The sequence below is a fragment of the Semicossyphus pulcher genome, unplaced genomic scaffold, assembly GCF_022749685.1.
Source record: "Semicossyphus pulcher isolate SPU_LCO1_2020_fin unplaced genomic scaffold, fSemPul1.0.p SCAF_10, whole genome shotgun sequence".
Taxonomy (NCBI): Eukaryota; Metazoa; Chordata; class Actinopteri; order Labriformes; family Labridae; genus Semicossyphus; species Semicossyphus pulcher.
The window spans coordinates 9106720-9340590 of record NW_027211604.1 but is presented as its reverse complement, the minus strand read 5'-3'; the positions used below and the strand labels follow the sequence as shown (position 1 = coordinate 9340590).

At 42.1% G+C, this 233871-nt stretch overlaps 16 protein-coding genes across 24 annotated transcripts; 8 read left to right on the top strand and 8 right to left on the bottom strand.

Moving 5' to 3' along the window:
- Positions 1-7426: 7426 nt before the first annotated feature.
- LOC138595473 (interleukin-27 subunit alpha) lies at positions 7427-9046 on the top strand. Its single transcript, XM_069666837.1, has 4 exons — positions 7427-7598; positions 7697-7795; positions 8081-8272; positions 8394-9046. The coding sequence occupies exons 1-4, from the start codon at positions 7440-7442 to the stop codon at positions 8580-8582; spliced, it is 639 nt and encodes a 212-aa protein (XP_069522938.1). The 5' UTR covers positions 7427-7439; the 3' UTR covers positions 8583-9046.
- LOC138595447 (unconventional myosin-Ic-like) lies at positions 8904-21864 on the bottom strand. Of its 2 annotated transcripts, XM_069666834.1 has the most exons (34): positions 21846-21864; positions 21431-21482; positions 21030-21271; positions 18322-18480; positions 18115-18230; positions 16996-17194; positions 16738-16818; positions 16400-16579; positions 16207-16305; positions 15972-16085; positions 15814-15885; positions 15612-15731; positions 14890-14972; positions 14679-14784; positions 14497-14577; positions 14325-14416; positions 14149-14243; positions 13955-14001; positions 13742-13822; positions 13123-13228; positions 12651-12768; positions 12445-12558; positions 12234-12310; positions 11854-11922; positions 11393-11477; positions 11119-11278; positions 10899-10982; positions 10728-10821; positions 10564-10619; positions 10336-10471; positions 9836-9906; positions 9657-9754; positions 9453-9552; positions 8904-9330 (listed from the first exon to the last, which is right to left on the bottom strand). In XM_069666834.1, the coding sequence occupies exons 3-34, from the start codon at positions 21045-21047 to the stop codon at positions 9304-9306; spliced, it is 3138 nt and encodes a 1045-aa protein (XP_069522935.1). In that variant the 5' UTR covers positions 21048-21271; positions 21431-21482; positions 21846-21864; the 3' UTR covers positions 8904-9303. The 2 variants fall into 2 exon arrangements, with proteins under 2 accessions (XP_069522935.1, XP_069522937.1); XM_069666836.1 differs by lacking the exons at positions 21431-21482; positions 21846-21864 and having other exon boundaries at positions 16406-16579; positions 21030-21424.
- Positions 21865-27834: 5970 nt separating this feature from the next.
- Positions 27835-36601, top strand: arhgap35b (Rho GTPase activating protein 35b). Its single transcript, XM_069676210.1, has 7 exons — positions 27835-28432; positions 30115-34024; positions 34273-34414; positions 34798-34875; positions 35061-35192; positions 35414-35519; positions 35651-36601. Exons 2-7 carry the CDS (start codon positions 30305-30307, stop codon positions 36060-36062), a joined length of 4590 nt encoding a protein of 1529 aa, XP_069532311.1. The 5' UTR covers positions 27835-28432; positions 30115-30304; the 3' UTR covers positions 36063-36601.
- A 7026-nt stretch (positions 36602-43627) lies between these two features.
- Positions 43628-92285, bottom strand: LOC138597130 (cell adhesion molecule DSCAML1-like). Of its 2 annotated transcripts, none has more exons than XM_069668690.1 (33): positions 92199-92285; positions 82545-82865; positions 80054-80200; positions 63457-63603; positions 63098-63376; positions 61478-61753; positions 61070-61366; positions 59498-59770; positions 58357-58641; positions 58059-58178; positions 57786-57962; positions 57020-57219; positions 56520-56616; positions 56253-56381; positions 56000-56167; positions 55816-55886; positions 55237-55477; positions 54087-54272; positions 52653-52808; positions 50835-50974; positions 48367-48520; positions 47679-47796; positions 47385-47548; positions 47159-47257; positions 46667-46855; positions 46139-46426; positions 45895-46050; positions 45726-45756; positions 45480-45598; positions 45232-45384; positions 44815-45015; positions 44357-44668; positions 43628-44061 (listed from the first exon to the last, which is right to left on the bottom strand). In XM_069668690.1, exons 1-33 carry the CDS (start codon positions 92239-92241, stop codon positions 43628-43630), a joined length of 6171 nt encoding a protein of 2056 aa, XP_069524791.1. In that variant the 5' UTR covers positions 92242-92285. The 2 variants fall into 2 exon arrangements, with proteins under 2 accessions (XP_069524791.1, XP_069524784.1); XM_069668683.1 differs by having other exon boundaries at positions 54126-54272; positions 92199-92260.
- Positions 92286-99115: 6830 nt separating this feature from the next.
- Positions 99116-106589, bottom strand: scn4bb (sodium channel, voltage-gated, type IV, beta b). The gene is made up of 5 exons (XM_069676826.1): positions 106505-106589; positions 101933-102096; positions 101609-101828; positions 99321-99450; positions 99116-99212 (listed from the first exon to the last, which is right to left on the bottom strand). Exons 1-5 carry the CDS (start codon positions 106587-106589, stop codon positions 99116-99118), a joined length of 696 nt encoding a protein of 231 aa, XP_069532927.1.
- A 5002-nt stretch (positions 106590-111591) lies between these two features.
- On the bottom strand, positions 111592-120223 carry LOC138594059 (myelin protein zero-like protein 2). The gene is made up of 5 exons (XM_069665155.1): positions 119980-120223; positions 116310-116479; positions 115111-115321; positions 113645-113831; positions 111592-112662 (listed from the first exon to the last, which is right to left on the bottom strand). Exons 1-5 carry the CDS (start codon positions 120035-120037, stop codon positions 112446-112448), a joined length of 843 nt encoding a protein of 280 aa, XP_069521256.1. The 5' UTR covers positions 120038-120223; the 3' UTR covers positions 111592-112445.
- A 1232-nt stretch (positions 120224-121455) lies between these two features.
- LOC138600247 (myelin protein zero-like protein 2) lies at positions 121456-123333 on the bottom strand. The gene is made up of 4 exons (XM_069671701.1): positions 123282-123333; positions 122117-122286; positions 121797-122013; positions 121456-121496 (listed from the first exon to the last, which is right to left on the bottom strand). Exons 1-4 carry the CDS (start codon positions 123331-123333, stop codon positions 121456-121458), a joined length of 480 nt encoding a protein of 159 aa, XP_069527802.1.
- A 1378-nt stretch (positions 123334-124711) lies between these two features.
- Positions 124712-131615, top strand: pafah1b2 (platelet-activating factor acetylhydrolase 1b, catalytic subunit 2). Of its 2 annotated transcripts, none has more exons than XM_069677372.1 (6): positions 124712-124765; positions 125676-125757; positions 126629-126718; positions 126975-127091; positions 128035-128157; positions 128428-131615. In XM_069677372.1, exons 2-6 carry the CDS (start codon positions 125677-125679, stop codon positions 128704-128706), a joined length of 690 nt encoding a protein of 229 aa, XP_069533473.1. In that variant the 5' UTR covers positions 124712-124765; position 125676; the 3' UTR covers positions 128707-131615. The 2 variants fall into 2 exon arrangements, with proteins under 2 accessions (XP_069533473.1, XP_069533467.1); XM_069677366.1 differs by lacking the exon at positions 124712-124765 and adding an exon at positions 125050-125218.
- An 8958-nt stretch (positions 131616-140573) lies between these two features.
- On the bottom strand, positions 140574-177381 carry LOC138600231 (uncharacterized). The gene is made up of 9 exons (XM_069671700.1): positions 177009-177381; positions 175180-175236; positions 161550-162408; positions 159800-159907; positions 158719-158912; positions 142234-142423; positions 141963-142134; positions 141761-141863; positions 140574-141671 (listed from the first exon to the last, which is right to left on the bottom strand). Exons 1-9 carry the CDS (start codon positions 177077-177079, stop codon positions 141521-141523), a joined length of 1905 nt encoding a protein of 634 aa, XP_069527801.1. The 5' UTR covers positions 177080-177381; the 3' UTR covers positions 140574-141520.
- A 4490-nt stretch (positions 177382-181871) lies between these two features.
- rab6a (RAB6A, member RAS oncogene family) lies at positions 181872-190938 on the top strand. Of its 2 annotated transcripts, none has more exons than XM_069670671.1 (8): positions 181872-182219; positions 184096-184154; positions 184282-184335; positions 185022-185127; positions 185430-185541; positions 186425-186518; positions 187703-187769; positions 189359-190938. In XM_069670671.1, the coding sequence occupies exons 1-8, from the start codon at positions 182150-182152 to the stop codon at positions 189421-189423; spliced, it is 627 nt and encodes a 208-aa protein (XP_069526772.1). In that variant the 5' UTR covers positions 181872-182149; the 3' UTR covers positions 189424-190938. The 2 variants fall into 2 exon arrangements, with proteins under 2 accessions (XP_069526772.1, XP_069526773.1); XM_069670672.1 differs by lacking the exon at positions 186425-186518 and adding an exon at positions 185903-185996.
- A 350-nt stretch (positions 190939-191288) lies between these two features.
- On the top strand, positions 191289-194070 carry dnajb13 (DnaJ heat shock protein family (Hsp40) member B13). The gene is made up of 8 exons (XM_069666540.1): positions 191289-191356; positions 191462-191565; positions 191998-192159; positions 192251-192399; positions 192526-192639; positions 193330-193443; positions 193528-193604; positions 193816-194070. Exons 1-8 carry the CDS (start codon positions 191289-191291, stop codon positions 193973-193975), a joined length of 948 nt encoding a protein of 315 aa, XP_069522641.1. The 3' UTR covers positions 193976-194070.
- Positions 193985-195681, bottom strand: LOC138595166 (dicarboxylate carrier UCP2-like). Of its 3 annotated transcripts, XM_069666514.1 has the most exons (6): positions 195515-195681; positions 195173-195389; positions 194890-195087; positions 194690-194791; positions 194412-194592; positions 193985-194241 (listed from the first exon to the last, which is right to left on the bottom strand). In XM_069666514.1, the coding sequence occupies exons 1-6, from the start codon at positions 195638-195640 to the stop codon at positions 194127-194129; spliced, it is 939 nt and encodes a 312-aa protein (XP_069522615.1). In that variant the 5' UTR covers positions 195641-195681; the 3' UTR covers positions 193985-194126. The 3 variants fall into 3 exon arrangements, with proteins under 3 accessions (XP_069522615.1, XP_069522623.1, XP_069522631.1); XM_069666522.1 differs by lacking the exon at positions 194690-194791; XM_069666530.1 differs by lacking the exon at positions 194890-195087.
- A 2188-nt stretch (positions 195682-197869) lies between these two features.
- LOC138597275 (dicarboxylate carrier UCP2-like) lies at positions 197870-199471 on the bottom strand. 3 transcript variants are annotated; one of them, XM_069668861.1, is made up of 6 exons: positions 199346-199471; positions 199019-199226; positions 198734-198931; positions 198528-198629; positions 198234-198414; positions 197870-198143 (listed from the first exon to the last, which is right to left on the bottom strand). In XM_069668861.1, exons 1-6 carry the CDS (start codon positions 199469-199471, stop codon positions 198029-198031), a joined length of 930 nt encoding a protein of 309 aa, XP_069524962.1. In that variant the 3' UTR covers positions 197870-198028. The 3 variants fall into 3 exon arrangements, with proteins under 3 accessions (XP_069524962.1, XP_069524969.1, XP_069524977.1); XM_069668868.1 differs by lacking the exon at positions 198528-198629; XM_069668876.1 differs by lacking the exon at positions 198734-198931.
- A 4464-nt stretch (positions 199472-203935) lies between these two features.
- Positions 203936-209323, top strand: ppme1 (protein phosphatase methylesterase 1). Its single transcript, XM_069670898.1, has 14 exons — positions 203936-204191; positions 205024-205117; positions 205304-205396; positions 205551-205608; positions 206143-206194; positions 206347-206501; positions 206666-206756; positions 206988-207053; positions 207148-207274; positions 207363-207492; positions 207674-207718; positions 207834-207898; positions 208128-208195; positions 208898-209323. The coding sequence occupies exons 1-14, from the start codon at positions 204106-204108 to the stop codon at positions 208899-208901; spliced, it is 1134 nt and encodes a 377-aa protein (XP_069526999.1). The 5' UTR covers positions 203936-204105; the 3' UTR covers positions 208902-209323.
- Positions 209324-213127: 3804 nt separating this feature from the next.
- Positions 213128-214042, top strand: LOC138600215 (odorant receptor 131-2-like). Its single transcript, XM_069671699.1, has one exon. The coding sequence runs from the start codon at positions 213128-213130 to the stop codon at positions 214040-214042; it is 915 nt and encodes a 304-aa protein (XP_069527800.1).
- Positions 214043-219460: 5418 nt separating this feature from the next.
- nectin3b (nectin cell adhesion molecule 3b) lies at positions 219461-233623 on the top strand. Its single transcript, XM_069673934.1, has 6 exons — positions 219461-219539; positions 227269-227616; positions 228094-228393; positions 229420-229537; positions 229821-229972; positions 232947-233623. Exons 1-6 carry the CDS (start codon positions 219461-219463, stop codon positions 233621-233623), a joined length of 1674 nt encoding a protein of 557 aa, XP_069530035.1.
- Positions 233624-233871: the final 248 nt, after the last annotated feature.

Below are 233871 nucleotides of genomic sequence, written 5' to 3'. Positions count from 1 at the left end.
TATACAATGGCTAACAATGATGACGTGATTACTATAGGCCAAATTGAATCCATCCCCCTTTTCCCCCCAGTCCTACGTCCCTGCCAAGTCACCAGAGGAAATGTAGCTTTCATTTAAAATATGAGGTCTTAAAATTGATTACACAACGGATAAACTAGCACAGGTAATTCTAAACTTAGTCCAAAAGGCACTGGAAACTCCAGTTGCCTTTTTTTTCCAACTGGAAAGCTTAGAATTACCATGACCTGGATGTCTAAGAACCCTCCAAGACATGTAGCACAGGTAAGTTAATTGTTTCAGTGAAACTTGTTTTCGGGTCTCCTTTTAAGTGATTTGCATCTTCGTATTTATGCTTGTGACCGCCGTGCCCGCTTCATTGTTACCGTCTTACACAGTGGGGTCAGAGCTCCGGGCATCACCTGCCTCCTCGGGACCCAAAAAACCAACCAGGAAAACTCTGATGACTCGGACTTCAGTCTTCAGCATGAGCAGACTGCCTATTGTCTTGGATCCCGAAAATGTTCAGGCACTCAGGCAGGTCCTGCACTTCACGTGTGAAGGCTTATCAGTTCAAGGTTCTGCCATCTGGTGCATGCGGGCACCACTGGCCCCAGTGCAAGCCAATGGTATGCAAACCCTCACTACTTTAGACAACTGGCTGATCTGTGCTCCGACACAGGAACTAGAGAAATGGGATACTACAACCCCTCTGTGTCACGTGACAAGACTAGGCTTCACTGTCCATCATGCAAAAAGTTGTCTAACTCCCAGTCAAAGGGTAGTGTTTGCCAGATGTTGGCCCTAACCAACTCTGTGACGAGTGGAGGCAATGTTTCCAGCTAATGCCTCCTTGCCTTGCAGCCATGGAAAGACAGGCAGAGGGATGGCACTTTGGCGTAACCCATCATACTTTCCCAAGAGGTTAACTCTTACATGCTTGAATCTGTTTGATCCCAGTGAGATGGTTTTCCTTGTGACTATGTTGGTAAAAGTCATCCAGTGTTAAGCACTGCCTGTGGTGTTAAGGAAATATGACATAGAATGAAAGTTACGTATGTAACTACAGTTCTATGAATTCAGAATGACAGCCGGAGTTCTCTTTCACTTTGAATCTTGGTGAGAAGATTCTGTTGGGTTATCTTTTGTGACGATGTGGGCTTATATACAGAGCCCCCCATGTCATCCCAGGTTACCTGACTTTGCCAATATTATATACTCGACCAATGTAAATCTAGTTCTACACAAATCTTTGAGTCTACCAAAAAATATACATATCAAAGTCCACTCCAGTAGCTTTTAAGAGTATCTTAATGATCTTTAGAGCTTTATGATTAGATCTTAGGTGAATACCACGGGAAAAGGTTCCCCCATGTGACATCTGACTCCATAAATAGATTTATTTTGCTACTGAATGAAAATAGTACAGAACCTTCCCTCATAAAAAAACCTATGCCTGTTCCATCTCCAGATAAATTGAACCGTAGAAGTTAATTTTTTGACCTTGTCAAAAGTCTTTTGACCTTCAGTGCCACCGCATTGTTATCGTCAAATGGCATTCAAGCATAAGAGATGTTGAGCTACGTTATTTTGGGGGGGGAAACTGTCTGATGTTTTTAGTGATACACTGCAGCCCTTTTTGTTTAAAGATGCAATATACTTATGTAATAAAGAGAAGTAATCAGGTCCCATAGTGAATTATAGCTCATTTTAAAGACCTGGGTATGAAGCTGTACAATAGCATAAAGTTATAAAGTCAGAAGTGAATTAGGTCCGCCTCATAAAGCACTTTCACCCGTTTAATTATTAAAGCGATCCAAACTAAATAGAAAGCCTGGTGGGTTTATACCAGGTCAAGCACACGAGCCAGAAATGTGTTGTTGTCACAACTACACTTTGTGCAGCTGTCTTTTGTTCTTCAGTATATCTCTGTTGTTTCAGCGATCTCAAGCAAACAACTCAAAACAGCAGTGTCTGGTTTATCTCGCGTGGGCTGCATCTCTGGTGGCCTGCAACGACCCCTAATGTTACCAGGGTCTGTAACATATTCTATTGGACCAAGTTGTAAAAAGCAAAAACATTAGATTTAGAAATCTTTGTGGTATTTCTGTGTATTTGTTGTGCAATTGCAGTACATTCAATCCCCTTCGATGTTTCTGAACATTTCTTTTTTTTTTGGGTGATTTTTTGAAAAAAAGTTTTTTTAAGGCTTTTTAGATCTTCCATATACTGTATATACGTTTATATAAGTCAGAACTGTTAACTCTAATCATTTCAACCATCTGTAAGAGCAATTAGGTCACCGTGTGTCGACTGACTTTAATTTTATGAGCTGATTAACACACACAGACAACATGTTGGGATTTTGAATTGAACATTTTCCTTGATAATATCTATTATTTTCTGCATTACTAATCAGCATTAGATTATTTTATTTTAAATGTTTTTATAGACTTTTCATTTAAAAAACAAAAGATTGAATTGGAATAAGAAACAATAAAATATACATCATTGTTTTTACTTGTGTTCTTAAAAGGACAGCATTGCCCTTTAAATATCCGTACAGGGAAATACCAAAAAGTGGCTCAGCACAATATCAGTGTTGAACGTGATTAAAACACACTTCATTTACGATAAGATGGATATGAGAACTGGGTTTTCAATTGTGTTTCATTGAAGAAGTCTCAAAATGGGAAGGAAATGCATAACAAAACTAAAAGAAAACTAAAGAGGAATTCATGAAAACCACAAATGAATGAGACATGACAAAACAGACTGAGAGTAAATAGTGTGTCAGAAGGGAAATTTAACATTACTGTATGAAGGGAATCATGTGTGGATGGGGGTGTGTGATTGTGAAAATAAGGGAAGCCCTTTTCTCTCCGGACCTCTTCCTCCTAAACTGACCACGTTGTAACTGTTAGAGGAGAGCTAAGCATTTTCTCTATCTGAGAGGAAGTAAGGTTGTTAATGAACTGTGAATAACCCACTGACCGAACTCATCGTTTGGTCTTATTGCCTCATGTAAAGCAGCTTTAGATGTGACCGATTGTCTTTATTTTAGAAGTGTCTGTTTTAAGTACATCTAATGAAAAATACTTGAAACAACATGTTATCAACCCAAGAAAAAAGTTTTTGCATTTGAGACGTGAAAATAAAATATGGTATACACATCACAAAAACACAATCAGTCATACAAAGAAGGACTGTAAAGGAAGAAGACTGTAAAGGGCCTAGCTTACTGTGGCATACAAGATGATATCGTTTGCATACAAAAACGTACATTGCAATCAACGTTCAAAAGGCAAACTAGATTAAGAATCATGGGGCCTAGTATTGTTCCTTGTGGGACACCCTTATCAACTGGGGTTTGATCTGGCTAAACTCTACTAGAAAGTTATTATTTTAATCACATTCATCCAGCATAAATCCAAATATTCTGATGTTTTTTGACCTTACATATTTTGCAAAAATATTCAGTAGTTAATTAAATAAAATGATTTAAAACTACTATACTGTAAATGTTAACACATTTATCCTGTACATGGGGGATGCAGTTGGTATTTCCCAGCCTGGATGTTAAAAGAAACTTGATAAAACACATTCAATATGCTTTAAATATTCTCTTATAAAACTTTATCATGATAACAATATAAAGGGAAGCTAACACGTGTCGGTCACTAAAATGAATTGAGTGATACATGTTTTATGGGTTACAGTTGGTTAACTGAAATGAGACAGTAATAAACCTAACACAGAACAATTAGGTCTACATGGCACTTACAGGTCTACAGACAGAGTGAATCTTGAATCCTGCTGAACACTTGTGGGCTCAGGTCTGCAAAAGTACAGCACAAAGAAATCGTCTAGACTTCCTGCTGTCAAGCAAAACTCAGCCATGGTATGCCAGAGTGAAACTGTGGCACACCACAAAAAGGTAGGAACTGCCAGCTGTTTAGGGTTTCTACTGAGTAGGAATTTTGTTTAGATTTTGGAAACTGACTGCATTATCTCAGAGGAAACTACGCAAATACTTTATCTTTGCTGTGTCAATCTCCCCTACACGCTCTGTAATTTTATCTTAAACTACTAAGAGGTATGTTCTTTTGTCATATTGATTCAGGGGGCTCTTTTTGCACACAAACGTTAATTAAAAGGTAAGCTTTAAAAAGTTGAAAAGTGTAATCTATTTAGGCCTCATTCTGACACAATCAGGTTTATTTTAACACACAGGCCCATGACGCCCCTTTCTTTTTAGTTCATTAATCAGTAATTGAGTGCTGAAATCCTCACGGTGTTTTAATTAAGCAGAATATCCCTCAGTGGTAATGTTGGGTGACTTCCCAGAGTATACACATCGGATCTATCACTGCTTAGGAATTTACCGCCAAAAAAAGGAGATCCAGCCCTTCATGGTTGTGCATTTTTCTGGAAGAGAAGGCATTTCCCTTTCCATGAGGAAACCAAAAATACACACTCTTAGTAGCACCCAGTTATACTTTAGATTTTATTTCATTTCTTAGCTATTATGTATAATCAATTGTTGTCTGTACGTCGCTGTGTTTTCCTTTCTTTTACCTACAAGCTGCTCCAAATCATTTGCCTCTAGAGGGATTAATAAGTTGAATTTCAATTTGACTTTAAAGAATACACTCACCGGTCACTTCATTAGGTACACCTGAAAAATCTAATGTAATCCAATACAGCAGCTCAGCCATAAGGTTTGCTTTTATGTTGCCTGTAATGTACAGGCTTTTATCTAAGCTGAGGTGTTAATTCAATGAAACTTTAGCATCAAGATCATAAGCGTGGTGGGGCTGTACTGAGCTGCATTATATTCAGAGGTGTTTCTAATACTCTGGCCCCCCTCATGTATGTAAATAAGGAGGACAAAAAATTAGAGACACATCTCAATACAATTTAGTTCAGCACAACACCACTTTTAACTACGTCCTCAGTTATAAACATCATTGAATTTACACACTTCCGACATTAAAGCAGAATCCATGGCAGTGCTGTTGTATTGAACTGCATTCGATTTTTTCAGGTGTACCTAATGAAGTGGCCGGTGAGTGTATGTCAAAAACATGGCGGGGTCAGACTGGATAAAAAATGTATCTGAAGGATATACAAAAATATTTAATCAAATGTGCTGTCATGTAGAAGTTCTGACAGGGTTTATTCTTTCTAGTTTTTAGATGTATGATGACGTTTGTGGAAGAAATACTGCTTTGTCTTTTCACAGAACCAGATAAACACTTATCACACGACACAAACAATAACAAAAATAATGCCATTATTATCATCAATCACTCTCTTTTTTTTTTTAAAGATAATTTTTTTGGCCTTTCATGCCTTTATTGAGAGGACAGTGGATAATGTTGGAAACAGGGGAAGATAGTGGGGATGACATGCGGCAAAGGGCCGAGAGCGGGAGCTGAACCCGGGGCCGCCACATCGAGGACTATAGCCTCTGTATATGGCCGCCTATTTAACCGCTGAGCTAAACCTAACCTATTTTGAAGATAATTTCTCGACACAAAAGCGATAAAGTTCTTCACATTCAAAAACAATAAAATAAAATAAAATAAATAAACATTATTATTAGAAACAAGTCCCAGACAAATAAAACCCAAGAAATATCAGAATCGGGGTATAAGCTCTAATTAAAGTGTCCTTATAAAGCTGACAACATGACACGGCTCTGCACCCTCTAGTTTGGTGACTAAGGTAAAATACAGCAGAATTGACATGTTGAATAATGACAGATAGGGGCCTTTTGTGTGTTTTTCTTATCTCCATTTAGTTTTCTGTGAAACTGTCTCATCACCATCACAAGACTCCTAAAACATTCCCTCAAGATGCACAGTCAGGACTGAGTTTCAGATCCTAGTAGTTTTCAACAGCTTGCCACTTTCACTGACACAGTTTCTTAATAATGAGCATGGGATGAGACTCAGCAGGAATCAAGTTGTTACATTCATTCATGTAAATGAGGCATTGCTAATTAATTCACAATGCTGTGACTGTCCTGAAGAATTTCATACGTAAAAAGTACATTAAATGTAAGCAGTAATATGAGCATGTTGATTAAACCCTAATGGAGATTTTACATGCTTTCTTTCCTTATTTGTCTGCCACTTTGTCTGCATATATATACCTTATATAGAGAACAAACTGCTTATGAGGCTTTCATCACTTGAAATAATACTGTTTGTATACAATCACTCCTCACGTCAGTGACCGAGATTAGGTAGCTGCCCGAGGTTCCCCCGGTACGGCTTACTCACTTCTGCTTGAGTCATATTTGAGACTAAATCATCTCCACCGAAACAGAGAGAGAGAGAGAGAGAGAGAGAGAGAGGAAAAAACTCCAAATAGTGAGAAACTGAAAGTAAGATCATGACAAATATATAAACTGTACATGAGCCTCACTATAGCATGAAGGTATCTTAGGCACTGCTCACTGAGTTCACTGCTCCTCCAAGGTAAGACCGTCTTCAAAATAAGAGATACTCTAGATATGAGTTTGAGTATTTGCTGGTATAACATAACTGAATAATTAAGTCTGTTTGCTAAATACGATTTTATTTCTGTTATCATGTATTGCGTCACCATGTGTTATAAAACCATAGCAGGCAGTTTTAGAGAGTGCACAGTGTTTTCATAGCAGCGCATTTACATGGAAGATTTGTAGGAAACATTTGACTTTGATTTCTTGGACATACTTACTGTTCCCCAAAACTTCATGTAAAGCTTTGCCAAACAGCCGCAGTGTTTCTGTACGTTTCCTGATGTCTCATAGTCGAGTTCTGGTCATTTTTCTGGACTGAGAGCTTCTTTTGAGAGCACTCTGAACCACAAACAGCACATGATGGAACTGAAAAATGACCATAATGTAAAGGGAGATTTTAGCTTGACGAGGAACCTGGAAGAAAAGACAAATGTAACACAATTTAAGGGGAACACTGATTGTTCTTTTTGGTCGCCTGCAAAATTTGTGCATTGTTTTGGTGTGTGAGAAAAAACCATCATCTGTAGTCTGGTGATTCAGGATTCAGAACCTTGCACAGATATTTTTGGTGCAAGGCAACAAAGTCAATACTGTAGACGCTTCCTTCCACCATGAAACCATTAAGAGGAATTAAGACTCTTCTGTTTCCATGTATGTGCAACCAGAGCAACTGTAGTGCTACTGAATAACATAAGCATGTGTGGGGATGCCGCGAGTGTGTGGTTGGGTGGATTTCCTTTCAGATGATAAGTTGACAGTTAAGTTTTATTTTAAGGAATCTGAATCGTTAACAGGAACTCTGTGGATTGTCCTGGATCATACTGTAGTTCTGTTTTTTATACAGAGCTGTACAAAGAAGAGACATCAGCTGGAAATCAGCTGATTTGAAGAAGGCATGATGTGTAACATGGTCTTGTGTCTGTTTCAGATGACTGTCATGCGTCAGGCTCTCCTCCTCCTGTGCTTCACTCTGACCCTCGTGGAGTCCCTTGCTCCATCTCCAGTCCGCCAGAGGAACAAATACAACGACTCCTTTCGTCTCACGAGGTTCACCCGAACCCGAGTCCAGCAGCTGCAGAAGAAATATGTGAGTACTGAGGACATCCTGCTTTCCTCACTGTGTGCACATTCAGTATTATCTGTCCCTAACTACATTTTTTTAATGGTTTTTGTTTACTTTCTTAGAGGGAGGAACATTTGGGGAACAAACACGTGGACAGAAGCCTGCAGTTGAAGGACATGCCAATACTTTCCACAGACTTCTACAGCTGGCTAAATCTGACGGTTAGTTCCTGTTTCAGTGTTGCAAAACAAACCCACAGAAATAACTTTCTGCCAAATACATCTCAAAATTTTCTGAGAATTTCAACCAATGTTTCATGATTTGTTTTCTTACATAATGGAAACAAAAATGAACATGATGTTATCTGCAGAAGTTCTGCTCTTGCAGAATGTAAAATGTGTAAAATTTTGAGTGGACTTCCCCTTTTATGACCTCAAGCTTAGAAAGGGGGGTTGTGCAATATTTTGATTACGTAATCACGTGGCTGTCTCTTGTTGTGTGTTCAGGACTGGGAACGGCTGCATGCTGCTTTCTGGGACATGCAGGCCTACTCGAATATGCTGGAGAGGAAGAGAAAACAGCTGGAGAGAGAGGAGAGAGAGCAGCTGGCGGGGCAGACGGCCCCCACCTCTTTACCTGAGAGCATCAGGAACGTTCAGCTGGACCTGAGGGACCTGATGAACCAAGTCAGCAGTCAGGTATCCACAGAGTTCTTACTGTAATATGTACCCTTTATAATCTCCCCTTTTTCACCCACGCACAGCCTTCTGAGGAAGTGACACCAAGGTCTGATCAAAACTGTTTTGCTTTCTCCTTCAGATGAGTAACATGCGGAGCTCCTGGAGGAAGCCCACCTCTCCTCCGCAGTTAGTCCCAGACACCACGGCCAAAACGTGGGACAGCCTAGTGGAGGGTTACATCATTCTGAGGGATCTAGACCTTTACCTCACCAAGCTGGCAAGAGACTTCCTCCTCCTGGCTTCAAAAACACTGATGACTCAGCACTGAGAAACGATCTTGAATAAGGGAACCTTGACGACACACACAAACATAGAAAAAAAAAGGCTGAAGTGGCGTTCAGCCCCTAACAGACAAATTGGAATAGTTGTTAAAGGTTCAGTGCTTTAGTTGTAGCTATTGTTTAAGCCATTTTTACAAGATGTTTTACTGTATATTTAAGGGTTTTCATGGGTATTTCCCAAGAAAGTTTCTGTCTTAGCTCTTAACTGTAAGTCAGCAATAAGCACCCAGAGCAGTCAGAACACTTCCCAACATCTGGTTATTCCCCCACACCCTCAATCTTCAGGACTTTCCCAAGACATCTTTGCTTATTTATTAATATTTATTAACTTGTATTTATTTCAAAGTGGTTTGTTTTATTTCTCTTACAATACAGAGATAAAGTGGTTTACAGTATAAGACTTTTTATATTTGATATATTTAAATATATTTGTATGACTGACAATAAAGAGATGAAGCATTTGAAACAGTGGCGACTTCATGTTATGATTTTCCTTGTGTTAAAAAACAATAGCAGTAATGATTGCAGCATTGAAGGCTTTCTTGTTATAATTAGGATGGACATGACTTAATGAGGCATCTTCCTTCTGTTTAGTGAGTTATGTGTGCTTGTGGTATCATTCTGTCGGCTACAAACTAACAAATAAAGTTAGCTCCTCCTGTTAGCTAAAAGGATTACTCATTGCCTGGTTGCTGTTTTCGGGTTTCTTCATGTGGTGTTGATCCGAGGGGCAGTCTGCAGAGTCAAATCACATTTAAAAAAGTCAGCTGCCTGAATGTTTAGAATTAGAAGAATTAGAAAAACCCCCCTCCTCCTTTTAGGCGCCACACATGACACAAGAGCAGGCACTGACTCACCACTAGCAGATGTCCCCGCTTGCCTTTGGTCACCTTTAGCTCTGAACCCCGCACAAAATCAATGATTCCTTCTTTGCCTCGAGAAACAGCAAATCGAATGCTGCATGTCACACAGAGGTCAGAAAGACAGACAGGACAGGGAAGTGAGTATAGCTGGGAATGCATACAACAACCACCTTAAAGAAGCATTGAGACAGGACTCACCTGCCCGGGCTGACGTTGACGTAGTTCACCTTGCAGGCCATCATGGACAGTTTTGTCACCAGCTCGATCACATGATTACAGTGCAGCACCACATCGCCCTGAAGGAGACACAACTGCATTAAGAGTGGTCGCATTGTTGTGAACCGGTTTCAAGTCATGACTGCTGTGTGTTACTGCACCTTCTGCTTTTTGTCCTCATTGGGCATGTGCAGAACAAACATCCCATCGCTGAGAGAGCTCACAGAGATTCCTGTTTGAAGACACAAACTTAGTTTGGACTCACTGAACTAAAGAACACAACCACAACAAATTACTTTTTAGCCATTTTCTTTGGTCAGTAAAAACTATGTGACTTTGCTCAAATGGTCGATCTCTCAGTGACAATCATCTTTTTTAAGAGGCAATTTCTTCTGCAGAAAGATTAGATGGCAAAAGCATTAGAAACAAACACAGCCTGGTTGTCATGGATATGAGTGCACAGAGAAGGTAAAGTAATGGAGGTATTATGACTGACGAAGGTCAAACAAGAGTGGACGTCATTTAAACACTGTCCCAATTGCAAAAGCTCCTTCACAATAAAAAAACCAAAAGGAAATATATGAGCTCATCAGTGATGGTGGATTGAAGGACATTATCTAATATCTTAACATGACATGTTTATACCAATGCTGGTTTTCACCTCTTAGAGCTGCATAGTCGATCCTCTGTTTGATCTTGGTCCTGTCCACCAGCACAGCGAAGGTGTTTGTGAGCAGCAGCTGGCGAGGGCGAGGCTTGTAGCCCCTCCTGTCATGCTTTATGACCGAAACACCGTACTGAGAGGAAAGAGTTGGGAGATGTTGCTGTTAGGTGGCTGAGAAGCACTTTTGTTTTCGCTATCACAAAGAAATAAAAAATTCCACCCCACCTGCACTTTGTCATTGCCGAGGGTCTGGACGACTTTCAGGTTGATTTGCTCACGTTCTGTGTGCGGCAATGGGAAATTCTCTGTAAATTCTGTGTGCTTTTGTTACATCTCCTGCATGGTGTTAGGTATGTACAGAGGTAATGGATGCATGTATCAACACGTACCTAGCCTGGAGTCCAAAAACAGCCTTCCAACACTCGCCGGGTAGCTGTCTTTCTGGTCCTTGAAGATCTCACTTGCGGTAACTTTCTGCATCATCTAAAGCAAAGAAAAAAACATCATGTAAGACAAAAATTAGCACATTCATGTTTTTTTTTACGAAAGTAACGGTGTACCTGTTTCTTCCATTCGGGCTGGACCCTCCTGCAGTACTTCACGACCATGTTTCTCATGTGCAGCCTCCTCAGGTGCTCAGAGGCCTGTAAGGCAAAGTGTGACAGACAAAGCAGAATGTGCATTAATAACTCTACAGGTTCAAGTTGTACTTATACATTTGTACTTGTACATCTGTATGTACTGTATCAGTCAGGGTCTGTGTGTAGAGGATGTACGTACCTCAACGAGTAAGGGAGAAGATGTCGGCCAGTTTTTGTCTAAAACGTTCTTGGGCAGGTTTTTACTCAGGTTTTTGAGGAACGAGCAGCGGACGTGATCCAGGAAATAGTCGTTCTCAGGACCGTATTCCTCATGCCGGTAGATGAAGCCTTTTATGAACCTGACAAGAAGACACATAAAAGTTAAGAAGTTTCTACTGCATGCAAATATTATATTGTACAAAACACATTTGAAAAAATTAGAGACAAATAGCTCCTCAGTATCAGTGAAGCACCTGCGGATTAAGTCAGCCGCCTGTCGGCGCCTCTTAGCCCTCCTGCGTGCTTTCATCCCTCGCCACGCTGACTGGATCACTATCACTATAAATACATAAACATACATATATATATTTACCACACAAGGCTTTTATACTAAGACAAAGAACATCCCAAGACTAGTATAGCATACTGAAACAGAAGTCATCTTATATATAAGAACATTTAAATTAAATCTACCCAGGTATTTACACTAAAACACATAGTAGTAGTGAGAAACATGTGGGCCCTTCTATCAAAACTTTGATGGCTATCCAGAAGTATTATTATTCAAGTATTATTATTTCTGGCCATGTGCAAGAGAAGTGAAAATGAAAGGAAAACCCCACCTGAAAAGTAATTTAAACTAAAGTTAGTTTTAAAAGCTGAATTAAGATTCAGCTAAAACTGTGAGAGAATCAAAAGTGGGAGGTGCTCTGACCTGCTTTCCTGATGCGCTGGTACTTGGCTCTCTCCCTGTAGCCTCTCCATGATGTCTGCAGGGTCAAAGCTGAACACGACATAGAAAAGAGAGTTAAGGTGGATTTGTGCTCTGGCTTAGGAACTTATCCGAAGTCCGGGGTTGGATTTGTCCAAAGGTAATATTTGATATGGAGTCATTTGTTTAATACGTTGCAATTGCTCACTTTATAACTCACATTGCGACATTTTATGTCTAGATTTCTGCCTGATGAAGGTCTACGGTAGCAGTGAAAAGTTACAAATCAGTGTACAGATGTAGGTTAGATCTTGCGTGGGTGCCTTTTTACAACTTTGGTGCTGATTACTTGCCGATTAAACATCCCTACCACTGTTACTCACCTATGTCTGGCTTTTTTGCTTCAAGTGCATCCTCAGTAGTGAAGAGAGTTTTCGGGAAGCGGATGAAGATTTTCGACCTGTAAAAATCAGTCCAAAAAATGTGTGATCACCACTGAGGTACATTGACATTTGATGAAAATGTCTTACAAAGTATGGCCACATTATCTGTTTTACACACATTTATCTAACTCTCTATTTAACCACACATTACCTGCCCAGCTTGTACTCTTCTGCTTTGTAGCCCAGGTGGTTGACCAGCGTCGAGACACCATCAGCGAGTCTGCCGTGCCAATTGGGCCACGTCTCAGGACACAGGGGCTTATACCTAAGATCATTGGTACATAATTATAATGACAGAAGGCTGAATGAAGTACACGGAATGAAAAGTCACTGAGGCATTCAGGGGAGGTCTGTCACCTCTGCAGGAAGGCCTCAAAGCGACGGCGATAGGCAAAGCCAGCTCTCCGGACCCTCAGGTTTTCCATCAGGCCCAGGTACTTCACCTGATGTCGGACCAGGACTTCATCAAACCTCCCTGCACGGAGAGATCGAATTCACAGGACTTCATTTATTCTATACACATTATTAGAGACCTCCCTTTACTTAGAACTTTTATATATATCCTTTTATATTTTGGGGATAGACCATCTTCTTTCCTGATCAGTGCCCTTGTTTTAATTTCTTCTGATGCAAATCTAAAAGGCATTTATTATTAAACTACTACGGGAACTGTTGAGTTTTATTAACAGTAGCATTAGCCCCCCAAAAGGGAACAGAGTAGAATCGATTTTAATTAAGTCGTGAGGTTGTAACATTATTTCAAAAACACCTTTAATTTGAGAATTCCAATAAAAAGTTTACAAAAACATTTCAAGATGTAACATTGTACCTGGCTGCTTGGCATCATTGGGTTTGATACAGCGGACGTAGGACGGCTCTTTAGACATGAGGATCTCCTTCAGTTTCATCAGGCTGTTTTTAAACTGGATGGCAGCCTAGAGGACAAAGAACAAGACGAGGTCAAAACCTAGTATGTGGCTGTCCGCATCAGGCCAATGTGCGCTTTTGGGGGCAATGTGTTATAAGGACTGTCCTTATGAGGCCGATGACAACATGTATGAAAGCAGGTGTGCGCTGCGGACGTAGGTGAGGACAGCGGACAAGCAGCGGAGGAGCAGCCCCGCCTACTCCCCGAACAAAGTATCCAGAGCCGTATAGACAGAGAGTTGCATCAATGGAGGTCCAATATGCTCCATGATCATTGCGATGTCGCAACTCTCTCTCTCTAGGGCTGTGAAAGTACCGTCACTCACTCACTCAGTTACTCAGTCAGTCACATACAGATCCATGTGTAGGGCTGACCCCGGCGATCAGCCAAAAACATGTTGTGACCTTTGGAAATTCCCTGTAAATTCTCTGTGTTTATAACACTTCTGTTTGATTTAAAATTACATCTAAAAGTGATGACAAGGAGAGAGAGAGAGAGAGAGAGAGAGAGAGAGACTCACCATCTCTGGGCGTTTCTGGTCAATCACTTCCTCTCTGCGGAAGCACTGCCTCAGGATCTGGTTGTCTGACTGGCACATGACCTACCAGAGACCAAACCACAAGACCACATGTCAACACGGCACAAACACCACCCTCGTGCTTTTCATAAGCATTGGTAAGAGTTGGCACAGCTGTTTTTAAAGGCTGCGGTGAGGCTCTTTCATTACACTCACCTCTTTCAGGTTCCTGTTCAGCCATTTATTGTTCTTCTCAAGAAAACCTGAGTAAGACAAACAAAAGCACTGTTGTTGTCATTGAGGAATCAGCGGGTCGTGGGTCATGATCGAAAATAAACCTCCTCTTACAAGAGAATAAACAAATCAATAAAAAAGTCAACAGATTGATCATTGCATGAATTATAGCTCACCGTTTACATTGTAGTTGACCTCTCCAGCATAATGCAGCAGCCTGAACTCCTCCCGGCTCATTACCCTGCGAGTTTTTCCATTTGCCAGCTTGTGCCTAAAAAACACACATGGAGATTTAAGAAGCTGTAGTTTGAAGAGCATGTCAAAATAATATCTGATATAAGATGGTGCATACGTGACAAAATGTGGATGGCCTCCCAGTGTGTCTTCTAATTTCTCTAAAAAGGAGACGTCGCAGGTCTCTCCAGGCCTCAGACACTCCTCAACCTGAAAGAACAGGAACAGTTTCACTTCACCTACAGTGGCAGAGTTTTAAACCGCATCATATAAAGAGATGTCGTGCACACCAGAATGGAGATGATGCCTTTGTGCTTCTCCTCTATCAGGTCACATATGATCTTGTTGTCAAAGTATTGCACCGTCTCCCACTGAAATTAGACGGAAACATTTGGTGAGCGATGTTGTGTTAGCGTAGACGTTTTAATCTCGATACATGTATCTAACTAATCTAACTGATTTGACTACTCACAGCAATGCCCTCTGTCTCGTACTCCTCCTGCTCAGATCTCAGGGTGAGCTCAATGAACAGCTGCTGGAGCTTCTCATTGCAGTAGTTGATGCAGAACTGCTCAAAACTTTGGGCACGAATACAAGGGAAAGGAGGTCAGTGCAGTCTGGAGTTATGTGTGAAAGCTGCATTACAGACAGCGCTTAGGAGCAAAGGAAGATGCAACTCATACCTGTTGTGCAGCAGGACCTCGAATCCATAGATGTCTAGAAGCCCAATTACTGAGGAGCCCTTACTGCTGTGGTAGATTTCATCCTGTAAAACATATTAAAGGTATAATAAGTATGATTTTCCTAGAAAAATGAAAGATAGACTTTTAAAAATATAATATAATATAAATCATCACTTATGGGCCTCTATACATGTGTGTTTGTGAGTGTGTGTGCCGACCCCCGTGTGACCCCCTTCCCTCTGCATCTATTCTGTTGTTTGTTTTGCACAGGAAGTTTTCAGGAGGGATGCTGTTGTGGTTCCCTGAGCCAATCACAGCGCATAGGTTAGTGTGGGAGTGGTTCAAATTAGCAACTGGGCCCCATTCAGACCGTCGAACATGGCGAAAGAGCGATGCAGAGTTGGCCTTCTTTCTATTGGACAGGTAGGTGCCTGAAACCGGGTAGGACAAGCTAACTGGCTAGCGCAAGGGTAACCGGTGGTTAGCATGCTAGCGGAAAGGTAATTGTGATGCTGTTGGTGTTAGCTTGGCGCGGTGGCTGTGTTCTGGCACGAGAATGTGAGAGTTTCTGGTGAAGAAGAGCCCAGGAGGAGGGGCCCAGTTTGAATGTGTTGTTGACAAAACATCCTCCTTATTATACCTTTAAGTACAGAGCATGTAATCAGTGGTAAAACACAGCAGCACTTTGAGTCTTTACGTTGTTACAGAAAGTGTTGCTACACCTTCAGAGCCAGAGACTGGTTGATCTTCTCCACCAGCCAAGTGAAGGTCCGACCATACACAGTCTTGGCTAAGGCATCCCGGGCTGACACTGCCTGCTCAAAATTTAAAGGGCTGACCATCTGTAACAAAAAAACAAAAGTAGACAGAAAATTGTGAAATTGCAACTGAAAACATGACGAGCAAGGACACCGAGGTCGTCACCTCCTCTCCTTTGGCAGTGAGTTTCTTGTGTGTGAGTGCCTCCCCGAGGGCTGAGCCATCAACACCCAGCAGCTGGAAAACAACAACACATCTGCGCTCAGCTACAGCTTTTTAAAGTATTTGTGCGTATCGAATAATACTACTGAGACGGTTCTGACCTTTGCAAGATGGTTCAGCTTAGTCTCAGTGGTGATATAAGTTTCTCCTTCCTCCCCTTCCCCAAACTGAGTGTTACCCAGGTGGAGAACACTGGCGATGATGTTCATCAATCTCTGGGGTCCGACACAGGAAGCACAGTTAACAACAACTACTTCATTGGTGAACCATCTGCTAATTCAACTTCAATGTGGCGTATTTGATAAACCAGAGAACATGCACTCATTCTATACCGACCTGCACTTCCTCTTCAGTGAAACCAATAACAGACAGGGCTTTCATCACAACATTCCAATTGTTCTTGTCACTGACGGAGCTGAGTCTGGGACAGTTGCCCTAAACAAAACATGAAATATTACACAACCGATGGTTTTATTATTTCCCGGTTGGTTTAAATACAATTAATTCATTGGAATTCTGCCACACACACCTTTACCAGATATTCGTAGCTCTGAGGGTTTCTCTCCAGGTCCAGTGTTTTAAGCAGGTCATCGTCACCTCCATCCAGAAGCTGATAGAAGATGTGGAAGTTCCTCTCGCCTTGGTTCTGGTGCACAACACGAGATTTCTCCAGCAGGTAGTTGAGGATGTGACCGCCCATTGGTGTACCCTAGGAGAAGTTACAGGGAAAGAGACCGGTGCAAGCAGCAACTGTTAAAAGCAGGTTTAACACTCTGGTGGTTTGAATGTTTCAACAAAAGTACTGAGATGACTGCTGTTATCAGTTTGTTGTATGAAGAATGATAAAGCCCAGGAGGGGGTGTTTACCCTGAAGTCAAACTGGACATCCATGTATTTTCCAAAGCGGCTGGAGTTGTCGTTCCTCAGTGTTTTGGCGTTTCCAAAAGCCTTCACAAAGCAAGGGAGACAGGAACTTAGAGGGAGGAAGTGAAATTAAAAACAACAATAGAGCAACAAAATCAAACAATTAAGCAGATGATATCATAAACTGTGTGTGTAAAACAAAAAGCCACTATGCTTTTAATTGCGACAGTTACTAAGCTTTAAATGTCAAGGGTTACAAACCTCCAGAACAGGGTTAGACTGCAGCAGGCGGTCTCCAAGAGCCGCCATGTGGTCATTAGTGGGGCAGGTGACAGCGTAGTAGAGGAGGATCTTCTTGGAGGCTTCTGTTTTACCTGCTCCACTCTCACCTGATATGAGAATACACTGGTCCTTCCTCTCGGTCCGCATGGCTCGGTAAGTGTTGTCTGACAAAGCGTAGCTGAGGGACGACACAAGGGCATCTTCAGTTTTTAATCAAATACAGGTAAAACACAGTGGTGGAATATTTGCTCTGTTCTGACAGAGTTGATCTGTAACTAGTTCATTAAAGTAGACAGTTTGACGGGACACATAAAGCAGGCAAAGCTTTTTTTTTTGGTGATGATAAATTCATAAAATATTTGGCAAAGTCAAAACACAACATCTCAATCATGCGTGAGTTACATGTTCCTCATTTTAGTGACTGTAAATCTGAAACAGTTAGTGGATTGGAAATTGGAAGATTAACTCATTAAAATTATCGGTAGTTAGCTCATAATTTATGCAATGTTGTTTTGTATAAATATCAAGCTCTAGATAGCCTGTGTTGAGGCTATCAATGGATGCCTCAATAAATCCTATTTAATCTCAGAGAACCACTTTAGTAATAAATGGTTCTAAACAGGCACGTGCACAGATAGGACCCAATGGGGGGCTTGAGGCCCTGCCCTTGTGCCCCCAGAGTCGAAAAAAGTAGGTCAGTAGGACTTGGCTGTAATTTCCTCATTATTAGCCTCTGTAGTCTGTACTCACTAGCAATCAAGTTAGTATAATTATTAAAACAACGGTTTCTCCGTCATGCAGGGCAACTTACAAATATGCAACTTTCATGAAAACGTTACAAATCTGTGGTTTCTTCGTGGAATAATGTGGTTCAGTTAGAATATAAACAGTTCCCATGTTATCAACATAATGTGTGATTATGGATACAGTGTGACAACATCAGGGTGGGAATTAGTGCATGTTGCTCTTTTTTTTGCTTGAGCCCCTGCCCCCCCAAAATGTCTGTGCACGGCCCTGGTTCTCAAAATGCCATGCGATCATTGAGAGTGGGTTCACGTGAGAGGAGTTCTGATGTTCGAGAAGCATGAAGTGACTCACATGTGAGGCGATATCTCATAGAAGCTGACCCCTCTGTAGCGCTCCATCTGCGCCTTGGAGTAAATCTCCAGCTCTTTGTAAGGGTTCACCGACACCAGCACCGAGCCAATATACGTCTGAGCCAAAACATTAGAACACATTCAAATATGTTTCACCACACCAGCTGAAATGTTTGGGGACATGTGAAGAACAAACTGTCTGTATTACATAGATGAGGTTTTCTCTGAAGCGTCTCCGTAGGTTCTCTATGAACGCCGCCTCACTGTTGTAGTTCTCCAGCAAGACAAAGTCCTGCACCCCCACCCTGTCCCGGGCGGTCAGGGCGCTCTCCATCACCAGGCGCACTCTCCCTTCTACATCCACCTCCTGTGGGAAGAGAGAGAAAGAGGAACATTACAGAGAGGTACAGATGTTATCACCTGACATCTAAGGTTTCTGTCCTGACTGACACAAGGCTTCAGATGGATGTAATTACACTCTTGACAGGCAGGGGGCACAAAAGGCCTATTTCTAATTCAACTGATACACAATACATTCACCCTCTTTTAAAAGAATTAAAATCTGGTGCTCAGTGCTGCAATAATCACAACAATTAGAACATAATCTGACACAAGAGAGAATCCATTTATGAGGGGAGACAACATGTAGTTCAGGAATATGAGGGCAAATGCCATGAGACTTACTGACCACATCAGCAACACTCTGTGAACACACAAAGTAAGGACAGTTCGGCCAGGCCGTGCCAACATTAAACAATAAAGACATTTGAGGAATCCAAATGATAAACAGAGAGGACCTACTCCTTTCTTATGCGATAGTGAGATAGTGTAATATGTTGTATGCACAGTACACAGAGCTCTATATCACCAGACAGGATTAACCAAAAGTGTGTGTACATGTAAACCCCAGTGTGAACGTGCAGACGGGAAATAATTAACAGCCTGCTGAGTGAAATACTCAGATATGCCCTGAAGCAATATAATACACACAAGAGATATAAAAACGTCAGGAGTCAATACTACCTCATGATAAAGCACATTACTGAGTGTGTAATCAATGCCCTGCACCCCTGCCAATCCAGCTGTGCTCTATCTGCAGCATCAAACATTCATTTATGAGAGAAGTCCTGCTGCGTTTTTTCTTTCTTGCATTCATAAAAAAACAGGCAGAAAGTGGAACAAAGGGGTTAGACTTCCACAGGACTTCTGTTGTTCTTGAATGCAGGAGCCTCTCAAGGGTCTCATTTGGCCGTTTAATGCTGGTAAAAGGTCATTATCTCTGAACGCTGGATGCAGGAACACGCTTGAAAAAACAAAAGGACAACAGTGGAAGATAGCCAAGAAGCTGGAGCAGAGGAAAGTCGCTGGACGCTTCCACTGCAGCCCCTCCTCTCTGCTTCACCTTGGATCATTGTTCTCCCACTCCTGCAGGTGGGCTTCCCACAGACAGTAATTACAGTCCGCAGTCAGATTTTCCAAAGGATACAGCGAAGGAATGTGAGGGTCACGTTCAGGGCAGTTCAGTGGATGCCACTAAATGCTTCAGTTCTTGTGTGTAGCTGTGCGTGCTCTTATACCCGACACTAAGGATATGGGGTTGTTGCTTGATTTTCAGTCGTGACACCTCGTAGGATGTAGTGCAGAAATAAGCAGTGCATTGCAAAAACAATGCTATAAATGTGGCCAGGGGGCAGTTTACCAACTATGAAAAACTATGGTTTACACAGCAAGGCTCTCTCTTCATCTAGTAACTTGAATTATTTAGAAAATGCCTCCCTGTGTTCAGCATACACATCAACCTTTCATGGTTGCTGACACTGACCAGCACCACCTGGCTCTGACTCTTTTGGCGTGAAACTTTCATTCCATCTTCTACAGATCTTTTATGTGCATCTTTGATGATATAAAGATGTACAGTAGCTGTTGTGCTGACGGTATCTATGCAGTGTCCATCAACATTCAAATTAGTGCAATAACCTTATTATGCTCACTTGGTCAGCACTGAATGTGCTCTGACACATCAGACTTCCCCAGCAACACAAAAATAATAAAAAACACAGTGTTTTCAGTGTTCTCCGCAGTCATGAGTTACAGTCATTATTTTTCTACTAGGAATTCTATTACCATAACATGAAGGGAAAAAAATCACTGTCCATTTAAAACTTTTCCAAAATTTAAAACAGACCCACGGCTGTGTTAGAGGATATGAGTCATCTTTCTGGAGACTCTGTGGCGGTGATAGCTCCAGGGCTTCATGTTTGGATGGAGATATTACCACAATACACTGTAATCCTTGCAGCTTTGTTGTCAGTGAACTGACCTGAGGCTTGGTTGTTGCAGCAGATCTGACTGACAGGCTCAAAGGAGTGCCTGAGTGCTTCATGGGGGATTTAAATCTGAGAATTAGGGCGCTTCAGTGATATCTGCAGGTTTGTAGGTGCAGCAGCAGTGACATCCAGAGAGGACTCTAACCACAGAGTGGGACTTGGCTCCAGGCCCCATGACTAAGCCGTGCTGGGCTGACTACATTCGGATTGTCTTCCTTATAAGGTATGACCCACCACTCTGTCCCAGGGCGAGCTGCTCTAGTACCACAGCTGGCTCTCTACCACTGATGTGCCAGTAATGGATATGGTGGAAAAATATCAAGTCTATGCTTTTTGGACTGACTGCGTAGAGCTAATATAAAACCCAAAATACACACTGACTCATACAAAGGCACAAACCAAATCTCAAGTGACTCATTGTTCTGTTCGGCTTTTCCCTTCATGATTTAAAACAGTGCATTGGTGGATTGGATCTCGATAATGCACACACAGATAATGCACACACATGCATCGAATAAATGCAGCCAGTGTGCAGCACTAAACATGTAAACACAACAAGGAGCAAGCATGGTGGTGGTCAGGATCTTACCCTGCCTTGGTACCTCATCCTTTCCTGTTGTTGCTAGAAGTAGGCTGAACTGGTGGTCCCCCCCAGGCTGGTGCTCCTCCTCCCGTGTCAGGCAGACTCCTCAATCGTAATGTCTCATCCACCTTTTGCCTTTGGGCGGCAGAATTAGGAAACTTATCCTCTTTTCACCCCCTCACGTCAGTCACTTTCTCACACTCTCTCAGCTTCTCCGCGACTTTCCTCCTCTTCGTCTGGCTCCCCCCCTGTGAGGACAGAACATACGCGCTCAGGCCAAAACACTTTTGTTTATACCTTCAATTCATCCTCCCTTCGACTGCTCAAGTAAATGTCCGCCTCTCCGTGAGTCCCTCTCCTTCCTCCCTGACTAAACTGCACAAAACAAGGGCAGGAACTCCACTCACACGTCACGCAGCTGGACAGAAAAAAAGTAGAGGGAAAGTCGGCTGTTGGATCCTGCAAATGAAAAGAGAGAGAGAGTAAGAGCACAGAGGGCTTGGAAAAATTTGGTAAGAGACCCAAACTACAAACATGTAATCAGTGTGCAGCGATATAAAAAGAGAAAAAAAACAGAAATCACATGATGAGATCTCAGAACATTCTTTCTTTGCTGCCCTCCCTGTTTAGTTTGCTCCCTCCCTTTTCTCCCGCAAGCTCAGACAGATTCACATGGGATGTGAGTTACGGTTTCACCACCAAGACTGCCTGTCTCCTGGCTTCCACTGTTGATGAAATAACTTTCACCATCACCGTTATATCACTCTGCAAGTATTTGAATTCCACCATCATAATAATGAAAGATAAAAATGTGCAGCATACATTAACCATCAGGTTCTTCACTTCTTTCGCTCCCTCCCTTTCGAAGCATTTTTTGGGAGTGCTGTCAAGGCCACATCGTCTCTGTGGGAGAACAGCGCCCTCCTCTGGTTTCCCTGCCCACATCTAAACTCTCACCCTTATTTTCCCTCCCTCTGAGTCCCCGCCTCACCCTCTTTCCTTTGCCAGCATCATCAAATATCCAAGACTGAGGAATCTGAATAATGTTACCCAGATGGAGAAAACCTCTCACTCTTTTTCTCAATCTCTGGAGGTCTTAATAGGTCTTAAAGCGGGGGAGGAAAAGTCTCTGTGCTTCTCCCTTCCTACCACTAGGGCATGTTGTTAGTATACTAGAAATCACACTGCCACATTCTTTCAACTATTTATAATTCTGGTGTCACTATAAACCAAAGTCTGGTGCGATGCCTCTTTCACTATATACAGTTAGTAGTCCTGTGAAGTTCCCTCCCTTTAACTTTTTCTGTGTAATATTTCCCCGCCAAATTTGGCCGTTCGTGCCCCTGTAATTGTATGCACTCTATTCACACCAGCATATTATAAAATGATCTGTCACTGCTGTTCAATTCTGTATAGAGTACAATAATCAAAAGACTCGCGTACAATGAGATGAAAGTTAATGATTTAGTTGGCAGAGAAAATGTGACTACAGCAGAATAGAAGGTATTGTTGTGTTTTCATATCAAAGCCAAACAGAGAATGGAGGAAATGTTCAGGACAAAAGGTTATTTACTGGATTTTTGGGTTCATATGACTTTGAGGTAAACATACGGCAATAAATGCATGTTGAACAATTGTGCCATTTGTTGTTTTCTTAAGTTTCAGTAGAGCTTAATGAATAAACTAAAATGGAGTTAATGTTCAAAGGAGCAGCTGGCAGCTTCTGTCTTCAACAAGACAGCTCCTAAGATCACATGGACACAAAGCTCTTTCCAATTATCATTGGAAGTGGCCAGGGTTAATTCAGAAGACAGCAGAAATCTAAAATGTAATGATAAAATAAATCACTATTAAAACATAATGGCCTTGCTTGGTGTTATACAAACTGTAGTTTCTCTAAAGCGGCAACGTTTCTGACTGAAAAGTGAAGCCAACAAAAGTGCCAAAAGACGGTCAATCCCACTGGACAGCCATGTTAAAATGGCCAGCTTTAATTTAAATAAACATGTTAACAGGCTGTTTAGCTCTTTATAGATAATTTGCCCATTTATGACAGGCGTTTAAATTACATCAAGGCTTCTGCATAAATAAGGGCGTGGCTGTTCTGAGTGAGAAGTAGTACTGCTAGCAGTCTGCAAGGCGTCACCTCAGCTTATTCGAGTCACTGAACTTGACCTCCTGGGTATCCAAACTTCCATCCAAATAAGGTCACTTACGGCTCCATAAAACCAAGACGACGACGGCCACTCAAGTCTTCATAACAACAATCCATCGGCTGGCTATCTATGTTTTCTCTTCAAAGATTCACAGTGTGACATGTTTGGGTTTGAGTCTTATTTACTGTTTTGGAGTCTTCACAAATTTCATCTCGAGGCGTCTCAGACAGAATACGCAGCAGATAGACGTCTGGCAGCATGTTTTGATTTACTCTTGAATGGCACCCAATGCATAGCATGTGTAACCACATGCATGTGGAAAACTTGAGGGCACTCTCCTAACACATCTGGTTTCTTTACTCTGCACACATTACACATTGCAGCATCTGGCACAACCGCACCGCCAATAAAAACCATGAAGACACTGAAGTCAGTCAGACAGAAAGTACAGTTCCACTGTAGAGTGCATCTTCACCACCTCAGCTTGTTAGTCCTCCTGCACTATTTTCCGGCTGAGTTTTTTTCCAATAAGCGTTCCTATCTTTGTTTAGCAGTTCCTGTAAGGAGGATTTCCTTCCTAGCTGTTTCCTGATGTTCTCCGTCTTCTTTCGTGACCATTTCTTTGAGCTCAGCTCTGATGTGAATGATACCTTCCTGACTTCCTCACTGGAATCTCAAACGTATTAAAATATGTTGTAGGACTGAGCTGATTGATTTAAACCAACGTCCTCTCAGGAGTACACTGACTTGCTCACCACCTCAACTGGCACGCTCTGAAAAGTGATCGTTTTCTGCCTGACTTCAATTTCAGATAATTCTATCAGAAATTCAACTAATACTGAGCATCTGACATATTACGCAAGAAATCCAAGGGATCCTGGCATAACCCTCTTGTCGTGAACTGAGTGCATGTACAGTGTTTGAGTCAAATGGTTTTCTCCCATATTATTGTAGAATTGCTAATGTTTTCCGATTCGATATGACAATGAATCACAGAGGAATGATGACTTCTTAGGGAGGGGCGCAGTGGAAAATGGCTTGTTTCTCTCTTCTCTTACTTATAATTCTCTCTCTCGCCCTCTGTCTCTCTCTCTCTCTCTCTCTCTCTCACACACCTTTAGAAAAAAAAACTCACACACACAAACCCAAATGCTTCAGATGACTTATGTGACAGAATACACAACATAATGAGATACAATCTTTAGCACATATCTAGCTCAAATAAATTCCACCATGTGATTCTTAACATTAATAAAATGACTTATGTTGCATTACTTATGCTCCAGTAAAGAGCTATCATGAAGAAATAAAGAATGTATTTTGTTGTTGTTTGGGTTACCTGACCTAGCTGTCCTTACTGTTTATTATAGCCTTGGTAGAGACGCCATTTTGCACCTATTGTCCATCTGTGCTGAGCTCTCTCAGCACCCATCTGCTGCCCCTTTCACCTCCATCTCACCTCTGCTGCCTCTCATCCACCAGATCCCTGTTACACCACAAGGGCTACTTTATAAATTGATTGAGGTGTAAGACAAAACCCGACAAATCAGCAAGCTGTGGAAACACATGTTATATACTGCAGGAATTCAGAACAAAAACATGAGGTTAAAACATCTATTGGGGAATGGGGATGTTATAATTTAAAGTCGGTTTTCATTTGATAATTAAGAGTCAAAACGAGGATGAGGATGAGGTTTCAGGTCAGTAGTATATCTTCACATGCATAACCACTGAGGTAAAAACAAGAGCGAGCATATCTCTAAATCAACTTCTCTTAATGTTATGAATTAAGGAAGGGTTAGAGCTCAGCCTAGTGGTGATAATATCAATTACACTGTAATGGCTCCTATGCTTCTCTTCATGTGAAAGGATGGATTGATATTAACTTCCCAAAACATATGTCCATATGTCATATGTATTTGACTGCATGACTTTTTATCTAGTGCAAAACCAGTTTTAGTTTATAAAAGAACCTTTTTTATTCAATATTTTCCTCTACATAGTTTTTATACTTTATTAAATTTAAGGATCCCACATTTTTTCCACGACAATCCAGCACAAAAGCTTGATTATTTTAATGGAAATGTAGTACAAACATCAAGAGAAGTTTGTGTGCATCTTACACATCACAGAAATAGACACACATGCATACACACATACATACAAATATATGCAAAACACATGCATACCTGTAATATACGCTAAACACATACATAAACACATTGTATAATAAAAAGGCTTACCTGGTCTTGCTCAATAATCAGACAGCACAAACTGCTTCACAGAAGTTGAACAGTGCAAACTTTCTCTCATAGCGGTCTGGTGGCAGCCATAGTTTCTGTTACTTGTAGATCTGAAGGTGAAGCTTGTAGATTGTACCATCCATTGCCAGACTGACTTTCTTTCCCCAGCAGCAGCACAGACTAAACGAAGTCCCACAGGGACCCGCTCAATCCAGACGGATACTATTACAGCTCAGCAAAAGTAGTTTACAAGAAAAAGCTTAAAATCTTTATAGAAAGTAAAAACTGTGACCGCATTAAGCCTTCATTGCAAAGGTGATAGAAAATTTCAGGGGATTGATAGCCTATAAAACCGCTAGGAGGCGGCAACTCTAAAGTTAATGGTCTACGCAAAGTAATCAGATATGATACTGGTGACGGATGCCAGCCTCTGTTAAAGGTGGAGAGCTGAAAGGTAGTGGACTGCACTTGGAATAAAATTTGTTTTGAATACAATTTCTATATAAAGCATATCCCTCTTTTTTTGCTTTGGGCCTCTGGGAAACTCAAGGGCCTCTAACGGTCCCTGCATGCTGCGGTCATATTTTCCAACTGTTTGTCTCTGCATTTGATAGTGATAGATTTGAAAGTGGATTTTATCATTGGTGGGATGTAACAAAGTACATTATCTCAAGTTCTTTTACTAATTTTAGATACTTTGAACATTTGAAAAATGTGAACATTTACATTATTTTAAACTTCCAAAGCGCTACAATTCAGAGTAAAATATTTTCTTTAAAGCTAGCACTTCCATGAAAAGAAGACGTGATCACCACAGTTGTCACGTTTCTGATGTTAAGTTAGTTCTACAAAAAGAGAGGAATTTCCCCTTTAAACTTGTCATCATCTTATTTCAATAACTGTATGGCCCTAAAAGGTCAAATGATCCAATATTTTAGACAAACATTTGAAGAAAAGTCAAAAAACGAAAAAGGGTTTAGAGTTTCCTTCCTTTGTCTCTGATTATTCAGCTCAGAACCCCACAGATTTATGTTATGACCCTTTGGACGGTCTCGACCCCTAGATAATGGTGCTTGGTTTAAAGTACCTGGCTGTATAAGTACCTACAGCTAATGGAGGTGTCACATAATAAAGTAATACTTTCAATGGTTGGTTTTCTGCGAAATGTGAACTTAACTTTATATACCTTCACTATAATTTAGGTGATAATACAAATAATGGCATTGGTAATTCTATTTAAGTAGCCTGAAAGATAAGAGCGATGATCCATTATTGGACTAAATCAGTTTCTGATTGCAATATATTTTATAGCTTTTTACATATTCCACTGTAAAAAATGCGTTGTGAGCATTTTAATCATTCTAATCATTCATAACCTACAGGCCCAGGGTTAAAATATGTAAAAACTCAAGTAGCCCAATGAAGGTTCTTTCCAAGGCCTTACATTGCAGCCTGCCAGTTTGTCTAATACAGTCTTTGTCCGATCTAGGTCCAGGACAAGTCAATTCACGACAATGGAAACATCTGTAAATGTAACATACAGCTAATTTGATGATGTTTAAATAGCAGCCTACTCTAACTTATGATGTCACTACCAGTCATGCTAAAGTTAATGCTATGCTCGCTACCATTTAAGAGTAGCTAACATTTCTTGCCAGTCGCTCAAATTTAAAGAACGTTTATTTAAAGAAAAGAAAAAAGATTTTTTTTATGTCTTTTCAAATAATTACATTATTGAATTTACTTTATTACACTTGCAAAGTTATAGTTATATCATACATCCGTATGATAAAATAATGCAATTGCTAACTACGAAATAGCTAGTAGGTAAATTAGCTAACTTAGTAACCTAGCGTACAACTCACATAAACATATTTACTTATAGCCTAGTTAGTTTTACTGTATGAAAACATAGTTTTTGCAGTCCTAAGACCAGCTAATTATTTGAATGTTTAAATATGCTTACAATTGTTGTCATTATTATCTAATGTTACCAGAGGAGTTGAGGAATGATAAACGTGTTGGTGGAAGCCGTTTAACATGTACAGGAACATTAGCTATTGAATAAGCTAGTCTGCACATTTTAATAAATTGTCGCGAGAAGGGATCATGGAAGGGATGCAACCACAGTTTTTGTCAGCGTGACAGACAATTATTTATGTCAGTAAAGGATTAATGGCTTAAGATGAGTGAGTTATGGCATAATAGCCGTGGCAATAACGATACCTTTGAAATAAATTATTGTATAAATGGTGATAAATCGATGACTTGTGAGTAACGAGTCCCGCAGAGGCAGTATAGTGGTGAGCTCAGCAGAGAGCAGACCTGCTGCAGTTGTGTGAGGGCGCCGCTGGGTGAGTCCCTCTCTCCACTGCCTCTGTCTCCACAGCTCCTTTTTCCCAAAGAAAAGAAGAGGAGAACTAGGTCCGGGGAGGAGGGCCGCCGCCATTATCGGAAAGCTGGCTGAAATACCACTTTCACACACGCAATCTGCTCTTAAATAGATCAGGACATGAACAATTTCTGTTGCAGCGGAAGCATATTTCAGACGAAACACCACGGCGATTGCAACAAACTCACCGTTGTCTCGTGTGCGCCACCGGCCCAGCATTATGTGGGCACAACAATGGACAGAATAATTATTGAAAAAGCAACGTGGTGAACCGAGAAGAAGACGGCTAAGCAGATTTAATACGCCTGAATTTCTCATGAGGAGAGACCCTTGCAAGAACTAAATTGGATTGTTCTATCATTGTGGATATTTATTTCTTCATTCCCCGTGTTTAATTGCACAGAAAACAGTGATGCTGAACAAGAGAATCAAGGCATGGGCAATGGATATTTAAATTAAATTACCTCATCGCACAAGTTGCAGTATTATCAGTATTATCTACGAATTGAGACGACCCATAGTGTATTCTGCGGCTTTATGCTATTGCACATCAGGCGGCGAGGGCTGCGGCAAGAGCTGGCCTGACAGATGCAAGAGGAGAAAGGGAGAAATGCGATGGTATGTACCCTGCATGCTATGTCCTCGTCTTTATGGGCTATTACCTAGTGACGCTGTCGAGTGCTTTACCCTGGACAGCTGGGTAAATAAAATCCGTTTAAACATTGTCTGTCGGCGTGAACGAGGTAGGCTTTCCAAGATTTCGGCTCTGCGATTTCATTATGTAGACAGCAGGCCTGGCGTGGTCAGCCCCTCTCTGTGCACCCTAAAGCCCATGGTAACTGTTAATCCTTTGCAAAACATGTAAGGTTACAAAATCGTATCTAGGTAAGTAGGTTATGTGAATGAGACATCGTAAAGGTACGCTTCAGTGGACTGTGTTTTGATACTGCTAGATAGGGCAGTTTGGTTGTTTTTATTTGCAAAGAACTTGGCTGTTCATTAGGGTATCAGGCCTAGCTCAGCTGAGCGGTGCAGACTGCCCATGGTTGCTTTTGACCCTGCCGGAGCTGTTTGTTTCTCATGTGTGGTCACTGCATGCGACAGGTTATTACTTTCTTTATTCGCCTATAGTTCTTCTTTTTTTCATCATGTTTGACTCCAGTGATTCACATTGCACATAGGTTAATTGCAGCAGGTGGTCGTTTTAACCCTTTTATTGAAATTATTAGCTATTTTTTCCAGAATTGCATCAGTTGTACAATAATGGAGATTTTAGACAATGCTATAAGAATGGAGGCAAAACATTAAATGTCTTAAGGGGTGAACAAGTTCAGTGTCCTTTGGCATACATTGTGCTTGTGTCTGACTCTGTTAATAAGTATTTCATTCAGTCACTTTTGTTTTGGTAGATCACGGTAATAGCTACTGTTTTGTACAGGCATTAAAACTGAGGTGCCCACAATATAGTCATTTCCATGCTTGTCACCCCGCTCACTGATCAGCTGACATGGTCATCTTAAAAGCACCACTCCCAACATGATGTGTCATAGCATTAATGGTTTGACATGAGAGATATTTATCTTGAGATGAGTAGGCTGGAGTTTAAATTAGTTGATTAATCAATTAGTTGGTTGATTATACCACCTAACATTTAAATAATACATATTTTTTATAGTGAGGCTTTTAACATGTTTTTCTGTGTCTCCTAGTTTTCAATGATAATACAGAGAATACCATTGTTTTTGCACTGTAATATAATGTTCTGTGATCCTGTGTTTAGAGACTTTTGACATTTTTAAAATAAATTATTCAGTATCATTCAAGTATTTTGCAGATTAATTTACAATGAATACTAGTTGCAGGTTTAGAATTGGCACTGATGCTAGTCTTCATTATGATTTTGTGGTGGCTAGATATGATACTAAAGACTCTGTATTGTTTGATTACAGCATGAAGTCTGTAGTAATGAGTCTACAGTAATTATGTTAATGCACTGTTTTCTCACTTATTACATTGAATTGCACTTTACCGGTGACCATCTTTAACTAGTTGAACCTACAATCATAGAGTCAAAAGTGGTTGCACTTAAACATTACACATAGCCCCAACCATTAATGTTTCATCCCTTCAATTTAGTTTGGTATTTAAAGGGAAAAATAGAATAAAATGTGCCTCTTGTCTTTGTCGTCTTCTGTGTTATTAGAGATCACTGAATTATAAAGAGAAATAGAGATATGAAAAGGTTATATTCAAGTTTAAAGTTTGTCTGATTTCTTTGTTCTTTTTTGTTTTTTTGACAGGTTCTGAGTCATACAAGGAATAAATGAAAGAACTCTCCTCATATCACTGCACTGCTATTTATTAGAATCGAAGTCCAGCAGAAGAAAGTGAAATCTGATCTCCTCTGTGAATCAGCAGCTTTATGGACAAACATTCAAGTGAACTCCTTTATACAGTGCCTGTTTATGGCAGGATGAGCGTCAGCAGGCTATGATGGCGAAAAAGCAAGATGCCCGATCGCCCATTTACAACCTCATTGTGGTGGGTTTGTCAGGAACTGAGAAAGAGAAGGGCCAATGTGGGGTTGGAAAGTCCTGCTTGTGTAATAGGTATGTGCGGCCCAGTGCTGATGACTTCTACCTGGATCACACATCAGTGTTGAGCACCAGTGACTTTGGGGGTCGAGTGGTTAATAATGATCACTTTCTGTTTTGGGGGGAAGTGTCTCGGGTGCTGGAGGAGGGGCCTGAGTGCAGGATGCATGTTGTGGAGCAAACTGAATTTATCGATGACCAGACATTTCAGCCACACCGTAGCACTGCTATGCAGCCCTATATCAAACGAGCAGCTGCAACCAAGCTGGCTTCAGCAGAGAAGCTCATGTACTTCTGTACAGATCAGCTGGGCCTGGAGCAGGACTTTGAGCAGAAACAAATGCCTGAGGGCAAGCTGCAGGTCGATGGCTTCCTGCTTTGTGTTGATGTCAGCCGGGGCATGAACCGCAACTTTGATGACCAGCTGAAATTTGTCACAAACCTGTACGGTCAGCTCAGCAAGACTAAGAAGCCCATTGTGCTGGTCCTCACCAAATGTGATGAGGGAGTTGAACGCTACATCAAAGATGCGCACACATTTGCCATCACGAAAAAGAGTCTACCAGTAGTTGAGACGTCTGCACGGTCAAATATTAATGTGGACCTTGCTTTCCTCACTTTGGTTCAACTTATTGATAAGAGCAGGGGGAAGCCCAAGATCATTCCCTATTTTGAAGCCCTGAAGCTCCAGAGTCAGCAGATAGCTTCAGCCAAGGATCGCTATGAATGGCTTATCAACCGTATAGTAAAGAATCACAATGAAACCTGGATAAACACCAGTCGACGCATGAACACTTCCCCTGAGTACAAAGAATATGTGTTCTTGGAGGGAACGGCTAAATGCAAGAAGCTTTTTCAACAGCATGTCTACCGTCTGAAGCAGGAACATATTGAGAGGCGTCGCAAAATATACCTAAGCACTCTTCCCTTAGCACTTAGTTCTTTGGTGCCTGACCTGGATGAGATAGATCAGCTGAGCTGGTCTGGGGTACAGAAGGTCCTGGAATCCAAGCAGCACTTTGCTCACTGGTTTGTTGTTCTGGAGGACTCACCATGGGAGGATACATCTCACATTGATAACATGGAAGATGAGAGAATTCCTTCAGACCTACTGGAGACTGGTGAAGCAGAGGATTTATTCAATGCCCACCTGGAACATCTGCGCAATGAGTGCAGAAGGGCAGAGATGAGGCTGGAGTTCAAACAGAAGTTAGCTTCCTCTCCCTTTGTCACACCTGGAAAACCTTGGGAGGAGGCCCGCAGCTTTATCATGAATGAAGAGTTCTACCAGTGGCTTGAGGAACCAGAGTACTTGGACCTGTACAACCGCCATCAGAAGGAGATCATTGATCGTGCTAAAGAAGACTTCCAAGAGCTCTTACTGGAGTACTCTGAGCTTTTTTATGAGCTTGAGGTCGATGCCAAGCCAAGCAAGGAGAAAATGGGGGCAATCCAGGAGGTTTTAGGAGAGGAACAGCGGTTCAAGGCACTACAGAAGCTCCCAGCTGAAAGAGATGCTCTGGTTTTAAAACATATCCACTTTGTCTATCACCCAACCAAGGAGACCTGCCCCAGCAGTCCTCACTGTGGAGACTCTAAGATCGAACAAATCTTAGCTTCACGTTTCCCTACTTGTTACCCCTTCTTTGATTTGAAGGCTCATTTTGGGGATACCAAGGCAGACAGAATTAACCTCGTCATACTAGGGAAAGATGGACTGGCCAGAGAATTTGCCAACGAGATTAGGGCTCTCTGCACAAATGATGACTGGTATGTGTTAGACGGGAAGATGTATGAACTGACACTAAGGCCAATTGAAGGAAATGTACGTCTTCCAGTAAATTCCTTCCACACCCCCACTTTCACCCCTCATGGATGTCTGTGTCTGTATAATTCAAAAGAGTCCCTCTCCTATGTGGTTGAAAGCCTCGAGCGACTGAGGGAATCAACTCTAGGTCGAAGGGATAGCCAGCTGGCACAGCTGCCAACATCACTGCTTTTGGTCACTAAAAGGGGCGTAGGATCATATGTTGACATAGGTGGAGAAACTGCCTTAAACCTAATAACACAGGGACAGCAGGTTGCAAGGAGACTGCAGTGTAGCTTTTTAGACCCTGCCTCTCCTGGTGTGGGCTATGGTCATAATGTCAATGAGACTCAAATCAACCAGGTGTTGAGGGGCCTTCTGGATATAAGAAGGAGCACATCTTTTAGTAGCAGCTCCCCACCCCTCCTCCCTGAGCCTCCAGGTCTCAGAGACTCTCCACATCAGCCGGCCCCGGAGGCAGACCTTCGCATTGTCATGTGCTTAATGTGCGGAGACTCCTATGACATTGAGCAACTCCTGTCCCCTTTCCTAATGCATCAACACTGCAGGCCCATGTCCAATAGTGGCACCTCTGTACTGCTGGAGCAGACAATTGGCGGACACAAGCTGGCTATAGAGCTCTCTCTGCTCTCATACCACGCCTCCTTTACTTTGCGAAAGAGCAGGTTGGTACACGGCTACATTGCTGTTTACTCAGTCTCGCGAAAAGCCTCCCTGGAGACCCTCTGTGCCTTCCTGTGTGAGGTTCAGGACATCATCCCAGTTCAGCTGTTGGCAGTGGGAGATAGCCAGGCAGAGCTCACAGACAGTGACTATGCTTGTGAACAGCTAATCCAAGGGGAGGAGCTAGCCCATGAGATTGAAGGTCGTTTCAATAGTTTGATCTGTGGATCTGGGGGAGTGGTTGGAGGCCTACACAGGATAGAGATGTTCCATTCATTTCTGATGGAGGTGGTCGAGAAACGCAACATTGTCGAGGCCACACACATGTACGATAATGTTGCAGAAGCATGCACAAATGAAAATGTGTACTCCCCACGCTGCAGTTCCCCCAGTCCTGTCACCATGTTCCTGGATTCAGAGGATGACGTAGAGCCATCACCACCATACTATGATGGCACCCTCACCTCTCATGGTGGAGGCTACAACTTGCCTGATTTAGATTCCAGTGACATCTCTGTCATTTCCGATATCAGAGACTTTGAAAACAAACTCAACAACAAAGTACCCCCACAAGTGAGGGTTAAACCAGGTGTCACTTTTGACTTCCGGAAAGTGAGCCGCAACCCGTATATTGATACATTAGGTCATCGTCGCTCCCTGCCCTCTGCTGTTACCTGGGTTCCTGGTGGGGATGTGGGCTATGATCCCTCAGACTATGCCGAACCTATTGATGCTGTTTCAAAACCCCGCCCAAGCAATGAAGAGATCATATACTCAGTGCCACATGATAGCACACAAGGCAAAATCATCACCATCCGCAACTCCAACAGGATGCACTCCAATGGAAACGGCTCAGACAGCGAAGCAGACAGTAGCTCTCTGGAGAGGAGAAGGAAGTTCTCAGCAGCGGGGGTGAAGCCTCGTCTTTACCGTGACCGCTCCAAGCGGCTCGGCAAATTCAGTAGCTTTCGCACAAGCTTTATAGGCAGCGATGATGAGATGGGAGCTCTTCAAAAGTCCAAGGAAGATGACTATGGGACTCTGAAAGGAGAAAATCTTGTTAATGAGGAAAGTGAAGATCCTAAAAAGAGGAACATTCTGAAGAGCCTGCGAAGAACTGCCAAGGTGTGTATTATACCAACTTTTCTGTGGTTAATCTAGGAAAAAGTAGCAATTTTTTTAACAATCTCTCACAGAAATTCTACTGTTTAATTCATTACTTGTTTTCTTAGATATTGCCCTTAAAAAAACTCCTGATTTCCCTCTGATTCGGAACAACACATTTTGTTGGAATCTAAAAAGTGCCACTTAGTATGAACAAAATGATCCCCTTTTCAGACACTCAGAGTCCTCTGCCTTTTTTGTCTACTCAGAAAACAAGAACAAAGCCCCGTCCAGCTATTCCCAAGCCCATTGAGAGCAGTTACTTTGGAGTCCCCCTTGTGAATGTGGTATCTCCAGACAGACCTATCCCACTCTTCATCGAAAAGTGTGTCCGCTTCATTGAGACAACAGGTAAGTTGTCTTTGGTCTTTTTTTACGTATCATGTTGTGCTGCTGTGCTCTGATCTATGAGGGACCTGAACTTATTACACACAATAATCCTTCACTTGTTTCTCTAAAATATTGGTAAATATCCATATTGAGTTAGTGTTCTTGATTAGTAACATAAACATGCTCTTAATAAAATATCTTGAACCAAGACACCTGTACATTTCTGCAATGTGATGTGAAAGTGTTACAAGGGTTATTCACTTACATACTCCTCTAGAAATTGCCAGCATCTGTATTGTCAAGTCTGTTTGCAGCAGAGCTAATGAAGTGTGTGTGCTTTGCTTGTTTCCCACTGTGCCCCCCACGTCTTCCCCCTTTTCTCTGTTGTGCTGTTTTTTCCTCAGGCCTGAATACAGAGGGGTTGTACCGTGTTAGCGGCAACAAGTCAGAGATGGAAAGCATGCAGAGGCAGTTTGAACAGGGTGGGTTGCTTATCATTCTTGTTTGAACCAGCTGTTTGACATGTAATTATGTGGTTGTCAAATCAAAACATAAACAGAGATTAACCAAAGGAAAGTGACATGTAACTGATTGTTCGCTCCCAGTGACAGCTGCTACTGATGGGTTTATTCTCTCTGATCTCTTTAACTGTCATTCTCCTGTGCAGACCACGGATTAGACCTAGTGGAGAAAGACTTCTCCATAAACACTGTGGCTGGAGCCCTCAAAAGCTTCTTCTCTGAGCTGCCTGAGCCCCTGGTGCCTTGTGCTCTGCAGGTGGACCTATTGGATGCTTTCAGTAAGCAAACACTGCTGGGCTGGGAGGGTCTTTACTAGAACATAAAAAGATTATTTCTTTAGGAGGGACGAGGGCAGGGCAGGTTTTGGCAGACCTGCTCTGCTCTGTTTGAGGTGTTTTAGTGTTGCCAAGAATTATTATAGAGGGACGTTTTAGTTTGAAATTACTGTGTGCAATGATGAGGTCTCACTTTTAATGATGACTTTTCTCTGGCTGTGCAGAAATCAATGACAGAGAACAGAGGCTATACACCATGAAGGATGTCCTGAGGAAGTTCCCCAGGGAGAATTATGATGTCTTCAAATATGTACTGAGCCACTTACACAAGTAAGTCCCCCGTCTACTGCTTAAATCCCTTTCGTGGAGCTGTTGGTCTTTTAAAGTGGACACCCATCTGTTTTTCTGCCCCCGAACGATGAGACTGATTAATTAGTGTCTGTTTGTGTGTTATTTTCCAGGGTGAGCCAGCTGAACAGGGTGAACTTGATGACCAGTGAAAACTTGTCCATCTGTTTCTGGCCCACTCTCATGAGGCCAGACTTCACCACTATGGACGCCCTGACTGCCACACGCACCTACCAGACAATCATTGAGACCTTCATCCACCAGTGTGCATTCTTCTTCTACAACCAGCCCCTCCTCGACTCCCCCACCGGCCTGGCGGGTCTCCCTGCCTCACCCACCACCACCCTCAGCGGGAGCTCTGCCTACTCCTGTTACCGCTCCTCCCCTCCCCACACCACCACACACTTCAGCCCCCTGCAGCAGTCCCCGCCCACCACCCCCCAGTCTCCTCTGCAGTCCCTGCTCCCTCCCCTCCACCAGCACCCCCACTCCCACCATTCTCCTGCTGAACAAGAGACACTGTGAGAGACGGTGAAACCACGTGTGCCCATGATGATGCTGGACCTTATCACCAACACACACATAAAGAAACAAAACAAAATGTGCACTTGCACACTACATTTTTGATCATGGACAACCTAGATTATTAAAGAGGAGATGGGAAGTGTCCTGAAAAACCTCCCTACCCGAGCATTTGTATCCATATTTGTGTGCATCAGGACAGGCTACCATTATCAGTGACTCGTCCTCTGCCCTCTGAGCCCCATGATCGCCTGACTTCAGGTCAGAAGTGGAGGACAGAGGTTAACGTCACAACAAGCCTAGTTTCTGTCAACATCCACTACTTATCCTACACTACCAAGAAATAGAAACCTCTATGCCAAGCTGGAAGACATGATTTGTGGCCACCATGTTTTTATCTGTGTAAAACTGTTTTATTTTTTTTCTCATGAAAGTACTGCCACTGGATTTTTAGACTGTTCCTCTGTAGGTCCTTCTGGCAGCAGTTTGCTCCTATAGCAGAGGTTCCTCTGTCTGCCTTTGGGGTCTCTCTCATCGGCTCTACTTGAGGGGTCAGCATTGGGAGGGAAGGGAAGGAGGGAGGGAGGGAGGGGGGGAAGGGTACACATCCAGGGATGCACTTTAATGATCACTGTTGTTTTACCCTCTAAAGGGTTTTTTTGTTGACATGCTGTCTTGTGTGTTTTTAATTTCACAGCTCAAACAGCCATACCCATTGCCTCTTCAGAGCTCTGGCAGATCAAACTTTGTTTACATCAAACTTGTTTTTGTATCCACAAACTTATCTGAAGCACTTTTTGATAGTGTAGTGTTAAATTAGAAGAAATGCCACATTGATTAACTGTCCATAATGTTTGTTTAGTGGCCGAGCGTGGCATAAGTACAGGCTTGTGAAACAAGATCCTTTTGTAAAAACCTGCGTTGTGTAAGTTGATCCAGAGGTCCCATTTTTAGGTTGATGGGAAATCTGGATCTCCTGATTACTCATTCATCTAGCCATGTGAAAATAGTTTTCCGTTAGTTTGTCCTCTTTCTAGCTGTCGGTTGATCAGAGTGGACATTTAGGGAAGTTTGGATTGATTATAATATCAGAGGACTTTGCCTGCCATCAGTCAAATGAAGGAGAAATGTTGCCATTTTTGAATGTGTAACCTCGTCATACCATAACATAACTCTACATTGCCATCTGCTGTCAATGGAAACCAAACGCTTGAAACATGATAGGTTGCTGGATGTGTTGCTGTGGCTGTCTATCAATCCAAGCTCTTTGTATTCATCTAATATTAAGGACCTTTATCTCAGAAGGTTTAGTATTCTCAACGCACTGTTCCTGCTAGTCCTGCTATACAATACAAAGACCTGTAGAAGTTTAATGTTTGTGGATGGGACACATTCAGGAAGCACCACTGGCCGTTTACCTGCTCTAGTGAATTAGTTGTGTGCTGGCTTATTGTCCTCCCTTTTCATGGAAAACAAGCAGCACATTTTCAGTGGTAGCACTGCTAATGAAGACCTGATCATTTTAACCATTAAACCTATGAGAGGAAGCACTGTCTTTTCAATGGGGAGAAGTAAAACCTGAGCACCAGACCTACATGTTCTGGATGATTGTGGCTCTGTTACGATTCTTGGGTGCAACAATGACCGGACTAGTTTGATCGTTGGTTGTAGTAGTATTTGGGATCATCACTTACAGGTACTTTTGGAATTGCAAAGCTGTTGGTAGTCAGTCATTTTATGTGTTCATCAGACTAAACTGAGGGCTCTTCTCAACCTGCTCAGAGCTGTAACATAAAGACTGGCACAGACCCAACCAAGCAACTGTCCCACTATAACACGATTCCTGGGAGAATATAATCTTACTGCTTCATTTGACTTCTGACGCAACTTTGGCAAATCTGCTGTTCAATGAGCAAAAAGTGAGTGCATACTACTCTATAATGGTTGTTTATTTGTATGTTGGGGAACACCACCCTTTAGTCAATGGTAGAAAACATTTCTAGTGTGTATTTCAATGATTGAAAGTCCATTTTTACAATTTTTGTGAATGGTTCAAGGCCACTTAAGTTTAGTGCATGATTTAAAAAAAACACACCAAGGGAGAAGGATGAAAGCCTCTTCCTGTTTTAAAACATGAAATTAGTACGAAAAAACAAAACAATTACTAAAGTGAAATAGCTGAAACGTGAAAAGTTTATGTACTGTGCACCAAGAGCAAACCATGGAATTTGTCTGACTGAGACTAGTGTTTGAAGATGAAGGCCTTATGTGAACTGTATAATAGTTAATAAATTAAATCTTGTAAAATTATCCTGAGCTTTCATGTGCTTGTGTCTTTTATTGAGCGTTTTTCTTCAGTCCATTGATGTCACAATTTGAGAATCTTGGCTTTGAAATGAGATAGGGACATCACTGTTAAAAATCTCTTTTGATTCTAATTTACAAAGCCAGAAAAAAACACAATAACGTTGTCACAACCGAGGATCCCAGGGAATAAATATCAAACATACAATTTCACAATTCATTTATCTGACAAATATTAGATTACATTCACTGTGGAATAATGGAGAGTGGTTTTAATTATTTTCCTTACTAAAACTTTTTAAATTTCAAACCAAGTCCAATGGTAATGTATAGGACACTTTTTATTCAGCTCCCAATAAAAGCACTTTGTAAACTCATGTTTTCAAAGGTGCTGCATAAAGTTATAATAACTTGAATAGACAACACATACTACGTGCCTCTGCTGTAGTAACTGGAAGCTGTAGTATTTAGGCACTGGTGCAGGTGAGTCTGAAAAACATTAATTATTCACAGCATATCCGTCATGAGTGACTGCTCCCTTTTGGTAGAGTACTTTCCTCACAGTATCTGTTAACCTGTGTGTAAGGGTTGGACATTATGATGCTATGACGCCATCTTGTGGCTGCACAGTTGTAGAGCTTAAAGGAGGAGGGCCCATTTGTATGTAGATTATCATGTATCAATAGATAAAGAATTATGAATTTCAGGTTGCAGACTCAACTCTTGGTTTGTTGGGTTTTTTTTCACAGGGCCAAAAACAAAGACAGTTTACATCACATATGGTGTGCGAAGTATGATAGGCTGCAACTACAGTGCATCCTCGGCCTCTCCAACACAGTGTAACACATTATCTGCCTACCTTCTATGTCCTTTACTTAAACTCACTAGACTGTATGTTCACACATGCTGTGCTGTTCAGTCCAGACATATTTTATGCATATTTTCACACAAAGGAATAGCACATCTGACTAATTCCTTCTCACCCATATCTATGATTCGATGCCAATTAAGATTCAATTTTGGCATTTAATTTGCTGTCCTATGTGGGTTATATGCTGTTCAGTATTGTTATTAATGGCGGTTGTGGTCAAGTAAACTATACTGTATGTTCCCTGCAGATTACACACTCACCCACAGTTATAACTTGCCAATAAATTGGTAAAAGGAAACTGTCATCACCATTTGTGACAGCTCCTACCACTGAACCTCTTCGTCTTAACAACAAAGTCTATTCAAAGGCAACTGAAATTCTCTCTTTATATAAACTAAAGGATAATCTTTTAATCTTTTTAGGAAATATTATGTATTAGTAATGACTTCCGGTATCGCGACGGTTGATGACCGTTGAACTTTGCTTCTTTGCGATTTGATTGGTTGGTTCGTTTCTTTGAAAGTTAAATGTTTATAAGGGACCATTTAACACAACTTAGCCGTATTTAGTCCAGGAGTCTTTACAGGTGTCAAAACGATTCGGTAAAATACAATATCTTTATGCGTGTGTTAAGTGAGGTAAAGTTAGTTAGATTTTTATGGCCGCCTTTCTTTTTGTTATCACAAAAAAACGAGGGAGAGTTGATGATATTTGTTGTGGGGATTCACAGTCTGCTAATTCCTGCAGTAAGAACACTTACGTGCTGTGGGGACATCGAGCTGCTAAACGTTGAGGAGGATGAGGAAGAAGAGGACCAGCTGCATTAATATTGTAAGTTTAAGCCTGAGCTGAAATTGAGATGTTTCTGTTATGATCTGTGTGCCTCGGGCTAATGTTAGCTAAATAAAGTAAGCAGCTGCTAGCTAATAAGAGTTGCAAAGTGCTTTTTCCAAAGTAATGTGGGGTTCATCTGTTTAACTAGAACTTTGTCCAACTCTAGCCAGCATTACAGACATTTCTGCTCACAGCTGAAGTATTTTGTAAATCCACAGATGCTTCCTGTGGAGATTTTTGATTTGGACTGTGATTGTTTGTGATGTTGTAGCCTATACCTTTTGTATGTAGGCTATTTGTTTTGTTAAAATGCAATGCACATAATTTACTGTGTTTGCACTGTACCTTAAGTAACATGCATTCAGTTAAACACGCTGCTTCATTGAATCTCGTTTTAAAAAAAATGTTCATATCAAAATTTAGCCCACTGTGCGTCAATATGTTTTTACTGTAGACTGTACTGTAAACTGCTATAGTGAATTCTCGCTAAGTCCAATCCTCATGAAATTTTTTTAGGTCATGGTAGATGTTGTGTATTACATTTCAGATTTTGTTTCCTCACAACAGAATTTTTGACAGAATTTTGAATTTTATCCTCATGTGACTACAGCAGTCAGTTGGTCTGACCAGTTCTTCTTAAATCTCCCAGCCTTAACTGATCAGGAGCTAAAATTCAGAATGAAATTCAGCCCAAACTTGACATGCAAACAGACCTGTTGAGAATAACAGAAGCCGTGACGTATGAAAGATAGCTTTATTGCACAAGGTGTTAGAATGATCTTTTTAGTTTTTGCTTTCTTTTCATAGAAAATGTACTTTTGAACACAAGCAATTGCTATAACAAGCAACTCAAACAAATGTTTGGGATACCCTCAACATTTTTTTTGTTTGTTTTTGATTTTCATACATTTTTTCCTTCAATTTTTCCCTTTTAGCAAGCATGCAATGACTTTTTGAGGATGAACAAAATACAAAATAATGATAATAAAAAAGTAAATAGGACAAATGACAACATCAAAAGACCCTTAAAAAAAAAGAATAAAAATTCAACAAATTAGTATCAAAAACATAAAGGGAAAGAAAAATGTTTTTTTGCCCATTTCAGAAGTAAAATATTTTATTTTTGATACTATTTCAATTTTGAAATTGGGGCATTCAACCCTGATGTGTCCCCTGATTTATTCTGACGAAAATAGCTCTTCATACAAAACCGTGTTTATGTACAAGACTTAATCTATAAACAACACTGACAAAGGTAGAGATGATGGGTCTAGTATGTTTAGGGTGGTGAATTTTTAATTTAATTTATCTGAACGGGGAAAAGGATGGGAGTCTGAATGCTTCAGGTTGACAGACCGACTCCAGTCCGATATTTACACAACAGTAGTTTGTGTGACCAAAAGAGCTACGAGTCCCTGATTTCACTTGGCTGTACTGGTTTTAGCGGCAGGCCAAATACTTTAGTACCGTTTGGCCCCTGGAACCAAAATTTTGACAAAAACCCAAACAATTTAAGATGAACATTATTAATCAAAATCAGCAGACCAACAGAAACACCCTCCCTTCAACAAATAAACAAACAAAGAAAGCAAATGGATAAATAAATATAAACCACAAACACTTTCATGAAGATGCTTCAAAGACATTCCAGTAGGTTCTTGTGTGAATGTACATTAGCGCAAAATGGAGGGGTATGGAGACAAAGAAAGTGGGACATATACAGTACTTCAGACAGGGCAATAACAAAGATATCAATTGAGTTAACATTATATAATTTTCAAAACTGAACTCCCTGACATATAACACCGCTCAATATTATATTATTTAACTTCATTCACATCATGACTGGGATTCCTAATAATTATCCTTTTCTTGAAGAGCGAAGATCGGCTGAGTGACGCTAAGGCTGGCTGAGAGGTTGGTAGGATGTGCTATTGTATCTGTAACAGAAGCCTTTAATCTGATCCTCAACTGAAGTCTGTACATATAGGCTACATAAAACTTATTTGTGGATCATTGCGGTGCTGATTTGGCCATTTTCCTCTGACATCACACTGAGGAGAGAAAGCTAAAATGCTGCTATTGTTTAAATGCTTCTTAATTGATCTGCAAAATTAATTAAGACAATGGATAGTTAAAAACCAGAATGAAATGGGCAATTTCAAGTAAAAACAACATATTTGATCATATTTACTGACAGCTAAGTCACAAAAGCAAGCCATTGGCTAGGATTTTATTCAGCCTGTGTGATTAAATGCTACTGTTAGCTGTTGTCTAAAGGTGCCATCTCTCCTGTTGGCTAGAACAAGGGACACAGCTATACAATACATTAAAACAGCATTTTGCTATCCACTCTTGGCGTGCGAGGAAAATTGCCGCTGTGTGAATATGGTGAATGATTGTTTCCACCAAACACATTCAGCAAAGTGTGTTTGCCTTTTCAGGAACTGAACCTAAAACTAACTAGCCTAGCTCCCTTTTCCTATCTCAGCATGGGGCGTGGAAAGGGCTGCTCTCTGTTCATACAGGAGGGAAACGCTCTTCTCTGAGTCGGTCTACATACAGAAACATACAGAACATCCCGTATATATACTAAACTTTTTCTTTCCTTAGTCCAACCTTTTTTAAATTTCTCTTTTATTAAATTTCATGATTGAGCGATTGTCTCATTCTTAAATTTGACATTAAATTGCTGTATATACTACTACACTATTGTAGTACATACAATTTATACTTTGTCATAATTTTACTTAAATGTCAATAATATACCTACATAGAAATATATATGTAAATTCTTTATAATACCAAATATTCTCTATTTGTGATGTGAGAAATTATAGCTGGTTCATTTGGGTTGTCATGATTGTTTAAAAAGTTAGACACTGTTCAGCTGGAGAGAGAGATGTGTGGAGAAAGTTAATGCGATAGTTTTTTTTTTAATCATTCTTGGACATAAGTGAACCTGAATCATTTCTTTTGGAATCACCATTTAGAGAAAATTCTGCCAATCGCTATTTGGGACTTTAAGAGACACAAAGAGGGTGAAAGATACAGTAAGATTAGGGGAACTTAAGTGGAAGTCCTGCAAATTGACAATAATACTCAAACTATGGAGGACAGTATGCGTGTGCGTATGAGAGACGGGATGGCCACACAGCTTCATACTGGCTATCGTAGTCTTCATCATCATAAACACAGAGCTATTAGCTCCTCAGTTATAGTCAATATTTCCAAATGACCACAGAATCACTTCCTGGTTTTTTGCTGTGCAACTCCCGTAAGAACTGAGCGGAACTGAGCACCAGCCGGCTGGAACTGTTAGTGGGAGTTAGTAAATCTTTTATAGAGTCCCAGGTGAACATGAAAAGTAGGGTTAGCTGGGTCTCTGTCTGGGAAAACACCTATCCCGAGGAAAATTAGACAGAACGCTGGGCAGTTCACCATTAGTTGGGTTTTAAGAAAGATGTTTGTGTTCCCCTTCTGGCCCAGGCTGAAGAGTAACAGAGTGGGGCCGGCAGAGGAGCAGGGACAGCAATGCAAGTCTGTGTAAGAGGGCGGACTACACCAGCGTGTATGATTTAGAGTAGGCCCCAGCACTCTGTTTCTGCAGTCTCCCCAGTGCAGAGGAGCTGCTCTCGAGCAGTGAGTCTCTGGAGCCCCCCACCTTGTTGCTGCTGTTGGGGTTGCTGCTCGTGCTGGAAGTGGAAGCTGTTGCTGCAGTGTTGGAGCTGGGCATGGTGAGAGTCCTTTGGGGCAAGGTGGCAGTGCCCGAGCTCGCACCCAAGCTGCCCAGCCCAGAGTGGCCCAGCGTCAGGGCCTGCTGCTTGGCAGGGTCTAGAGTCTTGTGACGGCCCTGGGTGTGGTACGCCCGCTGCGTCAGGCTGCGGATCGAGGCTTCTCGCGGTGGCACGGCTGGGCATGGGTCATGCAGCTCCCCTTGCTTGCGGAAGAATGGGTCTGTCTTCATGTAGAGGGGAAGGTTGCAGAACTCACCTAGGAGAGGTAATAGAGGAGTCAGGACGAGACAGGTTATTTTGATTCGAATTCAAATGACATAAAATTTCCCATGTTGGGAAATTTCTGAATGTTTAAGAATATCAGCTAAACAATGCCTTGTTTCCTTGTAAGGCTTTATTCTGGCCTTTTGGCTGCAGTTAATCGAGTGCTATAAAGTGGTCTTTGATTCGATTTCGTAACATTCCCCTGTCTTAAATGTGAGTTACCGATTATCTGCCGAATTATTGTAGAAAGAATTGTCTCTGCGTGGCTCACATACCCTCATACTTACTTTTGTTTGCACGGTGGGGAATGGGCACAGCCACATTTTTACCGCGGTCATAGTCCTGGGGTTTGGGTGGTGAGGCAGTGAAGCGGCAGATGCCTGGTTCAGACGGCGTGCTCAGTGAGGTCATGCTGTCTGCCGGGTCATTGGTGCCTGTGGTCATTTGGTCGGACGAGCTGTCCGAGATGAAACACTCTGTAATGGTGAACTTGGCATGCTGCAGGTGCTCCTCCAACTTGGCGTGCTCATAGGCCCTCGCCAGCTCCTCATAGGTGGAGGAGGCACTCTCTGTTGACACCATGCTGTTCCGACCCTTATCTGATAACAGACAATAAATAATTAGATTAGCTCTCCATCGTTGGTTGCCTTACTTTAGCCTTGAAAAGAACTGATTCTTCATGTAAAAATAGAAATGAGACAAAAATCCAGAGTAGCACATAAGTCAGTGGCTGAGAATGACTCACCTGTGTCTTGCGAGAGGCTGGCGCTGTAGCTGTCACTCTCGGTGGCGGTGATGCCATGAGAGCCCATTGTTCGCCAGTCTGAGGTCAAAGTGCGTGCCGAGGCCGTCGACTGGCTCTGACTCGGCCGGCTCAGCGTCCACTGACTGGAGTATCTGTTCCTGGAACTGTGTGCTGATTTTATACTCTTCCTGGACACTGGATCTAAGAGAGGTCACAGTGATCAGAGAACGGCTTGGTTGCACAAAGACTGTGTATCCATTTATTGATTGTCAAGAAGACTAGATACTCTAGTCTCATCTTCGTCGTTATTCAAGGGCTTGTAAGTGGATTGAATAAGTGCAGCTTTCACCTGCTCAGCCTTTAAGAGCTGTAAAATTCGGTGCAAAAGGCTCAACTTGAAAATGAAAACAAACTCACTTGTGCCTGGGCGGATGTCTGACATGTCAATCAAAGGCCCTGAATTCTGGATCAGGGCTTGATGGTGCAGAGACACGCCTGTACAGAAGTTCTGCGGATTCACTGATTGACTGAACTCAGTGTCTGTCACTGGCACTGCTGCTTTGTCCTCCCCTGTTGCAGGAAATACAACAGTTATACAAAAAACTGTAAATTATTTAATATTGGCCACTAGATAAATGATGTTGCTGTTAAGGAGAGCCACATGCCTATCTGTTTGATGCCTTCCTTGTCCTCAATGAGCAGCTGAACACGCGGTATGTCGATGTGGAGCCTTGGTCCTTGAGGAGGGCCCTTCACTGGAGTGTCTATACTGCGATTGTTCTTGCTACATGCAGAAAGAAATGACACACAATAGTCATACTAGAGCCCCTAAAAGGTTTTCCAAACATGTATGAGGTGTTAAAATGTACTTCTACAGAGTAAAAACTATGCTCATCAAAGCTGGCTCTTACCTGATAAGCATCTCAGCGAGGCTCTTAGCATCTATAAGAAGACAATATCTTAATTAGATTACAGTTGGCTGTGAAGATAATCGTTTCAACTTGACACGTAATGTAACATTTATCCATTACACACAATAACACAGACTTCTCTCTCTGAACTCTCTTTCCTTTCCCTCACCTCTAAGTCGTTTAAGCCTCTTCTCTTTGCGTTTCTTGCGGATAATGAAGAGCAAAGCAACCCCCAGAGTAACCAGGATAACTGGAGAGCCGATGGAGAAGAGCTTTTTCACATCATCCCCTTCTCCACGAGCTGATTTAATGGGCGGGATTGTACCTGTGGAAAGAAGAAGGAAGGAAATTAATGCTTAAAACTGAAATTAAGTGAAAGACATTTAGAGGTAAAAGGTTTAGGAGACACTTACTTCCATCGTAGTCTGTGGTCGCAAACTGGGAGCTCTGGTTGCCACACCCGGCGCTATTGCAGGCCTTCATTTTGAGCTCGTACCAGGTGGCCTCACGCAGCTCACTGAGGAAGAGCTGTGTGGTGGAGTTGGCTTTGAGGCTCTGCCAAGCCCAGGTGCCTTTGGGCCTGAAGTCCAGCATCAGGTCCGTGATGGGGCAGCCGCCGCTGGTCCAGCCCTGCAGGTTGAGGCCTGCATGGGTGGAGTTTATGTGGGTAAGCAGCGGCTGGTCCTTATTGAACACTGGTTCTGTAGCAACGACAAAGAGAAACAGGAGGTTAGAAAGAAAATGTGGCAAAAAAGCAAATAGAATGTCTAGACCTATAGTTTTAGTGATTTAACAAACTTAGACTAAATTTATACCCGAAAAACCAAGAATGAGAAATTAGCAAGTACTATTTTGTTATCCTTTGAGGCCCCAGAGTTATAGTCAGTTAAATTCCTTTTTACTCATGTATATAATAATATACGTTTGCTTCCACGGCTCACCTCTTCCATGTGTCTTGGCCTCAATGATCTCACTGATACGCCCTGAGCCCACGCTGTTCTTGGCGGCCAACTTGACCTTGTACCAGGTTCCACAGCGCAGATTGTCCAACCTGAAGGAGCGTTCGCTGGAGCTGATGAACACGTCCCTCCATTCCTCCGTGTTGTCCACTGAATACTGCAGCACAAATCCTGCACAAACACACAGCAACAACAGCTTTGTGTTAAACACAAGCCATTTAAAGCAACTACATTTACAGACTGTGGAGACTGCTGCTACATCTGGACACCAGGGGGCGACAAACGACCACAATCAGCTCTAGTGCCGATTTCTTACCCAGAAACAATGTTTGTAATCTGCAGAATTAGTACAACTGATGGCAAAAGGGTGAATACTCAAAAAAATCTGTCACCAAATCAGCTCAAGGTCAAGTATAGTTTTCAGCTGAAATGTGGGCAGGTGTTCTGGTCACACGAGTCATGTCAGAAGCATACCTCTGATGGAGCTTCCCCCATTGTCCCCGGGGATCCAAGCCAGGGTGATGGAGGAGGTGGACGTAGTGGAGACAGTCAGACGAGGCTGATCGGGAGGAACTGGATGTAAACGTGGACGGAGAGAGAGCAAGAGAGACAGTGACTCACAACATTGCAGAAACATTACAAAGCAAACGCATCCTCTGTTGTCAAGCTCCTCTCAAAGATGCCCTCTATTTCTTCTTACCTTGCACTACCAGATTGACAATGATGGTGTCAAAACCCAGTGTGTTAGTGGCCGTACAGGTGTAGTACCCAGAATCCTCTGCTTTGACTGAACGGAGCACCAGCGTTCCGTTGGACAGGATCTGCCGCTGGCTGTCGGCAGTCACTGGGATGGCTGAGTCCTCACTGACAAAGCATAGACGGGTCATAGATGTTAATCCAGAGAAGGCTGAGTTATATTTGCCCTCACAAGCAGCAAAATCTGTCTTAGTGAGTCATGACGCTGAAATATAAGTGGTATATGATGAGCTCTGACCTGTCTTTGGTCCATTTGATTGTGGGGGCGGGTTCTCCTACTGAGCTGCAGGGCAGACGCACTTCCTTCATCCAGGGTGTGGTCACCGTGCCCCCAAAGGACAGGATTTTAGCCGGGACTGCAGAATCACATCAAAAAGGATAAAATGTAATCTTTGACACATACTCTCACACACAGATGATGATGGATACTCTAAGACAAAAAACTGCTTCAGTATCTCTTTCCTCATGTCTGTCTGCCTGTCTCTGCTGTTTTCTAAGTGAGTTTGCCTAAGGGGAAAGGCCTTTACTCACTGCTGAGGAAATAAAAAGCAGGAGCATGGTGTTTAAGCGTAGCCCCTCCTCTGAACGTCTTAGATCAGTCTATCTTTTCTCCATAGATCCTCCCCCCTATTGATTTTCACCCGCTACCTCTCTCCCCAAGGGTCATTTTACTGGATAGGCCCTGTTCATCACCACATAATTAACAACAGCGTTTCTCGCAACACAGCCGCCACTCAATCAATACAACGGCTGTCAATCAATAACCGAGAAAGCAGACAGAGCGAGCAGGAGAGAGTGATGAAAGTGATCCATGCGCAGGAGATCATGTCGCTGTATCATAGTCATCTTAACAGCGCTCTGCCTCGTAACCTTTACAGTTACCCTCCACCCTTCTCCTGCACTACAGGCTCGCCTGGAGGACCCACCTTTTCCAGCAGGCTCCACTATGACCTTTGAGCTGATGTTGCCTCGGCCGGCAGTTGTGACAGCTGCGGCCCAAATGTGGTATTGTTTTCCACGGGAAAGGTGCGTGATACGGTAGAACAACATCTCTGGGTTGGCTTCATACTCGCTGGGCGCCTGGGACAGAGGGCAAGCAATGTCATGTTAGCAAAATGTGATGATGCAGTGACATGACAGGGTTGGTAACAGGCAGTGTCTACTACACTAAAGAACCATTACAGATTATGCATCTTCTGTGTGTGTTGAAAGACAATTCTCTGGCTCATATAAGGGCTTACTTTTTTGGGAAAAACAAGTGAAACAGACTTCGTTTAACTTGTCGTAGTGGGAGAAGCACAGGTGTTACTAAAAGCACTAACAACGGCTCTGTTTAATTCAAGTGGCCCTCTAAGACAGGACAGTGTGTGTACCATCCTGAAACTTCATTTTCACCTGTGCTTTTTACACTGTGACATGTTGAAATGTCTTCTGTGAAAAGGCTGAGGCTACATCATGAGACTTGTTCATGAAGCAGTTTTATTTTTTTGGAAATACTTTAGAGACAAGTAACTGTCAGGAAAGATTGAAGAACTTTGAAGGCCGCTGGCTCCCACATAGACATCAGTTACAAAAAGGGAGAGGCTCACACACATGCACGCACTCAATTTCATGAATTTACAATTTGGCTGCCTTCATTGAAATAAGTCAGCAATGATCTGACTTCTACATCTAGTCTGTGGTGCAGGTGTTTAAATTTACATGTGGAGAAAATAGAGATTAAAACAGGCTGCATGTTCAATTACTGTCCATTACTGTTTTCAGGTACTCTTTGTATTTCTATATACTGCATGTTGCCAAAGGCTTTTCATTCAATTTTTTTTTGCCCATTGTACATTGTTTTTTTATACTCATTAAGGTCAATGAATTTTCATAGACCTTAAACATGTTCTCTGTACCTCTGTACAGTATGCATTCCTTTCTAGCCCTATTGCTTTATCTGCGTGTAAATATGCAGATGTGTTCTACATTGTTTCTCCTGCCTGTATTTGCTTGCTTCTTGAGAAAGGGACATGTTGATATAAAAGGCCTTTCTCAGCTCATCTTGAAGCATTAAATACAATCGATCCGTTAAATATTGACTGTCATGGCTTGAACAATGATGGGCAAAAATTGACAACAATTGCCTCAAAATTGAGTGTGTGTATTTCCCCTTTTATCGTTTTTGAACAAGACTATTTATCCACTAGTTCAATAATCAAATTTTAGGCCTCTGCTGGATTAAATGATGTTTTCCTGTGTATATTTTTCCTACCAACACATCTTTCAGAGGAAATTCACACATACACCTGCAGACACACACATGGCGACGCACACACAAAAACAGTTTTATCTCTCAAGTCGATCCTCTGTTCGCTCTCTTTAATCTGTTCATCTCTCAGTGTTCATCTCCAGTTCCTTCACCATTTGCCTGTTCCCTCTATCCCTCTATCCCTCTCTGTCTCGCTCGGCGAAGAGGAGAGGATGGATGGATGGAGGGAGGGAGGAGGGAGGATGTGTTTGGTGTGTGTGTGTGTATGTGTGTGTGTTTGTAGGGGGTGCGTTCAAAAATTCCTCCAGCATAGCGGCGGTGTGTTGTGGTGATCCAGGGAGTGATACAGGGAGATAATGAAAAGACGGACAAAAGCACTCTCATCTCGATGTGACTGATACCCTCCTCTGCTCCTCCCTTCTTCCCTGCCTGTCTCTCACACTCTCTCCCTCTTCCTCTACCCCCTCATCCCTCTCTTTTCCCCTCATTTCCCCTCAGTCTCTCTCTACCTCTAATGGTGCTTCTCTTTCTCCATCTCTCAGCCTCCTTTCCCCCTCCCTTCCCTTCCTCCCTCTCTCCTCCCTGCCCGTGCTCATTTACATGGCACTCATGCACAGAGAGGGAGGAGTATTTGTGAATAATAAGAAAGTGAGATTCTAGCCTGATGTCAGGTTTCACTGTGTGTGCTGGTGTTTGTGTGCACATGATCTAACCACAACTGAAATGCCGCACATGCATGTATAAATAGAAAATGTTGAAATGTGATGTCTGCCTGTGTGTGTGTCTCTCAGTCTGTGTGTGTGTGTGTGTGTGTGTGCTTCTTATGCGGCAGTGTGCATGTGTGAGCTTGTTCTCTGCTTCATTTGCATATCTACGTCTCATCACGTTGCCAAGACAACCTCATCTGTTCATCTGGGAGGGCAGGAAATAAAGCGATGGTGCAAATGCAGTGAAAGCGAGACATGCGTGAATACACACACACACACACACACACGTACAGGTTCAATTAATTATCGTGGTGACAAATTAATTATTTCCATCGGAATATTTTTATCACATCGACAAATTCCTTTTCCCTAAATCACCTGGAATATTTTCTACTTGCCCCCCCTCATGAGTCACACCCACAGAGGAAGCCCTTACCGGCTGTCCAGACCCTGGACTGGAGCAGTAGATGGTGTACTTGCGGATAACACCGTTTGGTTTGTGAGGGGGCAACCAGGACACGACCACACTGCTTGGGGAAGAGGGAACCGCCTTGATGCCAGCTGGAGGACCAGGAACTATAGAACAAAAAAACACAACACATAGTAACATAAGCAATGTGAGCCAGTGTGTGTGTGTGTGTGTTTGTGCACGCTCATGCCGGGTGTTGGATGCCCATTAAAGTGAGCAGGCTTGTTTGCAGATTGCTAGTCTTATCCCGCACTAAGCCGCTCTAGGAAGACTTGGAAGAACTCCCTTTTGGGTGCACAGTGGTGACATATGTTCAGTCAGACATTGGTCAGCAGTTCGGACTCTGTGACACCCAACGTTCTCTTAACTCTCAAACCCACAAACAGATTAGGCAGCAGTGTCTGATCCTCTGCTGGCCACTTCAGCTTGACACTGGACACCACTTAATGCTCTTATTACCATGTAAAGGCGTAAGACGGGTTTAAAATGAATGCAGACTTAACAAAAAACACATCAAGATGCTGTGAAAGATGAACAATGATGCTTTTGTCGCATTGGCCTTACAGTATGAGGTTCAGGGTGTCAGGCCTATTCAATCCCCATCATAAATATAACTCAAGCTTGACAGTGGGCCTCATCTGGGGTCTATAGAAGGCAGCTACCGCAGTGTAAGACCCTGTTCTCTAAATGCCTCTTTTTCTTTTACGTGAGGCCCCTCTGATCCAGTCATTCAGCCCCCTGAAGCCCTCGGACTCCTTACATGATCAGGGATAAAAACAACATAAACTCAAGAAGGTAAGATGTAGTGTGGGAGGTTTTAAAAGAGGGAGGCGGGGATGGAAGAATGGTGAGAATGAAAGGTGCAGGTCCTGGGGGAGAGATGATGGTGGTGGGGGTGTTTGGGAGGAGAGGGGAAGATGAGGCATCATTATCATAACTGGACCTCTGTGTCAAAGAAGGAGTGTTAGCGGGAGGAGGAGGAGGAGGAGGGGGGTGCTAAGTCCCATCTGGTGCCCAAATTCTACCCATGACTCCAGACAGACAGACAGTCTGCTGCACAGTCAGCTCGGCCCGTGTCACGATGAGGAAACCCCACCTACATGAATATATTAGCACTCCAGTGCCAATCAGATGAGTGTCACAGTAAAGGGATAATACACTCAACTAAATACACAGACTGCTTTAAATGGATCAGATAAAAATGTCTTCTCTTTGACATTTCAATTACGTGTTCTTTTGGATGCCTTGTTTGTTTTGTCAGCCAACAAAAGGCTCTGTGATCACCTCTATCTCCCCATCTTCAACCCCCGGGCCCCTCCTCTATAAAGAGACATGGATCCGGCTGTAATCCCGCCTCCAATGGTGTAAGCACAAAATTAATTCTCTCTAATCCAAGAGGAGTTAATCCCTTTGCCTATGGCAAGAGGGATGGTGGAAAGGATGCTGGGCTGGGGATGATGGCTGACTCCATGATGCTACAGCTCTAAGAGAGCACCCCTCCCCTTGTGGTGTCTCCCACCAGCCCTCCCTCAGCCTTGAGCTGTGGACCCAAAGCCTCTTAATTCTCATTAGCACTGCTAATGGAGCTTCCCAGCATAAATGAGCTTTTGTCATGGGTTTGAGATAAGGCCCAGCACTTTTTTTTATTTGTCCCCCTCTCATCTCCTTCCATCTTCCTTACCACTTTCCCTCATTCCTTACAAGCACATTTTAAGATTTTGGATTTTCCTCAAACATTTGAATACATCAGTTAAATGCTTTTGCTTTGAGTTTGTGTATACTCACGGTCCTCGCGGGTTTGGATGTACAGGACGTTGCTGCGGACCCCGTCTCCTGCCTGTGTGTAGGCCAGCACCTGAACACTGTAGTTAGTGAACTTCTCTAGGCCTCGCAGCTCCACCTGTTCTCGTGTGGTGGTGATGTTCTGCATCTCTCCCCACTCTGAGGAGGGACAGGGGGGGAAATCTCTTTACAGAGTCCTTTTGCTTATATGGTAGACAGGAAACACAGACAATCTCTGTCTACTACAATATCCGCTTGTATATCATTTACTCGCTTAGGTAACATGTTTTGGAGGAAATGCAATTACTCTCTTAATTACAAGGTAGCGTTTTGGATAGATGGTTTGTAATAGAGAAACTTTAAAGGAGAGACCAGGAGCTTTATGCTACGTCCCAGGCTTTGTTAGCTTTAAAAGGCTACTAAAACATTTCGAGGAAAATCAAGAGTTACAACCGTGACAAAGGGAGCCAACTGTGTGGATATCTGGGAAGTGTGGCATAAGGTATCAACAAAGGTACCGCCAAAGAGAACGAAACTTAGATCTTCGAGATTGCATTGTTAACAGCTGCATACTACTAACCACGATTGGCAGTGAAATAATTGTGAGCACTGCTTTATAGCCTAGCTAAATACACTGGAGGAATTCAATCCTAAAAACAAGCTCAGCATTTTGGAACAAGCTGAACTAATGTTAACAGCAACATTTGTTAATGTCTTGTGTCCACCGAGGATTGACGGAGAAAACTTGATTTTTTACTGTTTTTAAATTTAATTTACGATCTTTTAATTCAAATTTAAATTTTGGCCTTAAAATTATTATATGCTAGCCTCGAAATACGTTACAATTTCTACCGTACACTGTTCTTCTTTACCAAAAATCAACGTATTTTTCAGTATATTATGGTATCGGGTTTGTGCATTTACTAGCTTGCTGATACCCAAAACTGCATTTTTGGCAGTATTGTGGGCATTGCAGATACTATGATGATGATGACTATAATATCCACATGGGAACAACGCTGTTGACCTTGTCTTAGTTTTTTAGTAGCATAAACAGAACCAAAAAAATATAAATTATGCTTTTTTTGTTACAATCTTTTCGTCATTTCCTACAAAACACGTTTTCTAACGCAAATTAGTAGAATATTCACTTTTTTTTGCAAAAAAAGGTTACAAAAACACAGGAGCACAAACACATTCAACACCTGTACTCATCAATCATCAATACTGATGGTGATAAGAACCAAAGACACAAAGAAACAAGAACAAACATGGACGGATCCAAAAACCAACAGGAAGAGGAAGTGCTTTATGAGAAAGGTGCGGACACACATTAACACATTCTGATTCACAGCACCGACAGAGGGGTAGGTAAGTAGGTAGGTGGGTGGAAGGTAGGGGTTTGGTGACGTTTAGAATGAGATAGGTGATAATTACTCTGCATTGGCCACTGGGCCTGGCCCCCACAGCACCCACCTCCGTCAGGGAAGAGGGACCAAAACACAACCCGGTAGCCTTTCAGCACACCGTGCAGCGTCAGCCGTGGAGGCTCTGCCCATGTAATCACCGCCTCGTCCGACGTCACAGAGATGGCTCGCACGTTCTGCGGCGGCTCGCTGGGCACTGGAGGAGAGCAGGGGGCAAGCGTTAGTGCTTCGTGGTTCAATAACATGGGAGTTTTTCTTAATGATTTCCTGTCAAAGTCCTTGGTTATTGCTGTTTGTAAGAACATATGACATATCTAGCATTGCAGTTGAAGCTGTGATAATTAATGACTACTACACACCAACAACACACAGGCAATATCTGCTGAAATGAATTAGTCAAATCAAATTAGCTCTCAATAGCTCCTTGTTCAGTGCTAGCTTTTAGAGAGAGGAGAGGAGGTGTACAAGGGAGGCAGAGCACTGACACAGCGCAACATAAATAGTGGAACAGCTACACCTTAAGGGGTTAAAATGCAGATGAGGAGGGTGGGGTTAGCTGAGATATGGAGGATAAAATCTGAAAGAGGACAATGTTCTTGATCTTCAAAGGTAATTGCACTTGTAGGAGCAGCTTCAGACTACATATCCGGACATCACTATTACTGCTGCCATGATCATGGTGTCTTATCAGGAAGGATCAGTATATTTCTGTCTAAAGAGGATCAGTGGTGTCAGAAAAAATGTAGAATGAAAAAAGACAGAGCTCGGGTGAGGAGGATGAGAGGGAAACCAATGGGAGGAAGAGGAAGAGAAAGGGGAGGAAGAGTGGGCAGACATTTAGAGAGTAATGGGGTTCCTTGTTGCTCTCTCGCTCTCTACCAGCCTAATGAGGGTACTAATTAAAGGAGAAAGAAGAATGGGGGATGTGCTGCAAATCCATTTCTACCATTTTTTCTGCGTATTAGTCTACGTATGTATGTTAGCTGCATTAATTTATGTGTCTGACATCCTGTTGCTGCATTACAAAGATGTATGCTTTATGGATCTTTTAATTTCTGTAGTTTTGCACCCTCCCTTATATCTTCCCACATGCAGCCCACAATCTTAGCTGTGTCTTTGCCATCTACATTTTCTCCATCCTTCTGTCTTTGCTTTCATACCGTCTTCCAGTGTGGTAGCATTGATCTCAGTACTGGATGGACCGGTCCCAGCTCTATTGAAGGCCTGGACCACAACCCCGTACTGGGCGAACTTCTTCAGATTGTCCAACGTGTACACTTCACTGTCGCCTGTAGCTTTCATCTCCACTATACTGTACTGGCCGTTGCTGCCCGGACCATTCTCTCTGTAGCCGATCTGGTAGCCTCGGATCACTCCGTTCTGCAGCTCCTTCTTAGGAGCCTGAAAGAAATGTGGGGAAGGCAATTAATATGAAGGCGCATGAAATGGTGCAGTAATATGTACAGAACAATAGAACAAAAAAGCTTAATGAAGGCAAAATTTTGAATCGTTTTCATAATGATGCACCCATTTTTTCCTTTTGCTTCAGTGATTTTTTTGGAGGACTTCATAATGTACTTTTGGTCATTTTTAACCATGTTTGCATCACTAAACTGATACTTTCCTGTCCAAACTTGTAGTTAAAGACAAACAATTTCCAGCACAAATGATTGGAAGTTTTTGGTAAGAGTATCTAAATCAAATGTTGTGCATAATAATACACATAGCAGTGGCTTTACCCTCCATGTGACCCGTATGCTCTGAGACGTCATCGGTTGGAGGATTACATCCATTGGCGGGCCGTCAGGAGCTGTTGATGGAAGATGACAAATACGGTTGAACTGTTATTATTCGTAGCCTTATTCAATACAGAGAAAAATGTAGGAAGAAGAGAGATTTCTAGAGGAGAAAACAATCACTTACGGGCTTCCTCAGTGCTGATTGTGAGCTCTTTGCTTGGGAGACTGCGTCCAATCTTGTTGTAAGAGTACATGCGGATGCTGTAAACACAGGCCGGGTGCAGCTCTACAATGTTGGCCTGGTTGTTGGTAGGGGAGATGTTCCTGGTTGTGTACATGTGATCCCAAGAGTCTGTACAAAAACAAAAAACAATCCGGATTTGTAAGACGTGTATCTTTCAAAATCTCACATGCATATCTACATTTGGGTTACCCACCTGACTTGTTCTTGTACTCTATATCATAGCTGGTGATGATGCTGTTTCCGTCAAACCTCTGGATCCAGCGCAGGTTCATGCTCCTGTCCTTCACCTCCCTCACCTCCAGTTCAGGGGGATCTGGTGGTTCTGTGTGCGAATGAGAGATGGAGATGATAAGGGCACTGCACCAGCGATGTTTTACAAGCCATGGGGATCTGATTCTCTAACATTTCCCACTGGGCTATTTTACGTTTGTTAGATGTGTGCAGTATGTGGTAGTGATACCTTGCACAGTGAGTTGGATGAGCCCTCGACCCTCTCCATAGGAGTTGATGGCGTGGCAGGAGAAGAAGACAGAATCTCCTCGCTCGGCTGGGTTCAGCTGTGAAGATCAACATCAACGGAAAAAGACAGAAGAGTTAGATGACAAAAATGTAATGCTCATGTCTGTACCCTATGGAGCCAGCTAATAACTCTTTTCCAAATTGTTGAGCTAATGCTTAAAGTGAAGAGCTGAGAGACATTAAGTAGCATTCATGTCTTGAGCTGCCATATGTCGGCTTGTTTGTGTACTCTTGTCATTTCCCAGTAAATTTTAAAACAATGGAAAAATCTGCCAACACTAACACGACTGACGAAGTGTGGATTTTTGCAATATAACTAATTTCCATTTGTCTATATTCTTACTATATTCTGTCTCTAACTTTAAACCATCCTTCTCAGTTTTGGTGTGAGGGCATTATGCTTAGTTCAGGGTCCTTTGGTTATTGTATTCTGCGTCTGACCTTGAGGGTAGAGATGACTTCGTCCCCCTTCTTGTTGATGGTGATGGAGTAACGGGGGTTTCTCTCTGCGTCGATGACGGTGTCTCCTCTCTCCCAGCGGATGATGATGGGCTGCTCTCCTCGCGCTGTGCAGTTCAGCTCCTTGGTCTGGCCCTTCCTCGCCATGGTGGTATTTGGGTGGCTGGTGATCATGGCAGGAACTGAGAGGAATTACAGACACATGTCAGTGTGACGAATAGTATTATATGGAGTAATGAGATGAGGGATGTGGTATGGGAAACCGAGGATATATTACGCATGTATGGACATCTCTATTTCTGCTCCTCGTTCTCCATTTTCATTTCACGCTTCAAGCCCTGCTGGCCCTCTTACTCTGCCTCCCTCCTCCCTGTCCGCCTTCTTCTTCTTCTCCTGATTCTTTTCCACCTCCTTTCCTCAGACATAGATTATTGATTGAAGGGGTTCCTGCGGTTTTGTTTTCATCACTAATTCATCAGCCCTTTTCCCCACCAAACATTCAGGAGCACACAGACCGGCAGCCGGAAAACTTCAATCAATAGCAAAGATACCCCATTTCAGGATGTGCAGGACAGAGATTTTGTTAGCCTCAGTACAGGCTACACTAGCCTGGGGCAAAAGAGCATCTTAGAAGGGCCGATTCCCCTCCTAAGAGCTAAGTCTCTGTATACAGTGGCCTATAAATGCAATCCAGGAGAGGTGGTTATGAGAGTGTGTTCAAGCTATAGAGAAAATGATTGACACTTACTCTTGACAGTGAGGATCATGCTCTTACTGATGTCTGAGCCCACTCCGTTTGAGGCCTGACAGAGGTAGTACCCTCGGTCGTCCTCAAGCACGTGTCGGATGAGCAGAGAGCCGTTCGACATGATCTGGATACGGCCTGTTAGAGGGACTGGGTGGTACTGCTGAGGGTTTCCTACACCTGCAGGACAAGAGACAAAGTAAATGTATGTTGCTGCCTTCATTAATTATCTTGTTCTTGTGGCATTGTAGATGTTGTTGGGATGATGTGGTTTACCTTTGGCGTGTTTCCACATGACTTTTGGAGGTGGGTAACCCTCCACAGAGCAGTTGAGGACTCCAGCTTTGCCGTAGATACAATCCTGATTGTTGGGCTGTACTACGAAACGTGGAGGCACTAGAAACAAGACGATGAGATTAATCTCAATGGAAGAACTAAAGGAAGTCTTACAGTTAAGGTAGAAAATGGGAGTGTTCCTAAAATAACAACTCTAAGCTCCCACTGCACATTAGATATCACATCTGATCTGACCTAATTCATCACCATGCCATTCTCTCTTTGCTCAGTCCCTCACCGGTAACAATCAACTGCCTTTCCCAGCTGACAGTGGCGGCGGCGTTGCTGGCGATGCAGGTGTAGTTCCCGTTGTGCTTCAGTGTCACCTTGGAGATTTGCAGGGAGCTCATGAACTCTTTGGTCTCTATTGCAACGCCAGAGGCCGAGCCCGGCACGATGAGCTGGCCGTCTTTGTGCCAGGTGATGCGTATGGGCATGTCCCCAGATGACACCACACAGGCGATGTACATGAGCTTCCCCACTGAGGTAGAGGGGATATCGAAGGGCTGGATGAGCGGTGGCACTGGGAGAGATAGAGGAAGAGTGAAAAGAGTCAGTGGAATAAAGGCAGCGATAGACGAGGAAGAGTGGCAGTGTGGCCATCTGGAGCAATGCTGACAGAGAGAGAAGGTCATTGGCCAGTGGGCCCCTCTTCTCGTCCCCCCCCTTCAGCCCCCATCTCCTGCAGCCCATAATAGCTGCTCTGGTTAGAGTCCAATTGGCAGGAGGAAGTCATCCCGTTGCCATAGCAATGGAGGTTGGGGTGGGGGTACTACAGCTGAGACATCTGGGGGATTTAATCTAGGCTTCATTATTATTCATCTAATTAAATCAGAGACACACTCACACACAGGCACATGCACACTGCCTTAAACACCTCTGCAGCTGCCCTGCTACCATCGTTACCCCAATCACAGACTCAACAAAATACAGATGCACGCTGGAACATAAATCTGTCCTAAAACACCGTCTACCTCTGACATGAAGGATTACTGCAAAGCTGCACTGCATAACTTTGAACATTGGCGTCTCCACTTAGCAGTGAATGGGGTATCCAAGAGATTCTTTTGAGATTCTAATTTGTAGACTGCACAAACTGTATACATGCCTATGTTTTTTACCAACCAGACCAGTCACTGTTGAATTATTCTTAAGGGGAAAAAAAGGCACTAACAGATGGTGATTTCAGCTGGTTCGTGCAAAGAAATGACCAGAATGAGTAGACATACCTCTTTTGGGGAAAAAAGGGTCGATAACAAGTACAACCCTATCAGGTAGATGGTTCACTTCTATTCCAGCCTTACTTCATGATTTGGATTCATTCAATGCGCTTATTTTTCGTAAAAACATTGCCCAGTCCTTCTTCTCTCCATGCTTACCTTTGACAGTAACATGGACGGTCTGGTTAATTGACACCTGGGGTTGGATCAGAACGCTACACAAGTAGGTGCCCTCGTCCGCGCCCTTCTGCACGTCCGTCAGCCTCAGGGTGCCGTTCTCAAACAGCACTTGACGATGATTATCAGGCAGCTGCATGCCGTCCTTCAGCCACTTGATGGAATAATACGGGTAGCCAATCACGCGGCACGTAATGTAGGTGTTCCTGCCCGCCACTGCTGTGATGTCCCGCATGGGTCTGATTCGGGGTGGACCTGGAGACACAGGGAAGAGAGGGAGGGGATGGAGGGAGGAGACAGAGAGAAACACAGAGGTCGGAGAGAGGGGCAGATGAGGTGAGGGAGGTCATGGCAGAGTAAGGGAGCAGCCACGGAGACAGGAGGTGAAGAGATAAAGGTTGAGGGATAGAGTGATTGGGGCAAGTTGACAGGTGGACAGGGAGGTTAGTTAGGCTCCCTTTACTTCAATCTGATTGAGGATATTTGTTGAATTGAGGCTAATCAGAAGTTCTGTTTATCTAAGTGATTGTGTGTTATTATCTAAATTTCCCTTCAGAGAGATAGGTAGACAGATAGATAGGAAGGAACGTAGATAGCTGGGTAGATAGAGCGACAGATAGATTTGTAGGCAGGAACGAGTGACTTTCAGCAGTGGCTGAAAAGAGTAAGACAGCTAAAGCAAGACAGCTAGTCGGAGAAATTGCTGCCGCTAGCGTTAGCTTAAGATTAAAACTAAATTTACTTGCTTACTGATTCGTCCCTGCTGTCATATGTTATTGAAAAATGTCCATTTTAATGAACCAATATCATAGTAGTCAGTTTGTCATTCAACATAATTGAAATGACACAACTGGCAGTCGAATGATGAAAAACAAAACGCACAGCAAAGGTAACTATTTTAGCTGATTAGCAGTAACACCTGCCTAAGCTTTATGATCTAGTGGAATTGTAATCATACTATTTAGTGTGGTTAATCACACATTTAAATATTTTAAATGTATTTTATTGATACATGTATATCGATAGATGGCAGTCTGTAGACTCAATTGTTGCAAGAACTGCAAAGAAGACAAGGCAAGGCAAGTAAGCTTGTTATATCTAGCTAGCTAGTGAGATAGCCACAGCTAGCCGTAGCTTTACTTAATGCTTGTTATCTTTATCCTCTGAAATGTATGAACGATATCTTAAGTAAAATAAAAACATTTCTAGATCCAATTATGACCTGAAAAAAACAAGCTTCCCAAGTTCCAAACCAAACTCTCATTAAATTTGAGATATAAAGTAATACATGTTATTTGGTGTGATAATTTTATTTTTGGGGGGTTAACTATCAGTTAACTATCAGTAAGTTACATAAAATTAAGTAGATTTTTTGTAGCTTTTTTTTAGTTCTGCAGTTTGCTAAGATAGATAGATAGACAGATAGATAGACAGAAAGACAGATGTAACTTTAGCCTATGTGAAATGCAAAGTGATCTATTCCTCTCACTAGCCCCTGTGTGTTTGTATGGAGTCAGGTGTAGAGTGCAGTTATATTGAAAAGCAGACAGGCACCTCTTACGTTTATGCGCGCTTGGTACTCGGCGCTACCGGCCGAGTTGCGTGCGACGCAACGATACACTCCTCCATCCCGAATGAGCGGGCTGCTGACGTTGACGTGCGACACGGTCAGGCCGTCCGACAGGGTGTACTGGCTGGTCTTGTAGGTGGAGTCTCGTACCACGGGCTCGTCGTCCAGCGTCCAGGTGATGGAGGGGGGCGGGGCTCCTTTGGCTGCACACATGAGGGAAAAAGGCTCGCCGGGGTTCACCACCCGCTCGCTGAAGGAAGACACAATACGAGGAGTACCATCTAAGAGGAGAAAGGGAGAGAAAAATACAGATATAAAGACAGAGTGGCGAGACACCGCTATTCAGTAAAAGTATTTCGTGTTTTGTTCCTTTGCAGTCTCTGTCGACATACCCTCGAGCAGAATAATGGAAAAGTCCTGAGCAGTGTGGCCCTTTCGGGAGGCGAAGCACTGGTAGGCCCCCGAGTGGAACTTCTGTGCCGCAGTGATCTGCAGGGTGTCATTGTGTTGTCCCTGGATGGAGATGTGCTGGTCGGGGACGATGGGCTCGGTGTTGCTGTACCAGTTGATGGTGTATTCTGGAGAGCCCTCCACAGTGCAGGTGAAGAACAGCGTGCTGCTGATGCCAGTTTTCAGATTCTTGGGGGACAAGGTCACTCGAAGTGGATCTGAAAGAAGGACGCAGGTGTCACTGTAAAGCAATTCATAGCTTGATCTGTAAACAATTATTACTATTATTTTCCAATTGAAAATACTTCTACATATTTTTCATTATGGTATTTGGTATGGTAACATTCGACAAAAAAAAGATTATAGTTTTTCTGGTATCATTGTACAGTAAATCATATTTATAAAGGGTTTATTAGTTGGTATTTGTTAACGTATTTGTTAATTACGTAGGCATTAAGGCCTCATAAACCAGTAATCATCCATAAGGGAAAAAATGATCGAGTTGCCAGATTTTTGCCTAAAACATTTTTAAATTATGTTCTAATTTAACTTTAATTAGTTACACATTGTATTTGTTTTTGGTTGTTACCCATTAACATGAATTATTTAATAATGCATTTCTAAACACATTTTTAATCTTTTACAATTACGTGTTTTCAAATAATACAATTATTTTGCATCTCCTAAGCAGCTCTAAAATCACTCAGCTGGATTCATAATGTGACACATGGGTTCACGCATACAGTCGGCGTCTACATTCACAGAGACGGGGAGGGAGAGAGAGAGAAAGAGGGAGCACAATCAGCGGTGGTGACTCAATCAGTTCGACGCACTCATTAAAAAAGCAGCTGGAGATATCTCTTCACATCTCTGTCCACTTGTGTGCGCGAGTGTGTCTCTGTGCTTGTGTGTGTGCGAGAGATAGTGTGTATGTACATATGTGTGTGTGTGCAAATGTCAGTGAGCAATAAGGCAGCTGGTGGTGTGTGCTGGGGGGCATCTCTGTGCCTCCCAACCCCCTCCTCACCCTGTCAGAGTCACAGAGTGTGCTGCCATGATGTGCCCACTGGCAAAGCCCACCGCCTCTCTATTCTCTCCCTCTGTCTCGCCTCCTCCCGCTCTTTGTTTCTTTGTATACTTTACACAATGTACATTTATCTCCGCCTCTTTTATTATCTTGTTAGTACATAGTAGATAATGTCATTCCAGCACTGTCTGGATGTCTGATCGTCCCCTCCGTGACCCCTCATCTTTATCTCCGTCTTCCTCACCCTCCCTCTCTCTGATGGTGAACGCTGCTGGCAGCTGTGTTACGGATCCAGTCGCAGTGAATTATTGCCCTGTCTCTCTGTTTGAGACCTGATATGACGGGGCATCATACTGCACAGCTCACACATATGTTTGTTACAGACACACTCTAGGTGCGACTTATATGTGTGCCTCAAACCAAAAAGCAGAGGAGCTTGTGAAAGTGTCTGTCTGCCAGGCTGATTCACCGAGAAGACAGCGTGGGAGTCTGTCAGGTTGTGTGTGTATAAGTGTGTGTATTTGTGCTCACACACCTATAACGTGAAGCTGTCCAGACACCTCCTTTGAGCCAAAACTGTTGGTGACCTCGCACGCGTAGCTGCCGCTGTCTTCCTGCCTCAGGTCGCTGATGGTCAGCCCCGTCAAACGCCGTGTCCAGCGGGCATCCGAGGGCAGGGGGCGACCGTCTTTCAGCCAGCGCACGGTGGGGCTGGGGTAACCTCCCGCGATGCAGGGGAGCTCGATACTCTGGCCCGCGTGCACCTCCCCTGCTTGGAAACTGTCCAGGATGGTGGGCGAGGACTCGTTGGGGTCTGGAGGACAGAAAAGGGGGTTACCATTTGAGGTCAAGACAAAATGTTAACGAATAAACTGATAACACCAAGCTGCTCACCCATTACAGAGAGCCTTGCTCCGTTGCTTTGGCGCGTCTCGCCGCTGTACTTGTGTTTGGTGATGCACCGGTATGTGGAGAGGGCGTCCTCCTTCTGAACGTCAGAGATGTAAAGAGCCCCGAAGGAGGTCAGGGAGAACCTGTTACCTGAGGGCGACACATTGGATGAAGACATTAATTTCTCCAAAAGCAAACTGCTGACAGACGGAAAGAAACAGCAGAAAAACCTGCACAGAGATGATCGTTCTGGTACAAACCCATTGTGCTCATTGCAAAACCGTATTGTGCTAAGAACAAACAGCTGCCTGAACAGTTGGCACTACCTGCCTGATAAAGTTTTTTTTCCCCAAAACCTGGCTCCCTTTCAAGGCCTGGAGGACACACAGCGGTCACTTACACCACCCATAGACCGAACAGAGGCAGATTTACTGCTCTTCTACACACAACGTAAAACTCTTATGCACCATCATCACTATCATCACTAAGCTATCTACATGGTCTTCCTTTAGAGTGTGGCAACAGAAGATAAGGACATTCCCTGCACCCGACAGAAAATACACCACATTAATGGGGCTTTTACAGACATGCAATGGTCGCCGCTATACACTCAGCTTTGTGTGTCATTTAGCATCCAAGCTAAAGGCTAAATTAGCTGCGTTCAGGTGCACCTGCGTGTTTATCAGCATCAATATTTTATCTCCACGTTTGTCGCGGCCATGAGCAGGAACAGTGAAGGTAGCAGTTACGGACCGTGCATGTGTTTGCATGGAATATACTGCATGACCCGAGAGGAGGCACAGGCTGCAATTTCACAGCAGCCTTTGTTTGCCCCCCAGAATGAAGCCTTACAGGATAATGAGCACTTTAAGGCTGCTACTCCCACAACACTGACGACTCGCCTGTCACAACACTCTGACATAGGCAGGGGGGAGAGAGCGAGCGCGCGCAAGAGAGAGAGAGAGAGAGAGAGAGAGTCAGCTGGATCTGTCAAAGCCACACTTTCTGTCTTCAGCAGGGGACGGAATTCATCCCATCTGCAGCGATGCCTCTGAAACAACACTGATTACACAACGCTCACCACATTATTTCCCTCACTATCTGTCCTCGTTCACTGAGCGGCGTGTACATAGAGTCCGTCTAGCTAAAGTCGACTCTCTTCATCTCTTTGTGTGAACCCTCTCATCGTCTCTCTCTCTGTGTATCTCAGCCGCTCGTTCTCAGTCTCTAAGCAGAGTGGCAGACGGAGTAAAATATTAATTACTAAATCACTGCGCTCCCTCAGCTTTTATTCATGCTGACTTGACTTGATAACGAGAAACAGAGCCAATATGCTTTACACACACACACACACACACACATACACCCAAGGACATTGACAAACACACACACACGCACACACAGCTGCAGCAAAACATGCATGCATGCAGGAACTCCGAGTTGAAAATGGCTGTTGTTGTTGGTTGTTAGTGTTGCATAATTTGTGCCACATTCACGATATGCTGAAGCGCTACACTTTCATGTTTATTTAGCAAGTATTTGACCTTTGCTTTAACTGCATAACCTCTAAACATCTTGTAATATATATATCCAACATGCATGTTTGTGTTAAACCACATCTAAAGGAAGTCATGAGAACACAAACTTCTTTAGCCGCAGAGGAACCAGCTGATCGACTGTGCCACTTCTTTTGGTGTGTGATGTTTTGCGGCCTGAGAACAAACCTGGGAACATGGGTCACCAGTTTATGAACTGAACTAAAAGCACCGTTAATAAAAAATTGAAGCACTCACGGATCCTGGAAAAAGCTCTGAAGGAACCATTTAGAGGTTTAAGTGTTCCTCATCAACTATAAATGGTCCTTTACAGACTCCTTTCACCCAGAAAGAAGCTTTTTTGAAAGAGGCTGCATCGCCTAGAGGATGCCAACATTGTTGGATTTTCTATGAGTTTGGTCGGAGTCTGAATGAGACGCATTCATGGAAAGATTGTGCAAAACAGTTTGTGAATTCCTGATGCAGATGGAGTCCTGAGGGGAACTATAGTAGCCTTAACTTGAGAGGGCTGGATCCGGGCAATGGGCCTTTTTTAGGAAGGAAAATGGAAACCAAATGTGGTTTAATACATAATTTTTACATTGTATAAGTTCTGTATACAGTTAAAGAAAAAAAAATTTTACATGTAAAAAATTATATTTGGTCATTTTCTTCAGTTGACAGAGACGTGGTTATTTTCCCTCATCGGATGTATCTTTCTGTTTAAGGTCATAAGGCCATTTTAATAATAGATGCTTGTTCTATGCGCACAGTAGTTCATGCGCAATACCACAACATAGACCGTCTAATCCTTCTGCTTTAGGTAACACACTCGTAACTGAAGCTGATTGAAATCCACAGACCAGCTGAAAGGATAAAAAGTAAATGAATAAAACGCATTTAAAGATCCAGCTGCTGTGTGTGTGCTCCAACTGTATGCTACATTTCTACGTTTCTAACGCAATAAAAAGCCATTACTTAAATGAATTGTACTGTATGTCCTCAGCGAACCCCTCTTGTATAATAAAGGTCCCTTCTTTTTTCAATCCAGCGACATGCCCGCGGCCTCGACAGGCCCGACCTGCTGCTGTGACAAACTCCACAGAGGTGTAAAGAAAAAGGGAAGTTAAAGAAGTATAAATGTGCAGGAGAGGAAAGGAAGAAATAAAAGCATGACAGAGTCTATAAATAGGATACATACTGTAGCTGTTTGGGTCCAATAGTGAATGTGTGTGTGTGCGCGCGAGTTGGTAGCAGCCTCATTTTCTCACATGCAAATGAAGGCGTCGGCGCAAAGATAACGAGGCCCATATTTCCACCTCCTCAGTGGGGCCATTATTTATTGATGTTCTGCATCTTTCCCCCTCCCTCCTTCCCTCCCTCCCTCCCTCTCTCACGCTTTCCTCTCCCTGTTGCTAGGGTCTTCTCACTGCCATCCTGCTACGATTTCGCCGTACTTTCAGCAATTATTAAAGCACGACGTTTTTACGTGTCATCAAGGACGGAGCGGCGGATCCCTCCACGTCGTACCGACTGTGGAAATCAGAATGGTGAGCTGGTGGGAGAGGTCACTGAGAGGAGTGGGGAGGAAATAGCATCAGCGTGAAGAGGCTAAATATAGCTTCTCATGGGTTTTGTATCCAATCACAAATATTTGCCTCAAACATGCAACATAACTCTTTTCCTGGGTCTCTAACTAAACGTAGGCGCTGCCAAGCTTTAAAACAATGAAGGAACTTTTTTAGCTTTTAAGGATAAAGATGTTTGTTGTCTTTTGTCAGATACAGACTTGTGGCCTTTTCATTGGCGGTTATTTATGCAGATTGGAACCCAGGTTGGACTTCTCTTCCCTCCACAGGAAAGCAAACTGCCCTACATGCTGTACAGGGGCAAATTTCCACTCTATGTAGACTAATCTATTTAAGGAGACAACCTTTTTCATCTCTTAGCTGGAATTATCTCATGACGCCAACCAGCCCAAAATACAGCTGTTTCCATTAACCCAAAATATGTGTATGATCATGCAGCTCTGTTTAAAACACTGCTGTCCTCTGGGAGTTCCCAGTATGGACCCCATATCTAATCAGTTTGGAAAAGGCTAATGAGCTATCGAACCCACATCCCTGTTCTCCTTCTGGCAGATCACTACAATCTGATCCCTGGGGTCTCCGTCTTGCTCAACACCGTTGATGGTCAAAGGCAGTGGTTCCTCGCCTTGAAGGGCTCTCCCACTTAAATCAAGGTTAGTGTGTTTTCCCTGCTCGTTATGATGAGTGCGAGGCGGCAGAAGAAGAAAATGTGGCAAAGCAGCGGCGGGTCAGAGGTTTCACTCCTCCACAAACTGACAGCAGCATAAATCCTCAGAGTGAAGCCTGCAGCGCATGTTTATCCATTAAAGAGGTGAGGACGAGGAAATTGAGTCAAGAAACTCTCACTTTTAGGATAAAAGTTTGGTGCATTCAGAGGTATAAGTAGGCTGACATATGAGCTGAAAAATCGACATAATACCTGAGGCACACTTTGTGCTACACATGCAGTATGTCTGCGTTTGTGTAGGCAAGCTCGGAAGGATGAATGTAGGATAATAGATGTTTTATTTTGAAGGAGTAAACTACTTTATGTTCACTTTAAATTAAAAACCTTTGCTAGAGGAGACGAGTTGTAACTTTAATGATACAAATCTATAAATTTACTACATTAAAGTGTTTGTAGGCTTGATGACGGACAAACGAAATAGATGAACGCGCGGCACATGGACGTCAAAGTTTGTTTTTGTCATTCGAAAAATCATTTATATCTCTCTGAACAACGGGCGTAAAAAATGGGCGATTTTGACTATGAAAAAATGGCGTTCTGTATCTTTGCCTCATACCCCTGCTCTCAACGACAAGTTGCGGGGAAGAATTTGAAAGAAGGTGAGAAGAGAGAGAGAGAGGAGGAGGAGGAGGAGGAGGAGGAGGAGGAGGGAGCGGATCAAAGACTTGTGACTGTCACAGAAAGAAGAAGAAAGGGGGGGGAAAAAGCAGCATATTCCGGAGATATTCTCTGCGGTGCTGGAATATGCTTGGTGCTCACAAATGCAGACATGCTAGGCACACACACACACAGAAACAAAAAACACCTACTGGGGCTTAAAATAGGACAAAAAATATTTCCCTGCTGGAATAAAAAATAATAAACTGCGTTATAAAATTAGCACAAGGAGTCGGTGAGTGGCAGTCGTCCAGTTTCGCAGCAGAGGAATTTGTTAAAGCCGAAAAATCAGCCGCTCTGTTGGATTGAATGAGTTGATTTCAAGAGGAAGGAGGGAAGAAGACAATAGAGGAGAGGAGGAGAGGGAGAGATGGAGGATAAACTGTGGAGGAGATAACAGTGGATGTCTGTGTTCTCGCCTCCTTTATGCAAAAAAAAAAAAAAAAAAGGGGGCTGTTGCATCTGTATTCAAAGCGAGAGCCCCCTCCTCCCTCGCTCTGCTCTCTTTGCTGTGTACATTAAAAGCCCAAGTAGAAGCAGGTGTCAGCCAATTAAATATATACACTTTCCTGGCTTTTATTCGCCCGCACTCTTACTTAACATCTATGAATGGCGCCCTCTTAACTCCTTTCAATTCACATTCAAAGCAGGTTTTATTGGCACAACTCATGTGCAACAACTAATTGTGCAACGCTGGCCCACCCCGCCGCATCTCCTCCATAAAAGACACTTTGTTAACACGAGCAAACTGTTCAGACGGAGCACGCTGCCAGTAAAGGCTAACGCTGCATGAGCAATATCTGAATCTCAGCGTTCAATTCTCTCCTCTTTTTCCCTCCGTCTTGCTCATTTTTTCTGCAAGGCGGGGGACGACTGGATGCAAGACGTTGAAGAAGCCGCAGCTCTGTCATGTTTTCATTAAAAAGCCACGCTTGGCTGTCTAATCCTAACTGCTGTGCTCTCTCCTAACCAATTCTGACTGCTTACCTCATCTTTCAATCATGTTTTTTTTTTTTTGTCCCCGGCCCTGACCCTTGTGTTGTACACCGACTCAACGTGAGCGCAGAGGATGTTGGGAAAGTTGAGGGGAGTGGAGGTGAGGAGCAAACAAAAAAGGTGGAGATTCGGAAAAAGCAAGAAGGATGAGACAGAGCAGACAGACGGAGCGGGGTCCGGTTTCCACGTCTCTTCTGCTTCACTTGACTGCTCTGTCCCAATTTGCCCTGTGTGACTTTAAACAGTAAACACTGGGGGAGGGGGCGACGTGACGGGGGGGCGTATCGAGAGGCTGAATGGGCAGTCGGGGACACACATAAAAACTGATCGTATGCAAAAAGGACATAGTCGTCTGCGTGGATATAACTCAGAGACGCCATGTTCCCCCCCATAAACCCACCCTAAGCAGACAGGCCGACGACGCCGCGTAAAGCTAAATGGACCATCTCAGAACGAGGCAGCGCGCAGGAGATTAAGCATCAGTAGGAGCATCAGAGGGAACGAGGGATGGAGGGGAAGAGGGTGGGAGGATAGGAGAGAGAAATGGGTGAGAGATGTAGAAATAGGACTCCATTATTCATGACGTGTGTTTCATGTGCTTGGTGACATCTGGGACAGCAGTGATAATGAGAGTCCCGGGAGAGAAACCACATACACACACACACACATCCCGACGCACAGCACCATACAGAAGTGTGCCACCATGGTCCAAACACCTTCCCTCATAGAACTCTTATCAAACTGATAATTACATGAGCACTCTGAGGCCTGAACGCTGACCAAACTCTGCTTTTCAAAATAAAAGTCCCTCAGTCGAAGTAAACATCCAGCCATCCCTCCACCTTGTTTTGATTCAGCAGCAGATAAGAGACAGAGTTCGATGGTGTGTCTATGCTATTGTGTGTGTGTGTGCTTGAGTGTGTGTGTGTGTGTGTGATGCAGTGTACTCCAGCTTAGCCCATGGCCCGGGGCAGTGAGCTGCATTAGCGGCACTGAGTGAGCTGCCCGGTCCCTCCCTATTAGAGTGCTGGTGGCAGAGGAGTGTCACTGCCCAGCATGGAGAGAGAGAGAGAGAGGGAGAGAAAGCTTAACTGCTGCTACACACACACACACACACACACACACACACACACACGCGCACACACACACACACACACACACACACACACACACACACACACACACACACACACACACCCATTACAGTGTTAACCAGTTGGAGGAAGGAAGGACAGTTGGAATCCCCACCAGCAGGTCAAATGACCATAAATACACTCTTATATCAAAAATCACAAACTCTCACAGAAGTCGTCCTCATCACCAAACGTCAGAAACATCATCACAAACATGGCGGTGCAAAGTTGTCTACAGTCTTGCACCTGAAAGGAAGTGATGACTTAGACTGACCGGGCCTTCTTCCTGCACATTAAGAACAATTTAGAGGTACTTCACTTGAGTATTTTCTTTTTGTGCTACTTTATACTCCACAGCATTCAGAGGAAAACACTTTTTACTGTGTTCTTTTATAAACTCGTATATTTTACTTAGATTGTTACAGATTAAACTAGCTAAATAAGGCATATAAGAACACATGATAGCCCTTTTTATGTGGTAGTTCCGCCACAGCGCTGTTACGTCATGCAGCCTTCGCCATTTTACACTGAACCAAGCAACGCACACAACGCTCCGGAGTTGCGGAAGCAAAATGTTCGCGAGGTGTAAACAAACTGCGCGTGCTTCACATAAACACACGGCGCTGTGCCGACTCTGCTGTTTACGCCTTTTCGCCTCTGTTACGCCTCTGTTGCTACCTCCAATGCCAGCTCAGAGGCAGAGTGACTTCCCTGTAATGAGTCATAATAATCCCGCCTATACTGCTGGTTTGACAAAACAAGCAAAATGAAGACGTCATGTTGAACTCTGGGGAAGTGTGACTAAATCTATCACTGTTTTCTGACTTTGTAGAGACCATACAATTATTTAAAACTGTATATGTGACTCAATGATCATTTCATGACAATTCTTACTGTACATGAGTATATACACAAACTTGGGCGATGCCACCATCCCATTGTTGCAACTACACACTTAAAACAGACTGATAGTTGTATCTGATAAGTTTTTTCTGTAGAGACAAACAGAGAGAACGAACAGCACATGCTGTAACCGTGCTCAATTATTGACTTGCCTCCCCTCACCTTCCCGCCCGCTGCAGTCAATCTCAGCTGCCACGTTGGCCTTAATGTGTGTTTGGACAGCTAATAGTGCGGCGGATCAATAGGTCTGATTGAGAGGTCATGTAGGAACATGGCACTTGGATGACCACCAGGGATCCCATTTGATCCCCGATCATGTCTCCGCACGGTGCCTGCACTCGTGGACGCGCTGAAATCCATCACTCCCTACCAGAATCTATTTTCAGATTATTTAACAACATCTGATTTGTCGTTTTGATTTCCCCCTACACTCGAGACATTTTACAGCCAGAATCATGCGTTTAGTTCATGACATGTTTGTGGTTGACAGTTTGAGATAATCCCATGATATCTGAGGGAAATTTAAGGGAACAATATGCTGGAATGAAAAGTTTTAGGACAGGATTACAGAGAAGGGAGAGAGACAAATGAGAATCAGAGTTCTTCCCAGCGCTGCGAGCTGTAGTAAATAATCATTTCCTTAAACACTATTTCTTAGTAAAGCCCGCTGTAATCTCCTGCACTAATCCCTCTTTGCTAGCCTAAACAAAAGAGTGGAAGAAAGCAGGAGGAAAGGGGTAAAACCTCTTAACTCAAATCCTATTTCTTAACCCAATCCAGGCCACATAAACCCTCCAACTCCTTTCCTCTAAGCCCTGACACCGGCCTTAATGCTTTCACTTTTCACTGATAGACTGGTGCAGTTACAAGTGCAGATTAACACCTCTCCTTTACGGCGCCAACGAGCAGAAATTATGTGGTGATTGTGATCTGCTAAAATACTTAAAAGTGAATAATCACAGCGATGAGATCGCTAAGAAACAATTCAACAATCAGACCTGGAATCTTAATGATCCCATGACCTGAGATTAATGATGTGGCTTCTTTGATTATGTTTGCATGTAAAGCAGTTTTAGCTTTAGGGGTGTGACAGTACATATAGTGAGATATGCTGATTCACGGTAGTGCTGTCGCCTCACAGCTAGCAGGTTCTTGGTTGGAATCCCAGCTCGAAAGGAGTGGGCCTTTCTGGGTGGAGTTTGCATGTTCTCCCCGTGCATAGGTTGTCTGTCTTTATGTGTAAGCCCGGTGATTGACAGGCGATCACTCCAGGGTGTACCCCGCCTCTCGCCCAATGACGCCAGATATGCAGACAGTGTTGCATGTGTGACGTCCACGGTTGGAATCTGGTTGTAACTCGCTGACGGTCGCTTTCCTTTTTAGACTGTTTGCTTCATCTGAGCGTCCAATTTGTGTCTTTTTCTTTGGATTTTCACTTATTTTTGAAGTTGTATCTGTAGTCATCGATCTTTTGTTGTTTGTTCAGCCATAGTAGATTACTGTTTACCCTCAACACTTGCAGAGAGCGGAAAAGCAGCCGCTTAGCTCCGCCTACCCTCTCTGGCAGACCAACCACTGCTGGGTGATGGAAAACACGTCACTAACTGTGCGGCACTTCGTCGTACCAGACAGCCAGTCTGTAACACTGCAAATGCAAAGGCTTTCATCAGGGCTCAGTCCCCATTGTGTTACCTCATTCAGCGATAGATAGAGACTTAACAGACATTTATATACAAGAAAATACTCAACTTATATATACTTTTTTGTTTAAATATAACAGTTCAGAAAAATTACATTTTAGTTGTTTTTTTTGTGAGTTTATATAAATGTAACTCTTTGTATTAATTAGACAAATGATGTCGACTCGCATGGATTAAATTAAAACTATTTTGTGACAGACTTTGTGATATCAGCACATATGTAGTGTTCACTGTTATTTCCTGTCGTGATGAAACTTGCACACAAGTTAAAGTTATATCTACTGGATAAAAGTACTCTCACTTTAAGGTGTAGTGTTTATAATGTCCTAAATCTCTGTTCAATTCAACAGCTGCTGAAGATGACCTTATTTCTGCAGCAATATAACAATAATGGTGAACTTTTCCTATCAAAGTCACCATGTAATCATAACCTATAGAAGCTGAAACTAAGAGCAGATGTAATGAAGTGTAAGTGTCTTTAAGCCCCATGATTCAAAGCGACTTCTTTAACTCTCCCTGAGTCGTTGTATCCCGACACAGCCGGGCTTGAAGGGCGAGATCGTGGCCAGATTTGTGTCACAGTGATGTGCTTGCAGGGGCTTTCCCATCTCTCCCTCTTACACTGATTGACACTGATACACTGATGCAGTGCAAACATGCTCACACTGCATATGTGTGTGTGCGAGTGTGTGTTTGATGGAGACACAATGAGGAAAAAAAGGCAGCGGAGGAGAGCGACGGCAGCGGCGTGTGCGGAGTGTGTGTACGCTCCTGTGTTGTGTGCACGCGAGCGGGCGTGTGTAGTAGTGTGTAAATAGTCAATAATAGGCGACACTTGTCAGCCCTCTGCTCTGTACACACAAAGCCCGTGGTTGAGCCATTGTTGAACTCCGCCTCTCCACGCAGGCCACCCCCCCTAACCGGACCTCTCAAGCAGAGATAATTATGCCTATTGTGCCCCTTTCGTACACACACACACACACATACACACACACACACACTTGTTTGTGCTAATTTACACACCCACCCACGTGCCTACTCAACCTAACTGAGTAAAAGATGGCTGCCAGCACCCCATCTGCTCCTGCCCGGCTCTCAGCATACTGGGGCAAATACAAGAGGGGCAAAAGAAAGTGAAAGTAAAAGAGATGAACAAACTGCAAACACGTTTTTTGGCTGATTCAGCTGCACGGAAACTGGATTTCAGAGGTTAAAAATGAGCAGATTTCACATGTTTTTTTGTCATCTCATTGGATAATTTGCATGTGGCTGCCCATTGTTAAGTTCTGCTGCTGCCGCCATATGTTTGCATGTGTGATTTAGTCTTTAATGTCCTCCGCTAACCCCCGTGGCCCGCTGCGTGCCATGTGGGACAGAGGCAGGAGCAGAGGAGGGAGGGAGGGAGGGAGGGGGAGAGGTGAGGGAGGGAGGGATAGTGTGAGACTGGAGAGGTGGGGGGGTGACAGAGGGCGAGAGTCGATGAGGTTGTGTTCAATGAGCCCTGGGGACGCCACGTGCTCCCTGTCCTCCTCTGTCACACCACGTCCTGCTGCACCCGAGCTGCAGCCGAACACAACAACAGGACGGCCGTCACACAGCAGAGCGAGCGCAGCCTTAATGTATCCTGAGTTAATGTTTAATGAGAGCTCCGTATTCAGGCAGCTCCATGCAAAATCTGAAAATGGCTTTATTGTGTTCTCCTGGTGCGTGTGTGTGTGTGTGTGTGTAGAGGGCAGGCTTGTACATTTGTACTTTGTAGAAGAATGAGCGTGTGTGTGTGTGTCGGACTAGTGTTTACACGAGTCTGCGGTGCCCCAGACAAGTGTATCTATTAATGTATTCCTGCTCTGAGTGCACAAGCTCAGATTTACAAACACACTTCGTGTCCTAACACACCGCTGCTCTCCATGACGTCCCGCTGCCTTTGTCACCTCTCTCCTCCCTGCACCTGCGTGTGTGCACACTTATGACACCCTGGTTTTAATTACTGAGGGAAAGCTGCAGTGTGTGCAGGTGTGAATAAAGACATACTCTATACACTGTTGTATCACAAATTACATACTGTATATATAATGGAGCCATGTATAATAATACATAAAGGCCTACTCAGCGATTGATGGACAGTCAGTTAAACCTTCTTAATAACATCAACATTTGACTTTAACTATGGCGCATTAATAATTATGAGCTGTCACTTTAACTGCACTTTGGTATAAACAAGCTAAATATTGTCCTGAACCTTTCAGTCCTAATTTTCAGTTCATTTATTTGAGCTTATAACGCTCCAGTTATGACTTTAGCTGCAACAATGACTTGACTTATCGACAGGCAGTTAATTCACAATGATTTTGAAAACAGTTTTTGTATTTTCTTAAAAGTTAAAATGCTAAAAACATTAAAAAAAACAGTTGATAATTTGACACTTTTCTGTCAGAGTGTTCACTAAATATCTTTGTCTTCTCGACTGTCAGCTGGACAAAACCAGACGTCTCTTTGGGCTGTTTTTCAGAATGTTCTGGTATTTATATTAAACGATTAATCCCCAAGCAGATTAATCAATCGAAAGGATATATTTTAGATGCATGCATGACTTCTTAACCAATAGAAATGCAGCTCAATTCATCATCATTAAACTTAAATCAGTCTGCCTAATCAGCTTAGCTAAGTTACTTTAACAAGCTTATCCCACAAATTGATGTTCTCAAGTATATTTTTCCACGTGTTCCTAATTAACCTCTATATAGCGTGACGTATGTGTGTGTATATGGTTGTGTATTGTTGTTGAACCGCCTGACTTCCAGCAGGGACCCCAGGGGGCAGGGGATTGATCTGTAATGTAGCCTGTAAGTGACCTCGCCACCCGGTGACACCCATTAGTCTCCAAGTTCACATTAAGGACTGATAACTCAGCGTTAACACACTGAAGGGTTAAATCCACCTCGGTTTAAACAACAGGGGACGGCTGTCAGTGAATGCACCTTTTATTGATGAACTAAATCAATGGTTTATAGGCATTCAAAACATCATCTGTATTTTGTATAATCTAACCTGTAGGATGATGGAAGATTGGGGATTTACTAAATAAGGAACTATTTCCTCTTAGTCTGAGATTCCTCTCTTATTGCAGTTCAGCGCTGGTTTTATGTCCGTGTGTATGAAACGGGAGCAAACTGTGTAGCAGGTGGATGAGATGGAGCCTGGTCGGGCATCTTCTGTGGACCACCATGTGTCCGCAGCCATCTGCTGGTGCGGTCTCTGTTCACGGGAGCCTCTCATTAGCTTTCTGCTGGTCCGACCGACGGCCTCGATCTGCAAGCTGAACCCTCTCTGCGTCCCACTGTTGTTTTTTATTCCCGTCCACAAACCCTCCGTCCCTCTGTCTGCGCTCCAGCTCTGCTCCTTCAGATCAGCGCTCAGACTCGCAGGCCTCCATTGTCTCATGAGGGTCACACACACACACACACATGCACACACACACGCAAACAAAGCTTAACTACAGGGATGGTTTACGGGACGGGGAAGTGAGAGGGAAATAGGTCAGTCTGCCTGCACCCCTCCCCGCTTAAACCCCCTCACTGTCCTGGCTGGACAGGAAAGTGGGGCAGGCAACGGGACACACACACACACATAAATAAACACACACACATGGCTCCAGATGGGGAACGTGTGTGTTTGACAAAATGGAACCTGTTGGGGTTCAGAGGGCACGGCTGCGTTGTGTTATGTCATCAACTCAACCTTCACCGCGGTATGTGATCGTGATACTGATCAGGGCTCTGCACATAATGAGTCCTCTGCGGAGAGGCGGAGGTATTAAGGGGAGATGGAGTGGACTATTTAGATTCAGACGCAAGTATTCAAGACTGAGTTTTTACGTATTGGCAGACGTGTGCAGAGTACTGAAATATTGTACTCAAGTAGAAGTACTTTTTCTTAAATACCCCCCAAAAAATGACCCCACTGATAATATGAATCGTCACTTATGGGCCTCTATACATGTGTGTTGGTGAGCGTGTGTGCAGACCCTTGTGAGACCCTTCCCTCTGCCTCTATTCTGTTGTTTTGCTTTGCATGGGACGTTTTCAGGAAGGGCGCTGTTGTGGTTCCCTGAGCCAATCACAGGGCATAGGTGAGTGTGGGAGTGGTTCAAATTAGCAACTGGGCCTCGTTCAGAACGGCGAACATGGCAATGCAGAGTTGGCCCTCTTTCTGATGGACAGGTGCCTCAAACCAGGTAGAACAAGCTAACCAGCGCTGAGCATGCTAGCGCAAAGGTAACCGTGATGCTGTCGGTGTTAGCTCAGCGGGGTGGGCGTGTTCTAGCACGACAGAGTGAGAGTGAGCTTCTGGTGACGAAGAGCCCAGGAGGAGGGGCCCAGTTTCAATGTGTTGTTGACAAAATGCAGGAAAAATCCTACTTATTATACCTTTAACTCGAAACAGCAGTTGTATAGCTCTCTTTATAGCCACCAGACTCCATTGACAAAAACAGCAATTTTACCTCGCAGGACACGAGAGTTGCTGATGGTCCACCTCTGCCTTGATCGGTTTGTTTGTTTGTGTTATTGTATGGTGTTTTAAAGGGGTTGTTAGTTTCAGAACTAAAGTGGAGACCAGCAAGTCCCGTGTTCTGCGAGGTAAAAACAGAGTCTTGTGGCTTTGAAGAGAGCGATCTAACGGCTAAACAAAAAGCTCCCTTCACTTTGTGTCAAAGTTGGTGTTTCCTCTGAATTCTCTTCTGTGCCATTCATGATTCACTCACGTTATGCATCGAGCACAGGTAGTTGCAGCCCAGCTCTCCTTCTTCGCTTCGGACTCCAGCACCGCTGTTTAGTCGCAATGCATGACACTTTAATCTGATTGGCCTGTTTTTGATGCGATGCATTTAATGTGTGTGTAGTTCAAGTCAGTTTTTCTTCCTAGCCCACATTATCAATAGATGAATATTTTACTCAGTAACGGACGGATGTACAAATGTAGCGAATTGCTTTACTGAATTTTAAAACAAACTTAAGTAAAAGTAAAATGACAGACTTTGAAAAATACTCAAAGAAGTACAGAAAGAAGCTACTCAATTACAGTAACGTGAGTACTTTACTCCCACCTCTGCGTGTTGGAAGTTCTGGTGTGAGGAGCTTGTTTCAGCATCTTTAGCACTTATCCTTGTTGCAGACAATCACAGCTGAAAAAGTGGAAAACAGAAGCCATCCTGTTTTATTCTTTTGTGTTGCAACGATGCAATGACCCATCCACAATCTTTGAAATTCAAAGACAAGTTCAGTGACGGTTGAGTGCTTCGGCTTCTTGTTTGCAGTGGATTTCAGCAGACTTTTTATCAATACAAAACCAGAAAACATCCCAGAGTACGAAGCAGCTAAAGGCGATTTAACAAAAGACACGCAACTCATGCGAGTGTGTTCCCCTGACTCCAGCCTTTTCTGACCCTGAACAGCAACACGCGTGTAAGGAAAGTGATTAATTGAATGGTATTGTTTAAAAAGAGACGAGCAGATATGGATTGACTCACTCATAATCAACCTCCCGTGCTCCTCCTGCTGCGTCTCTCCAGCCGAGAGCAAGGAGTAGTGACAGGCAAAGACAAGCAGCCGCCCACATCCTCGCACGCGGCGAGCGCACGGTCACAAAATCAATTTTAATTTTCACATCTTCATTAGACCTGCGCGGACAGACGCGTGCTGGCCGTGCAGAAGACGGAGAGAGTTTGACCCGTGATGTCGGAGTGACTCAAAGATGTTTGTTAGAGCTGCAGATCAGCATTGATTATTTTCTGATTGAACTGTTTATATAAGAATCTGTTACGCATGAATATCCACTGTGTGAGTGTGAATATTGTGCTCTTATAATACTCAGATTATAGACGCGTCTCAAAGTGAGCTCATGTATCTGATATGTGACGCTCCTAAATGTCTGTAAGCACGATGAGGTCACAATTTGAGGTCAAGGTTGAACACAAACAGTGAGTCCGCGATGCGTTTGCGTTCGCCGAGGTCGTCGGGGAAACGAGCGCCGAGTTCAGTGAGCAGCTCATCATGTTCAACATCTGATCTTCACACTCACTGCTCATCAACTGACCTATATACCCCTAATTACACACACAGCAGCCTCATGACCGCGTACACAGCAACAACACATGTATGAGGAACCATAAATACACACAGCAGAGCCTCAGTGTTTATGTTTGGGATTCAGAGGACGCCACGCTGAGATTTGCATGCACATAGAGAATTAATAAAAGATGTCTACATTTAAAATGTCATTTGTAAACAACCAGAAACAAACTAAAAGCTCACTCCAATAACCTGCTAATAGAAACTTTTGATGTATTAGCTTAAAAAAATTAATTTTAATTCAACTTTATTTTAAAGGGCTTTTTTTGTACGTGTTTGTTACCAAAATAAAAGTTGGAGTCGGAGCATCGAAGCACTAAAAATGCTAAAAATACATCAATCACAGGGTGCATTAATTACACGTTCTGGCCATTATTAAAACAATGTAGCTCCTTAATGTAGCAGCATTTTTACCAGAATGCTAACTACAAAGTAAAACACCAAAATGTCTGAAAATAACGAACTACCGCAGCCTCGGTGCATGTGCATGTGTGACACAGTGTCTGTGTGTTTTGCATACATATAATATAAAACGCCATCTGCCAGGACCTGAGGCCGTTCTTGCCCTACTACCCTCCTTGCTTCTCCTCTTTTGCTTGTATCTCTCCTCCCTCTCTCTCCTGCATTGTTATTGCAAGCGTTTCATAAACATGCACACATCTGAAACATACACTGCACATTATATAATCACATATTAAAACAATGTATTCATAAACAGTGAAAACAGACATAAAGACAGAAGACTTCTCTCTCTCTGTTACGCACACACTCACACAAACACAAATGAGGTTAATGAAGATGAATGTGGGGTCTCAGTCCTATTGACATCCTGTGTCTCTAATTGTGGCCCTGTTCTTCAAGGACGTGGTGCTGAGACAAGCAGGGAGGGGACGGAAATAGATCTGATGAGGAGGAACTGTGGAGAAGTCACGCCACTCGGAAAGAGAGCCGGCGTAATGCGGTGTCAATCACAATAATTGACATTAGGGTGGAAAAATGTATGTGGTGAGATGTAAAGGCAGCGGGAGCAGAGAGGGAGGAGGAGGAGCAGAGCAGTGATCCAGAACAGCGAGCAGACAGAAGACACGAGTTAAGAGTTCGGTCAAACATGGAGCACAGCGGTGCATCGACAATCTCAACACACACACACACACACATAGACAATAAAGACAGACCTTTATGAAATGACTCAACCCGCCCACTGATCCAAATTCCCCCATGTGCTCTCCTACCTGGGACGATGGAAACGGTGTCCCTCTCCCAGGACACGACGCTGACGTACTCCTGCACGGCGGCGGGGATGAGGCACTTGAACACGGCTACGTTGCCCCGCATGGAGCGCTGGTCCGCCACCCGCACCGTGTAGGGCTCCCTGAAAACTACACACACACATATATATTGAGACAGCAGAAATCTGAAGCTCTAAAACCACTGAATATTTGAGGCTTGGTGACCTTTCATGGTCTGAATGTCGTTGGAGAAGCTTTTCCCGCCAAAATCATGTCAAGATTGATTTTTTCAAAATTAAAGATTTAGATTTTTTCAGATCAGAAGATGTGTTGATGACATCATAGCGATCTCATGATTTGAGCCTTTTAGTCACACTCTGTCTCAGAAGCAATAATCTACTCGTGTTTACATCATCAAAAACAAACACATTAACACTCCAGAGCGAAGACAGCCTTTCATCAGTTACCCCGGCCCTCCACACTGATTCATGGGAAACACTGTCCCACTCCCCTGCATTGTTTGAACTCCTCTAATCCTGCCTCTGCTTTCACCATAAATGGCGCGAGCCGCCATTAAGCGTGATAATCATGGAAATTATTTTTCCAGCTTTGGCGTGACATCACCGCGTAACACTGATCTGTTTTTACTGAACTTCACCAGGACACGGCGGCGCTGCTGGCTCACAGTGACTGAAGGGTTATTGGTGCTTTCGGTTTATGCAGGTTCATGTAATATTCTACACTGTGCTCAATGAGCGGGGACTCATTAGCAAAAATCACATGAAAGCTAGCACGTATCCCAAGGTTGCTAAGAAACTGGTTCGGAATCCCTTCCCTGGTAACAGACGCGATGACAGTGTGCATACATCCTGCTGCAGGAGGGAAACACATGCATGGAAATTTACATCTTCTTTGAACACTTGAGGAGAAAAGACTGTCAAGTGGATTTGAAGTCATATGGAATGAACCAAGTAAATGTGCCTAGAAAACATTGCAGTCAATTATTGCTCAAATGCAGAGCAAGTTATGCACCAATGCTTTAAGTCTGACCCTCCAAAATAAAAGCTTCCTGTCCGATTGTAACCTGCGCTTTAGATCTGCCGGGGCCCGACAGAGGCCGCTGGCTGCAGGATGTTTGCTTCCTGCTAATCCCTCGCCTCCTGAGGCCGGGCTTTAGGGTCATGTGGGAATGAAGGCAGCAGCCGGCTGGCATGCAGCTCAGGGTCCTGGCTCAAATCCTCAACTTGGCGCTAGTATTAGTATTAGAATGAATATGAGTATTAGTTCAGGTCGGTGTTGGGAGGCAGAATATGAAAACAGATGTTGACGGCAGGAGGGAAGGGGGAGGGGCCTGCTGGCCTGAATGAATGACGGGGAAGGAGGAGGAGACAATAGATGCAGTGCAACTATCATCCAGATGTAGCTTTGTTCCAGGATGTAACTCTCTCTTCTTCTTCGTCTTCTTCTCCATTTTTTTTTCTTCTTCTTCTGTAGAGCAGGAGGAACCCAAACCCCCAGACGTACCGTTTTACTTTAGACGAGGTCTCGCTTATTAAAGCAGCCTCACGCGGTCCAATCAATGCAAAGCACCAATTAGGTCTGTTAATGAGAGATAATTAAAGAAGTGTGCTGTGGCTATATTTAGTCTGGCACAAGAGGACAGTTTGAAGAACGAGGCAGCAGCAGGAGGAGGAGGCGGAGGAGGAGGACGGAAAGGGAAATATGATGGCAACAGAGGCAGCTTTTGGTCAAACTTTCCCAAAATAGCCCACTGACAAATTCTACCAGTGTTTATTTATGGATTCTTTATTCTTACTCCTACTGATTTATCATGTGATGACTGAAAAGAGGCCTAAGATGTTTGTGTAAAATCTAAGGTTATAAGGTCGCTGAAACTTCAAACCAACTCTCTGTATCTCTGTGGTGTTGAGTTACTTTTCACACCTCGCCAGAGTTTAAGAAGCATCCCTTATAAACTATCCAGTGGCTGTCGGGTTCCTGTTGGCCTTTAATGAACTGCCCTTTTAAAAAGTGTTAATGAGGATGAGCCTCTTATGTGACACAACCTACTGTCACACTTTTCCCTCCTCATCTGATCTCGGTTATATCATCATAAGTCACATTCTATTCCTAACTTAACTCGTGCTTTGGATTTCGTCCTTCCAGATGGCACCGTGCTGTAGATGGAGCTGACGTGGGTTATGTGGGTATAAAGTGCAGTGGTTCACCACCCGCTCAGTCAGGTAGGTGTGAGCGGAGGCCGAGGCCGGGCGTAGTATGCCATGCAGATGTTCCCTCTGCAGACTGTGTTCTAGGTCAATCTGTGTTCAGGTCGAGACGCGCTATTTTGGGGCAGGTGATTGTGTGCGTGGGTGGGGCTTTTTGCAGCTGCCAATCACATCTGCTCTACTTTATGCTTTCATGACTGTTTTTTTGCTTCGTTCCCTCTCATGACCTTTAACTCCACAACTTCCGTTTTCGCTCCCGAACTCACCAGCTTTGATGCGGATGTTGGGGCTGCGGATCTTGCCGGCCTGGTTCTCGGCGGTGCAGAAGTAGTCGTTGTCGTGGATGTAGCTGTTGTAGGCGGAGGGCGAGAAGGGGTACAGTTGGAGGGTGCCATTGGCGTGCACGTGGCGGATGTGGGGCACGTCGTAGATGTCGTCGCCGGTGGCCAGGTACCAGCGCAGTATGGCACTGGGGGTGCCCCCTGCTGGACAGGGCAGGGACACCCCCACCGAGCTGGAGTAGGTTACCCTCTGCAGGGAGGCATTCACAAAGTACAGCCTGGTGGAGCCCACATCCTCACTGTGTACTGCAGGGAAGAAAGAGATTTGAGAGACTGATTTAAAGCAATCGCATCGTTTTAATGGACAAAAAAAAAGGACAAAGCGGGAATGTCCTTCAGATGTGTTGCAAAATAATCATAACAAATGTATGTCAAATGTCCAGCTGCAAACATCAGTCATGTGATGCAGAAAGCCAGGGATTTGGGCTAAAGCCTGTGATGGTTTAGGTGGATGGGAGGGGAGGGGGGGAGGAGCCTGTTACCTCCGTACAGAGGAGAGCACACTGATAGGTTATGTGATTGGAATTTCTATGCCAGACGCAGAGATTTAAGTCCATTTAATCTCCTTACATATTTAACACACACAAGCGCCCACACACACACACACACACACAAAACACACACACACAAAACACACGCATACATACACAGAGATGTTCTTCATTGGCACTCAGATTAAACACATACAGCTCCAGCAGAGAAAGGAGAGAGAGGAGGAAGAGAGGGGGTGGGGGTCTCAAATTTGGGGTCATTATAAGAAAGATTAGAAGAGAAAGATGAATGATGGGGGAGGAGGGGGGGGGGACCTCTGATGGACAGATGTGGATGTTAACCATCACTGACTCTGTATTATATCATCTGATCGTCCCCGTTAATGTTCAGTTCAGCACGGAAAGTTTGTTAAACATCCCGAGAGACGCTGACAGACTGAGAGACGGAGGAGTTGATCTAAATTGGCTCAAATGAGCACTTTGTGTGTTTTTACTTTTTACCAAATACATCAAATAGATTTCTCCTCTCTATATTCTGCCTATGAAATACTGCTTGTTGACACTGCTGAATTTATTTGATTTTTCAGTGGTCGAGTCAACACACAAGTCTAAATACATTTATTAGACACTTTTGATTTGATATTTTGAGGTAATCCTCCTCTTGACGAACCTTAAGGGTCATTCTTTAGGTATTTTTCTTGCTTAATATCTTTGTAGTTACATTATATAGTTACATTCATGAGTTACATTTATAAACCGTTTGTAGTGTGGTTTCAAGACAGGAAAGAAAAAGATAAAAACCTGTGTCAGACAGTCAAAGTCCTGAGATTCAATTAGACAATATGTCACAGTACAATAACCATACATATTAGACTATATAAAATATATATTGATGTATTCATGATAAAAACACTGGGGCTGAATCTTATGATTACTCTCTATAATGTACAATTACGGAAGCCCAAAGCGGTCATGCATCCAGACATTTTATTAACTCATTTCTCGAGATCTCGACTTATCCATCACGTTATCATGAGATAACTGCGCTGCACCACCCTGACGTAAGATGATCATAAATCGTATCCCCCAATAGGTTTAACTTAGCTCATTAGTGTGGGCAATGGCAGCATGGCATGTGCTGGTCTGTAATATCACAGCGAGCAGCCGGTTGTTTTGTTTTCTAGATCGCCAGAAAATTGTCACGGAAATTATCACAAGAAGACGAGCTTTGTTATCCCGCGACAACGAGAGAAATAAGTCGAGATCTCGAGAAAACGACCAGAAACGACTCGTTATTGCAGGAAAGCGAAGTAAATAAAATGTATGGATGCATGTCGGCTTTGGGCTTCCATATATAATAGTGCAAAATGGCGTTTAAAGTTTCCTAAACTGTGTGATGCCTTTTTTTGTTTTTTACTAAACAGTTAAAGTCTGGACAATCAGTAGATCTAAACCGTGCGATGTCATCAGATTGATTGTTACCTCTGTTGAACAGTTAAAGAAACTTTTAATTAGACAAAAAAAGCAGCAAATTCTCTGATCTGAGGCTACAACCAGAGAAGTTTTTTATTATACGAACTTATAATTGATCACGTTCTTCTCTCGATCAACTGATTGATTAATTATTTCAGCTGTAAAGAAACACATCCTCTGCGGCGGTTGTACCAAAGAGGCCAGTGACGTGTGAAGCTCACTTTAAAGAGAAGAGAAGGACTCTCTTCTTCCTGCCTTCACTCAGTGTACACTTTATTTTGTGCTGTGACTTAGAGATGCAAGCATCTGCAAAAACAGGTGTCAATACTTGGATCGATCACTGAGTTGTAACGCAGTTTTGTATCATCACTTTCAGTACTGGAACGGGACGTCGTACACCTGTTGTTCACACTGGCTGATATCAGGGCTTCACAGGTGCAGAAAGCTCGATGTCTGAAACAGTTGTGACTGCATTTGTGGAAGTGTGTTGCAGAGATGTCCACAAATGAGTGAAAGTTAATGTTGTGTCTGATCATCTGTGTGTTTAGACTTTGTTTGGGTGTGTTTCAGTGAGGCGTGGCTTTAAGCTGTGGATGCTGCAGACAGACAAACATGAACAAACAAAGCCTGCAGAATCATTCGTCTCGTCCACCGTGAGTCTGTGCTGACTCTGAGCTCAGCAGATCGAACGTGTAACTCCTTCATCCAGGACGGTTTGCTCATAATTCCAGCCTCCTTTAAAGAAATGCTCCTGTCCCAGACGAGAGATTGATACATGTGAGCAGGACGTTACAGATGGTATATGAAAATGTGTCTGGCAGTCCGGTGGTGGGCTGCAGAAACCAGGTCAGACTCCCTCCCCTCTGCAGATTACTGATAATGGCCCCTGAGCATAAAGCCCATATTAAAGATTGCAATATCTATAATCCCCCAATGGGGGGACAGGACTAAAGTGGAGGAGTGAGGGGGTCACCCTGAGAGCACGGGGACGGCGGGGGCTGGGCGGCAGGAGAACCTCTCTTACAGTAGATTATATGGCCTGGGGGGCCCGGGCGCTGAGGAGGGGGGGCTGATGGAGCGGGAAGTGGAATAGAAAGGGGATCAGAGCAAACTCCCACCACTCAGAGCCTGTCAAAACCAGGCGAGCCAACACACACATAAACACACACACACACACACACTCCAAAAGCAGCTCTCAGTCACACTGGGAGGAGACGGAGCGGGTTGCCATGGTGGCGCTGGCACTCGAAAGCTGTGAGTGAATAAAAAAAAACAACGTGACAATTTAACCCAACAACAATGACCCACTGAAGAGGCTAAATTTAGAAACGTTAAGTCGCCAAAACCCAAATTCTGTCACAGGAAGCGGCAGCGAGATACAAACTGCTAAAGTGGGCAAATATTTTTCAATGGAATCAGATGAAAACAGAAGAAGTAGGCTGGATGCTAATACTGCTCATTGAAGAGTTTAAACCCTAAAATAAGTCAGTCAGTGAGAGGATGAAAGGCCCCAAAACTCAGCTGCACTTAAAACCAACAGTCCAAACATGACTCTACCTGTGCACACCTGCTGCAAATCACATATACCAACACAGACTGCGCAGACAACACATCTTTGTCATGGTTAAAGCACCTGAATATCAATGTCAGAGTAAAGCTGCAGTGATTTTATGACTAATCAATTTGTCGTTTTCAGAAAAATAACATCCAATTATTGATTTTTAGATTAAATTTTCATGCTAAAGTGGCAGAAAATGATGTTTGTGGTCTTTCAGTAATGGAGATTTTCCAGCTTTTTTTTGCTCATGTCGTATTAGTCTGAATCTCCTCGAACCACCGGTCTGAAAAAATGTGACATTTAGAGACATCACTTTGGACTTTGAGAAACTGTGATGTTTTTTAGGCGACTTTTAGCATTTGATGGACCAAACTATTTTAATCTAAATCTAAAGAAAATAGGCAGATTAATCAAAAATGAAAATAATCTTTAGATGCAGATTTCTGTCAAAGATGAATTAAAGTCGGGGCGCCGGTTTAGCTCAGTTGGTAGGGCAGGCGAACCCTGTACAGAGGATCAATCCTAAACGCACTGAGCGCAGGTTTGACTCCCAGTCTGCTGATCATTTACAGCATGTCATCCCCTCACTCTCTCCTCGCCACATTACCTGCCTCTCTTCAGCTGTCCTATAAATAAAGGCAATAAGCCAAAAAGATCATCTACACTCCTTGCAGCTGTAACTTGTATTACATCTGCCTCTTACGACACACCACTTCCATGATCAAATTAAGCTACATCAAGCCCATCACAACAGGCGACTATATTCCCCCGGTGTAACAGATCATGTGATATTAAACCAATAAAAAGCATCAATTAAATTCTAACAAAAACATAAACTCAAGTCACAAACCACCATTAAACAGTGTTTTTGTTCTGCAAATTGAGGCGAATTTTACACCTGTCAACATTTAACAAAGTCTCTGTTGGAAATAAACCGTGCTAAGATTCTTTTGACGACAGTCTTGACAGTGTAATACCACAAAAAAAGACACTCACTGCAGTTAACATGGTGTCAACTTACAGCCTGCCTCTGCAGTGAGCACAGAGAGAGTCACGTTTACTGTTTTACACCTCTAGATTCAACACGTAACAGTTAGTGTGACGCAGTCTCACAGGCCTAATTCGTCAGGTCACATTTATAGGGCTGCAACATTTTCTGTAAATGTAAATTCTTTGTTAAATTCTGATTCATTTAGACTTTTAAATGTCAGGAATAAGTAAGAAAAATGCTGTCACATATAGCGTAATTTATTTACAGTTAATGTATTAATTTACCTGCTTTAACTTCTGATTGACCTAATAGAAGTACCATGCAGCCTCAAAGAGGCCTTTAACACCCTGAGACGACTCCATCTGAGCCACACGTTCTCCCTTTTCCTCTCTCGTCCTGCAGCGTGTGCACCCTGATCCCAGACTGACCACAGCTGTCTGCCAGCTCCCTGTGTTGTTGCTGCTGCTCTTCACCTGCACCCAGGAGGCTTCATCATCCTCGCTCAGACACAGCAGCGGCGGCGGCGGCAGAAGAGAGAGAGAAACCAGCCTCACAGGAAGGTGCTGGAGCTGAAGCTTGGGCTGTCAGAGCCGCAGCCACTGTTTTATACATCCTGCCAGAGAGCGGCGCATGAATATGTATGTCAGAGAGGCACAAGTCATAACCTATGCAAGGTTTCAGCATGCATAATGCAGCTGATCTACGCCTCCTCCCCAGGATGTGAGCGCACACGCACGCACGCACGCACGCACACACGCACACACACACACACACACGAGACGCTCAGGACTGTATTGTGATGAGGAGGTAAACAAACCACAGAACTCCACACACACACACTCACACCTCGAGCTCCCTGTGCCCAAGCAGAGGCATTATACCTCCACATGCTCTTCTTCTCTCACCCTTCTGCATCTTTCTGTTTCTTCTTCTGCTAAAATTATTTTCATCACATTTCATCTTTATTTGAGATGTTCGGAAAACATGTTTTCCTTCCTGATTCCGACTTAAAATGTCAGCGGATACCGACCCCGTGTGATACCAGTGCGACAAAGAGAAACACTGATTGCAGACATTTTTCCAGCTTTGACTAACTTTAAACTCTTCGCTAGATCCGCACGGTTGTTGATGGCCAATAGATTTTGGTATCAGATTGGTGCATTGATTGGCATAACTGCCAATACCTGGCACTGCATTTTAGGATGTATCTGAAGCCTATACAGATTGGAATCTCTAATCTTTATTTGATATAGTGACAGGGAGCGTAAAGGTCAACACTGGGGTCAAACTTAACAGCATGACCTGCACCTAAGCAGTGTGAAGTGTCAGAAACCTCTCCCTCCTTTCCCTTATTTCCACTCCTGTGTCCACTACTTCCATCACTCATCCTTCAGGCGTGTCCGGGACAGAAAGTTGTGTTCCTGAGGATTGAGAGTGTGGAAACACGAAGCAGAAAAGGAGCAGGAAGTGGGAGGAGACGTGTTGTAAGACGGGGTGTGAATTGAATATTGGTCGACGATTGGGGGTGAAGAAAGGTGTAAGCTTAAGGATAATCCTCAGGGGTCTGGTGTAAGGAGGTGGCGGGTGGGCGGAGAGGTACGAGGAGGGGTTACATCTAATCAGCGAGGGGGTATCAGCGCTGTCTTTCTGTACACCCTGTCCCCAACAATCTGCTCCCCACCCACCCAACACCAACACCCCCCGGCCTGTGCTGTGTCAGTAAAAAAAAAAAAAGTGTGCTACTTCAGCAGTCCCCCGGGACCTGCTCCCCCCGCACATCAAAGCAGCCCGTTTCTCTCTTAATGTGAATATCAAATCTGTGGATCACAAGTCCCAGCACAGTCTGCATAAAGTGCCCCTCCCCCAACCTTTAATTCTGCCTAGTGATGAGGGAGAGAGAGGGAGGGGAGTTACTGCGAGAGGAAGCGATGGAGGGAGGGAGAGATGGAGAGAGAGAGAGATGGAGGGAGAGAGAGATCCAACAAAAACAACTACTTGCTTCAGAGATTTGACATTTGCTGAACGCACCCTCCTTCCGCCTGAAAATGTGCCGCTCCGGCATCCAATCAAATTTAAGAGGAGGTCTGGTTTAATTTAGCATCAGGGTGGTGTTACGCTGAGTTCTGACTGGGGAAAAAACATTTCTTACAGTCCATGGCTCATCTGCATCTTTTGTTGTTGTTGTTGTTGTTGTTTTAATTTAGCCGTTCTCATTCGTAATCTCGTTGGGATGTTTAATAGATTTAAGGACGAATGGGAGCGCAGGGATTCTGGTGACAGAGCTGTGACATCCGATTGGCGAGCTGAGGAGTGCGATGAGCTGCGTTTCCCAGCTCACAGTCTTATAGCAGCTGTACCATTCAGCAACACTGATAGAAATTTAATTGCAGTTATTTTTTATTTTTTGTTGTTTATTTAAATTAAGCTGCTGTTTTATAGAGTTTAAAATGCAGACAGTGTAAAAAAAAAAGTCTGTTAATGAGACTTTTCCTAATTTTTGTGGGAGGAAATTTCCCTCCTTTTTAATGCAAAAGAATCAGATTCATGAAATAAATCCCCTTAAAGGAGCAGAAATTGTCACCAGAATGACTCTTTAAGCTGATTTCCCTCCTTTGAACCCTCTTTATGATGTGTGTTTCTGCAGAATTAAATAATACCAGGTCTGAGCTGGTGTAAAAAGTGGGCCTTTGCCCCGGCTGAGTAATGATTGGCACCCCTGTGGACCACACAGCTCTGTCATTGAGAGGTGCCTGTAGCTCAGATTGCAGCTTTAATTGTGCAGCCCTGCAGAGGCAGCAGGGAATTAAACTGGGGAGGGCTGAGGGGGGGGTGGTTTGCATATTTCTATTTGTGGGTGAGCAGTGGAGAGGACACGAGGGTGTCAGGGTGAAGGATCACCTTAATGCTTTACACACCTCACATTAAAATTCAAGTTGCACTGTTTGAATTTTACACATCGTTGTACGTTTCATTTAATGGAATAAAGTGAAGGATTAAAATAGGCCTACAGCAGGCCTGTGTATTAAAATCATTTAATTCACTGCTAATTAATCCACAGTTACAGTTTGTTTTTTTAAAAAGTGAAAATGGATTTAAAATGAAGAAAACGCGAGTTTTTGTTCACAATTCACCAATCAAAAATCACAATAAATCCTCTTTTAATTTGAAATTACTGACGGAAATTAGAGGCATTGTGCTCTAATTGGTTAGCTGCTATTACCCTTAAAGCATTTTTTTTGTTTGGCCAAAGATCCCTTAATTACCCCCAAACCCTCATCTACGTCTGCGACACAATTTAGAGACATTTTTAAATTATTCTGCTTCAATTTTTTACTATTTTTGAGGAGTTTTTTGTGAAAAAATAAAAGACTGAACATTGAGTTTAGCTGCTGCAGAAATAACACCCCAAACAGTCCAACCTTTAACAACCAAACATAGAGGGGTGTCCCCGTCACTTCCCCTCCTCCGCGCGCGCGCGCACACACTCACACACACTCAAACATACAGACACACGAGCCGTGACGCACGCGCTGGCACACGCGCGATCACGTCCGCGGGGTCCAGGTGCGCTATTAGCGAGGAACATGACCGGGCAAGTCTATAATCTGCACCCACGCCCCTGGAGTTTCTCATTTGGTGAAATAAATTTGCGCATATTAATATGATTCCGCAGAACCTGGAGATGCTCTGAAATCACATCTTCCACCATGAATAAATGCTTTAAAGCAATATAAAATATTTGACACATAAAGTGAGCAAACATGCACAGCTGAAACATGCAGCACAGATGGAGATAATGTGTCGTTTATATTCGCCAATATTTAAAAAAAAAATAGGTTAATCCAAGAGAGAGAAAGCCAGAAGTTAAAATGGCAAACAGACCTAATGGCCTATTTTTCATCAGCCATGTTTCTCTTTCAGCCAAACCGCATCAGACTTTTTCATAAATGAATGAACACACTCAGGCCTGTGCTAATCAGAACAAAACAACATGTAAACACGGCGAAACACGGGCAGGCTGGCACACAAAGGCCCAGGAAAAAGCTCTCATGTGGCGCAGATTTGCTCAGGATTATTATAATGCACTGTAATAGCACAAGATCAACTTTGCAATAGGGTCAGAGATTTACTGCATATACTGAACAAGAAGGAAAAAATGAATCCTTTTAAACAAATAGACCGCCTTTTAAATCTACAAGTACAGTTAAAGTGAAGGAACAACTGAAGAGAGCGGATGAATTAAATAAGGAGGAGAGCTGTGAATGCTCTAATTATGGCCTTTATGTGGGTGTAGGGCTATTACACCAACAAGGCCGGTGTGGGGGAAAAAAGAGGCCTTTTAATTGTCATCTAATTTAAAATGGAAACAATTTGTCGTCACACAGAAAAAGAATTAAAACCTTCAAAAAAATCTGATTCTGAAAAAAAAGAGCATTTCAGTGGAAGGGGAGCGCGCGTGCCAAATATAGTCCCTGAAAAACAGCTGCAATTAGCAAAAGGCTACACAATGAGAGCTTCAAGGTAACAGAAATCACAAGAATCCCGCGCGAAACTTTACAGGAGTGAAACATTTTGAGGGGATTTGTTCTCAAATTGGTGAACAATTGATATAATTGCAGGCCGGTACATGTTTTCATTCCCCTCTCTCCCTCCCTCTGTATTTGCACCTCATTCTCCCTATTCAGCCATTTTACATATTCATAACTGGAGTTGGTAATGCGAAAACAATCCGTGCTATCAGCAGCATTGAAGGCAGCACGGGCCGCCACAGAAAACCACAAAACACTCCCCCAAAAAAAGAAACAAATCACTTTACGCATTTACTTTCACTATTTCTCTACCTGTTCAGCTCCAGCGCGTTTATACATTCACATTTAAAGAAGCATTTTCAATCAATTCTCCATCACAACACATCCGATCATACATCAAAGCACGCGCCACAGACACCATCCACAGCCACACATGCGTTCATTTCGATTATTTATCACTTTTCATTCAACTTAAACACCAATGCTCAAACAGTCAGGCGCACAGGATGAGGCATATTTCTTTTCTTTTTCTCTTACCTTCTTGGAGAGAGTACAGCAGGAGTAAAGTTACAAGCCACATGCCATAAATAGCAGGTATATTTTTCAGGAATATTTGGCAATCCTGGCAAGTGTGAGGCGCGGTTTTTTGGCCAGGCGGGTCTCCGTGCTGGACTGGCGACTGTGCTCCCCGGAGGTCTCTCCAGCCCTGCTGCCCCGCTAAGCGTGGAGGGGAAATGAGAGGCGCCTCAGCCCCGCCCATGTCCCTCCTCTCCTCCCAAGACTACTGTGCATACAAATCCATCCTGCATACAATAATCAAACACCGCAGAACGATCCCGGGCCACAGCAAAGCGGAGGTCTGGTGTGAGCTGAGCAGTGGATTTGGGTCCAGTTGTGTCCAAAGTGCCGGTGTGTGAGCGCGGTGGAGCTGCGCAGACAGATCTGTTGGCACCTTGGAGAGCGCACCCACCTGTGCGCCCCTGATGACCGCGTTTCTCTGCGCAATATGGATCTACAAAAGCACCTCAGACTGCTGAGAAGACTCTAAAAATGAATTAATGTCTTTTCCTCTGAGTTTGGGCTTTAATCTCAGGGACGTGGAGCCGCATCACAGACTAATGACTGTTTTTCTTTGTCTTTCGGAGCCATGAAACGTGCGTAGACATTTGCGCACAGAAATGCACTGCAGATAGAGGAGGAGAGAGAGAGAGTAGCGGGGTGTGGGGCATGACACTTCACCACAGCAGGTGAAAAACACAACAGGTAAATCAAAATAAATATAAAAGATGTCTGTGCGTCTTTGAAGGATAGTTTAAACTTTCTACATGTCTATTTCCCCCTTTAAAGGCGGCTCTCTGCTGCGCCTGCTGTGAGCAGCTCCCCTGCATAATAAGCATAAATTAGGACGAGGACACTCCCAGTTCATCGAATATTTAAAGTCACGGTGGATGCCAGTGTGGATCTGCAAGGATCTTCTATTTAACAGCTACTCAACCTTTAGGCAGAAAAAACACAGAGAAAACAAAACTCTGAAAGAAGGATTTTATTGCGAAAATATTCAGTGTGATTCGGTGCGAATTGGCTGACTGATCAATTCCTTTTGCGGATGACCGGAAACGATGTTTCTGACACCAAAATGTCTTCAGTCAAATTTAGGTGTTTGGCATATATTGTATTAACATTTTTTTTATAGTATCAGCTTATATCAGACTAAACATTTCTTTCTTTTAAAAGTCAATAAATGCCCAGAATTGTATGGGATTAAAGTTTTCCCACCCTGCCCACATTAAAGAACACTAGAACACGAGCCTGCAGCCTAAAGTGCGACCATTAAAGTATAAGTGGCAAAAATGTAGACTAGGTATTTGGAAATGTGGTAGTTTTTAAACTTAAAGAACTTAAAGAAAAGGTCAGCAGCAGCTCCTCTCCTCTTCTCTCGGCAGAGCTTCCTGCAGCGTCCGCAGCGATCTGATCACAGGATGATCAAGCCTGTCAGTACACACGCAGGGCAGTGCTGACATCTGCTGGTCACACCTGGAAGTACAAGCGGGCCCATTTCTGAACATTTCTGCACAGTGATTGAGTGTTACATGACCTTGTGGATGAGATTTGATTGTATCAGTCATCAGTAGAATATGTATGACAACTTAAACTTATGATAAGTTTACTGTACAAAGCCAAACGTGAATGTGAACTACACTGATAATAAAAATATGAAATAAAAATACTAAAATTCTCATGTTAAGATTTCGTTCTTTATTGTATATAATATATTATACTTATTTACCTGCTAAAAAATAATCACTGTTTTGGTCTCTAAAGCTAATTCTTGTATTCTTGACAACTGTAGAGGGAGTGAATTTTTTATAAACGTACATATTTTAATTATATGACGCCGGAATTAATAAGGGTTGTTTCGGCTTTGAGTGACAGAGTGACTGTCGGCTTAGTGTCATCTCAGCTCATTCAGTCTCTGAACTTAACCTCTCGACCTGCCTTTTAAGTGTGTAAAAATCTAGTCTTATATAATTTATAAGCTAGCGCTAATTAGCAGGTATCCCTGTCTGCACTTACCCTAGTGGCTTGTAGATCATTCAATGTTCATCATACATTGATTTATTGTTCACCCACATCTCCCAACAAGCAGCAAGTCTGCTACAACCTCTCTTAGCTTTTTTATAGAATCTTCTTCTGTGGGAAACATGTTGGCCAACAAACCACTGGTTGACATCCTTCTGGCCACATCCACTTTAACCTCACCCTTTGTGTTGTGGACTACCCTTCTGAAGACTCGAGTTTGGTATTTTAACTTTTGCCATGTTGTTGTTTTTTTAGGCTAATGTGACCATGTAGCTTGAGAAGAGCACATAGTTAGCAAACACTAAGCTAGCAGCTAACTCTAGACCTAGCCCGGTTAGCATGTGCACCCAGTATTCATGTTAACCTTGAAATAAATTGGGATGCTAATTTTAGCTAGCTGAAAAGAGAATCTTAGCAAACTGTACAAAAAATGAAAGGCCGACTTCTTGAACTTTCTTCAGTATCAGTGCTGACAAAGACTTGTTTCAGATTGCTGTTGTAATGACTTGTCAATCACAGGTAGCCACACCCAATGCATACTCTGCTTTATTGTATTTTTTTACTCTTACTGGGACCATAATTTACGAAAATAAACAACAGTCTGTCTGAAGAAGACACAGCTGTTTTCACACATTGACTCGGTTTGGTTTAGGCGAGGGGTGCTGCCTGGGTAGAGTGTGCAGGAGGAGGAGGACTTGTCTGTATTGGTGACAGTTCATCTTGGATATCTATACAACATGTACTTGGACATGTTTGCAAAGTTACCAAAAGGAATGAAAAGCAATTACACACAGAGACTTTTTACTAATGGGCTGGCAGGGCAAAGTCCATTTAATGTCAGGTCAACTTTTTTGGACATCTGTGTTCTCCCGGGCAGCTCCTCAAGACGTGTCTGGACATGTTCAGGAGTTCAGAGCATGTGTGAAAGGGGGTTCAGACCAAACCAGTGGAGTGAACCCCTTCTGACCACTAAAATGAGGCAGGTTTAAGGGTTTCTACATTCCTTGCATGCAAATGCCCACATCTGTCGAGCTCTGCGCAGTTTGCTGATTTTCTTTTAGCAGTTTGTTTTCTCTGAGGGTTCATCGTTCTTCCTCCCTGAGCACTACATGAGTTTAAGGTCAAGGGTCAAGTGGTTCTTCAGACACAAACAGCTCGAGACAAGCAAAGATTGTATTCCAAACTTTATTAGATTTCACGTGTCTATAATAAAGAGATCAGAGCTGATGTGCACGGATGAGAGGTTGAAAATGGAGACATCATTTGAGAGCGAGCCAGAGCGCTATAGCTGTATATTTGAGTGCAGAGAGCAGCAGTGGAGAATGACTTTCTGCAGGGTCTGATTGAGTACGGGGGCTCCAGTCCACTCCTCGTTCCTCTCTGAATGTTCCCCATTCAACCTGCATCCCATCATCACAACTCCCCGATCCGGGACGTTTCCACTGTTGTATTGCTCACAGAACTGTCACAGTAGAAACTCAAAGGTGCAGTGAGACACTGTCGGAGTATTCACTTCTGTTGTGTTTGCATAGAGTTGCTTGTCATCATGAAACCTTCACTGAAACATTCACATCATTATCCAAAAGCTTTGTGTTCTCTGGTCATTCATTCAGTTTGATGGTAAATCATGTTTTTGTCAGAGACTACCCTTGTTCAGTCAGATTTTCTATACATTATATTAAACATCTAATATATATTCTATATATTATCAATCATAATTTAAGTCAAACATAATAAAAGCCTGTGGGTTTTACTGCAGAGCGTTACATAAGAAGTGTGAAACCTCTCCATTCTACCTGTGAAAAATGGAGCTGCAGTCAAGAGACAGTTAGCTTAGCATAAGGACCGGTAGCAAGGAAACAGAGCTAGCCTTCACACACTAACACTTTATACCTTATTGTGTAATTTCTAGAGTGTCGTCGCCACCATGTATTTGACAGGAAGCGAGCAGAGACTCCAGGAAGTCACTACCCCCGGGCAAGACATAGTCCTGCTCATAAATAAGTGTTAGAGGTGTGAGTTGGCAGATTCTGTTTCCAGTCTTTAAGCTAAGCTAAGCTAATGGGCTGATGGCTGTAGCTTCATATTTAAAGGGCAGATGCGAGAGTGGTATTAAAGTTCTTATCTAACTCAGCAAGAGAGCAAGTAAAGTATATTTCCTGAAATGTCAATAAGCATTCCTTTCAGATTTATCCCCTCCATATATTGACGTTTTAACAGGACAAACGTAACATTCAGTAACTAACGATACAACTTCCTGGGACCTTAAATAATCTGAACATCCTCACATGTGCTGTTTGGTTTATCTCATCTCACTTGGATGATCATTATGACAAACAAACACTGATTTGGATCATACATACACAAAAAATATACATCTTTTTAAAGTGCCCAACACACTCCCTCTATAGTATTGCTTCAAGCCAGTGACTAAAGTCACTTTAATGCGGAGGCACATTATTAATAACATTAACAGCAGTGAGTTCAGAAAACCAGCAGAAATTCACTTTACAGTGAACTCATTCAACACCTGTTGGGACTGAGGAGGTCGTGTATGTACGACTTGACACAGTGTTTCATCCGTCCCACTCTCCAGAGGTATTTCTTTTTAAAGCAGACATTCAGAGTCTTGAATGTGCAACAGATGTATGTTGTAAATGCAGGTTTGAGTTTGGTGCAGATACATTCATCTCCTACTGTGTTACCTGGCACAGTTAGTCCCTGTTTGGCACAGACAGTCAGGGGGATCCACTGAGAGCATCGCTTGTCTTATTGCCAGCTCGAACAGAGTTTAACTTGAACTGCAGCCCCCATACTCAGCCTGCTATCTGAGGCCTGCTCACATGATCATTTCAACTATGACTTCATGTGTCGCTGTCTGCATGTGCAGGGAAACCAGGCTGATCTTTTTCACTGCAGTGCAGCTGCTAAAGATTATTTATTGCAAAGACTGACTGAATGTTTCATGAAGAGGCACATACTAAGCAAAGGGAACATGTCGGGTCTGATCCAGGCATACAGGCTGCATCACCAGATAGTGCTTAGCCTAAGCTAGGGTTAGCACGATGAAACTAGCATGGCATTGAATGGGATTTACAGTTGACCTCAGAGCTGACACTACCAGTGTTAGTATATTATAGTTTTCTCCAAAAAAAGTGTTTTTTTCTCTGTTTTCAAGCACTGTGTCTAAAGTCTGGCCCATGTTGCACATGCTTTAAATGCGTTGGTTATTTGTCGTAAAAGCAGCATCATCAGAAGGTCATTCATTTTCTAGGGGAGGGGGGGACCGTTTAAGGGGATTGTCTATCATTTGAGCTGAAAAGCTTGTCGAGTTATTACTGTTTGCTGAGTTTACAAACTGTTCTGCAGTATGTAGTCGTCCTCGCTGGCAGAGGAGCAGAGAAGCACTAACAGGCACCTGTGTTTATATCAAGCAAAGAGAAGATACAGGATGAGGAGCTGGGCTGAATCCTACAATACGCTGTCAGTACCTTTTGTACTACTTTAAATAGAGTTGTTTGAATAAATCAGATTACATACTGTAGATGTTCAGTGGAAAGTAGCTATAGACTGATTAGTAAACTAGAACTGTTAGAAATCAAAGCAACTCTGTCATTTGAATTTTTTAAAAGAGGTATTCAGCCCAGCTGTAACTACATTACATTATTCCCTGTTTCAAGCACTTAAATAAAAAACATTGTTGTTAACCCTTTAAATGAAAAACAGTCAGTTAAAATGTTATATGTGCCCTGGCTGTGGCCACACACAATCATCAACATATCATGGCTACAAAGCACTTTAAACAGTGCACAGCCGTGCAGAATGATATACAACTGCTACTTGAACACGTGCACACAAATTCACACAAACATCCCCATAATGTATCAGAGTGTGCGCACAAGTTGGTGTTAGTTTGATGAGCTCGAAGACTAACCATCCAACAGAGACTCAAAGCTTACTTAGTTTATATTCACTGCATAATCCCTGTACGCACACTCGGCCACTACCAGCAAGATAAGCAGCCCCTGTATCTGCAGAGCTTTTTAAATTGGGTCTGTATTAAAATATGTAAATGTAACTTCTTTGTGTATTTAAAGTGTAAAGATAAAAGTACAAACAGAACAGAAACATGCCTTTCTTGGTCAGGATGTTTAACATTATAACTCTGTTGGTAGGGAAACAAGAATAACCATAAATCCATCAACATATCAACTAACCTCCACAAAACATGTTTTTATATCACACAGACCCTCTGGGGTTTAATCAAACCTCAGAGGTTCCACACTCTTTCTCTTTTTCAGCTCAGAGTGTCGGGCCTTCTTCCTTCTAGTTTCTCTGCTGCTGTTATGCGTTTTTTTTCTTTGTCCACTAACCACAGAAAGTGTGTGAACGTGTGTACTCTTGATTTTCACACTAAATAAGTGACATTAGACCAAATTTAATAAAGTAAGGTGCACGCTAGCTTTACTTATCGAATGTTTAAATGTTATCTGACACAGCTACTATACAACAAATACAATGATAACACCTTATACTTGTACATGGGGGGCCTAGGTGGGAGAAGGGATGTACATATATGTAAGACAGAGACATTAATACTGAAATAAGCAAAGCTCAAATGTCTCTGGTGGGTGCAATCATCCTTTACATGTGAATTTGTGTGCACAGTTTAAATCATGTTGTATATCATCTGCACAGTTACGTGCACATGTATTTATTTGTTTTCTTTGAAGGCCACAGCCAGGCAGAGACTTCAGGATCCCAACTTGAACATAATGATTTCGCATGTGTGCAAAGACATGTGCATATACAAATATATGCAAAGAAGGTATATAAATATGAGTACTCATATGGTTTTGAATACATGCACTTCCTCATTTCTTTTTTGGTGTCGGTTTTGAATCAGCTTTGGATCCTGAGAGGCCGTTTTCTGTGTTGTCGATCCCTGATGAAGTTACAAGGCACTCCTTACTGCAGTGGGAGGAATGAAGAAGAAACTCAGAACTGAACACACACAAGCTCAAAGAAACATCTGGAAATCTGATTAAAAAAAACATCCAGGTGGTTGTGAAAACTTACTTTTTCTCTTCTAGTTTGGAAAGAACAAAGAGGGTGAAGTTCTTGAGCAGCATGAAGCCCATTAACAGAGCGATGGCTCCGCCCACAGCTGAGGCGATGATGGTGGCCAGCGTGTTGTCCACCACCCTCACTGAAGACATTTTCAGGACGACAGAGGAACGACAATGGGACACATTGTAGATTAGATCATAACATGTTATATAGTATATCACAACATTATGAGAGTCCAGGCTATTGGATTAAAGCTGTATTGCCCCAACTGTGGCCATCTGTGGCATGCAACACAACCGCTGGTACAGGCTCCCTACTGGCAGGCCTTCCTGCATGCACATTCAAACCTCTGTGGATGATCCAAAACGCAGCAGCATGACTGGTCTTCAAATCAACCCAAAACGGCACGTCACTCCGCTGCTCATATCCCTCCACTGGCTCCCAGTCGCTGCTCGGATCAAATTCAAAACTTTACAAAACAGCACCCAAACAGCTCCTGTCTGCCTGAACGCCCTCATCCAGGTCTACACTCCATCGCTACGCTCTGCCAATGAAAGGCACCTGGTGCTCCCATCACAACAGGGCCCTAAGTCGCTAACTAGACTCTTCTCCTCCGGTGGTGGAACGAGCTACCAAACTCCATTCGGTCCGCAGAGTCCCTTTCACCTTTAAGGAGAAGCTAAAGAGCCAGCTCTTTCATGAACACCTCCTGAGGATGTTGATTAGGATATTCATGATGATGATGATGATGACTATATTGACCTTGTTGATGCTGCTGATTATTATTACAAAAAAAACCCCGCCGTGTGTACTGCCTGTCTTGATCGTTGCTTGTGTTGTATTAACTCTTAAAACTGTAACATTGTAACATCTTCGATGTGCCTGACACACCACGGCACAGATATGAAATATACAATGAAAGACAAGCTCGTCTCTTGTGACCTTTGACCCTTTTTAGGCTTTAAAGTCACTGCTGGCACTTTCCCAGAATTATTTCTGTAATGTGTAGAAATCATAGACTGTATAAAAGGATGGACGTCATGACAGCTCCCTAAAAGTGAAGCCAAATCATTTGGAGCGCCCCCTGCTGACTGGCTGCGGTATAGCTCATAAAGCCCACCTCCTCCATGTTAACAGATGGGACATGAGTCAAACTATAAAATCAAAATACACGTCAAATACATTTTTCTCAAACATGGTTTCTGTCATTATAGTTAGTTCTTATCATTTTTTGGACAATTTTAGTTTTACTTTGTTATTTGATGCTATACAAAGGGGGCGAGATGTCATGATTGACAGCTCTGTTGACAAATACGGCTCCTGCAGCCGATCTGTTCCAGATTAGCAGAGTAGAGGAGGAACAGCGAGAGGAAGAGAGGAGGAGAGGAGGAGGAAAGGAAACTAACACTACAGCTATTGAAGTTTTCATAACCATAAATATCTGCTTCAGACCAACATAAGAACCCTGTTCTGCTGCCCACTGTGCCAACAACAGAGATCTCTGCCATTTTGTCGGTAAGTTAAATGTGTCGGGAGGCACTTTGGTACAATGAAAGGAGGTGGAGAAGCGTCATCCATCTTTATATACAGTCACTGGTAGAAATGTTTCTCCAAATCTTGTCTGCTGTCTGAATCAAATACACCAAGAACATCTACAGTATGTAGACGGGGGGTTTAAATGTTTTGCTCATTTGTTTCCAGCAGCTGCTTTAACAAACTGTGATGTTGTTTCCCATTTTGCAGAGAGAATACTTTAGGTTTAGTGTGGAAGCAAGACGTCATATGACACTGTTTGAAATCCCTCTTGTAAAAACAGCTCTGAAGACTGTTAAAAGTGATGAACAAGATTGTAATGCTTTAACTACCTTATGCCTAAAATGCTTAAATTACGTGGAAGAAGGATTATCGACTCTCCTCGATTGTACTCGTTCTTTTGTGGCGGACAGAAGCTGACTTATTAGAAAATAACTAACTGATTAAATGCACAAAGAAAACTAGTTTAATTCTGTCATAAATTACTTCCACATTACAGTGATTATCTTTTATTTTACTGTCACCCTCTGCAAGATTATTAATGCATTTGCTCAGCAGGACTGTCCCTGTATATGTGGCCTCATCTATTTTATCTCAGCATATGAGGGAACGCTCTTTCTAGTTTATTTTCAGTATGCAGGTCATGGGGGTATGAAGCGAGCCCCAAAGAGTTGTCCCACATTTCTGATTGGCCAATATACAATCCGCACATACTGTACATCTTCACACATAACCAGTAAAGACTTCACAGGTTGGACACTCACACTCGTCCACCACAACCAGGGTGAAGATGGCGCTGTGGTTCCTGCCCTTCTCTTTGGGGTTGCGTCCGAAACACGTGTACTCGCCTCCGTCCTCGAACGTGATGTTCCACAGCAGGATGGAGATGTTGTTTTTATCGTTCTTCCCCACGAACTCCACCCGCTCTCGATATATTTTCACATCTGGCACCACCCCCTCGGACGGTATCACTGAATCACACACCTGATTGGACCAACAAGCTGTCAATCATCCAAAAAACGAACCCAAAGAAGCAACCAAAACCTGAACACGAGTCTCTCTCTCTCTCTCCAACATGAGGCTCTTACCTTCTGCATGGTGCCGTTGTCGTTGAATTGCCAGTTGAAGTAGAGGTTCTCGATGCCGATACAGCTGGCGTACGTGCAGGGCAGCATGACCGTGCTGCCGTTCACCGCCTCCAGGTGGGGAATCTTCCCCACAAACATCTCCAGCGCCTGAGCAGACCACATGCCTGAGGAAGAAGGGGGAACAAATACGATCAGTACCTCTCTCTCATTTCTGTCTGAAATACACGTCTACAGCCAGCAGCTGGTTAGCTTTAGCTTAGCATAAAGACCAGGACCAGCTAGCTTGGTTCAGTCCAAATGTTACACAGTCGGCCTGCTAGCATCTCTAAAGCTCACAGCTAAACATTTAGTACAGAAATGAACCGAAGAAAACCAGTAAAGGCATAAGGAAGTTACCATCATGCTGCTCCCGCACAAGAAATAGTCTGGATTTTGTTACCCAGTTTAAGGCCGTATTTTTACACATATCAGGGTATCGTTATAAGGGATGCAACGATCAGATACTTATTTCAGATATGGACATACAGCGTGATTCAAATAGCAGGGTCGGGGTCGGGCCATTTTGATCATGGAAGAAGTAAGGCCACCCTGCCCCCATGGAGGGAGGAGGAGCTAAAGTCTGGAGGTACTTAATGTTTGCCAAGGCCACACATTTTTAAGCTGCTACTTGCAATTTCTGCAAAGCTCTTAGATTTTGTTTCACAAATTTAGGAAAGCAATGTGTTAAAGCTCCTTTGAGGAACTTTTGGTTTGTGTTGATTTTGGCGCCCCCTGTGGACAAAGCCGTACCTCTTATCTCTGTGCTGATTTTGTCCTGTACATGCTGAAGTGGTGGTTTTTAGGATACAATCTCATCCTGCTTTCTTTAACAGTCACATGTATCACTCACTTTAAAGTTTTGCCCTGGGAAAGTAAACAAAGGCAGCGTGCAGTTAATCGCGTCGTCGGACACCTACCCCCAGGCCAGCAGTTTCAGGCATTAAAAATAACAATATAGAAATAATCAATCTTGTCGCTGATGGTCTGTTTTGCTTTTGTAGGTCATATAGAGTAGTCAGAATTAATTTAAGTCTGTTTCATAACCAGTGAAAAACTCCTCACAGGAGCTTTAAGTTGAGCCTGAGGTTACTTATCCATAAAATAACGATTAGTGAGGCATACAGCTAACTAACTTAAAACTGATCTGGACATGGAAAAAGCTTACACCCAAAGGTATCTGTGTTGTATCGGGACTTGTAAAGTTGGATCGTGCATCTCTATGTGTATCATGTAACTCTGCAAACAACGGTTTTCTTTCTTTCTTTGCAAGACATTCTGCCTAAGCCATTCAATATGCACTGCAGAATATCTGCACACGAGATAGTCCAAATACAAAGCAGAGCACTGAATGCGCTTTGTGCATAGGTCTGGTCTGCTCACACAGTCAGATGTGAAAGACGTGAATGAGCTGAAAGACAAAACCTCACACAGACACACACAGAAACACTGTGACTTAAAACCTCTCCTCAGTGTTGCGCACAGTGCACATGCTGTCTTTCTACATGTTTTATCAGTGTAAAGTAAAATAAACGTCCTGTTACAACTGGATAGTTCAAATCTTTAAGATCATTTTGTTATTTTAAGTAAACCTACAAATGTAGAAAACTTAATGGGCATATACAAATATGGAATTTAGCCTTCTAACACAATATAACTTGCACACTATTATTGTCCTTGCTGTAACATTACTGTAAATAACAGAGGATGAAATCTGCTCTGCCCCTTGTGATGACTGTAACTGTACACCAGGGACCGCAGACAGACACACACACAGACAGGCAGCGTCAGGAAGCTGCAGTGATTTAATCTTACGTCCACCATTCAGAGCAGGTAGGTCAGAAACACTTCTTTTCTGTTGTGTGCGTTTCCTCATTCCTGTCAGCAGGTCGAGGACAGACGGCTCTGCCGGTCTGTTCTCTCCTTCTTTTACACCATTTAAAAACACCTCATGCTCAATGCTTCCATCTAGCGTGTGAGGTGTAAACTACATGCACACGAGGGGCCTTGCAGCAAAAACACAGATGCAGAGGTTACAGAGGGAGAAAAAAAAGACATACGTGTGAACATGATGGATGGCTGCAGGAGCAGCTGTTACATTTTCTGCACTTTTTCTTAACGTCCCCGTGATCGTGCTGCTCTGTTTCATGCACGCTGCGTTCTCACACACCGTGGTCAAGGTCAACGTCTGACAAGCACCACTGCAGCAAACAGGAGTAATGTTGCCTAGAGCAGCAGATACGGTGCAACAAAGCGAATGAGGGTTTACTGTAAGCGGGAATGTTGTCGATTCTGTGTCATGTCACTCTGGCTATCTCCCTTTCACTCGCTCCGTCCGATCTTTTTCCTCAGCTGGTCCAATGCAGCAGTGAGCTTGCAAAAAACAGCGACGAGATCAACAGCAGCAGCAGCCCTCCTGTCTCTCTGCTCACGAGTGTCACTCAGGCTGTTTTTAAACAACCTTTTACAATATATTTGTAATTTTCATTCTACTACCATCTTTCACTGTAGTTATCAAACCACATCTTACTCTCCCTTCAGTCAGCAGCCGTCGTACTATCGTCTCTGCTCTTCAAGGTTATCAGTTAAAGTTTTGTGTTGCAGAAAGTTTTAATGCTTCAGATGAAAGTAGAACAGCGGTGCTCCAGTTTCTAGCCTATATATGTCAACATAAGAACAATATTTTTTTGTTTAATGGTAGCCGCACATTGGTCGTATATCCTGATAACTAAAGCTATAGCCTGGCTCATTGTGGCAGATACTGATCGTGAGTGTTAAAAACGAGATAAGGTCAGATGAGATAAGAAAACGTCCGCTGGTACATGCTGAGCAGGACGTCCTGCAGCTGGATCATCTTGTCACTTCTCTCTCTGCTTGATACGGCCTAAAACCTACTTTGCCTTTTCTGTCCTGCACGTTTGTGTTACTTTATAGACATTTACACCAAAACAGGTGTGTCTGCATTAAGATAACACCAGCTGATATACACCAGCTGTTAGCAGCATTCCCTTGTCTGTTTTAAGACGGAGATTTTAGGTCAGAGGTGTGAGAGGAGACAAACAGTGTACAGAACTGCTTCTGCTTCAAATGGTTGCGATGTCATAAAACAACTCAGGATTTCAATCTATGTTAGAGGTCTGACATAAGATCACTACAGCACTGTCAGAGATGCTTAATCCACCACCTTCAGTGCACCAACAGGCACCATCTCACCCTTTTACATATCTAGATGTATACTTAATCACATTTGAGCCTCATATCCAAAAGGTGTGCACGAACAAACAACTTTATTCACTGCTCGTAGTGCATTACACAATGCATATGACGTTAAAAGGATGACGCTAAGGTGCTTCGCAGCTGCTGAAGCGTCTTTCTCTCAGTTCCTCGGCCATCTGCATCTGCATGTGCAGTTTGTGATACAGGAGGCCAACGTGTCTGTTGTTCCCTCTAAATAAGGACAACACCTGTGAGCAGGAAACAGCTTCAGCAAAACAGCATTAAAGTGGTTACAAAATTCCTCTGATGAGTCAGGTTAACGCAGTTTCTGCATGTGATGTCACAGACGACCGTCTCATTGAGGTTTAACTTATTAAGGTGTGTGTGCTGCGCTGTTGCTGCACTGATGCTCCACACCCAAAGAGGTACGTACATACTGGAAGTAATGCGTTTATACGTATACAAACAAATGCACAGTTATTTACTTTAAAAAGGCTCTCACGTGAATGCAGGAAGTTCTCTGCCAGGATCACCTATGACTGACATTATATCCCAGTGACGTGGTTTTTCTGTGCGTTTTGCAAGGTTACGTAATTATTTTATCGAAGATATCTGGTTCGATGTCGTCTCAGGGAAACAGAATCCAACATTCACACCTGAAACTCTATCTGAAACACTGTAACCCGCGTGGTAAGAGGCTATAACAAGCACCAGTATCAGATCTGTGTGTTTACTTTCCACAACATCATATCTGCATACCCACTGCTCTGTTACCGTTCAGAAGAGGTTCATGACTGAGAAACAAACCAGCGTGTTCACTGGACGCTGGTCTGAATGATGCCCCTGCACTACCACTGCAGATGCACACTATGCTGTGAAAGGCCGGGCCTGCTTTAGAGTGCCTACAGCCTGACACAGCTTTTCCACCACAGGACCACTTTATTCTGCTGACATTTCCTTTTGTGGACATACAATCCCAATCCAAACCAATACGGATCAATACAGATATGAAACGCTTTGAATGCAGCCACATTCTCAACTCTGTCCCTTAAGCAGAATCCTTCCTTCAAAACCTCCAGCAGCGAACCGACACATGCATCCAATAACATTGCATCGAACAGCTACATAGGTCAGAAGCAGATGAAGGTCAATGTCAGATTTGGACGAGCCACAGCAGCACTGCTCTGAATGACAGCACAAAAACATGCTAATGTCTGAACGAGCTGTGAGGGGGAAAACGAACAAATGCGAAGTTTAGAAGAGTTGGCTGTGCGCATCAGCTGTGGCATGAGGTGACGTAAAGTGAGAGACAGACGTTACCGAGCAGAAGGGAGAATATCAGGCCGATGGCTGTGTGCGGAGGGCCCAGCCTCGGGGGTTTAACCCCAACCCACTGGACCTCCATGACCGCCAGATGTGCTCCAAAACAAGAACTGCAGCAGGATCCAGCCCGGGCTCCTGATAGCAGAATATCCTTTAGATTCAACGCAGCCTCGATTAAATCTGCTGTCTGGATGTTTGGACTCCAAAGCAGGCACGTCCCAATGTTGCACCTACAGTACAGTATAGTCCCGGGGGGTGGTGAGCCTGTTTGCTAGCCCCCCCAGCACTCCTGTGGAAGAGACTGTAGGTGAGACAGAGGGCAGAGGAGGAGGAGGGGAAGAGGAGCAGAGAGGGAAGGCAAAAGTTAATCAACTGAAATCTTAAATAGGACATAGTCAAAATAAAAGCACAGGCAGCACTGAAAAAGTTACATTTTAAACAGAGATTTAACGTGTTTCCTGCATGCATGTTTCTACATACTAATACAGCATCTCTTTGCCTGACAGTAAAACACGATTTCATGCTAAGTACAGCCCAAGTTTGGCATCCCTTACCTGCTCCTGCAGCCGGTGATCTCCTCTCCGAGGCCGGCCGGCTGCCTGCACAGCTGAGTCAGTGTGGACAGGACAGCAGGCAGAGCGGCAAACGCTCACTGCGCACAGTCAGGGTTCACTCAAGGAGAATCCAGCAGCAGCCAGCACTTTCACTGCAGAGACGGCCACATTGCAGCGGCAGCCGGGACGGGAGACAATTAGAGGAGGGGAAAAGAGAGGGGGAGACAAACAGAGAGACAGACAGAGACGCAGAGAGACAGACGGACAGGAGGGAAGAAGCCGCTGCTCTCTTTCCTCCTCAGCAGAGCCCCAGTGATGCTGCTCCTTCTCCCTGCCCGTCCCTCCGGCTACCTCACAACTTTTCCCTGTCCTCTCCGCTGGCTGCATGCCACCTCTCTCTCCCTCTCTCTCTCTCTCTTTCTCCCCCTCCCTCACCTGCCCCCCCCAACATCCCTCTTATTCTCCTTTCTCTCCTCCATCAACGCCCCCCTCCCTACTTAACTCTCCTCCTTCTCCTCCTCCTCCTCCTCCCCCTCTCCTGACTCGGGGCGTGTATGCAGACTCAGGCACTTTTGTCAGAGTGTTTGTGGAGATCAGAGAAAAGTTCTGCAGTGCAGGTTGAGGAGGGAGGAGGTTGTGTAATGCAGCCCCGGGGCCGGGACAGACACACGGTCCCAAATCAAAATGATCCATTCATAAATACAGACGTTGTTTTGCTGATAACGTCACCTATAGGTATCAAAAGCCTTTCTCTATTCTTCTACAGATTTTCCTACTGTTTTGTGCGTTTTGCCCTGCTCTTCCGTCCTATTTCCTCCTGACTGACAGAGACAGTGATGTGTTCCATCCAATGCCTGGAAGGTCAAACTATCATGTCCATCATGCAGCATCCATTCCTCTCTTGTGATCAGTTTAATGCAGCTGCAGGAGCATTGTACTGCGATGTAGTGTGTGTGTGTGTGTGTGTGTGTGCGGTCGTTTTTCACAGCAGGACAGCTCCTTTTTTCCCATAAACGCACACACACACATCCACGGCAGCTGACCGGCATCTTGTCTCTGCACTTTTCCCTGCAGGACATGACAGAGGAAGTGCTACAGTCAGAGTTTTTAGATTTGATTAGTCAATTTTAGTCCCGACTAATGTTGCATTCACACACTTAAGACCATACTCCTGCCAAACTCCATTACTGTAAATAGACAGAGACTGTACAGTAAAAACGGTGTGCTGTTTCGTGTTCAATATGTTGGGAAGAGGTTAATTAGAGTTTTCCTACTGGAGGGAAGGAGCGTGTGAGTGCTTGGAAGGATGCGGCTGAGATCATGTGACACAGTGACATCCGAGCAGAGGTACAGTTAGACAGCGGAGGACAAGGGGACGAGTACACATCCATTCTGGACTTTACCCTCCTGGTGGTTTTTCTCTGCTTACAGAAGTGTAGTTTGTTTTACAGAAGAGGAAAAGGTAACGTTTGGGATTCTGAAGGGCTGGAACTGATTTCTACTGATTCATCTGCAGATTAAACTTCAGTTAGGAGGAGAGATGCAAGCGTGTAGTGTACTTTTTCTTACTCTGCAAGTATTAACACTGTGATCTATTATTCATCGAGCAGGTTAATATGCAGACTCTATAGAACTGCGTCTTCAGCAGCTCCTGCTAAGTTAACGACAAACCTGTCATGTGTCTCGTGTAGATTATGTGAAGTGTGTTGCACTTTTGCATTCGAAATATAGTGTTTATTGTAGGTTAGTAAAGTAGAATAGTGAGGGTTCTGTCTAAGCTACAGCTAAACAAACGCAGCAGGGAAATCCTAATTTAAATCTAACGTGTTAATCCAGCAAGTTACGCCACCCTGTGTTTGATTAAACAGTGTGAGATTGTGTTTGCAGAGGATTACAATGACCGCTGATCTGGACCACATGTACAGGTAGGTGAGGCGTGGTGTGAGGTGACAGTAGGCGGAGAAGACAGGGTTTTATGGGTGCAGTAACAGTAAAATAAAGTGGCCGGGCTGCAGGCTCACCGCTCTCCTCTCCAGGCCCCTCCACTGGGGTGTCAATGCAGCAGTGGTGGGAAGTCTTCCAAAACTGCAATAAGAAAAAAAAAAAAAGAGACAAGAGGATTTTGCTGCAGAAAGACAGGCTGCTGCTGCTGCAGACCTACAGGACCACTGCAAGCACACACGCAGACAGAGTGCATGGACAGTCATCCTCACATTAACATAACGACATGGCATGTAGAGTACAGATCTTCATTAGTATGCGTCTCATAAGATTATTCACAGATGCCAGAAATGCACACTCAGCTTTAAGAGCTCATAGGTGTCACTTGCTCTCACTGCAGCAAACTGGGTGCTGCTCCAAGTGACAAGGACAAATACTGTCTCAGCTACAGATGACCTAATTAAAGTGCTTCTAGGTAAAAACTACCAGTACAACATTGTTTAGTACATTACAAGGAAAAGTCCTGCATTCAAAACCTCACTGAAGACTGAACAAATGATGTAAATACTGAGCACAATCCACTTAAAATATAAAAAGGTATCAGTACTCTTTAAACCCTGCTAAGGATCACAAGATAAATCATTAGGACAATACAAATTTCACCTGTTATTCAGCATCAGTCTGAGAACATCTTTGCAACATTTAAATCCATTGTTTCCAGGAAATATGCTCTGGAAATAAGAACTGCAGCCATGGCCTCACTGTTCTCTTCTTTCTTGTAAAAGATGTATGCTACGCCTATAAATGCATTGCAGGCCATGTCAGTCAACTGTTTTATGTTTAAACTGCTATTCTTAAAGAAACATCTTTAAACAACTTCAACTTACATGTACATAGACTCTCAATGTGAGCTGCATGTTAGCAAGAACTAAGATATCACTGAAGAAAGGGGCATACCTTCAGAGACTGAGGTTTGTAGTTGTGTTTTTTTTTCAAAATCTGGGCCCAGGTAGTGGAAGTACTAGATTTAAATGTTGGTTTTACCCCAGGCATAGATTTCCTTTTCCCTGTGAGATAGAAAACATCCATACAGTTTTAAAAATACCTTGGAAAGTGCTAACAGCTACCCGGCTAACAGGTTAGCTTTTCTTATGAACTCCAAAAAAAAATCTCTGAATCTTTATTTCTGCTGTGAAAAAGCTTTAAAAACAAACCCTGCAAACTTGGCAACTAGCAAGACAACATATAGCATTTAGCAGCTAATGAGCTAGCCACAGTTTGTACCTCTCAAGCATTAGCATACATTAGGGTCACAGAGCTAACCATCACTCTCTCTTAAAGTTTGTTCACCAGCAATGTATAGAAAACCCAGAAAACGCCAGATTGTTCAGAACATGGGGCTACTGAAGAGCTAAGTATTTTCCTTGGGAGTTGGTGGAAGACAAAAAACAGAGCTAAAAGAGGGAGAATATTGGACTTACCAGGTATATTCGCCAGGAGGCTAAAAACACAACTCCAAATGTGTGCTAGTATGCTAATGGCAAGGTATCTAACTGTAACTTCCTGGTTAAAAAAGGTATTAATGCTCAGTTACTGTTGGTTGCAAAAACAAGTAGGCCTAATTAATATTGAAGGTTAACTTCAAGTCTTTTAGTTACAACTAAAAGACTTATTGACTTTTATTGACTGTGACCCAAAGTGTTACATCCTTCATTAGCGCCTTAAAAACCAAGTTAATTTACTGCACGAGGTGTATTATCGATCTCATATATTCCCTGGAAATTTATCTGTTAACAGCACTTAGACAGAACCGGTTTGACCAGGAATATTTTCTTTCCATAAGAACTCATATACAATGTACACTCAGCATAAGAGTCCTTGTGGAGAAGCGTGTGGTTTGTGTCAAGCTCGTGTAGTCTCAGACAGGTTCCCACATGTCCCAGGTTAGAGATCTTTCCACCCTGACTACAAAGCTGCTCCGCACACTCAAGTTGTGTTTATCTTCTTTTAAGAGGAAGGACATAAAAGCATGGATTGTGTTCAAAGTCAACAGAAGAAATACCTCACTTAAGGACGATAAAAATGAGTTCATGATACCACCAGGGGGAGATGTGTCCAACATGCCCTTTTTTCTGGTTGTTCTTATGAAGTCTTGCTCACTACACAGTACTTACAAGCATTTTGGGATTTTCCAATTGTAGAGTGAGTAATTGAAAACTAATGCTAGCAGTTTATTGGTGTTAAAAATTGTTTTAAAATGTCAAAATGATTTTAAAAAAAAACCAATCCAAAGGACAGTATTTGAATCTTATTTGACTCATCTCAAGACAGAAGTTAATCCAGTAACAGACAGACTGACTTTGACACTACTAGGTCAGCAACACTGAATAAACTGTGAGCTTCACTCTGCTGTTTTGAGGCCAGGGAGTATGTAACTCATTGTTGTGTGTGACACATACAGGAGTGGCTGGTATTTCACACTCACCTACTCAATCTGTTCACCTCAACAGCTGACCCGTTCCCACACCCAGAACATGTATATCAAAACACGCTGAATGCTGCTGAATAATTTCAAAAACAATTCTTTATTCCACAGTTGTTTAGTAGATATACACGAGACAACATTTCAGGAGTGGAGTTAAAAAAGTGTAAAGGTCAGCTTATCTTACACTATATACATAATCACTTGTGCAACGTTGCCATTGTAGTAAACACCATGCTTTGATTATCGCTCAAAAATCTCACTGTGAACTTTGTGGAATATAAAAACTTTAAGATTTCTAAGCATTAAGCACACGGTCGGCCGTTGCTTAAAACGTTTAATCTAAAAAATAACACACACTGTCTGCTGGTATGTGGTGCTTTTCAAAATGAGCCAAGTTAAACTGGCTCCACTCTCTCAACCAATCTTTAGTCCTTATACTCAGCATGAAAATGAGTTTTCCCAACATTGTTCTAAAGGCAATATATTTCCAGCAGCAGCTGCATGGAAATCCAGTCAAATTAGCAATAATAAGTTACAGTGGTCATGCACAACAAACAAGAATCGCATCCATCGATCCACATCCATAAAACGCACAAAAACATAAAGGGAAAAAGGTACATTTAAAGGCTAAAGAGGGGACTGTGTGAATCTGATAAATTGCCTTAAGTGATGTCACTCAAGTCAGCATCACTTTGGGGTGAAGACTACAAGTCTGAATATAAAATATATATATCTTGGCTGTTGAGTAAAAAGAAGTTAGCTTACAGTAGCAGATCTCTGTGGGCTCATCTCCTCTCTGCTTAAGGCTAGCGGCTGGAGGTTAGCTACTAGCATAACACCAGAATCTATGTTGGCGTCAAATTGAATTGTGGGTAATGTAGACATGCTTTTGAGAAGTGATAATGACGGTGTAATAAGGAGTGCAATACTATTCTATTCCATGCAATGCCGATTCTCATCAGCCAAGTGCGTCCATGATACCACCATCCTCATCACCGCCATCGTCGTCATCGTCGTCGTCGTCCTCATCATCGTCGTCATCGTCATCATCATCCTCTTCGAGGCCATCCTCTTCCTCATCATCTCCACTGCTGGGTTCAGACTCTTCATCATCTGAACTTTCAGCTTCTTTCTCCTTCGTCAAAACTGTCAGATGAACGGCCTCTTCAGGTGAACTGACGAAACCCCCCCGCAGAACAAACACACACACACACACGTAAAAAGTGAGACAGGCTTCTTATGGATATCTGGCCGCTTGGTAGCAAATTAACAAAAGGCCCACACTGGTTTACTTTGGCCAACGTCCATTCCCAAAATCACAGAGAGAGAATACAATACCCAGAATCCTCAGCTTGAAATAAACCCAGCCAGAGTACCACAGAGAATTTATCTACTGCTTCCTCCAACGGACAGAGACGACCAACACATCAGTTCGTGAGCGTTTCACCACCAGTTCACGGTTCTCCAGGTTGAAGTTCTCTCTGTTTGTAAGATTCTTCACCTGTTTTCAAAACTCATGGCGAAACAAACTGTGAAGCAGCAGCTGCTGCCCACAAAGACCAGGGAAGATATCGCCCAGAATAACATGATCTGCTCTTATCTTCCATAGCGTTAAAAGTCAAACCCTCAGTAGAAAGCAATAGAGAGGATACGACTCAATTCACAGCAGCGGTATCGTGTATAAGGTGCTCTTTTTTTATGGATATAATCAATTACATGTTTTACAGATGATTCTGTTAGATATAAAAAGCCTAATTGTTGCAGCTGCTGTGAATTAAAGACTGAATCTGAAGAACAGCATTTACTTAGAAATTCCCTCCATATTTACATCTCCTACTTTACCTTAAAAAACTCTCAATAAACTAAGTTAAGAATTACAATCATTGACAAGATTTGGTAAAAACATAAAAAGGTCTATAAAGATTTGGATTACAACAAATTGCAGGTGTGGTACATTATATCTCTAATACTGAAGTAAATAAAATACAGTAATATCTGAGGTTCACATTGGAGGAGCAAACATGGAGGCGAAAGAGGCCTTCCCACCCTCAACTTTCATTTGTCTTTTCCAGCAGAGTGGAACCAAACAGCCAATCAGACTCCACACCAGTCCCAAGAAGAAGAGGAGCAGAGGAGCTCCAGCTGTCTGGCCCTCACCACACGGTCGGGTCCTTCCACTCTCGCTCCCGCTCCCGCTCCTGCTCCTGTGGATGCATCTCAATGTCATTTTCCATGCGCTTTTTCCTGCAAAACCTCACCGCCATAAAGATACCGAGGATGATCAGGATGACAGCACATGCTCCTCCCACTCCAGCTGCCAGCATGCCGATCTCAGATAGCGAAACTGAAAACAACAAAAGCCAAAATTACTGATAACAGTGGGTGAAATCTGAATGCTGCCTGTTGGGAAATTTAGAGGAAGAAAATAGAGATTTAGCATGTACATATAAGTTTAATGTTTAATATTTAAAGGGGCTATATGTAAGATTTTACATATATTCATCAATCAGATATCATTTTTTATTGCCAATGTGTGAAGGGACAGTAGAGGAATTCATAAATTGTGACCTTCCCCAACTTCCTCCATTTCCTCTAACAGCCTGTGGGCTGATTTTTTTGTAAAGCACTTTGGCAGGTTTTTCCGCCAAACAACAGGATGTGACGTATTTGCACGTCTGCAAGTACCTCTGCCGAGAGCTCATTCTACGCCAGTGAAATGAAACAAAAGTGAAACAGTGTCCCAGTGTTTAGACATTCTCTCCTTCACTTCATGCCACAAGTGTTCACCTTGTTCTTTTGAGCAAGACCCTGATCCCTGACCCCCCTGTTGAGAGGCCGGACTAATGCAGCAGGAGCTTTTCAACAAGGGCAAATAAAGTACCACTTTTAAAATACATACTAAAAATTCTGCTGGTTGCACCTTGTAGATCTTACTTAGTTCTCTTAGATCTCTCTGAAGCATTTACGACCATAAGTCATGATATATTTTGCAAGCGAAACTGAAAGGCTATGATTTCCCAGGTGATACACTAATGGGGGGTAACTAGTTACATGAAGGAAAGAGCATTTTTCTGTGCTTTCAGTACAGTTCATTCAACTTGTGGTGTACCACAAGGATCTATTCTTGGACCCTTCATTTTTCTTATTTACATTTATGATCTTTCAGTAGTTTGTAAATGTTCTTTTCCTTTCTGTTTTTTAAGATACCAACATTTTATTAGCTTATAATGACCTACACATTCTAATACTTAATATAAAAGAGAAACAGGCAAGAGTAGCAAGAAAGTGTCAACTCATTGGAGTGATCATCAGCAAACTATGAAGTTTCATAAATGTTTATTGTTTCGTAGCTTTTGTAATATCCCAAATGTCCCCTCTTGGAATCAATAAAGGATTATCTTACCCCATTTGGTTTATGGTAATATTTTTTTGTTATGATATTTTTCTAAATTACGTTAGCTTAGTTATAATTTGTCTCCTGTACAAGCCTTCAGCTTCTTTAACCTCTTCGGACACATCTCTTTTAAAAGGAAAAAAAAAAAAAAGCACCTGCAACGTTTTTTTAATTTTCTTTCACTGTTTTACATTTTAGTCTTCCAAACATGCAGTGCTGCCAGTCTGACCTTTGTTGACGACTCTGAAGACGATCTCTCCATTACTGCCGTGCACATCTGGACGGTTGCGCACCTGACAGATGAAGGTGCCATTAAAGGTCGGAGGCACCTCATGCAGGGTGATGGAGGCATCCTTTCTCAAAACATCTCCTGACCACACTGCATGGCCTTTAAAACGCCCTTGCTGAGGAGGGTAAGGTACCTCCTGGTAGTAAAACACCTGACACACAAACACAATCAAGCAAGAATGAAAAAAATGTAAGCATGGGAAACATTTCCTAAGCAAAACTAGTCTCATATTTTCAACTAGTAGGTTCAGCATCATAGAGTTTATGATAGAAGTGGATGTAGCCATGGTGACGTGTGAACTTTTGAAGAATCCTGTTCAGTACTTTTGAAGTCAAGATCTTGTTTTTTTTGGAACCAGAAGTGAATATTTTTGTTAAGGTGGATATGCATTGCTATGTCTCTTTCTATTCTGGTTGACAGGTCGTCATGGTTACAATTTGTCAATCACAAGTAGCCACGTTCTTAGGCATTTTACTCTAAATGGGACCATTATTTACAAAATAAACATCATGCTGTATTAAAGATGAATTGAAACTGGCTATTAAGGCCAAAAACTCATTAGGACATTTCTTACGAGGGGAAAAAACAAGTCGAAAGTAGGTTAATTTTCCCTCTTAGTTTCATACAATTAGACTTCTTTATGCAACCAGTGGAGTCGCCTCCCGCTGGTGATTTAACATTTTGAAACCACAGGCTGCTGCTGCTGATCCACATCTTATATCCTGCAGTGTACATGTTTAAAAGCCATTAAAGTATTAGTCTTAAGCCGAATGAGGTGTTCTGTCGCCATGTATGTTACCAGCATTTGAGTGACAATGACCTCATGTTTAATGTGCTGTCGCCTCACAGCTAGAAGGTTTCTAGTTTGAATCCCAGTTCGGATAAAGAGGGCCATTCTGCGTGGAGTTTTCATGTTCTCCCTCTGCATGCCTGGGTTCCCTCCCGGAGTGTGAAAAGGTTGTCAGTGTCTGTGTGTCAGCCCTGTGATTGACTGGCGATCAGTTCAGGGTGTACCCTGCCTCTCGCCCAGTGACAGCTGGGATAGCTCTATAAAAAACTTGACTGGATTAAATAATGACATTTAAATATAAATAAGACACATTCAAGGCATTTTCATAAAAAAAAGAGTTTCTACGCACCGACTCATCCGATGCTGCATTTATGGGCCTGAAGTTCCAGGACACGGTGACGGACTGAAGCGACACGGGCTGAGTGGTTGTGAAGGTGCACTTCAGCTTCACATTCGTCCCGTTGGCCGCTTCCACCTCATTCGGAGTGTAAATTACTATTCCACTGACCCGTTGCACCCCTGGAATAAAGACAGCCATGAGTACTCATCAACATTACTTTAAACACACACCTCCACCACCTGACTCGTTCACAGAACACAAGATATACTTCAAACTGCACAGGTGACTTCAGTCATTCCTCAATTTCAGAGCAATTCAATAGAAAGCGGAGTAGAGCTGATTGCAACAAACCTAAAAGAAGAGACGTACTTGACATCTGCCTCAGATCTCTGCTGTGCTTGTTGGAAGCTTTAAACTGTGACTCTCTGTTCTACAGCCATGCTTGAAAGTATAAGACAAGACTCTTCTACGTGACTTCACTTCAGTGAAGCAAACCATAGAGCAAATAATTCAAATGTTGCATTAGCTGCTACGCCTACTCTGGGTTAATGATTGCATGTGTGCACAAGTACAGAGGGTCAGATGGACACCGCCTTTAAAAGGAACAGGTTTGGATGTTTTGTTAATTTGTCATGTATTCAATAATACATCTAATTATTGACCCGAGGATTCATTTCTGTCATGTTTAACTTGACACTGTGGTTAGGTATGGTACAGTATGCAGAGCTAAATCTGCACCGCACTGCCAGCCTCAGGGATGAGCAGACCTGCAGACCCGTCCTGAGGATTAAAACATTCCTGCTAATAAACGACAGAAGAAGCCAAAAATGTTCTGTAATCCTGAACCGGCAGAGATGAAATAAAATGATGACTTATCTTAACAGCATGAAAGTATTTAGTCGGACAGGGTCAGTGTTTCTGCACAGAGAGCCTAGTGTGCTTTGTCGTAAAAGGACATAGACTTAAAAATTAACCAAACCTTAAGATCTACATAGTGACATTAGGCAATATATTATAAGAAAAGTCATTACAATAATCCTAAGTGGCACTTCACAAGTTCAGGTGTCAGCCAATGGGAGTCTGTTTTCCATTTTCCTTTCAAGTGTAATAATTTGTAGATGTATGAACTGATCTACTTTGCACTTCTTCTTCAGTTGATGTTATTATTAAATGACTACTTTAGTCACATGAACAGCTGCTACTAGAAACTTAAATTATCAGCAGTTTCCATATAGGTTGGCTTTCTTGGTCTAATTCCTGAGAAGTCGTTTAGCTTTTCATTTTCACTTCCTTTCATCGTTTCCTGCAGACTGAAAACTTAAAACCAGGACCAACCACAGCAAAAGATTTTTCTCTTCGTTTTCATCCTGTGTGACGTCACAGAAGGAAATAAAGTCTCAATGTTTCTGTTTGTCAAGAACTAAAGACTGCCAGGAGTTTACAACATTTGTTTGCAGACCATGAAGCTAAATTACAAGGGTGTGGTTTTGTGATTATTTTAGCGAAGTGTTCCCTTAAGCAAGTACAGGTTCCTCCAATACCTCTGGATAAATTCAGCTCCTGTACAGTAGACTGGCACAGTAATGGATTATCCTTGCAGTGACACAGCTCAGTGTTTGCCAAACACAGCTTGAGCAATAAAACTGAATTAATGCCATAAAACTTGTATGAGCTTGTTTAACTGCAAACTACTTTATCAGGTATGTATAAAGGAATGTCGTGTAAGCACAATCAAAACAGGAAGTAAAATATTAAGAATACATTCAGTATTATTGTCCACTTATATATCAATGATGACATGTGTGAATGTTGTATTTTGTTGTTACATCGTTAATTTAACTGTGCGATTACTTTTTCCACTCTCCAGTTAAAACGTGAATGATTAAAACCACCGCTCTCCCAGGATTTGCAGGTGATAGTGCAGGTAATGCTCTTTCATTATATCGGCATCTCTGGAGAGAGCCTGGGAACATTGTGAATCATTATTCGTGCTACAAAGCTTACAACACATTATCTCTGCATTGTGACGCCATCGGGCTGTGTATCAGTCATTCAGCCTTGAAATTAAAATAACATTCAGACATCTCAGGGAGCACTCTTATACTCTAGGACTGACCGGCTTCAACTTTAAATGTAGAAGTCATAGATTCATCTGAGAGCGTAATGTAGCCTGAAAGTAATTTTCCACTATTCAGTATAGAAATCAAGAATCCCCAATGTGACCCAGCCCACCACACGGGGTAGTTTCAGCGTGCCTGTCCCAACAGCTCCTCCATATTCACAACCAGAAGGCTGCTAAATCTGATGTCGACACATCAGTATGAGGCTGTTATGTTTTAATCAAAGGCAACTCTATTGCTCTATCCTAATACAATCATTTCTGTAGAATATGGACCTGTTGTATTTATACTGAATAACACTTCTGTTTGCATTGAATGTCAGCCCTTGTTTTAGCATCTCCAACAGTCCAATCAGTGAAAACAATTAGCACATCTGGATTTGTGAGGTGTGCGTTCTTTTGAATTGTCCATATCAGTAATTCATGCCCTCAAGTTACAAAGCATTACATCATATTGCTACTACAGTAGTTATCAGAGCGCTGAATTTACTGTAATATTATTACTTTTGCCACTCAACAGATTCTGTCTAATTCTGAACAAATACACCATTGAATATTTTGTTTACTTGTTAACACGAGGAAATGTACACATCGAACAACTGCTCTCTCACAAAATTTCCATGACCATCACAAGTGGGGGGGCAGTTTGATGAAGCACACAATGTCTAGACTGTCAGAGGTGGAGATGAAACTACACAGTATTTTACATAGATTACATAGAGTGCACAGACTGTAGACTTGTATTCTTGTTTTGTCAAAATGCATGCCTTCAAGGTCTTCAACTTCCCCCATGTCACAGAGGACATACCTTTGCAGTGTTTTGGAATTCAAGCTGTTGCCTTATGTGACCTTTAACCTCCAAATGGTGATAATAAAAGGTGCATTAAGGTTCACACAACCTGATAATTAATATTCATTCAGTTAATCACGTATACAGCTGTGATTTAAGTTTTATTAGGGAAATTAAGACTACTAAAACTGATTTCTGCTCTAGACTGAGAAATAGTTAGATGTTAGTGTAGATCACCAATATCAATAAATAAATCATCAATAAATCACCTGCCCCTTTTCAAGTCCCTGTTAGTGGTTCACTGAGCTTTCCAGCTGTGTAAAAAGTGTAAAATGTAAGTTCTTGTATTCTAAATGCTCTGTCGCAGTTACATTTTGTATGATTTATTTTACATTTATTTCACAGAAGTGCAAGGAAGTCTGACACGAAAGATATATAACGTTATAGCCAAATATACTGTAACATGGGTTTCCACGGCCTCACTACAACACAGCCTGTGACAGACATATGCGTAAATTACATACAAATAATAGTATATTGTAATGTGTGAGGCTGACACTCCGTAGGCTTTCATCAGTAGGTTTAACTGCCAACTACCGAGCGTCTTCGTGTGAGGTCGGTCTAGGCCGAGTAAAAAACTTTCTATAGACTTTGAAATGTGTCTCGGTGTCCTGCATAGTTTCGCTGTCCACCCTAAAAATACACTTCAACAGTGTTTTTGCGACATATTTAAGTCGCCACCTTTCTCCAGGAAGTTGTTTTGAACTCACCTCGCAGCCCTCCCAGGAGAAGAAGAAGCCATATCTGATACATGGGAGGATAAAACATTTAAACTGCCTCAACTCCGGCGGGTAAAGTCCTCTGTAAAAAAAAGTCCCTTCATGAACATTTATTGGACGGAGACATGAACACAAATGTCGGAGACCGTCGAAGAAAAAGAGCCTTTCTGAGTGAATCTACGCTCCGCTGGTGAAAATGTGAGTCAACCTGCTAACACACCTGATGGGCGGCGCGTTTACTGCCTCACTTCTTGCATAACCTGTTAGCTCAGCCCCGATACCTGCTGCTCAACACCTCCGCTGTTTCATTCAGCTCTCACAAACATGAACTTACAGTTCGTGGTTTCAAGCTGAGTCAGGTTAAACTTTGAATTATGATGTTTTCTGCTGACTGGTTCCATCTTGTGGCTTCAGTATCGACTCACACATCAGACAGTGTTCGTTCAAGGCTAAATGCCAACAACAGTGGGTGTTGTGTTCAAGTGCTGTGGCATGCGAGGGATAAAAAGGTGTATAAAAAGGTTTGTTTTGTGTGAAGGCAGCATGAAATTGATTCTCCTGCTTATTATTATCAACAAAAGAAGGCTTATAGGATAAAAAATCCTTAAATTTAAATACAGACTCTTAACAGATATCTTCATTTTTTATTATTTAGTTGCTGTCAGTTCATGATGATTGATTCTGAATTCTAAAAGTGCTTCAACACCAAAACAACTTCCTTCTCCCACATTTAAAAATACAGAGTCTATGTATGATTATGTCAGCAGCTGCAGAGAGAAACTTCCCCTTACAGCTTACAAATGTGAAAACGTCTTTCTTTTACTAATACTACTATTTGTGAGTGGAGAGAGATATTATTTTTGGCAGTGCTGTTTCATGTAATTTGGGCTTAATTAACCATTGCACACTGAAAACATGTCTTTTGTGATCAGTTCACAACGTATGATCTGACATGTCAACATTAACACTCCAGAAAATGTATTTCAGACAGTGGAAATTGCAAGTGAACATCATACAGGAATACTTTTCTATAGATAATAAAACATCTTAGTAGTAATACATCCTAGCAAGTGAATAGTCCTAACCAGAGTGCGGTCTGTCACAGCGCTCTGAAGGATGACATTGATCACCTGCCTGTTCCTCGAGTCTCAAGCAGAAAGTTCCTGAAGAGATAAATGACCACAGCACCACCTAACAACAGAGCAAGTTAAAATAAAAAACACTGACTCGAGCTTAAAAGCTTAAAAACAAGAGTCAGAAAAAGGAAACCACACAGATTTCTTCAGACTATTTATTCAAAAGTAAAAGTGACCACTGAACAACGCATGCTTACCAATGTTCTACATGAAGATTTATAGATCCTCTACATCTGATTAAACTAAACATTGTACAAACGCTTTGTTTCTAGTTGTAATAGGTCGTATAATGGCACTTTGACCGAGATAACAAGTAACAATACAACACCCTTTAAACACCCATCCAGTCAAACAGAAGCAATTGGTCGAACCCTGCAAAGGAAAAGAGAAGAAGAGAGAGTTATTTTCAGTTGTGTCACAGTTCAGGAGCATCCTAACATTAAACTGAGGGCCTACTAGGGTGACAGTCAAATCCCAACTTCTGCCTGACAGTCATCGAAACTATTAGAGCTATTAGCAACCCTGTCGTCACCTTGCACAGTTAAAAAGTTGCAAGTTAATGCGAAGTGAATGGCCATCATTGGTAAATACAAGTGGCAAAATAGGGCTCCACACTGAGTCAGGGTTTTGTTAGAATCAAAGCCTCTTCAGGGATTAGTAAAATGATCCTACTCAAAGTCTTGTTGACGACTCTGAGGACGACCTCTCCATCTCTTCCGTGCACGTCTGGTATGTTTTTAACAGTGCAGCTGTAGGTGCCCTGAAAGGCCGGAGACACCTGCTGCAGGGTGATGGAGCCGTCTTTATTCAAAACATCCCCCGACCACACCACCCGCTTTCTAAAAGGGCCTGCACTGGGAGGATATGGCCTCATCTGGTAGTGGAACACCTGAAACACACACACTTCACAGTTTAATTTTCAGAAATATATAGATTTAAAGTTCTTATGCAGGGCTGTATAAATTAATCTAAAACAACATTAATACACACACCGACTCCTCACGTGCTGAATGCAAAGGTCGGAAGGACCAGGACACTACTACAGTCGAAAGAGACACAGGATAACTGGAGCTGAAGATGCACTTCAGTTTCACATCCGTCCCGTTGACTGCTTCCACCTCAGCCGCAGTGAAAACAGATATACCTGTGACCTGTCGAATTCCTGGAGAAACAAAAACAGTAACTCACATCACACACTCCGCTCTTTGCTCTCCTTTTGTCGCTGGTTAATGATTGTGTGGGTCAGTAGAGTTCAGAGCAGAGAGTTAACTGGACAACGTGTGTTTGCCAAATAGCACCCATCAGCCTTGATCAGGGTAAATTTTTTTATTTGGACACACATGTGTTACATAAAATTCCTGCATTTACAGGAAGACTGAGACTTTATAACATGTCGTTATCAAAACCTTTTAACATTTAAAAAAGCCACAAATGGCATTTAAACAGATTTCCAGTGTGAACAAGAGCCTGACGGATTTTTATTTCAGGACAATGTGATGATGATTTTATGGTAGAACAATTAATCCGTTCAAGATATGGAGGGAGATATTGTACATTTCTGAACTGCAATAGGAACTATGTTGTTTATGCATTGCTTTTGCACTAATATACATCGGTATGTAATTTTTTATGGTTTCCCACCTCTGCAAAGGGGTGGAAAAATATCACAGAGTCCCTCATGACAAACACACCCAGCTGAGACAACCCGGCGCTGGCAAGTTCAATTTACAATCTCTTGTAAAAACCAAGAAAGCTGTTTTTTTTGTTGTTGCAAGAAATCAAAGAGAACGTCTTCATTTGTGCTGATCCTAGTGTACATTTCTCTTATCATAACCTTATAATATTAAAATAACAGTCCATACCAGCTTTAGTAGATTGAGCAGTTAAAAGGGAGTGAAGGAGCAAAATGCGCAATAAGTACAATAGTAGGATAAAAGGTTCATGGTAACAAAAATAATTACATGACATTACATAAAAATTACTTCAGTTGGAAACAAAATAGTTTTGCAAGATCTAAAAGTAGTAAACATTTTTTGTAAGTAGAAAAGACAGTTAAAAGAACAAAAGCAAACCTGTATCAAGTGCATGATTACATAACAGAGTGTTACTGTTAAAGTACTTTTGCTTTAAGGGAACAAGCAGGTTAGTCAAACTCACCTGGCACTGCAAATGCTCCCAGGAGGACAAACAGAAGAATCTTCTGATACATGGTATCAAATATGCTGCTTAAAAGTCACTTTATTGTAAGTTAGGTAAACAGAGGAGTCATAACAGCTCCACAGGGCAGACTGTGGGAACGAGGCTTTGGTGGTGAAGGTATGTTTAGCAGTTTCTGATGGGCGGAGCAGAATTAGGCTTAAAAGGAAACTTCATCATAACCTGCGCATGTACAGCAGGAAAATGGCTGTTTGGGCAATTATCACAATCATCTCAGGATACTAGTATTAAACAAATTTCCTCATATACTTTCAGAGCCAAAATGATGGCAAGGAGAGAATTGTCTTCCATTCAAATTTGATTTTATTAAACATCAATGGACATTACAACGTGTCGGCATTGTATGCAATTGTTTACAACAGGAAAACACAAGTCATTCAAAATGGAGGCTTTAAGAATTTCAACTTAAAGGATAACTTCAGGATTTTTCAACCTAGACCCTATTTTCCCATGTGTTTGTGTGTAAGTGACTAGTGGAATCAACAATTATTGAAATTGATCCAGTATTCAGGGAGGGAGCACCGGCCAGCAGCCGCGAAATGGGATGTAATGTAACTAAACAGGGCACCGGGCATATGCCAGTATACAGCCGCTAAAAGCGCTTGTTTTTGCTACTGACAGGCTTGGATCGTTATAATAAGTGTCTGACAACACTGTGGCAGCCATGCTACTTTACCTTATGCTCTCTGTTGTTGTCTGTAACCAAGTCTCGCTAACGGAGAAGTCTGGTAAAAAGTTCATTCCACTTAATTCATGCCAATTAAATAAAGCATCAAGTGGCAGACAAGCTGTTTTTGGCCACAAAGAAAACAAATGTCAATAAATGTAGCTCAAATACAGCAATGAAACAATTTCACTAACATAATGTAAGGTAGATTTTTGACCTGTGTGATTTCTGGTGTTTTTTCTTTTAAAGCATTCATTATTCAGTGAAAATGTCAACACATGTTACTGTTTTATTTTGTAACCAGTGTACCTACATATTTTTTATAGTCAATGATGTCATCACATAAGAAATAGGAAGAAGATTATGTCCAACAGTATGATGTGTTTCCAACAGTACTGGAATGCAGCATTTGATCTAACGTGACCATGATGCATTGCGATGAGACGCAGAGCGGGCTCGGATCAGAGATGGGCCTGGATGAATCAAGATGGGCCGTGATTGGAAGTGAGAGATCAGATTACTGTACATCGGTCATCAAAGATGTCGGCGTTTCTGTACGTCATCTAACACACTCAAAGGTATATTCCTCCGTAGCTGTTGTCTGACACCATCGAAAGTATCTAGTACAACGGAGAAGGAATTCGTTGTTAGGGAAACCGTTGTGAAACACCAACTTTATTCTAACCATCAACCCACCCATGATTCATTGCGGGACAAGGGATACAGGGCTTTTCTTGCCCTGCGTTCAACCTTTAAGGTAAGAGCACTAACAATCTATGCGTCAGCCTTACTCAACAAACTCTACAATTCACGGAGTGTAGCACTGTTCACGCTTATGTTACAGGTGAATTTATAGGGTTAGGTATGACTATGATAATACTTTAAGTCAATAAATATATGCAACCAGTAAGGAATTGTCGCCTGATAGACAAATCCCTTGGTAAAAAAAAATCAAAATTAATGCGTAGCTCACTGCAGTGCCCTCTGTGTTACAGCTGCTGGTAACATAACGGCACTCTCTTCGTTATAGAGTCTCTGCAGTTTGCCTTCTTGACACACCTTTTGTTGTCTCGTCTAGCTAGAGTCAGCTAACGGTTGCTAGCGAGCATCACCCGCCCTGACTACCCGCCAGCAGTGAGGTAAAGTTGGGGCAAAAAACAGCAACACTGTAGTTGAGGGAACTGAGAAGTGACGGCCGACACCCTGCCAGGTAGTTTGTGTTGTAAATTTATAACGCAGTAGTTTCTGTAAATGTTCATATTTACGACGGGCGTGTCAAACGTCAAGTATCCGAGATGCAGCCATAACAGTCTCCAGTCATTAGCAGGCTAGCCTGCTATATAGCTAGCAAACAAGCTAACGTCAGATAAACTGTTACCCAGCGGGTTTAATGCAATCTGCTCTGTGATCCATAAGCGCCCTCTTTGAAAGGGAAAGTAGCCTACATCCGTATTAGGCCAGTCTGTCTGCTGCTGTATGTTAAGCTCCTGCATCACAGCAATGGTTTCTGCTAGCTGGTGCTGATGCTTTCCTCCTTAATGTATACAGTAGCACCACCCTAAAATAGCATGATGTTGCGTGATGTTTTACTCTCACGTTGTTGTCTCTGTATAGCTATCTATCTATTGGTTGGTTTTATTGTGAATAAGACGTGATGTCTCCTGTAGGATGAGTGGTGATGAACTGAACCCGGCTGCAGTGGCTCAGATTGTAGAGGATGTGCAAGGAGATGGACGGTGGATGTCACAGGTTGGTGGCATTTCAAATTTGAGTGGGAATTGTTTTAAAAATCTTTTTGTATCATGAATAAAATACCAGATTTGTTCATGCATTTTACCATCTGGAGGGGTTGTCTTATAATTGGGCCATAACATCAATCACATACCATTTTAAATCATGTTAACACAAACATGACAACTCTAAAAAGGATGTTTTGAATTATCTATTATTACTAAATCCATCTTCAGTAGAATATTTTAGTGGTTTGTTATCATATTCTTTGTTTTAAATGTTTTACATTAGGTGCCTCTATATACAGCTCTTGGTGCTTAATAACTAAACAAAGGATGACATCCCTCTGTGACTCTGTTTTACTAATATTATTCCCACTTTAATCTCGTATGTCATAGAAATGGAAGCTTTATATCACTCATAATACCTACTCATGATGTTCATGACTGTAAAATGATCATTTAAAACAGATTTTATATTAGAAAGAGGATGTGATCTAACTCAGAAAATGTCCTGCTTATACATTTCAATCATTAATTCCCAAGGCTTGTATTTCTTTCAAAGTACTACTTTATCTAGCTCGTCTCGTGGCACCTCCTCGTAGAGCTATGTAAGGTTAATCCTCTAAAGCTAATAGGACTGAGACAGCCTCTCTGTGTCTTGTCCTCTGATGAGCTTGGAGGATTTTGTTTGACTAGAGAGGCTAACGAGTGTAATCCCACAGCTAAAAAACTCATAACACAAAGGTGTTAATGCAGACTAAAATTACTTAAATGGAATGGATTGAAGTGTATTGTTTTTTGTGAATGACATTTTTTCATTTATCTCCGCTATCTCTCACTATTATGGATCACAAGCGTTGTTGTGACGCGGCTTTGTATTTTTGCAGCACACACGATTTGTGCTGGAGTGTAAGGATGCAGAGCCTGACGTGCTTTTTGTGGGGGATTCTATGGTTCAGCTAATGCAGCAGTATGAGGTGAGACAACTTTTACCTTTTATTCACCTGGTGATTTTACTGCTCACATGGCAGGAGCATTAATATAGACAGATGGATAAATGGATGGACTTGATCGCTTCAAAAATGAGAGATGATTGTGTTACAGAAGCAGGTTATGTAGGTATTGCACTGGAATAATAATTACACTGTAAATATACACTAACAATATGAGAGAGAAATATATACATCAAAGGAAAATACATTTGACAATAACATTATTGCTTCCTGTCTGCAGGTCTGGAGGGAGTTATTCTCTCCTCTTCATGCTCTCAACTTTGGCATTGGAGGGGACACCACCTGTAACGTGCTGTGGAGGCTGCAGAACGGAGAGCTGGAGAACATCCGTCCCAAGGTGAGACAGATGAACCTTTGATAAAGATGAGATCTTTAGAGAAAGACAGACAGTTTGGAGGGCAAAATCATTTTACCAACATCTCGCATAAATATTTCTTTTACTTTCAGGTGCAGAAAAAACTCATATAACATAACATAACATGCATAAACATATAACAAATGCTTTCTTTAAAACGCCCAAAACATGTGCACGATAGGGATGGGCGATACCAAAGTTTTTTAATTCGATACGATACTGAGTACTGACCAGTACTCACCAGTACTGACCATTTACAGGAATGCATTGCTTGTACTTTGACAGACAGATTAGACACACAGTGGGGGCAAAATATGCATTTTGAATGTCCGACAGCCCACCACTAACATTTTAGTCCTGTCATGTCTCCTTAATGAAAACAAAACGTCTCGTCAGAGTTTTTATTATCAGCAATCTATTTTAAGCTCGTCAACGTCTCGTCTTTGTCATGGGAAATAGATCGTTGACGAACATTTTTCTGCATTATTTTCGTTAACGAAATGAACCGAACTGTTATGAAGTGATGCAGCTACCCATGTTTTTTTTAAATATAATATTATTATTAAAATTTTTAAGTATCCATAACACAGAATCGATCCGCCCATCCCTAGCACACACGATGGCTCTCTGACACGCACAGAGCTCACACCTACAGTTTGATGCTTTTGCAAAATCATTAATTTCACTGTCGCCGACCTCCTTATCTTGCTGGATGTTGCATGAGCAGGCAGTTTGATGGTGTGTGGTTGTCATAGAGGACACTGTTCAACCATTATCCAGATATCAACTCATTAGAAGAACTTATTCTCGCATAACAAGTGACAGAAAGTTGTTTCTGTATATGATGCTTTTGTCCCAGCTCTGGAGGTTTAAGTGTATATATTGGGAGTGAACTTGGTCTCTATCTGTGGTCTTGCTTGTCCAGGTGGTAGTGCTGTGGGTAGGAACCAACAATTATGAACATACAGCAGAGCAAGTTGCAGGAGGAATTCTCGCTGTTGCCCAGCTGCTCACCTCCCGCCTCCCCAAGGCAAAGATCGTAGTCCTGGTAAGTAGAGCTGTGGGTCTCTTGTCCCACCTCGTTGTTTTAAACAGCACATTTGACTTGGTTTAAAATTTGCTTAATATTATAGCTATTTTTTTATTGCAGGAATTCTATATAACAAAACATATGTGATATTGAAACATAAAAAAGGCTCTTTTACCCTCAAGGATGTTTCAATAAAGAAACAATCAACTTAAGTACTTAAGATCAAGGATTTCTTCTCAACACTATTGTCCTTTCTAAATGAGTCAGTAATATTTCTGCTGTCTTCAGGGTTTGTTGCCTCGAGGGGAGCGTCCCAACCCGCTGAGGGAGAAGAACGCTGCAGTAAACGGTTACCTGCGCTCCTGGCTGCCGCGCCTTGGCCAGGCTCAGTTCCTGGATGTGAGCGGAAATTTTGTCCACTCTGACGGGACAATAATCCAACAGGACATGTTTGACTTCCTCCACCTGACGTCCACAGGTTACCGCTCCATCGCCAAGCCCCTCAGCGACCTGCTGCTTCAGATACTGGAGGAGACGCCGGAGGAGAGACGGGCGTCGCTGGTTTGAGGGCGAGTGGCCGAACAGCACATTTTACCCAGAGGCATGTCTCACCTGTTGCGGGGGAGACATGTCCCTGGTATCTGGAGGAGGAAGGGCTCACTCATAGGGGGGAGGAGGCACACTGATGTGAGTGGGCCCATGAGGTGTGTGGGATCAAATTCGTGAGTGGAGAGGTGCTGAAGAGGGAGAGAGACCTCACTAAAAACATAGACACTGTGATCGCTCTAATGCTAAAGGATTTATCAGCTCTACTACTCTGAATCATAATCAGATATTCTGAAATCATGTGAAGTTAAAGTCAAAGATACAATGTGTGTTTACCTCTTTCACCTCAAACACGGAGATACAGAACAAAACACTATCTTCCTCCTTCCTCCATGTTTTGTTTGATACCCTCACACAGTTAGCTGTGCTGCGTCTCTATCAACACATGAGTCGTTCAGGGCACAAGACACTCACAGTAGGCAGAACATTATCTAACATTGTACAATGTTACAAGTCTGACCCAATGACTGTATATATAGATGGACAACGCGTCTCCATCTGCTCTCATTGTACGAAATTGAAGCCAAAATAGCCCCTGTGACGGGCGCTGACATCTTGCGATGGTGACGTCATTTGGAGCCAGAGCTGCACAGTAGAGATCGGCAGGTGGAGCCGCGGTAGCCACTTCGTCTAACCAAAACACTCACTTAACTTACCGTGTTAGTCTGAAGCAGACGTTCACAGATATGTAAACTTCAATGACTGTAGTGATTGTTTTAGTTGCGTCTCCTCTCACCGTTCCTCCTCTACTCTGCTAGTCTGGAACAGATCGGCTGCAGGAGCTGTATTTGTCAACAGAGCTGTCAATCATCCTTTTTACAGCATCAAATAACTAATTAAAAACAAACCTGTCAGAAAAATGAACACTAGGATGTAATTCAGCATAATAACCAACTATAATGACAGAACCATGTTTGAGAAACATGTATTTGACTTGTATTTTGATTTATAGTTTGACTCATGTCCCATCTGTTAACATGGAGGAGGCGGGCTTTATGACCCATACTGCAGCCAGTCAGCAGGGGGCGCTCCAAACGTTCTGGCTTCACTTTCAGGGAGCTTTCATGTCGTCCATCTTTTTATACAGTCTATGGTCCGACCAGTATGCTACAGAGCAGTGGTTCCCAACACCAGGGTCAAGGCCCAACAAGGTGTCACAGATTATTTAAGGGACAAGAAGGGAAACAAATTGTCTGTTACACAAAATTCTGTTTTTGTTTTCTCTTGTGGAATTCTGCACACTTCTACCTCTTATCAAATCCTAAAATTGAAACAATCTGAAAGCTAAAAGATTCTTCGGTTTTAAAATGCTTACTTTAATTGACGGTTAGTCAATCAGGATGGGAACCACTGCTGCAGAGGAGCTGCTGCTGAGTGTAGTCATGTGAAGCAAATAATTCACACGGACGCATACAGTCGTTCTTTATGTGTAGAAGTTCATACAAGGACAAAAACAAGGAGCACTTATTCTACTAAAATTTTCACTTTTGAACACAGTGTGCAAACACTAGGAAGTCTTTTGAACCTGTTAATGAATATGAACTAGATCAGTGTACATCTGGAGACCAGTCAACGCCACACACACAACAGATCACTAACTGTTCAAACCTGATGTTGGTTTTCGCTGCACGCACGTTTTTAGCATCAGCTTTAGAGTAGACGATGTATTAAATGAGTAAGTATCATGTAATCAAACATATTAGTGATGTTAAACTGTTCAATCTGATAATCTACGTATGTCTATCGAACACGGCAAACTCTGCTGCTTATGTGCAAAGCTTCTCACACATCCAGCAAGTGTATTTACATTGTATTTATATTGAATTTACAGAATTTGCATCCAGATAAATCTGCTGCGACTTAAAAATAAGTGCACATTTGAAATATTTTGTAATGCTCAACTGCCAGCTTTTAAAATTGTGCTTCTTGACTGTGTCCTTATATCTGTTAAAGGACATATTTTTATAGAAAAACATGTTTAAACACACTCTACTGAGGCCATCATAATGAATTCAGTCATGTAGTAAAAAGTGGTTGTCACATGCAAGAACCTGTCTTCTTGCTTTTAGCTCAAATTGCTAATCAAAAAGTTATTTGTTATAAACATACAGAAGGATTTGGGAGATACAGCTGTCTCTTTCTACGTCTCTATTTCACACTAAAACATCCGATTACTCAGTCTGACACTAAACTCTGACCAGCGCAGGCTCTCTCTCCCTCTCCCTCCTAAATAATCTACAGTATTTTCTCCTTATTCTGTTTCTCACCTCCTCTTTATTTCTCTTCCTCTTACACCTGTAGTCGACTCTCACCTGGCACCTCCCACCCTGTGACCTGACATCTCTCCTTGCTGTAGTTACTGTATATTTTTAGCATTCAAAAGTAGCCACATGGTTCAGCTACTGAACACCGCTATTCTGAATATCGTCACGCTAAATGCTAAAAAGCAACCACAGGTCATGTAAAGAAAAACCATTCGTCTGTGAGCTTATACTGTAGCTGTTTCCTCTTGACTTGGCTTTTGTTGAGTCTCTTGTCGAGCATCGAATTATCCGACGTTACTGCTGTCTTAAGCTCCGCACATCAGCGTGCTGTGTTATAAATATAAATAGTGTATGTGTGCGTGCCTTAAGTGTTCATGGGGACGGTTGTGTACAGTTAAAGTATGTGTGGTGCTGGATTGTGAAAGTAAGTTGGACGTGTGAGTGTGTAGAAGTGACCCCAGTTGTACATATGAGACGTGAAGCTCGAGGAAACGATGTTTGAAGGAGTCTGTGTTTGGTGCGATGCGGCGCTTGCACTGTGTTGGCTCGTTGTCACGTTACTGAGGTAAAGCATTCCAATAATAAAAAACAAAACAAGGATCTGAACATGTGTTGCAGTCTGTGTTTCTTCATATTATATATAATTTAATATATCATAATGCTCCGTTAAGTCCTGAACTTGTATGCTGCAGTACCGTTTGCTCACCCGCAGAGGGAGCCAACCTCTCATAGACCCAGATTGATAAAGACAGTTACAAGCCTCGCTGCTTGTTTCCCGCCTCCTCTTGTTGAGCTACAATTCCTTATTGCCCAATTAAATTCACTTTCACTAAGTTTATCTCTCTAATGTTGTAATAATTCACAAACAGCTCTCGGAGGCGATGGAGACTCCTGTTTAAACATCCTCATTAAACATTTAGTGAGGCGTGTTGGAGTGTATGTGACCGCTTTCTAGCTGTAAAACACTTAAAGCATACACTTACCTTTGATGTTGCTCTCATTAGTTTTAACTGTGAACCTAAACCGTCCTAATGTGGCTGAAACAGTTGATCCACCTGGAGGCCTGCATGTTTGAAGCACTGTAAAAACTAAGCTGAAGTCTAGATTAAAACTATGAGTTAACGTCTCTTACAGGATTGAGGGGGGAAAAATATGTTAATTTCTCACTAGTTTTTCCATCTTAAAGCGTTTTAATGCTGTAAAAATAAGGAGAAAAAACACAAATCTGCATCACCTGAAGTGGTAAAAGAAAAATGTTTTAAAGCACATTAAACATCTAGGGGAAATAAAAAATACACACGTGACGGCCCTTTCTCCACAGCTTGTACATTTCCATCCACGCTCTACATGTTTAGACTTCCACTGAGCCGGATCTAAATATCCTTTTAATGTTTTTAAAACTCTTAAATCTGCCCATGTGGACTCTAGATAAACATTTGACTTCTTCGTCTAGCCACACGCAGTCTGAAAATGAGAAACGATAACTTTCTAATCCCAGCAGAGCCATGAAGCGTCACCGACAAGTCAGCTACACCCTGATAAAATCTACATCTTGCTGTGTGTGTTGTTCCTGCTCCACTGACCTGTTTAAATCTGGATTAACAAGCTGGGCTGTGCCGGGAGACTGCAGCAGTTAGCATCTGAAGGGCCTGTATGAGCGGAGAGGACACATTAAATCATGATTAGATGAACGCTCACACCTTTTAAAGGGGTTAGTTTATGTGTGAACCTGCGGGGTCAGGGTTTGTTGCACGCTGCCATATGTGATAAATGATGCCCTGGTTATTACATGCATCTGAGCGTTAGACCTGTATGTCATGTGCTGCACAGTAAAGGTTTTATAGTGTATCTAATAAGACAGAGAAGAGGCTCAGCAGCGACACTGATCAGATAAAATTCCTGCTTATTTACCACTTAAGCTGTGACGTGTTTTTATGCATTTTGTCCCGAATGGAATGTGTCTGAAAATGCTGTTTATTATAATCTTTGACTCGATGCCCTCTTTAATGAAATATTCCTTAAACTCAATTTACCTCCTTAAAAGTAACTTGCCTTGTTTGCCTCTAAACGACATAAATTCCCTCACGAGTTCAGTTTTATTTGATCAGGATGACTCGTCTGCTGGCATGATGTCCCTCAGATGTAGTTTTATTGACATCATAAATCATGAGCCTTGTAGGAGCATGTTTGTGACAGCGCCGTGACCCTGTAAAATAAACGTCACATGATGGTTTAACTCAAGATTGTACAATTTCAGAGGAAATGAAATACAGAAGTTTTGGTGATGAAAGCAGAAGTTTGAAAGGCCGAAACCTCTGATGAAAACTTGCTTTTTTAGTTTTATGTTGCGCAGCAGAGTTTGTATTTACAGGCATTCAAATCTGCATTATCTGTTACCAAGAGACATTTTTATTGGGAGGTAGAAATGTGATTCTGCCTGAGGTAGTCACTACTTTCAGCCAGCAGAGGGCCCTCATGAGCAAAGTCAAATGTACTTAAAAGTATAATTTTCCGAGAAAAATAAAATATAATATAAATCTATTTAAATTTATCGTCACTTATGGGCCTCTATACATGTGTGTTGGTGAGTGTGTGTGCAGACCCTCGTGAGACCCTTCCCTCTGCATCTATTCTGTTTGACGTTTTCAGGAGGGCCGCTGTTGTGGTTCCCTGAGCCAATCACAGCGCATAGGTGAGTGTGGGAGTGGTTCAAATTAGCAACTGGGCCCCATTCAGACCTGCAAACATGGCGAAAGAGCGACCAAGAGTTGGCCTTCTTTCTGTTGGACAGGTAGGTGCCTCAAACCAGGTAGGACAAGCTAACCAGCGGTTAGCATTCTAGCACAACAGTTAGCATTCTAGCGCAACAGTTAGTATGCTAGCGCAAAGGTAACCGTGATGCTGTCGGTGTAAGCTTGGCGGGGTGGGCGCGTTCTCGCACGACAGAGTGAGCTTCTGGTGATGAAGAGCGCAGCATGAGGGGCCCAGTTTGAATGTGTTGTTGACAAAATGCAAGAAAAAAATCCTACTTATTATACCTTTAAGTATTTGGGAGTTTGTGGAGGTATTTATTCAATAATTTAAGTTTAATCAATTTTAAACTTAACACATACAAAATAGATTCAACCTCAGTTACATCTCCACTGTTTCATTGCATGCTTTATGAGCAGAATATTACAAGAAAGAATGAAAATGTGACTTATCTTCCTCAGCTTTTGCAGTAAATGTTTGAATCGAGTCAGGATTTTGGGAAAAAATGTGCACACAATTAACAAACTATTAAATATCATTGTCGAATATGTAACTCTGTGTCTATAAAACCACTCCAGAATACATAAACAGACAAAAGGTCACATCACCTTAACTAAGAAGCCCCTCCTCCTCCTGTCTAAAGCACTTCACAGCTTCACTGCAGCAGCTATTCTTAGACAATAAGGTGCAAGATGGTCACAGTTGGTTTATTAGGTGATAGACTGCAGCACAAAGTGTTGAAATCAAAATGAAGCCTTTCACAGGTTTTCTCAGAGAAATCTGAAAGACTGTTTAAACCAAGGCAGCTTCTCCCCAGGGTGAGCTTTGAGGAGCGAAGAGGGTCTTTAGTTCGGAGCTTTTCAACCTGTCTCGCTGCTTTAACAGCTTTGTCCTCCTCTCGTGGTGTTTGAAAGACGGCTTCACCTCTCAGATCTCAATATTTGGCCTCAAACCAGCAGTTCAGAGGGGAAACACCTGCTTCCTGACTCACATTACACACTTTCACACCTGATACTCCTGTGACCTGCCTCTGTCACCCTCTCGTCATTCAGTGCCGCCGCATACAGAGCTAATGAGACATACAATCAAACCGCAGCAGCACCTCCTTTGTGGCTCAGGATCAGCCTTATTCTTGTCTGAGTCATTCACACACAAATGCAGTCTTCATGTTGACTTCAGCCTGGAGGTGAAATATATCGTAGCTGATGTGACATTCATGCTTAATCATTGAGAGTCTGAAAACCTGCAGTCTCCAGCTGCAAGAGTGACTCTCTGCTTCATGAGAACAGTCTTTAAAAACAGCACTCGAGCGTAACTACTCCTCCCTGTGAAGCAAAAGATTGCAGACATCCGGTGCATAATTTGCCTCTCGGGCTGCAAAAACAGCCACTTTACCTGCATTACTGTTACACCATCTTTGCCTCACTCGAGCAGCGCAGAAGAAACCCAGGGGGCGTTTCGACCTGGACATCGAGATTCATTAAAACTCATTGATTCCTGCGCTGCACCTCTTGATAACTGTCTTTGTCCTGCAGCTAATTCAGCAGGTCTCAGGTCAGGGTCAGGCTGCTCTCTTCACAGCCTTTTCACTGAAGGCGATCTGTTCTTGACTGACTGCAGCCTTTTGTGGCGTCTCTGAATGACCTTGGACTGACATCGCTCGGCTGCATACAAACAAAGGCAGATTAACAAAGCTTCTGCTGTCAATAAAAGTCTGCACGCTTACACGTAGAAGCAGATGTTTTGATGTTTAAATGTAATTCAGAATGAAATACTCGACGTGACAGAACGCCCTTTGGCCTATTTAGGTCTACAGACATCACCGTGCCTTAACCTGTGTTTTCTCTTCAAACCTATTGTCTGTTTTTCTCTCCCTCCATGACTCCTCTCACTTTTCCTCCCCCCTCGTTTTATTCACAAGCATTGTAAGTCTTGAAAGGGAGGTGTCATTCGTTACCTCAGCTTAGACATTTCCTACAAAGCCTACACGCCTACAAAGCAAATTCAAGTTGTATTCCCCTCTCGTCTTTGAACAGATGTATATTGTAAGAGAGGATTAGTGTTGTCAAAATATCTGTGATATGAATTCAAAGGCAGAGGACTTAAATCCTCGAGGACTGTTTGTGTCATTGAAGAGAAAACTGGAGCTGAATTGTACTTTATATCCATTATACAATATCTATGTTTGCTTAAATGTTTGTATATGTTCAGTTCATTCTTAGTTATTGAGACAGAAACAGAACATCCCCTAATCAGAGTCCTGCTGAGCTAACAGAGAAAGTTAGCATGCTACTGTACATGTGTCTTTATATGAGGCCGTATGAGACGGCTCATAGGAGTCACTGATGGTGCCACAGTGTCTTTCACTGGGTTCCCACATGCAAGCATTGCAAGTTCCAACAAATCCTCCTAATGAACTTTTAATGCGCTCTCGAATAACACGCAGAAGCTTTTTCTGGTGATATGCCAATAAAGGCAGGGCGACATTGTTTCTCTTTGCCTTCCAAAACCGTCACAAATACGCCTAAATAAATTAGCTTTCAGTCCGATAATGTAGAGCGACATAAAGTTAAGAAAACTATACTTTAAAATGGAACTAATTCAAAATTAGGACGATACTTTCACTATTATATAAGTGCAGTGAAAGTGTGCAGTCATTGATAGTGGAGGTCTAGTAGTGTGCATTAATATTCCTATGGAACTATGCCTTGTTGAAATTACATAGATTTTTCACACAGTCATCAAATGTGATGTGTTAATTTTTCCCAATGTTTAGATTTAAATAGCTCAATAAAGAGGATTTTATAATGCCTGTGAGATATATTACTATTTATACTATTTAAGCATGTGCAAATAATAAATAAAAAGAATAATAAATAAGTGATAGAAAATAAGGGCTGCATGGTGTTAGTGCTGTCGCCTCACAGTTAGAAGGTTCCAGGTTTGAATCCCGCTTCAAACGAAGTGTGTGGTTGTTCTCCCCTGTGCATGCATGGGTTCCTCTGGGTGCTCAGGCTGCTGGTTAATTGGTGACTCTAAAAAAAAATTGCCCGCAGGTGTGAGTGTGAAAGGTTGTCCGTCTCTATGTGTCAGCCCTGTGATTGACTGACGATCGGTCTAGGGTGCAACCCCGCCTCTCGCCCACTGTCACTGGGCTTGGCTCCAGCCCCCCCGCGTGACCCTGAACAGGATTAGCGGTATAGATAAACATAAGGAATGGACAGAAATTAAGAGTGTAAACATTTTAATTTAATTCATAAGCTGAGGGGAGCTTTACCATCACATTCACAGTAATAACAATGTGGTTAAAAATAACAACCTTGACTGTGGATTGGATCCCGGAAACAAAGTATGATGTTATGTTGACCCGTGTTTTCCACCAGCCTCCTCCTGACGCAGTCACCTGACTTCCTGCTTTTCTCCTGCCATATTAAGTACAGATGCTAAAGGGCTTTGTCACTTGAATATAGACATTTTGGGAACTTGCTGAAACGATGCTGATGTGTTCTTGGATCTCTGCAGCCTGACACAACTTTTTCCACTACCTCAGTCAGATTCCTTAACCAGTGTCCTACCTGACTGACTGTGCTGACCGTAGCATTAGTTCTGGCCTGATAAACACACTGAAAGGCCACTGCACTTACTGGACTTGTGAGGTCTGAACTTCTGAACTGTAGTTGAGTCTGTTTGGTTCAAATGTTGGGTCAATAACTTTCCTATCATGGCTCAAAAAAGTACTTCTCCTGTTCCTCAGTTTTCAAGGGTGTAACATCCTTCCTCTTGAGACAAAACTTTTTTAGAAGAGTTACTACATTTTAAAATGACCTTTAAATGGCCTTTAATGTTCTCAGGCCTCTACTGTATACACTGGAGCACTTGCTCAACAGCACAGTTGAGGCTATTGAAGGAGGAGAAGGTGTTTCATCGGCTTCCCCATTCACATTTTCACCAGCCGACAGTATTAACACCAACATCTCTCCAGTCATAAGGCAACGTCTTTGGCTATCAGTCGCCCCCGTTATGCCCCTGTATGGAAACAGAGTACATTCCTCTGCTGTGCTGCCAGCGATGTGTCGGAGTTTCCACAGTTTCATTAAAACCCTGATGGAATGAAAAAAAAATAGCTCCTGCATCAAAAAGGCCGAGCGTCACTGATCTGTTAATGATTAGCTGTAGAAACGTTTAAGAGATCCAAGCAGGGAGATAAGGATAAAAAAAGAAGCACAAAGTGAAATGTTAGTTTTAGCTTGTTAGGGGAATATTTCAAAGGTGATAAATGATTTTATCTGCTGTCCACTCTCAAAGTCAGTTACTTTTTTGTTATTAAGGTAAACTGTTAGGTTTTACAGTTTGAGTTTCACCTTGGGTATAGTTGTCATAAATTAATAATTAGCTATAGAGACCAAAACTTTTGTTTGTACCAGTCTGTGAACATGTTTAATTCTGCTGTAATGTTGGACGTTTTATTATGGGACCTAATGGGGATCGGCTCACTTTTGGAGCCTGCCTCTAGTGGCCACTTGAGGAACTGCAGTTTTGGCCCCGTAGGTTGCCTCTTGGTCCGACAGACATCACCATGGTTCTCTTACAACTCAGTGAATCCCAAGAGGCACCATCTTTACTTAGATTTACAGACATGATTAATTAGTGAATCATTACCTACCACCGAGTCTCCAAAATGATGCGCACATTAATCATTGATAAGTCACACCTCACTACAGTGACACAAACAATAACTGATAAGATTACAAAGACGGCAGTAAATTACATTTGCTGAAGGTTGTTAGCTCAGTCAGTCAATAAATGATGAAGTGAAAGTCATCGGTGCAGCAGAGCTCCTGACACAATTAAGGGTGAAGGAATCACATCTGTCAAACATCGACTTTTATCGCCTCAGAGATGAAAGGTGGTGAAACAACAGAGTCACACATTTCTGAAATAAAGCCATGATTTACTTTTATTCTGGATTTTACTCCCTAAAAACAGAAAAACCTTGGAATTAGTTGGTGATGTGAAATTGATGTATCTTTTATTGATATGCTTACCGACGCAGTTTGAAAAACAAATATAGCTTGTTTATTTGAAGGTCACATGATCATTGAAACACTTGATTCTATTTAAACTCATTCTCTTTAATTGTCATTAAAAATTCCTGAATCTGCGTCGTGTCCGCCCACTATGCATAAGGTTTCTCCTTTCGTAAAATTACAGCTGAAAACAAAACACGTCTCTGCCATCGTTTAGCGGCAACTTGTTGAAACTTAGCTAGCTTGAAATTTAGCAATTAGTAGTAGTAACGTTAACGTTAGTAGTCAGTAGGGAGTTTGTGAAAATGACGATGACGGTTACAGCTGGCTTGCACATAATGATATGCATAGCGTCACCCCATCCATTAAAGGGATTGGCTCCTTAGGTTTGTGATGTCACAAACCAGCCAATCTGAAAACGTGTTGTTCAGCCTGTCCTTGGTACACTGCAGTTTAAAAGCAGACAGGCCCAGCCGTGGAGATGACTGCTTATGTTGTCCCTGATATCTCTTGTAGCACATGAGAAACACCACATGGAGATGTTTACAAGGTTAAACACTTGATTTTCACCAGAGGGGGGGCTTTTTTTGGCATTATTTAAAATGAAGCTGGGATAATGGCTGCAGCCCCACAGAGACTAATGTACTGCAGATTTATTACCAGTAGTGTTAGCTTTAATATTCAGGACATTATAAATGAGTAATGATCAGAAGCAGGTAGGTGCTGTAAAAAGCCTTTTGTGACTGCACAGTGATCAAGCATGTAAGAGGAATCATTTCATGCTTTTATTGTGAAAATAGAAAGAACCTTAGAATAAAAAAATACCCTCTCTTGCTTTGAGTAACATCTTTCAGTCCAGTCATCATAAAAAGATTCACACATATTTACTGTATATATATTTAAACTGCAGGATGGTCAACCTATGTATACTAAATCTGTCCCTATCTGTAAGACATTCAATATTATATATAAAGGCGATCCAGCTAAAAGGCCACCACATTAACGGACTATCCCACTTTTACCTATTAATTCTTCCATGTCAAAACTTGTAACACAGTTTCCTGTAAACAGACAAAGAACAAAAAGGAAGTCTTTAGTTTGCCCTCGCTCTGCAGTGATCCCTCCTTTTTTGGAAGCGCTCTCTCATGTCTTCAGTCCTCTGTTCTGTTTGACCTCTCCCGACCTCTGCCACCTTCTGTCTTTGACTCCATCTGGAGTTTTTTTAAAGAACCACTTCCTCTTGTTGTGTTTTAAAACCTCTTCCCCCTATCACAAACAACATATGTTTGTTTTCTCTTTTCCCCTTCCTGCTTTTCTTCTCTATCGCTGGCCTTTTTCTGAGTCAGTTCATGCTGAACAGATTAGCTGGTACTCAAGCAAAAACAGAGAATAAACAAAACCTTGGCAGGAGACAGTGATAGTCCTCCTCTGAGTCTCCCTTGTTTCTCTCTTTCTCTCCAACCAGGCAAAAACTCGGCCAGGAAAAATCTAGATTTTATCCCCACCCAGCATCACTCCCTCCCATCGTTCCTCTCCTCCCACATACGCAGCATATAACATCTGCTTATCTGTGTGTGGAGGCTCAGAGCAAACAGGGCCTATAGTTACCTGCACAAACTCTGACATGTTTATTATGGGTTGCTATGTACATGAGTTAATCTCTTGTTCTGTTTGCCCACTGCCACCAGGCTGTGAGGAATCACAGTGACTGTGCTTGATACTATTATTAGTAGACGCAGAAAGCCCTACTACTAAACCAGACACTATATTCACCACACAAGAGGCCTTTTTACAGGAAAATCAACTTTATTTCACAATCATCCTCATTATAAAGACGTATTAAACTCTAAAAATAGGTCCAACAATTGATTAGAGATTAGTTAATGAGAGCGTCTAACTGCAGATTGTGTTATGGAGCAAATAAAACACACATGACTGCATTTTCTTTGTAAAACCAGGCTTTCTAATATAACACATACCCGACTACACCAGTGTACTTGAATGCTGTAACCTTGTAACTTCAAATTTTGTGCTTAACGTTATCGGCTGCCGCGTGTTCAGTTCATCCCTGACCACTAATGAGACTTGAAACTTGCTTAAAAAAAAGGTAATCATTCAAAACTCGCCTTCACGGTGCGTTCAAGGACACCCTGATCTCCAAGAGAGGTGAGAAGTTGTCGCAAGAACGATTGGCAGACGAACAAAAGCAACAAATAAATAATGGATGTGTTTGTTTCATCCATTAAAGATTCTCGCCTCTCCGACATGGGAGTGTCCTTGAATACACCGACAGGCTATGTTTTGGGTTCCTGACTGTCTGCTGCAATTATTATTAAACAAAGCAAACTAAATGTTGAATGTGATGTATCACTCCTCTTAAGTGGGTTACAAGCCTCTGCAAGTTGACTCTTATAGTGAACTGAAATTAAGTGAAACCTCTGGTTTAACATCTTCTGGTTTGCACTAATGGAAAGCAAACATGCAAAACAACTGGAATGATTTGTTAAGAAAAATAGTATTTACAATGAATTATGTAAAAATGCAGCTTTCTGTCTAAGTGTGTGACGTGTATGTGCACATTTGTTGGTCCCAGTTTTGGTCCAGTTTAGTCTCGGAAACAGTCAGGTGGCGTTTCTCCTCATGGTAAGAGTTTCTCTGTCCTCGCTGCCCCGTCAGAGAGCAGAAGAAGGAAGGAGTGTCCCGGAGGAAGAGGAGGAGGGGTTTGGCTCAGATTCAGGGGTTGTTGATGATCTGCCGGGGTAGTCCGTATCCCGTCATTCCAGCTTGAGATGCTCCTTTGTTTGTGCCCATTTGCAGGCCGATGACATTTTTGCCTTCGGTCAGCTGCTCGTCTGAGAAATCTCTTCTGTTCTCCTGAGCTTTCCTGCTCGCACACGGACACACAATCATTCCTCAGCACTCAAATGAAACATCCTTTGATTGAACACGTAGAAACTTGTTCATACAACTCACCTGTGGAACCAGTTGGGGTTTCCTTTGTAAGTCCCATCACCCTTTGTGACAGCCAGACAACCCAGAGCCATCAGGGTCCTCTGAACAGCAGCCATGTCTTTCACTGAAAAAAATGCAACAATCTCACATGATTAGACACCAAGTACGGAGATATATGATACTAAATGTAGATAGTCATTAACAAGACTGCTGGTTGTCTTACTTTCATACAAGTCTACGGTTTGAAACATGTCCGTCTTGGTGACTCCGTAGCTCTCAGCCGCTTTGAGGAACAGAGATATTAGCTCCATCTGCTTAAAGGCCATACCGGAGCTCTTGATGGTCTTGATCGGCTTGTTGCATGCATACAAGCTGTTGATGAGCTCACACAGCACCTACACACACACAGAAGAAGAAGATCATCCCTCTGAGTACAATGTAAGCAATGAAAAAAAAAAGGTCTGTATTTAGATTCTTGCCAGCCCAAAACTCACACATCCATCCTTGAGCCAGGTCTGGAAGCCGGTCTTTCCGGGCTCAGGCCGGCCGACTTTAGAGTCACACTGGGCCATGATCCACTCCACCAGCCGCTCCTCCAGCTCCGGGTCGTATTTACTATCGATCTTGTTCTGCACATCGCGGGTTAAACCGTAGGACGGGCCTTTGTTTGCCATGCTGATCCTTCTGGGAGGGAGAGGTAGAGTTAGATTGGCAGGTGAGCAAACTGTACTCCCCGTCTGTGTCCTTGAGTCCTTTTCAATGTGCCCTGCTTACACAGCTGAATCTGTTGAATGTGTCTACAGCTAGCTTAGTTAGCTTAGCTTATAGACTAGAAATGGGGGAAACAGCTAGCCTTGCTCAGTTCAAACAGCACTTCCAAAACTCACAAATCAACACACTGTATCCTGTGTCAAAACTACAATTGAGCTGCAGGAAGTAACTGCCCCCGGTCAAACAACAGTCTGACACACAATCCTCTGTACAACTGTGAGGCTTTGTTCGTACACTTGTTTGGATTTGAGCAGATTAAACAAATGAGGAATCACATGTTAATGAAGGGGAACTTTAAGCTGGGAGGCGCCTTTGTTTCCTGTGGATTGAACCAGCCTTGCTTTTTCCAGTCTTTATGCTAAGCTAAGCTAAGCTACGCTAAGCAACTGCTGGCTGTAGTCTAATATACAACAGACACATATTTTAGAGTGGCACCAGTCTGCTCATCTGCGTCTACACCAGAAAGTGAATAACCATATTGGCCAAAATGTTGAACTGTCCCTTTAAGGCTAGAATCATGTAGTTTTAGGTGATGAGGGACGAAGACAGTGAAGAGTCAAGGACAGATTGAATGTAGCATAAACACTTGTGTGTCTGCTTTTTGAATCGTGTGCGTCTGTTATCCAGATCATGACTGTGTTGTTACACAGGTTACACAGGTTACACACGTTACACACGTTCGTTGACTGTGACATTTTATGTTGGTGAGAACGACGATGTTAAAAGCCTCTCAGAATAAAAGCCTGCTGTTCTCTGTTACTAATAATGTGTTTCATTTATTAATGCAGTTTGAGCTTCCTGTTGGCTGCAGCTGCACTGCCCCACTGCCTGCATCCTGTTTGCACATTGAACTGTCACTTCCTTCCTCCCTCCCTGACAAAGGTAGTTATGTGTGTACAAGGCTCTAAACAAAACAACACACTGCAGCTCACCATGGGAACGGCCTTTACGAAACAATAAAAAAGCTGCGTTGGATCAAGACAGTCTGAGACGTTACATGCTAACCGCCACGCTGCTGTTATTGCTTTAACGGATCTGAATAACAGAGTTACATAACTCAATCTGACTTGTAGGAGGGCAGATAACATATGGAGATGTTTAAAGCTGATAGGAAAATCCTCCCGCTCTTACTTCTCTTTGCCATGTGCACAAATGTGTGGTATGCATACGTGATGCCAGTATGGGGAAAGTACATTTTAGTTTGAAAAGGCTGGAGGTACCATGTGTGATGTCTGCATCTGTGCTTTGTTTCTGCACGAACACTGGCTTTTATAGGAGACTTAAAGTGCTTTTGATCCCCCAGGGCAGAAAGGCACACCTTTTACATCCCTCGCAAAAACACAGGCTTTTCAGCGTTACACAATATGTGTTGATAGTTTGACAAATCGTCTTCGTGTCTACCAGCCTTCCATCGACCATAGATCACACTTTGGGCTCTGTTTATTGTCTGCGATTGCGATGGTTGATTGAGAATCTGGATCCGTCCTTTAAGCTCAGTTATTTCCAAAAAACAAGGGTGCAGTTATCGTCTAAACAAACTGTTGGAGTGCCTCTTTCCCAATCATAAGATTGTCCATCTGTGTGTGTGCTGGCACGCCCTGCGAGCATCCAGCAGCTGCAAACATCTGGACTTATCTCTCGTGTAGTGCACAAAGAGGGAGAGAATACTCCTACAGATTTAATCTAACCTGCACTTTAACCTCTCATCTACACATTGTTACCACTGATTGGATATCACATGACGACATCACAACCTCTCTTCTCTGTGCATTTAAAGCATACCATACGTCTATCAGCTCCATCGTAAAGTTGAGTGCAATCTAGCATGTTAGAACAGGCCATTCATGCACAGTGTGTACAGGTGTTTGTTTAGGATTACATAAAGGTTCACACTGTAGAAATGAACAGGGAGTGGCCTGGTAGTGACAGGGAACATGTTGTAATCATGGAGTGACGGCTACAACCTCCCACCAAAAACAAGATGTCGACAAACATCTGTGTGAGGTCACTGAGTTGATTGATAACAATGGGCAATAAAAAAAAAGGTTGATGCTTTGATTTGCGATCATTAGATGTGCGTCACTGAATTATATTTGTTTCTCTTTAATGTGTCTCAATCCTGGACCCTTGCTCAGTCGGTGCCTCATGCTCAACACACACCCAATTAGCTTTGAGGCTTCTGACTGCGTGTGGGTCTTGTCATCTACTTATTTATTATGACCTCTAGCTATTAACAGCCTACCCTACAACAAGTGTAATTAGCTTGTCTCGTAGTTTACTTTGAAGAGCCTCCCTGTTCTGGTAGTATATGTTTCAAGTACAAGTCAAAAAAAGCTGGAGAAACATCCCACTTTAACGTCTAACCATCATTATTCAAACACTAATAAGTAGAAAAACTACCGTAAAAGGATGAAACCATCTCGATGAATGCGTATTTCTAAACCTTCAGTAGACTAGGAGTCTGAGCATGGCCTCCATTTATCCTCTGCTCCACCTTTACACACCTGACTCTAAGTTATCCCCCTTAGCTCCTCTTTGCCATTTTAGGCTTAAGTGAATCACTCAAAAACAGTTGTTAGTTTAATGTTCGTCATTCTCACCCCCCGCCCAAATTCTTCAACTTTTGTATCATAGTAACTCCTCGCAGTCATCCGGTCCGTGATGTTTCACAACCTTCTTGGCACCGGTGCTGCATGAAACATCATGAGTCGTTACTCTCCGCGTCAAGATGAAACCCTATAAACTCATAAAGTGTTACTGTGATTCATTCAGCTCAGCGTGAGACTGAAGGCTGTGATCTAAATCTATAATTCACAGTGTTCATGTTTGACTGTATCCTGCACAGCTGCTGCTAGTTCAGCACTTTGTGAGTCCGCTGTGTCGCTGAGAACAGCCTGAAAACCGCCTGAAGTCTTTAAGTTGTCTCTCCGGGACGTAAAACTTTACCGCGGTCCATAAATGTGACACCATATGTGACAAACACATGCATGAGTTTTACAGCAATACCCTGAACCAGGAGCGAGCACACATTCAACTAGAATAGAACATATTATTAGACAGCACGGGGAGATTTGTCGGAGGCCTGAACCTCTGAATCTGTGAGGCCTCGCATTTTGCAGAGAGAGAGGAGAGGGAAGATAAGAAGCTGGATTTTATAACACAAGAATGTACAGACTAGCGGGTCAGTCAGGAGGCATCTAATCCACGCGGAAAGAGCTGAACATTAACCCAGCCTGAAATCCTTTAATGATCAAACATGAGGAGAAGGAAGGAGACAGAGCGAGGCGGCGAGGGTGGGGTGCAGAGAATCATACTTGACACTTCTTTTTTTCTTGTTTCCTGCACAGAGTGAGCCGCAAAGTCAAAGCAGCGACGAAATCCTGCCAGAAAACTGAGATTGAAGAATGAAGAAGAAGAAGAAGAGGAGGAGGAGGAGTGTTTACTTACTTTGTGTCGTAGCTTTCAGGTGAATACAGGTGAGTTTGGGCTTCAGATGTCGTATCCCCGCTCTTCTTCTTCTTCCCTCACTACAGAGACTGCCAACATAAATACAGCAAACACCCTCGTCTGAAATATATGACTTCACCACAGTCAACAGAAATAGAGAGAGGAAGCAGGAGAGAGAGAGAGAGAGACGTCCTCCTATTTCACTCTATGACCCGCCCCCTTTCTGCTCTTTCTCTGTTTCCCCACTCAGATTGTAATTCCTTATTTAGGAGAAGGACGGGAAGGAAAAAGAGGGCATGTGACTGGAGAGTTTTGGTGTGGTCACTGAAAGGAATTCTCCAAATTTCTGCCTCCACCACTAAAGAACGAGACAGGATTAAGAGAGAGGGAGGGTGGGAGGGGTGATTAAATCCTGGAGAATAGTGCAGTGTGAGGGAGCACAGGAAGGGAGCTGCAGTAATTAGAGAGCAGAGACGCACATGTGGGAGATTATTCATCGCTTTAATTCAATCTGGTGATGTCTGTGGTCTCTGAAATGTGTCTGAAAATGAAACAGGAAGTGAAGCAGCTCTGGAATGTCAGCCCCCCTCCTCTCCTCCGCTCTGTTCAGCTTCATGTCAAGAGGAAGCTGAAAGCAACGGGTCACAACGCATCAGGACATTTTCCCCTCTAACGATGTGAATTCTGCCTCTTGTCCCCGTGCACAGAAGCTACACTTGTCCATCAAGGCGTCTCCATGAAGACGTGATACTCTGAGACATTCCTACATCAGCTCCCGTCTGCAGGGGCGAGTCAGGACCTGGCAGGGCTTTTGAGATATCACGATGACATCAGAGGTGAAAACAATGTTAGGAGTTGGCAATACGAGAAGCCCAACGGGCGTGAGTATGTGGGTGTAAAGAAAAGCTGGGACACGTTCATGTCAGTTTCAGGAGAATCAGTTATGAGTCTCATACTCAAACAAGACATCTACAGGGTTAATGATTATTGATTATGACAAGCAGAGAGCGGTTTCATGGCAGGAGAGTATTTCCTGTTTTCTGCACACAAGCCGCAACTACAGAACTTCACTTTCACTGGTTTGATTAGTCATTATTTGAGTTTGGTTTAAGTCGTATTACTATTAGCCACAAGTGAACTCAAGTTCAAAAGAACACAACGTGAAGAAGAACAGGAACGTAAAATTAAGTCTGTTGTTGTTGTTTGTTTTTAGATACAAATTAAATCAAAAGCAGCCTTTGGTACGGAGGATTTAAAATGCCAACAGTAAAACTAATGAAAAAATAAATTAAATCATGCTGCCCTCTGGTGTGCAACACTGGCATGCATTACAGTCTCTGGTCAGTCTCCCCCTGGTCAGGCTCCTCGCCGCGGCAGGGGGGGTATTATGCTAATTTCATGCACTCTGTGATACCTGTTGAGTAGCTTAGCGTAATTTACAGTTACAAAAACTGCTCATTTTTCTCACACTGGTGCTCTGTGCAGGCCCTCATACAGCCTCTGCCTGAAACGACTCAGTCAGCTCTGTCCCTTTAAGAAACCCCGCCCCTACAAGCCAGCTTTCTTCTGATTGGCCAGCTCTCCGAAGTCTGCTGAGGTTGCACTTATGTAGAAAAAACTGTGTGAAACCTGGCGTTCACAGCAGCCTGCAGACTTTAGTTACAGATTTGAAACTTCACCCACGTTTAGTCTGGACATCCAACATTGAAACATTTTATATATGTCTTAAAATGTGAAACAGCATAATACCCCCTCTGTCACATCTCTACATGCAATTTGGCTTAGAGTAAGCGCTAACTTAACTAGCCTCAGTGTGTTTCTTGGTTTATGATAACCACTCAAGTTAGTGCTGACAATAAGATACATAAAATCTTATCACTTACCGACATCACAGCAGAGCTAACCATTTAATTAAAAGCAGATTAACGGGAGGAGACGCCGAAGCAACACTTTATTCAAAATTACAAATGGTTAACGGCTAAGCTGTGATGAACGTGCACTCAGTCTTCTAGTCTGGGGACGTGCACACAGCAGCATAACATACTCCCATATTGCAAACTCAAAAAAATCAATAATATCTTATAAAGTGAAACGAGTCTGTGAATTAAAAGTACAGAAAACTCAGTGTCAGCAAGTAAAAAGTGTCAGTTAATTTAAGTAGAGACAATGTTTGACAGAGCACCGGTGCCACCTAAAGAACAAAACATCTTCAAGATTGTTACTTTGATGTCGCAAGAAAAATTCATGTCTCAGTGAAGAAAGTTAATTCAGTTATTAAAGAGAAAAAAGCTGAGTCACTTTGATATACAGCACTTCAACCAATTCCAGTTGTCTTTTGTATTACGCTTTGAATTAGAGCAGCTCAAACATTAAATCACCACTGGCATGTTTTTGCAGAAACAATAATAATTTGATACTATGGCAGGAATTTTTATTGACTTTTATTGACGATCAGAGGACCTCCACCACTGCCAGCCCATGAATTATCAGTGAACTTAATGACCCGGTGAGGTGTGGAGTCAGAGGGGCGTTACTTGGACGACTGTTCATGTTCAACCAGATGACAGATCGCTGTGTGTTGGGGGGACATGGGAAAAACTACACAGCAAACATGTAAACAGTGAAAATACACACGGATGAGAAATTCCTCATGTTGCTGCAATCTGAACGAGGACAGAAACACACCCAACTTTACATTTTTTAAATCTATTTAGGATCTTGAGCCACAGTGACAACAGATCATTCTTTATGCCTCTGAACCTGATGGTGTCTGTCCTTACTGAACATGAGTCAAACCCTCTCTTTGTTTTGTACTTTGAGTCTCCAGAATGCTGCGTCTGCAGGAAGTCAGACATTCAGCTTTGCTTTGCAGCTTTTGTATTCCAGATACAGAACGTCCCCCTGTGAGTGTATTCAGGCTGTTTCTGCACTACAGCAACATCTGGTGGCTCAGGGGGCAGAAAGCATGTGACATCCACTCCTCACTTCTTCTTCTGTGGTGTGCAGAATAATTTATATTTCACTTTCAACAAGCCGTGTTTACGTGAAAATGTGTCTGGTTTTTTTAAACAAGAGGACAACAAAACTGTTTGACTCCTTGTCCTCTAACCCCGTCCTGAGCGTGTTTAACACTTCTATTTTACTCCCAGGTACACCCTGCTGGGTGTTAATGACAGTGCTGAGAGCTGCTAATTGAAACAGAGCTGTGATGTCACCAGGGCGTAAAATCTGAAGCTGTTACACAGAAAAAGAAACTTAGCAGATGGTGAAGAACAACAGAGCACGGAGGGGGACTGTGAGAGGGAAGTGGTGCAGGTTTTTGTTGTTTAGAGCCTCACAGCTGAATAATTCAGGTTGTACAAACCTATTTTAGGTCTGCAAGCCAAAACAACATGTGATGCTCCACAAAGTCTCACTGGTTTCTGACTGTTAGAGACATTATGAATAATCAACAGAGAGTGGGTCTTTGGTTAAACAAACAAAATAAACAGATAAAAACATTTTATTTTAAGAGATACAGAAATGCATTGACATTAGCCATGTTAGCTTGGCTCTTGGGGTGTCGATGTCTCAACAACACAGTTGGTCTATTGGCTGGTTGGACCAGCACCAGTTGTTGAATGGACTGCATTGATATTATGTACACACATTCATGTAGCAGCTAATGTTATGCTAACACGTTCAAAGAATGTAAACATGGTAACATAACTGTTAACATCAAGGTGTTAGCGTTGATATTGTGAGCATGTTAGCATACTAATGTTAGCGTTTAGCCCAATGTACTGTGCCTACATAGCTGCTAGCATTGTTTTTTTTAGATGTCAGCACTGAATAAAGATAACATCCATAAAATTATGATTGGCAGTAAGGACTCCTGAAGAGTATTCTGTTAGCATAAAGATAATTAGAAAATGTTTTTGGCAGAGCAAAGTGATCTCAGTTTGTCCTTCAGCTTAAAAGGTCCTGATGCTTCAAAAACAAAGCATGTAGCTGCATGTTTCCCTTTGTAGTCGAAGCTTTCTCCACTTTATGGTTACAAATAGAATAAAATCATTACATCTTACTTTTTGGAAGCGAGCCGAGGATGCCGCCTCTCCTTTTAACCTCCGCTAATGTATTGGCGTCATTCATTGTATTAGTATGTGGCTGAGGCCCTGATTATGTTTGCATATTTCTGTAATGGCTCCTGTGGCCTGATGCCAGCTTCAGACTAAATGTAAAGTGATGGTGAGCTGCAGATCCTTGGAAAGGGGTCTCCCCATACTAAGTGGGGTGTCAGCGGAAAGGGAAATATTATTTATGTGTCGTCTTTGCAGAACAATTTATGCACATAGCATGTCCTTCCAAGAATGGGGAAGCAACTGTCGGGACAAACGATAAAGACACGATCTTTGAGACTGTCTGAAGCTTTCAGAAACATGTACAATGTTGTATTAATACACGGACAATCCTTTGAATTTGAACCAGTGCGCAGGATCACCCCCGTATCCAGACATTACATGCACACAGCCACAGATCCTCAGAGGTGCTGAGCTGCAGGAGGTGTGATGATGAGATATGTGGATGAATAAAGAAGTCTAGATTAAGACCACAGGGGGTCCAGCAGGGCCCGATCCTCTAGGACAAAATACCAGTCAGACACAGCAGGAAACATGTGTTTAAATTCCTCATTTATTCAGCCTCCTCTGCACTTTCAGTCTGTGGTTCTGTGCCTGGGGGGCCACCCTTTATTTTCTATTATAAGAAATGCAGGAAAAATAGTCCCAATATTCAGTGATGTTGCAATTTTAACCCACTAAAATATGGTACTATTTGCTTGTCTAATTATTACCATGTTTGTTTCCTCATATTTGAGCTGTAGTGTGTGTTTCAGTCCTCTTGGGGGCGCTGTGTTTCAGCGCGATCCTCCCCACTAAGCAGACAATTCACTCTGCTGACACTCAGCCTCTAAAGTGTGACCCCTAAATGTCCATATAAATCTTCAGCTCTCCACCTTCCCCCTCTAATAATGCTGTGAGACGAGGAGCAGCTGTGCAGGAAAAAAAAACGCTCTGCCCTGCGATGGACATGTTCAAGGTGGAGACAGTGCGTGTTAGTCACTCACAGCAGGAGTTACATCACTGCTCATATCAAATAATCACGCACTTCCTTTCGTTAAACATGTGACTTCTTCCCAAGGTGTTGTTGTAAAATGTCAGATTCTGACGCTGTCGTTCCTGCAGTGGGAACATCTGCATCCTTTGTTATTGTGCTGCATGACTTCTTTACACACAGCTGGTGGAGGCCGACTTCATGCTGCCTGCATGTGCAAAAACAAAATAAGATAAGAGATCTGCTTAATTATTGTGACCTTTGTTTATTGATCCTGGAGGCAGAGGTGCATGAGAGGGGGATGGGTGTGGAAGAATTGAATTGTAAGCCAGAAACCCTGTGTTTTTGGATGTGTATACGTGCAGTTCATGGCTGTTTTAGGGCCGAATGTGGGAGCTACATTTGCTTGCATCCAGCTCTACATCAGTCTGCTGTGTCCTTGTGTCTCTGCATTGTCCTCTTTGTGTGTTTTAAAATGTCCCCATAGTTAATCCATGATATATCTGAGGAGCTGCTCTGTTGACAGGAGGAGTTAAACTGCTCAAGTAGAGGAGTCTTTACAGAGCATGGTGGGATTACCCACAAGCCTCACTTCCTCAGCTCTTAACCTGCCCACATCTACCTACTAAAAGGATTTAAGCTTTAAAGAAAATAATATCTGTACACCGAGGTTTCCTTTACAGTAGGTCGAAAGCAGGATTAACCTTCATGCAAGATTAGAATTACCAAATCAGCATCAAATGAGCCACGTCTTCTCACATCATCAACCTTTTAAAATCCCCAGGCATGTGGTGAGGGAGTGTCATGTGATGCTACAGTAAGAGGACGACACACACACACACTGGGTCGGAGGTGTCCAGGCTGAATTTATTGCTGCTGTGGCTAATTTGAGCTCCCAGTGGAGGATTATGTGTTCTTAAGCGGGATTTTTAAAGGATATGTGGGGAATAATTGCATGCATGTATGTTTCACACTGGCAGATATTTTAGATTTACAGGGCCAGAGTTAGATCATGAGATTCCTAAAGCTACTGGAAACAACATTTATTGAATTGTTTTTGCAGAGGTGGCCCCCATGTTACAGAAAAACTATAGCATCAGATTTTTGGATTGTTACATATATAAATATTTTTTTCCTTGCGTACAATTTTTTGAATGTCAAAATAAACAAATAATTTTGGTTCCCAATGGCTGGTGCTCTAGGTGGCTAACCATGTCGTCTACCGTAAGCATTTACTGGTAACTTACCACCTTCAGAGGATGCAAAAGTACAGTAGAAGTAGAAGAACGGATAAATAGTAAAAAAGAAATTCAGCTGCGTGTATGACTCCCAGACTTGGCCCTTTGGCGCGTGTCATCCCCCACTCTCTCTTCCCCTGTTTCCAACACTTTCCACTGTCCCTCTATAAATAAAAGGCAAAAAAACTAATCTGTAAATCTACCAATTTATATAAAAAAGTGCAATTCAATTGTGTCTGTGCAAAGGTAACTGAATCTCACGCACTATTTAAGAGACTATTACATTTTAATTACTATTACTTTAAATAATGAACATTTAGTTCATTTCAATGTGTAAATCAGTTGGATGGTGAATGTCTTGCTGCTTTGAATCTGCTCCGATGTCGTAAGCATGTCGAGTCTCTCTTGTCTTGATCAGTCTTTCACCTCGTTTACGTCACTTTTCGTCTCTCAAGCGGAGTACTGTATTTAAATACATTTTTTTAGTATCTGTACTTGAGTATTATTTTTGGGGAAACGTATTACTTTTACTCCGCTACATTTGAAAGACAAATATCGTACTTTTGACTCCACATTTCTATGAATGTTCTCGTTACTCGCTACTTTTGCTCTGAAGTCGGCTGATGAATTTTCTCTTCTTGTCCAAAATCCAAAAGACAGTAAACTGTGTTCGTGTAGTTGTGCGTGTGGTTTGTCTAAGTGGTGTTGCCGTATCTGTACGTTGCGGATCTCCATAGTTGAATGTAGCGCAAACGCAGAGCAAACGCCACTCAGATCAGGCCGTTCATTTAGTCGTGGGAATGATGGCATTGTGAAAGTACAACAACGTTTAGAAATGTTTTTAAATAGTAGTTTGAATATTTCAGTATTTTTAAAAGCAAGTACTCAAGTACTTTAACTCAAGTAATAAAGTGACTTCCACTTGTATTGGAGTAATATTTGACGAGGAGTATCTATACTTTGACTCAAGTAATGAAGTTGTGTACTTTGTCCACCACTACTCAAGCACTGGTTGGATACACCAAGGAATTGTCTTTTAAGTGTTAACATCCTTTTAGGTTTAAAACAGTGTTCATGTTGGGAAAGTGGCCCACACAGATGCAAAATAAAAAAGATCAGTTAATCCCCTCAAATGCATGAATTTATTCCACTCCCGACACCTGCCTTACGAGGCCAGAAGTTAGGATACCTCCGGCTTTTTGTGGCTTCTTCTTAAGGGGTCAAAAGTACAATATTATATGTTGTTGGAAAGATTATTGCTGGATTTATTTTTGCACCAGTTTTCTCACATGTTCCTAAATAGACCAAATTAGACACATCAATCTGAAGAAGCAGAGTACAGGCCTCAGTCTGACGCTCGCCTCACGAGGCTAACATGACCCCAATATTTCCTCTTTTTTTTCTTAAATACCAGAACAGCCGCATTAGAGGCAGATTTGAGCTGAGTGTACTGCAGAGATGGTCGAGGGGTCGATGGGGGTATTTTTGAGATACAGCCCAAATCTATCTGACACACGGAGCGCATTCCTAAATAAGATTTAACCCGGTAAGATGGCACAACAGTCATGAATAGATCTGGAAGGGTTGACACTAAGATTTAAAGGAGTTCTCTAAAGAAAACTTATATGTTGTCTGCTTCATAGATATCACATTTCAGGGATTATCAGGCGGGAGAAGAGGTGAGTGAGGTGTCAAGCCAGCATCAGAGTTACAGAAGGAGATAATGAAAGCTGGTGAGCTGCTGGAGAAGATGTCTCCGGGTTTTTTTTCGTCAGCTCTCCCTTGATGAATCGGGGTCAGAGACAGTTTAAGATGGAGGAGAGGGTGTGGAAAGGCTTTTACTGCAGCACAGCAGAAGACTGGATTTCTGCTTCAGCACATTTGACGAATACAAAAAGGAGGAAATGGAGCAGAGAAAAAAAGAGGGAAATCGTGGAAATCAATGTAAAATTCAAGCGAGATTCAGGTGGGAAAACCAGATCAGACTGACATAAAAGAGGACAGGAAAGGTCAGAAGAAGGCAGGAGGGCTGAATAAAAAATGTGAAGGTGGAGGAAGCAGTGGAAAGAAGGAGAAGAGCGCGTCAGGTGGAGGAGAAGAGGAGCAGATGGAGAGGAAGGGCAGGCAGACTGTGCCAAGCAGGGCTTTCACGTAAGGAGACCGAGTCACTGGCAGGGAGCAGAATAAAGACTGACACAGATTGATGGCCCGAGACATTAAGAGACTGAAGTGGAGCAGACTCCAGAGAGGAATAAACCCACTACAATAACATCTTTATGAATGAGTGAAGAGGCCGAGAGGGAAATATCCAAAGAACACAGGAGAGGAATAATGAAATGATTTCTCCTCTGTAGTGCCGTCTTATTACAGCGATAGTCATGAATCAGCTGAGAGGAGGAGGTCACAGAGCAGATGAAAATTTGATGAGGAGGGAGGGTTGATGCCTGCGAAGACATTGTCAATGCCAATCAATGTGATAACACAGAGTCAACCTTACAGTAAAATTTATTATGTTTCTTTATTAAATGAAATCTATTTACAGTCGAGTCAAGGTCAGAAAAAGACTCGGACCAGTGAGATGAACGACAAACCTAAATACATCCGTCTGCGTTTTCTGAGTATCACACTCACACACGCAAGAGTCGCACAAACAAAAATGTATTCTCTAGGCAAGTTAGAAATTTGTCATGAATAATGCTTACGGATTGAATTTAACGTCTCTAAACGAAAGTTAGGCTTAAAGCCCCGCCTGAAAAAAGCTGAGTCCCCACTAAGCCTGCCTTTACCGTCGAAACTTTGAGATGAAATATTTATGGAATAAAAAATGTTATAAATACATAAAGTAACATCGACCTGGCTTCTATTAAACATTATATCGAACAATATATAATCATGTTTTTCATTTACCTAATGACGCTAGGCTAATGCGAGTGATGGCCGCTGACCTTTGGTTGGTTAAGTTGTTTGTTTGGTTATTTCGTATCATGAAATACAATAAATGTCAGTTGTAGTTTGTCAAAGCTTATCAGCTGATTTTGGATCGTTTTACTTTTACTAGAAGAAACGAGGGAAAGTGGATGATGCCGGTAGTGACAAGCACACACTGCTAGTTCCAGCAATAAGGAAGCTAATGTGATAGACATCTTGTTCCCACAGATATCTATAATAACGACCATGAGGAGGATGTAAAAGAGGACTGTCAGAACGAGCTGCAATAATACTGTGAGTTAGCGTCATTAGCCTGAAAGGAAGCTACTTGCCATGTGCTGTGTTCCTCTGCAGACGTTAGCTGCTAGCTAGCAGGAGTTGTGTAACGCTGCTTCCAAAGTAACGTAAGATGAATCTGTTTGTTCATGGACAGTGTTAATTATTTGAGAAAGTGTTTCATGTATGTTGTGTTATTAAGCACTGAAGTGAGCAAATAAACTGAATATGAATGAATGAATGTAACGTAAGAGGAATCTGTTTTACCATAAAGTAATAAACTTTAGCTGTACTGCAGTCGTTTTTGCTCAGAGTATTTTTGTAGCGGCTGATTTGAATTTGATTTGGATTGAGATGTAATGTACTGAATTAAATGTCCTTGGGTGCTGAATTAACACGCATTTTAAGGATATACCCAGGACAATTTTGTTGCTTCAAACCATTAGCACCAGCTATAAACAATATAGCCATTCATATCTCCCCCAAACACATTTCCCTGGTGCCCTTATAGGTACCGATACTATGTCAGTTTAAAGGACACTGAGAATGCAAACTAATTAAATTGGGTCACATGTCTGAAGGCTTTACATCAACCCATACGCAATTGTTAAATGAGAATGTGGACAAATGTTAGACAAATAACCAGGGTTGCTGCTTTCCTTTTTTACGTCTAGATATTTGTGAGCAAAAATAGGAGATTATTTGCAGCTGATGTGACTTTAAGGATTGTTCAGTGAATCACGATAGACCATACGTGAGAAATGAATCAAAATGTTGCTAATAACTATAAGGAAAAAAAGCTGAATTAAAGTTACCCAATCTCAACAAAGGTGAGACGATGGTGACACTGATGAAGTGCGGGCAGTCCCCTGCACAGAAAGTTTGTGAATAGCACGAGAAAGACATCAACTGAGTCATATGTCTGTCAGGTCAGCAGCATGAAGAGGGAATGATCAAGGAGCTCAGCTGAACATCCCTCATGCACAGCAGCGGTTTAAATAACAGCCTGGAAGTGGGCGACTCTGTATCATCAGACCTTATTCTTCTTCATTTTGGAGGTTATGTTTGCTGTTTGAGTCTTCTTCTGTAGATCTAATGGAGGGATAAGTATTAAGTGCTTTATTTTGTTTGTATTTATTTGGTTTTAATGATGTTTCAAGGCTTTGGGTTTCCTGAGTGAGTTGCTGAGTAATGAGGACGGTGTATTAAGTCGGCATTAGTGTCAAACATTAAAATCCTCGCACACCTCCAACGAAAGAGAGAGATTATGTGTTGCAGTGCTGCGGGGTTTAAATCCACCTAATGACCACACATAAACAGATTTAAAATGTTGCTGCTTTCATATCAGCCACTTTAATGGAGAGCAGAGAAGATCATGTAAAGAACGGATTTAGAAAATAATATCACATTAAGCTAAAAATGCATAAAGTATGGTTAGAAAATGCTTATTTTATGGTTTGTATCTGGGTAAAATATATTCCCTAATCCACTCCAGTGGAAATGACTAAAGCTGAAGCAGCATATGGCTCATCTGTTGAGCTGCACCAGCTCGTCATCCATACTTTACTGGACGGCACGAACTCGTATGTTCTGAATACTTCGCACAGCAGGTCAGCGTGTGTTTCTCAGCGAGGAACCTCTTTACATCTGTTCTTTTTACTTATTCACAGTGTAGCGTGTCTGTCACGTATGGAAGTGTCTTTTTCTTTCCTTTAATTCAAAATTCATGAAGCTGCAGCAGCCCTAACCGCCTCTGTGCGCCATGTATTTGCATGCTTTAATGCATGAGTAAGCAGGTAAGATTACATAGCAGTTTGTTCTGTGCTTAGTAAACTGTACTGAGAGCACTAATGAGGAGGTATGTGGGTGTTGAGTGACAGCTCTGTTTATAATGTCTGTATGATCTGAGCCCAAAGAAACACCTCAATACCTCTTCCTGTGAACAGTCTAGTCAGGTAAAGAAAGAAGCTTCTTTTTGCTAGATGCAATGCATCAAAATGTTCAAGTATATTTTCTATTATCTAACATATGAAAGATGTCAAATAGTGGTTAAAACGAACATCAAACTCCATCATTGAATAGATGTAGATTCATTTGTAGATAAAGTAAGCAGAGGACGTTGGAGGACTTTGGTTACGTAGCACACCGATTAAAGAAAATCATTTTTGGGGAGAGGGTTTTGTCACCGTAACTCACAACTCGTTGTTGGTGTTTGTTGGCTTGAGACGTGTGGAAGATCTTGGATTTTGTTTTTTTAAAGCCCCCCTCCAGTGAAAATCAAGTGTGTAACCTTGTAAACATCTCCATGTGGTGTTCTTCATGTGCTACAAGACATATCAGGGACAACATGAGCAGTCATCTCCATGGCTGGGCCTGTCTGCTTTTAAACTGCAGTGTACCAAGGACAGGCTGAACAACACGTTTTCAGATTGGCAGGTTTAAGACGTCACAAACCTAAGGAGCCAATCCCGTTAATGGACGGGGTGACGCGATTCATATCATTATTTGTAACCTATGGCAACCACATCGGCGATGTACGAGCCAGCTGTAACCGTCATAGTAATTTTTGCAAACTCACTACTGACCACTAATGTTAACGTTACTACTACTAATTACTACATTTCAAGCTTGCTAAGTCTCAACAAGTTGCCACTAAACGACGGCAGAGACGTGTTTTGTTTTCAGCTGTAATTTTACGAAAGCAGAAACATAGCACATAGTGGGCGGGGACTATGCAGATTCAGGAATTGTTAATGAGGGAGAAGGAGAAGATGCCTTAGGAGGATTTTTACAAGGTAATTAAACGTTTCTTTGCAAAAAAAAATCCATATAAGACACAATTTATTATTTCAAGCAGAGGATTTTATATGTCTTAAAACATGACTGGAGCTGCTCCTTAACAAACAAATGCAACCAACAAAATACCAACATTAACTGTCTTCATTTTTTATGTCAGAGTGACGTTGGCAAAACACGTTGTCATCATGTTGAATCGTCCTCTAACGTAAACATGGACTGATGACGTTTAGTGGCCAGTGTGTGTGTGTGTTCATGTGTTTGCTTGTTGATGTACATATTCAATATATCACACACAGCAGAGAGTCCATCATGCCCCTCATGTCAATAAGACCACAGCCCGGCCTTCGCAGTAAGTGGATGAATAACCACGAAATTCATTCCTCTGCATCCCATCAGACAATCACCTTTATTAACACTCCTCTTCATCACCTTTGTTCCGTTTCCTCTGGTCCCTCTAAGCTCTCAGTGTTTCCCGGGACGCGGCCGCATGACGCCTCCACTGACTGAAGCTTTAATAACACTAAAAGGTTCAGCCCCGCCCCCTCAGCTCCCCCTGTAACCTCCCTCATCACTGGAATTATCAGGTCGCTCTTATAACTCACCTGCCATGACTCACGTTGAGCCTGAGAAAAACAACAGTGTGGAAAACAAACATTTTTAAAAAACATGGGCGTTATTAAGAGTTAATGAGCGAAACCACATTTGGAAGTGGGAAGTTTAACATCTCAGACCTGAACAGGTTAAATATCTATAATTCATCTACAAAACTCAGAGAGCACTGAGGCTGATTCTCTCAGACATGTATCACTTCTCTGTCTGTTGAATTATAGATGTTAAAGCAGGTTTTCAATCTGTGCGGCTGAAGCTCTGCATTGTACTCTGCACTGTGTGGTGTGTACCTGCAGCTTGTTCCTATACAGCTGCTGCTACAAGCTGCTGTTTTTCACGTACAACAGCAGTGGTGCAAAGTTAAGATGTGCAGTTACTCAAATACTGTTAAGGTACATTTTATAGTTACTTTAATTTCATTTTCTGCTATTTTATACTTCTGTTGCACAAATGTTAATGTGAAATATTTTACATTTAACTCTCTTTATTGACTTTACAGCTATAGTTACATTGCAGGTAAACATTGTAGATACAAAACACATGATGAACTAAAATGTGGTGCATTTAATTACCTAACTATGTATAAAGTAAATCAAATTTGCTCCTCATCAAACAGATAAAAGGCCAATGAATGCATCAGTATGATAATATAAATCATAATACGACTCAACCGGGGGACACGTTTCAGCATTAAAGGTACTTTTACTTTGATACTTGAGCTGTATTTTCCTGTTGATACTTCTTTTAAAGGAGCAGCAGGACTTCCTCTTGTAATAAAGTATTTACTTTTTTAAACATTATGGTTTTGGCCTTTATTAGATAGGACAGTGGATAGGGTCAGAAATATGGGAAGAGAGAGTGTGGATGACGTGCAGCAAAGGGCCGAGTGTTGGACTAATACCTGGGCCCGCTGCGTCGGGAACTGTAGCATCTGTATGTTGGCCGTGTGATCCAACCGCTGAGCGAAGTATTTCCACATTGAGGCATCGCTGTCGTGGCACTTGAGAAACTGCACAAACGGTTATTAAACAATACTTACCTAACAGCATCCTGATCAAATAGCAGTGCAGCAAACATCACTTGTTGTCGAACACAACACAGCCAACATCACTGTTTGCATAATAATTTATTCACATATTTTTCACATACTATATATTATTATTGCTGCAGTTCTGGAGCCTTTCAGGTTTTCACTTTCATTATTCCCACTCGGGGATTCTATGTTCATATATTTTTCATCTTCATGCATGCTAAGTATTACATTTCACAGGAGCAGGATGCAAATAAATAAAACAGTCTCTTTTTAAGTTACATGTCGTAATCTACCCATTCTATTAATGCTTCAGTAACATGCCTTTTTCGGAGTCCATACAGGGGGGACACTTTCGGAACATATAGTCTCCATTAGAGGGTGAAGGCTTAACAAAGAGCACATTAATAATACATATTGTTAAAGCTGGCAATCTATGATTAATCTTCATTACCACCCAAACCTCTGTTCCCCCGTCCAAGTGAAGCCCGTCTACACCCAAAGGGAAAAGGCTAAGTGTCATTATAACATTTCATCTATGTACAGTAACTTTGAAATATGGCACCAAATCTGCTTGTGAAAAAAAGCTTGAGGTTACAAGTTAAAATATATGTGACTACGTTTCTTTTTCCTGTTTATCTGGAGAAAAATCTTTATATAACTCTTTAGCCCCGTAGACAGCGATCGCACTTTGCGAGTGCAAACACTGGCACACTTTTCTTTTTTCTGAGAGTAAACAGCATGCCTCACAGGCACAGGAAGCAGTGTGGTGCGTAACACAGTGTTGCAAAGTAAATCTAACTCATCCTGAACGCACCATGTGTCTCACTCTGAACAAAAGCTCCCGGCAATGTCAGTCTGTAGTCTGATTGGCACCTAATGCACCAAAGTATATGAAGAAAAGTGACAATTTTAAGAAAAGTCTGGTACACTGACGACAAATACTGTGTTCCAGTTACTGCTGATAGTTTGAGTGCTGTTGGTTTTGTGTTTGACTTTGTGTAAGATTAAAAAAGGTGCTTATTTGTCCGCCGAGTGGCTCTACTCGAAGCTTATGGACAATGAGAAATTACACTATCTTTCTCTCGGTAGCTCAGATTAGCTTAGCATTCAATTTTCTCTGAATGGAGTCAGAGATTGGCTTTTTTTCCCACGCACATGCGTATGCATGCACACGCTTAAGCTCTTGCATATGCACATAATTGGAAAATAAGGGGATTATTTCTGACCTACAGCAAAGGCAAATAATGAAGAACGTCAGATAATTCAACCTCCAACTATCTTTACAGTTTTTTAATATTTTAAGAAATTGCTCAGTTTTATCTGTCGGGTTCTTTGAAGGCAGCTAGTGTCACCTGGCAGAGCAGGAGTCTGCATCGTGTAAGCTTCAGGTGTAAGTTCTGTTGCAGCAACACAGTTGACTCTTTATGAAGGTGATTCTTCTCTCTTGAAGTGTCTCTACTTTGTGAATTGATGCTACACAGAGTCAGTCTGTGCTCCTGAATAATAATGCAGTGGTGAGTTTTGTGCCCTAATGATCGGGGGTCCTGGGCCTTGGAAAAGCTCTTCTGCAAAATGTCAGAGGTCCTCGAGCCCCCAGGCGGAGGAGCCTCTGTCAGACGTAGGCTGACTCACTAGACTGGGTCCTGCCCAGGTTCGGGGCCTGGGACAGGTGTGAAACATCCTTCTTGCGCACTTCACAGATGGACTTCCTGCGAGCCTGCACCCCTCGGATGGCCGTCTTTATCTTCCTCCAGCCGAGGTGGTTGAGCTCGGCCAGGTTTAGCAGCACACATATGCCGCTCACTGCAAACATGAAGACCAGAAACACGGTCTTTTCTGTGGGACGAGACACGTAACACTCCACCTCCTTCACACACGGGTAGCGATCACACTCGAACATCCCGGGCACGTTGAAGCCGTACAGGAAGTACTGGCCGGCCAGGAAGCCGATCTCCAGCGCGTTGCGGAACACCACCTGGATGACGTAGAAACGGGAGATGCCTTCCTGCCGTCGCACCTTGGAGCTCTTGTGCGTTTGAGTGAGGCCCCGGGGTCCGTTGGGGATCTCTTTCACCTCCAGACAGTCGTGATCCTCCTTGCTGCTGTCCGGATGCACCAGGATGCCGTTGATGTTGCGAGAGTGTAGCTTGCGAGCGTGATGGTCATGATGGCGCCCGTGGTGACCGTGACCGTGGTGATCCATGTAGGGATGCAGGAGGGAGTAGCTCCGGTCACGAGCTTTAGCCGACTGGTGGACAGAGTATGTGATGAAGCACAGACTCGGCGTGCACACCAGGATGATCTGAAAGACCCAGTATCGGATGTGCGATATGGGGAAGGCCTTGTCGTAACAGGCCTGGTTGCAGCCAGGCTGCATGGTGTTGCAGATGAACATGATTTGCTCATCCTCGTACACCTTCTCGCCCACGATGCCGACTATCAGGATGCGGAAAATCACCACCACCGTCAGCAGGATCCTGCAGAGAGACAGAAGGAGAAGGAAAGGGCAGGAAGGGGAGGGGGTGGAAAAGGAGATAGATAATGCCAGTTAATGAGGAACAAATGCACGGAGATTGAGGAAGTATGTGGGTGCGTTCTGACAATTGAAATCCTGATTCAACATAATTTTTCTGGTGATTGGATGCTCGGTTTTTTTTATGTTCACCTTGTCTCCTTGAACTGATTCAGAGCACGTGAAAGAACAGTTCTAAGTGAGATCCCTTACCTTTCTTTGTGCATTGATATGTCCTTGCAAGACTGTGTGTGTGTGTGTGTGTGTGTGTGTGTGTGTGTGTGTGTGTGTGTGTGTGTGTGTGTGTGTGTGTGTGTTATCACTCAGCTGCTGTGACAAACAACCCCATAGGAGGATGGAGTTGCGCCCTAGATAGCATGCACACATGAGGTCACAAATCATATGAGACTAAAACAGGTGATTTCACACTCGTCTTCACTGCAGGAATGGAACAGGACATCAGTGTGTGTGACTGCACAGACATTCATTGATTTAAGGAACATCCATGTAAAATTCAGTATTTTCCTTATCTGTCTGGCCTCATGAAACTGCTGTAAAAATTCCCTTGGCATTATGCACCATTATGGGTCAAAGAATAAAAGTTGCAGAGCTTTAAGAGGTTAATTTATTCTGATACCGAAAAAGTTAGTCGCCTAAAATCTTGGGCAACTGATGGAGCTCCTTTGCACAGGAAAAGTAGGAGTGATTGTGTGCAACCTATTGCTGAACCTTACAGGTGGCATCTTCTAAAAACCGATGGTATTTCCCACTGAGCATCATTAGTGCTCTGCTGCAGTTAGAGGGAGTTGGTGTCCAGGGGCCGGAGGAGGATCTAGAGAGCAGTGCGGCTGCTTTTCAAGGCATCACAGAGACTGCTGTACTGTTATCTTCTGGTGTCGATCCAGCACGGGCACTGCGGAGGAGGACTGGGGGCTTTAGGGCTGCACTGTCAGCTCTTTCTAATGAGCGAGGAGAGCCTGCACATCATGGGGCTCCCCGCTATTTATGCCACAATGCAGAGGATGTGCATGCTCCCTGCGTGGAGGAGCCAATTACTTAAAACACACTTGTTTCCAAGCGCAGGAGGGCCACCCGGGGACAGAGACGGATCCCAGATGCATTAGAGCAAATCAGATAAATGGCAGCTCGTGTGACAGAAGCCTTTAATACAAGTGATGTGAGGTAATACTTGTGCGTTTGAAATAAGCACATGAAGCCTTTGTTCTGTTGTTTTTACCCACATGTCAACTGAGTCTCCATAGTGTATCTTTTAATGAGGCTCAAAATGCCCACAGCCACCTTCCATGGTGAGTTACCACAGCAACCAGCGGATTAGTGAAAGGTGAGAGAAGAGGGGTGCAGACATCGAGACACGGAGGAGAAAATTCTGAGAAATGTCTGGAAAGTAGAATTTGTGTTGTCTTAGGAAGAGAATAAAAAAAAAGTGTTAGAAGGAGGCCGTGGAGGAGACAGCTCGCGAAAGCGGAGTGGCAGACAGGTGAGGATAAGAGGTGTCGCACAGGGACACGTGTTAGCGTGAAACACACTTAAAATAGAGCAGCGCGCCGCTGCAGGACTGTTCCAGCTCCACCTGTGAGTTAAAGCCTGTGTGTGCGTGTGTGTGTCTGTGTGTGTGTGAGAAAGACAGACACGAGAACCCAGAGACAAAGAGGGCGAGTCAGCCATGTGTGTGACTTGTGCAAAATGGCAAACATGTCCGGCCATCAGTGCTGGGAGCAGCTGGGAGCGCATACGCTACACTGACTCTCAGTATGTTTGGAAAAGCAGCAGAATGAAGCTGCTCTTTGCACCTTTACTTGTCCTGAATTAAACGCAGGTTGGTTGTTTAATTTGAATAAAGAGATTCTTTGGGATGCTTTGATGTGAGGCGGGTGGATCTGCCTCCACCGACAGCTTGACAGCGGTGGATTTGACCCGAGGGCTGGTATTGATGGTTCCCTGCACCACGAGGAGTCGTTTGACGCATGCTGCTCCCTGAGCTGGAAAGCTGTGGTCGACACTGTTCTTTTAAATGCAAATATTAGTCTAAATAATAGAGGAATTATTTTAATAGCTGATGTTGAGTGTGGACACTGATTTAAAACATGCATAGAGCCGCTTACAGCAGGTCTGCGTTCACTTTCTCTTTCTGTGCACGGTCTGCTCCTTCTCATGCCTGTGATAATAACTACACTGTGATAGCATTAACTAAATGTCACTGAGTCTGCCTAGTAACCACATCTCTACATTGTGACACAAGCTCATCACGTCTTTATGGAAAAAATGCCCACAATAACATTCCTGGTTCAGTTACTGTCGTGTATTTTTCTGTATAAATCAACACATTTATAATATCATCCACAGGAAACAGGCTCTACTTTATGTTGTGTGTTGACTTCCTCATTATAAGTGGACTCAGATCCTAACATACAGTATACTGTACACATGACTGTACTATATTCATGCTTTTTGAGGCTCATTTTGCATTCAACCATGCATGTGTTGCACCATTTTAAACGACCCACACCCCACATACATGATTTTATGTGCTTTATTCAGCACATAGTCAGCTGCAAGTCTGACTTATCATCCAGCGGTTGTAAATCACTGGATTTATTATTAATTCAACAATTTAAAAGTTTCTTTTATAACATATTCATGGTGCACGGACTGAATGAGAAAGGCAGGCGTGTAAAAGTCCTACACCAGCACTTATAACTGGTGTCCTCAGCTTCTCTTTCTGTTACTATAAATAAAACATCGTCCGTCTGCGCACTAATGAACAGACTCCAGAGGATTGGACACAACATATGGATGTGTGGTGTTTGAATTGTGGGTGAGTGGACTGAACCTGTGTGTCCTCCCTGTACGAAGATTCATGGTGAAATCACTGCAAGTTTATTCTCACATAAAACAACGATGCATCCAGAAGCTCCTCTTTAACTCGTTAAGTTAACATCAAAGGTGGTCGTCATGACATTTCTCTTAAAGGTAGATGCTCACCTTACATTCACCAGATTGTGTGCAAATTATCTTTACCTCTGAGTAGTGGAGGCCTACTTGAATGCAGCATCACGCCGTGACTGCAGACTGAGGACTTTGGGATAATGAAAACAAAGGATAAACCCTTTCATGTCTATTTAATATGCAGCACATCTCGACTGCAGTGACTCAGTGCAGCTTTCCTCCCTCCACTGGAAGAATTGTCCAACTCACTTAAGGACTTTTCCTCTGACGGGAAACTTTTCTAAAGTATCGTACTGCAGATATTCAGTCCTTCACTCTTTACTTGTTTGTCGGGCAGTTTTATATCATTAAAAAATTTAAAGACATTGCAAGTATTGAGTGTTGTGCGGTGTGTTTCTGCAGGCGTGCGTGCGTGTGTGTGTGTGTGTGTGTGTGCTGCTGGATAACAGGATAATCAGCACGGGGCAGATTGCTGCATTAGCAGAAAGCGGTGGACAAAGGTTATCTGCAAACATCAGTGTTTTAAGTCCTGCAGAGTAACGAGCCAATACTGAGCGTCAGAGCAGATCGGAGCAGGACAGCCCTGAAGCGTGGACCTGCAGAATATTCAATAACCACCATAAATGATGAAGACGACTTTAGAATTTTTAGTAAGTCAAACCTGAGGGCAGGATGTAAAAATAAAACCACTTGCTGAGTCGAATCAAAAAGGAAAACGGGAAGAACGAGCAGGCACGACATTGTCACTCCTGTTACTAAATGTTCCTTAAATTATCCTCCACATCTGTCACTACTCATCACCTCATTTAGCGGCTTTCTTCTCACAGGATCTTCCTTCATGTTAGACCTATTGTTACATTTTAGGAGACTTAATAAATCCCTCAAACTGTGACAGAGAATTGGCAAGATTTGAGAGGGAATTAATAAATCTGCATCCCCAGATTAGGATCAAATGTGAATGTTCTCCTTTTTCTTGCTCTAAAACTGACAGCTAAAATTGTTCATGAAGTGCAAAGACCTCCAGTCCTCAAAGATGCGCTAACAATGATCTAAGGAGGAGGAAGTACACTTAAGGACAGCATAAGGACGTGATTCACTGCTGCGCATCTCTACAAACTGATCTGCAGTCAGCTGATTGACCTGTAAGATCGTGTGCATGGTGTAATGGTAGCTGCTCTTCAGCTGGTGTGTCGGCTGGACATGCAGGCTCCGTCTCTCCCACAGGCTTTAACACACACACACACACAAACACACATCATAAACACACACACACGCACATTCATTCATACAGCAGCTGCTGCCGCCGTCCTCCAGGGACAACAATTGCCTCGAGTGCAGCAGCAGATGGATTTACACACACTTTGCCCTCAGACGCACACACACATACACTGTAATATAAATGTTACTGTATATGAGTCATGAGAGAAACACATAAAGGTGTATATCAGTGCATAAAGGTACACACACAGGCCTTAGAGAGGCTGGTTAAGTGCAGGATTATCTGAGCAGAGTAAAAATATGCTTCCCGCCCGTCCGCTCTCCATAATAAGCTCCAGTGATTGCTGATGGCAGCACGTAATGAATAAAGACCTCAGCAGGCAGAGAAATTAGGCAGCTTAATTATCAGAGTGCAGACATTTCTTCCTCTGCTCCTCTCTCAAACTGTTTTAATAGTTTGAGGTCACGCCCACATGTCAGGAAGACGTGCATAAACGCCCGAGGAGGCACTGAGAGCCGCTGTGACGAATACATTCATTTAGACTAAAGTTGTGCACGCTCAGCCGCGGAGCTTCACTCGTTTCCTCCTTTCAAACACTCATGAGTCATATTTTACTGAGAGTTTAAACATAAATGGTTTTAATAAAGGCCTCTTTCATATGTGTGACATTAAAATATCAAAATAAAGGCCTTCCTGTTAGACTTCCTTCCGTTGTGCCGCAGAGTCAAGAAACGTAATTATCTTAGTTACTCATCCAACGGCTCCGAGGGAAACGGCTCCCAGCTGCTTTTACGAATAACGCAGGAAATCTACAGGTATCTGCCTCGATTATACCTCGCCTGTGATGCACTCTAACGAGGTATGAGTTATGATAACAATTGCTTTATGCAACAATCTCAAAATGCAAATGTAATTTGTTTGCTGAGCTGTGAGCTGGAGGGTATCCTGTTTAAAGACAGTCCGCACACAACTTCTCTCTTAACTCACTGCACAGTGTAACCACGCGTGATAAAGATGCAGTGTAAACCAGATGCAGCCTTCCTCCTCACATTTGTCTTCATGCCGTCTAAAATTATCCTTTCATCTAAAAATGATGCTTTCATCTCAGCGTTAGCTACGGAAAGCAAACATTATGCAAACGGGTTTCTCTGCTAAGTGAGTTAAAAACATTCAGATGAATGGAATCAGCATTTCTGCTTTTGGTTCCTGACCTGCACATTTCGCTGATTGAGTCAGAATATGTTCAGAGTATTCCATAATCAGATCTTGTATTAGGAGTGATGATGGTTCTGCATGCTCAACATTAAAAACAAAAGCTGGGCTTTAATTTAAAATGTATCTAACCCGAACACTCACACAAATGCGGTTATCTGCAGATGTTAAATCTGATGTTAGGACTTAGTTGGGCTTTTGATGGAGCTCAGCTTCACCTTGGAGACCTGGAGCACATTAAGCTTAGCTTCATTTCATGTCTCATTTCAAGATCACTACATCCATTTCATTTTAATAAAAAAAATGTAGCAACAACTTTGCACATACTAGTTACTCTACATGCCGCACGTAATGGATAAATATACCCACTAAAATCTGAACCCTGTTGTTTGACTTGAAAGTCTCCATTTTCCCAGAATGCCTCAGTGTTTCCAACAGGACAGGGTTTATTGCAAGTACCGTTGTTTTAGCTGTAGCTGCAGGGAAAGGTTATTTCTGAACAAAGTGCATTGTGTGTTGTGGCTATATTGCATTGTGGTCCACTGAGGTCACATGTCAACCGGATCCTGCCAGCTCTGCAGATTACCTCCCAGTGTCTGATACTGAAGTTAATGGTGAGACAAGAGAACATTCCTCTCTCTATGATTCTGACAGACTGAAATATGTTTCCTGTTAATTGAAGCCATGTTCTAAATCTTTCAGTGCCTCAGCAGTACTACTGGTAGCAGTTGGCAAGTCATCTATTGGAAGAGAAAAGCCAAACTGGAGCCAGAGACTGTATGAGCCTGAATCAAAATGAGGCCTTTAACATTTTTCCAACGCCTTCAGATGAATTAGTATCACTTCGTATTGACAGCAACTAAACTGAGCCCAGAAGTAAAGAGAAGGCTACTGGATATTACCCTGTTAGAGGCATTTACATCTGAACCAACAGATGATGTAAATAACCGATGCTAAGTTGTTGATGTTAAGTAAACCTCACAATATTTTACGTCTGCTGTGGTTGTTGTCATGATTTATTTACAAGTTAACAAGATGCCGGCTTTAAAGAGTTTTCTTTAACATCGTGTGGACTGATTTTAACGCACTCAAACATAAAAAAAATAATGTCTCAGTCTTCTTGTGCAGCTCTTCACTTTTCTTAAAGCAATTTCCCAGAAGCACATGGGACTGACACCGCTTCACCTCTTCCGTCATCATGGTCAGTGACTCGGCTGACTGGGCATTGCCCCACTTGGCCGACCAAGGATGGAGCATTCAGGGATGTAGAAAGAAATGTGGCCCGACGTGAACATTAAATGTTTATTGTATTTTTTTTCTGAATGAAAGCTCTAACAAAGTCTGTTTCCATCACAAAAATATAATTATGTTTCACATCACATTACTTCTTTGATTATTTTGGCTACTAATGGGCAGTCTGTCAGCTGACATATCTCCTTAAAGGGTGGTATGGCTAACATGTTAGCTAACGGTTGCCTGTTTAACATTCTGCAAACACAGAGAAACATAAGTGCTGAATTGGAGTCCTGTCCTGCAATGTAAATCCTGCATTGATTCACCTTTTCGCTCAAATTTTGGTCTCCACCAGTTAAGGTAGAAATCAGGCTCTTTGGCAGCTAACTGCTACATTATGTTAGCCGCTATCTTTGTCTGCCATTCGGTGTAAATTGTAAAGAAAAGCTGCCTGCTTGATGTGAGCAGTAAGCTAAAAGACGCTAAAGTGCTCTGTTAAGCTGTGCTTACTCTTTGTAGGCTCATTGCTAATAGTGATTTCTGTCTCATGACAAGTTGTTAAATCAGTTGTTTGTATCTTAAAATGTTTCATCTTTTGTGAAAGTTCTTTCAATGTCATGCAACCTGGTTGTCACCGATAGGCCTACATAATGCTGTAACTCACTTCCTGGTTGTGCATTACTATATTATCTTTGTTATAAAGAAAGAAAGCCTCACACATTCAGAGAGACGTGGACACGGCACTTCCCTCATGTAATAGCTTATTGTAGTCATGTACTATCATTATGGAAATAGCTCACTGTCAATTCAAATGCGCTCTGAACACTGATGAGCTGCTGTATCAATTTTAAATCTATTTGAATACAGAACAAAGGGGCATGTTAGATACAGAGCTACATTGCCTCACACTCTCCTTATTAACCCTTATTCAATCGTTTGATTCTCTGACACAATCATCGGTGTTCCTGAGCCTACCGTCATTATTAAGCCATCACAATGAGCCCACAGATCTTCATAAACATCTGCTACAGTATATCTTACCACTTTATTACTCAATATGCAAATAGGAGGTTTCAACTGGATGCATTTTTTTAGCAACATATGTGTTTAAAACATTTTTGTATCTACTACAAAATAATGCCCTCAAACATACAACATACATGCACTGATGCAACATTAAACTGACTTCTGTTTATGTGCAAGTGTTGGTTTCTAAAAACAGGCTCACAGGCCATGAAAAGCTATTTAATCCTGTCCTCACCTAATTAAAGAATTGTAACACTGGTGGGAAAATCAGTGAAATAAAGCACATTTAGGCGGTCTATAGGGAAACATTACACGGCCAGTAAAGCTCGCGCACACACACACACACACACACACACACACACACACACACACACCATCGATGTGTTGCTGAAATGAATAATAGCCTGCGCCGGATGAAAGCTGAGCTCAGCTTTACTGGCAAAATCCCCGTCGAACAGAATAATCAATAGCATTCAACATGGGGGATTGCTGCACAAATAAACTAATGACAACTCTGGATGTGCAGAAAAATGGTTTAATTTGAAAGTCCCGCTCGCTGCCTGCAGGATGATGGATTACTAATCCTGTCAGACGTGGAAATATTGCTTCCATTGTTTGCTTTGCAACACAAGCTAACCAGACGGTATAGATTTTACCCAGGGAGTTATTATTAATGATACATGAAATACACTGTGGTTTATATCAGACAGGATGATGCCCTCAATTAAAGCTGAGCGTTCCCACATCTCAAATTATTTTGGGAGAGGCAGAGTGCCCTTCTCAAAGTAGGGTACCTCCTTCCTGTGGATGTCCTGACCTATTTAGAGGAAGAGGAGAGGGAAAACAAATATGTGCACTAAAACTACAGGAGGGCAGAACTTTGGGGGCAGAAAGCCGTCTGTGTTTGGCTTTTAAAGCCAAAAGACGAGGATGTAGTTAATTTAGTTTCATCAAACCTTTCAAGACTGTCCTTTCAAGTTTGCTTTAACCATTTAAACAGAGTTATGGAGCAACAATATATTCTATAAACCACTTTATCCATTACATTAAACGGCTGGCCAAATATGCATGAATTTTTAATGAATGACTTGACATGAGTATCAACTTGCAACAAGGGCCTCATAACATTTATTAAGATTTTATGAAGGATTTGTGATGCTCAAGCGGGGACTGATGGATGTTAAATAATAGATAATTTAAGTCTTTTAGTAGGAATAAACAAATAAAGGTAAATGGTATAGGCATTTACAAAGGAGTGCATACATTACATGTTATTTTCTAACTGATTTAAATGCAGTATTCATGATGAGTTTGTTTGCTTCGGCATCAAAGAGCTCCTGCCTTTTATTCAGGTGCAGTTTATCCCGCCGAAACCTGCATTGCTGTGTTTGCAAAGGTGTTGAATATTGCATGTAATTCCTCCCAGGATGGTGCCGTCCTCACCTTTTGCAGCAGAACATTAACATTCAGATAAACGTGTATTTTTAGAAATTCTCATCAATGCAGAGGACACATATTGAGTGTGTGTGTGTGTGTGTGTGCAGACTGTTTCCTCAGCAGCAGGGTCAGTCAGCAGCTCCAGAGAAAGGAGCTCTGACACAGATTCTCAGCACTGAACCTCTGCAGAGGGAAAACTTCTCTTCCTTCCTCCCTCTCTTACTCCCCCCCTCCTCCCCTTCTCTCTCTCTCTCTCTCTCTCTCTCTGTACCCTTTTTTGTTCTGCCTCTATGCCTCACATCCTCTCCTCTCTATCCTTCCATCCGGCAACCTTTATTATTTTATCTCCCTTAGATCACTCCAGTCCTCCATTATCTCTGCCTCTTTTTTTCGCTCTACTTGTCTTTGGTGCTGACCTCACTACAGCATTGCAGTGCCGGGGAAGATGCATCAACACTCTTCTTTTCTTTCTTCCTTCCTACCTGCAAGGTGTAAGACTGAAGCCCAAAGGCTTCATCGTCTCACAGATGACTGCATCGTATTTTTTTTTACAAGTCGCACACAAACACGCGCACCTGTGGTCTGCAAAACATCTGAGCACCACATGTGGAGATGAGGATATGTCATGTTGTATTTAACCGTATGTGTGTGCAGCATGGGATTATGTTTGGGGGCAGTTCGAGAAGTTAACAAAAAAACTTTATCGTTGCATGAAAAAATAATAGTCTGCCTGTTGTGATTCAGCAAATACACATGATGTAATGGCCCTGGATGTTAAACAAATGCCCTCCACATTCAGTTGTTTGCAGCTTTGTGTGAACGCAGATCTGCAGAGTACACACGCAGCTGTTTGTCCAATTGGATTAAACATGTCTTATTAGCATGAGTATGTGTATTGTCAAGGTGTTAAAATTCTTGTCTGATAGGCAAGAATAATAAAGATTGTGAAAGGAATTATGCATTTATAACAAGACTCAGCTATTTGTATGTGATTCTATTGTGAAGTGCTCCATGAGACCGACCAGCAAACCCCTGTCAGATGAAGTCACAAACCTTTTCATAAACTACAAATAGGTATTTATTAAATGTAACTTATTGATTATGTGCAAAAAAAACTTTGAAACATACAAGACAACTACAAACATTATCAAGGCTGCTGGTATTAAATATTACACATATACGTACACCAGTGTATCATCGGCATATCGACGCAAAAACGTTCCAATGATTTTAGCGACAAAAATCGAGTGTGTAGAAGTCTGCAGACGGTGTGGTTGTCTGTCTCTTTTTAGCAACATCCTTCTTTGAAAGCCCGAGAACACGCAGTAGCTGCAAAAAAAGATTTGAGGGCAAATTTGCGCCAAAAAAAAACGCAGGTATGCTCCACGACTGATTTCGATCGAAATAGCCCAAAAACCTTTGTGAGGTTGTGTCTGACTAAATCCATCTCCTGTTAGCACGTTACCTCTGCCAATCAAGAGCAGAAATGTAATTAATTTCCCTAATTTAAACACTGAGTGAGACACACCGAGGCCGAACTGAACTGTCAGTTATCTAATGCTGAAAGCCCCAGGGTCATTATAACTGTGAGTATACGGTAAATTTGCTTTGGGCCCGAGAATGAGGTTAATGCAGCCTTGACAATGATTTCTTTCACTGTGTAATCATGATTACAGTCATTGGTTGTCCATGCACACTTAGTTCATTGCCCAGTTAGAAGTCAGGCATAAGGAAATCACAATACACAGCATTAATCTTTGAATGAGTCATAATAAGCAAGCCACCTGTGGTTAGTCAGAGGCACAGAAGCAACTCTCCATTTGTCTGTCTCTTTCAAACACCATAATTAAGCTAACCTATGCCACTGCGTAGTCGATGCGGTTCTATATTTAACACTGTTAAATGCCTAGGCTAATTACCTATCCTATGCCAGGGCATAGGTTAGCTTAAAACCTACAATTAAGAAACAGCTTAATTGTAGCTGGATTAGACAGTCTAGACATCCGACGATGCTTTCGGACAGTCTCTCATGGTGGATCTACCTCTTCACATTGCCAGAGAGAAGGATGTCACTCAACAAGATGACTGACATGCAACCGTGTTCCAAAGTTTCGATGCAGGGGAGACTTTTCAGCCATGGGGAGACATCACTGTTCTGTACTTTGGAACTGCATCCTTTGAACTGCAGGTGCACACATGCAAACTCTTTCAGAGAAACTACAAACAGGCTGAACATCCTACATGTGATGCCATCTAGCAGTTGCTGCATGCTCCAACCACACCCTGTGAAGTGCAGGACTTCACAATGCACAACAGTGCAACGCTATAACACAGTTGGTTGTGTTCACGAGTGCAACAGACTACACCTGACCACACCCAACTGTGTTGTTGGGCGTGGTCAGTGGTGCAACAGACTTGAACCTTTCAACCCATAGAGGTCAGTGCAGAAATTTCGACTCCATACATGGTTTAGTGTGGAGTTGCTCATTAACAATCTAGGAGGCATCTTTACTGCACAAATGTGTGCCAGTGGTGAACAATTCTCCAACTTGCTGGTACATCCAAAAACATCATTCTGATCATTTAAGTGTTACGTGTTTCCTGACCATGCAGACACATGCTTCGGATTAGGAATCAAGTCTTTATCTTTAGTTGTTTTGTGTTATCGCTATGATTGTCTAAGAATGTCTACAAATTACTAAATGTGCCTGTCTACGGGTAAAAAGCCAACATCCAGACCACCACTTAAAGATATACTGCTACACCCTAACCCTCTCTGTCCATCGATCTGCGTAAGAGTTCATTACATTTCTTCAGGTTTCCTGCAAACAAGCTAGCAAACGTCTACAACATTTACATTGACTTGGAACGGGTAAAAAGCCAAATTGTTTGAGCTACAGACTAAAATATTTGCAAGGTACTCAACAAATTGATTTCAAAGACAGTGTTGTTGACTGGAATACCGTAGACCTTTAGAGAACAAAGAGGGATTCTCATTGGAAAGCAGCTAATGTTACAGCTAATGCCCTAGGGTCAACTAGAAAGCCTTGTAGGACCAACACAGTCTGAGGGAAGCCAAAACACATAGGGATCATTTACAGAGCAATTCACTGCATTCAGCACATTAGCTCATAGCCCGTGTGCTGTGGGTAACCACACAAACTCCCTACTGTATGAGGGAATTCTTTTACTGGTTTACGTTGTCATTTAACTCCCTGAAGACTGATTTTGTAAGCAGGTATTTAAGCTAGCAGATTTTATCCAATACAGAACCCTTTTAATGTTCAACCAGTGACGTGCATGATCAACAAATAACTCAAATTCAGATACAAGAGAAAGCCATGACATAATCAGAGTTTTTTATTGAGACTCTTGAAAGAGGTAGCAGACAAATTGAGAGTTGCTTCTGTGCCTCTGAAAAACTGTAGGTGGATAACAGTCAATGAATCATCCAAAGATAAATTAATTACCCCATGCTCGCAGGGTATTGCTGATTCAGCTGCCAGGACTGGATTTTAAAGCTGCATTAAGTAATTTTTGACCACTAGGGGGCGGAAAGACTCCAGAACAAGTTCACAACAGTTAGCAGTTAGCTTATGAGGTTGTTATGGCTAACACGTTAGCAAACAGTTGCCTACTTACATATCCAGCAGAAACAGAGCAACACGGACATCCCTTCTGTCTCCTTTTTCCGGCCACCTGTTGAATGTAATCCCAATATTCACCGGCGTTTAGCCCTTGTTTTTTTCTCCCAGCTCATGAGAAAAATTAGGGTCTCTTTTTGGCCGAGTTTCTTCACCGGTTCCATCTGGCTTTTGCCACTACACGCTGGACAGCTAGCTTAAGATTAGCTTGTTTTAGCTTCTGTATCGGGAGGAGCAGCCCACGGTCATACAAGAGCCAACTTGGCTTTGATTTTGACCCAACGCAATGAGCTGAAAATGCGAAGCTGCGTAGAGCTTCTCAGTGAGATGTTGATTCTGAGTGGAACCGGCAATACAACCAATCCCACAATCAGGAGGGAGTCGTATAATTAAATGGTACAAAAAATTGCTTAATGCATTTTTAAATCAAGTCAACATGCTGTGCTTTATGCACGTTTTCATTCCACTTGAGGACTAGACCAGGTGATTTCACTGACTACGGCACTTTCAACCACAGAAGAAGAACTCACTGAAATAACTTGGTGTAGTGATTTTTGGAAGGAAAATGTCCATCGACATGATCCCTGGTCAACGGGAGTTTGGCTACAATGCGGCTCACATCATCTCTGTTACTCTGCTGAGGTTACAATGTGGCTCACTTTGAAGGGTATGGCCTAAAGGTTCAGTGCAAGGTGTAGTTGAAAGGGGCACGTGAAAATTTCCACTCTTGCAACTTTCACACAGAGCAAATGACATACTACACACACACACACACACACACACTCTTACAAAACGGCACCGGAGCAAAGAGAAGGTTAGGCCATGCCCTTGTTGCGGACTACCTGAGGTCTGGGTTAATGAGCACAGCGGTGCAGTCTAATTCACAGTCTTTGCGGCTTTGGTTTTTTTTTTACTGAAGGGCAATTTTAGAATCACAAATCTTTACATCCAGATTTCACACGCTCGACCACTTTGACTCTTTTCGGAAATGAGCATCCCAGCGTGACATTTGGATTGTGTTCAATGGGTGGAAAATTCCCCTTTTGCATTTAATTAATCCCACAGAGATGATGTGGAGCACATTTTTCACACAGATTTTACAGCATGTCTCCAATGGCATGTCTCCACTGCTTATCACACTAAAAAGCTCATCTGTTCAACCCTCCACCACGAAACTATTCTCACACCAAACATGAGAATAATCTCATCAGACGTCCACCGTGACGCGGCTAAGTGTCGGCCGAACAGAAGAACAAACTGAGTGAACTTGTTTATTTTTTTTATTGTTTGTGTCAAGTTCACTCAGAGTTCAGAGCCATTAACTCCCCCTTTGATTTTACCTTCCACACCTGCCTGCTCACCCTCCTTTCATCTTCCGCACCTCTTCTCCCCTCTCACTCCCACTTCCCTCTCCTCCTTCTGTCCTATTGGTCTGTGGCCAACAGCATCAAGCGTTATCTATCAAAGCTAGGCTATTAGGTAGAATCAACACAGGAACCTCTCTGAATTAACCATAATGCCCAGTAAAGCCTGCTATTGATTATGTGCAATTAGTTTATCCCTTAACTAATGATGAGTGTGGAGGATAAGGGTGAGGAGAGCAGGGAGGAGGAGAGGACGGGGGAGGCAGGGATGACTGTATCATGGGGGACTGGAGAACAGAGGAGAGCACTGGGACAAGCCTGAGGAGGCGGTTTCTGTAGGGATGCTAACAGCTGATATATACAGTAGAGGACATAAAAACACCCAGCTCATCTGTGGAAACAAACCCACACATACAAAACCACAAAATAAAACCTTCACACACAAAACCGACTCCTGTCTTACCTTCCAATCATGGTGGAGTGCTGCTGGACAGCCGCCTCCAGCAGCCTCTCCAAGATGGTCCATTCCCCCATGGTGATAGAGAGGTGGCAGGGCTGTCAGAAGAAACAGGACCTGGGGGAGCTCACCCCTCTTTCTTCGTCGGACTCCCTCTTCTCCTTCCTCTTCCCAGGACCGTCCCGTGCTCTTGTGGACCAGTCGTCCAGCGGGGTCTCCTCCGACCCCCAGTCCCAGCTCCCTTTTGACCTCTACACGCTGACCTGTCCGCTCCTCTGCGTGTCTTTCACTGTGCGTGTGTGTAAGAGTGAGTGTCTTTTCCCGGGCCCGTCCCGCTGTGCTTCTCTTCCTGGTGGAGGAGAGGTGCTGAGCTGATTGCCTCCCCCCCTCCTTTCTCCCTCAGTCTCCCCCTCTCTTCCTCCCCCCTCCCCTGCGCGGTGATGCTTGTCCTCCCCCTGCCGCACCACTCTGTTCTGCGCTACAGCATATGCTATAGCTCACTGCATGACAGCCATGATCGGGCTCTCTGTTCCACTTGCCTTCCTCGCTCTTTTCCTCCTCTTCCTCCTCTGTCCCTGCCTTCGACCTCCACCCTACCCCCAGGGCTCTCCTTGTACTTCACCTGCACTTCCTGCCATCAGTGCTGCTCTGCACTCGTCCTTGCATTGTGTGGGATCTTTGCCTTTGCTGCACCCTTGCTACTCTAACCTAAACACACACACACACACACACTCACAGACCGCATTCAGCTGATCCTCCTTGGCTCACCTCAGCGAACAGCACTGTAAACACACACTTGCACTCGATGACAGCTCCGAATCCCACTCTCCCACTTCCTACTGAGGACTGCAGATCCACGCCAGCACACAAAGCTCCTGCCTGCTGAATGTCATTTTATGACTGGAGGAATGGTTGCTCCCACAGCTCCGAGCGCTGCAAGGACCCATAAAAACCTGCACACATACACACACGCACACACACTCGCACGCAAACACGCTGCCACCCAGCCCCTCAGTAATAAATCAGCTGCCTTGCTGCATCAAGTGAGGCTGAACCGAGGCAGTTGCTGCAGACCTGCTGTCCTGTGTTGTCCCCCTGGCTAATTTCAGCACAGTCCAGTGCCCAGAGTCATGTCTGCCGCAGAGAGCCGGGATGAAAATCTGTCCTGTGAAGCCTATTTCTGGGCTCCATCATCTTTGCATTCCTCTCTCTCCCCCTCCTCCTGCTCTCCTTCACCCTCCGCTCTCTCTTCCTCCTTCCCCTTCCTTTGCTCACGTTTGTGTGCAGATCTCAGTCCTGCAAACTACCTCTATCGCTCCCCATCTCTCTCCGCTTTGTGCTCTCCCTCTCTTCTGCCTCTGTGTCTCTTTCTCGCTCATGGAATCGCTCTATCTCTGTCACACTCTCCGAGCATGCAACACCCCCCCCCCCCTCCTTCTCTCCTCCTCCTCCTCTCATAGATCTGTTCTTTCTCCTCCCTCCTTCACTCCCCTCCCTCCGTCCTCTGGTAAATGTGCTTGGATTGCTTCCCTGCTTCACTTATGCTTGCAAGAATGCCTCCCACCGTACTGCTGTGTCTGTTCCTGCCTGATGTTGCACAGAAAAAGAGGGATTTCAGATGTAGCCGTGCTGCCTGCTGCCCCGGCTCCTCTGCAATCCTTGGTTCCAGTCTGAGCGCTCGGCGGTGTTTCCCATACTCCTCAAACGCTCTCTTCCTCACTCCCTCTGTCATACATCATCCAGCCCCATGCTTTTCCAGGAGGAGGATTACAAGAGAAATGTGGCTCTGCTCCACCCCATCCCCCATCTATCTCCTCCCTTTCCCCATCTTACTGTATCGGGGATGACAACACACCTATTTTACCCTGACCCAACCCTCACGCCTCGTTGTGTGTATTTCCTCTCCTCATCTCCTCTTCCTGCTCCTCATCTGTCTATTTCTCCCCCCTCCTCCTCCATTATAGCCCCTTTGCTCTCTCTCTCCCCTCCTCTCAGGAGAGATGAGCGCCGTATTGTACTTTGCTGTGACATTGAAAGCTGCATTCATTAGATTTATATTAAGGTGGTGAGGAAATGGGGTGGTGTCCCTCCATTACACACGGATACAGGCAGATGTATGGGCTGTTATGAATACGCTCAGTTTTGCAGCTGCCGCAGACGAATACACGTTCAAAAAACACACAAAGAAATGGAAGTTTCTTTTGAAGCTGTGAGTCACAGAAAGGTTTTCCCATCTGGAAGACTGAGTCAAGTTCTGCAGAAGTAAATGATGACATGAGACCAGCCAGCAGAGTGAAGTCATAGCTTAAGGTGACAAGTTCAACTCTCTTGTGCTGCGCTTTGCTTTAGTTCTGCTTCTTTGACTCTCAGATTACGTGCTTTTCTAGTTGACAGCTTATTTGTTTCAGAATAAGGTGCATGCCTTTGGGCCGCTTGGCAAAATTGGATACCACCTTAACATCCTCTGTTGTATTTCTGAAAACAAATAGCAGTAAGGTGAGCAAATTCACAATCACAGCCCCTTACACAACAACCTCTACAGTGCATTACTTAGCGCATCGATCTATCTTGACGTGAGCGTGCGTGCACGCATGCAAAAACCCCCCTCTGCATGTGTGTGAGAGAGGAGGAGAGACTGAGAGGGGGAGACAGAGCGAGAGAGGATTCTGTTAGTTCAGCATCTTCAGCGGGGGGGATTTGGGGTCTTTCCCTTTCCAAGGACATATGGTGCTGTTAAGGAGAGCAGCGGCAGGCGGGTAGGGGGGAGTGGGGTGGCTGTAGTTTGCCGAGGTTCGAGTTATAAGCAGAACGGCTGAAGCGCTGGCATCAGCCGGTCGACGCTCCGAAAAGAGAGTTAAGAGCTGGATGGGACATGAGTGAGAGGGAGGCGCAGGTGTGTCTTCAGTGACCTAGAACAGCCAGTTCAAGCATGCATAAACACACATACTGTACTCACACACATTGTCTTACATGTTTACATCAATGGTTACACTAATGCAATCATATCTGTGTAATAGAAAGGAGGGAAAGCTCAAATGCATGCTTCTTTTGCGGAGCATATTTACGAAAGAAGTGCAGCTTATGTTGTTTTCTGTAATAAAGCAATGTTTCATTCATATTTCAGTTGGAGCTCATGCAGATGTTTGATGCCCTTGTAAACATACCACTTATATCTCCCTGTGCACTGCATACATCTCACAGGGATAATCAATATTTAAGCCCATGTAATGTTTATGAGAGTTATGTAAGAGGGAAAGTATCCTCACAAGAAGGGCACTTGATAAAATATGGAAATCTGAGGTGATCATTTATAAATGTGATTATAATTATGATGAATAATGGTTTAGTATTCAAATTAGAGCAGACCCCTGCTTTATCATTACATCAGCAAGATCTCCTGTACTTAAGTTCACATATACGTATACGATAGAGTTTTGTCATGAGCTGAAAGTGAAACAAATATAGGAGACATATTTTATAAAATATTATAGGTTTATAAGAAATTGGAAAAGCCGCTGGCATTAATCTATATGTCTGACTTCTGGAGGCTTAGAATAATATTTCACCTTTAATCCCTTAATCGCCAGCTCCCATTATAGACTGAGGTAGATTGATCAGGTGAACCAATAGACAGTCAAATCAATAGGATCAATATTGCCAGATTATATGTCAAGAATAGAGCAAGTGTTTCTGTTTTTCTCAGACATTTTCTACCTTTGCAGAGAGCTTTTTTAGCTGACGTCTAATTAAGTGTATCTCTTAACTCTTTATACATTACAGTGTGTTTGACTTGTAAACTTCATACCAGTATTTGTATTTGTAGGTCTCTTCAGACGAAGCAAGTGGATAAAGTCACCTTGTTTGTTGTTACTGGTCTTCGACCTTCTGCACAGCAACTGTCCAATAAGCTGGAGGTCAAAAGCAATCGAATGGGACTCATAGTGTGTCGTGTAAACATTACAGCATGAAGTGTCTGACATAATCGACGAAACAGCTTAGACTTCCACTTTCACACTAACACAATGCCATCCATAACTGTGATTTCATTTTGTTCACAGAGGCAATTAAGCCAGTTTGCTTATAAGCATGGCTTTAATACAGCAAATAAATGAATGTCTGTGTGCACAGTGATTTCTGTAAATAGTCTGCGCTCAACAAAATAATGTAAAAGTAAGCTGTTTTTGCACTTTCTGCAAAGACAAACTCCTAACAAGACAGCTAAGTCAAGAGAGCTAGTTATATTTAGTTAGCTGGTGAGATAGCCTGGACTAGCTTTAGCTAAAGTTAAAGCTAAATTTCCTTGAAACTTTTTTTTTTACTACTTTTATCTGTTCATAAAGATTAGATTTTATACCCATTAATGTAACACAGCGAACAACACATGTAACCTAAATCTTTAGCATTTGTAGAAGATATATCATGTTTAATACAAACTCAAAAAGAAACACGATACTCACGCGTTTTTGAATGTCATTTGATTGCCAGTATAGGCCACATTCAAACCCTTCTGGACAGCTAATTAATGAGATTATGAAAGTCTATGGATTATCACAAAGGTTGCGTATGGGTGTTATTGGCGCTGGAGTGAGTACGCCCTCTTGTGGTCATACAAAGATACAACATGCTTCAATCACTTTAAGCTTTAGGTTTAGACTTTAGACTTCTGTTTGTACACTGTAACTGGTGAAATAAAGGTATCACAATAAACAACTCGAGTCAATTCGTGTTCAATTCTTAAATTATTCAGTACGTTGTTCTTCCGCACTCAGTGCTAAACCTTTTAATTATGATGGGTGATTGCTCCTCCGGTAGAGGGCAGCATAACAACATGACAAACAGTGTCAACTTTATGCGTGAAGAAGAAGAAGAGTAGCCCAGGGTGGCTAGCTGGTCTAGACATGTCAGAGCATTGACAGTAATGTTAACTTGGCCGCAGTAGTTAGTGAGTTATCGAAAAGTGTCTGTAGGCCCAAAGGAGCGATTATAGGACAGGAAACCTCTCCAGGTGGCCTGTGTATAGTGTTGGCAAACCGGTAAAACGTTACGGATCCCGTACCTTTCATAGCTGACAACAACTGGTTAGCTAGCATTAGCTGGCTAGCTGGGGAGATCCCGAAAAGTAACGTCAGAGCTTGTTTCATACAGTCATGTCTGCGGCCGGAGACTTCGGAAACCCTTTAAGAAAATTTAAACTGGTCTTTCTCGGGGAGCAGAGTGGTGAGTCTGACGATAACGTTCAAAGTTGCTGGGATTGTGCTCTGTGCGATATGTTAGCTTAAAATACCGTTTTGTGGATTGGTATGGTGATTAACGTTAACCTGTTAGCTAGCTAGCATTAGCAGCGTAGCTTTAAACTTGGCAGAGGTATAGCATTGCGACACAGTAACTTGTTATTAACTGCTTGTCCACGTCGACTTCATAGAAATTAAGTACCCTTTCTTCCTGAGAAGTTTACTTAAGTCATGCCAGTGGAAAATTACTTGTTAGCTTGTTTGCTAACTTGCTTGGGGGGCTGTGATAACATGCTAATAGGCAGTAGCAGGTAGTATAAAGTTAGAAGTGTCAGTTAAGCTATACGGTGATAGTGAGTGATTAACATAGTATGTAGACTTGGAAGTTATTTTCATACAACAATACAAGTTGTGTTAAGTCATAGCATTACTTTTCAAGCGGAGGCTACAGTACGAAGTTGACACAGCAGTGATGAGCTGTATGCGATGATGTCAGTATCAGTCAAAGTCCACAAAAAATATTGCAGTGATTACACATCCGGTTAATTTTGTCCACCCTGGGGGAACTGTGTAGAGGTGCTGCATCCCAATTACCAAACCTGCTCTGCAGCATTCCTACAGTCCCCCCCCCTTTCCAGTCAATCTGAACACAGGGTGTACTTGTCCTGGAAAAGAAAGAGAGCAGAGAGCAGCAGTATACACCCTTAAAACTTGACCAACATGTTCCTATTCACTCAGGTTAAACGGTGGGGTTTTTGGGGGGTTATGCATTTGTTTGAAGGTAGTGTGGAAAAGACTACAATTTCAACGATTCCTTTAACTTTTTTTTTTATTGGCATTGTGCCCTGTAATATGACTCCCCTCTCCTGTTAAGATAAGACACACTTTATGTTTGTCTTGTAAAATTGTAAACAGCAGTGTTGGCTCTGGTCATGTCATCATTACTTGATGCACTGTAACTGATAATGTAACATGAGCTCAGCAAAACTCTCCGAGGCTGGGGAACACTGTCTGCGTGCTTGAAGAAACCTTACCAGTGACTCTTGTAGTGATCGGCTATATGTGGTGTTTGTTTGTTTTCATAAATATAAGCAAAGTTGTAAGAAAGTGTGTTAAATGAATCTTCAAAGGTGATTAGTTCAGGGCTGGACACAGAAGGTGAACTAAAGATAAATGTAAAACCTGGTTCCCAACCTTACTTGTCTCTCAGCATTCCTCACGCCTCCAGCTTCTCCTTAAATAGTTAAAAGGATTGTGCACCACACCCTCTAATGTATTATAACGTCTAAGTCTGTGTCATATGGACTGTGATGACTGATGTTGGCACTTAATGCTGCTACATATTTTCAGCTTTGTTTGTATCTCGCAGTTGGCAATCCATCATTTATGTCATTTGCTTCTATTTTCATATTGGTAGCTTCAGATGGGGAGGAACACTGACTACTTTTAATTAATAGAAATATTCCACACTTCATTATGATGACAGACTTTTATATGGCACACATTCTTCACTGTTGCTTAGATCATTACTCGATCAGTGAGGCTGCAACCGTTTGGGTAATTTGTATGATTGTTTAAATTATGTAAAGCTTTAAAATGTGAGAATGAGCCTTTTATCTTTGTTTACTATAATTTAATAAATGAATATTTTCTGTTCTTTGGACTGTTTTTCAGATAAGTAAAGTTTTCAGATTGCACACTGAGCTATTATGTTGCACATTTTCGCCTTTTTTGGACATTTTAAAGGTTGAAAAATAGAAGGAATAGAATTGAGATTACTTTTGTAAGTCTGCATAAGAAAAACTGAAGTGAGTGTTTGATCACTGCACTTATTTTATGAATTGTTTGTATGTTTTTTTCAGTGGGAAAGACTTCGCTGATCACCAGGTTCATGTATGACAGCTTCGACAACACTTATCAGGTAAGATGAGCACCTCCACCTAATTTAATCAGTATTGATCATATTCAAATTATTCTGTGAACAAATGTTTATGGATAAAAGACATTAAGATGTTATGCATTTTAAACTCCTTGTTTCCTCTTTTCAGGCCACAATAGGAATAGATTTCCTGTCGAAAACCATGTACCTTGAAGACAGAACAGTGAGTTTATTAGTGTTTTGTAGTCCCTGATTGTTGGTTGTTTTTGTCTTTGTAAAGATTTTTTCCTGATTGTGAAACTACGGGCACTCTGATATTAAATGCTGACATAACTGAATTGTCTTTCAGTTATTGTATATTATATATATATATTTCATAATTGAAATTGTCTTTTTTCTTTAAGAATTCAGCTACAATCTTTCTAACAAGCACACACAACATTTGCACTTCCTTCCAAGTGTGAGCTGGATGCCGAACCCCCACGATCGTCCTTCCTTTCTTTGTTTGTTTCTCCCCTGAACACAAGTTTTCTTCCTTTCCTTCCCACCCCTCCATCTATTCTCTTCATTCCTGTTTTGAAATTTAACACCTTACTTGATCAAGAGAGGAGGTTTGATGACAAGTGAAGGATGATTATTTATTTATTTCCCCCCTCAGGCCCAGACAGCTTGCTCTCTCTGGTGGTCGTTCACTACCTGCATGCCCTCCGCTCTCTCTGTCCTCTCTCTCTCTTTTTCCCATTCGTCTGACTTTATTTAGTTTTCATTCAATTTGCTTTTTGTCACCATAGCTTACCTCATTTCTGACCTAGTTTTTTCTTGTTTTATTTTCATCCCCTCTGTATTTTTTTTTTCTTTTTTCTCTTCTTTTATTTCTCCTCCCATCCCCTTCCCCTTCCTGCCCCACAGATTCGGTTGCAGTTGTGGGACACGGCGGGGCAGGAGCGTTTTCGTAGCCTCATCCCAAGTTACATAAGAGACTCTGCTGCTGCTGTCGTAGTGTACGACATCACAAGTAGGTGGATTACATGAGCCATCTGATTTTTTACAAACATGCCACACTTGTCTCATCCTCTGTTATGAGTGTGGGAAATGAGTGCCTTATCAAATACACCAAAATGCAAAAGTCTCAGTGGTTGTTGCTTAATAGGATGCAAGCACACATTTCGTTTTAACGTTCAAAATCTTGTAATTCCAAGTTAATAGATGAGACTTGGCCAAGCTGTGAGCGATGTGTAATCTTCTTTTTTTTATGTTCTTCCTGTCGCAACCTTTCCTGTTCCTGATTCAATGCTTCCTCTCTCATCTCTCTCACAGACGTCAACTCCTTCCAGCAAACCACAAAATGGATTGATGACGTGAGAACGGAGAGAGGAAGTGATGTCATTATCATGTTGGTGGGAAACAAGACAGACCTTGCAGACAAGAGGTAATCTGTTCCCCCCTCCTTTAGGAGAATGCTAATGAAGTCATTGATTGTTGCTGCTGGCCTGTCAATACTCAGATCCTCAGTCCGTCCTGAGGCACCAGGAGATCAGAGTTAGTTAGCACTAACCTTAATGGATGTCAAAGCTGTGATTGACTTTTTCATACTCTAAGGCCTCTTTTCCTTTTCTTCAGCCCACAGTGATTGAAGATATTGATTATTTAATCTTAAACAGATCAATACATTGTTGTGATGTTTGATAATATTTGATCTGAAAGTGTCTAACGTGTGATCCATTTTATCCACCCGTTAACTGAGCCTGTGTCTTTCAGTGTGCATCTCTTAACCTCTTTATCTGCCACAGGCAAGTATCTATTGAAGAGGGTGAGCGGAAAGCCAAAGAACTAAATGTAATGTTTATTGAGACTAGTGCGAAAGCGGGCTACAACGTAAAGCAGGTGAGAGTGAGTGTGAGTCGTGCTCTGTGGTCCTGCTGCGGATGCTGCCGCCTGAGCTCCAACTCCGAAAGTCGCCTGCCAGTATCAGAGGTCAAAGGTTTGGGGAGTTGTGTTAAAAGTTCTCCAAGATTAATTAAGACCTTCTTAATTTGGCATTTTGTAAATATCTTTGTTAAGATTTTACTGGATATCAGAGTCATTGTAAATTCTCTGTCCGAAAAACTAAATGCCCCAAGCTCAACTGGACGACTTTCAGTCTTGAGCACATGTGGCAGCAGCAGCAGGAAGGGGCACGACTTCTTGATCCACTTCAACATAATCACAGTCTGTATTTTTTTCCCCTTGTCTTCTTGTCCATGTCTGTGGTGATGTGTGCGTGTCCCTTGTGAATGTGTGTGTTTTGCGTGGTGGCTTGTGGGTCATTACAGACAGATAACCACAGAGGAGGGAGAACAGAGAGCGAAAGAGATGAATGTTCTGTTTATTGAAACGAGTGCAAAGACAGGCTACAATGTCAAACAGGTAGAGCGTGTACACCTTGTGTGTGTGTGTGTGTGAGTTCATAGCGCTCTTGCTCTCTTCTGATTGGCTTCTATTTCACACATGCATGCGTGCATAAAGGTGTGCTTTCTACATCGACTCTCTGTTCGGAAGTGAGGGTGGATTTGTTTTTCAAGCTCTTGCCCACCTGCTTCATGTCTTAATAATGTCCAGCCTTTGATCATAAAGACTTTGAGGTGGGTCAGGGTTTGCAAACCAATAACTCTCATGACACTGATTGGAACTTTATTCGCAGTATTTTTGTTGCTGTGAAATCTGCACGTGTATCAAGTCAAGTTCTACGCATATACTGTATAAAAGAAGTGGACGTAGGCACTCTTGGATGTCACCCATTAATGTTTTTAAACCTTGACTTTGGCGTTTTTTCTGGAGCCAATAAGACAATATTTGCACGACAGGGTTGATTCACATTGTTTGGCCTTTATCCTGATTGCCCTGGTAGCAGTTTGTAAATCACAAGGTGGTCACGCCCTTACGCATACCCAGCTTTATCCTGTATTTTACTTTTAATGGGACCATTTTAAGAAAAGGTCACAGTTCTGTATTGAAAAAGACTTGAAACAACCAGCAAATGGGACTATAAACTTGTTTTGGCAAATGGTTACTGAGGAAATTAATCAAGTGCGTCAGAGGTTTCTGTACAATTGGATTTTTTTTGTAACCAGTAGATTCCCCCTCCTGGGCATTACAAAGGTTGCAGGTCAGAGACACAGGCTTCACTTTTCAGACCCAGTGACTACGTCATCCTCCTTTTATACAGTCTATGGTTTACCTGATGATGTTAAGTGGTGCGCGGGTATGTTGAGCATCATCATACATTCAACAATTATTCTTTTTTAAATCCAACAATCGCTTAAAATCCTCCAAGCTCTCTCAGTGGAACGACAGAATTACAGCCTCATGTCAGGCCTCCTCTGCAGTGCAGCCATAAGGCATTGCAGTAGCTCAAACACATGCTGCTTAATTTAAATCAAATTTGTTAAAGCTCTGGTGGGCGTCTTCCTCTGTGCGAGCTTCAATTGAGCCTTTTGCTAAACCATATTATGGGAGTACACACAGCACGCTGTTTGGATCTCATTGTGTGCTTCTGTCATGCTGTGAGTATATTTCTCTGACAGTTCACATCTGGTTCTCTTTCCCTCCAGCTTTTCCGTCGTGTGGCAGCCGCCCTCCCTGGCATGGATACCACACAGGACAAGAGTAGAGAGGACAGTATCCTTTGTGTACGTGTCAGTGTCTGTGTCCGACATGACAGAAGAGAGGCAGGAGGTCTCTCTGCTCACTTTAAGTCCCCGACAGAAGGAAGATGTAGTGCAGCAGTGTGACAGCCAGCCTTTGTTGTTAAACTCACATGTCCCTTTAGATTTATTTCACCAGTGAGGGCACACACAGGCTCCAACTTACTCAGTTAAATCTTAAAGAAAAACTCCACCAATAATCTATATTTTGACCATTTAATCCTCACCACCTCTTGGATTTCACAGCAGTTGCATTGTGTTTGCATTGCATCACAGTCATGGTGACATCAAAAGTACTAAAACAGCTCCTGCAAAATAGTTCACTTTTCACTGTTGATCCATTTGTTCAGCTTTTATATGTAAATGGTTCACATGGAGGGCTCAGTATTGAATCTCAACACTTTGTTTGGTTCTAACCAAAATAAGTACAGACAACTTAAAAAGCTTCAAAAGAAATCATGTTTACTTGCTCTTTAATTAGACAGTTCAAATTTAAATTCAGCAAATTTTTAAATATTTTATTTAGGATAGGTTCTTCAGCGGTTGGTCGTTTTTGAAAAAGATTTATTTATTTCCCTCCGTATGAAGTCAAAGACCTCAAAAAATTGCCTGCAAGCTAGTAATTAATACTTTTATGGTAGGGTCTCTTAAATGAAAATAGTGTGACCTTGGTAAGTATGGCTTAAGAACTTTTAGATCGTGTACATCCACCAAAAAATTGCACATTTTCTGTGCTACATTAACAGTTTAAGGTTTATAATTTTTACAGCTTTTAATGTCAAATGTCACATCAAATGATCACAATAGATGATCTTTTGTCAATTTGTTTTGTAATGCATTATGCTGCATTATGTTTCGCTATATAATTGTGAGCTCACACAGTGGCTGTTTGGTTCATAAGGGCCTGTGTCACTAACAGCATTTTTGCGCACGCAGTGCCTATTTTCTTTACAAAATCAGTGCAGTTCAGAGTTTTCGGTGCTCTGCGTCCTAAGCGCACAAAACGCCCTCAGCATCAGCTGTTTATTGACACTGCGCTCAGTTGAAAGTAGTTCCCGTTTTTGGATCCCGTTGCGCTCGTCAATGTCACTTCTCTCTCACCCACCAATCAAAACCAAGAAGGGGCGGGACTTCTGATATCAACTCAAGGGTACAATTTCCAGATGTAGAGCTGCTGCTAATGCCAGGACACGATTCCTTTCCATTGTTTTTATGTTTTCTTTGTAAAATTACCTTGAACATTAAGCATACAAAGCAAATTTAAAGCAGACCTATCGGTCACTAGCACTTTCATAACCTAGCAACAGTATGAGAAGCACTCTGACATTGAGGTTGTGGGCGCTGTCAGTGTAAAAAACGCTTTTAGTGGACACTGGCCCTAAATCTTGATTCAATATGGATTCTTATTATTATTTAGCTATGTAAGCTGTTTCTGGTTCTGCAGTAGAAAACAACTGTGAAACAATTTGCACAACTGTACAAAGCTTAAAAATTAATGTCAGGTACACCTTTGAGTTGCATTTTTCCTGCTCTGTTATGTTCCTTAACTGCTAAACCCTTCAGTGATTGACATAAAGCTGGAGAAACCCCCAGAGCTACCTGTCAGTGAAGGAGGCTGTTCCTGCTAATGCCGGCCGATGTCATTGCTACATATTTCTTGCCGGCTGTTTCTCAAACCCAGTCGGTTTTTCTGTATCTGTCCCCTTCACTGCACATGCCCATGTCCCCCTGCCTGAAGAGAACACTACATCCGTTATCTTTGTGGAAACCTGCTCTCTCATCCGATACATAAAGTCAGCAGAAATCACTTAAACTGAATATTTGCACTGTAACACACATACCGGTACGTAGAAACAGTTTTCACACCTAGAGCTCAGCCCCTTTGACCGAGCTCCTGTTGTCCGCCTGTTGAAAAAAGACAAAGATGGTAAAAAAAAGAGTGATGGCGTTGCTGTTTGTGTCTAAAGATTACCCTTTTGAACAAAACTGAAAGGAAAAATTAAGACTTTAAATCAAGGTATGTGTATAAGAGTGACAATATTCTCAAAAATGTTACATATTGCTTTAAGCTTAAAAAGCACAATGTGAATGTTTTGTGCATTTGTCAGTTAACATAATTTGTGTTGTTGAAACTAATTGGCAAGAATTCACATTGTCTTGTCAACAAACTATTTTTCTAAATGCCTTGAAGAATTTGTGGAAACAGTTGATGTAAATGAATAACATGATTGTAGGTATCACTGTTTAACACATATACAGCACACACACGATGCAGCTGAAGTAGGAAGTGGCAGCCTGGAGCTTATTTTAAACTGTGTGTGAGCTTTGTGGTACCTGCACCAGCGGAGTCCCAGGTCTCCCAACATGTACCAGCACAATATAAGTGAACACACATTCACACACCACAGCACGGTCTCAAACCAGCACAGACACATGACACGCTGTAAGAGCAACACTATCACATCACCCTCAACATTACCGTCCTTCCTCCCCTCCCACACTTGTCCCTTAAGATGGGTTATTTTTACCTTGGCTTCCATTTTCTATTACCTTTTTATTTGGATAGATGTTTGATTTTTACAGCTATCATAGATTAAACTATTTCTTTGATCATAGTGTTTGAGGAGGATTTTCTCATATGTTAAGAGTCATAATCAAAAAACCCAGCATAAACATTAGTATGAAGACATCTGCCTTTTGGAGTTTAATTGTAGAGGGCTTCCTTGGGATTATCTAGTTTGGTATGATGTTTTATGAACACTTTAAAGACTTCTTTGGCTTGTTTTTATTTTTTGGCATTGATCTTTTGTTAGTGATTACTCTACATGTGTATTTAATCCACAATGACTTGTAATATTTATTTCTATTGGATTTGTTTCTTTTTTTTATGGCTGTTAATATCTTCACTTTTGGTCCTGAATCGCTAATAAAATATGCATCCATCAGGACCACCTTTAACAGAATCAGTAGAGAGCGCCTGCTGTGCCCTCTACCACCTCTAAATGGCAATTTGATCATACTGATAATACCGTGCAATTTTTGTGAGTTTATGGAAGAGTGTCCGATTTGTATAGCAAAGTAGTCCTTAACGTTTCTGTCTGGAATGGTTTTAAATGAAAGAATAAAATACACTTGTCACTGGAGTTCATTAGTGTCTATTTTATTTTATGTTTTTATATTAACTAATTAACCAATTGTGCGTTTATTAAGTTTTTCTCACTCACGGGGTCATTTAATTTGCGGGGTTTTGTATTATTTTATTTCTTTTTTATACAGTCTATGGTTTTTATTAGTGTGGATCCCTGTTCACGATTGGTTGAACCGTTACTGCAAATCCCGCGAGAGTTTTCGAAGCTACCGTCACCCTGGAAACCAAGTTAGACAACCGCTGTCCTGTGTGTGTAATTTGTCAAAGCTTTTTTATTTAGTATAAGAACCACATTGAGGGCGTACAAACGGAGCTCTGATTTCATTTTAAACATTTTATTCCACAATGGGTAGCGACTACTACGAGACGCTGGAAATAAACAGAAATGCAGCGGACGCAGACATCAAAAAGGCGTAAGTTTTTGTTTTATTGTTAGCCGTTCGTTACTCAACTAATAAACCTTAAAACGTCAAGTCCCACACATCTGTTTTGTATCTGTGCTTATTTTTCCTGTCTAGGTATCGACGTCTTGCATTGAAGTTTCATCCGAGCAGCAACAGAGAAACTGGAAGCGCCGAGATATTTAGTCAGCTCGGTGAAGCATACGATGTTCTGAGCGACCGTAAGTAGAAAAGGAGAAGCGGAAGTTTGTTTTATGACTTGAAAGCTGTATAATTTGCAACACCCTTTTGCTTGCTTACTTATTTACTTATTCTGTATTTATTGACGGAGGTCAAAGTGAGACAGGTGGAGCACTGTCCCCTTTTTCAGTCTGTATATTGATGATCTTTCTAAATAGTTAATAGAGTGTAAGACTGAAGTATGGTGGGGGACAGTCTTCTTCAAACTGATGCTGATGACTTAGTAGTCCTGCCTCCTTAGCTTTATATTACAGCAACTTTTCAGAATCTGCTGTAGTTATAACGGCAGTATGACATCACGTTTAAATCTAAAAAGATTGTTTTCATGATTGTTAAAACCATCCAGGGTCAGAAGCAAGTTTTAAACGTGGTAAACGATGGGTCACATCATCAGGATTTTTTTTTTTTGACAGCTTGTAAAAAGGCAACCTATGACAAGTTTGGTGAGGAGGGTCTGAAAGGTGGGATCCCACCTGAGTGTGGCAGCAGTGGGGCCTGGTCATCTAAATATGCCTACCACGGGAACCCGGACAAAACATTCAGACAGTTTTTCGGAGGCAACAACCCATTTACAGGTGAATACAAAACAGACCATTTGGTGAATGTCTTCATTAAAACTTTTTTTAATTTAATTTAATTTCTTTTCATCTTATTTAATTTTGTTAGACTTTTATATAAATGATGCTCCACTTCAGTTTGGTGGCCTGCAACTTATTGAGGTGAAGACACAAGACTCTCATATAGAGAGAGACCTTCATTTGTCCCTGGATGATCTCTTTCACGGATGCACTAAAAAGATAAAGATATCTCGCAGGGTAAGTGCGACTGTATGTGAAATAACCCTTTTTAATCTAATCATTCATATATAATTTATATTGGACTGAGAACAACACAGGTCTCAGGGGACAGAAATAAACTGATTCATGCTTTTTCTTGGACAGGTTATGAATGAGGACGGATGCACATCCAGTATCAAAGACAAGATCCTGACTATAGATGTGGAGCGAGGATGGAAAGAAGGCACAAGAATTACTTTCCCTAAAGAGGGCGATCAGGTGAAAGACCTATCCTGATAGCATGTGATTGATAATGCTAATCCCAGTGTGGTTAAGGTTAGCATAATTTGTGATAGCTGTGGTTAACATTTTGCTCAAAACCAGCTAACGCTTTGGTTGAAGTCTCCACTGTTCTTTGCACAATTTCTCACAAGAATGTGTGTTACGGTCAGAGTTTTGGCCATTGGCGCTGTCCCTGGTGCTGATTTACTCAACTATTTGATGCCCCATTTTTAATTTATTTTATATCAAATTATTTTTAAACATGGAACTCATTTTATACTACAACAGCTTTGAGTGTAGTGATGCAGCTCTGTTCAAATGTATGTTGGTTCATCCTAACCATCAGGAATATGCCCAAGTTTCTGACAACAAAATGCAGGACTGGACAGTATTGAATCAGTTAAAAAATGGCAGATAATGAAGTTTAATATGAACTGATAGTTGCATTGAATAATTTGAATGGTTTTGAACGGTTTTACTTTCCACTGAATCATCTGCTTTGCCACCAGTGTGTTCAGCAGTTGTTTTTCAAGATGCTCACAAAGTTACGAGACTTAGCGACTGCACTTGGTCTCCCTTATCTCCTTTGTTTTGCTTGATATCATGAAATCAAAGAAACAAACCATGTGCAAAAACATGTCCTTTAAAAACATGCCTGACAATCATTTCGTTGTGTTTGACCTTTAGGGACCAAACAGCATCCCTGCAGATATTGTGTTCATAGTGCGACAGAAGAGTCATCCTCTGTTTGTAAGGCAACAAAATGACCTGATCTACAAGGCCCAGATCTCTCTGGAGATGGTGAGTCATGTTAATTAGAGTCAAAATAAATTTTTTTTTAAATATTAGTCAAGAAGTAGAATGAACACGTAACCTTTCCCGCAGGCATTGACTGGATTCTCTGTGGAGGTTGAGACACTAGATGGCAGGCTACTCACTATTCCCATCAATGACATTGTGCAGTAAGTGCTTTTCTATGTTGGGGAATACACGATTACTTTAAGCAAATAATTATTTTGTTATTCTATAAATTTCTCACATAATAAAAGCTGGATGAAGTGTTTAAACATTAAGAGCAAATCAGGGAGACACGGTTATAAGAAAATCAAACATTTTATGTACATGTTATGTAACATTTTCCCGTCTCTGATTTTCTTTCTCATCACACGTCAGCCCGGCGTACAAAAAGGTGGTGACTGGAGAGGGAATGCCGCTGTCCAAGGATCCTTCTCAGAGAGGAAACCTCATAATTACATTTGACGTCCAGTTTCCAGAGAAGCTCTCCACGGAGAGGAGGCAACTGATCAAGCAAGCTCTTACTTTTAAACCATGATCACAGTCTAATATATGTTTTCTATCCCATGACATATGTGGTTAAATTAGGTTTTTGAGACAAAATTGTAGAACTCTATCTTGACGAATACGCTAGTAAAGACATTTGTAAACAACACCTCTGTGCTACAGCATCAGCCTCCTGACAATGGTTACAGCATGTTTGTGCAGTTGTGATTGGCGGCCATCATGGCCCGTTTCAGCTGCTCGTATGTCACAAACATCACCACGTTCCAGGAGCCGAGGCGTAAGAAAGATGGCATGAACCTAAGGAGCAAAACAACAGAAGAACAACACGATTGATTGCAATCCCTTCATTTTAAAAGCTGCTTTTTCCATTAAGTTTACAACCATTTTCTCTTTGCTCACTCCTCTGTAAAGGTTTGATTTACAGCCTCATTAATCCATTCAATATTGTCCGTGCAGTCGATGCTCACCCCTTATAAAAAGCAAGCGGTCCCTCTTTGGTCATCATGGCAGCAGCACAGTTGAGGACACTGCCGTACTGGCCGAGAGCAGCGTTCATATATCTTGTCTTGACCACATCAACGGGGGAGGCGATCACTGTTGTGCATAGCCCCGCACCGAAGGCTGATATGAAGTGACAGGGCAGATTGTCTGTGGAGGAAAGGCTGTGAGTTACTCCTCCAAAGAGCAAACACTGAGGTGATATATCATGCCTATTTATCATGCTGTATGGCAGCCATTGTTTTACCTGTCAGGGGGGTGGACTTCACAAGTGTGTCCTTGATGAAATCATACGTCACCAGTTCGGTGCAGTTAACAATTGCATTCCGTGCAATGTTTGGAGCTGTGCCTGTGTGACGGAGTAATAATTAAGTACATAAAAAGAATAATCTTAAGAAATGAAAAGACACGCTTATTTGAGATGTAATCCTCGGAAGCTCAAGCTACCTTTCCACAGACCATGAATGCCCTCTTCCTTTGCAATAGTCTTGTAAGCATCAATGGTGCTACAGTAGCGTCTCCCGTGCCCAGGAGACCTGGCCTGAGCCTGGAAGCGGACTTTCACCACATCCGTAGGCTGGGCCAAAGCCACCGCCATCGCTCCAGTGGTGCTTCCTGCAAGCAGCCTACTGCCGATGCCAACGTCTGTACCAGAGAAGACAGAGATTTCAGGCCTGATTCGTGCGGCACTACCTTATATACACAAACAAGTACATTCACAGGTACTCACGATCAGAGCCTTTGGTGTAGAACTGTTTTACAGAGTCATAGAGACCAATGCGGACAGAGGCGAAGCTCATCTGTCTCTGTAGTCCTGCCACCAGTCCACTGTAAAGGCTCCTGGGCCCTTCTGTGCGCACCATGGTGGTGATGGTGCCGAACACTCCACGATACTTCACTGCAGACTGTTTCCCTTTCGCTGCTGAAGAACTGGACTCGCCCTGGATCTGTTTAGGATGAGAGATCATAATTTGAAAGGATGAGACAGGATTGGAGAATACAAGTATTTTAGAATCACTCTATTTGTTGCTGGAATTTCTTAACCCTAAATATTCACAAGGAGCGTGTTTACCTGCAGCCGCACTTTGGCTGTGTCCAGGGGAAAGGTGAGGAGGTCAGCGATGCATGCTGCAGTTCCTGCTCCCACAAACTTTACAGCTGCTGATGGGGGCACGTCTGCGGGTCTAAATCCAACCATTGTCCAAAGAAATCAGATCAAAATAAGGACTGAAGATTGGCTTATTAATGTGGACAGGATGAGCAGCTCCTCCAAAATCTGAAAAAGATCAATCCAAAACACATCTTAAAATTCATGTTTGTTTTTTTACGTAACATGGCCTCCTGCTTAATTAAGCTAACAATTCCTCACTATTTCAGTAGCACAAATGATTGAATGTTATCATTTCACATGCAATTTTTAGGTTTGAGTCAATGATTTCTTACCTTTAGTGGAACAGTTTAGGACAAAATCATGAGAGATCAGGATTCTCTAAAGGTGTCCCTCTGGCTGAATTTTGTTCCAGCTATAATTTGGGTTCCTTGTTTTTCCATAGAAGGTTTTTCAGAAGTGAAGAGTCTTAAAATCATACTACAAATCCTGGAAATCACAGAAATAAAGTCAAAAACAACAGCAGTGGAACAATAGTAATCATACACAGATAAATATTCCAAGATTAAATAGCATAAAAGATTTTGGCTATACCGTGATTTGATTGGTGGAAGGTAAATCTCGAGTAAAACGCCTCTCCAAGGGACAATACCTAAATGAATGGGTGGACGTACAGCGGTGTGGGGAAGAGAGCCTCCTCTTTAAATACTGCTGTTGTTACATCACGGCATGTGTTGCTGCCTGGGGCCCCATCCCCACTGCATCTATATGGGATGCCTTATGGTCCAATGGGAACACTGTAAGCCTTTGTGTGTGACAAACAGCCTGTGGTTGTATTTGTCTGATCGGTGTTACATTTTAAAACATGTTCTCTCTGTGTCCTCTTGACTTTGTAATTACGCTCCCAAACACCAACAATAACATGTAAACCAACAATATAAACTACAGTTGTGACTAATCGGAGAGGTTCGTTATCTTAGGGGTTGAATATTCAGTAAAAATAAGTTATTGCAGCATCAAATTAGATACTCTATGCTGCTGAAACTAATGTAATCATTTGAGGTATCTGTGCAGAGGTCTGTACAGCATCATGGTGCAGAGAGCACAGACTTCAGGAGTAAATGCTGAGTCATGCTGAAAACACAAGAACACATCGTACATTACCCACCAGATTAGATCCGTATGTTCAGACCCTTTATTGTCTCACCACAGCTTGTAGTTCCATGTCTCTTTCCTCAGTGAATCATTATGGAGCATGTTTTTTCAGTAAAATCATACCTTTTTAACTAACATACAAACAAAATGTATTGTATCTAAACAGTAGTGTGTGTACACAGATATGTTTCCTTGATAAGGTTGAGTAAGTCAAAACAGTGTTATATCATAGATTGTTGCAGAAAAACTCATTATATGGACAGCAATGTTATGAGGGTACATGCTGTCCTACACAAGAAGCTGTATGATGGCCATGTTAATGTACTCATCTGACTGACTGAGTGTGAAACTGCATTATGGACATTTTCCGTGCACAATCAAGGCCCGCTGAACTAAACTGCATTTAGTCAGAGGCCCTACGTAAGAGGAAAATATATATATATATATATATGTTATACAACAGTTCCGACCGTCTGCTGTAATGCAATTAACAGTATTCAAACCATGAAGCGGAGTGATACATGAAGTTTAAAGTCCCAGTGCTGTTATACTCTATATCAACACTCATGAAATTTCTCTTATCCAATCAGATGCCTTGATCGGAACTAACCTTTTTTTCTATTTAACCACCCTATTTGATCTGTATTCCAGGATTGGTTGATGTATCACAACTAACAAAGGTGCAGTTAAAGTCAATAATAGACAGAAAACAATTACACTTAATATATTAATTCTGCCGTTATTTATTACTGTGCACAACATATTCATGACTTATCGACCAGCAATAAATCATGCTATTTACATTCAGCCGCACATAGATTAACACATAAACCCCCGACCACACGCACAAACAACAGTAAACATTGCAAATGATTCACGAAACAGACGGCAACATAACGAACATTTAAATGGTCACAGTTTAGGTCTCTGTAGCCAGACTATCCGTCTATGCTTTTCCCTAAAAACTACATTATATAATCTCACAGTTCATTCTTGTAAACAGGAAAATCCCTCCTCACAGCTACTTATTCATGTTATAATATATATGTCAACAAGAGATACTACTACTACCTACTGGAATAACCCTTAAACATCCACCTTACACCTGAATATGCATATTTGCAATGGAGGCGCTCCCCATTATAATGCATAAAATGTCCATAAATCACTTTCGGTATTGCAACAATGCCCTCAGAGTCTGTGTGCGTTTAGGTAGCTTCCTGCCGTAATCTGCAGGTCTCCTTCTCCAACTGTGAGTCATTACATTAAGATCGTTGTGTCTGTGCAGTCCTATCTGAAGAAACAGTCCAACGAGCGATACGTTCAAAGCGGTGACTCCCAGTAATGTTGTGCCCTCGTCATCCCTCTTTTAATCTGTTCATACGTCACAAACATCACAATGTTCCAGGAGCCCAGGCGCAGGAAAGAAGGCATGAACCTAAGGGAGGCGAGGGAGTGAAAAGTAAATAAGTGTCTTAAACAGGATGTTTTCACTGATGATTCACTTGTAATGTTATAGTGTATTTACCCTTTATAGAAGGCTGTGGGTCCTTCATTTCTCAGCATGTTGAGAGCACAGCTGATAGCGCTGTTGTACTGGCCCGCCCCTGAATTCATGAAGCGTGTTTTGACTACGTCAACAGGAGAAGCCACGACTGTTGTGCAGAAGCCTGCGCTGAAGGCCGCACAGAAGTGACACGGCAGGTCGTCTGGAGGAAAACAGAAGCTAAGTTGCATCCTTCCACAGTATGTGAGATTTTGTATTTGAATGTGCCAGAAATTGGACTAATGGCTGCAGTTTCTAAATAATTTACCCCCTCACCTGTCATAAGGTCGTACTTCAGGATGAGCTCCTTAATCATGTCGTATGTCACCAGCTCTGCACAGTTTACAATGGCGTTACGCGTAATGTTGGGCATACAACCTGGAAGAAAGGAAAAGATGGCGTTTAAAACCAGAGGATGGACCTTCCACTATAAGTAATAAACATAACTCAAATGTTAAACTTTAAAGTGAAATGACAAGCACCTTTCCAAAGACCCCGAACTCCCTCGTCTCGTGCGATCGTCTTGTAGGCCTCAATGGTGCTGTTATACCTCCTCCCACCATCCGCCAGTCGTACCTGAGCTTGGAAACGCACCTTCACCACATCTGTGGGTTGTGCGAAAGCCACCGCCATGGCTCCTGTGGTGCAGCCCGCCATGAGGCGCGCCACAATCCCAGCACCTGTGCAGCATGTGTCCATTAGTCTCAGTAGAGCAAGACAAGAGAAACAACCTTGTTTGTGTAACACGATGACATTATGTAACTCACTCTCTGTGCCTCGAGTGTAGAATTGCTTCATGGAGTCGTACAGGCCAATTCGGACAGAGGCGAAGCTCATCTGTCTCTGGAGTCCTGCCACCAGTCCATTGTAGAGACTCCTGGGCCCCTCTGTGCGCACCATCGTGGTGATGGTGCCAAACACTCCTCGATACTTCGTGGCATTGGCCCCTTCGGCTGCGTGAGACTCTCCTTGAATCTGGGTTTAAGGACGACATACAAGAATCGTTACCAGTAGATTCGGAGCAATTCTGATACGATATGTATGAAACAAGACGTATAGTTGAAATGCGTGAAGCCCTCCTGCGTCTGTCTAACCTGGAGTCTGACTTTAGCGGTATCCAGAGGAAAGGTGACGAGGTCAGCTATGCAGGCTGCGGTTCCAGCGCCGAAGAACTTCACTGCCCCAGAGGGCACCGCGTCTTTGGGTTTCATGCCAACCATTTTACGTCTGGGCTGATTACATAAATGGAAATATTTGCACTTAATGCTAATTGCTCAGGGCATCCGTGTATATTTCACCACACAGCAAACACACATAGATAAAATCAGGTCATCACTGCACACACACGGTATAATAATCATTTTAATTTATGAAAATATTCTCGAAGTTTGTGCTTAACTTGCGCTTACCTGTAAGAGATGGTAAAGGAAATCTTCAAGTTTTCTCCAGAAGTAGACTCGTCTTGGAAAGTGGTTCTGTCGTGGAAATGCCTTGGGCCATAAACTCTGTGTGAAGTAACCCAGCCGGCATACCACCACTCACTGAAACAACAAGCGTTTATCATTATTATGATCCAACGAAACTTTAAATGTTCGGTTTCAAGCAATTCAATACTCATTTTGTCATTATGATAACTCAAGGATACTCGTATAACACAGAAGTATCCCTTATATTTTTTATCGTTTACGACTTTAATATCTCTTTACATAGGTTGACTCTTAATCCATCACTATGCCGTTTCAAACTTCATGTGAATTTTACCGTAATAGTTTTCCAAGGAAAGTTATAATCCAGCACAGAGGGAAGAATACACAATCCTTTTGGTAAATTAGTCCCTTTAGTGTCCTCCTCTCATGCTGTGTGTGTGTTCTGTTCAGTGTTGAAGAAGCTCCTGAATTTATAGGCACCTTTTGCACATGTGCACACCTGTCATGTGCACCTCGTGTTTACCAGCGTCTGAGAGACACAGCCGGATATTTGAGCTCTTGTTGATGTGAGAGTCACACAGTCATTACGGGAGCCTTCTATGGAGACGTACTCGTGAGCACATGTGATCGTTTGGTTTCACAGTATAGTTTACTTCCTGATAATATTATGAATGCAGGGACAGGAGGAAGTAAATCAATGTCACACTACAGTTTTTATTGTAGCTAATTTGCAAGTATAGTTCCTAAATGGGCCTTTACAATACATACATTTCAATAACAAATTCAAAAGAGACAGTACAAAAACAACTCAACAACAAATATGATAAAAATGCAAAGCTCAGAACTCAATGAGAAAATACAGAACAAACAAGATACAAACTATTATACAATAAAACAACAAGCACTTAAAACAACAGGCACTGATATGCATTATATAAGATTTCATCTTTGTAGGGACACCAGCTCATATTACTACATTGACATCAAGGAACATGCCTCATGTTTCTATTGGATGATATAATCGTCCAATCAGACAGAGAGGCCTGTCTGGATTCCCTGCATGTTTCCAGGGGGCATTTAGCTGGCTGACAAGAGCTGGTGGAGGTGGAGAACATTTGCACCCCAGGCTCCTTCACAGTGTGAGCGCCCCGCCACAAAATGCACAACTAGTCCAGGAGTTTAAGGAATTCCCTCCTCCCTCCTCCCTGCAAGTCATAAAGTTACGAAATGTTCCCGGCGAAAAGGACCCGCCATGTTTCTCAGCCAATCCTTACAATGACTGAGGGTGGGCGGATGCACAAAGCATCTGTAAGTTGTTAGCATCTGTTCAATCAAACCAGCAGCACCCACAGAGAGGACTGGGTGCCGGATAGGAAGCGTTAGAAAGGGGAGACACTTTGTCAGTGAAGTGTTGGAGTCTTGCGCCTGCATGCCGACGTACATGAGACTTTCCACAGCAGCTCCAGGTCAGAACCCCTGGCAGGCTGACGTCAAGTCATGCGGTTGACCATGCAAAAGTGTCTCCTCCACATATCTACTGCTTCACCTGCTGGAACATGTGTCAGGATGTTGTTCTGTTCCATAGTGCAGCTAACTCTTTACACTGTAACACGCACATACTGCGGCTTTATCTGTTTGTCTTTGTCATTTGTCCTTTATTACGCTTAGAGTGTCATTGTGCAAATGTCAAACTGTTCCATAATAAATGAGGCTGCAGAAATGTCCTGTCTCTGCACCTGAACCTGTCATACATTTTCTACTGTTTTCAGTATTTAACCAATTTAAAGATCTATTAAAGTGGCCTGTGGAACATTGATTAAACAATCAAATTAAATTGCACAAAACTATTTGAAATTTCAGGTGCACTTTAAAAGGTTTGGCCTCTTTGTTTCATCTTATGTGCAAGGAATCAGTGGGTAAAGGTTCAAACTTAACCCCAAAAGTGTTCGGACCAGCTGCTTTCTTGACCTGGAGCTAAAAACAGGTTCCTGAGAACACAGTGTGAATAACCTTTGAGCGCGCAGCCAGACCAGTAAACAAGTCACTGGTCCGGATTCAACCAGCCTGCAGTGACCTCCCAGACAGGCCCTGAAGATGAATCTGAGCTGTCACCCCTCTGCTGTCCGGCACTCCGAATACCACGAAGCTTGCGTCTGTGCTGTGAAACAGCTTATCTCCATTACACTATAAATACAGAACATTATGCTAAAAATAAAGAGGCTGCGTCATTCAAAGGTTAGTGGGGCACGGGTGACCCAACACTTCGGTTCTCTTCGTTCACAGAACTATTTGTATCGAACTCAATATTACATGAGGGGTGCAGGAATGTAAGGTAACAGAGCCTGACATGCATCCAGTCTGTCAGAAGAGGTTGCCTTTTAAGACAAGACTATGGTTGGCTGAGGGCTTAGATGTCCCTCTAACATTATGGCTACAGGCAGGAACAAAGTGTCTGTAGTTAAAAACACTAAAATTAGTGAACATAATCCGAGATATGTAAGATATCTGGATCTATATCATCATGAAATTATTCTAAACTAACAAATATCAGCTGACAGAAGCCAAAAACTGCCAAGGAAAGGACAACAAAGATATGACAATACAAACAAATAGATCCAAAATATGTATCAACCATATTTCTAGAAGAGCAAATATCCCATCACCCCCAAATATTGTCTGGTGATGACCAAAGTTACTTTAAAACACAAGTGGATGTGACGTTTTGTAGTTATAATGATATTTCCTATCAATTATTCCTTGTTGAGGAGAAGATTTAAGGCTTAAAATGTGCAAAGTTATTTCAATGGTTTGTTAGTTTAACATACTGCCACCCAGTATCCTCAAAGATTTGACCATCGCCCTGCTTTCACACTGTGTCGGAGCTGATTAAATAAGATGATTATCACCTCCCTGTTATCAGTGAAGCATCTTTGTCCCAATGATTCATTTAAAATTGTATTAGACCGACTATTTCCATGCTCAATCAAATTTACAAGTCTGCAACTGTAGACAGTCAGCTGTTATAGCACACGCTCTTTATGTAACTGCAATTATGAGTCTCTCAGATGTCTCCTATTGAATAACAGTGACACAGAGTGGACTCAAACAGCAACTTCTTTATAATAACTTATCACAAATAGGACGTCACCACAATGAACATACTTTTCTGCTCTGTGCTTATATGTTATTTTTTCCAAATACTGACACACTGTCTTCAATGGGTGCTCCAGTGGTCAAGGGTGCATTTCCAATTTCCATAAAATTGGGGGTCTTTTTAAAGGCCAAGATATCCTGACTACATTTCCATTGATGCAACTCAACAGTGTCAGTCATTAGACCCTTCCTGCCTGCTAAACCCCAACATCTTCCAAACTCCACACCCTTAGTTTATTACACAGTCACCTCTGTAATACATTTGCTGTCTCCGAATGCAAACAGAAGTTACCCTGATTACGTCACGATGACATCACAAATATTTTTTTTTCTTGGAATTGTCAGAGATCCCCCGGAGCCACACGACATTTTACAACTGTTTCCACAAGCTGAGAAGACAAACCATGATGAAAACACTGAGTGTAGCAGGTGAAGTGCCCCTTTAACGGCCTGCATCACATGAGTACAGAGTGTGCTGCTGCCACCTTGTGTTTAAGAATATGCTCTTCCTGTTGTTTCATTTTACAGCTCTACTTGATTTTTACAAATTCTTTAAACTTTCTCACGTTTGTACAACCAAAACATATCCTTCTGTTAGTAAAGCAAAACAGCTTTCCACCATTTGGTTAAAAAGAAATATCGACTCAATATTGATTATATTCATTGATTCTGTACCATAGGTTCCCAAGACTGTGCAGGTTTGTTTACAGTCATAACAGCAGATGACTTTCTGGTTGAGGTTGAAATATTTACTGAAAAAAATAACGGCTCCCAAATATAAGAGGCTCCTAATCGGGGTTACTCCAAGGGGTCCAAGAATAACAAAATTCTATATATTTTTGTAATTAACTGTCACTGGATTTTGCACACTTTACTTTAAAAATCCTTAGAAAATAACAGACCATCAAATAAAATATTTTTTAAATCTAATCTTTTTTGCGGTCAAAAACAATAACATGTTCTAAACCACTATTGTATTTTCGTTGATAGCCAGCAGGTGGCAGTAATCTTAACAAGGGCCGTGTCATCTTCTTGGAACAAAACCAAAGAAAAAGAGGCCGACCCAAAATAATCACTGCAGAAGCAGCAACAGAAGAAGAAGAGCGCTAGCCGCCGTTAGCTTGTGAGACAAACGTAGGAAGCTAGCGTCAGCTGAGATTTATCCAATGTGTGGCTAGTGTCGCTGCAGGTGTCGAAGGAAATCTTATGCTGCGAAATAGAGGGAAGGTCACATTAATTGTTTCCTGACAGACACCAACACCGCTTGCGACAACATGGAGAAGCAGTTGCATTTAAACCTGTTAGCTTCCAGACCTCCTATGGCTGGAGGTTTTCAGTCCAGCTCCAAAATGAAAATGGGGTGAGTTAGCTTTCATCTTCTTTGCTTGCTATCAACTCTTCCGACTGTTTGAAGCTACATTTTATGATATCTACAATGACAACATTTTCCCTCTGATCCGATGAACAGCTTATTAAATGACAGGACAGCTGAACTGGTCGCGTTAGCTTGTTATGCTAGCTGTTTCTATCAGAGTTTGGCAATAACATTAGGCTAAAACGTCATATGCGTTATATAACATGATACAGTTATATATTTAGCGTTTGCCAGTAGCTTTGGAACATAAACTAAGTATATTTTATAGGTAGAACTTAAGTCACATAATATCCATTAATATTGCATTCATGACACAACGTTAGCATTGACTGAATGATATTAATCTTGGTATTGAGTAGTCTAAGATTTTATTTTGAACAGGACCAGCTGCAGGGTTTCTGCCACCTTCGGTTAGATCTTGTTATCGGCTTGTTTACATCATGTCACAATGGTTGTCTAGACGTTGACTAGATGTTGCTGGTGTCCAAATATATGATACACATTGACAGGGCTACATAGCTGGGGTTTTAATGAAACTTTATCTTAGCTCTCTGGATAAAGTCTGCAGCTCGAACTCGAGAACTTAGAAAAAAATCTGCTTGTATTTGAATGACTGCTTTAAGTTTGAGATAATGACACAATGATTTTTGAGGGAATGAAGCAACCAAACAGGGAACATTGAGAATTTTGCACCCAGCAATTCTATTGAATTTCACAATTGATTTCTTGCATTAAATTTGAACATATCTTTTTCATATCGCTTATTTTCTTTCTATCTGCTTCTATATGCCTCTATGCCTCTCTTTTTTCCATACAGACCTGGACGGAAGAGAGATTTCTCCCCCCTGCCCTGGAGTCAGTACTTTGAAACCATGGAAGATGTTGAAGTGGAAAACGAGAATGGCAAAGATATATCCTTGTCTGCTGCTCCTGTTTGTCAGGAGGAGATTCAGCATGAATTATTTAAACTTCAGTGTGACCGTTAACCAGAGCATCCATATCCTTAAACTAGGTCACTTCAGATTTAGCTACCTCTTTACAGCAGTGTGTGATGTAAATTTAACATGGTATAGAACATTTCTTTGACTGCATCGAACATTTTCAGAATTTACTGCAGCGGTGCCCACGGTCCTGTGCTGCTCCTGCTCCATGGAGGAGGCCACTCTGCTCTGTCATGGGCTGTGTTCACTGTAAGAATGATAATCATTACAGAAACTATGTAGCCTCCTAACTCTGATAAATGGTATGTTTAGATAACAACATACTTTTAAGGCTGCACTTTTCTTCCCAGCATATTTGCTTTACACTGTGGAATTGAAATGGTTTCTGTGTGTGTTTTTGAAGGCCGTCATATGCAGCAGGATCAACTGCAGGGTTGTGGCTATGGACCTCCGAGCTCATGGTAAATACAGCCACAAAATGAGTCACTAGACATATTTTATTAAAAATGTAGGTAACTGAGATCTTGATGGAGACTTATCAGTTTGGATATCAATAAGAGTCTTATGGTTCAGTGTCATTCACCAGTTAAAAGAACGCAGGGCAGTCAGAAAGACATTTACGAAGCTGTTACTTTAAAAATGCATCCAATTTAAATCTTGTAATAATATGCTTAAAACATCCTTAATTTTTTCTGTTTGTTAAGAAGATTCAGCTTAAATATTGTACTGATATAGAGTGATGAAATAAAACTCTGTTCATAAAATGTTTGCTACTGACAGTGAAATAACTGAAGCCCTTTAACAGATCGCACAACATAAATTGCAGCTCCAGTAACTTATCATTAAGAAGTGAACTACTGCAGCAAAGTAGCTCTTTTACATCCCAGCCCACATTAGGTCATCGTGGGACGACTTCCAAATGTCACATTGCAGGTCATTCTTTGCAGCTTCATGAGTTGAGATTTAAAAAACTGTTGACCTCTCATCACCTGCAGGCGACACCAAAGTGAAAAATCCTGATGATCTCTCTGCAGACACGATGGCCAAGTAAGTTGCTGCATACACTCTCTCATTTTAAACATATATGTGTGGCGGTCTATAGTTTACAGTTTCTGACTGTTTTACTCGAAAACACTGACACAAATATGTGAATTTAAATTAACAACATTCACAGGTTATCTTTGCTTTTCTTGCAAAAGGGATATTGGCAAAGTGGTGGAGGTGCTTTACGGCGAGAACCCGCCTCCAATCATGATTATTGGACACAGCATGGGCGGGGCCATTGCAGTTCACACAGCCGCAGCCAATCATATACCATCCCTGCTCGGCCTCTGCGTCATTGATGTTGTAGAAGGTAAGTGCTTGTTTGTTCACAACAGGGAGAATAATAGATATTTTTGATTGTATGATTCTCCTAGTTTAATTTAGCAGTGAATGTATTTGATGTATATGTTTGTGAAATAATGATGAGATATTTCTGGTTTTCATTAATGACAAAATACTTTTAATTGCATTCAGGTACAGCGATGGATGCTCTGAACAGTATGCAGAACTTCCTCAGAAGTCGGCCAAAGACATTTAAATCTCTGGAGAATGCCATCGAGTGGAGGTAAACATGACAGAGTTGGTGATTATACAATTCAGAAATTTGGTTCATCAAAGCAAACCGTCTTGTGATTGTTAGGTAATAGATCAAATAGGAGTCTAGTTGAAACAGTTGAAATGGAAACAACATGTATTGATTGACCCGTTTAATTGGTCTCCACTGTTAGTTTTCTTTGTTTAACTGTTTTAATAATTGTTCATTACTGTCTGAAACTTTCCTTTTGTCTGGTTTCAGTGTGAAGAGCGGCCAGATCCGAAACACGGAGTCAGCCCGAGTATCAATGGGTGGCCAGGTGAAAAAGTATGTCTGTTCTGTTTCTCATCTTCACATTAAGTCCTGCATGGTGCTGTATGTTAATGTGCTGTATTTTAATTTTCTGTTGTGACATTCCCAGATGTGAGGAGTCCACCAGCAGTCCAGGTGTGTCTAATAGCATAGGTGAAGGAATAATAGAAGAGGAAGAGGATGAAGAAGTGGAAGAAGAATCGAACAAGAAACGGATGAAGGAAGATGACCAGGAGGTTCTGTCTCTCTTACTTTCTGCTGTAACATGTATTTTTGTTAGAGATTGAAAAGTACTTATTAAAGAGGTTGATTTCTTCCATACAGATTAAAAAGGAAAGCATCTTCACCTGGCGAGTGGAGCTGTCAAAGACAGAAAAGTACTGGGAGGGCTGGTTCAGAGGCCTGTCTGCCCTGTTTCTCACCTGCCCTGCACCAAAGCTGCTTCTACTCGCAGGTTAGAGCCATCTCGGTCTCTCACAGTGAACTAATGTTATTTTTTTGTAGTCCAAATACATATAAATGATCTGGATACGTCATTGATGGAAATTCAGATCATTTCCTGCTAGTTTGGATGAATACAAATGATCCAGGCTATTGACCGCACAATTTCACACCTGACCTCATTCATTGAACAGGAGTGGACAGGCTTGACAAAGACCTCACTATTGGACAGATGCAAGGTAAGCAGCACTTTAGAATTTTTACATGGTTTCCATTTTTTTCATACTTTTGCATTGTTGTTTTATGCAGTGGAAACACACTGAAAATATCAATAACCTCCTTGTGTGGCAACAGGGAAGTTTCAGATGCAGGTCCTCCCTCAGTGTGGCCATGCTGTCCATGAGGACGCACCTGAAAAAGTGAGGGCTGTTTATTTGAACGTACACTCTGCACTGTTTGTAATACCTTAAATTTACTGTATGATGCTGGTTGATATAAACCTAATGCAGCTTAAACTCATCAAATTAAAATGCACACTTTGAGATGTTTGTTTTAGATGCAGTTTGCGTGTCTGGTTTTGTGTTTGTTCAGTTGTTTGATTCAGTTTGTTGCTATTTTCTCTAAACTGAGTCCTCTGTCTGTTTGTAGGTAGCAGATGCTCTAGCAACATTTATGGTCCGGCACAAATTCACCGAGTTTCAGGATGGATACCTGTGGTGAGTAAGCTTCTTACCAAAGAATAAATACACCTGATTTTCAAGTGGTAAATTTATTACCTGTAGCATAATGCTTGTTTTAGTTTTTTTACATAAAGTGATAGAATACTGAAAACTATGTTAGAGCTCCTGTGAGGAGTTTTTCACTGGTTATGAAACAGACTGAAATTTAAACTAAACTACAAAAGCAAACCAGACCATCAGTGACAAGAGGTATTATCAATCTATATTTCTGTATAGTTATTTTGAATGCCTGAAATCACTGGTTGGGGGGTAGGTGTCAGATGAAGTGATTAACTGCACGCTGCCTTTGTTTACATTTTCCAGGGCAAAAATGTAAAGTGGGTGATACGTATGACTGTTAAAAAAAGCAAGATGTGTTTTTCAAAAACCAGCACTCAAGCATGTACAGGACAAAATCAGCAAAGTGATAAGAGGTACAGCTTTGTCCACAGGGGGCGCCAAAATCAACACAAACCAAAAGTTCCTCACAGGAGCTTTAAAATGTAGTTTCTGAAATGTCGAGCTGCAATGCCGAAGCTTTTAAAGGTTTTCCTTTGTTCCTTTTTTGGTACTTAAGGAATAAAAGTTAGCTTTTAATCTTTTGTTGAAAAGCTCAGGTAATAATTTTAAAAGTAAAGATAGATGTAGAATTCTAATTGCCTGATTTCATGTAATAATTGTGTAATAATCTTTCCACAGCTAATTTCCAGTTTTCGGTCTATATACAGCCAGCAGCCATAGAAGAAATGTTTCAAGATTCATCAACATCCTATTACAATTTAACAGCAAGTTAAGGAAGATAAAACAAACATTATTATTATTATTATTATTATTATTATTAATATTATGTTGCTTTTGTTATGTAGATAATTTGCCTTTCAGCGTCGCCTTATTTTTATTTCAAAACACTGGGATTGGATTGTATTTTTGCTTTACAGTATATATATTTTTTAAATCTCTGAATGCTCTTATGATTTGATTTTGTTTTATTTTGAGTGGTTGCATCATGGGTAATATGTGTTTGTAATGTTTGAATTCAAACAATGATTAAAGATGGATGCTGTATAATTGTCCCTCATGCTTGTATATTTATGTGTATTAAAAGGAAATAATGATCATTTTAAATGTGGTAGTTTATTAAACAAGACATCATGTAGACAGAAAAATATAACGTGAATAGAGCGGGTGTCAGATGCATGGTGAAATCCAACATGAGTATTTATTCTAGTTTTCTGATATCTCCTGATACTATGACTGGTTCATATTTTCAGCAGCCCATTGCTACTAAAACACACTGTAACTCCCTTAATCACACTGGACATCACTAATGTGCTGAGAAAGCATGGGTTGCATTTCTGATGCAAAACACGAAGCCAGGCTCTTACTCTCTCTGAAGGTGTCGTACATTTTGAACAAGCTGAAGTTGTCACCTGAAAAGACGAATCATAGCTGACCACAGGGTTTTTCTGCAGCCACACTTTGTGCTGCTCATTTCACACATTTGACTTTCAAACAGTGTACTCATGACCGAACAGTGCCTGCTTTTTGTCAAGCACCAGTGAATCATGCTTAAGGGCCACAAACAGATTGATCAGGTTAAAGAGAAGTTCTCTCATGCTACAAGCCACATGACTTTTTGAATGAAGCTTACGTAAACATTATTGTTCAAGTTCATGGGTAAGATCTTTATAAATTCAGAATTATATTTCATTTTAATTTTGCTGTTGCTCTTTTTAAAATTTCATATAAACTAGTGCTCTTACCGAACATTGAAACTGTATTAATAATGCTGCTTTTTTAATGCAAAAACCCGAAGGGAGATCATATTTGTAGAGACAAACTGTGTAACATCATGATTTACATCTAGTTTTTATATTTTTAGTATATATATGTTCATGTCTGAGCAAAATTATCTCCCCTTTAAAACATACGCATGTTGCTGTTCCTTCTTCAAAGCGTCTTTAGTAGCAGGAACCTAACCTGTAACCTTCAGCGTGTGATTCAGCAGAAACAAGTGGAAAACAAGGTCAAGTTTTCTGAACTTTTACGCTCTGGTGACATGTTTTCTTCATGTGCCTGATGTACTCCAGGGAACAAACTGCGGGATTTAATTGCCCCCCTGTGGACCAACACTGTCAGATATATACTGCAATAATGTGCAACATAAACATTTGAATTATTAATGTGTTATTGTTGGCTGCCCTCCGAATAATTACTGTCGCTGAGATTATTTTGAGATATGAGTATGTAAACAATCAAACATGTTTACAGCCTTGAGTTCTTTAATTATATCATATTACTTTATCACTTTATTTAAAGCATGAAATGTTTCAGCTAAAAGTGCTGGATTCACAAAATACGCTTTTAAGTATCATAGAATCTAAAACCACAATACTTGTGACACAATGTCAACAATTAAATTCTGTAAATATCCCTGTGTGAACAGTGTAGGAACATTACGCATACAGTTACTGTATTGTACATGTTCTTACATTGAATAATTGTCACGTATAATGCCAGACGCACAGAATCCACGTTGGTACTGTCATTCAAACTGTCATTGGGTCTTCAGTTCTTTTTCTTGTAACGAATGGAAACAAATCTGCCATCAAGACACTTCAACAAGCTGTCACTCACAAAACTCCTGCCGCACAAACATGGAGGAGCTGTCCACTCTGCTGTGGTCCTGAAAAACTGTACAAATATGACAATGGGAGAGTAAGAGGTGCTGCTCAAAATACTCACTTGACAAGATCTACAGGTTTGTCTATTCTAGCAACAGAAAAACTCAGCGTTTTACTAACACAACCCTTTTATCACACTGTCAGTCCAGTGAAAGAAATTCTGCATCTTGCTATCAACCTAATAGCCGTACTGACGTGACTTCATGAAGCACAACTAACAGGTAAGCTTTTTTCTGTTGTCCAGCACTCAAGATCATGACAGTATATGATCAAGGCCAATGAATGCTAACATAGCATGCTGAATGTTAGCATACTGACTTTACGCGGATTAGCATTTTCAGTTGTTTATGTTAGAAATGTTAGCATAGCTGTATTTCTCTTGTTTTTTTGCTTTTCATTGTCACGTTAGGAAAAAAGAAAAGGAAGACGGCAAAAGCAGTTTATGAAAATGTTCAAAGTAACGTCTTAATGAAAAAAATGGCCACTTTCGAAGTTGAGAATAGCACATTGTAAGGAAGTTCACATAAGACTCTTGTTGTGAACGTGGTTGACAAAGTCCTCAGCTTAGACGTTAATACCCAGACTGACCAACAGCTGAACATGACATGCCGGTACTTAGAGGGCCACTGTTCAGAGGATACGCTAATTCTGGTTTGAGTGACAGCTTTCCTCTGCCATCACCCAAGGGCCAGATGAGATCAAATTTACATCAACACAATGTTTTACTGTTGTTAATGTATAGTCATCATATTTAAAGTACATCTATGGCAATTACTTTATTGCTTGACATGCAATTTTCTTAAAAAAAGGCGCTGTGTGCAATCTGAGGATTATTTAAAGAAATGGTGGGAATCAAAGTGATGCGTGTGCAGATCTGTCTTTCAAAATGGGTTGATTGAATTGATATTCTGTGTATTTTTGTTTTGTTTTGTTTCATTTCTTTGGTCTGACATGCTCACTTTTTGCGTCCTCAGGGGAAGCAAGCAAACACACGTTTGAATGGGCTCTTTACACAGTCTGTTTAAACTGTTGTTAAAATACTGTAAGGTAAATTCATTACAATGGTTTCAATTTAATTTTAGTTTATTGATTAGCAGTTGGTCAAAGGTCACAAATGTATGGAAGCGCATTGCATTCACCAGAGAAAAACAGATTGGGCCCCTTATTCCGAAATATTTTCTCGTAGTTACGAGATCGGGATCAGGATCTCGTAATAAGGGGCCCAATTTTTTTCTCGTTATTACGAGAAATAGATCTCCTCAATCAGACGCAAAACAAGAGCAAGCTGCACGGAGCAGATAACCTTTATGGTCGTGTTTGTGCTTGATTATCATTAACACAATATGCTCTTTGGAATCGGCCTTGAGGCGGAGCAGATAGCGGGGAAAATTGATACGCAAATATAATAATAGTGTTATTATCCACTCTAAGTGAATTTGTATTAAAAGGGACAAGAGATACAGATCTCATAATTACGAGAAAAGATCTCGTAATTATGAGATAAGGAGCCCAATTTTTTTTTTTCTTTGTTGAATGCAATGTGCTTCCATACAAATGTCCATTTTGAAACATGGACACTCCATCAGACATAAAGAGGTTTAACTTCAACGTTTGTTACAGAAATATAGTCTATAAATATTCCTAGCCATTCCAATAAATTGAAGGTGTGCAGAAATAAGAATGACATATACGTATTCCTGCTATCTAAAACACTAAATCAACTTGCAATTAAATCTTAGAGTCTGAAATCCAATAAAGCATAATCACTATAATTGTACTTAAACTGCTCCTGTTTATACAGGAAAACTACATTCGTAGCTCTCTAGAAGTTGCACACAACTTCCTTAACCTACTGGGAGCTCTGACTGGATGTGAGGTCGATGATGTAAGGTAACAGGTTACTTAAAAGAAGGACATGATGATTCACTCCTCAGATTTTTACAACACCACTGTCAAATGAAGACCAGTAAAATGTAAGTCGTGTCTCAGACATCCAATACATCTTTTTATCATGTATTTAACCTTTTATATTCTGTGTAGTTCTGAAGTATTTGAATTTATTGTTGTGACGTTTAATTGTTGTTGTAAAGTGGGTTTTTTTGTCGTTTTAACCCCTAAAAATTGTGGGGGTTTTTGTCCATTTGCTTATTTAAGATACAGATTGACACAATGTTTGCTGTTCATACTGTAGATTAAGGATCTGTGTGTCATCTGTGCTCTACAGACTCTGCATGAAGCCTTTGTCATGAATGACTCATCACAGGTCACACAGGTGAAGTTGTTTCCGATCCCTGCCAAAGCCGTGCTCTTCATGCTGCCGTGCCTGTTCTTCCTCTATGTAAATGGAGTCATGATGTTCGCCCTGCTGAGGAAGCCTTTCCTCCTGGAGTCCTCCCGTTACATCCTGTTCGGCCACTTACTCCTCACTGACTCCCTGCAGCTCGTCATCACCATATTGATGTATATGTTTGCTGTGACCATGCTCAGAATGATCAGCTTTGTCTGTGTTGTTTTCACTCTGCTTGGAGCCGTCTCTGTTAAAATGTCGCCCCTGAACCTGGCTGTGATGTCTTTGGAGAGGTATGTTGCCATTTGTTTCCCTCTGAGGCACGCTGAGATCACCACCACCAGGAGGACCTGCGTGGCTATCGCTTTGATGTGGGTGGTGGGTTCATTTGACTCTGTCACGCAGCTCTTCCTCTTTTTCAGTCTGGAGAACACGAGCTTCCCTATCCCGACGTTCTGCAACAGGCAGAACGTCCTCAAGCTGCAGATTTACTCCACTTTAAACAAGGCTTTCATTATTCTTTACTTTGTATCAGTGAGCATAATTATCATCTTTACTTACATTGCTATCATGATCACTGTGAAGACAGCCTCCTCTAACGCTCATAAGGCCAGTAAGGCCCATAAAACAGTGCTGTTGCATCTGATCCAGCTGTGCCTGTGTCTCATGTCCACTCTGTTCAGTACGCTCAACTCCAACAAACTGTGGGACGTTCATCCTGCCTTGGCCCTTCAAATTCAGTACGTACTCTTTGTGTGTCTCATTGTTTTCCCCAAGTGTCTGAGCCCGCTCATATACGGCCTCAGAGATCACACCTTCAGACACATCTTTAAACACTACTTCACCTTTGGATGCAGAAGCACGTGCCAATAAGGCCATTTACTCAGGCTGAATTATAAATATGCTTACTTGTTGCGCTTTTTTCTTGCGCAATCTGGAGAAATGACATTGTATGTTTGCATGATGTGTGTTTTGTGCTGTGATTTACTTAAGTCACAATTACAAATGTTGAAATCATAATTACACGTTTTACTTATCTGGAAAAAAAAGTCATGCCACAATACTGACCCATCAGTTTCTCACGGAGCTGTCTTTGCTGTGTAAAATCTTGTCTCCGTATGAACCACATAGGCCTATGTGTTTTTGTGTCGAAAGTTATTCGATATTTACTGGCTACAAGGAAACAAAGTGCTGCCGCTTTTTACTCACGTCTTCTCTTTTTCTTTACAATAGCCAGTACCTGTAATATTGCATGCACATCAATTTCATCCTTAATTGTCCTCTTTTGTTGTGTTATATGTGTTAATAAAATACAAAAACATGTGACGACACAGTGAAAAAATAAGTGATTTGATAATTCACTGTAAGAAATGATAGAAGGTTGTTGTTTATGTCACGGTTTAGGATTTAAACAAAAAGGAAGGAGAACCCAGGTGCAGACTTGATGATTTTTAATGAAACACAAAAACTTAAAACAAACAAAAGCTTACTTGAAGAGTCCATGTTAATAAATCCAAAAGGAAACAAAAAAGGTCCAAACTCATAGAAATCACAGGGAGAGACGTGAAACGTTTCACAGGTAATCACGACAATGAACCATCAAACTCAAAGGGGAAGACACAGGCTGTGTTCAAAATGGCGTACTATATACTACATACTGTAGACTACGAACTAACAAAACTAAACAACAAGCACTAATGACGACAAGATACAAAGTGACAGAGCAAAACAGGAAACAACATCTGATCACCGAAACACAAATCAAAAACACTACTTAACTAGAATAACTCATGACAGTTTAGACTGTTTCACAAAATTGAAAATGACTCTCCTTGTACATTTTATGCAAATGTGTAAATGTATTCATGTTTACAGGCATATCTTTAAGAGTGTAATTCTACAAAGGTCTTACTTTTTCAAGTCACAGTACGTACTGTAACTTGACACTACGTCTACTATAATCAGAGTTTCTTATACCTTCTTTGCAGAGTCCTCATTAAAGGGAAAATAATTCAAGCAATCTGTCAATGAAAAGTTTCTAATAAAAAGCTTCTTAATATGTTGAGGTTTGTTTATATTTCAGACACATCAATATTCCCAGTTCGTGAGGAACAATGTTTCTCCAGTCCAGTTTTTAACACTCTTTCACTGTTTCCTGCTTCTTACTGTGTGTATAAATATAATGCACATCCAACGCCAGCATCATCGGCCATTTTGAATTAAAAAGAGATAACAATGGTTCATACGTGCATTTCTTTGATTGCAAAACAGAACAAATTAGAGTATTTTTAGATTTTGTATTTTTAATGTGAAAATAAAAATACTGATTGAAGCTACAACATGAAGCACAGAAGTATGACAGACATTTAAATCTGCCTTCCGAAATCATACGTTCATTCTCTATATAGGGAGTTCTATGAGAAACACTGTTGTTGTCAAATGACCTAATACAAAGTAGGAGACAGTGTCCTAGTGAGTAATTCTTATTATCTCTGGTCTTTTGGTATAATTAAGAACAAATGCTTTTCCTATTTTGGCGAAGCAGATCCACACACTAACATATATTAGTAACTTAAAATATTCCTATTTTAATTCCATACTTAGAATTGTTTGACCTCTCTATTAGCATTCCTGAGAAATACATCAGACATATTACAACAACCAGTTAAATTACAGGTAATGTAACAAAAACAATGAAATAAAACAGATTGCTTTAGGTTTTGATAACAGCTCACATTTTTCATCTTGTACAAAACATGGACTCTAAATATGAAGAATTCTGACAGGACAGGTCAACATTTTTAAAGGTTATGATATTTTCATGCTCCATATTTCACTCTGTGATACCTGTGGAGTAGCTTAGTTACAATTTACAGTCATACAGTCTCAGTCTCAAGTTCACTTTTTCAATTTGAAATGAATGTCTGCTGCTCTTGTCCTTTGGAAAAGTAAACACTGATGTATTTCCTTCACAGACAAAGAAACACTTTCTCCAAGACATTCTTAACCAGCTTGACGAGCAGAGCCGTTGAGCAGAGTGGTGGAGTGGAAAACATTTTCTGAGGCAGACTGAGCTGCTGGTTGGGCGTGTCCTTGAACTCTGCCAGGGGCAGGAAGTTCTTCTGGCACATGCCCAAAAATAAAGTTCCTCCACTGTGTGACATCACAAAGTGAAGCATCTGGAGAAGTCAGTCTGAAACCTGGCGTTCACAGCAGCCTGCCGACTGAGACTTTTTTAGCTGGGGATTACTTACATACTATACTTACCAACATACTTTTACCTACAGAATTGAAACTTCACCCACGGTTAGTATGGACAACATTCTATATATGTCTTAAAATGTGAAACTGCATAATGCGCCCTCTTTAAAGAGACTGTCACCAAGCGTTGTTATTATTAACGGTACAAGAGATTGGTGTTATACAGTGAAAATAAACATGTCACACACCTAAAAGCATGATGTAAAGTCTGACTGCATGTAAACACTTCCTCCTTTCAGCCAGCAGGTGTCACTTTTGGAGCATAAATAGTACAACAATATAAACTGGCTGTTAAACTGTTGTGTTAACCTTAAAGATGAATCTATATGGCACCTGAGGAAACTTGTTTGTAGGTTCAGAGATAGGTAAGAATAGGGATGTTCAGTAACTATAGATATTGATTAAATTCCTGTCCCTCCTCTTTCTCACAGTCCAGATTGACACTTGTGTAGGAAAAAAGACTAGAGACAGAAAGCAGAGAGAAACCAATTTATGTGTGTAAACAGGGAGGGAGGTGCTGACCCGCTGAATAAAAGGAGCGTCTGAGCGGGAGGTGGACTAATTTAACCGATCTTTACTCTGCCACAGTCCTGAAGCCCTCTCAGGCCTCGGTGAAAGAGCACTTAAAGGGCTGAAAAACATTCCAGAGAGAGAAAGTACCTGGTGACAGAGAGCAGCTTTAGTTTAGAGCCAGAGCAGAAGATCCTTCACGTCCTCAACCCAGAAAATAGATTCTGTGGATGTGGTTTAATAACGGTTTCATTAACAGACTCAGTTTTATTTTCGGTCCCGCAGGTTATTCTGAGCCAAATACATGAACAAGTAATTTACTCAGAATTTGACGTCAAAAAGACGTTTCGACTATAACTTGTTAGATACAAGCAAATAAACTCTCTCATATTAGAAAATGCCTGAAATTATAGTAAAACTGACTTTTTTTACTGAAAAAAGAGGGGATATAATACCAAGAATGCAAAGACAATATGTTGCACACTAGTGCATTGGCCCCTTCAAAAGTTCCATTTAAAAAATAAGGCGGTCATAAAAGAGAAAGGAAATATGAATATGTATATAAATATATATGAAGTCTAAAACAACACAAATTATATATAATAGTGGGACTTGTCAAGTCTAAATCTTGTCTAATAGAAAAGTCTGCTGCTTCAAGAGGAGGGTTGTGGAAAAGTCAGGGGGAAACTTTAAGATGTACAAAGTTGAATAGGATTTTGTCTCTATATTGAATTATTATGAGTCTTTTATTCTGAAACTCTCTCCCTCATCAGGAATTCTTTGTCATAGCAACATACAGCTTTCATGTTGATGCGTTGCACTCAAGGCAAGAAATATTCAGACTGAACTTAAGAACAATGGGAATATTCAGTGCACTCATTTTACCCGCTTCGAGTTAGATTAAAGAAAAAACATGCACGCTCACACACAAACGTTTGCACTACAGAGCTGCAGATGAATGGGATGGTGGGAGAGTAATTGTATCCCTAGTGGCTCTCCAGAGGACAGCACTGAGACTGAAATTAAACCACTGACCTGGTTAGCTTTCTGTCAGCAGGAGGGGGTGCTGCCCCCAACCCCCATCTCATCCCACCCACCAGTGCCTTGCAAAGATCAACTTGTTGACTGACTATGACTTGTAACTACATACAGTTTGTCTGCATGTGACTGACAAACAAGAAAAAAATCTGTGGGGTATCATGAATTCAAGTGGGTTATAGAGAAAATTAGATTTAGGCATCTATACAAAACCATACACTAGTGATAACATTGGATGTTCCAACATCAACCACACTCCTGAATACCACAGACACAATATCATACCACACGGGGATATAAATGTTGTAATTTTTCCTTAGGGACCCCTACCAGGATGACTACTGCAAGCTGTTTTTTACTGCTACATTTGAACTTGTCTCAAAGGGACAAACACAGGTGGTAGTGATAAAAGTAACGGTGGCTCAATTCAAAGTGTCCCAGGAGGCCATACAAGTTAAAAAGGACCTTGGGACTGGCAAAAATAAATGGGACAAAGCCTTCATTGATGCTACATTTGTGCTTTTCTAATAAATTTCCAACTATTACATGTCAAAATGTCTTTCAAACATTTCTGACCTGTAATAAAAATTTCTATTGTGATCTATACGGCCATATAGTAGGATATACTATACAGTGAAATAGTTTGTTTCTTTAGCGCCAACTGTAGGTAAAATACTTAGGTAAAACTTGACAGATTGCAGAGTTGAAAAGGGCATTTTTTAATCTAAATAAGGCTGCAGTCACATGATTTGCTCACATAAGAATTAAGCATTTTTTTTGTGGGCCAAATACCTTACAGGATCAGTCAAGTCTGTTTTGTACCAAATTTGAGAGCACAGGATGAATGTTGTATTACAAAAAATAAATAAATAAATTGTAGGCAGAAACCGGGCTTGCCTATGTGACCACCTATGGTCACATGTTTCAACCCTTTTAAGTCCAAGAGTTCAAACAAACACCTTGCTTTTTAAAGGCCTTCAAGGTGTCCCCATTAGAGCCAATAATAATCAGTTCTTCTTTATTAATGGTCCTAACTTTCCATCAAATTCTATTGAAATTGGAAACATTATTTTAAAATAACCTGCTTATGGGCGGTAAGAGAAATAAACAAAACATACTTGGTACATATCGTTTTTGGCAGTGTTTATTACATGCATTTTCAGAGGGTAACCGGCAAAGAGAGAAAAGAATAAAGTGATTTGATTAATCAATCTATGTCGGGTTATCAACAGAGATGACGTAATGTGTATACTAATGGATCATTCCTCCAGGGGGATGTCGCTGGAGGATCTCGACAAATGACCGTTTACTTCCATTGTCAGGTGAGCTCCCGCTCCCCCCGCTCTGTGCTGACTAGATGGTACAGTCCACATGCAGTTCGGAGTTGTTGCTGAGGAGGTTCCTCTGTTCGGCACATACCGTTAAATTGGCATGCAGCCTACGCTTGGGTCCTGAAGCAGGAGACTGCACCGCTTTTAAAAAATGTTACCGTCTTCTCACCGGAGTTACCTGAGACAGCAGAGCAGGGTCACATTATTCCACCTTTTGTGCAGTATTACAGGTGAGTCCTGAATTTTGTATGGCAGTTTTATTTGTCCTAGTAACGGTTCACAGAAGTTTTGTGAGAGAGCCGACTGCCTCGCGCATCATGCAGACATTTATCGTTCACGAGTAGGTAAAACCAGCTACCAACATGTGCTCTAATTGTGGATTGTTTCATGTTTCAAGTTAAAAAATTGTAGCGGGTGGCATTTACAGACCAACACAAACTTGGTAACAAGTTCACTTCAACATTTCGGAGCGGTAGCTAGTCAGCGCCACTACCGCGGATGATGGTGCGACCCGAGGCTGCCATAGAAACAGTCCATAGAAACCACCGAGGAGCGCGTGGATTATATTCTGTGTTATATACCGTCAACCAACCTACACTTTGGTCATTGCAGATTCAGAGGCAGCCATATTAGCACTACAAACATTTTTTTTTATCAAAGTACCATGGTGCAAGGATGTGTGGAGCCACCTGCTTTATCAACATACTGAAGAACTTAATTTCATGTCATCAGAGAAGATAATGCTAAATATCTCCCAGGTCGTGATGAGGGTCAGCCACCATGTGCCTGCAGTGGAGCCTGAGCTCATTATGGTTTAATTAAGGGGATGGGCAATTTACTAACTCCACCCTGAAACACGTCAACTTTGTGCCCAGTGCTGTTATGCTGCTGTATTGAAAACTTAGATAAGCTCTCACCTTTCTGTCTTAAAACTGTCCTCATATCTTATTTCAAGTTAAAAGTTAAAACCAGCAAAGAATACATGGCTGAACATTGCAATATATGATTGTGTTGTTCTAAGGAGTATATACAACCCCCTGTCCTCTACGAAAAAGGAAAAAAAGATATTAATTTATAATTAAGATGAATAATTAAGAAACTCCTATGATGTATAATGAAAAGCTTTATCAAACGTGACAAACAAAACCAGGCGTAGGAATCCCCAATCAAAGTAACCTGTTTAGCAAAATGAAAATCAGCCCACATTAACACTTTGCTTTGTTCAAGTTAATTCAATAGTTCAGTGTCGTGCCTTTGACAGCAGGTTCACCCTCGCAGACCAATGAGTGATTCAGGCCAGAAAATGTGTTCCCACGCTGTTTCTCATATCATATTTCTCTTGCTCTATCTGAGGGTGAGAAAAGGATCCATAAAACTAAATTTGTATAGCCCAAAATCACAATTTGTCTTGGAGAGCTTTACAGTCTCTACAGCCTCTATCCCCAGACCATTGATTCAGATACAGAAAAACTCCCACCCCGCCAAAAAAACCTTTAAGGTCGAAATAATAAAAGGAACTTCAGGAAGAGTTACAGGGAAGGGATTCCTCTCCCAGCCGACAGACATGCAACTGTTTCTGTGAGTGCAGAATAGGCCTAACAAAGTTTAAGTACAAGCGCAAACTGCATCTAAAAATTACTATTAAGTTGATTTGAACTCCTCAATTCTCACTAAATTTAAGTTATTAGCCTCTGTTGCACTTCTGCCATGTCTGGACAGTTTGCAGGATCCAAACATTTAACCATTTTAGTCTTGACAAGATCGAAAGACACACTTTTGATTAGCAGGATCCCAAAGTCTAATCACAAACAGACCATTTAGTTCTTCCAGAGAGGTCATGTTAAGGAGCAGAGACAGGTGCCCTTTTATCTACCTTTAGTTTAAGTCTGGGGTTTCAATGAGGTGTTTGACCTTGTGCCTTTTTGAATACAAAATAGATTGCACACACCCCATAGCTAATAACGTCTAGTTCTTAAAGGGAAACACACACACAGTCTTCTTGAGCTTTAATGTTTTCAACCGAGATGCACTGAGTGGCTTATAAAAGCTGCACTGATCTTACTTCTGGACACCGGAGGGCCAGCAGACAGATAGATAGCCACACAATTAACCGTATTCACATGGTGGCAATTTTCCTGTGAGGTCATGCTCTGGGTGGGAAGCTCAAGTACTGTTATTAAAAGGACAAAGTCATACTGCTGTGCTTTTCAGGTTGCAAGTTGTATAGTCGTGAGGAAGGAACCTGAAAATTCATTATCATTTCACTACTTCTCGGTTGGTCAGTACCTGAAAAGGATGGAGATGTGGGCCATATTGCAACAACTTATCGGTGTAAGATAACCTGTTAGCTAACATTTGATAACAGCTAAAGTTAGCATTCAGCATTTCCTAGCTAACATTACTGTAAAATTCGACAGCAAATAGGTTTTTGAATATTTCTCTCTGGATTTTTACTGTATCATGACTTTTTAGTTGCTGATCAACCGAGAAGATATCCTACGTTTATAAAACCAGTACCCTTAAAGACGACAACATTATAGCAGCGTTTGAGCATTACTTAAGGAAAAGAGCCAAATGTCACAAACATGCTAGGTGCCTGCCCATAAAACACTTCAAAAGTTTTTCTTTGGATATTTCTAGCGTTTTTAGAAAATGTTCTAAATGTTTACTCCTCCCCCGTCACTGGCTACCTCTTCAAGATCAAATTGTGTAATTTTGTGACATACAGCTGATCTTGTCCTTTTCATGAGGTGGAGGTGTAGTAGAAGTGTGCCTCCACCTTTGCTTTACTGCCCTCTAGAGTCGGTTAGAAATGCATATTACATCAGCCCTGTGCGCAGGCGTCTTTGTGCAGCTCGATCAAGCCGGTTATAAAACGTATACGTGTAAAAAGTTGATCTGAAGGTGTGATAAGCCACACTGTCAAACGACCACTCAGTCCTTCCTGTCCTGCTCTGCACAGCTGGCTCTGCCACTTCCACCCTAACACCGTCACCCTTTATGTTCTGATTTCCACTTTTAACAAGGCACCCTGCCCTCTGGCAAGACACACATATTAATACACTTGCTGCCACATAAGTGGTGCATGTGAAGGTAATATTGACTAAAGTGAGAACGAGCAGCAGAGTGTCCCCAGGGAGCAATGTGTCCTTGATGCCAGGATATCTATAATCTGTTTTCTGCTCTGTGTGTGTATGCCTGTGTGTGTGTGTGTGTGTGAACGAGACACATTGTGTTGCACTCGCAAACCAAACTGAGTGTGTCTACAGATGCTGCTCTCTTTGAGGATAGAAGGATTGCAAGAACTTAAAGCAGTTTCTTTTCTTTGTCTGTGAAGCCCAAGAAGAAGAGAGAAAACATTCTTATTGCTATGTCAAGATCAGCTGAATATAAGATCAGATAGACTTGCCCTTATTCTCATCACTTTTTTATTCCGAGTTGGAGAAAACGAGGGCACGCTTATGTAAGGTTGTCGTCATGTCACCAATAAAAATTTCATACAGTCCCTATACGTCTTCCATTACATATTCAGTGCAGTGAAAATACTGCTTTCTTTGCTCTCACACTGCTGTTACTTTGACTCCTAGCCTTTACAAATACAGTGGGTCATAAAGTCAGCTTTCTACCCCAGGCAGAGGCCCACTTACAGTATACTGTACAGTAGTTGCCATCTGGATTCTGTTGCCGAAATTCATATTTTATACATCAACTTAAATTTTTGTTTAAAGTAGAATGACAGACTTGGAATGACAGGAGACTTGTACTGTCCTTGTTTCTAGGTGGTTTATTTTTTAGTTTTTATTGCAATACAGTTTTTTAAAGATGCTCATTAAGAACCTTGCCTTCAGGCACAGTCCATAAAGTTAAGAATCAGTGTATTTAAATGTGTTTTCAGCGCTCTCACAGCTCCAAACATGATTACTCAACTTGCAGGGAGGATTCTCTGTTTTGGTTTGACTCCCTAATTAATTGAACAACAGCAAACATTGGCCTAAGATTATCCCTTTGCATCCAGAACGTCACTCCTTCTTATTGGAAGTGCCGAGCCTTGTGTGGTATGTGGGGTTTATGAGAGTGTTCTTAAGGAAGGAACGCCTCCAAACTCTTTTGTAACCTTTTTTTTAAACCAGGAAGTCCCTTTAAATTCAATCTTGTCTCTCTCAAGTGCTCTTCGTGTAAGCAGTCTTGTCAGAGTAGGAACATTAGGAAAGATAAAAAGCAAGTTAAAGCCCACTAATGAAAGCCTTTGCATTTGCAGTATATTGTATTTTTATGGACTGAGTGTCTGTGGCGACATTCACGAAAAAAACCACAAGTGGCGCCCAGTAAGTGACGCGTTTTCCATCACCCAGCAGTGGTTGGTCTGCCAGACAGTAAAGGCGGCGCTAAGCGGCTGCACTTACGGTTTCTATAAGCATTACGAGTAAACAGTAATCTACTATGGCTGAACCAACAAGGAAAAGATCGATGTCTACAGATACAACTTCAAAAATAAGTGAAAATCCAGAGAAAAAGAAACTCATTCGATGCTCAAATGAAGGCAAACAGTCTACAAACATAAGGAAATCAAGAGTTAGACCCGTGACAAAGGGAGCCAGCCGTACACGTGGTTATATTGGTAAAAGTGCTCTCTTTAAGTATCTTTAAGTTTCACGTCCACATGAACTTCTCTCAGCTGGCATTTGGGACCAAGCTTTATCTGACATTAGCAACACATTACTTATGATGTGGAGACAGACACATAAAATAGATTACCATTGTGATGTGTTGACTTGACTCAAGCTGCAGACGAGCAGCTGAGGGGTGGGTGGAAATTTAGAGGCGGGGACTATTTTCATGTTGATAGTTTTGAGCATACTAAATGAAGACAAAGTTGAGTTACACTTAGCCTTATTATGTCTCAAACTGATCTTTTTTTTTTCTTCTTTGATAGAAAAAAAGCTTCTCCAAATGTAACTTTTCATTACTAATTTTAATGTACCACAACATTTGTGTTTGCGTCCCATAAAAATGAACTGTACATTAAATGTTGTAAGCAGTATGCTAGCTGAAAACTATACACTACAATCACAATTCTGTTGAATAATTTAGACAAGTTTCAGATTGGTCGAGCGACCACAAAGTGTCCTTGTCTTAGTTTGTGTTGACAGAGAGACCTGCCTCAGGTGGCACCTCGCACAGCTCTGCAAGCAGCATGCAATGAGAAGTTCAAACTTTGTTGTGATAGCGCAGACAATGACTTATTTATGTGAACAAAGACTTTGAAGAAATGTCTAAAAAATATGCAAGAGTTTGAACACCATCTGCCAAGACTAAGACTGTACAAAAGTTTTTTAATCCTGACTGTGTTTAAATCGTCGGAGGCCACAGGTAACCAAGCATCCAGTTTTTCTCTTGAATCCCCCGTGCAGTTTTTTACCTGTTTGGAGGTTTTTCTCATCTGTATTAGATCAGCTGAGCATACTGTATTGGATTCACCAGCGGAAATGAAAGTGCTTTGCAAGCTTGACTTGTCTTTGGTATTAAAAAATAGCTTCATGTCTGTCTTAAAAACAATAATAGATTTGTATTGTAACTGTTTTTTCCAACTGTAATCTGCTCATACAGGCATCATGATATCCCTTCCTTACATGCTTCTAGTGGAAGTGATGGAGGACAGAATGTACAGTCCTTGTTCTGTGGGATGAAAAGACTTTATTTGATGCTAATATTAGGCTTCGGCTGTCTGAGTTAGCCAAATCAACTGGGTATCTTCCAAAGTTTGTCTTTTTAGTACAGAAATCCCTCTTTGTGTTTCCACAGTGACACTGTGGAATTGGCCTGTGACAAAGTAACACAAAGAGGAATTCTGCACTAGAAAAGACTGCAACTTCAGATGACACCCACTTGAGTTGGCTAACTTGCTATGTTGCTGAAGCTTCATGTAAGCATATTATACATTTAAGCACAGAGAAATGACTGTGTGTTTTGTCCCCCATCACCTCCATTGGAAGCATGTGAGGAAGGGTTCTTTAAATGGCCAGTATGAACACACTTGAATGCTTAAAGCAAGCCAAAGCTAATGGGCATGTGACGGTTTTCAGACTGGCTTGAAAAACCAGAAACCAATCCTTTTAATGCAGAGGAACCATATGAGCTCGGTTAACTTTAAAGTTGATGCTGAGTTTTTTTTACTGCATTACTTATTCCAGCTGATGTAAGAACTATAAATAGCATAATCCCTTCTGTGCGAGTGTGTGCACGCGCACATGCATGTATTTTAGTGTGAACTGAAGCAATGCACGGACCTAAATAGCACAAAAAATTCAGGAACAGTGCTTCCCCAGCATTCACTGCTGAACATCTCCTCACTGTTGCACTGATATCGGCTGCCCTTTCTCTGTATGAGCAATACGATGACTCATGATACCTTCTGTGCAAACAGTATGCTGTCAGGACTTGATAGCCACACTGAACATTTGGCTTGTATTTATTTACAGCCCCATGTGGGCCAACAGATAACATGTGCTAAAAAGTTTTCTGTGTCAGTCATTAAGTTGTAGGAGTTGATTCATAATTATTTTTAAGTTTCAGTTTTAGAAATGAGTCACACAATAATTGGTTCAGCTTTAACACCTCCTGAGATTTGTTTTGATTGAATGGAAGCCCCAACAACTGACCATGTAGTTTCTTCTCTTAATCTATAACATGAAATTAAACATAACTATAAGCCCAGACGCTCTGTCATAACTGCAGTTTTCTCAATAATTCAGACTTGGCAGTAAAACAAAGACTTAAAAACAAGGCATTTGCACTTCATACTTTAGTGGTGAAGAAATATCCCAATATCAGCGGACATGGCCTTTTAGAGAGAGATTGGCCAGAGAAAGAACTGTTTTTGGCAAAACAACAATAGAATATTTGCAGTCAGTTGCCAAGCAGCGCAGCAGGTTCTGATTTATGATGATGTCTTCCTGCTGGCAGCTTGTTGCAATTAGTGATCTGGTTGAAGGCTTTGGCAGTCTAGCAGTGTTATTTTGTTTTTTCTAAATAGCAAACATAATTCCTCAGTTTTTTGTGTACGGGCATCCTGGGGATTAATTTCCTCTCACTTGTGTTCATACGTGACTTTGCTCTCGCCTCTCCTCACTCTCAGCCCTCTTTTTCCTCTCTCAGCGATGATGTCATCCTCCTCGTGTTAGCATATCTCTTCCCGTCTTCTTTTTTTTTTTTTCTCTGCCGGTCTCAGACTGCTCTCTTCATCTCCCTTTGACTTCCTCAACACAATGTGGAGCTCTCTGCTTTTGAGATATGCCACATCTCTGACAAGTGCAGGTGACAGGGTGCAGGGGTTAGTTATATTTGGACAAAGGACACACAGACATCCTGCTTTTAATTCCTGAATTCAGGTCAGAAGGAGGAAAGCTATAGAGACAGAACTGATTCATCAATGGAACTCTCAGCCGCACAGTCAGCTGTGTATTATTTGTGGAAAACCCAGCGCCTGCTGTGCTGGTATCAAGCTTTGATCCCAGACTGATACCCGCAGATGTCAGATGGTACTCAACTCTTACAGATATGAAATTGTTTTAAGGATTGACGTCAGAGGCAACACCAAAAATACTCCTCACTCCCCGATGCTCTCATGGTATTGTTCATCTGTTACTCAGTATTAAAATGATGACTCGTCCTCTCTGGTAATCCCCTTTTGACATTTTTAAATCGCAAATGTAATCTTTGCCCACAATATCCATTTTTATAGATTTCCTTTTTTTTCTCCAAATTCTGCGTTTTCAATTTTCCCGTCTTTTCCCAATCGGGGAAATAGTAGGACCCTGCCAATAACTAGATTAAAGCAACAGATCTTTAATTGCACATACTGTATTTCTTTCAACCTATTGATTAGCTTTCTGTGAAAGACCCAATAGAGGTGTTAAACTGCTGGATTATTTAAGTCTTGTTTTTCTGTCTCCTCTGCAGGTGTATGTAGCAGTCAGGTGTTGGTGCCTCAGAGAGTGAACGCTGTGCTGGGGAAGAATGTGACATTAGAGTGCAGGGTGGAGGTAGGCACAAACCTCACCCTCACTCAGAGTTCCTGGGAGCGCCGTCTGCCTTCAGGCTCCGTCACGGTGGCCGTCTACAACCCTCGGTTTGGCATTTCCATCCCTCCGGAGTTCATCCAGCGCTTGTATTTCCGCTCGCCCTCCTCTCATGATGCCACCATCGTACTGGAGAACGTGGGCTTTGCTGATGTCGGGATCTATACCTGTAAGGTTGCAACCTTTCCTCTGGGAAACACTCAGGCCTCCACTACAGTCAATGTACTCGGTATGTATGTATGTTTAAACGTATGTTTTCTTATATGTAATCCAACTCTCTTACGCAAATATGTGTTTAGACCACTGGTAGCTCACCTGGTTAAGTGCTTACCATCCCCCCCTTTACTGTCTCCCTGCCTGTCTTATTTGAAATAAAAGCCTAAATAAATGCCTTTAAAATATATACTTAATAAATAATCCCTTCTTAACCTTGTGGCTTTGATAAAATGCCCTTCTGAACCTTGGCTTGTGTTAGATTGTACTGTACAGGTGCATAAACTATTACTGTATCCTTTCCACAGTCATCAGTGGGATGAAATTGTGTTACATTTGTCCATGTATTTAAGAACCTGTCAGCAATAGCAGGTTCCAATCTGAGCTGAACATAAACCTTCCAGAAATCCCCTGTGAAGGGTTTAAATGTGTTCTAATGAGCCATCTCTGTATTTGCCTCCTCTCTTGTCTTTGCTGACTCTCTGAATCACAGTGGAGCCGAAGGTCTTCGTGTCTGCAGGTTCCACCGCCCTGATCGACGGCGGCAACGACACTGTGGTGGCCACCTGTATAGCTGAGCGAGCCCGGCCCCCTGCAGAGGTGTCCTGGGAGTCCAACCTGTTTGGCCAGTCAGAAGTGCAGCTGTCTGACGAGGCCAACGGCACAACCAGCACACAAGTGCGCTACCTCTGGCAGCCCACACGTCACATCCAAGGCCACACGCTCACCTGCGTGGTCCGCCACCCGGCTCTGAATAGTGACTTCAGGATCCCCTACCAGCTCAATGTGCAGTGTAGGTGCTTTATGAGTGGGTGTTTGTGAGAGCCTTATAGTAAATATGATGACTAATATTGATTCAGGGCTTAGGTTATCTGGTGCAGTAGAGTCTACATTATAAAACGCTCCGTGCTGTCATTGGAAAGGGGACAAACCGTTTAGCGATGTATTTCCTTGCTCCATCATTTAACTTTCACTAAGCGTTTAAAAACCGTATTAAGCAGAAAGTGCAGGAGAGACATCTTTAAAGTAAGTTACTTGATTTCCAATAGAAGTCGGCTGATTATGCTTGTCCTTGTCAGTATTGACGTTTGGTTTATTTGAAGCACTTCAACCACAATTCCCTTTAGAGAAACAGTTGAATTGACGGATGATGAATCAAGGACAATCCACGCAGGCTCCCTACAGGTATTTAATATGGTGTAAGAAAGGCTGTCCTTGGTGTTTTCCTTGGGTTTCTCTTTTTTCAAAGTGTATTTCTTTAGGCTTTTCTATGTCAGTACATGTCTGCGTGTGCCCTTAAACTGTCAAAACTGAAACTGTTTTCTGTCAGTAAGACCCCAAAGATATTAAAGTACATACATTTTGTACTTTGTGGGGCCCGAGAAGTAAAATCCACTCCTGGAAATCTTTTTAGTTTGACAGTAGTTTCTTGTCAGACCATAGATACACACATCTAAGGATATATGCTTATTAATGTATGGCACACCAAACAACATGTTTGCAATGTTATATAACCTGCACTCTGTAGTAAGTAGCTCTGTGTCAAACAAGTCAGACTATTACAAACCTTAGTGCGTGGTGCTTGATATAATGCTGCACACAAACAAGGAATACAGTCATCTTCAAGCACGGAGTTTCTACCAGAACTATCAAAACAATACCACAGAAGAACTATTTCTACCTCTGTCTACCAGGCTCTGACCTTGTTATGGTGCAAGGTGTTTGTTAAACAGGGAGCAGAAGTGCTGTGCAGTTCAATCCTGTAGGTTTCTGGACAGTTTGCAGCGATATCTTAATTATTTTTCCCCTCTCTCTGTAGTTGCTCCCGATATCTCAGTCGTGGGCTACGATGGAGACTGGTATGTAGGTCGGGAAAATGTTCAAATGACGTGCAAAGCCAACGCAAACCCACCGGCTCATCACTTCAGATGGATCAGGTGTGTGTATCTGTGTGGACTGTAAAACATTTTCCTTTTCCTTTTATGAGGTGAAATTGATCCAGCTGGCCCAAAGCTCAAAGAGCAATGGAAATTTGCTTCCAAAATATTTAAGTAGGCTTAATATATAAATCAGAAACTTAAGAAGAGTGTTAGCTTGACTCTACAAATGTCTTTAGTTATCATGTATCCTATTCCACTCAATATGTGCATGATTATATAGAAGGCTATTTGTGCAGGTGTGTCTGTGTGACTTCATGTTAGCGTCTCTTGTGCCTCATAGGTTGGACAGTGAAATGCCAGAAGGGGTGGAAGTACTGAACAGCACTCTGCTCTTCCTGCGTCCCCTCCACCGGAATGACTCTGGAGTTTACAGGTGTGAGGTTGCCAATGACATCAACCTCCGCAGTCGGGATGTGCGCATTCTCATACAAGGTGAGCGGAGAATACACACCGGGACACAGCTGACTCCTATTGCCTCCTCTTCCCTTAGGAAGCAGTGTGCGTGCACACACGTCATAGAGGGTATCACTGCCTGTGACATTGTCCTTCAAGCTGAAATGTGACACTGTATCACTCTCGTCCATACTGTACATACTGACAGTCTGTCAAGCATTCACGCATGGTACGGTGTGTCGGCCCTGGTAATATGTGACCCTTTCATTGAGCCTTAATTGCATGCTTATTAGCCTTGATTAACATTAGGTCTCCAGATGTTCACAAGGGGAGATCCCGAGCCAAACAGCTGCAAATATTTAGCGTCTCTTTCGAGTGCACTCCCTCTGCTCCGTCCTCTTGGCATCTAAGTGTGTCGTGTCTCTTTGTTGTGTATGACGAGCATGTTCCTCTGGTTGCACAAAATTCGCCCTGTCTGTGCTCTCTTCCTGAATGAAGTTCTGATTATGATGTGATTCTCTTTTTTACAACTCTCCCTCTTCCTTTCTGTGTTTCTTTTATTTCTGCATGTGTCATGCAGTAAGAGGCAAAAGCCTGCAGCCTGACTGTGAGATGATGTCCCAGATTCATAAAACATTAACTAGTTCTTTTCAACTCCTATTTATTATTTATCATCCATATTTCCTTTTCCTTTGAGAGGACCTGTACGTGTGTGTGTGTGTCTGTGTGTGTGTGCAAGCTTACACATGTTGGTGTACTCTTTGTTGTGTGTGTTGCTGTGCTTGTGTTCACATATGTCGGTTGACTGCTTGTGCATGGAGTCGTACGTTTTATATACTAGAGACTACTAACCTTCAGCTTTGTGTTTGTCATGTCTCAGATGTGAGTCTTTTCCTCACATCTGGCCTGGCAGCGAGGTTAGAGTGGCCGAGTAATTTTGCAGCACCATTAAAGCTTTTAGACTCTTTCCATTACTCAAGCTCCTTCTGATTATGGCTTTCCTGTTTTGTGGGCATCGCCCCTAATCCCGTTCAATTCAATGTTCCAGTAGTGGCGTAGTGAAATAGCGGGAAGGCATCATTATACTTGCAAAACAGGGTGCAAAATGCAAAATCTCAATTTCAGCATGCAAAATACAAAATAATTTGGTTATGCAGTTAAAATTGTTACAACAACAAAGTCTGGAAATTAAATTTGAAATCATTTGTCTCTCTGTCTAAAGTTCTGTCCTAAAGTCACCAGACTAAGTTACACGTTTGGTCTTACATGTAATTATCACTTAGGCTGTTGTGTGTTGTGTTGAGCTTAAATAATAAATGACTAAATTTGATTGTAGTTGTATCAACACCTGTTCGAGTCAATGTCAACAACTAAAATGACGGTAATAAAGGTAATATTAATAATCTTGTCTTAGAATAACTAAATATAGAAATGCTCATTACTTTTCTCAACATACTTGACAAACTCTATGTCCGTCCTCCGTCTCCCATGACTCTATTTGCAACTAACAATCATTTGTGTTGAATTGGGGTTAATAACTTTGACAGTTAGAGAAATCAGAAGGTTTAAGTGAGTTGAGCTTTTCTTATTGTCTCCTCGGCTCCGATCGGCATTGATGGGAACACAAAACCCGGGTCAACCCGCCAACCTCCTACCCCTCTCCAGCGCGATGCTATGCTCTGTCGGCAACTTCTGCAACTCCTTGTCATTTCAGCTACAAATTCCCCTTGTGTCTGTCCGAGCAGCGCTTGAACATCGTTCCAAATTTGTCGGCGCTGAGTTTTTTATAAATTGCCTGAATAAGTAGTAGATACAATAAAGACCTAACCAGTGTAACATCTTCACTGTTTACTAACACTGTTGCGGGCGACTTCAGAAAAGAGACCTACAGGAGTATACTCCATTGGCAATGGGAAAAGAGACAATCTGCATCTACATGCAGGTCTTCCCGGGTCTGAAAAACCCAGGTCAACACGCTAATTTCAACGGGAAAGGGGTATAAGGGTCTAGTAGAGGACAACAAATGCACTGTTTCACTGAACTGTTACTGACCTGGTGATACAACTTGTAAAAGAAACATGGCAGACTTTGCCTGTCCTTAGTTACAAGTGACTTTGATGATTTAAATGTGCATATTATTGGATATTCGGGTGCAAAGCTCTGCTTTTGTCAGGCAGTAGAATCACAAAAGATTTTAAATTACATCAGTTAGTTTTTTGTTGCTCCCTCCATGTGAGATTTCTGCTGTAGTTGCACCCAAATTGCCTTCCTAGTCACATTTCTTCAGCAGCCTTTGGTTTGCTCTTGTTGTGCCTCAAATATCTTTAAAGTGTATTCTAGCCAAAGTAGAGAAAAATAAGTAAAATGATGCTTTAATACCTTCAGCTTTACTTAATTATATTAACAAGAAACGCAAATGCTAATGCAGAAGTCTAAGGATTTGTAAAGATTTCTTACCCGTGTGTGTGTGTGTGTGTTAGTTATTATTGAACTGATAATGACATCACCTGCTTTGACCAAAGAATATCCACAAAAACTGCAGAAATCTATTGGCTCTGTGACGAGTGGGTTTTATTGTGTAGACACCGTTTGGTATCTTCAGTTTTAAAGACAAACCTTACCAGAGACGTGGGGTTGTTATGGTGCTCTTTCTTTTAATAGAAAAGCTGCTTAGAACCTGCTGCTGACAAACTTTTTAACTGACCATCAAATTTGTCAGTTGCATCAGCACAATATTAAAGATCCTTTAAATTAATGATTTACTTTCCAATCATTGTTAATAATCAAAGTCTGTACCCACAAGCTCTGAAGGATTATCAAAGCAAACCTGAGGCTGCTGTGAGCATCCACTCGGTAGTTTAGTTTGTGTTTGTGTTTTAGTTGATGGTTTTGTCAACCTGTCCCTACTTTAGTAAAATGCTGATGTAGTTGGCATTGACATTCTCTGCTTCTCTGTCTGTTCATCTCTCCCCTCCACCCTCTTCTCCCCTCTCACCCCCCTCCCCTCCATTAGATCCTCCCACCATGCCTTCCACCATTACTGCTCCTGTCCTAACTGGCTCCGCCTCCTCCACCTTAGTGGATGAAAAGGGGCATGTCCTTCTCAGCTCCCCCACACTCGAAGCCCTACCTGAGAGTAATCTTGGTTCCATAGTGGGTGGGGCTGTGGGCGGGGCCTTGTTCCTGCTGCTCCTGCTGTGTCTGGTGGGCGTGTGTTACCTTCGGAAACAGCAGACCTTCCACGGGGACTACTACGCCAAGCAGTACCTGGGCAACAATGACCTCCAGAAAGCCCCCGCGCAGCACGAGCTCCACCCCACCAAAACCAAAGCCGGCAGCAGCTCCAACAAACGGGACCACGACCGAGAGGAGTGGGGCGACCGCCAGCTCAAACAGGAGCGGGAACGTCGCCACCTTAACTACAACGGAGAGGAGTATCCCTCTAATGGCTACACCAGGGCGATGAGGGAGAGCAACCACCACCACAGCCATCAGCAGAATCACCTCCGTGAACACGCACAGTATTCTAGTCCACGGCAGGCCAGAGGTGCCAGATACCCTCGTTCCCCTAAACTACAGGGAAACGGCTCCCCCTACATGTCGGACGACTGCTACGATAGCGGGCCTGAGGGCGACTATGTCTCTCACACAGACGGGTCTGTCATCTCGCGTAGGGAGTGGTACGTTTGACCAGCTACCTGGTCCTGCAGGAGCAGAAATATTACAGAAACCAGAGGGTTTCTTTTACGAAATTAGGAAGAAACACATTATTTCTCTTCTGTATGCACATGCACACTTCTACTAATCTCAGTTCTGTAGTTCCCATGTTTGGTCCAAGCGTCCAGGTCGACTCTTGAGATGTAATGTTTCTGTTCTTGATGTGGACAGACTGTGGACTGCACGGCCACTTTGACAGTCAACTTCTACATGCCTGGAGA

Bases quoted from the DNA above. Each gene is read 5' to 3' on its own strand.
- LOC138595473 (XM_069666837.1), top strand. From the start codon at position 7,440: ATGACTGTCATGCGTCAGGCTCTCCTCCTCCTGTGCTTCACTCTGACC. The intron at 7,599-7,696 runs GTGAGTACTGAG...TTACTTTCTTAG, and splicing joins AGCAGCTGCAGAAGAAATAT to AGGGAGGAACATTTGGGGAA. The intron at 7,796-8,080 runs GTTAGTTCCTGT...TTGTGTGTTCAG, and splicing joins ACAGCTGGCTAAATCTGACG to GACTGGGAACGGCTGCATGC.
- LOC138595447 (XM_069666834.1), bottom strand. The intron at 11,279-11,392 runs GTGCTTCACTGA...TCTTCTTGTCAG, and splicing joins GCGGCTGACTTAATCCGCAG to GTTCATAAAAGGCTTCATCT. The intron at 10,472-10,563 runs GTGGGGTGGAAT...CTTTCCTCTCAG, and splicing joins TCGGCAATGACAAAGTGCAG to TACGGTGTTTCGGTCATAAA.
- arhgap35b (XM_069676210.1), top strand. From the start codon at position 30,305: ATGATGGCGAAAAAGCAAGATGCCCGATCGCCCATTTACAACCTCATT. The intron at 34,876-35,060 runs GTGGGTTGCTTA...TCTCCTGTGCAG, and splicing joins GCAGAGGCAGTTTGAACAGG to ACCACGGATTAGACCTAGTG. The intron at 35,193-35,413 runs GTAAGCAAACAC...CTGGCTGTGCAG, and splicing joins GGACCTATTGGATGCTTTCA to AAATCAATGACAGAGAACAG.
- LOC138597130 (XM_069668690.1), bottom strand. From the start codon at position 92,241: ATGTGGCTTGTAACTTTACTCCTGCTGTACTCTCTCCAAGAAG. The intron at 61,754-63,097 runs GTGTGTGAGCAC...TCCTTCTTTCAG, and splicing joins TGGACAGCTTCACGTTATAG to ATCCACTTCGAGTGACCTTG. The intron at 52,809-54,086 runs GTAATTATCACC...GTCCCTCCTCAG, and splicing joins GGCCCAGTGGCCAATGCAGA to AGTGGGGAGAGATGCAGAAC.
- scn4bb (XM_069676826.1), bottom strand. From the start codon at position 106,589: ATGGAGGTCCAGTGGGTTGGGGTTAAACCCCCGAGGCTGGGCCCTCCG. The intron at 102,097-106,504 runs GTAACGTCTGTC...CTTCTTCCTCAG, and splicing joins GATATTCTCCCTTCTGCTCG to GCATGTGGTCTGCTCAGGCG. The intron at 101,829-101,932 runs GTAAGAGCCTCA...TGGTCCAATCAG, and splicing joins ACAACGGCACCATGCAGAAG to GTGTGTGATTCAGTGATACC.
- LOC138594059 (XM_069665155.1), bottom strand. From the start codon at position 120,037: ATGTTTTATCCTCCCATGTATCAGATATGGCTTCTTCTTCTCCTGGGA. The intron at 113,832-115,110 runs GTCAGACTGGCA...TGTTGTTTTCAG, and splicing joins CTTCAGAGTCGTCAACAAAG to TTTCGCTATCTGAGATCGGC. The intron at 112,663-113,644 runs GTGAGGGCCAGA...GGGTTTCGTCAG, and splicing joins TGGAAGGACCCGACCGTGTG to TTCACCTGAAGAGGCCGTTC.
- LOC138600247 (XM_069671701.1), bottom strand. From the start codon at position 123,333: ATGTATCAGAAGATTCTTCTGTTTGTCCTCCTGGGAGCATTTGCAGTG. The intron at 122,287-123,281 runs GTGAGTTTGACT...TTGTTTCTCCAG, and splicing joins GGGAGCATTTGCAGTGCCAG to GAATTCGACAGGTCACAGGT. The intron at 121,497-121,796 runs GTAGGATCATTT...TTTCCTTTGCAG, and splicing joins AGTCGTCAACAAGACTTTGA to GGTTCGACCAATTGCTTCTG.
- pafah1b2 (XM_069677372.1), top strand. From the start codon at position 125,677: ATGAGTGGTGATGAACTGAACCCGGCTGCAGTGGCTCAGATTGTAGAG. The intron at 125,758-126,628 runs GTTGGTGGCATT...GTATTTTTGCAG, and splicing joins ATGGACGGTGGATGTCACAG to CACACACGATTTGTGCTGGA. The intron at 126,719-126,974 runs GTGAGACAACTT...TCCTGTCTGCAG, and splicing joins AGCTAATGCAGCAGTATGAG to GTCTGGAGGGAGTTATTCTC.
- LOC138600231 (XM_069671700.1), bottom strand. From the start codon at position 177,079: ATGGGGGAATGGACCATCTTGGAGAGGCTGCTGGAGGCGGCTGTCCAG. The intron at 175,237-177,008 runs GTAAGACAGGAG...TACATTCAACAG, and splicing joins CACTCCACCATGATTGGAAG to GTGGCCGGAAAAAGGAGACA. The intron at 162,409-175,179 runs GTAAGTAGGCAA...GTCTCTCTGCAG, and splicing joins GCTCTGTTTCTGCTGGATAT to GATCCTGCTGACGGTGGTGG.
- rab6a (XM_069670671.1), top strand. From the start codon at position 182,150: ATGTCTGCGGCCGGAGACTTCGGAAACCCTTTAAGAAAATTTAAACTG. The intron at 185,542-186,424 runs GTAATCTGTTCC...GGGTCATTACAG, and splicing joins ACAGACCTTGCAGACAAGAG to ACAGATAACCACAGAGGAGG. The intron at 186,519-187,702 runs GTAGAGCGTGTA...CTTTCCCTCCAG, and splicing joins CAGGCTACAATGTCAAACAG to CTTTTCCGTCGTGTGGCAGC.
- dnajb13 (XM_069666540.1), top strand. From the start codon at position 191,289: ATGGGTAGCGACTACTACGAGACGCTGGAAATAAACAGAAATGCAGCG. The intron at 191,566-191,997 runs GTAAGTAGAAAA...TTTTTTTGACAG, and splicing joins ATACGATGTTCTGAGCGACC to CTTGTAAAAAGGCAACCTAT. The intron at 192,160-192,250 runs GTGAATACAAAA...TAATTTTGTTAG, and splicing joins AGGCAACAACCCATTTACAG to ACTTTTATATAAATGATGCT.
- LOC138595166 (XM_069666514.1), bottom strand. From the start codon at position 195,640: ATGGTTGGATTTAGACCCGCAGACGTGCCCCCATCAGCAGCTGTAAAG. The intron at 195,390-195,514 runs GTAAACACGCTC...CATCCTAAACAG, and splicing joins CAGCCAAAGTGCGGCTGCAG to ATCCAGGGCGAGTCCAGTTC. The intron at 194,593-194,689 runs GTAAAACAATGG...TTTCCTCCACAG, and splicing joins GAAGTCCACCCCCCTGACAG to ACAATCTGCCCTGTCACTTC.
- LOC138597275 (XM_069668861.1), bottom strand. From the start codon at position 199,471: ATGGTTGGCATGAAACCCAAAGACGCGGTGCCCTCTGGGGCAGTGAAG. The intron at 199,227-199,345 runs GTTAGACAGACG...CCTTAAACCCAG, and splicing joins CCGCTAAAGTCAGACTCCAG to ATTCAAGGAGAGTCTCACGC. The intron at 198,415-198,527 runs GTGAGGGGGTAA...GTTTTCCTCCAG, and splicing joins GAAGTACGACCTTATGACAG to ACGACCTGCCGTGTCACTTC.
- ppme1 (XM_069670898.1), top strand. From the start codon at position 204,106: ATGGAGAAGCAGTTGCATTTAAACCTGTTAGCTTCCAGACCTCCTATG. The intron at 206,195-206,346 runs GTAAGTTGCTGC...TTCTTGCAAAAG, and splicing joins TCTGCAGACACGATGGCCAA to GGATATTGGCAAAGTGGTGG. The intron at 206,757-206,987 runs GTAAACATGACA...GTCTGGTTTCAG, and splicing joins GAGAATGCCATCGAGTGGAG to TGTGAAGAGCGGCCAGATCC.
- LOC138600215 (XM_069671699.1), top strand. From the start codon at position 213,128: ATGAATGACTCATCACAGGTCACACAGGTGAAGTTGTTTCCGATCCCT.
- nectin3b (XM_069673934.1), top strand. From the start codon at position 219,461: ATGTTACCGTCTTCTCACCGGAGTTACCTGAGACAGCAGAGCAGGGTC. The intron at 219,540-227,268 runs GTGAGTCCTGAA...TCTCCTCTGCAG, and splicing joins CCTTTTGTGCAGTATTACAG to GTGTATGTAGCAGTCAGGTG. The intron at 229,973-232,946 runs GTGAGCGGAGAA...CCCCTCCATTAG, and splicing joins TGTGCGCATTCTCATACAAG to ATCCTCCCACCATGCCTTCC.